Source organism: Melanerpes formicivorus, unplaced genomic scaffold (assembly GCF_026170545.1).
Source record: "Melanerpes formicivorus ecotype bairdi unplaced genomic scaffold, bMelFor1.0.p_v2 SCAF_27, whole genome shotgun sequence".
Lineage (NCBI taxonomy): Eukaryota > Metazoa > Chordata > Aves > Piciformes > Picidae > Melanerpes > Melanerpes formicivorus.
Genome location: NW_027142379.1, coordinates 661,325 through 924,377, shown reverse-complemented (window position 1 = coordinate 924,377; position 263,053 = coordinate 661,325). Strand labels below are relative to the sequence as shown.

The window sequence follows — 263,053 nt, the reverse complement described above, 5'->3', positions numbered from 1 at the left end:
TGATCTAGGATGTTTGGCCTAAAAAATGGCTGAATTGTGTCCTGACCACAGGACATAGTCATTTAGCTTCTGGATAAGCTAAAATGAGATCTTTCCCTGCTCTCTTTCTCCAAAACCTGCCGAAGATTGCAAGGTCTGACATCGATTTTTCTTCCTTGTGTTTCGTCACGCCCGCGTTCAGTTCCTCCCTTGGACCTCCACAAAGGCAACAGTACTTTAAGGCATCGAGGTAGGCTAAAATATCAGGAACCTCTGATAGATGACATGGATTTAAAATTGGTTTTCCAGAAATGTCAAAGCATAAATTGAGGTTTTAGAAGGTGAACGTTGTTTTGGCGTTGCTGTGATGGATGTAATTAGATTGTTCCTTCCTCACGCTGAGGCATCATGTGAAATGTGAACTCACAGCCTCAAGGCTCTCTTAGGTACATTAACTTCTAGTGAGCTATAGGCTGGATCTATCTTCTGGCCTTTTCATGCTTGCTGGACAATCTTTTAGGTGTTTCAGACCCATCTTACATCCCATCTTACAGGGCAGGATAACGCCTTGGGGCCGTGGGCTGTGAGCAAGCAGTTAGAATTGATGATCTCACAGGTCTCTTCCAGTCTCCACAGTTCTATGATTCAATTCCTCCTTCCTTGCAGTTGTTGGTTGGTCAGATGAGTTTCTTGGTCACAGCAGGGGAAATCCATCCCACAGGCAGAAGTGTGTGTGTCACTCTACCTCTGTCTTGATCATCTGCCATGCAGAGATCAATTGGAGGAGAAGCTCACCCTTGGTGTTGGTTGCTGGAAGACAGCTAGTGCTAAGGCTCTCTGCCCAGCCCTGCTAAGCCCAGTGTTGATACAACAGCAGTGAATCTATATGGGATGCACAAATTAACATGGAGAGAAGGGAGAGAGGATACATGTTAAAAATGGTACTCTTTTATAGAATCACAGAATTGTTTTGGTTGGAAAAGACCTCTGAGGCCACTGAGTCCAACCAGCTTGCCTGTTTCCAATAGAGCCTTCCCTTTTGAGGTGTTAAAATGTTAGCTGTCATCTTTCCTGTTCTCCATATCAGGGATGGTCACCGTGACATGCAAGCAGGGAGACCTTATCAGAAGCAATATCAACCTGCTAGACTCCAGATGCAATAGACTCTGCGTTTCGAACCAGCAAGTCTGGTTTCTGTCCCATGTGGGATAAAAGCCACAGGTTAACCTTGGGCTCTTACGAGTATTCCCATCTGGCCCTTGTTCCCAGCACATGGTGTTGGCAGGGTGAGGAGGGAGAAAGGGGAGTAAGAGCTGAGATAAGCAATTCCCACTGTAGCAAAGGAAGGAAGAGGCAGGAGGGGTTGGAGGGAAGTGAGGACAAGAGTTGTGCTCCAGGGAATCGCAGGGCATGAGGATGCTTTTGTCTGTGGTACAAGGAATAGATGGCACCATCAGTGCTGGAGTCCTGCAGAGCCAGGGAAGGAGGCAGAGAGCCTGGATCCTAATGCCCCTCTTGGGGACTACAGCAGGTCTTTTTGTCTGGCTCTCCTTCCTCTTTGAGGTACATCTAGCCAGCAGTAACACACTCCCCAAGCGTTGAGTCTTGCCAGCAAACCCTTCAGGGCCGTGTAGGTGGAGTTCCTGCCTTTGCAGCTTGCCTTTTAAGACTCAGTGGCTTGGCTCTTACTGTGCTGGGAGGCTTACCCAGGAGTACCTGCAGAAGCTTAGGGGAGCATCCAAGTGGTGATAGCCTGAAAGGTTTCCTTTTGCCATGCTAATGTATGGATGCTCACGTGTGGTTTTCACCAGAGCCTAGCTCTACATGATGCTCTGGCTGTCTCCTGCTCCAGAGCTGTGTGATGATGGGTTTGGTAATCCATAGGGTAGCTGCTCTTCTCCATTGCAGAAGAAAGGAGTTCTGGACATATTCCTGTGTGACCTGCCCTAGGTGATCCTGTCTTGGCAGTGGGGTTGAACTCGATGATCTCCAGAGGTCCCTTCCAACCCCTACCATTCTGTGATTCAATGATTCTCTGAAGGGTGTCAAAGAAGGCTGGAGTAGTTCAGAGGGGGGAAAAAAGCAGCTTTCAAGAACCATACTCACTGCCTGCCTTTGCAGAGGGGTTTGGGTCACTTTTAACAAGACCTTTTGCAGCTGATCACCACTTGGATCATCTTTGTTTTCCTGGCTGCCAGAGTTTGTGCTCTGAGGTCTGATGGGCAGAAGTGGTCGATGTTAAGAGCTGTTGAAAGCTGTGCTTTGAGCCGAGTGAATTGTGAGGACTCTGGAAAAGCTGTTGGGACTCCTGACAATGGAGACAGGATCACTTGAGCTTTATTTTGCCAGTGCCTATGCTCCCCGCCGAACAAACAGGGTGAATGATACTTCCCTACCTCAACGGGGTGTGATAAAGCAGAGCTCATTTGCTGTTGGAGCTTTTGTGGTGGTCTGGTATCCATGATGCTGATAAACTCTGGAAGCAAAACAAGAAGAAATTCAGTGTGAACCATCCTGAGTAGCTAATGTATGCAGTGTTTGGAAGGTGTGTGTAGCTAAGGCTTGCATTCCATACAGAAAGATGAATGAAAAAGAAACCTCCATGCCAGAGGAGGAAGGCAAGTTCTAAGAGATTGCATAATTAAGCTCTCTATGCATATGTCCAAAGCAGTCAGAATTCAGGTCAGTCCTTAATCCTTACTTCTGGCACATCCTGACCTTTGATTGCTTGGCTTTCCAACTTCCTTTTCCTCCCTCGTTTCCTATGAAGCTGTATCAGTGTATTGTTTAGTTGTTTGGAAGCAGAGGCATTCCCTTGTGATTCCAAATCTCCAAAGACTGTATTTTCAATGTGAATGTTCACCAGAATATCTTCAGTAACTTTCCTAACTTCAAGGTTTTGGGCTGAATTTGCACTCTTTGCTCATTCTGCCTCTCCCATTTCCTCTCCTACCATCATTATTCGTGCTCTATCCTATCTTTCCCCCTAACATCTCTGGGCTTTCTGATTTTCTGCAGACATTGCTGTTAGTCATCTCTTCCAAGCTGGGATCTCAAAGCAAAACTGGCCAGCTCTTGAATTTCATGATCTTTCCAGCAGTAAACACTCCACGGAGGAAGAGCTCATTGTGCTTTGAACAGAGTCAGAGCATCAGGCCATTAATCAGGACCTGGAAAAAACCCAACAACCCAAGTGAGCAAGACATTCAGCACTGCCATTCAGTCCCAGGTCTTCCTGGGGGTTGTTCCTTCTTCCTTCAGAAAAGTTTTAAGCCCTTATATTGATTTCCTGGGTGGGGAGCTACACATTATGCCACTTAGAAAGCCTTTCAGCTTAACGTGGTCATGTTGCCATCCCCTTCCTGGCCGTGCTACAAGCAGTGCCCACCCATCCATGCCAGATAACTGTCTGTAGAACCCTGGAGTTTGTTTTTTTTCCAGCTCCTAGAAGCTTGGCCACACTGCAAGTTAATTGGATTTTCCTTGGTAACGTTTTTATTAGGAGGAGATCTGAGGGTTCAGTGTACGTGTGATGTGGAGAAGTCCCTCCTGCTCCATGCAGGTTCTCACACTGTTCCATAATCACTCAACACCGTTATCCAGGCGCCTTCCAGAAGTGCATTTAAGCATATGACTAACATCTGTCAAACAGCAGTCGCTCTTTCTTCCCTCCCCTTCCTAGGGGAAAGGCTGAATGTGCCAATGCAGCCCTGGTATTTTTAACAGAAATTAATTATCCCTGCTGCTCGCCGTTAATGCTGCAAAGGGTGAGCTGAGGCACGACGTGTGCTGGCAGCAGCAGACCCCCACAGCTTCACAGCACAGGAGCAAGCCCAGAGGGCTGGGGGGAGGCAAAGTCCCATTTACATTGCTCCCACCACTTCCCTCAGTAACTGGTGCTGGGATATAGGAGCTGGTTCGGCTCTGGAAGTTCCCCTTTGATCATTCTGCTTTGCACATTGTGGAGGGGTTTGCTGCTGCATGGTTTGGAACTACCTGGTATTGGGAACTGCCTTGTACTGGGAACTGAGGACAGTCTCTTTGCAGAGACACCAGTAAACTCTGAGAAAGGTTTGTGAGCTGTAGCATTGTGCTGGTGCCACTTCTAAAAGGGCTTTCTCCCAGCTAAGCATGGCAGGAGGGATGAGCAGGGGCTGCTGGCAGCTGAGAACAGGGGGCAAGGCATTGATTTCAGTATTTATCCTAGATCCCATAACTCAGTTAACACATGCTGAACATGCTGATTGCTTAGCCTAGAGAAGAGGAGACTCAGGGGTGACCTTATCACTCTCTACAACTACCTGAAGGGAGGTTGTAGACAGGCGGATGATGGTCTCTTATCCCGGGCAGCCAGTACCAGAACAAGAGGACACAGTCTCAGGCTGTGCCAGGGGAGGTTTAGGTTGGATGTTAGGAAGAAGTTCTATACAGAAAGAGTGATTGTCCATTGGAATGGGCTGCCCAAGGAGGTGGTGGAGTCACCATCATTGGAGGTGTTCAGGAGGAGACTTGCTGGGGTGCTTGGTGCCATGGGTTAGCTGTTTGGGTGGGTTGGATTGGTTGATGGGTTGGACGCGATGATCTTGAAGGTCTCTTCCAACCTGGTTTGGTTTATTCTAAGTTTATTCTAAGCTCCCTTCATCTTCCATGGCAAGTGCAGGATTGCACTCCTGTGCACGTGTCTAGTACTTAGTCCTGTGATCCAGGAGGAATTGCGGTGGGGGCACAATGCTGCTCCTCTGAGCCCCGATGGTTTTGCACATTCACAACGGTAAATACCAGGAGGAGAGCTAAACCCAAGGGCCCAGCCCTACAGCTCTGTTTGACTAACCCATTTTTATGTTCCTAGCTTCTAACATCTCTCCAGCAAGGGGATTTTATCAGCTGGTGTCAATTGAACATGGCCATCTCCCATTTCACCCCCAATCAGCAAAAATTAGTCTACTTTGAAGCCCTTTGCAAGCTGTGGTACGTCTCCCGTCAGTGCGATCGTGTTTCTTTCTCTCTGAGATATAAAAAGGTTTTGTTGGACTCTTCCCAAGGGTTGTGTGCACATCATTGTGATTAGTGGTGAAGGGTTGTGTTGTTTTTTTTTTTAATTGAAGCATTTTAATAATCCCACATGCATCCTGGTAAGATGATAGAAAGAGCTTTTTGGCTCAAAGGCTTCCTTAGAAAGCTGGGGATAGGACCCGTGTTTCACGAGGTGAACCAATCCTCATGTCTCCTGTCTCAGAGCGTGCCCTGGCATTTTATTTCTTGCTTCATCTGCTTGCAAAACATCAAGGTCACTAAAGCAGCATGAGGAACAACCCCTGTAGATGTTTATGTGGCTCAATGTAGAGGGATGTTTTATCTCTTGCTTTGCTCCCAGGGCCCAGTTCTGGTTGTGCTGTTCCTTTTCCAGCAAAGGAGCAGTTATTTAACCATGCAGCCATTCCCAGAGTCACAGAATGCCAGATTGGAAGGGACCCCAAGGATCATCTGGTCCACCCTTCCTTGGTGACAGTGTAGCTGAAATGAGATGGGCCAGCACCCTGTCAAGCTGGATCTTAAAACTGCCCAATATAGGCCAATCCGCTGCTTCCCTTGGGATGATTCCAATCTCCAGCTGTTCTCATGGGGAAACATTTTCTTCTGGATTCCAATGGGAGCCTCCCCAGCAGTGACTTGTCCCCATCCCCTCTTGTCTTCTCCATGGGACTCCTTGTGAAGAGGGAGTCTGCATCCTCCCGGTAGCCACCCTTTATGTACTGCTCCATGGTAATGTGGTGTCTCTTCTCCAGGCTGCACAAACTCTGCTCTCAGCTTTTCCTTGCAGGACAGCTCTGCCAGTCCTCTGCAAGTCTTCCAGTCCCCTGCCCTACAGCCCTTCATTCCCTCTGCAATCAGTCTCCTGGCAAGTAGGGCTGCACAAAGCTGGGGCAGGTGTGATCATCCTAGCTTAGCTGCTTCCTCCATGCAGCGAGTGTGCAACATCTAGACAGCCTATGACAGCTTCCCCAGGGATGAGCTTTACTGCCTCTGCTCCAGGTATTGCTCTGAGCTTAGTCTCTTACTTCTGGCCACAGCTCAGTGCTGTGCCTGGGTCCTTTGTTAGGTGTAACCTTAATTTTGTTTCTCTGAGCACAGAAGTAGGCTGCAGTCTGGAAGTACGTGTCTGGAGCAAAACGTTGCCAGCATTTCATCCTCCCTGGGACATTTAAATTGCTTGCAGAGCAATTAGAGTCATTTCTTTCTGCTGCCTGCTTAACAGCAAGGAGCTTCCACATCAGTCTGGGGAGCGACCCAAGGGTTTGATGTGGGTTAGGAAATTCAGGTACATGGGATGAGCAAACCCACAGCAAAGTGAGGCAGGAGATGTTGAGATAAGAGCTGTGCCTCTACCAGTCTGCTGTCTGCTCTCTCACAGTCCTGCCCTGGCTCTGGTTGTTGCAGTGGGTGACCATACAAGGAGCCACCAAGACTAGGAACCGTCAGAACCTGAACACCCTGGGTCAAAGTGGTCACAGAGACCTGACTAGGCAAGGGACCACCACCCACATATCTTGTCTATCACGGTGCACCCACAAAGGGAAGGTACAAGCAGCTTTATCCTGGCTGCCACAGGATCCTAACTATTTTATCCTTCTATTTTTTTGTTTGTTTTGACCTCGTGGGACTTGTAACTCTTGCCTGATGCTCCAGGAAGGCAGAGCTCTGGAGAACACAGGGGCATTTCTGTCCTGGGATTGATACGTGCCATCTTGCAGTCTGCACATGAGCTTGCTGCATGCCAGCCCCTCTGCTCAGTGACAGCATTTTCTGCTTACACCAGCAGCCATCCCTCAGTGCTGGCAGAGGTGACCCTTTGAGTTAGCAAGTGATGAGTTCCTTCTACCTTGCTTATTAAAAAAAAAGATGAGAAGAAGAAGGGGAAAAAAGGAGGGATGTGCTGCAGCCACCTGATGAGCATTTTCACAGATGTTGCCAGCTTTTGACTGGGAGTTATCTTGGTGAAGGCATATTACAGAGACTTTTCTTGTGAAAAACAGCTTAAAATTGCCTGCTTGTGTGGCACTGCCTCTTTGGTGCTGATACATGGCCTCCCCAAGAGAGCCCACAAGCCAGAGGGTGAAGCAGAGGTGGTGTCCACTTAGTCCTCCCTGCAGCAGCAAACCTGTTCCTCTTCTCTTTTCTGCTCTTAGGAGAAACCCTGTAAAGTAGGGGTGACCTCCCTAAATGTGCTTATCCCATTACAGAGAACAGCTCTGGTTCCACCTGTGGGGTCCAACTTCCACCAGCAGCCCACAGTTTCTGAAAGCTTCTTGCCATTCCTGAGAGGATCCATGAATGGGAAGGGACTGCACCTCCAAACCTGGTAAAGGTGCAGCTGCTTTTGCTGGCAAACCCATAGAGGAGAAGATGTCACCCCAAAGTGTTGCTGCAAGCCTCATAAAGAGGAACAGAAAGCTAGAGGAGCAAGCTCTTGAGACATGAGCCAAGAGGCAAGAGTGAGCCATGGCTTGGATTTTGCAGGCTCTTGGAGGTGATCTGGTCTACCACCCCTGTTCAAGCCTTCTCCTGAGATAGAGTCATAAATTCATAGAATACCAGTTTGGAAGGGACTTCAAGCATCATGTAGTAGGCCTTGAAGTGCCCTCCTGCAGAGAAATAAAGCCTTCTCAGCCCCTCTGTGCCACAGGAGGAGAAAGAGAAAGTGTTAACTGGAAGATCATCTTAACTCCCTCACCTTCTCAGGCTCTCCATGTGGGATTTATCCTCTTCCTCCATACTGCAACCCCCTGAGCTGTTGCAGTCAGCCCCACATCTGCTCACTCTGGTTGTTTAAAACCCCTGCCAACCTCTAATTCTCAGTGAGGCTGAAGGTGCTGTGCAAAAGAGAACAAGCAAGAGGGTCAGACATGGGTATTTTTCACTTGCCTCAACCTAGACACCAACCTCCTCCAGGCTTTCAGTCTCCCAAGAGCTTCCCACCTTTGGAGCCTGGCAGTTTGTTTTGCTGAAGAAGAAGAATGGGTACTTTTGTGCTAGCAGTAGCTGGAGTTCTTTTACTAGTGAAGGTATCTTCTCCTTCTCCTTTGGATTTTGTATGAGTGCAGAAGGTGAAGCAGGAGCTGTAACATCAGCCAAGGGAAGAGGAGAACAGAGCGTTTCTCTGGACAGGGCTTGATGCGATTTGAAGCTGTTGTGGAAGACTGGCTGGAAGGTAAACTGATTTGGGCTAAAGCAGCTGGTGCTGTTAAACTCTGTTAGTGATTCTTCAGTAGATGGTCTAAAATAGCTTTTTCATGACCTCTGACCCCTAGGGAAGATAAGAGTATATTTGATCCTTAGATTGAAGGTGCAATTCATGCTGGGGGAAACTGAAGCTCTTTAGCAACCATGGCATTTCCTTTCAGAAGCATTGCATGGAAACTTCAGGAAAACAACCCCACAGTCACACATCTGAATCAACACCAGAGAATCACAGAATCATTTTGGCTGGAAAAGACCTTTAAGAGTCCAACCATTCACTAACTCTACCAAGTCTGGTGTTAAATCACATCCCTCAGCACCATATCTCTCTGGCTTTTAAACACCGCCAGGGCTGGGGATTCAACCACCTCCCTGGGCAGCCTATTCCAGTCTTTGAGAACCCTTTCAGTGAAGAAGTTTCTTCTAATGCCCAATCTAAACCTCCTCTCCTGCAACTTAAGGCTGTTTCCTCTCTTATCGCTTGTTATGAGGGAGAAGAGTCCCACACTCATCTGGCTCCAACCTCCTTTCAGGGAGCTGTAAAAAGCAATGAGGTCTCCCCTCAGCCTTCTCTTCTCCAGACTAAACACCCCCAGTTCCCTCAGCTGTTCCTCACCAGCCCTGTTCTCCAAACCCTTCACCAGCTTGGTTGCCCTTCTCTGGACCTGCTCTAACACCTCAATGTCCTTCTCATAGTGAAAGGCCCAAAAGTGAACTCAGTACTCAAGGTGTGCCCTCACCAGTGCCCAGGACAAGGGCTGTGGCAGTTCTGTGTTGGGGGGAATTTCAGCCCACCACAAATGGACAATCACATCCCTAGTCCTGCTGGCCACACTATTCCTGATCTGAGCCAGGATGTTGTCAGCCCTCTTGGTCAACTGCCCTCTTGGCATACTCTGGCTGAGTACTAATGGGAGACATTCATTTCCCTGGGCCTGCTGGTCACACTGTTCCTGGTAGAGTTCAGGATGCAGGGCAGGTGGCTGCAGAGCTTTGTCTCTGTGCTAGCCAACCATGCTGAATTTAGGTTTTGCAGGAGTTGAAATCCACCTTTCTTCCTTCATAGTGGCACAAAATTTCTGCTACGAGCCTCTGTGCCACAAGAAAAGGTTGTGCTGAGAGGAGCAAGGAGCTCCTGTGTGGGCAGCATCCTGCTTTCTTTGCACCTAGGCTTGATCCATTGTCTGTAGAGGTGTCATCCCCCCTTCCAAACCCAAAAGCAGCCCCCTCCAATCTTCCTGGGTTGTGTCAGTGCTGCAGCACCCAGGGAAGGTGGTAGGTGCTGGGGTGGGTGGTGAGTTGGAGGGGTGCATTCCGAGCACAGTGCATGGTCACCAGCTGTTGTCTGGGAGGCTGTGGCTTTATGCAGAGCAGGGAGAAAAAAAAAGAAGAAGAAATTGATTTCTGGTTGAATTTCAAGTTAGGAGACCATTCCCTGCCAAGCTTCCCCCCCTCCCACTGCTTCAGCTGCACATTATTCTCTTTTTCTTTCCACTGGTCCTGTTCCGCTCCGCTCAACAGCTGCTGCATTTTAATCCCAGAAGCTGCAGTCGGCAGCAAGCAAAGTGATCTCCATATAACCTCTCTCTTACTCCTAAGTGTGCATTATGAAGCTTAACTGAAGGTAATAAAATGTTTTGCTTTCAACATGTGGTCCCTGTGGCCCAATGTTCCCGTCTTCAGGCACCGGCGTTACAGCAGGGCCAGGGATTGGAGTCATTCTGCTGCACCTCAGGAGCGTGGCTCTCAATGCTGGACGCAGCTGGCATCGACTCCCAGCAGTGTGTGTGGATACCCAGTGAGCAGAGGTGGAGAACATCAAGCAGAGCCCTTGCTGTGGCAGCCAGTTGCTGGTGGTGGTGGCAGCATCCCCAAGTAGAAGCAGCAGCCGTGGTTGCAGAGAACTCATGAATCAATTTGTTGCCCACAGGATGATCCCCCGGACACATTGGCTCTTTGATGGTGTGCCTTGATGGCCAAGGAAGATAGGATGACAGGGAATGGGTTGAAGCTTGAGAGAATATCAAGCAGAGCCCTTGCTGTGGTAGACAGTTGCTGGTGGTGGTGGCAGCATCCCCAAGTAGAAGCAGCAGCCGTGGTTGCAGGGAGCTCATGAATCAATTTGTCACCCAAGGGTGATCCCCCTGGACATGTTGGCTCTTTGCTGGTGTGCCTTGATGGCCAAGGAAGATAGGATGATAGGGAATGGGTTGAAGCTTGAGGAAGGGAAATTTGGACTGGATATTAGAAAGAAATTCTTTACAGTGAGGGTGGTGAGATTGTAGATGCTCCCTCCCTGGAGGTGTTCAAGGCCAGGTTGGGACAGGGCCTTCAGCAGCCTGGGCTAGTGGAAGGTGTCCCTGCCCATGGCAGGAGGGGTTGGAACTAAATGATCTTGAAGGTCCCTTCCACCCCAAACCATTCTATGATTCTATGAATCTATGAACTTGCCAAGGCCTTTAATGTCTTGCTTGGCTGTGTCCCAAAGGTGCAAGTTCACCTCTCCAGGAGACAGTCACCCAGTGCAACCTTGTGGCAATGGGGCAGCAGAAATAAATGGCATGCCTGCTACCCAGAGGTTTTTTTTCATCCCTTTTACAACTACTCAGCAGGTTCTTGGGATTTTACTTTGGGTTTTTCTTCCCTGCATACAAAATAAAGAAGGCCATGCTGGCTGCTTTTGTGCACGTAGCAAAGAGATGCTTCTCATCCACGTTTAAGGGATGATACAAAATGCAGGAATTTGTAGGGTCATGGAGCTGTTTTGATTGGAAGAGACCTCCAAGATCAAAATGCAGGCAGGGTCCTTTCCAACCCTCCTGTGGTTCTGTGAAACCTGCATTTGGAATTTCATTCTGGTTCCCACATCATCAATGACTTTTATTGACAGCATCTTTCCACATGTAAATAATTTAAAGGTTGTGGGATTTTAACTTCTCAACCCCAAAAGCATGAATTCCAAAGCAGGGATCTCCAAGCATCTTTTCAGTGGCTTCCATCACTCCTGCAGCTGATATTTGCTGTGCAGGACGTGATTCCCAATACTTGCTGGTGTTTTGTTTCAAAGCAGCGTTTCCCAGGCAGACACTGGGAGGAACTCCCCAGAATGGGAGCAGTAGGTTTCTGAGTTGCTTTTCTGGTTGTTGTTTTTTTTTTTCACACCACCACCTCTTCCTGGAGAATGCCATTTTGTAAGGAAGCTTCTCCAGCAGCACAGCCAGGGCTACAAAAGATGGATGATTATTTCTTCCCGGAATGGCTCTTCCGCTGCAGGATCTGTTTTCTGTTCTGATGATTAGCATAGAATTAAAGATGCCCCCACTCCTTCATTTCCCATTATGCCTCTGAGCAAGCTGGGAATGCCTTTTGCTCAGCACAGGCTGGCTCTGGGAGCCACTTCATTCACCCCCACAAAAATCAGCATTTAGCAGTGGCCCACAGATGATCTGCAGGCTTTGACATCGTGCAAGCCTCTGCCTCCGAGAGTGAAAATGTTGCTTCTAATAAACTTTCAAATCAGTTTGTTTCCAGAGCCTGGAAAAGTTGCCAAGAATAATTAGCTGGAAATCTAGCACACTGGCTGAAGCAGGAATGGACAGACACCTTTAAAATCCAGAGCTCGGGTTGAATGTGAGGTCATGGGCTAGCGTGCAGCCTTTTCTCCCAGGAAACAGGATCCCAGCATGGTGGGGGTTGGAAGGGGACTCTGGAGATCATCCAGTCCAACCCCTCTGCTAAAGCAGGGAGGTCCAGAGCAGGTTGCCCAGGATCACAATGGCCAGGTGGGTTTGGAGAAGGAGACTTCACAACCTCTCTGGGCAGCCTGCTCCAGGGCTCCAGCACCCTCACAGCAAAGAAGTTTCTCCTCATGTTTAGATGGAACCTTGTCCTGTAACTGGGCACCACTGACAGGAGTCTGGCCCCATCCTCTTGTCCCCCACCCTTCAGCTCATGCTGAGCAGTGATCAGATCCCCTCTCAGGCGGCTCTTTGATGGGCTCAACAGCCCCAGAGCTCTCAGGCCTTATTCCTCAGAGATGAGGAGACCCTTCAGCATCTTCATAGCCTCTGCTCAACTCTCTCCACTAGTTTCTTGTCTGTCTTGAACTGGGGAGCCCTGCATAGACCCAGTACTCCAGCTGTGGCCTCACTAGGGCAAAGCAGTGGGACCTGTTTAGTCCAGGTCTTTGTGGCAGTAGTGGAAATAAGTGACCTGTGTTTGTAACTTATTTGATACCCTGGGGCATTGGTGTTACCTGCTTCTGAAAACCATCTCCCTAATGCTTGCTCTCTGGTTAGGAAAGTGTGTGCCTGAAGCACCCCCACCTGCCAGCTTCACCAAGCCAATAATTCAGTTTCAAAAAGAGCTTTCTCCATAAACCAGATTTGCACCCAGCTCAGACCCAGCAGATATTGCCTTGGACAGTGCTTGGGAGAGGCAAGAGTGATGCATGCAGGGCCACTTCTGCTCCTTGGTGACCTTTTTTGGGGGGTGTCTGCTAAAATGTAGGGAGAATTGAAGGTCCAATTTTCCCTCTTTCATTTGCCACTCTCACTCTGGGAGAAAACACTCTGCTTTCTCAAGTGCTGAACTCCTGTGGTGAGGGAACCCAAGGGCAGTGCTGGAGCATGTCCCAGCTTGCAAGGAGCCACTTCCAGCCCAGGGTGAGCACTGGGACCAGTGCAGACCTTAGTGGGGAGATTTCCTGCACTCTTGTTTCCAGCCAGTGGAGTTGTTGCTTTTCCAGCATGAGTGTAAAGGGAGAGTTGAGTCTGCAGCTCAATGTGAGGAAACACTGAGCTGCAAACATTGGAGGTGTTGGGTAGAAGATTGGGCTTGATGATCGTAGAGGTCTTTTCCAACCTTCATGATTCTATGAACAAAAAAGCTGCAGTCAGCAGCTGGAATAGGCAGTGGGGCAGTCACAGATTCACAGATTGCATCAGGTTGGAAGGGACACTCAAAGGCCATCCTGTGCAACCCCCCTGCAGTCAGCAGGGACCCCTCCTACTACATCAGGCTGCTCAGGGCCATGTCAAGTCTGACCTTGAATGTCTCCAGCAACAGGGCCTCAACCACATCCCTGGGCAACCTGTTCCAGTATTTCCCCACCTTCATTGTGGAGAACTTCCTCCTGGTGTCCAACCTAAATCTCCCCTGCTCCAGTTTCAAACCACTTCATTTCATCTTATCACCACAGGCCCTTCCAAACAGTTCCCAGCTTTCCTGTAGGCCCCTTCAGATACTGAGAGCATCTTCAGTCAGTGAGAAGCATGTGCTTGAAAAGAGAAGGGAAGTGTCTGATGGCCATTGGAAGGAATCCTCCTTTTCCAGTCTTTCTGGGACCACACTGCACTACACCCACTACACATGCTTAATCCCAAGTCCTTCTCCAGAGCGTTTTCCTTCATGAAAAGCTGAAGAGGGGACGTCAGGAACGTTCAGTGTTACTTCATTGTCTTGGTCTTGCATTGATTGTCCTTTGACTGGTAGGGTGGTAAAGAGAAAAAAGAAAAATAACCAAAAAAGGCAAAAAAAAAAAAAAAAGGCAAAAAAATAGAAGAAGAAGAAAAAAATAGAAGAAGAAGAAGAAAAAAAAAATAGAAGAAAAATAGAAGAAGAAAAAATAGAAGAAAAAATAGAAGAAAAAATTGAAGAAGAAAAAATTGAAGAAGAAAAAATAAAAGAAGAAAAAATAGAAGAAAAAATTGAAGAAGAAAAAATATAAGAAGAAAAAATAGAAGAAAAAATAGAAGAAGAAAAAATAGAAGAAAAATAGAAGAAAAAATCGAAGAAAAAATAGAAGAAAAAATAGAAGAAGAAGGAAAAATAGAAGAAGAAAACAGAAGAAGAAAAAAGAAGAAGATAAAAAAAAGAAGATGAAAAAAGGAGCAAAAAACAAAGAAGCATAGTCAGAAAGCTAAGAAAACAAAAGCAAACCACAACTAAGTAGGTAAATAGGCTAAGTGTAAGATAATGTGTAACAGGAGGCAGTCTGCTGCACGACTCCTCCCTCAAGTGCATGATAAGCAGTGGTGAAGCTTGCTGCAGACACTGGGGCAGGCTTTCCAGGGTTGCTTTTGCTAGTTGAGTATCATAGTTGCAAAGACTCGTAAGTGTTGCTGAAAGACTTGGTTCGGGGGATGGTTTTTTTTCGGTTTGGGTTGGGTTTTTTTTTGGGGGGGGTTGTTTTGGTTTGGTCGGGGTTTGGTTGTTGGGTTGGTTCTTTTTGTTTGTTTGTTTGTTTGTTTGGTAAGCTGTGACCACTTGCTTTCAGAGTGGGTTTTGTAGTGATGGAGTTGGTGGAGCTGTTCTTTATTGTGACCTAAAAGGTGTCAAGTCGTTTGCTGGTGTGTGTTCACGAGCTGAGCCGTAGCATTATGCATCTCTCTGCAATGGTGTGGTCTGAAGCACTTTTCCTTTTGGTGTGTGTGGCATGTGCAGTTGCAGTGCTGTCTTGGTTTTCATTTCACCCCCCACCCCAGCTATCCCCTCCTACCCCCTTCCCCACCTCCCAGTGTTCTGCCCATGAACCAAACCGAAACTAGCACTTTAAGTACTAGTAGTCACTTTGCTTCTGACTATATTGAGCACTGCACTTTTGTAAGTACTATTTTAGCACTGAGTTTGGAACTCTTTTCTTTTCCCCAGTCTAGTTAGCCCCTTAGGCACGGTGTGAATTACTTAGGGGCCATCAGAAGATCATTTTGAGGTGTGTGTGACTGCTGTCTGGTGCCTGACTTTCATTACCTAGCCCTTAGCAATCTTAAAAGTTAGGGAACTGAACCCATCCAAGCTCACTTTACACAACAAACATCTGAAATCACACCCATCCTGGCAGGTGTGGTTGTTGTAAACTCTGAGGTCATCTGGAGACCCACAGATGTGGTTGTAACTTTGAGGTCATCTGGAGACCTGCAGACATGGTTGTTGTAAATTCTGAGGTCTTCTGGAGACTCTAAGATGTGGTTATTAACTTTGAGGTAATCTGGAGACCCTCAGACGTGGCCATTGTAAACTCTGAAGTCATCTGGAGGGCCCCAGATGTGGTTGGTGTAAACTTTGAGGTCACCTGGAGACCTGCAGTTGTAATTGTACTCTTTGAGGTCAGTTGGAGAGCCCCAGATGTGGTTGGTGTAAACTTTGAGGTCACCTGGAGACCCGAGCACATGGCTTTTAGAGACACCAAAGATACAAAAGAAGTGTCACAAGGGATTGGGCTGGTGCAAGATCATCTGATTTAACTTGGAGTTGAGTGGACCACAGGATGCAAAGCAGACTTGGAGTGAGTGCTCTTGGATTTGGTCCAGGCCCCCCAGTCTGCCTTAGCAGGGTGAGTCCCTGGGAAGTTAAAACCAGTTTGAGCTGCTGGTATCAATAAAGGCTGCGCTCAAGCCGTTGCAATAAAAGCCATCACTGTGCCTGTACTCAAAGTGCTGTGGAGATTGATTGTGGCTTAAACTACAAAAGGTGTTTTTAAGTAAAAAGGACTGGGAGCTGATTTAGAAGATGGAGCATAATCACCCTGGGCTTTGCTGCTGAATATGAAAAGGGGAGTTAGGAGCTGATCAGGTCTTGTGTTAGGAGGCAATTCACATGCACGTCACTGCTCTTGTTCAATTCCTGTGGTAGTTCAGTGCAGATGGTCGGGGACCAGAGCTCCCTTGCCAGCAAGAAATCAGTAGGGTAGAGTGTTGCAGTAAACACAGTCATAAATCTCCAGGATTTGAAATGAGATGGTGATCCCTGGGATGCAGAATAATCTGGATGCTGATGTCCCAAACCATCCTCTCCCAACCAGCTGAGGGGGTTTTGCTTCTTTCCAAGCCCTTGTGGGTTTTCCATAGCAGCAAATCATGGTGGCCATGAAAGAGCTGCGTCTCCTTCACTCTGGGGTGCCCACGCTTGGGTCTCCTGCTCATCCTCATTGATGAGCTGATAGTCAATCCAAGTCTTTTTCTGGCAATGCTCTGTGATGAAGGTTTCTCCCCAGTGATACTTGAAGGATAAACCCCACTGTGACAGCATGATCAGTTTGAGTGGAGAGAAACAAATTAGATCTTCTCCTTCACAGCTAGCAAGCAGCCACGGTGGAAACAAACCTTCAGCAGCAGCAATAACAACATCAGAGTGTATTGGCTTTGCTTGCTGCAGCAGGTGAAGTAGCTTTGCTGTCCATGTCCACTTTTGGTGGCTCTGGTTTTTGCCTGAGTTCAGTTCAAGCTTCCTTCTTCAGTAGACTTTCATGGGTTTGGGTAGCCAGTGGGAACTGAAAGCGGTTAGAAAACACAAACCTTGAGCAGCCCCATGTGTTATGCTCCTAGATTCCCTATGGTTGGGTTTAAAAGCGGAAATGTAAATAGAATCCAGGTTTTTATTCTGATTCCCCCCCCCTTTTCTTTCCTTTCTTCCCCCAGCAAAATTAACCCTTCAAATCTAGCTTTAAAGAAATAAGACCTGGCAATGTTGCTGCTATATCTGAGCTCATCCCCTTGCCCCCAAATGATAGAGACCAAGGGGACAAACAACCTCTCCAGAAAGCTCCTCAGTGGCTCAGAGCCTACATCCCTGCTCGCTGTCACGAGGACATAGGCAAACCCTTTGGAAAATCCACCCCCTGCAGCAAGCTCTCCTTGAGCCCTTGGAGATGAAGCTAGAGAGAAAAGGGGACATGGAACAGGTCTCTTTTTTTTCTTCTAGTTATTCCCCTTCCCCCCCCCCAGGTGTAGTTTTCTGCCCCTTGGAGTTGGCATCTCATCCTTCAGGAAGGTAACAGTAAGCTTTTTCTCCTGCCTGGCACACATGAGGCCTGAATGCAAAGCCTGGCACAGCACTTCTCCCTTTGGAAGGAGACCTTCCAGGTGGTAAAAAACCCAAAAGCTGCTGTAGGGATTTTGAGTTGTTTGGGTTCCAAGATAGCTCCTGGGAAGCATGTTGGTAATGGCACACAGGCCATGTTTGACTGAGCTTTTTGTCTTGAGCTTTTTTCTTTTGCTCCATGGGAGACCTTTTTTTCCCCCATTTGCTCTTGATAGTTTTGAGTGTGTTTTCCTTGAAAAGCCTTGGGTTTGTGTTTTGGTTTGGTTTGGTTTTTGTCCCATGCAAACACCCTTGAAATGAGTCAAGTTTATCAAAAGCAAGTTGTGCACTGCAGGAAGCAGTCTCCAAATGCACGCCCAGGCAGCTACCCCTGTGCTCCTGCATGGGTGTGCAAATCCATATTGATAGTATTTATAGACAGATGATTCCCCCCACCTCTCCCATTTTCTTACTCCCCCCAGTTCTTCCTTTTTCTTATTCCCCCAACTCTTCCTTTTTCTTCTTCTCCCCAACTTTTCCTTTTTCTTACCCCCCAACTCTTCCTTTTTCTTATCCCCCAACTCTCCCTGTTTCATATTCCCCCAACCCTTCCCTTTTCTTATTCCCCCAACCCTTCCTTTTTCTTATCCCCCCCAACTCTTCCTTTTTCTTATCCCCCAACTCTCCCTGTTTCATATTCCCCCAACCCTTCCTTTTTCATATTCCCCAACCCTTCCTTTTTCTTATTCTCCCCAACTCTTCCTTTTTCTTATCCCCCCCAACTCTTCCTTTTTCTTATCCCCCCCAACTCTTCCTTTTTCTTATCCCCCCCAACTCTTCCTTTTTCTTATTCCCCCAACCCTTCCTTTTTCTTATTCCCCCCCATCTCTTTCTTATTCCCCCTCAACTCTTCCTTCCCCCCCCCCCCACCCCCCTTTTTCTTTCTGGGTTGCTTTGGGTTTTTTTTTAGGTTCATTCCCTACACCCACCCCAAGATAATTAACCAAAAGGTGTTCTAAAGTCATGGCATGAAAACTCCTAAATGTAACTCTTGAGTACCTTGTGATGCTACTTAACAGGTTGGGTTCTGTTGGTTTGTTTGGGTTTGTTGTTGGTTGGTTGGTTGGTTTGGTTTGGGTTTTCATTTCTCCTGACAATTTTATGTGATGCTTCACATTTTTTCCTTAGGATGTTTTGTTTCATGTTAGCTCCTTGTTCTGGAGGATGTTGGTCCTACTGGCATTAAACTAATGGAAATAATGAAAAACAAAAAAACCCAAGAAAAAAACAACCCTGCATGTGTTACAAGTGTAGAAACGGTGAAGAATTAAGTGTGAACTTAACTGTATGATGCTGATTCTGTTTTGCAAACAAATCTGTTTCTTGCTGTTCAATAGTTGACATAATGGAAATGCCAATGTACTGTAATTTAGCACTTTTCCAGTGGACCCTGTTCTCACTACTCCCAAGGGAAGAAGTGGGTTTGGCTTTTTGGAGGCATCTGAACTCAACCTCTGAACCCTTTCTGTGTGTCTGGGCACCAGGATTGGCCAAGGGTAGACTCAGATTGGAGGTTTGCTCATCTGTTTGGCATGGGGCAGAGGGGTGGTGGCCAGGTTGGATGAGGCCTTGAGAAATTTGGTCGAGTGGGAGGTGTCCCTGCCTATGGCAGGGGACTTGGAGCGAGATGGTCTTTAAGGTCCCTCCCAGTCCAACCCATTTTGTAATTCTGGAATTCTATGATTCAGCAAATCAATGGTTCTACAATTTTATCATTCTATAATTCTCTGATTCTACAATTTGAGGAGTTTACAATTTGATGATTCTACAGTTTCATGACTCTGCAGTTCTAGGACTCTACAACTCCATGATTCTACAATTCTCTGATTCTACAGTTCTGTGATTCTACAGCTCTATGACTCTGCAATTTTATGATTCTCTGATTCTCCAATTCTCTGATTCTATAATTCTCTGATTCTCCAATTCTGTGGCTCTCCATTTCCCTGGCCAAACCAGGATAATTTGAGTAAAGACCTCACTGTGGGCACACGGACTGGTGGCATCTCAGTCCCCCCACAGCGCATCCCCCCCACGAGCCAGGCTGTCTGAGCTGGGGTGGGATGGAGGCACATCCAAAACAAAAAGAGAAAAAAAGCAGCCAAAGCCATCTGCAGGCCCTGAAATGAAAAGCCAGAAGGGTTCATGTACCAGCCACCTCCCTTCCACCCCAAAAACCTCCATTCCTAGTGTTAACAGGGTGCAAAGTGTTACTTGTCATGTACTGTACTGAAAGGGTTAATTGATCAGTGACTGTATTGTACTGTATGAAAACTCATGAATTGCCTTGTCTTGTTTCTAATGGACTGTACCATGTCCCCACCCCACCCCAGCCACCCCACACCACCACCCCCATCTCCAACCTATCCCCTAGGTTTTTTTTTTTCCAAAGGATGCATGTTATCAGTTAGGTCCCTCCCAAACTCTCTGGTGCTAACTCTTCCGTATCCGATGGTGCTTCTGCGGACGCTAACTGAGGACATGCCCATCCAGAGCTTGAAGTTCACCACCTCTTTCTTGTCTTCTTTGTATGAAGTCCACACACACACACACACACATTTGTGCTCATGAAAAAAAAGAAATGATAAACTTGAATTTGTTTCAAAGCCTCATTGACAATCTAATGTTTTCTATGTCTGCTTTTTCTTTGGGATGGCTTTTCTAGAAAGCAGCACGCCAGCACCTTCATGCCAGGAGGGGATCTTGTCTCATTCACGCCCTTGGGGGCTCCCCTGCCATCCAAGATGAGCTGCTCCCTCGCTGGCTTTTCAGGCCTGGCTGTGGGAGATTGCTCCGTGAGGAGCCAGTGAGGGTGAGGAGATGCAGGTGCCTTCAGAGATGGCTAAAAAGCAGCCAGCGTCCTCATCACCACCCCATCTGTAGGCAGGTGGGCACCAAGGCTGGCAGAGGAGGTGATCCTGCCCCTTGCTTTGCAAGGAGAATTGGCTTTTTATGAGGACATTGGAATAAGGAGACAGAAAATTGGAGTCAAGAGGATCCAGATCTCCCAAAGGCACCTCCATCTCCTCCCAGCATTGCTCATCTCCTCTGGCAGAGGAGCCACCTCCCGAGCCTGAGGTTTTGGAGGTGACACACAGCTCAGATGGCGTGAACAGACCCATCCCCTCCCTACCCCCATTCCCAGAGCGAGCTGCTTTTTGGACAAAATCAAATCTGACTATATTTTATATCAATCTGAAAACAGAAGTCTGAGATTTACCCCTGTTCTCAACCGACTTTGCATATTGTTGTTTGCCACGATATTTGTTCTGTCTTCAAATAAATTTGCTTACTTGTGTAGTCTTAACTGTCTGCTCTCCTCCTTACCCTTGGATCCTGCCTGCATGGCACTCCTCCTTTGGATGCTCCCCAGGAAGGTGAGAGGGGAATCTGTCTGCCCAGGAGAGGACAGCAGGGTGAGCATGAGCCAGCAATGTGCCCTCGTGGCCAAGAAGGCCAACGGCATCCTGGGCTGCATCAAGAAGAGTGTGGCCAGCAGATCAAGGGAGGTTCATCTACCCCTCTGCCCTGGAGAGGCCACATCTGGAGTCAGTGCTGGGCTCCCCAGTTCAGGAAGGACAGGGGCTTGGTGGAGAGGGGACAGCAAATGACTACAAAGATGCTGAGGGGACTGGGACAGCTCTGTGATGAGGAGAGACTGAGAGAATTGGGGCTTTATAGTCTGGAAAATAGCAGCCTGAGGGGGTATCTCATCAATGCTGATCAATACTTCAAGGGTGGGTGGCAGGAGGATAGGAGCAGGCTTTGTTCAGAGGTGCCCAGTGACAGGACAAGGGAATGGGCACAAACGTGACCCTAAGAGGTTCCATCCAAATATGAGGAGGAGCTGCTTTGATGTAAGGGTGCTGGAGCAGGCTGCTGAGAGAGGTGGTGGAGTCTCCATCTCTGGAGACATTCAAATCCCACCTGGCCGTGCTCCTGTGCAACCTCCTCTGGGTAATGCTGCCTAGGCAGGGGCTTTGGACTCGATGACCTCCAGAGGTCCCTTCCAACCCCTACCATTCTGAGAGTCTGCAGTTCTGTGCAATCATTGCAGCCAAGCCTCAGACTCTAGAAATGTTTCTCTCTTGGTAATCACTCATTCATCTCCCCGGGGCTTTTCAATATGACACCCCCTTTTTTTATTCCAACCCCCCTGCCCCCCAAGCCTTTCAGCAGCAGCCCCTTCTCCCCGGTAAGTGCACGGCAGAGGAACATCCACGCTTCAGCCTGGTTTCGTTTAGGAGATTAAATTGTTGCCAACGCCTTTCTGGGGTGTAAATCATTTCTGATGGCAGCGTTTTGCATTTGAGAAGGAAAGGATTTATGGCTCTGGAAAGCGACGAGGGGCTGAAAAGCTCGTTGTGAGCATCGGCATCCAGCGGCGGGCGGCTCGCTTCGCCCCAGCACATTGCATTAGCGAGGAGCTGGCATCAGTCACCGGAGACGTCGCGGCGGAAGGCAGTGCCCTCAGAAGGCTGCAAACCTGATTTGCACATGCGGTTTCCAGGGCCGTAATCAAATCAGCCAGCGGGTTCAATAAGAGGAATAAGCAAATATTCCACATCTGCCTGCCTTAGCAAACAGAACCTGTTGCAAGAGTCTCCAGGCTTGGCTTTTAGTTGTATTTTTTTTTTTTCTTTCTTGTTCTCTTTTTCTTTTTCTTTCCTTTTCTTTCTTTATCTTTTTCTTAATCTCTTTTCCTTTTCCTCTTTTTCTTTCTCTTTTTCTTGTTATTTTTCTTTTCTCTTTTCCTTTTGTCTTTTTCTTTCTCTTTTTATCTTTTTCTTTCCCTTTTTTTTCTTTTCATTTTCTAATTTTCCTTTTTCTTTCTCTTTTTCTTTTTTCCCTTTCCCTTTCCCTTTTCCTTCTCCCTTTTCCTTTCCCTTAACCTTTCCCTTTTCTTTCCCTTTCCCCCCTCTCCCTTTCCCTTTCCTTTTCACCCTTTCCCTTTCCCTTTCCCTTTCCCTTTCCTTTCCCTTTGCCCTTTCCCTCTCCCTCTCCCTCTCCCTCCCCCCCCTCCCTCTCCCTCTCCCTCTCCCTCTCCCTCTCCCTCTCCCTCTCCCTCTCCCTCTCCCTCTCCCTTTCCCTTTTCTCTTTCTTCTTTTTTCCTTTTTTCTTTTCCTTTTTCTTTTTCCCCTTCCTACAAAAGCTATTTTGGGGATTTGGATTGTTGCAGGCTGCTTCAGGAGCAGCAGGGGGGTTATGTTCCCTTAAAGATAAATCTGCACCTAAGAGGAATGTTTTGGGGGAGTCCATGTGAGGGCTTGGGCTGTCAGCCTTCCTTCCTATCACAAACAGATTCACAGATTACACTGGGTTGGAAGGGGACCCTCAAAGGTCATCTTGTCTGACCCACCTGCAGTCAGCAGGGACAGCTCCACTAGGTCAGGCTGCCCAGGGCCACCCTGAGTCTGATCTGGAATGTCTCCAGGGACAAGGCCTCAACCACATGCCTGGGCTGCCTGTCCCAGTATTTCCCCACCCTCATTGTGCAGAACTTCCTCCTGGTGTCCAACCTGAATCTGCCCTGCTCCAGTTTCAAACCATTGCTCCTCGTCCTATTGCTACAGCCCCCCGTGTGATGGCCACGGAGTCCATTTTCCATGCTTCATCCCCCTCTCAAGACACTGCCCCCCTTTTCTTTGCCTTTTTCCTCCCTTCTGACCTCCCTCCAGCATTTTCTCCCCAGTTTGTCAAGATTTGGCAGATGTTTCCTGCTGATTCTCACAGTACAAGCAATGCTGCTTATGGTGATGGAGGCCAGCACAGGAAGAAGGGAGCAGAGATGAATCCAGTGGGGAGAAAGCTGGGAACAAGGATCTTGATTTTGTGGAAGGTGCAGTCAGGTATGCCTTGCCTTCCATCCTCAGCAAAACCACAGTGTCTGCACCCCAAAACCCTCCTTTCCCATCTTCTAGCCTCCAGCTGGGGGGGTGGTGGGCTCTGCTTTGTCCCCATGTGCACTGAGCATCAGTGCATCACCCTAAATTATGCAGCTTTGCTTCCCCAGCTGATTTTTGGGTGGGTGCACCCTTCCTTGGGGCAATTTTGTTGGAGCTGCCTCTCCCACAGCCATGCCACTGCTCCCATGAAAGCACTGGGTGCTGTGGAAGAGTTGGGTGGGGTGACAGAGGGGTGCAAATTGTCCCAAGTGAGAAAAAAATCACATTCAAGTAGCTCCTTTTTCCTTCGTGGGTTTTATCCTCTCCCCCAGAGGACAGCTACTAGAAGCCACATGGTGACTGTAGTCCAAGGATGTGTCCAGGTTTGTGCACTCCCTAATTTATTGAATTTTTCACTGTTTGGATTAATTTCCCCCCCCTCTCCAAGCTGCAGGTGTAGTGTTAGGAATACACAGCTCCTTGGGAAGCAGTGGATAAGCCCCAGGCAATGCCTTCCAGGGTGGCAGTAAGTCATTATTTCTGGTTTGGGCTCCTGTCACACCCCCAAAAGCCCCAAGTTTCAGTGGGAAAAGCACAAAAGTAAGGAAACAAAGGTACTCAATGAGTGGTTTAATGTTACAGAGCCAGCACTTATTTATTTTCTCCTGGCCTTTTATGACCCTTTCCCCAGTGTTGCCTGTTCAGAAGGTTTTAGCACCAAAATGATTGGATTTTAGAGGAGGTGGTGGAAAACCTGCTCAAAAAGCACCAGGGGCTGTCACTTGAAGTTATCTCTGGGCCAGTGAGTCCAAAACAGCTTTACTCACTTCAGCCATCACAGCAAAGCCACATCCAGTGTGAGCTGTGCATCCTGACACCCATTTCTGAACCATATCCTCCCTCTCAGCTCACCCTGAGACCTTGCAAGTCGTGGCCAGCAGCGCATACAGCATGACCCAGGGGAGACCCTGCAGGTACCCTTCAAATTTCCAACACCCCCTTGGGTTTGGCACAGCAGAGGATGTGCTGCAGGGCACCCACAGCATGCCCAGGTGGGTTTCCTCTCCTCCAGGCTCACAGCCAACATCCAGAGCTTGGTGCAGGGTGGCAGGCTCCTGCCTTCATTAATTTTCTCTCAGCAAGGCTTTTCAGCTCTCCCTGCAAGGTAGGCTGCTCAGCATCCTTGCTTGCTGCCTGCTCAGCATCCTTGCTTGCTGCCTGCTCATCCAACAGCCTCTGGCCCTGCCAGGAAGGTGCTCAGCATCCCCCCTCACTCCCTGCCCATCCAGCAGCCTCTGACCCTGCCACTCTTTTGCAGGGAAATCCTCTCCTCTTCCCAAGAGCTCCTTCTTCCAACACCACAGTGGGTTCCTAGATTCATAGAATGGGTTGGGTTGTAAGGGACCTTCAAGATCATCCAATTCCAACCCCATTCCATGGGCAGGGACACCTCCTTCCAGACCAGGTTGCTCAAGGCCTCATCCAAGGTGGCTTTGAACACTTCTAGGCTTGGAGCCTCCACAGCTTCTCCAGGCAACCTGCTCTAGTGCCTCACCACCCTCATGGGGAAGAATTTCTTCCAATCCAATTGAGCTTCTCCCTGTTTCAAGCCATCAGCCCTCGTTCTGTCACTCCATACCTTTGTAAAAAGTTCCTCTCCAGCTCTTCTATAGCTCCCTTCAGGTACTGGAAGGCTGCTCTAAGGTCTCCCTGGAGCCTGAACAACCTCAACTCTCTCAGCCTGTCTCCATATCAGCTTCAGGAGCATAAGGGAGACCAACATTCACTTGTAAAACTCATCCTGCCTCCCACTAGCCCAGGTTGCTCAAATCCATTCAGGCATGAGGACTGCCCTGGGCAGGCTGTTTCAGGGCTTCACACATGCTTTGTGTTGGCCTCTCAGAGGCTGGACGTTGCACCTGCTTTCCATGATTTATCTCTGTTTATACCAGAAGATGTTTCAATCACTTTGGGTGGAACACAGCAACCATCTCCTGTCACCCAGCAGCAGCGAGACGCTGTGTCCCATAAATATGTGTGACCATAAATCCAAATGACAACAGAAGCAGCCTCCTGTGGGTATGCAGAGGCAAGGTCAGGGGCTCTCCGCTGCTTCTCTCCGGGCCAGTGTCTGCCAGGTGGCTCCAGCCTCCCCAGGAGTTAGTGCCCAACAACCCCCAAACCACGGGGACTGCCACAGGGAGCCAGGTCTGGTTTGGTGGCTTTTCTACACAGCCTTGGACAAAGCTGTGTTTTCAGGGAGTTGTGGAAGAACTGCACCACCATGGGTTTGAGCTCAATGGATGTAAGTTGAAATTTATATTTCAGTCTTACTGGGTGTCAGAAGGGCAGAATAGACTAGACTAGACTAGACTAGACTAGACTAGAATAGAATTAGAATTAACCAGGTTGGAAAAGACCTTTGAGATCATCAAGTCCAACTTATCACCCAACACCATCTGATCAACTAAACCATGGCACCAAATGCCCCATCCAGTCTCTTCCTAAACACCTCCAGGGATGGTGACTCCACCACCTCCCTGGGCAGCACATCCCAATGGCCAATCTCTCTTTCTGAACAACTTCTTCATAACATCCAGCCTAAACCTCTCCTGGCACAGCTTGAGTGGTGCCCAGTGACAGGACAAGAAGTAAAAGGGCACAAAGTTGAACATAAGAAGTTCCATCTAACCACAATGAGGATCATCTTTACTTTGATGGTGGTGGAGCACTGGACCAGCTTGCCCAGAGAGGTGGTGGAGTCTCTCTCCCTGGAGTCATTCCAACCCCATCTGAATGCCATCTGCTGAACCTGCTCTGGGCGACCCTTCTCTAGCAGGGAAGTTGGACTCAGTCACCACAGGTCCCTTCCAACCCTCAGCATTCTGTGCTTCTGTGAAATGTGATAATGGACATGCGTGCAGCAGAGCTGAATTACAGAACCACAGACTGGCGTGGGCTGGAAGGGACCTTTGAAGCTCATCGAGTCCAACGCCTGCAGTCAGCAGGGACATCTGCAACTCGAGCAGGTCGCTCACAGCCCCAAACAGGCTGCCTTGGAGCAGCGCCAGGCGGGGACGGGGCATCCCCCGCCCCTCCGGGCAGCCAGGGCGGCTCTCACCGACAGGGGGCGCGCCCGGGAGGCGCGTCCTGCGCATGCAGGCGGCCGGCCGGAAGTGCGCGCCGGGCACGTGGGGTGGGTGTGAGCGGAAGTGCGCAGGACGGGGAGCGGGAGGGAGGCCGCGGGGGGGGGGGTCGCCATTACGCGGAGCGGAGCAGGCCTCGCCTCCCGCTTGTTGCGCCGCTACCGTTTAGCGGGCCTGGGAGTCGCGGGCCTGCGAGAGCGGCGGGGCCCGGCCCGGCCCCCGCCGCCATGGAGGAGAAGGGCTTCGCCAAGGAGCTGGATCAGTGGATCGAGCAGCTGAACGAGTGCCGGCAGCTGAGCGAGAGCCAGGTCCGCAGCCTCTGCGAGAAGGTGAGTGAGCAGCGCAGGGGGGCCTGGGCCCGCCCTCGGCCCTGGGGCCTGCTGCTGACAGCAGCCGGCTCCTTGCGGGGGGGCTGCGATCCTCCGGCCCTGCCGCTGGGGAGCTGAGGGCAGAGCGAGCCGAAGGCGGCAGTGGGAGCGTGGGGGGCAATGACAGCGTGAGCACGGCGGGGACTGGGACGGGGAAAGCAGGTTTGCTTCTCGCTGTGAGACCCTGGTGCTGCCTGTCATACACCCGACATCGGGAGTCCTCTTGGCAGTACGTGTCTGCCATAAAAGTTACCACGGCTGTCGGATTTTTTTCAGACGTAACTCCTCAGCAGCGCGATTTTTAGCGTTTGGGTTTGGATTGCAGAGGGGTGGTGTTTGCAGGGAGAGACGTGCCCTCTCTCCTTCAGGGGCTGCACGTTGCGCTTCCCCCTGGCATCTTGTCGCGTGTAGTAGCCATGTAACTAAAAAGTCAACCCTCGATCAGAGAGGAAACCTTCTGACATGTGATGTGTAATCTAGGAAAGCGGGAGGGGGGGAAGAGATAAGCTGTAATACCGACCTAAGCAGAGGTTACAAGCTGCTGAGGGAGACGGAAATAGAACAAGAAGTGGTTGGATCAAGGGCACCACTGTCTGCTATTTTGGACTGTGGTTTGCACAGTCCTTTGGCAGGTTCCCGTTTGGACTTGTTCAGTGCAGACTGTCAAGAGCCTGGTTGGTTGGTTGGGATTTTTTTTTCCCCCCCCATAAGGAAAGTGATCTTTATGCTTGTGTTGGATTTTATCTGAGAAGTTAAATACCTCTGTGTGAGCATTCCCTCAGCACTGACATCTCTGTTAGGATTGTCATTGGACTTGGCAAGATGTGAAGGTTGAAGAATGTAACTGATGTAGTAACAAAGGTTATCTTTGCTGTGGTCCAGAGGAGCTCTCAGCTTCCTTTGCTGGTTGGACTGATAGTTATGAAGGACAGAGGGTAGAGTAGTTAGGTTGGTGTTACCTTCAGTGTCATACTGCTGGTGGTGAAGTTGGTGATGTCTTGTTAGTACCTGTGTCTGTCACTTGCTTCCCTCAGAAGAGGAAGATGTTTTCTGATGCCTGTCCATGGCAACACGTTTTGGCCAGTGGCTGACCATCTCAGGGCCAGCTTCAGCAGATGCAGATATTTCCTTCTGTCAGGTCTTTGGTGGATCTGAAGAGTAGAGAGGGTCTGTGCTCCTAACATGCCAAGGGTGCTCATCAGAAAGGTAGGAGCTGCTTGTGTTAATGCCACAAGCAGAGGCCATACAAGACTCCAGGCTCTGGTATCCTGGCAGATGCTTTCACCAGTGGTCCTGACATCTAGCTAGCCCCCACCCAGCCTCTGCTTTCTTTCCCCCTTTCCTGTTTTTAGCCCATGTTGGGGTTGTCCATTTGTGTTACAACTTTTTCTCCAGAGCTCCACCAGTTCAGAGGGAGCATGGTGAGAGGGGCAGGTGCTGCATCAGGGAGCAACAGCAGTGGCTTGAAGAGTAGATGTATCTTGAAGAGTGAGTAAGAGCTTATTGTGTTTCTCCTGCCTCATTCATGAGGCCCAGCTAATAAGCCTGAAAGAATTTATTAGTGTGATCCATGCCCTGCTTCCAGCACTGCTGGTTGGGAACTGCTGCTCTAACCAGCAATCTGTTGCAGAAAGCCATTTCCCTTCTTCTCTGGCTGCGTTGTTAATTAAGGAGCTGTGGCTGCTGTGTTTAGAGAAGCTGGAGGACAATGCCAGCAGTCTGTGGCTGTACATCAGGGCTGGCACAGTAAATAGGGAGAGTGGCAGCTCAGCCACCACAGTGCAGCTGGAGCTGGAGAGAGTGTTTGTCATCCTGGTAACAGGAACCCTGAGCCTGTGCTGTGTGACATGAAAGGCACATCCTGTCAGAGCACCTTGCTCTTCAGGGCTGCTGCTAGCTGATGGGAACAGCTTGGGTGTGAAGTAAAGGCTCTGTGGTGCTCTTACTTGGCTTCTTCCTAAGCTTTTGGGGAGTGGTGGTATCGGGCAGCTGGTGATACAAAAACTTCTGGGTGTGCAGGCTTGCTCTTGGTGCGAAGCAGCCCTACCAGAAAGCTGGTTTAGTTTCTTTCCTTGAAATAATATTTGGAGAAACCCTCACCAACCAACCTTGTCTTGCTGCTTAGCACTGCTGTTTGTGAGAGGCCAAGCACAACAGTGCCTCTTGCCTCAGGTTTAAATTTGTGGAAGAGTTTGGTAGTGAAGTAATTGGGAGGTTTAAATCAAGGAGGGGGGAATCCCCAAAGGAAGAAATCCCAGACCTGCCTCTGTGGGCCATTCTTGATTTTAATTGCTGCCAGTAATGAGAGAAAGATTGGGCCTAGCTAAATTGTTCTGCACTCTGAAAGGGCTTGGAATGTGCACCTGTAACAATCCCATTCTGTCTTCACCTGCCCTGTTACGACATCATCTTGGCAGCTCATCAGTCTTGTGCTTTTCATGCAAGTTAATCAAGATGTCATCTCAAGTAAAATGAAATCTACCTACAATCCTGGAGACATTTAAAGGGTAACAGAAGGACAACCAGTTATGCTCACTGCTGGAGCTTGTAGACACAAGAAATGTTCCAGCATCTTGGGGAAACGTGCCTAGGACGTCTTCCATCTCATACTGCTTCTCTTCATATCATGGGTTTAGATTCTTTTTGTGGCAGAAGGGTGTTAGAACCTTTTTTTCCTCCCCCACTGTATTTCCAACCTGTATTTTGGACATCTAAAGTCAGGCTTAAAAGGCCAAGAAGTTGGATTGATTTAATAGGAAGTGCCCCCAACATTGGATGTGGAAATCTCTGAGTGCTTATGTTTTAAAGTTCAAGTCAGGTCAGCAAATGAATTCTGCAGGTGAGGGAGTTCAGAGCCATCCTGCTTATTCCAGGGTTTTTCACCAAGGTAATAAAAAGGGCTATGAAAAAGGGCAAGGAAAATGCTGTCTCTTTAAATTAAAGCCAGGCAAGCAGTCATCCATAACCATCTCTCTCTTTGTAGCTTCTTTTTTTTCAGTCCTTGTTCTTTGGATATGTAAGAAAGGTTACAGTCTGGTTGCTGTGAGCAGCTTGAGAGCTTTGTGTTGTGAAGTGGTGGGAGGAGAAGGTTCTAATGGCTAATGAAGGCTTGCATTTCTTGTACAGTTATTGAATGGTCCTTGTCAACTGATTCTAGCAGGAGCCAGTTGCTGCTGTAGGGAGCTTTGCTCCTGCTGGCATGAACCTGTGATGCTTCTGCCCTCTGAGATCATTTCACCCAAGATTAATGTTAGGAGAATGAGTTAGCAAGCTCCTCTGCACTAATTGGGGAAATTAGTATGAGTGATGGAGCCAAGTGGCATCCTGGACGTAGTTCAAACCATGAAATTCCAAGTGTGGTGTTGAGTCATGGCCAGGAATATTTCATCTCTCCAGCAGTGACATTCTGGGATATGCTGGCACAGGTATCTCCAGGAGTACACGTGCACCTTGACAGTCCCAGTCCCTCCTGAGGTTCCAGGGTGTCCTCTGCTGCCTTGTGCTGAAGGGCAGGACAGCTCTGTCCCTCTGGATTTCATTTCATTTAGGTAGAATCTGGCTAGTTCTTGTCCAGACCAGGCTCCTGGAGGTTTAATATCCTCAGCACACTTGTTGACATAGCAGTTTGAGCTGAAGGAATGACAGTTCTGTTGGATTTTGATCAGAAGCTCCATGGCTGGCTTCTCTGAGCCTCTGTGGGTCAAACTGAGCTTGTGGTGCAGCAAATGAATCTCACAGGAGCTGAATTTCTGTGCTCTCAGAGGATCTTGTGTGCAGAGCAGGTACTTGGGGTCTTTCCTCTAGGGAAAGCACAGTGGTGAACTTGTGCCTTCTGGCAGTGGGATAGCTGATGGGGATTTGGTTGTTGAGTGTCTCACAGGGGTGTAGGCCCCTGGTGATCCTGACAGTGGTCTCAGAGCTCAGGTTTCAGAGCAGCATGTTCATGGCTTGTCTTCAAGCCCTGAGGCCATTCAGATTGCTCCTGTGGGGACATCACAGTGCATGATTGGGACATGCATGCTCCAGCCTCTCTCCACATGGATTGAGGACTGGACAGCAGTTTGTATTCCAGCCTACAAAGGTCATCTCCAGTCTAGAACTGGGAATGACAGAGGGGTTGAGGTGATGAGCAAGCTTACAGTGGACAAATGGCAATTTGGAGCACAAATGTGGCAGCTGCTGTGCTTAGTGGAGGTTTATGTCATAACAATACCCCAAGAATGCTGCTTTTTGTTCTGACCTGGGTAAGGTTTCCATCCACAACAGCTGGGACACATGTTTAGGAAGCTGATCAATGTCAGTCACCACTTTCTAAAGCACAGGTAGCTAAAGTATGGCTTTCAATCATAGTTATTTAACAGCCTTCTTAGTGATGGTAATGCAAGGCAGCTTGCTTGCTTGCATCTGAGTTTTTTATCACTGTTTTTCTTTAAGTCATTTGCCTTTAGTGCTAGCTCTGCACAGTGGAATCTGCAATCAGTGCACCAGTTAGCTGCTGCATTTCTGGGGTGTTTTTAATGATGCTGAAGATCTTAGAGGTTTAATTCTGCATTAGAAAGTCACATGAGGCCAAGGCAAACTTCAGTGGGCAGCTGAGCTCAGCTCCCCAGCCTGATGGGAACCAGCTCTGCAGTGTTAAAATAACAGCCTGAGTCCATTACTGTGCATATATGTTTGTCTACATAGTAACCTAAAATAGGCTGTGCAGTAACAGCTGGCAGCCAGCTTCAGAAGCTGCTGCTTCTCAGCTGCTAGCTCCTCCTCCCTCCTGGAGGGAAACTTCTAGATTCTCCTAGTACCAACATTTCAGGACTCAGGCTGGCCCACCTTATTGGGGTGCATTTAACAGCAGTATGTTGGTCCTCTCATTGCACAAAAGGAGCTCTTCAGGATGGGTTTCCTGGGCAGATCAGAGAAGTGGGGAGTGGTGATGTGGTTGAAGTACCTGTACAGTGTCCTGTATCTTGTCCCCAGAGGCTTGCAGTAGGTGTGTTTCTTTCTGCACATCTGGGAAGGGAGCAGTGTACGTGACAAGAGAAGGCAGGAAGCACCTCACAGCTTTTGTGGTTCAGTTAGCTCCAGGTTACAACAAAACTCCATCTGTTGCTTTGTGCAGCACTCGGAACACATCGAGCAGCTGTTTTGTGACTGTGCTTTATATTTGTCTCTCCCAGAGGGCAGAAGCTCTTTAAAGGTGCTATAGATGCTTTTAAAGACACTTGAACAGAATGAGAGTGCTGCTGTTACACTTGGGAGATGCAGCCCATTGAACAGTTGCTAGTCAGGTTAGATCCCACAGGGTGAAGTCCACGTGCAGGATGTGTCTTTGAGGACCAGGGTCACTCCCCTCAGGTTTTAGTTATTCTTGCCCCAAATGTGCTTTCCCTAAAAGAGGCAAAGGCAACTGAGACAGAGCCACAGAGTGGTAGGGGTTGGAAAGGACCTCTGGGGATAATCCAGTCCACCCCCCCTGCCAAGGCAGAGTCACCCAGAGCAGGTTGTGCAGGAATGCATCCAGGCAGGCTTTGAATGTCTCCAGAGATGAAGACTCCACCACCTCTCTGGGCAGCCTGCTCCCAGGCTCTGTCACCCTTAAAGAAGTTTCCCCTCATGCTTAGATGGAACTTCTTATGGTCGTGTTCATGCCCCTTGCCCCTTGTCCTGTCACTGGGCACCAGACAAAGCCTGGTGTCATCCTCCTGCCACCCACCCTTTAAGCACTGATCATTGATGCGGTCCTCCCCCCTCAGTCTGTTCTCCAGACTGAGCAGCCCCAATTCTCTCAGTCTTTCCTCATCAGAGAGATGTTCCAGCCCCCTCAGCATATTTGTAGCCCTTTGCTGCACCCTCTCTGGCCAGTCCCTGTCTTTCTTGAACTGGAGAGCTTGAATGTGAGTATTTTGGAGGCCATGGAGGGCATCCTCAGCAAGCAGCCTCTTGCTGGTAGCAGCGGGTGGGAGCTGCATGGTAGTGAGCGAGGGAGCTGCTGATGAATAGCCAGATTATGGCCTGCTGGTGACTGTTCAGCACTGGTGATCCTTCATCCCTTTTGTTCAGAGCGGGCTGAGCCTGTCTGTGGGTGTTCTCTGTGCCTCAGATGTGCCTGGAGCGCTGATCTGCATCACTTGATGAGCTGGAGGCAGCAAACCAAACATGTTATTTGCAGATAGGCTCCATTACATGGCTGTAATTAGCAGAGGAACTGTTGGGTGTAGAGGAAGAGCTGACTAAAGCCAGGGATGCCATCCCTCCATCTGTGGTCATTTTGATGCCAGCTGGGTACAGCCAGGGAAGCTGGTTGTGGCTCCATATGTTTAAATTGCCTCTGACACTGCTTTTGCAGTTGTATGTGACCTGCCTTTAGAAGTTGGTAAACTGTTGTGCTTGGAGAAGGATGGGGAATCTGGCAGGCAGAAGGTGCCCTGGGTGAGAGAAGTGCCACCTCCATATGCAGGGTGTGCTGTGCCAGGTTAGTGAAGGGGGAGCTCAGGGGTATTTGTGCTTCTTGGTAGCTTAGGCAAGAATAAGATGAAATCTACCCCAGTGTGAGGGGAAACAGTTCCCATGTGTTCTGGGGACCTGTGGAGGAGGTTCCCTTCCCTGACATATGTCTCCAGTCATCTTGCAGTGACCAAGATGAGGATGATGAAGGGACTTGCAGAAAGACTGAGAGACCAGGGGCTGTTTAGTCTTGAAAAGAGAAGGCTGGGTGGGGATCTTATCAATGTCTGTAAATATCTGAGGGGTGGCTGTCAAGGTGAAGGTGCCAGGCTCTTTGTGGTGGTGCCCAGTAATAGCACAAGGAACAGTGGGTGCAAGCTGGAGCACAGGAGGCTCCGCCTCAGCATGAGGGGAAACTTCTTTACTGTGAGGGTACTGGAGCCCTGGAGCAGGCTGTCCAGAGAGGTTGTGGAGTCTCCTTCTCTGGAGACTTTCAAAACCCAGCTGGGTGTGTTCCTGTGATCCTGCTCTGGCAGGGGGTTGGGATGGCTGATCTCCATAGGTCTCTTCTAGCTCCTACCACTCTGTGATTCCTGTGATGCAATCTGAAGGTGCAGAGCTGGGGCAGTCCTGTTAACCTTTGGCACTGGTGCTTGCCTTGGTCCTTTCTTTGGCAGAGAAACCCAGCTCAGCTCATCTGGTGCTGTAGTGGCTGCCCAGAATTTCTGCAGAGAAGCCACTTGGTCATGTGCAGCCTTCCCTGGCACCATCTCTGCTCAGCGGCCACACCAGGAGCTGGCTCTGTTGCTGTGCCACCAACACAGCGTCGGTGGTGCCGTTTCCATGGCATGGACCTGCTGCTGCCAGATACCGGGCTTGGGGGAGCTCAGCATGGGGTTTATGGGAGTGCAGCAACAGAGAGGGAAGCCTGAGGGATCCCAGGGGAGGAAGGCAGTGAGGAGCAGCTGTCAGTGCTGGCAGAAGAGCTGTTCCAGCCTGCTGCTGTGTTGCCGAGGAGGGTGGGAACGCTAGTGGGTCCACATGGCTATGTGGGATGGAGAGCAAGCCACCAAGCAGCTGAGATGTTGTCAGACCAAAACATAGCAGGGGGGAGCCTGTGTGTAATGGCAGCATTGCAAGTCAGGTGACTTAGAAAATCACAGAATTGTTTGGGTTGGAAAAGACCTCTGAGATCTCTGAGTCCAGCTGTCAAGACCACCATGGCCACTAAACCATGTCCCCAAGTGCCATGGCCACACATTTCCTGAACACCTCCAGGGATGGGGACTCCACCACCTGCCTGGGCAGCCTCTTCCAGTCCCTGACCACTCTTGCAGCAAAGAAATTTGTTCTTATCTCCAACCTAACCCTCCCCTGGCACACTTTCAGGCCATTTCTTCTCATTCTGTCACCCGATGCCAGGGAGAAGAGACCAACCCCCACCTCACTGCAGCCTCCTTTCAGGGAGCTGTAGAGAGCAATGAGCTCTGCCCTCAGCCTCCTTTTCTCCAGGCTAAACACCCCCAGTTCTCTCAGCTACTCCTCACCAGCCCTGTTCCCCAGACCCTTCCCCAGCTTTGTTGCCCTTCTCTGGAGACTCTCCAGCACTGTAATGCCCTTCTTGTTCTGTCCTACTTGTGGAAGTATCAAATAACATCTACCTTGATGTGTGCTCTGGTGAAGCAAGTTGTCCAGCAAGCCATAACAGTGGTGAGCAGTAACTCCTCTGGTATTGCTACCCTGACAGCAGGCAGCAAGAGTGTTGACTTACCTCTGTCCATTGCAGTTCCACACTGAACTTCTGACAGGACGTGCAGTGCTGAGGGGACAGCAGTGGCTCTCCAGGTGCAAGCTTCTAGGTATCATCATGAAGAGCACTTGCCTGTGGCAGGCAGAGTGCCAAGTGCTGCCGGAGCTGAGCGGTGTGGAGCACGGAGCTGGAGAAATCTGTCAGGATCTCTGTGTTCAGAAAGAAATCAGCTCTGCTCTAGAAGCTGACATCTCCCCATGATGCTCACCAGAGCAGCACTTCATCTTGTCTGCTCTTCAGAAATGTTTGGAAGAAGCTCAGGATGGTGGAAGTCACGCATCCAGTGCTGGCTCCTGCTGCTTCATTTTGGGGGGGAGCTGGAAATGAATTTGTTTCGTTCCTTCTGTGTGGCAGTGCTTGAGGTACAATCAGCTCTTTGTGCCGTGGCCTCACAGTGGCAAACCTTGTGGTCATGGTACACAGGGCTCTGTACCACACACTTTGCCTTTGTTCACCCAACAGACAATTTAAGGATATTGAGACAGTTGAACATGTCCAGAAAAGGGCAACAAGGCTGGTGAGAGGCCTCAAGCACAGGCCCTGTGAGGAGAGGCTGAGGGAGCTGGGGTTGTTTAGCCTGGAGAAGAGGAGGCTCAGGGGAGACCTTCTTGCTCTCTCCACCTAGCTCAAGTGTGGTTGCAGCCAGGAAGGGGTTGGCCTCTTCTCCCAGGCAACCAGCGCCAGAACAAGAGGACACAGTCTCAAGCTGTGCCAGGGGAAGTTTAGGCTGGAGGTGAGGAGAAAGTTCTTCCCAGGGAGAGTTGTTGGCCATTGGAATGTGCTGCCCAGGGAGGTGGTGGAGTCACTGTCCCTGGAGGTGTTCAAGAGGGGACTGGATGTGGCACTTGGTGCCATGGTTTAGTAGTCATGAGGTGTTGGGTGACAGGTTGGACTTGATGATCTTTGAGGTCTTTTCCAACCTTGTTGATTCTATGATTCTATGACTGGTTGGCCAGTGGGACAGTGGTCAGTGAAATGGTGTTTCCAGCATGAGTGCACTTGAGTCACATCTTTGCCTGCTCACAGAGGAGCTTCCTAACTTTTGGCTTGGTGTTTGTTCCCCTCTTGCTAGGCTAAGGAAATCCTCACTAAGGAGTCCAATGTGCAGGAGGTACGTTGCCCCGTCACCGTCTGCGGGGATGTCCACGGCCAGTTCCACGACCTCATGGAGCTCTTCAGGATCGGTGGCAAGTCTCCAGACACAAACTACCTGTTCATGGGCGACTATGTGGACAGAGGCTACTACTCGGTGGAGACGGTGACCCTCCTGGTAGCACTGAAGGTAGGGGTTGACAGCTCTTCTGCAGCAGGGTGGCCAGAGGGCTGCAGCACCTGCCCTGTGGGGGCAGGCCGCGAGAGTTGGGGCTGTTTGGCCTTGAGACCTTAGAGCTGCTTGCCACTACCTGAAGGGGGCTTCAGGACAGCTGGGCAGGGACTTTGACAAGGGCTTTGTAGTGACAGGCTGAGGGACAATAGCTTTGAGCTGGAAGAGGGGAGGTTTAGACTGGAGATTAGGAGGAGATTTTTACAGTGAGGGTGGGGAGCCACTGGCACAGGTTGCTCAGGGAGATTATGGATGCTTCCTCCCTGGAGGTGTTCAAGGCCAAGCTGGATGAGGCTTTGAGCAACCTGGGCTGCTGGGAGGTGTCCCTGCCCATGGAATGGGGTTGGAACTGGATGATCTTGAAGGTCTCTTCCAACCCAAGCCATTCCATGCAGCTCTGGACAAAGCTGCATTTGTGGGGAGGTGTTCAGGAATTGCTCCTCGTGGTGATGCCACCATTGGCTTGAGCTCCACAGATGCAAAGGAAAACGCAGTAATGGAAAGGTGCTGCCTGAAATACCTGTCAGGGTTTCTTCCCATGCTGATGGGAGTGGTGTTAGAGAGTGGTGGTGTTCAGGAGGAGTCTGTGTGCCCGCAGGTGCGTTACCCAGAGCGCATCACCATCCTGAGGGGCAACCACGAGAGCAGGCAGATCACGCAGGTGTACGGCTTCTACGACGAGTGCCTGCGCAAGTACGGCAACGCCAACGTCTGGAAGTACTTCACAGATCTCTTCGACTACCTTCCACTCACAGCTCTAGTAGATGGCCAGGTAAGCCCTGGGGAAGGAAGCTGCACAGCTCTGTGTTGCCTGACCTCCCCGTGAACAGTCTCAGACAAGCTCCCTTACCTTGCGGCTCTGCACTTCTGGGGGAGGATTTAGAGAGGTGTTAACGCAAGCTGATGGTGTGGAAGGTCTTTGACTCTGCCACCAAAGGAATGGGCAGGCTGTTGCCTGTGTGGTTCATTTTAAATGGTCCCCTCATCACCCATTAGGTGCAAGCTGAGTTGATAGAATCATGAAATCACCTGGTTGGAAAAGACCTTAAGGTCATCAAGCCCAACCATAACCCAACATCTGCTTGTACACAACTATTAGACCATGTCCCTAGGCTCCTCATCCAAACATCTTTTAGGCACCTCCTGGGATGGTGACTCCACCACCTCCCTGGGCAGCCTATTCCAGTGCCTAATGATCCTCTTGGTGAAGAAATGTTTCCTAATATCCAATCTAAACCTCCTCTGGTGCAAACTGAGGCCATTTCCTCTCACGCCTTGAGGCAAGATCTCCTCAAAACAGAAGGCTTTGTGCCTTTGCTGTCACTCTGTGTGCAAAGTGCAGTCTTTTTATTTCCTTCTGCACAAATTCAGTTTGGTTTCTCTGCTATGAGGGTGAGATGACTGTAGCTGTACAAGAATGGTAACAGAGTGAAACCAAACCCTTTTCTGAGCTCAGTCTTCCCAGAACAGTGTGCACTGAACAGATTGCTCTTGTATTTCCCCCCCCTACCAGATATTCTGTCTCCATGGTGGCCTCTCTCCATCCATAGACACACTGGATCATATCAGGGCTCTGGACCGCCTGCAAGAAGTTCCACACGAGGTAAGAGGAAAGGAAATGCAGGTAACCACCAGGCTCACACTCAGATAGCTATTGGTGGAAACCACAAACCCACTGGAACCCACTGAAACAGTGAGACACAGCAGGTTGTTGCCTTTCTGAGAGCTGGAGCAGATGAGCATGCGTGTGGGCAAAACACACACCAGGTCAGGGTGTTGTGATGGCAGCAGTCCAGAGAAGCAGAGCTGTGGGGTTCTCACAGCTGTTTTTCACACAATCATGAGATGTTTTGGCTGTCAGGCTGACTCAAAGAGCAGTATTTGCCAGGGGAAGGTGTTTGCTTGTGAGCAGGCAGCCCACACACGAGGCTGTGTTGTGTCACCATCCTTTGTTCTCAGCCAGTCTGGGCTGTTTCACCTTGTTCATTGCTTTCTGGTGATAAAAAGAACCATCCTCTGAGCTCCCAGGGTGACAAATGGCTGTTCTGGGTGGGGTGGGGCTTACAAATGGATTTGAATGGTCCCTGATTAAACAAACTGCTTGTCCTGCAAAATCTTGGGGGAACAAGAAGAACAGTGCAGCAAGGTCTGCCCAGACCTCCCAAAAACCTGAAGTGAGCTGTGTAAATGACTCCCAGAGCTGGGGAGCTACCTGGTGTGACATCTGCCTGTAGTTAGGCATAATGATTATATTTTTGCTCTGGGGTTTTCCCAGTCCTGTGTGTGCTGGAATCTGTCCTGAGGACCTCCAAGTGCAGTCAGTGTGGTCGCTACCACAGAGGCCAGATCAGTGGGTAGGAAAGAGCAGCAGGCCTGGATGAATAGTGGAGTGTCTTTACTGCTCAGCAAGAAAAGCTGCTGAGCTTCATTTGTGACTGTGAGCTACACCAGGATGGATTTTAGTATGTCATGTCCAACACCAGACTGTTTAGGAGAGGGGATTAAATGATTAATACCCTGCCAGAAGGGCTTTACATCAATCTCTGGAACAGTGAGTTCAGCTCCTCTGGGTTGGTTCTTTCTTTAATTTACTGCAACTTGGCTGGCACCAATGAACCCAAATCCTTGGAGCTACAAACCTCACCTGGCCTTTTTTAACTACCCTGTGAAAGCCAGGGGGAAGAGTGTGGCTCTGCTCTCTCTGCCTTTGTACCTCTGGCTGGTTGAAGTGGTAACCAGTGTGTGTGGAAGGGGAGGTGGGGACAGGGGAGGTGGGGACAGGGGAGGTGGGCTTTTTGTGGCTGTCCTGCAAGTGACCTCATGCTGAACTTGATGTCTTGAAAGGGTCCCATGTGTGATCTGTTGTGGTCGGATCCGGATGACCGCGGCGGCTGGGGGATATCTCCACGTGGTGCTGGCTACACCTTTGGGCAAGACATTTCTGAAACATTTAACCATGCCAATGGTCTCACACTGGTCTCCCGTGCTCACCAACTTGTCATGGAGGTAGGGCAAGGGTTATTCTTGCTGGGGCTAGCGAAATGTAGATGCTGATTGGTGTCACCTCTGCGAGACCTTGCATAAGCTGACGCCTAAGTGTTGTGCAGGTGAAGGCTGAGAGACCTGGGGCTGTTGGGTCTGGAGAAGAATGAGAGGGGATCTCATGAATGTTTATCTGAAGGATGGATGTCGAGGAGAAGGGGCCAGGCTCTTTTCAGTGGTGGTCTGTGGTGGGATGAGGAGCAATGGACACAAACTGGAACCCAGGAAGTTCTATCTCAACATGAGGAGAAAATTCTTCAGTGTGAGGGTGCTGGGGCTCTGGAGCAGGCTGCCCAGAGAAGTTGGAGAGTCTCCTTCTCTGGAGACACTCAACAACCCAGCTGGATGTGATCCTGTGTGACCTGCCCTAAATGATGCTGCTTCAGCAGAGGGGTTGGACTGGATGATCTCTGGAGGTCCTTCCCAACCCTTTCCATTCTGTGATACGAAAGAAGGACTTTAATTACGTGGAAAAAAAAGCTGTGCTTGGATCCATGATGTAAATCAGGGCATATTCTCCCCTTTTTCCCCCCTCCCTCTCCAAGTAAATAACCAAAAGGTCCCTGTCACAGCCCATTTGTGGAAGCAATAATCTCCTTACACCCTGACTGCTTTGCTTAGGCTGCTGCTGCATTAATCAGGCTATGCTGTAATGCTCAGCAGTCAGTTGTGATGAGGATTAAGCCATGGTTTGGGCTGGGGATGGACTCTTCTGGTTCATCTTGCTGGAGAAATGCCAGCTGGGTCAATGGAGCAGATGTATTTTTAAAACCCAGTCCAAGTAGATCCCATAAGTAGCACTGTGTGTCACAAGTCTCTGGCATCCAGCAGGCGAGTTCTCACGGTGCTGGATGAAACCCTGAGGGCATGCCTAAAAATCTGGAGGGTTCCTTGGGTTGCAATCCATAATTTGTACTAAAAATGGATGAATGGCCTGAATGAGGCTACAAGAAAGCTAGGAGGGGACTTTTTACAAGGGCTTGTAGTGGTAGGATGAGGGACAGTGGGCTGAAGCTCAAAGAATGGAGGTTCAGACTGGAGGTGAGGAAGAAATTCTTGACAGTGAGGGTGATGAGACACTGGAACAGGTTGCCCAGGGAGGTTGTGGATGCTCCCTCCCTGGAGGTGTTCAAGGCCAGGCTGGATGAGGCCTTGAGCAACCTAGGCTGGTGGGAGGTGTCCCTGCCCATGGCAAGGGGTTGGAACTGGCTAATCTTGAAGGTCCCTTCCAGCCCAACCCATTCTGTGTCTATGAAACACAAAAGGACAAAGAGCTGATCTCTAGGTGGTTGCAGATGGCTTTGGTGTGTGGCTGCCTCTTGCTCTTGTGACAGAGGGCTCCTCAGAGGAAGTTGTTTGGCAATAGTTACGAGAAATCTAGTGTTTCACAAGTTGAGGAACTTGAGGCAGGCTGAGGTTTGGGGTTTAACAAAGGCCTTTTCTCCTTTCCTCTGTTCTCTGGCAGGGTTATAACTGGTGCCACGACCGAAACGTGGTGACCATCTTCAGCGCGCCCAATTACTGTTACCGCTGTGGGAACCAGGCTGCTATCATGGAACTAGATGACACTTTAAAATATTCCTTGTGAGTAATTTCTTCTGTGAGCTCTCTTCCTACCCATTCTGTGTTTTGAGGAATGTCTGATCCCTTTCCAAAGGGATCCTTTCCTGAAAAGCCAGCCCAAACCACCCTGGAGTTACCGCTGCGTGCTCTACCTGCAGGAACATGTGAAAATAAGCAGGGAGTTAAGCTCTGAAAAGTTCCTCTGGGGTGCAGCATTTTCTGGCTGTCTGCACAGTTGGAGCCTTTCTGTTTTCTTACCCCTTCTGTGGCCCATTCTGGATGGAAAGAGTCAAACCAGATTGATCTATATTCTTTGGTAGCACAGCTTTGTAAAGGTGGGTGGAAGAGTCTGAACTGCACATTCAGCTGCAATGAACTGCAAAGCACTGAGCAGGCTGCCCAGGGAGGTGGTGGAGTCACCATCCCTGGAGGTGTTTGGATGAGGAGCTTAGGGACAGGCTGTGACAGGTGTGTGCAGCGAGATGTCAGGTCAGGGTTGGACTCAATGATCTTAAGGTCTTTTCCAGCCAGACAATTCTGTGATTCTCTGAAGTGCTGACTCCTGGGTGATGTTCTGCCCAGAGCAGTTGTGGAGTCTCCTTCTCTGGAGACTTTCCTGCCTGGATGCATTCCTATGTGACCTGCCCTAGGTGACCCTGCTTTGGCAGGGAGGTTGGACTTGATGATCACTGGAGGTCCCTTCCAACTAACATTCAATGCTTCTATGATGAGCAGCATTTCCAGCAGCTGCTGAGTTTTCACTCCCACAGAGGCTTGTTTTGGGGCCTGGAAAGCTTTATGTGGAAGCATCTGGGATGAATAGAGTGACAGAGAATGAAACTCTTTTCTGGGGACATTCAAAACCCACCTGGATGCATTCCTGTGTGACCTACTCTTAGATGATCTTGCTGGGGCAGGGAGGTTGGACTTGATGATCTTTTGAGGTCCCTCCCAACCCCTACCACTTTGTGATTCTGTGACAGCAGCAGGAGAGCTTAGTATTTATCACGGCCCTGAAAAGCAGCTCGTGGAGGAGGGCAAACCGTGCTTTGTTCTCCCCCACAGCCTCCAGTTCGACCCAGCACCTCGTCGTGGAGAGCCCCATGTTACCCGTCGCACCCCAGACTACTTCCTATAAACCTCTCCTGACCTTAGCAGAAGGAAGGACAGCCTGGCATCTGAAAAGAGCAACAATCTCGACACCTAGCAGTGAGAAATCAGGGTTCGTCTCAGCTGCAGAAGCCCCATCATGGACCAAAATGTGCCATACCGAGGACGAAGAGCGTTCAGCACAACTTGAGACTGAATTCCTTCCATCTCTCTCTCTCTCTCTCTCTCTCTCTCTCTCTCTCTCTCTGCCCTATCCCATCAGCCCAACACAGTCAGTTTGCCTGCTGTATTCGTAGTCGTTGGGTTTGGGTTTGGTTGGTTTGGTTTTGGTTGGTTTTTGGTTGGTTTCTGGGTTGTTTTTTTTCCGTTTTGTTTTGTTTTCTCCTGGACTGCTCAGAGAGGATAAGGTAACTCTTATAACACCACCTCCATCTCCTTCCTTTTCTTTGTACATTTTTAGTTCTAGTGGTTAACTGGCATGACTTTAGAGTTTATTTTTGAGGGAAATGCACACTAACTTCTTCCCCCCCCGCCCCCCACTCCGCTCTTTTATTTTATTGAGAGCCCAAGTGACTTAACTGGAGAAAGGAAGCAATTCCTGCTTGGGAGTACGTTGTCATAACACAGAGAAAAAAGCCTTCCCCTTTTTAGCTCCATTCCCGTTCTGTGTTGATCCTGCTCTCTCTTTTTTCGTTGTTGTTGTTGTGTCGTTTTATTTCTTTTTCTTTGGTTGTTGTTGTTGTTGTTCCCGCCCCAACCCCCCTCCCCCTCCGCCCCCCTCCGCCCTCTCCCCTCTGTATATTTGTCCTGGAAGTGCTTGCAGATCCTCCTCGCTGTACCTGAACCAATAAACTTGCCATTGTCTGCCCCAGAGCGGCTCTGTGGCGATGGGGGCGGGGCCCGGGGCGGGGCGGCCGCGGGGCGGGGCGGGGCGGCGGGGCGGGGCCTGCCGAGCCCCGCAGCTATGGCGGCCGCTGCGTACGAGCTGCTGGTGCTGGGCGGTGGGTCCGGGGGGCTGGCGGGCGCCCGGCGGGCGGCCGAGCTGGGAGCTCGGGTCGCCTTGGTGGAGCCGCATCGCTTCGGTGGTACCTGCGTGAGTCCCGGGGGCAGCGAGGGGAGGGCAGATCCTTGTCCCGGGGCGGGAGCGGGGATAGCTCAGGCGGGCCCCGGGCCCCCCCGTGCTGGTCCCCAGGGCACCGGGGCTGGTCTGGGCTCCCCCACGGCGCTTCCTGGTCCCCCCCCAGGGCAGGTCCTGGCTCTCCGCGGTCTAGTCCTGATTGCTCCGGGGAAGGTCTCTGTTCACCTCGGGACAGGTCCCTGTTCTCCGGTTGGTCCCCGGTGCCCCCCGGCGCTGGTCTCGGTTCCCTCAGGCCCCGCTGCAGGCCGCGGCACCGTGGGGGCTGGCCCCGGCTGCCCCAGGGCAGCTCTCGCTTCGCTCTGGGAGAGCTCCCGGGGGTCCGGGGGACTAACCCCTGCTCCCTCCGGAGCTGTTCTCGCTTGTCCCGGGGCTCGTCCTGGTTCCTCCCGGGAGCTGGTCCCGGTCTCCCTTGCCGGCCGCGGCTCCCCTGAGGCTGGTGCTGGCCCCTCAGCGCGGGAAGGAGCCGTAGGGTTGTGCAACGAGCTGCCTTGTCATGCTGAGTAGCTGGGAGCAGGGAGGTCGGATATTGCCCTTTTTCCTGGGTTTTTCTGGTTGTTTGCAGGCCGATGAAGGGATGGGGCCAGGTCCTGGGTCTGTGCAGCACGACCACGAAGGCAGTTACCCCTGGAAGGCAGCAGAGCAGGGCACAGGGAGGTGGAAGCAAATAGATAAACTCCCAAACTTGTTCCCCAAACGAGCCAGGGACAGGCTGTAGTTTCATGCTTTAAGTGTGTTCTGGAAGAGCTGCCTTCCTAGGGCCAGCAGTGCAGGGAAGGGGTGACAAACACCCTTCTCTTAAGCCCCCCTTAAATGATGAGTGGACAACCCCCTTGCATGTGAAGTGCATGCACCTTCCGTGCTCTCCTTCAAGGAAGTGCAACAAAACCACAAGACGTTGAGGCACCAAAGGCAGGTCCCAACCAACCCCCTTTTACCAGAAACCCATAATCCTGCCTTTGTTTTCCTGGGCAGGGAGCTGGGATTTGCTACCAGCCTGACACGGGACGCTCAGCAGAGTGTCACCTTTGAGAAAACAAAGCCTTCGTGCTGACCTTCGCTCTGGTTTCCCTCTAGGTCAATGTTGGGTGTGTGCCAAAGAAGGTAAGGCTGCTTCCACTGCTGCTCCAGCCTCGCCTCGGCCATGGGTTGGGTCTGCTGTGGGAGGCTGCCAAATTATGGGGAGGTGCTGGCATGGGGCACGGGGAGGAAGCTTCAAGTGCATTGAGCCATCAGGATCACGGAAACACTCACTTGGGTCCAAGGATCATGGATTGGTTTGGGTTGGAAGGAAACTTTACAGGGCACCTAGTCCAACCCCTCTGCAGTCAGCAGGGAAAGCTTCAGCTAGAGGTGCCATGAAGCCCTCAGAGCTGTGTGCCATGGGCAGAGGCGTGGCAGGGCTCTTGCCAGGCTGAGTGTGGTTTGCACACAGGTGATGTGGAATGCGGCTGTCCACGCAGAGTACATCCACGATCACGCCGACTACGGCTTCGAGACGCCCGCCGTGAAGTTCAGCTGGAGGTGAGCATGGAAGGAGCCTCTCCCACTGGGTGTCCCACGGGAAGCAGCAGCAGGTCAGAGCCGTGGCCCTGTGCTTTGTTGCTCACCCCAAAAGGCACCCTGCCCACTTTGAGGCTTCCCACGGATGGATGCTGGGCTGGGTTCCCAGCTGGGATTCCCTCTGAGATGATTTGGAAAGTGTGGGTGACAAAACTGGCAGTGGGAAGGGGGCGCAGGGAAGGCAGGCCCAGGGTCACAGGGTGGTAGGAAAGGGCCTCTGGAGCACATTGGCAGGGTCACCTAGAGAAGTTCACACAGGAGCGTGGCCAGGCAGGTTTGGAAAACGTCCTGTCAGTGAGGAAGGCTCTGGGGCTGCTTTATTTTGTGGTGTGGGCATCAGGTGCCAAAGGGAATGAGCTGGCTCTGGCTGAGCTCTGCAGGCACCAGGAGGCCCCTGCTGTGTTCCAGGACCATTAAGGAGAAGCGCGACGCTTACGTGAGGCGCCTGAACGAGATCTATGAGAGTAACCTGAAGAAGGTGAGGACCTTCCATCCCAGCAGCCAAGCAGGGAAGCAGCTTCTGCTGGATTTCTGGACACTTTCCCAGCCTTAACAGGTGTCCTCTAAGCGTGGGAGCCCTGGGTCTGCTGGCTCACCTCCTCCTGTCACCTCTCCAAGGCTAACATCGACATCATCCGGGGCTATGGCAAGTTCACTGCCGATCCTCAGCCCACCATCGAGGTGGATGGGAAGAAGTTCACAGCTCCTCACATCCTTATAGCCACGGGTGGGCGACCAGCTCTCCCTCCTGACAGCGAAATTCCTGGTGAGCCTCACAAAATTCCCAGGGGGAATTCCCCAGGGGCGTCTGCCAAAGCACTGGGTGTTGGGAGGTGAAGGCAGGAAGCAAGGGGCTGGTGAGGGGTGTGAAAAGGGTTTTGCTTTGCAGGTGCCAGCCTGGGGATAACCAGCGATGGTTTCTTTGAACTGGAGGAGCTGCCCAGGTAAAGTGGGACTCAGCCCCCACGTTGTAGAACCATAGAATGGGTAGGAAGGGACCTTAAAAATCATCCACTTCCAAGCCCCTGCCATGGGCAGGGACACCTCCTACTAGCCCAGGCTGCTCAAGGCCTCATCCAAGCTGGCCTTGAATGGCTCCAGGGAGGGGGGGGATCCACACCCTCCCTGGGCAGCCTGTTCCAGTGTCTCAGCACCAGTGCCAGCTCAGGGCTCCTGCACACAGCTTGGTCACTCCCCCGCAGGCGCAGCGTCATCGTGGGCGCCGGCTACATCGCGGTGGAAATGGTTGGGATCCTGTCCACGCTGGGCTCCAAGGCATCCCTGCTGATCCGCAGGGACAAGGTAGTGCCAGCAGCTCTCCCCAGCCACGTCGTAGCCCGCCATGGGATGCTGGTTATCAGCCCCTATGAGCTGGTAAAGCATAGACTGACAGAATAGTGGGGGTTGGAAGGGACCTATGGAGATCATCGAGGCCAACCCTCTTGCCCCAGGTCCCTCAGCCTCTTCACACAGAGTTTCCAGTCCCTTCATCTTCCTTGTAGCCTCTGTTGGACTCTCTTCTCAGTTCCCTGTCCCTCTTGAACTGGGGAGCCCAGAACTGGACTCAGTCTTCCAGATGTGGTCTCACCAGGTCAGAGCAGAGGGGAAGGAGAACCTCCCTTGACGTGCTGGCCACACTCCTCTTAATGCACCCCAGGGGACCATTTGCCTTCTGGGCACGTTGCTGTCCCATGGATAACTTCTTGTGCACCAGCACGCCCGAGTCAGTGCAGGCTCAGGAGGGTGGAAACGGTGATGCAGAGGATGGTGGCATTGAGCTGTTGGCTGTAAGGATGGCCTGGGGGTGGCAGATGAGGCAAGAGGAGGAGTGCAGGTGTGGTGCCAGGAGGATTTTGGCAGCAGCAACTCAGGTGCTTGGTATCCTGGCAGCCTCGCCTGCACCGCCCCCGTGTCCTCCTTGGGCTGCACTTCAAGTTGTGACATGAAATTAAAAACAGAGGAGAAACAAACAGAGGAGAGCTTCAGCATGAAGCATCCCAAACCATTCTGAGCCTGGAATGGGCATGGGCACAGGGAAGTGCTGGTGGTGGGGGCTGCCAGGTGGTGCTTTCACTCGTGGGCTCTCATCTGATGAGGCTGGTGTGTCCTGGCCCAGGTGCTGAGGACCTTTGATTCCATGATCAGCTCAAACTGCACCCAGGAGCTGGAGAACATCGGGGTGGACGTTTGGAAGCACACAAAGGTATGGCTGTGCCCAGCAGCTTGTCCCATCCCTGAGGAAAGCTGTCCTGGGTGATGCTTTGGTGGCATCCCTGGCTCCACAGTTGGGCTGCCATCACCTCTTGCAGGGCAGGAGCCATCAGCACCTTTTGCCTCTGTGGCTTCTGTTGTTCCCCACAGGTCAAGACGGTTACCAAGTCCCCTTGTGGGTTGCTGGATGTGACAGTGACCTCCTCAGTGCCCGGCCATAAGCCAGCAGAGGGAATCATCCAGGATGTTGACTGCCTGCTGTGGGCTGTGGGGAGGGAGCCCAACACCAAGGACCTGGGGCTGGACCTAGTGGTGAGATGACAGCATGTCCCTTCCCTGCTCTGGTGTGACCTGTCCCACAGGAGGTCCCAAAGGTCTCCAGGGTTCCTACAGATCTCCAGGAGTCCAATGGGACTCCAGGGGGCCCATAGATCTCCAGAGCCTGCTGCAGGATTGTGTTCCTGCCACGGCCCCATCCAGCTGGGACTGCAGTGGCCACCAGCAGGGGCCCTTCGTGGGCACTGCTTGTCCCATCTCCCGGGGTAGGTGCTGAGGTGGCCGCGGTCTGCCACTGCAGGGCGTGCAGGTGGACTCCCGGGGCCACGTGGTGGTGGATGAGTACCAGAACACCAGCAGGAGAGGCGTCTACGCCGTTGGGGATGTCTGTGGGCGAGCCCTCCTGACGCCAGGTACCACGGCAGTGCCCCCAGCCCCGGCCCCCCGGGGCCGTGCCGTGGCTCAGGCTCGGGTCTGTCCCCGCAGTGGCCATCGCAGCCGGCAGGAAGCTGGCCCACAGGCTCTTCGAGGGCAAGCAGGACTCCCGCCTGGACTACCACAACATCCCCACCGTCGTCTTCAGCCACCCGCCCATCGGCACCGTGGGCCTCACTGAAGGTGGGGGCAGGCAGGGCCTGGGGTGGGGCAAGAGGCTGGGGACGGTGTGGCTGTGAGCTGGTCTCCAGCAGGTGCTGTGAGCCTTGCAGGATGAGCTTTGGCTGCCTCTGTAAATGCCACCGGTGTGTGGTGCATGCCCCTGCCACACCTGCTATGTGTTCTACTGCAGATGAGGCTGTGGCCATGCATGGCAGGGAGAATGTGAAGATCTACAGCACCTCCTTCACCCCCATGTATTATGCTGTCACCCAGAGGAAGGTGAAGTGTGTCATGAAGGTGGTGTGTGCTGGCAAGGAGGAGAAGGTGAGTGGAGAGGACTGCAGGGGGGTGGTGGGGTGCTTGGCTGCTTGTCCTCTTGTTCCCCCCCCCCACAGTTGGCTTTGACCTGCTTAGACCAAGTCTTGGGCTGGGATCCAGCTCCCCCAGCACCAAGCCTGGTGTTCAGCCTGGGTTTTAAGGGTGCTGGGTGTCACCCATGTCTTGTTCTTCCCCACAGGTGGTGGGATTGCACATGCAAGGGGTGGGCTGTGACGAAATGCTGCAGGGCTTTGCTGTGGCCATCAAAATGGGGGCTACCAAGGCCGACCTGGACAACACTGTTGCCATTCACCCCACTTCTGCCGAGGAGCTGGTAACACTGCGCTGAGGCAGGGGCCAGAGGCAGCTGCAGCTGGGCCAAAGGTCTGTTACAGGGCTTTGGAAGTGCCTTAATGTGAGGGGGTTGCCTGGGGAAGGTCTGGAACATGGTTGTGGCTTGCACTAGGCTAGGAAATAAACACAGTGCTGCTGGCAAGTCTCTGCCATGTGCTTTTTGGGGCCTGCCACACCCAGCCATGCAGGGTGGTGCCATGGTCCCTCCACAGGGGCTGGGGGAAGGTTAACTTCACCGCTGGCAGTGCCGGAGGAGTTTTGGCCCTTTTCGGCCACCGTTCTGCTGTCCCTTTTCCCTCGTTCCCCGCCGAGCGGGCGCTGCTGGGCCGCATCCTCCGCGGGTCGGGGCCTTGTGGGCCTTGCCGGCCGCCGTCGCCCCCCCCCCGGCTCCCTCTATTCCTTCTCTCCCGGTAACGCCGCCCGCGGCTCCGGGACGGCAGCGGCCGGGCCAGGCCCTCCTGGCGGGGCCAGGTGAGAAGCAGGAGTGCAGCCGGGGCCAGCGGCGCGGGGCTGGGGCAGGAGAGAGGGAAGGAGAAGTGTCGGGGCAGCGGTGGGCGGGTGGGCAAGCGCCGGTGCCCGCTGCTGGCGCAGGAGGCGGCGTGGCCGCGGGCCTTGTGCCGGCAATGGAGGCAGGAGGGCCACAGGCTGCCCCCTGCCGTCCCTGCGCTGCGGCGCAGCAGCCGCGCGGGCTCAGCACCGCCCCCCGGCACCCTCTGGCGGAGAAGAGCAGCATTGGTGAGCACGGCGCCGTCTCGTGGGCACACGGTGGTACTGCAGCTCCCTGCGCCCCGCTGCCGGAACCGGGGCCGTTCCCCCGCTAAGTGCTGCAGCGTACGGCGCACGCTGGCACCACAGGAGGAGGCATACGACCCGCTCCTCGCTCAGCCCAAGCCCCCGGGGGTGAGAACTCCCAGCAGCGCCCTGTCTCCCCTCCCTCTGGGGCTCCCACCCCCCAGGGAAGCTGCGGGGGGACGCAGGGAAAGGACACTCCAGCCACAGTGTGTTGGGTTTGTAGTCAAACTTTACTCTGCTGCATGGCAAGGCAGGACAGTTAACACCTGGGATGACAATCCATGACCCTGCCACCCCATCCCCACAGCCAGCACCGCCCCAAAATTACCCCCCCCACCCCCAACACTGAGCACCAGGGTTGCAGTTTGGTTTGCTGCAGGTTTTGCCTCTTTGTAAGAGGCAAACCAAGGCCACTTGCCTTGGGTAGTAAACACAGAGATGTTGCTTTTCCTGATTTGCTCCACAGCAAGGTGGGGAACTGACCCCAAGGCCTGCAGGCCAGGGGAAGATGGTCCCCACTGTCCCCACCCCAGCTGACGGAGAGCCAGGCCTCCTTGTCAGGAGGGGTGGGTGATATCCCCACAGTGTGGGGAGAGGCCTGGATCTCCTCACTGTGCTGCTGAAGGAGGTGTTGGGCTCCCTGGGCTGCCCTCAGGGGTGCAGCTGAGCCAGGGGAGCATGGTGGAGAAGCAGATGGAGGACTCTGCACCAGCAGCTCAGCCAGGAGCAGAGGAGACCTGCAGCCACTCCTCCTCCTCCTCCCCAGAGTAGAAAAATACCAGTGTAACTTCTCTTAGCTTCTCTCTTTTTCTGGATGAGAATATTTCTCTTTTTTCTCACAATTCATAAAAAGCTCTTTCCAGCCCCGAGTGCTGCTCTGCTCTGCTACACTTCTGTCCCGTCGTGCAAATTGCTGTGGACTTTGACTTCCAAGTTCACCTGCTTCACCTTCCTGCCCTTCCCCTCGCAGGCACTCCCGCCTTCTCTCAGCACATTAATGTTCCTCACGGTGCAGTACCTGCTGTCCAGGCTCCTCTCCATGCCCCTGGGGAGCTCCACCTTGGTGTTCAGGGGGTGCTCCTCAGGAGCAGCTCTGGCAGCTTCCCTCTTCCTCCTCAGCTTGCGACACTTCCTGGCGAGGAGGCAGGCTCCGGAGAGCAGCAGCAGCAGGAGGGTGACGGCAGCGAAGGCGCTGCCCAGGGAGGCTCCTGTCTGGGATAAGGAGGCTGCCAGGGCGGCTTCCTCCCTCTCCAGGATCAGGGACTTCATGTTGGTGCCGTTCTTGACCTGGTCACCTTCGTTGTCGTAGATCAAGGAGTCATCCAGCATCAGCCTCCCGCTGCTGTCAGCCAGGTCCCTGCGGCTGCGCGCCCAGCGCTGAGCGAGGGAGCGCTGAACACGGGGCCCGGCCCTGCCCTCGGGGCCGATGACATAGATGACTTGAAGGTACCACTGGTGTCCAGCTTCCACCTTTATGGGAGGACACAGACAGGGGAAATTTTTAACTGTGCCTTTTAGAGTAATTGGAAAGGGAGGGGTTGGAAGGGACCTCAAAGATCACAGAATCACAGAATGGTTTGGGTTGGAAGGGACCTCCAAAGGGCATCCAGCCCAACCCTCTCTGTGGTCAGCAGGGACATCCTCCATTAGATCAGGTGGCCCAGAGCCTTGTTGAGCTGCTTCTTGAATATCTCCAGGGATGGAGCCTCAACCACCTCCCTGGGCAACCTGTTGCAGCATTCCACCACCCTCATGGTGCAGAACTTGTTCCTCACATTCTCTCTCAATCTCCTCTCATTTCAAACCATTGCCCCTTGTCCTATGCCTGCAGGCCTTTGCAAACAGTCCCTCTGCAGCCTTCTTCTAGCCCCCTTCAGGTACTGGAAGGCTGCTCTAAGGTCTCCCTCACCAACCTCTGCACCCAGAGCCAGCAACTCTCCCAAGTATAAACCTGCCAGGAGAGGTTTAGGTTGGATTTCAGGAAAAGTTTCTTTGCTGCAAGAGTGGTCAGGGACTGGAAGAGGCTGCCCAGGGAGGTGGTGGAGTCCCCAGCCCTGGAGGGGTTCAAGAAAGGTGTGGCCATGGCACTTGGGGCCATGGTTTGGTGGTTATGGTGCTAGGTTGATGGTTGGACTTTTCCAACCAAAACAATGCTGTGATTCTATCTGGGACATCCTGGGTGGAGATGCTGAGTTTTGGGCTGCTGGTGTCAGTTGGTACCAACCTTGTAGAGTGCATCCACCTTGAGAGTGAAGCCGTCGACTCCGGGCATGCTGCTGACAGAATGGAACTCAGACAGCTCAGAGGCAAAGTGGGCATCAAAAGGCACGTCCTGGAAGTACTTATCAGTCACCTCTGGCTGGTTCCTGTCCTGGGAGTCACAGAGGTGTTAGCACAGAATGCCTTGGGCTGGAAGAGACCTTCCAGATCATCTAGCCCCAGCCCCCTGCCTGGGATACCTCCCCCTAGCCCAGGTCACTCAAGGCCTCATTCAACCTGGCCTTGAAAACACCACCAGGGAGGGGGCATCCACAGCCTCCCTGGGCAACCTGTTCCAGTGTCTCCCCACCCTCACTGTCATCAATTTCTTCCTCATCTCCAGTCTAAATCTCTCCTCTTCCAGCTTCTCTCCTATCACTCCAAGCCCTTGTCAAAAGTCCCTCCCCAGCTTTCTTGTAGCCCCTTCAGGTACTGGAAGGCTGCTCTAGGGTCTCCATGAAGCCTTCTCTTCTCCAGGCTGAACAGCCCCAACTCTCCCAGCCCCTCCCCACAGGGGAAGTTCTCCAGCCCTCTGATCATCATCATCAGTATGTGCAACCCCTCCACAAGTAGGAGGACCATTTGGTTCCCAGGCCATCAAGGGGCTGAGCAAGCAGGCCTCTCCAGACAGGCCCACACAGTGGGCATGATGAGTTTGTCCACAGCAGGAAGCTTACCAAGAGGAGAAATCGGTGTTTCAGGTGCTTGTTGGGTTGGATGCAGCCATACTGGGGCCCCTCGTTGTAGACAGTGCCTGTGGGGTCAAAGAAGGGCACGTAGCCATCCTTGCCTGTGCACAGGTAGACCTTCTCCAGCTGCAGCTTGTAAGCAGCATTTAGGTTCTGCTCGGGGTTCCAGAGCACACGGCCGTACAGGACCTGCCCTGGGGAGAGGGGGAGACAAACCAGGTGAGCCCTCCCAAGTCAGCAAGAGACCCTTTGGTGGAGCCAAGCTCACCCAGCTGCCCGTGCCTCAGGGCTGTAAAGGGTTTGGTTGGGGTGTGCAGGTGACCACACAGCGTGGCCTTTGCTGTGGCATCTGCAAAATGCCACTTGTGGCTGTAAGGCAAAGCCAAACCTGGGCTTCCCCTTTCAGAGGAGGGCAAGCTCTGGGGACAGAAGCCTTAGGTAAAAGCAGAACTGTTTTGGTTGGAAGAGATTTCTAAGGTCATCCAGGCCAACACCACCATGGCCACTAAACCATGTCCCAAAGTGCCATGACCACACATTTCTCGAACCCTTCCAGGGCTGAGGACTCCACCACCTCCCTGGGCAGCCTGTTCCATTCCCTGGCCACTCTTGCAGCAAGGACATTTTCCTAGTGTCCAACCTAAGCCTGCCCAGCACAATTTCAGGCCATTTTTTCTCCTGTCACCTGAGACTAGGGAGAAGAGACCAACCTCACCTCACTGCAGCCTCCCTTCAGGGAGCAGAATGGTCTGGGTTGGAAGGGATTCATAGGATGGTTTGGGTTGGAAGGGACCTTAAAGATCATCCAGTTCCAATCCCCTGCCATGGGCAGGAACACCTCCCACCAGCCCAGGCTGCTCAAGGCCTCATCCAGTCTGGCCTTGAGCACCTCCAGGGAGGGAGCGTCCACAGCCCCCCTGGGCAGTGTCTCCCCACCCTCACTGTCAAGAATTTTCCTCCTCGTCAATGCCCCTGCAGCGAGCAGGTAGCAGCAGCAGAGGCAAGAAGGCAGCACTCAGTCCTACCCTTTGAGAAAGCCCCTTTGTAATCCATTTCTGCCAGAGACATTTCAGCTTTGGTGGGGTCCATCAGGAAGACCTTCTCGTTGTTGCAGAGCTGGAACTCGGTGTTGAGGGAGTAGACAACAGGAACAGGGCGGTTGGTCTGCTGGAAGGCAATGGGGATCAAAAACCTGCAGGTGGGAGAGGAAAGGGAAAAAAAGGAGAGGTGGAGTTTGTGGTGTGCCACATGCCTGCTGGGAGCACAGAGAGAAGCCAGCTGTGCCATGGCCAGGGTGGTGAAGGCTCCTTACCGCTCGGGAGCGTGGGCTGTGCAGGGCAGGGGCTTGTCTCCAGGCTCTGCCCAGGGCTGCGTGGGCTGCACTGTACAGGGGATTAAGTAGATGGTGTACTCCCCAGAGTAGTCCTTCCTGGGAGGAGACAGCAGGTGCTGTGGTCACCAAAGCAGACTCTGAGCTGCTCACCCAGCTGCTGTCCTCACCTGACATCCACCACTTTCTGAAGCGTGGAAGCAGGTGAGACAAAGTTCACAGCAGGACCTCTCCTTCACCCTGGAAATGTCCATCCAGCAGTGCACATGAAACCCTGCAGGCTGCAACCCAGTCTTGGGTACCTGGTCACCTCTGGCAGCTACCTGCCCACTGGTTTAACTGCTAGACAGATGCATCTACCAGGACATGAGCTGATTTTCCCTCTACCAGCACCACCAGGAGAGGAGCATTTTCAGCTCTCACAGCAGCTCCCTGCTCTAGCTCCGAGCCCCTGAAGAAGGCTGGCTCCTGGCTGCTCCATGGCAGCTGGCAGGGAACAGGGAGTGCTCTCCTGGACCTGGGTTTGGCATTGCTCTGCTGCTGCTCTGAACTCCAGGTGAGTTTCTTGCTTAAGAAGAGCATTGTGCTGTGGGCTGCTGCTGAAGGTGACTCCTCACCTGTTATAGGAGCTGGTGGCTCTCCAGAGCTGGTAGGGAGAGTCGAAAGTCTGAGCGCTCCAAAGCAGCTGCAGGTCGAATTCGATGCCTCCCAGGTGGTCTGGAGTCATCAGAAAAGACTTCACATCTGGCAGGCTGTGGTGCTCCATCACAAAAAGCCCTGGGGGCAGGACAAGGAGATGGCAGAAAAGACAGAGGAGCAGAATACTTGACTACCCAGTAGTCAGCATGGGAGATGCCCGTGCTAGGGCCTCCTCATGGGGCCCTGTTCTGCAGCCCATTCTCCAGGGCTCATTTCACACATTCACAGACTGCATCAGGTTGGAAGGGAGTCCCAAAGGTCATCTTGTCCAGCCAGCCCTGCAGGCAGCAGGGACACAGAATCACACAGAATCCCAGAATCAGCCATCTTGGCAGAGACCTCCAAGATCAGCAAGTCCAACCAATCACCCAGCCCTATCTAATCAACCAGACCATGGCACCAAGTGCCTCACTCAGGCTCTTCTTAAACACCTCCAGGGACGTGGACCCCACCACCTCCCTGGGCAGCACATCCCAATGGCCAATCTCTCTTGCTGGGAAGAACTTTCTAAGATCAAGCCTAAACTTCCCCCTGCACCTCCAACTACAGCAGGCTGCTCAGGGCCCCATCAAGTTTGACCTTGAATGTCTCCAGGGATGGGGCCTCCACCACACCCCTGGGCAAGCTGCTGCAGTGTTCCACCCCTGTCACTGTGGAGCACATTTGCAGGTTGGTTCATTCATGGTTATAAAGATGTAAAGGCTGAGTGCCAAGAGGATGGAGCCAGGCTCTGCTCAGCAATGCCCAGTGACAGCACAAGGGGCAGTGGGTGGAAGTTGAGGCACAGGAAGAATTATTTCCCTGTGAGGGTGACAGAAGCCTGGAGCAGGCTGCCCAGGGGGGTTGTGGACTCTCCCTCTCTGGAGATATTCAAGACCTGCCTGGATGAGTTCCTGTGTGACCTGCCCTAGGTGCTCCTGCTCTGGCAGGGGGCTGGACTGGATGATCTCTCAAGGTCCCTTCCATCCCCTAACGTTCTGTGACTGTGTCCCCCTGGCAGAGCCCAGGCTGACCTCTGAACTTGGCCTGTGTCTTGAACTCGATGACCAGCCGCCCGTCCTCGCGGATGTAGATCCTGATGATCTGCAGGCGGGCTGAGAGGACACTGTCCGTCTGAATGCCTGCGGGGCAGCAACAACACACTCACTGCAGAGCCCACACAGCAACAGCAAGGCACACCTCCTGTACCCCATCGAGTGCCTCACACCTACCTGTCCTCCAGAGGACAGTGTCATAGAAGAAGGAGAACTCCATCTCTGTGTGATGCTCCAGAGAAGCCCAGCCCCTGGGTGCTGTCACATAGATGTAGGAGACGTAGAGGGGGACGTGGACCGTCAGGAAGGACTGAGCAGAGTCCCGGACCTGCCAACACAACCCCAGAAGGGGACTTATGCACCAGGCCCAGGCCCAGACTCACAGCACCTGCTGCATTCATCCTCTGCTCTGCCAGTGAGGGGAAAATCACAGAGTGGCTCAGGTTGGAAAGGAACTCAGAGATCATCTACTCCAACCTCCAGCCCCCTGCCACGGGCAGGGACAGCTCTCAGCCAGACTCAGCTGCTCAAGGCCCCATCCAACCTGGCCTTCAGCACCACCAGGGAGGAGGCATCCACAACCTCCCTGGACAACCTATTCCAGAGTCTCACCACCCTCACACTGAACAACTTTCTCAGCTCCAGTCTAACCCTGCTCCCTCTCTGCTTCAAACCATCCCCCCCTTGTCCTGTCACTAGAAAAGCAGAGAGAAGCCTGCAACAAGAGACAGCTCTATAGCTCTGGCCCATGGATGTCCCAAGCACAGGGACATGTGGGGACAAAGTATTTCTAAAGCAATCTAATGTCACTGCTCCATCAAGGCTGAGCATTACTGCCAACAATCAGTTGGCTGGGATTCAAACTGGAAGAAGCTGGGTTTAGTCTAGACATAAGGAAGAAAGTCTTCACCATGATGCTGGTGAGGCACTGGAGCAGGTTGCCCAGAGAAGTTGTGGAGGCTTCAAGCCTGGAAGTGTTCAAAGGCAGGTTGAATGAGGCCTTGAGCAAGCTGCTCTGGAAGGAGGTGTCCCTGCCTAGGCAGGGGGGTTGGGATTAGATGACTATGAAGGTCCCTATCAACCCAAGCCATGCTGTGATCCTGTGAGATACTCACTTGGGTGGGATGTAGATGAATGATCCATCCATGAGGGGGCAGTGGGACACTGCAGGAGCCACTATTGTCTAGCAGAACAATTTTTGCTCTGCCAGGCACTTAGGAAATTGCTTACAAGTCCCCATGATGTGGGGCAGGACCTGCTGTGCCTCTGCTCTGCTCTTGGCCAATGTCTACCAGCTAAGAATCAAGTCAGCATGGTCCAAGAGCAGAGGTGGCAACATTTTGTACTTCCAGTGCAGCCACCTCTTTAAGGAAGATATGTCATTGCTGCCCTGAAGGTTCAGAGGATCTTGACAGGCTTGAGATGTGGGTGAGAGGTGCAACAAATCAAAGTGCAAGGTCCCTGCCCATGGCAGGCAGGGTTGGAGTAGATGATCTTGGAGGTCCTTTCCAACCTGAGCCATTCCATGATAAACCCTCCCCAAGGAAAATCAAAGCACTGCACAAAGCACAGCTCTCTGCTGGGTCAAAGGGGGCAATCCCCCCTCCAGCTGGCCAGAGCAGGGGCAGGGACACAAAGTGGACCTTTGGGGTGGTGTCTCACCTGGAAGTCAGCAGTGACAGAGCCTCCACAGACATCAATCAACTCAGTCATGTCATAATAAGCATCAAAAGTCCAAATGCAGCTCTTCAGGTTGAGATGTTTGTAGAGCTGGATGGTCTTGGGCTCCCTCACCGCCGCGTCGAACTGGTAGGGGCGGTCGTAGCCAGGGCCCAGGGTGATGCCCTCGTAGGTCACCTCCCCCAGAAAGCCTCCCTCTGGGGTGAGAGACAGCAGGACACTGGGCACTCCAGAGCTCAAACAGCTTGAGGCCAGGGAGTGAGGTCCTATTTTCACTCATCTAAGAGACTTTTATTCTATTAGGGACCCAACAGGCTCTTCTACCTTCCCCATCTCCACCTACCCACTGTGCTGCTCCTCTACCTTCCTGTCTCCACCTATCCAATGTGCTGCTCCTCTACCTTCCTGTCTCCACCTATCCAATGTGCTGCTCCTCTACCTTCCCCATCTCCACCTACCCACCATGCTGCTCCTCTACCTTCCCCATCTCCACCTACCCACTGTGCTGCTCCTCTACCTTCCTGTCTCCACCTATCCAATGTGCTGCTCCTCTACCTTCCCCATCTCCACCTATCCAATGTGCTGCTCCTCTACCTTCCCCATCTCCACCTATCCACTGTGCTGCTCCTCTACCTTCCCCATCTCCACCTATCCAATGTGCTGCTCCTCTACCTTCCCCATCTCCACCTATCCAATGTGCTGCTCCTCTACCTTCCTGTCTCCACCTACCCACCGTGCTGCTCCTCTACCTTCCCCATCTCCACCTATCCAATGTGCTGCTCCTCTACCTTCCTGTCTCCACCTACCCACCATGCTGCTCCTCTACCTTCCCCATCTCCACCTATCCAATGTGCTGCTCCTCTAACTTCCCCATCTCCACCTATCCAATGTGCTGCTCCTCTACCTTCCTGTCTCCACCTACCCACCGTGCTGCTCCTCTACCTTCCCCATCTCCACCTATCCAATGTGCTGCTCCTCTACCTTCCCCATCTCCACCTATCCAATGTGCTGCTCCTCTACCTTCCTGTCTCCACCTATCCAATGTGCTGCTCCTCTACCTTCCTGTCTCCACCTATCCAATGTGCTGCTCCTCTACCTTCCTGTCTCCACCTATCCAATGTGCTGCTCCTCTACCTTCCCCATCTCCACCTATCCAATGTGCTGCTCCTCTACCTTCCCCATCTCCACCTATCCAATGTGCTGCTCCTCTACCTTCCCCATCTCCACCTATCCAATGTGCTGCTCCTCTACCTTCCCCATCTCCACCTATCCAATGTGCTGCTCCTCTACCTTCCTATCTCCACCTACCCACCGTGCTGCTCCTCTACCTTCCCCATCTCCACCTACCCACTGCTCCTCTCCCTTCTCTGTCAAACTCTAAAGGTCAAACTCAACATACAGAGGACTGCACAGGGAAAAATGTTACAGGAATGGGGCAAGGATCCTAAAAAGCAAATGTTGAACCTATTGATCAAAGGCTGAAGTTCCACTTTCAGAAGCACAGAACAGTTTGAGGATGAAGTGAACAGAATGCCAGCACCTGAAGAACTGTTGGACAATGAAGTACCAGAATTCCCTGCCCACCATGGAATGAGCATGGAGCACGAGAGGGGTCAGGCACTGGAAGAGGATGCCCAGGGGGGTGGTGGAGCCACCCTGGAGGTGTTCAAGAAATGTGTGGCCATGGCACTTTGGGAGAAGGTTTGATGGCCACAGTGGTGTTGGGTTGCTGGTTGGACTGATGATCTTGGGAGGGCTTTTCCAATCCTCATGATTCTATGTTAAGAGCCCAGAGCCTTCTACTCTGCCTTTCTTTCCTGGCTTCTCCCTACCACCGAGCCCAAGGAGCAAAGGCTGCCTCTGAAGGTTACCTGAGATGCCTCTGAGGTCCCTGATGGTGACCAGGTTTGAGCAGACATGCTGGTGCCTGTAGATGGACTCTGAGAGGAGGAAGTGCAGGTTGTGCAGGGGCAGGGTGGAGATGAGCGGCAGCATTCCGTCCTGATGGGGGATCTGCACCGAGATGTGGATTCTGGAACAGAGACTGCCTTCAGACAGCAGAAACAAGCAGCCAGGAGAGCCTCAGGCACCACTCCCCACCCCACAGCAGCCAGCACAGCCTGGCTGAGCCTGACCTTTAGTTTCCACCAGATGTCTCCATCTACACATCTGTCCCACCAGGAGAGCTTTCCTGAGGGGAAGGGCAGCCCTCAGCAGAGCAGGGTGTGAGGAGTTTGGGAGCACTGCCCTGAGCACTCTGCATTGCTCAAGAGTGGACACTGCAGGGAAGGATGTGCTCTCAGACAGAAGTTCTCCTCTTGTGCTGAGCCAGCTCTGTAGCTCCAAGGAAGGACTTCTGGCAAGGGCTTGTAGTGACAGGATGAGGGGCAGTGGCTTTGAGCTGGGAGAGTGGAGACTGGGACTGGAGATTAGGGAGAGAAGTCGTGAGGGGGAGGGTGGGGAGACACTGGAACAGGTTGCTCATGAAGGTTGTAGATGTCCCCTGCCTGGAGGTGTTGAAGGCCAGGCTGGATGAGGCCTTGAGCAAGCTGGGCTGGTGGGAGGTGTCCCTGCCCATGGCAGGGGGTTGGAACTGGCTGATCTTGAAGGCCCCTTCCAGCCCAACCCATTGCAGGATTCCTCCTCCCAGCCCATACCTGTTGGGGTGCTCCTTGTGCTTGACATCCAAGTACTTCAGCGTGGCGATGAAGGACTGTGCCTGGAAGCCTCGGGCTGTCCCTGCCACCACAGGGGTGTGACAGATGGCACTGTCTGTGCCTATGGTAACCACATTGCTCCTCAGGGGGGTGCCCACGTGGCCAGCCTTGTCCACGGCCTTGGCCACGCAGCGCAGGTGGAAGCGGCGGCTGAAGTAAATGCTGTCCAGCACCTGCGGGGAGCCAGCAGGGACAGCATCAGCAGCACTGCTGGGACAGTGCCCAGGCAGCAACATCACTTTGCCCTCCTGCTCTGGGGCAGCAGGGAGGGGAGGGACACCAAAATGCAGACCAGGGGCATGTGAGTGCTAAAGTCACTTGGCCATGAAGCTATGATTGACCTCTTGGTTGACTTCTTGGTTCCCTAAGCTGCAGGAGGTGCTTGGAGATGTTGGTGCTTCAGAGCTTCCATACTCTGCCCACATAATGAAGGGAGGACAAGAGGCAGCCCAAGCTGGTCTGATCTGCCAGGCTCCATCTGCCTCCTGCCACCAGCCTTTACTGAAGTGTCTGAGTGTTCTCAGCTACTTCCCACATCAGCAGGGGTGCTTCCAGGAGGCTCCAGATGAACAGGGCTGTTTTCTGAAGCTCAGTCCCCCCAGAGAAGCACCCAGATGTCTCAGGACAGATCCCAAAGCTGAGGAGGCTTTTAGGTGTCAATCTCTGTGAAACTCAAGCGTGCACTACCCACCACAGATGTCTCATCTGAGTAGGCATGGTCTAAAAATCACACCTGGATGCCTGAGAAGAGCTGAGATGTGATGGTTGGGAGCACCTGGGAAAGCCCCCAGAGGAAAACCTCCTCTCTGTGGGGCAGGATGTGAAAAGCCCAGGGACAGAGAGGTCTCAGGCCACACATGGAGCAATGCAGCAAAAGGAGTCACAGAATCATAGAACTCTAACTCTGCCAAGGCTGGGGCTAAACCCTGGCCCTCAGCAGCACATCTCTGCCTCTTTCAAACACCTCCAGGGATGGGGATTCAAGCACCTCCCTGGGCAGCCTCTGTCAGTCTCTGAGAACCCTTTCAGGGAAGAATTTTCTTGTCATATCCAAGCTAAACCTCCCCTGGTGCACCTTGAGGCCATTTCCTCTCTTCCTTCAGGACTGCCTGAAGGAACAGCAGTGCAGAACTTGAGCTACATCTCCTTCCTGCAGCGTGGACAGGATGGAATGGAAGCAGGCAGCCAACCCCTGCTCACACAGCTCCCACCAACGTGCTGAGCTCCTGTCCAGGCACAGCCACTTTTTCCAGGTGGAGGGACACAACCAAATGCCAGCTGTGGGTGATCACAGCCTGCCAGAGCTGCCCCAAGCCCTCTCTGGCTGGCAGCAGGTGCTCCTGCAGCTCTGCTGTGCTGGCTGTACCTTGTGGTTGACGCTGGTGAAGGGAGTGTTGTCAGTGATGGTTTCAAAAGGGGACCTGGCTCCGTTGCCGTCCGTGGGGGCTGCTACTTCCCAGCTGAACTGTATCGAGGACTGGTTGATGCCAGCCTCGCTGCAGCGCTCCCTCATCACCGGGTACTTGGGGAAGTGAGGGTCACAGGGAGTGACACAGATGAGTGGGTAGCCTGGGGAGGGGGATTTCTTAGCACCATCCTTGGTCACTTCTTCCACCCGGTCGTAATCAGCCAGGGTGACAACCTGCATGGATGGGAGAGAGCAGCATTCACCTGGGGCGGAGGGAAGGAGCAGGAAAGGCAATCACAGAATGGACTCACAGGGTGCAGCTGGTTGGGAAGGACCCTCAAAGGTCCCTGCACTCAGCAGGGACATCTCCAACTACACCAGGTTGCTCCAGGCCACATCAGGTTTGACCTTGAATGCCTTGTGGGGTGGGGCCTCCGCCTCATCTCACAGAATCATTAAGGTTGGAAAAGACCTCTAAGATCAGCAGGTCCAACCCAGCGTCTCCATGACCGTGTCCCAAAGTGCCACACTCTACTTTTTGAACACCTCCAAGGATGGTGACTCCACCAGCTCCCTGGGTAGCCTGTTCCAATGCCCCACCATCTCTGGGCAAGCTGTGCCAGTATTTCACTGTGCTCATTGTGAAGAACTTCCTCCTAGTCCTTCCCACAGCCTCCCTCCCTCCCTCCAACCCCCCCTGAGGCCTCCAGTCTGTACTCGATGGGCACCAATCTCATCCCCTGCCACAGGCAACTTACCACAGGTGGTGCTGGTAGAATCAGGCTCCCTGCAGCCTCCTGGTCCAAAATAGTCACTATGGCAGTGCTGGTGTCTCCAAGGACAGCTTCCACAGGATCATCAGGACCCAGCACCACAGAAAAGGACTCATGCCACTCGCGGTCTTCATTGGACATGATCTCCACCTTGAATATGATGTTGTTCACACCTGTGAGGGGAGATGCAAGAGAAGCAGAGAGAACTCCATGCCTCATCACAACTTCTCCTAAGAGCCCTGCACAGCTGGTCCAGGGTCTGGCCACTGAAGCACCATAATCATTTCATTTCCACTCATTGCTGCTAAGAACTTAGCTTCATCCACACAGGAGTTTGCTCTCCACAAAGCTCCAGCTCTGACAGCTGATCCAGCTGGGCAGGTGACAGATCTGCTAGCAGAGGCCACCTGAGCAAATACCTGTTGTCTACCAGCTGTCTGTGGCCAAAATCCATCATCCAAAGGTCATCCCTACCCCTGCTTGTTCTCTCAGGCCAGCCTGCACAACTGCTTGGTGAGGGCTTCTTGGTCCAGTGATGTGGTCTGAGCTGTTGCACTGCATCCTGAAAGCTCTTTGCTGAGCCTTACATCTGCTGAAGACCAAGTGGTCTCACTCTCACCTGCCAGGTGCCAGTGCTTCTTCCTTGGATACTTCAAGGGTGGGTGGCAGGAGGATGGCACCAGGCTTTGTTCAGTGTGCCCAGTAACAGGACAAGGAGCAATGGGCACAAACCTGACCATCAGAAGTTCCATCTAAGCATGAGGAGGAACTTCTTTAACTTAAGAGTGCTGGAGCCCTGGAGCAGGCTGCCCAGAGAGGTGGAGTCTCCAGCTCTGGAGAGATTCCAAACCTGTCCAGACATGTTCCTTTGTGACCTGCCCTAGGCGATCCTGCTCTGGCAAGGGGGTTGGACTGGATGACCTCCAGAGGTCCCTTCTAACCCCTACCATTCTGTGGTCATGCCACCACCTCCACCCTTCCCCTCCAAGGCCCCTTTACCTGGGCTGAACTTGAGCATCCTGCTCTTGGGGTAGTAATCCACCCCAGCCTGCGCGGAGCCGTCGCGGGTGCTGCAGCGCACTCTGGAGGTCCTGTTCTGGTCTCCCCTCCTGACCACCTTCATGTTCAACACAGCTACACCCTCTGGGCCGGGCGGCTCCCGCACTTGGTAGGCTGCTTCTTCAAACTCAATGGTGGGTGCTAGAGAGAGTGAAGAAAAAAGGCCCAGCTTAGCACACCAGCTGCCTGGGGGCAGGTGAAGAGCTTTCAGCCCTTCAGCTAAGCTCCCCTCCTTGTAGACTCTACCTACACATCTTCAGAGCAAGGAGCTCCTCAAAGCAGGAGTCAGCTCTGAGGGTTGGATGTGAGTTAGGGTAAGAGGTGGGGCAAAACCCAGCTTGTGTTTTGGGGTTGCAGAGAACTGGAAATGATTCTACCACCTCCTGTTTCCCACTCATCACCACAGCCTCGAACCCATGGGAGGGTGCTATAGCCCCCATTGGTCACACCAGGGAGACCTGGCACTCCCCTTCTTCCCCACAGCTCTCTCCAGGCTGTGGCACAGTGAAGGGAAGCCAACATCTCCCAAGGGAAGCACAGCAACTCCCTGTGCAACTGCAGAGAGTGGGAAATGGGACAAGTGGTGAGTTCAGGCCACTGTTACTCAATCCCTCCCACTTAAGATCAGCCTGCACCACATCAGTGACCTGCACATGGAGCTGGGACCATTCAGTGAGTGCTGAGTTAAACTGCAGCCTTAGTGAGATGGTGGTGACTACCTTGGAACTACATCCCATGCTACAACCACATCCTTGCTGAGCATCCTCTCTTACCATCTTCATCATTGGTGACAGTGATGGTTGCCACATCCATCTTCCCAATCCTAGCTCCACTCCAGTGGTTTCCAAGTGGGCTACCAAGGTAGACCTGGAAGTGCTCTTCTGGCTCAAAGGCAGAGTCATCACTGATATAAACACTGCAGTTCTTCACCTAAAGCCAAGGAAGCAGGAGAAACCAGCAAGAGTTCATCAGCCCAGTGAAGCCACTGAGGGCCACACTGCACTTCACTACCTGGGGCTTAACAGCTGAGTATTGTCCACCCTGGAGGAAACCCTTCAAGGATGCTAGGAAGAAGTTCTTCACAGAAAGAGAGACTGGCCATTGGGATGTGCTGCCCAGGGAGGTGGTGGAGTCACCATCACTGGAGGTGTTTAGGAAGACACTGGGTAAGGCACTTGGTGCCATGGTTTAGCTGATCAGATGGTGTTGGGTGAGAGGTTGGACCTGATGATCTCTCAGGTCTTTTCCAACCTGGTAAACCCTACCCTCCCCTACCCTGGCCTGCCCTACCCTACCCTACCCTGCCCTGCCCTGCCCTACCCTACCCTACTTCAGTGTGGACAAACCACACAGCTTCATGACCAGAGACATCTGCTTCAACAAACCAAGAGCTCCCTGCTCCAACCCTGAATCCTGCTGCCAGAGGATTTGCATTTCATGTCTGAGCCAATTTTGTCATAGGAACATAGAATGGTTTGGGTTGGAGAAGCCTTCTAAGACCATTGAGTTCAGTCCTCAACCTAAGACCACCATGGCCATTAAACCATGTCCCAAAGTGCCATACCCACAGGAAACAAACAACCTCTTCAGAGTCCTATTTCCAGGACCAGAAGAATCTGTGACATTAAGCAGCTCTGAAACCACTTTGGGCAGCCTCTGACAAGGCAGAGGCAAGGAGGAGCTCTAAGCCTCTCCCTCAGTGGTTCTTCATTCTCCCCATATCCATGTCCAGCTCACCTTCTCCCCTTTCAAGAAGGTGATTCGGGACTCTTCTGCATTCCTCCTCTCCTCAAAGTCTTCCATGACCTCTGCTGTCTGGCTCTGGGTGTAGCACCTGACGGAGGACTCGTAGCTCAGGTCCCCGGTGCGGGAGATGGGGATGTGCAGAGTGCCCTCCTTCTCCTTCACCCTGTATGTGTCCCTGGTGAACTGCATGCTTGGGACTGCAGGGGCAATAAGAAGAGTCCAGCAGTGTTGAAGCTCCACAGAGAGAATCATAGAATCATTGTGCTTGGAAGAAGTCTTCAGGACTGTTGAGTGCAGCTGTTAGCCCAGCACTGCCAGGTCACCACCAAACCATGGCCCCAGCACCACATCTCCACAGCTTTTAAATCCCTCCAGGGATGGGGACTCCACCACTGCCCTGGACAGCCTGATCCACAGGATCAGAGGATGTCAAGGGACCTCTGGAGATCATCAAGTCCAACTCCCCCTGCCTGAGCAGGCCCTTAGAATCCAGCACAGGTCACACAGGAAAGCATCCAGATGGGGCTTGAAAATCTCCAGAGAAGGAGACTCCACAACCTCTCTGGGCAGCCTGCTCCAGTGCTGTCACCCCCACAGTGAAGAAGTTCCTCCTCAGGTTGAGGTGGAACCTCTTGTGCTGGAGTTCAGTGCCTCACAACCTTCTAGGTGCAGAAATTGTTTGTGCTATCCAACCTAAACCTCCCCTTGGCTCAGCTGGAGGCCATTTCCCCAAGCTGCTTGCAGCCAGGGAGAAGTGCTGCATGAGTCCAGCAGCCAGAGAAGACACAGCAGTGTCACTCTGCTGGTTTCAGACAAACAAGTGACCATCAACCCTCTGCAGAGCACAGGATCAGCAGAGCCTGCAGCACCTGGTGAGAAGGCATCTCTCTGTCATCTCTCAGTCACCTAAGCCCAACAGCTGATGAAACCTATTCCTTCCCTCTCATTTTGGTGCCCTTGCAAAGTGCTGGTGAGCAAGATGGGGCTGGTGGTACTGTCAGGAGGAGATTAGATCAGGACTTGGCACTGAAGTGGAAGCTATGATCCAAAGCTTTGTCCTCCTGTCTGTGGACAGGCACAGAACAAAGGGAGCAAGCCCTCCAGGGTTAGATGACACAGCATGAGCTCTCCTCAGGCAAGCAAACAGGAGAAGACATGAAAACACAAGAGAAAGCAAAGATGGAGTGAGACCTTCTCATGTGGTATGGGGGGGCTGCAGCTCACAGCATGAAACTGAGCTCTGAGCAGAGCAAGGCTGGAAGTGAGGGAACACTACAGGAAAATTCATTCTGCACTTCTGAAGACTCCAAGCACTTGGAGACAGGGAAGGATGGAATGAGACAGTGCAGGATGGAATGAGACAGTGCAGGATGGAATGAGACAGTGCAGGATGGAATGAGACAGTGCAGGATGGAATGAGACAGTGCAGGATGGAATGAGACAGTGCAGGATGGGAAGATCTGAGCTTGGAGTGAGGTGGGGGTTGGTCTCCACCCCTGCAACAAGTAACAGGACAAGAGGAAATTGCACCAGAGGAGGTTCAGGTTGGATATGGGGACAAATTCCTTCCCAGCAAGGGTTCTCAGGCACTGGAGGAGGCTGCCCAGGGAGGTGGTGGAGTCCCCATGCCTGAAGGGATTTAAGAGTTGTGGATGCGGTGCTGAGGAACCTGGTTTGGTGACAGTGACTTAGCAGCAGTGGTGGAACTGTGAGCTACAAGGGAGTGGTTGGGCTTGACAATCTCAAAGGCCTTTTCCAACCCCAGCAGAGCCCAGGAAAAGAGGTTAAACCCAACCTAGAAATGAACCCAGCTCGGATTAGCCTTCTGCTGTGTGGAAGTGCTAGGGAAGAGGCTAGGATGGACTGGTAGAGCTGCCATGGATAGCTTAGAATCCTAGAATGGGTTGGGTTGGCAGGGACTCCCAGCCCTGCTGCCATGAGCAGGGCCAACTTACCATCCTGGAAGATGTCATTAATGGCCACGATTGCCTGGAAGGGCTTGGCCAGCTCCGCTCCTTGGGGTGAGCTGAGGTAAACCACGAAGGTCTCCAGCCCTTCTATCACTGGGTACTGTGCATCATCCAGGATGGTCAGGGTGCACACCTGGAAGGAGAGCAGAAGTCCTGCTTTCAGAGCTGTCATCCTTCCTTCCCATCTGGGGGGGCTAATGTGAGGTCCTTCTGTCAGACCTCTTCTTATTTCACTAATCCATGGAAACCACACTCTAGATAAAGCCAAAGTATCACTTCAGAGACCAGGCAGCCATCCTCATGCTGGGAGAGGTGGACTGACCCAATCTTCTGTGGCTGGAGTGCTGGTCAGATGTCAGTCAGTGCCTACCACCTCCATCAGCAATCCTCAGATGGCCCTCAGAGGGTTTTCAAAACAGACAGCTGGCAAGCACAGAGAATGCCCCCAAGGAAGAGAGAGAAGCTCAGACACACCAGACTCAGCAGACTCATCAGGGGTCAAAGTGGCTCCTCACCTCTTCTGTCTTGCCTGGCCTGAACTCTATCTTCCTGGAGCTGGGGACATAGTCAACCCCTGGGCTGGCAGATGGAGGGTCTGAGGTGCGAGTGGCACACCACACCGAGGTGGGGCTGGAGAGGTCAGGGCCCTGCCGCAGCACTGGGATCTCAATGGTTCCTGCATCGCCAGTCGCAGAGGAGAGAGGACCAAGATGAGAAAGCAGCCACACACCACCAACCCCCCACTCTCCCTGCCCTCCCCACGGCTCCTGCACCCAGCACATGGGGAGAACCAACTCCCAGCCTTCCCTACAGGGGCAGAGGCAACAACTACAACCCTCTGCAGGTCTGCTGCTGTGCCCTGCCTCGCTCCTTCCGGTGAAAGGACATCAGCTGTCACGGTGAGCGCTCCAGAGCTGCGTGGAGCAGCCCTGGGGCGGGCCCCTGCTGCTGCTCACCTGCAGCCTCGCTGACAGTGAGGGTGGCATTGCCCAGGAACACCAGGGAGGCGTCGTTGGGGCCGGCGATGAAGACGCTGGCAGAGGCGCGGCTGCCGATGCGAGCGTTGGCCGAGGGGTCGGCCAGCACCACCTCAAACTCCTCCTCCTCCTCATATTCACTGTCATCCACCAGCAGCACGTCACAGGTGGCCCTGCTGACCCCCGGGCCCAGGACGATGCGGCTGTCCTCCGCCAGCCCCCGGGACTTGAAGTCGGAGCCGGATTCCAGCATGGACAGGCTGCTCCCCTTGGCCGACTTGGGGACGGTGTAGCAGATGGCAGACACGGTGCTGCTGGTGTCCCCTGAAACACAGCAGCCAACAGAGGAGGAGGCTCAGGGGACAGCTTATTGCTCTCTACAACTACCTGAAGGGAGGTTGTAGACAGGTGGGGGTTGGTCTCTTCTCCCAGGCACCCAGCACCTGAACAAGAGGACACAGTCTCAAGCTGTGCCAGGGGAGGTTCAGGCTGGAGGTGAGGAGAAAGTTCTTCACAGAAAGTGTCATTGGCCACTGGGATGTGCTGCCCAGGGAGGTGGTGGAGTCACCATCCCTGGAGGTGTTCAAGAGGGGACTGGATGTGGCACCTGGAGCCATGGTTTGATTAGTCATGAGGTGTTGGGTGACAGGTTGGACTTGATGATCTGCGAGGTCTTTTCCAACCTTGTTGATTCTATGATTCTAAGAGACCAACCCTGCCTCACTCCAACCTCCTTTCAGGGAGCTGGAGATAGTGAGAAGGTCTCCCCTCAGTTTCTGCAGCTCTCCCTCCCCCACAAAGGACAGGACATTGTTCTGCCCCCTCCAGCCCACCTTGCCTCTCCACAGGAGCAGAGAGGAGCCCAGTGCCCTCGCTGACATGGAAGGTCTTCCTGTCAAACTGCAGGGTGGGCTCGTCCTCCCCGTCGGTGATGGTGACGGTGGCCCGGCTGACGTTCCCCAGCAGGGCGTAGGCTGGCATGCTCAGCTCCACCGTGAAGCTCTCCCTGCGCTCAAAGATGTTGTCATCATTGATGGTGATGGTGCAGGCCTTGGTCTCTTCCCTCTCCTCAAACTGCACCTGGAAGGCAGCAAGTGGGCTGATCACAGAATCACAGAATGCTAGGGGCTGGAAGGGACCTCTGGAGATCACCGAGTCCAACCCCCCTGCCAGAGCAGGGTCACCCAGGGCAGGTCACACAGGAACACATCCAGGTGGGGCTTGAAAGACTCCAGGGGAGACTCCACAACCTCTTTGGGCAGCCTGCCCCAGGGCTCCAGCAGCCTCACACCAAAGAATTTTCTCCTCATGTTGAGGCAGAACTTCCTGGGTTCCAATTTGTGTCCATTGCCCTTTGTCCTGTCACAGGACACCACTGAAAAGAGTGTCATGCCCCCTCAGCATGTTCTGCTCCCCCCTCAGCATGTCCTACTCCCCCCTCAGCATGACCTCCCCTCAGCACTGCTCCTGCACCCAGCAGTCTACTGCAGACAGTGACCCCCAGCCATCCCCACCAGTGCAGGGGGAAACATCAGACCCCAACCTCAGTCAAAGATCATTGGGAGGCCCTGTTCTGAAGGCAGCTAACCCACATCTTTCAGAAAGGAAACCCTTTGTGTTTCACCAGCCTGGATGAGGTCCTTCACCCAGCCTTGATGCCATGGATGGTAGAATCATAGAAGGGTCTGGGTTGGAATGGACCTCCAAAGGTCATCCAGTCCAACCCCCTCTGCAGTAAGCAGGAGCATCCCCAACTGCAGCAGGTTGCTTAGAGCCTTGCTGTGCCTCACCTTGAATATCTCTGGGGATGGGACCTCAGCCACCTCCCTGGGCAACCTGTTGCAGTGCTCCAGCAGCCTCATGGTGCAGAACCTGTTCCTCACATCCAATCTAAACCTGCCCTTCTCTAGTTTGAAGCTGTTGCCCCTTGCAGGCCTTTGGAAACGGTTCCCCTGCAGCCTTCTCGTAGCTCCCTTCAGGTACTGGAAGGTTGCTCTAAGGTCTCCCTGGAGCCTTCAACAACCCCAGGCAGTGCTACAGGCTGGGGTCAGAGTGGCTAGAGAGCAGCCAGGCAGAGAGGGACCTGGGGGTGCTGGTTGATAGTATGCTGAACATGAGCCAGCAATGTGCCCAGGTAGCCAAGAAGGCCAATGGGCTGGATCAGGAATAGTGTGGCCAGCAGGAGCAGGGAAGTCATTGTGCTCTGTGCTCAGCACTGGTTAGGCCACACCTTGAATACTGTGTCGAGTTCTGGACATTGAGACACTTGAATGTGTCCAGAGAAGGGCAACAAGGCTGGGGAGAGGCCTTGAGCACAGCCCTGTGAGGAGAGGCTGAGGGAGCTGGGGTTGCTTAGCCTGGAGAAGAGGAGGCTCAGGGGAGACCTTCTTGCTGTCTATAACTACCTGAAGGGAGATTGTAGCCAGGTGGGGGTTGCTCTCTTCTCCCAGGCAACCAGCACCAGAACAAGAGGACAGAGTCTCAAGTTGTGCCAGGGGAGGTTTAGACTGGATATTAGGAGGAAGTTCTTCATAGAAAGAGAGTCGTTAGCCATTGGAATGTGCTGCCCAGGGAGGTGGTGGAGTCACCATCACTGGAGGTTTAAGAAGAGACTGGATGAGGCCCTTAGTGCCATGGTTTAGTTGGTTACATGGTGTTGGGTGATTGGTTGGACTTGATGATCTCTGAGGTCTTTTCCAACCTGGTTAATTCTATGCTGTGCTATGCTATGCTGTGCTATTCTGTGCTATGCTGTGCTATGCTATGCTATGCTGTGCTGTGCTATGCTATGCTATACTGTGCTATGCTATGCTGTGCTATGCTGTGCTATGCTATGCTATGCTGTGCTATGCTATGCTATACTGTGCTATGCTATGCTGTGCTATGCTGTGCTATGCTATGCTATGCTGTGCTATGCTATGCTATACTGTGCTATGCTATGCTGTGCTATGCTGTGCTATGCTATGCTATGCTGTGCTATGCTATGCTATTCTTCTCCAGGCTGAAGAGCCCCAGATGGCAGAGCACATCCTATGGGAAGGGACCTCCAGAGGTCCCCCTGTCCAGCCCCCAGGCCTCCCCCACGCTGCTGCCAACCTACCTGCCCTGCGTGCTCGAGGTAGTCCTGCTCCGCTGGCGGCGGGCCGGCGCTGGCGGTGCCCGGCTGGGTGCGGCACAGGACGATGCTGTACTGGTTGAGGTTGCCCAGGCGCCGGACGGCCAGGCTCACCGACCCCGCGCTCTCCTGCACGCTGTAGCTGGGAACGCAGCAGGCAGAGACAAACAAGAGCCTGAGGAGCAAGCTCAGGGTGTTTTGGGTTGGTCCTCAGCACCGCAGCCCCGGGCTGACCGGTACAGGTGAGGGCTTGAGCTGCTGGAAGGCAGCTCTGCGGAGGGGCAGCTGGCAGTGCTGGTGGGTAACGAGTTCCCCGGGAGCCAGCAAGCTGCTCTTGTGGCCAAGGAGGCAAACGGGATCCTGGGCTTCATGGAGTGTGGCCAGCAGGTCAAGGGAGGTTCTCCTTCCCTTCTACTCTGCTCTGGTTGGGGCCACACCTGGAGTACTGGCTCCAGCTCTGGGTGCCCAGTTCAAGAGGGACAGGGCACTACTGGAGAGAGTCCAAAGAAGGGCCATGAAGATGATGAAGGGACTGAAGCATCTCTCTTACAAAGAGAGGCTGAGAGACCTGGGGCTGTTTACTCTGGAGAAGACTGGGAAGGGATCTTCTCAATGCACAAAATATCTGAAGGGTGGAGGTCATGAGGATGGGGCCAGACTCTTTTCAGTGGGGGCCAGTGATAGGACAAGGGGCAATGAGAACATACTGGAACCCAGGAGTTTTCACTTGAACTTAAGGAGCTCTTTGAGAGTGAAAGAGCACTGGGCCAGGCTGCCCTGAGAGGTTGTGGAGTCTCCTTCTCTGGAGACCCCACCTGCCAGAAGAGTGCTGTAAACCCCATGCCATTTACCTGGTGTGTGTAAAGCTGAGGAGAGACCACTGGACATGGAAGGTGTTGCCACTGACCACATTGGGCTTGCTGTCCTTCACTAGGAACTGAAAGCTGTCCATGGTCTCCTGGACCTTCTCCTCATGCATCACATACCGGATGAGGCCCTGGTTCACATCCTCTGCCAGGAGGAGACACCCAGTGAGACAACTCAGGCATTCCATGGCAGTTTGATAGACCAGCTTTAAGCTGGGACAGGGGACATTGAGACTGGAGACCAGGAGGACATTTTTGACAATGAGGGTGGGGAGACACTGGAACAGGTTGCCCATGAAGGTTGTGGATGTCCCCTCCCTGGAGGTGTTCAAGGCCAGGTTGGATGAGGCCTTGAGCAAGCTGGGCTGGTGGGAGGTGTCCCTACCCAAGGCAGGGGGTTGGAACTGGATGAGCTTTAAGGTCCCTTCCAACCCAACCTCTTCTGTGATTCTATGATCCTCATGATTTCAGGGTTGGGTTCTCCACACAGCCTTTATGTTACAGCAGCTTTTCCACCCTCCTTGGTCTCACCTGTGGTAGAAGCCAGCCCTCAGGCTGTGACAAGACCTTCCCTTGCCTAGTGTCCACCCAGGGTGGCTCACACTTAGCAATAAGGCCAATTTAAAGTAGCTGTGATGAAATGCAAGACCCAGGCATTTGCCTGAGGAGCACATTTCAGCTCTGCTCCATGACCTGCTGTGTTCTGAGAGAGCTCCTTCCCATTGCTGAGATGGTTCTTCTGCAGGAGAACACACATCTCCCAAGCTCCAGCCCTCAGATGGGACTCCTCCTTTATTTTCCCTTGTTCCCCCTCTGTCTAACAGGCAGTTACTCCCTCACCTGCCCTGCCCAGTGCAGGGCCCCTCACTCCTGCAAGAAGTGAGCTTCCCACAGGATGCTGACTCTGCCCTGCTGGCTAAACATCTACCAGACCTTGTGAGGATTGGATCCACAAGCAATGTCTGCAAACCCTCTTTCCTGTCCCATGTCATATCCCCAGCTCTAGGAAGAACCTGGGTGTGGCACAGCAGGGGACTGCTGCAACCAGACCAAAGTTCACTTCTGGCTTTTGAGACACCTTTGAGGTTTGCCCCTTGGCCTCTCCTCTCCCACCTTTCTTTATTCCCACCCCCACAAGTTTTCCTTACAAAGTGAAGCAACTGAAGGAAAAAACCAACACCCCCCCCCCCAAAGAAAAACCCAAACCAAAATAGGCAATAAGCAGCAGCCCAGCTCCATACCCTGTGTAAAGGTGGCCACAGCTGTCCCTGGGTTCAGCTTGTTCTCCACATAACCATTTCTGGGGCCAGTTGTTATCTCATAGATCAGCTGCTTGTCCTCTGTGTCAGGATCTGTGCTCAGCAGTTCCTTCTTGGTGATAAGGTTGGTTGCCTGGATGAAAGCCAAACCAAAAGGGATAAAAGCTCTGGAGATCCAGCAGTGCAAATCTGATTGACTGACTGGTGAACCTAAACAAAAAAGCCTAAAACAGCCCAACCATCCCTCTGTGCTCCATGAGGGACACAAACTAGAGGCTGTAAAAGCACAGAGCACACACAGCAGCCTTGAACTGCCAGATGCCCCCATGAGGTGCTTGACAGCACAGGAAGGATTCAAATTCTGCCTCACAGCTGCTTTGTAGCTAATGGAGCTGCAGGGCAGGCATCCCCCAAGACACCTGGTGGGCACAGAGGGACACTTTGTTCTCTGTCAAGGTGCTGAAGGATCAGGATGCTCTCCTGCAAAGTTCTTGCTGCTGGAACAGCCTGAGAAACAACCTGAGCAGAAGCCAGGCAGGCTGTTACCTTGCCATCTGTGTACTCCAGCCACGGCAGACCCAGGTTGGTGACCACCCTGGGTGCCCCATCGTCCACAGGGAGAACGTCCACTCGGAAGCGCTGCGGGGCTGCTGTCACCACCTGACAGAGGTTCAGAGACAGAGTCAGAGCTTCAGCCACCACACCACCAGCTGCTGGGGTGAGGGACACACAGGCTGGAACACCAGGGAAGAAGCAAATGGCATCACCTAACTGAGACAACTGAAGGAGCTGGGGCTGTTAAGTTTGAAGAAGAGGAGGCTGAAGGGAGACCTCATTGCTCTCTACAACTGCCTGAAGGGAGGTTGTGGAGAGGTTGGTGCTGGGCTCTTCTCACAGGTAATTAAGGACAGAACAAGAGGGAATGGCCTCAAAGTACAACAGGGTAAACTTAGACTGGACATTGGGAAAAATTCTTTAACAGCAAGAGTGGTCAGGCACTGGAACAGGCTGCCCAGGGAGGTGGGGGAGGTGATTCAAGGTTGTTTAGCTGTGGTGCTTGGGGCTATGGTTTAGGGGTCAACTTTGTAGAGCAGGGTTAATGGCTGCACTTGATGGTCCCAAGGGTCTTTTCCAAGCTGAATGACTCTGTGTGAGAACATCCAGCCCTTACCTCTGCTGGAGTGACAGGAGCTAAGTCTCCTCTCCTTCTACTAGCTATAGGCCTTCCTCCCAGCCCTCCTCCTCCCCTTACCTTCTTTCCCCCCTCCTCCACGATGAAGAAGGGGTTGGTGCCATCCGACACGGTGAAGGTGAAGCGGTCCTTGAGGGAGCTGCTGCCACGGGGGCTGTAGCTGAGGCGGCTCTGGTAGATGTCAGCCATGGTGAAGGTGGTGGTGGGCAGGGGCTGCTGCCCACTGCCGCTGCGGCGCTCCAGCAGGCCGTGCCGCGGCGGCTGCACCACCCTGAACGTGATCCTCTCGGCCTGCCCCGGGAGCACAGAGGGGCAGAGCTGATGCTGGGAGCCCAGCACCTTCCAGCCCAAGGTGCCTGCAGAGGGCCTCCATGCCCAGACAGCTCTCCTGGCAGTGTTGTGACCAGGGGCCGGCACACAGCACCGCACGCTCAGCTCAGGCACTCAGCCCTGCCCTGTCTTTGCTTCTCTTCCGAGGTTGGTATCTACCAAACAAGCCCAGGCAGGGAGAACTAAGATAGAGTCATAGAATGGTAGGGCTTGGAAGAGACCTATGGACTCATCCAGTCCAAGCCCCCTGCCAAAGGAGGGTCACCCAGGGCAGGTCACACAGGAACACATCCAGGTGGGGCTTGAAAGACTCCAGAGGAGACTCCACAACCCTTCTGGGCAGCCTGCTCCAGGACTCCAGCAGCCTCACACCAAAGAAGTTTCTCCTCATGCTGAGGTGGAACATCCTGGGTCCCAGTTTGTGTCCAGTGCCCCTTGTCCTATCACAGGACACCACTGAGAAGAGCCTGACCCACCCTGCAGCTATTTATAAACACTGCTGAGATCCCCTCTCAGTTTTCTCCTCTCCAGACTAACCAGCCCCAGGGCTCTCAGCCTTCCCTCAGCAGAGATGTTCCACTCCCTTCAGCATTACCATAGTTTCTGTTGGACTCTCTCCAGTAGATCCCTGTCCTTCTTTAACTGGGGAGCCCAGAACTGGACACAATGCTCCAGATGTGGTCTCAGTAGAGCAAAGGGGCAGGAGAGCCTCCCCTGACCTGCTGGCCACACTCCTCTTAATGCACCTCAGGATACATCACACCAAATGTAGTGTGGCTGGTCTGAGACAGCTCCCACCCTTAAGACAACCCCTTGGGCACAGGAGCAGTCCCATGCTCTGCATCCAGTCTAAGCAATGTGCCCCTTGTCACTTCTGTCAGGGTAGAAGCAGTGACAACCTTTGGGGCAGGACTTTTGGCTCAGGGCAGTGAGAGGCAGCCAGGAGCTTTCTCACCACAGGGAAACTGCAGAGCAGTGAGGCAGAGCCAACATGAGACTACTTAGGCTCTGGCCAGCCCCAGGAGGAGGAAGAGGAAATGTCTTTTCAACTGTGCTAGGTGGAAACTCAGTCAGGGTTGAGCATTAGCTCAGTTCACATCCACAGTGCTCAGAAAGAAGGTGACACAGGGTGAGGATTAGCTCTGATCACAGCTGCCAGATATTTTCCACACAGCTTTGTTGCTCCTGTGCCTGAGAGACATCCCAGACAGAGCCACCCCTCAAGCTAGGGCTTGGCTTTGCTCAAACACTCATCTACTGAGACACAAATTGGGCCTCCCACAAGCTGCTCTTTGATGTTGTGATCAGACAGGGAGAGATGACACTGGCTGTGATCTCTCTCTCTGAACACAAGCCCATTTTGCTGGTAGCCCAGATGTGCAGCAGCAGAGGAGGGAGGAGAATGGAGGTGTCCTGCCTTACCTCTGTGTCAGCATCTGTTGCTTTCAGCTCAAACTCTGTGATGATTTTTCTCACACCTTCCTGAACTGTCATCCCCAGGCTTTGCACTACAGGTAAGGAATCATCCACAGGGTTGATGGTGATGTCAAATGTCTGGCTCACCTGCAACAGGAGGAAAAGCCTCTCTGGAACAATCAGTCTGCCAAGAGTGCAAGTCCAGTGCAACAGGAATGCTTTGAGGTGACCACAGTTTGGATGATCCCATTCTGGCCTTGTCTTGTGAGTAATTTGAGCTTCTAAGATCACAGGGTCATGGAATGGGTTGGCTTGGAAAGAACCTTCAAGATCATCCAGTTCCAACCCCCCTGCCACGGGTAGGGTCACCTCCCCCAGCCCAGGGTGCTCAAGGCCTCGTAAGCGCTTCCCCTGAACACCTCCAGGGAGGAGGCATCCACAGCCTCCCTGGGCAACCTGTGCCAGTGGCTCAACACCCTCTCTGTAAAGCTGAACTTGACCTCTTCTAGTCCTGCTCACCAAATTATTCTCCCTCTTTCTGTTTTACTTATGGACAGATTCACAGACTGCTTCAGGTTAGAAGGGACCCTCAAAGGTCATCTTGTCCAACCCCCATGCAGTGAGCAACTAGATCAGGCCGCCCAAGACATCCACTTTTCCCTCCCTCCTTCCACTCTATCCCTCTCCCTCTATCTGCAGCTATGATTTTTCTCTTTCAGATAGTAGGGAGGAGACATTTCTCAAGGGTCTGCCTGTGCTTCTGGGTACATCATGAGTGCTCTGGATCAAAGCTGAGCTCCAGGAGCAACTGGTAACCAGATGAAAACCAGACACTGAAGTCTTGGTAAACCAGTCTCAGAAGGCTCCGTCACAGGTGGCTCCTCCTTAGCCTTGCTCCTTCCCTGGGGTACAGAAGATCTCTCACAGCAGTGGCTTGTTTCATTTTCTTTGCTGTGTGCATCTGTGTCTCAGAAGCAAAAAATCCATGGGACTTACCTCATTGGTGCCATCAGACACAGAGAAGGTGAAGGCATCTGAGTGCTTCTCAATGTCACTGGTGTGGACGTACCGGATGCTGCGAGAGGCCAGGTCTGCCTGGCTGAAGGAACTAATCCTCTTCCCTACAAAAAGATCAAGAGGGGAAAATGTACCACAGAAAGGCGAGGCAGGCAGCTGGACAGCCCAGGCAATGCTCCAGGCTTTGGTGGGGAGTAGCTGGAAAGGGATCTGGAGGGGCTGGTGGCCAGCTGGCCAGCATGTGCCCTGGTAGCCAGCAAGGCTGACAGTATCCTGGCCTGAATCAGGAATGGTGTGACCTGCAGGACCAGGGCAGGGATGGTCCCCCTGGACTCAGCACTGGGGAGGCCACACCTTACATTCTGGGTTCAGTTTTGGGCCACTCACTCCAAGAAGAACATTGAGGGGCTGGAGCAGCTCCAGAGAAGGGCAACCAAACTGGTGAAGACTCTGGAGAACAGGGCTGGTGAGGAGCAGCTGAGGGAGCTGGGCTTGGTTAGCCTGGAGAGGAGGAGGCTGAGGGGAGACCTCATTGCTCCCTACAGCTACCTGAAAGGAGGCTGGAGTGAAGTGGGAGTTGGTATCTTAAGCAACAAGTGATAGGACAAGAGGAAATGGCCTCGAGCTGCACCAGGGGAGGTTTAGGCTGGAGATGAGGAAGAATCCCTTTGCTGCAAGAGTGGTCAGGGGATGGAACAGGCTGCCCAGGGAGGTGGTGGAGTCCTCATCTCTGGAGGGGTTCAAGAAATGTGTGGCCATGGCACTTGGGGACATGGTTTAGGGGGCAGAGTAGTGTTGGGTTGAAGGTTGAACTTGATCTTAGATGTCTCTTCCAACCTTAATGGCTCTGTGATATCCAGCTGTAAGCAGAGGCTTGGCTTGTTCTGCTCCAGCTCAGGCTGTACCATGAACCTCAGCTGAGCCAGGGCCTTAACTGGCATGGGGCCTCCTAAAAACTCTGCTCAACAACTTTGAAGTTCACCTGGTGGCCCCCTTTTTGCACAAAGACTGACGCTTAAGTGATGGCCTCTCACACAGCCAGGACACCCTGCTGGGGATGAGCCTCTCAGAGCAGAAGGTGAGGAGAGGAATGGTGGATACAACACTTTGCTTTTCACTGCTGGGCTGGACTGATCTAACCAGGGCATCACTGAGGGTGAGCAGAAGCTGTCCTGGCCTCACACCACCTTTCAAAAAGCTTTGCAGAGTCTCTGCTCTCTTTTCCCCTCCTGGTGCCCTTGCATTTAGAAGAGACAAAGCCCCATTTTCAACGCTGCCTCACAGTGACATCTTTACAGGTCATTAGGTGTGACACAGACACAAGAAGGTACCTGACAAGCCCTTTAGAAAGCACTTGAGCTTGACAGTTTCACTGCTCTCAACAACAAAACCCTGACAAAAAAAGTTTCTCCCTGGTTCCTCACCTTAAATGGCTACTGACAGCTATTGGCCATGCTACAAAAGACCTGATAGAAAGAAATGAGCCCAAGCTGGCTGATAAGCCAAGGTTTCCTCGGGGCTCATCAGCTCTGTGATCTCTTTTGAACATTCCACTGCTCTCTTCCTTAGGCTTAGGTCATTTAAATCACAGCATCATCACATTTTGCTGAAACCCTTAATCCAGCTCTTTCAGGTCTCCAAAGCACAGGAGTCACTCTACTTTGTAGCTTAGGCCACACAAATAAAAGGTATGACAAGATACTACAATTTCCTCTCAGCAGAGGGTCTGCAGCAGTGGCAAGCAAGACAAGGTTCCCGTGAAGGATAAGCCCACCCAGAGGCTGAATAAATCCTCCCCTGTGATTAGCAGGCTGCCTTGCCTCCCTCCACTCTCCCCATTCTCCACCTCTCTGGGCTAATCACAAGCTCCCAAGATGTTAGGGGCTGTAAGGGACCTCTGAAGATCATCAAGTCCAACCCCACTGCCAGAGCAGGACCACAGAATCCAGCACAGGTCACACAGGAACACATCCAGACGGGTCTTGAAAGTCTCCAGAGAAGGAGACTCCACAACCTCTCTGGGAAGCCTGCTCCAGGGCTCTGTGACCCTCACAGTGAAGAAGCTCCTCCTCATGTTGAGGTGGAACCTCCTGTGTCCCCTTGTCCTATCCCAGGGCACAACTGTCCCTCCCTCTTGACAGCCAGCCCTCAGGTATTTATAAGCTGAGGGCTTTAGTGACCTTTGGGTTTCTAACAGGAAACATAACTTTGTGCTGCTGCCTCCAAGCTTCCCTGCAGTCAATTCCTAAGGCTCAGAAGCTCTTCAGTGCTCTGCTGCTGGAAGTACCACCCCAAAACACCCCCCTGCTAACCTGGGGAGGCCACGTGCTCCAGGTGCCCCAGCTGGGGCTGCTTGGTGAGCCTGTAGTGGAGCTGGGGGGGCTCAGTGTCCTCATCAGTGGCAGAGAGCTGGAGGGTGGTGATGGTCTTCGCCGAGTTCTCATCCAAGACCAGCCCTTTGTTGGCAATGATGGAAGGGGGAAACCTGTTCTCTGAAAGGGTTAACAGACACAGCTGAGTCAGGAGACACTCACCCTGCTTCCTTGCTGTTATTAAACACTTGTGCCCAAGCAAAAGACATCCTGCACACAAACACCTCCCAGACTGGCACTTCCAACCCTTTCCTAACATCTCAAAGGCAAACCTAGGTGGTATGCTCCAAACTTCAAAGGCCTTTTGAGTTAAGAGCCAAGAAAAACTGCATCCCTCAAGTGGGATGGGGATTCTGTGAAGGCCTGAGCTCTGCAGCAAAGCAAACATCACTTCAGCCCCAGCTCTTACCTAACACACTGATATCAAAAACCTGCTCTGTCAGTTTGCTGCCCTCTGCATCCATCACATCGAAGGTGAAGGCAAAATTTCCACCGGGATCCCCTTTCCTGTGGCTGTACAGGACATGGCCTGCAGAGGAGAGGAGAGAAGAGGTGGTTTAGTACAGCATGCATCATTGAGCTAGTTTGGAACCAGGCTGGGCTCCATGACCTTCAAGGTCTTTCCCAACCTACACAATTCACTGAGTCTGTGCTAGAAGCTGAGGGATTTGGGACTTGGACTCAGAGTTTATCACTTTGTGTTCTTTGTCTCCTGCTGAGAGAGCCTTTTAAACTTTTGCTTATTGATCCATGTTTCTGCTCTAACATACCAAACCTAATCATCTTTCCCTCTCCTTTCCCTGTTTCAAGTCATCTTCCTGCTCTCATAAAGGTCATTGAATCACAGAATATACCAAGCTGGAAGAGACCCATAAGGATCATGGAGATCATTGTCATTGTTCCACAATCATTGAGTCCACAATCATTGTACCACAATCATTGAGTCCAACCCCCCTGCAAAGCAGGGACACCCAGGGCAGGTCACACAGGAACACATCCAGACAGATCTTGAAAGACTCCAGAGAAGGAGACTCCACAACCTCTCTGGGCAGCCTGCTCCAGGGCTCCAGCAACCTCACAACAAAGAAGTTTCTCTTCATGTTGAGGTGGAACCTCCTGGGTCCCAGTTTGTGTCCATTGCCCCTTGTCCTGTCACAGGACACCACTGAGAAGAGCCTGGTCCCTCCTTCTTTCCCCTTACCCTGCAGGCATTTATGAACATTAAGAAGCTCTCCTCTCAGCCCAGCTCCCTGCTCTTCACAGGACTACCTAAAGTGGCCACAAGTAACCTGCTGAGACTCCCTAAACCCAAAGACTCACCTTTGTTTATATCAGCCTGGGTGAAACTTTTGACAGGTCCCTTGACAGAGATCTGGGCTGGAGGATGAGTTTTGGTCAACTGCAGGTGGCCCATGCTGGGATCCCTCCTCATGACAAATCTAATGGTTGTGTCATCTGAATAAATGGCTGCTGCTTTCAAGTGCTGGTCTGTGAGGTGTGCTGCAGAGCCTGCAGCAGAGAGAGAAAGCCCCCAGAGAGCTTCAGCCAACCCAGCTAGGGGACTGGCTGAGCCTGGACCATCTAGCAAGGCTATTCTCCTCCCTCCCCTCCGTACCAGCTGGGAGCTGCAGGCCTCTGTTGACAGCTACAGTGGGCGGCTGCTGCTTTGGCAGCTGGGTGAAGAACTGCAGCCTCCCTGCCTGGGTGTGGAGTCCATCTGAGACGGAGAAGCCAAAGTGGTCGGCCTGGGCCGCGGCACCGCGGCGGGTGTAGGCGATCAGCCCCTCCAGCAGCTCCTGGTAGGTGAAGGAGGAGCCCAGGCCCAGCACGCGGCCGCGCTCCGGCGGCTCTGCAGCACTCTGCCTCCTGCGCAGCTGCCCTGATGGTGAACACAGGATGGATAACATAGCACCACACAACTGGCAGGGCTGGAAGGGACCTCAGGGCTCAGTTCCAATCCCCCTGCCATGATCAGGGACACCTCACACTAGATCAGGTTGCCCAGAGCCACATCCAGCCTGGCTGCAAACACCTCCAGGCAGGAGGCTTCCACCACCTCCCTGGGCAACCTGTGCCAGGCTCTCACCACCCTTATGGGGAACAACTTCTTCCTCACAGCCAATATGAATTTCCCCATTTCTAGTTTTGTTCCATTCCCCCCAGTCCTATCAGTCCCTGGCAGCCTCAAAGGTCCCTCCCCAGCTTTCACATGCACAAAGACATTCCCTGTCACCACCCCCACCTCCTCAGGACTTACCATGCTCAGGACTTCTGGTAACCACGATGACAAGCTCACTGTTCTGGGTGTCCAAGTCCTGCAGGTTGAGGGAGCTGTTGGTGATGACCACAGCTGAGCCCTCACTCACTCTGACAGGCTCCAGCACCATCTTTGGGGGCTCATCGTTCTGCCTCTGCACAGGTCCCAAAGCACACAGTCAGAAAGGGGAAAGGACTGAGGGAGAAGACACCACTGAATGAAATACAAGCTCCCAGATTGTGGAATCATGGAATCAACTGAGTTGGAAGGGATCTCTGCAGGACATCTTGTCCAAATCCCCCCAGCAGTCAGCAGAGACATCCTTAACTAGATCAGGCTGCCCAGGGCCACATCAAGTCTGACCTTGAATGTCTGCAGGGGTGGGGTCCCAACCACATCCCTAGGCAACCTGTTCCAGTATTTTCCCACCCTCTCTGTGGAGAGCTTCCTCATGATGTTCAACCTAAATCTCCCCTGCTCCAGTTTCCCCTTGTTCTGTCACTCTAAGCCCTTCCAAACAGTCCCTCCCCAGCCTGCCTGCAGGTTCCCTTCAGATATTGGAATGTAGCTCTAAGGTCTTCCCAGAGTCCTCTTTTCTGCAGGCTGAACAACCCCAACTCCCTCAGCCTGTCTTTGTAGGAGAGGTGATCCAGCTCTCTGCTAACTTTTGCTATCTTCCTTTGGACTCTCTCCAGCAGGTCCATGTCCTTCTTGTCTTGAGTGCCCCAGAGCTGGACACAGCTCCAGGTGAGGTCACACCAGAGCAGAGCAGAGGGGCAGAATCCCTTCTCTTGACCTGCTGGCTCCACATGGAGCTTAGGTGCTGGGAGCTAGGGATGGTGCCTGTGGATGTAGGTGGGTGCACATTGGGAGAGGTGGAATAAAACTTTGTCATTTGGTGCCTCCCAGCCCCATCAGTGCTTTTCAGTGTTCCCCACCTGGGATCTGATTCACTTCTCTCCAGCAGAGCCATGAGTGCTGGCTGAGGACCCAGCCTCTGCCTTCCCTAAGGCTGTGATGCAGAACTGCTCTCTGCTGTCATAGATGAACACCTGCCTGTGCTAGGGGACGGAAGCAGAGAGGAGGAAGGAAGCTCCTCTGAATCCCCTTCCCAGGCTTCCCAAAGCAGTGAGCAAAGCCTGCACTTCAGAAGCCATGTGTCTGTGTGACAGGAGAGGGCTCCAGCAGCCAGAGAGCAGGAGGTACCTGGATGGTGATGTTGATGCTCTGCAGCTCAGAGTGGCTGAAGCCGTCGCTCACGTAGCAGCTGAAGACGTCGCTCCTCGGCTCGATGCTTTCGTGCACGCTCTGGAAGTAGTAAATGCTGCCCTCCAGGAGGTCTTGAAGGGCAAAGGACGTGTCTGTGGGCACAGCAGACTCACTCTGTGGGCCAAAAGTCTCACCTGCAAACCAGAACAGCAGCAGTGAAGGGATGTTTCATTCACAAAAGCCAAAAGCTTAGAAGACCGGGAGGTGGTGAAGGGTGCAGGAGGATGCTCCATCCTACACCGTGGCTTTCACACATCCTCTGACCTGTGTGGAAAGCATTAGAGCACCACTGGGGAAGCAGTCCCTCAGCTCAGGGTTATTAAGCATTCTTCAGAGATGAGACAATGTCTCATGTGACTTCCAGCCTCAACACAACCTCTGCATCAAGCTTCACCTTGCAAAACCAAGTCTCGCAGGCAAGAAAATCACTCAAACATTGCTCAAGGAGGGGCTCACCATTGCCAAACTGACACAAACTGCTCTAAATCCTATCTTTTCCTTATAACACAATGAGGTAAGAGAGTTCCCAGCCAAGCTCTGCCTCCTGATTCTCAGCTGTTGGCTGTTACACACAACACACCTGGATAAGTTTCTTCATAAAGCCTCATGAAAGTGCAACAGTGGGCTTGAAAAGGCTCTGGTCCCACAGCACAGACCAACCTCCAACAGCTGAGAATCAGGAGGAGACACTCCCCAGAGACAGCTTATCTCTTCATGGTGGCCTTACAAGCTCTTGTAAGCTCTTCCAGCACCACACTGAGGAACTGCAGTGAGACAGAGTGTGCTCCAGCAGGGCAAGCCCCATGTTCCTTTCATCAGCCAGCAGGAAGAGACACAGCCAAGCATGTTACCTGTCTTAGTGTTTTCAAGGTAGCCATACATGGGCAGAGTGATAATTGTGAGCCTCAGGTCCTCCTTGGCAGCAGTATCATAATCAGCAGCTAAGTGGTGATGAGCCAGCAGTGGGACCTTGCCCCCTTCATCCACCTGGAAAGCAAAAGCAAGGTGAGAAAACTGCCAGCAATGCTCACCACGGGCAGCAGCACTCACACTGCTGCCCTGCTGCTAAGGAAGAGGCCTATCCAGCCTCTGAACTCCTGTCTCATCCTCCCCTAGACCTGTTGACCATGAAACCAGCTGAGAGGTGAGGTGGGATGGGAAGAACAAATCTTGCCTGGTCCCCAAGAAGAGCCTGTGAGAAGAGAACTGGCAAGTGAGACCTGGAAAGTGAGATCTGTACTGGAAGTTGAGGATAACCTTGTGAAGCTATGGAGGGGGAATGTAAAGCTGGGAAGGAAGGGGATGACTTCAGAAGGCCCTGATAAGCAGTCTGACATGCTGTGTATCAGCCCAGGGCACCAGGTGTTGGCAGAATTGTCTTCTGCTCACCTTTTCCCCACAATGCAATGGGGGATGAAATACTAAACAGATATAAGTCACGCTTGTTCCACTGGGCTCAACAGGACACCCTGGGAGAAGCCAGCTCCTGACTATCCCAGGTGTAAGCTGAAGAGATTCAGAGATGCAGATCAGCCTCCCCTGGCCTTCAAGGCATCTGACAACCCTTTGCACTCCCAGGATTGCATGTGCAGCACCATGCTTCTTCAGTGATCCCAGTGTTCAGTCCCTCACATCTAAGACATCCTTGGCCCTGTTCCCAGCCTCCTGGGTAGCCACTTACAGTGATGTGGTCAGCAAAGGCAAGGAGCAGTGGCATGGTCTGGGCAGGCACGATGGTGACGGTGAACATCTGCCTGTCGAGCCGGTTGTTGTCAGCATCGACAACAACAAAGTGGAAGAGGTCTGTGACTGGCTGGTTGCTGGTCTCAAACGTGGTGGAGTAGCTGTGGAAGTCCAACACAGGGAAGGAAATACATTTAGAGGTTGATGCACTCCTCTTGAAAGGGGGAAGGTGTTTCATAGGACCACAGAATGGTAAGGGTTGGAAGGGACCTCCAGAGATCAAGTGCAACCCCCACACCAAAGCAGAATCACCCAGGGCAGGTCACACAGGAACTCATCCAGACAGGGCTTGAAGGTCTCCAGAGAAGGAGACTCCACAACCTCTCTGGGCAGCCTGCTCCAGGGCTCCAGCACCCTCACAGTAAAAAATGTTCTCCTTAAGTAAAGGTAGAACTTCCTGGGTTCCAGTCTGTGTCCATTGCCCCTTGTCCTGTCACAGGACACCACTGAAAAGAGCCTGGCCACTTCTTGACACCCACCCTGCAGATATTCAATCATCACAGAATGGCTCAGATTGACAGGGACCTTGGAGATCATCTCCTCCAACCTCCCTCCCATGGGCACAAACACAGACACCTCTCAACTAGACTCAGCTCCTCTCAGCCTTCTCCTCTCCAGGCTAACCAGCCCCAGGTCTCTCAGCCTTTCCTCATCACACAGATGTTCCAATCCCTTTATCATCCCCATAGCTTCCATTGGACTCTCTCCAGTAGATCCCTGTCCCTCTTAAACTGGGGAGCCCAGTTCCCAGCTCTCCTTCATGTTCACTCTCTGAGTTCTTTTCAATCACAGGTTTAGGTGTTGCTTACCTAAAGCATCACCATGCCATCGTGGCCACAATAAATGGGTATGATGTGAAGCTACATCAAGTGCTGGCATTTCAGCCATGCAAAAACACCCAACTGCACACAGGAAACACTCCCAGTCATCACAGGACCCCAGCCATCAGCACAGGACTGCTTAGGTTGGAAAAGACCTCTAAGATCATCAAGTCCAACCAGCAACCCAACACCATCACCTCCACCAAACCCCCTCACAGGATACAAGAGCACAAGAAAGGGAAAAAATCTCTTTGATGCATAGCCCAGAGATCCCTGTGGGAAGTCCACTGAGACTGTAACTGGCATGGCTTGAAGAAGAACAGCTCCTTGATACCTGATCCTCTGGCTGTTGATGTCCTCCATGGTGAAATTATAAACCTTGGAAAGCTCCTCACCATGAGAGCCTGACAGCTGCAGGAGGCTGCCATATGCAGGCAGGGATATTAACTGGATTCTTATCTCTGAGTCAGGAGAATTGTTGTCCTAAACATGAGGAAAGGAACCAAATCATAGGATGGCTTAAGTTGGAAGGGGCCTTAAAGATCATCTAGTTCCAACCCCCCTCACATGGACAGGGACACCTCCTACTAGACCAGCTTGCTCAAGGGTCAATGGGTTGCTTAAACCTCCCCCCTCTTCCAGTATGCCCCCCAAAAGAACCAGGCAGTTTTGGAAGGGGGGTGAAGGGGGCTTGAAATTTTCAAGGGATTATCATTCAGCAAATCCTTGAGCTTTGCTTTAGGTCTCTTTGAGGGAACAATCTGGGATTAACTCAGTCCTGGTGCTCAGCATGGCAGCTCACCTCTGCTGCAGTCACACAGGGACAGCATTAACTCCCTCCTTGGATTAAAGACTCTCTTATCCCCTTTTGGCACCTCGAGCCAGGACAGAGGCACAACTCCAGCTCTCAAGCAAGAGTCCACACTGCTGGTGTGGGGAAGGGTCTCTGGGGGGATGAGGAAGGGGAGGGCTGGCAGCATTCCCTGGGCTTGTAAAGAGATGGAAGCTTACAACATAAGCGAGGTGTAGCCGAGTGAGAGTCACGGAGCTTTTACTGGCCACAGTGACGGCCAGCAAGCAGCCTGGGGCCAGCTGTGGCCCATTGCTATCCAGCAAGGACACTTCCACCCTCAGCACTGTGGTCACAGTGGTGACACCGTCGGTGACAGAGATTTCCATGCTGTCCTCTGCTGCCGCTGAGCCATCGTGCAGGTACTGCAGGGCGTTTCGAGTGACGTCCTCGTAGGTGAAGGCATCACCTTCCCAAAGAGAAAAGGCACAGCTCACACAATCACTGAATTGTCAGGGTTGGAAGGGAGCTCAAGGCTCAGCCAGCTCCAACCCCCTGCCATGGCCAGGGACACCTCACACTACAGCAGGTTGCTCACAGCCACATCCAGCCTGGATGCAAACACCTCCAGGGATGTGGCTGCCACCACCTCCCTGGGCAACCTGTGCCAGGCTCTCACCACCCTCATGGGGAACAACTTCTTCCTGAAGTCAGGAAGACTCTGCTCAGAGCAGCAAGCCAAGCCAAGCCAAGCTCAACCTTTCCTAAGCTGATGTTTGGTACCACCCCTCCAGGGATGTGAGTTCTGAAGGCATTAATTAAGGAGCTAGCATCTATGCAGGGCAGAGGTGCTGCAGCCTTCACAGCTTCCCAGAGGCAGCAGCTCCTCATGAACCTCAGGGAGGGTTCAGGTCCTACTTTCTTCCCAGGTGCTTTGGAAGCTTCTGCCTGTCATAGCTAGAAAGAGGCTTCTCTCTCCATGTCTTCTGCTTGCACTACTCCCCTGCAGATATTTGTCCATCTGATCACACACTGGAAACTGCTGAAACCAAATCCCCATCCTAAACATCCCCTGGGCACAATTTTAGGCCATTTCTTCTTGTTCCATCACCTGATACTAGGGATACAACTCACCATGTAAACCAAACCATCCCTTTTGGTCAGCAGCTGGTTGTAGTTACCACCAGACAGTGATTGTCCGCCAGCCAAACATACTGGGTCCAACCCTATCTACCACAGGCATCCATATTAAGATACTGAGAGCAATTGGGTTGGATATTAGGCACAATTTCTTTGCTGCAAGAGTGGTCAGGGATTGGAAGAGGCTGCCCAGGGAGGTGGTGGAGTCCCCATCCCTGGAGGGGTTCAAGAAATGTGTGGCCATGGCACTTGGGGACGTGGCTTAGAGGCCGTGGAGCACAGAAGGTTGGACTTGATCTTAGAGATCTTTTCCAGCCTTTATGATTCTACAATCTATGGTTCTATCTCCTCCTGGTCAACTGAATCAGCTGAATCAACTGAATCAGGCAAGTGCCAAGCCCTCCCCTCTCTGAGGAAGACTTCTGCAGGACTCACCTGCTCTCATGCGCTCCTGCACGCCAGCACTGGACTTCAGCACCAGGCCATGATGGGGAGGTTTCACCAGCTCAAAGAAAAGGCCCTCAGGAGCTGTGTCTGTGTCACTCACAGCTAGCTGGACCCCTGTGCCAGGGAAAGAGAGCATGGCTTCAGCATCCTCAGACAGCACATTGGGAATACCCCTGAGGTTTGGGAACGGGGCCTAAAAGCTGAAATTCGGCCAAGTGTGTGATGGGTAAAAGAATTCTGGAGCTGCCCTAGCCCCAGAGCTTGGTGGATTCCTGGCAGTAATTAGTCCCCTGATGATGCTGAGATCAGAGGTTAGTAGAGAACTTCTTCACAGAATCAGAGAATGTTAGGGGCTGGAAAGGACCTCTGGGTCCAATCCCCCTGCCAAAGCAGGGTCCCCTGGAGCAGGTCACACAGGAACACATCCATGTGGTTCTTGAAAGTCTCCAGAGAAGGAGAGCCACTGTGGCTCACAGATGACAGCTGTGCAAACCCTCAGAGGGGTTCCTACAGCAGGGGCATATCTGCACCAACCCCACCACAAGCAGGAAGTGGCTCACCCTACCCAACCCAGGCTAGCAGGTCACATCACTAACCCAGGGTTCAACAGCGGCAGAGCAGCCTAAGAGGGAAAAAGCAGAGGAGCAGCAGGTCCCTGATCCTGTTCACCCTGCCTCAGCCACTGCCCAGACCTGCCAGAGGCTGGAGGAGCACTGGGTGTCTCCAGATACTTTTGTGAGGCACCACCACACAGCTTTGTCAGTGGTCGCTGCTACAACTGCACCACCAGAGCTCCTTAGCTAAATGGACAGCAGAGGGGGAGACCAAAACTCTCTTCTGTTCCACCCACATGGCCTCAGGCTGAGCTCTGCACCCCATCCCTTGCACCCAACTCACCAATGGTGGCTTTGCCCCCCTGGCTGACCTCCAGGAAGGGAGCTGTGATCTGGAAGACTGGAGGCTGCTGCTCTGCAGAGAGCAGATGAATGACGAACACCATCTCGGGGCTTGTGTGCTCTCCACCAGACACTAGGCACAGACAAGAGCCACACCTCAGTGTGTGCAGGGCTGTGTGTTCAGGGCCCCACCTGGGGAGCTCACCTTTCTGTACCAAACCCCCACCCCACATCACTGACTCCTCCCCCAGCTTTGGCTGTGGATATACTCAACTTCGAATCACAGAATGGTCTGGGTGAGAGGGGAACTCCAAAGGTCATCCTCAATGCAGTCATTAGAGACATCTTTAACTAGATCAGGTTGCTCAGGGCCCCATTAAGGTCTCCTTGAATGTCTCCAGGGATATGGCCTCCACCACATCCCTGGGCAACCTGCTTCAGTGTCTCACCACCCTCGTTGTGCAGAACTTCCTCCTGATGTCCGACCTAACTCTGCCCTGCTCCAGTTTCAAACCATTGCCTCTCACCTTATCACCACAGGCCCTTCTGAGCAGTCCCTTCCCAGCCTTCCTCTAGGGCCCCTTCAGATATAAGGGTCATCATCAAGACACAAAGGCCATCATCAAGACACAAAGGTCATCTAGCAATGACCTCTGCAGTGTGCAGAGACATTTTCAACTAGATGAGTTTGCTCAGAGCCTGACTCAGCTCCTAGCAAGACAACCAGAGCTCCTGAAGGTCTCTGTGTGTGCACATGTGTACACCATCTTCTACACATCCCTCAGGTGTGCTCCTAAGCCAGAACATGGACTTCTCCTGGCTGGTGGATCACTTCTGCATGCTACAAAGCACATACAAAGGGAAAGCTGTGTCAAAAGCATTGAATCCCTGGACACAGGCTGGAAGGGATCTGAAGGATCATCTGGTCCAACCCTTCTTGGGTCATCATTTCTCCCCAAACTTCTCTTCTCCCACCTGTAGGAATGTTGTCTCCTACTGAAGGGGTTGGGAAGAGCCAATGGAAGGATGAAAGCAAAGGACTGCTCAGCTCAGCAGCAGCAGTTGGATTGTGGAAATGTTTCCATGCTGTATGAAAAACAACCAGCCTAAAATTCTGATGTCACACTGGGGGAAGCCAGGAATGAACCAGGCTCTCAGGACAGGTTCCAGGCAGCTACTGGAAAGATGTTTCTGCTGAGCTGCAGCTTGGCTCCCATAAACCACTGCTGGGAAACAGGTGACTTCATATTCCCCAGGCACATGCACAGCCAGGAATTCCTGCTGAGCACCCATAGGTGTGTCTGCAGCAGAAGACAGGGTGAGGAGAACAAGGCCAATGTGTGAGGCACCAGGAGAGAAACTGCCTTGGCCAGGGAAGAGCAGAGGGTCCTCGGTCCTCGTACCTGTGAATCGGAAGCTCACTGACTCTGGGAGACCTGCAGGGACAAACAGAGGAGCTGTGGTCAGGAGAGCAGAGCACTCACTGCTGTGGCTTTGAACAATGTCTGGAGGAAGCAAGAGCTGACACTGAGCCAGGCTGGAGCCTTCCCTCCCCAAGCAAAGCACTCCAGGGAATGACAGAGGAACAGGTTGCCCAGGGAGGTGGTTGAGGCCCTGTCCCTGAAGAGCCTCAAGGTCTGGCTGGAAAAGGCTCTGAGCAACCTGCTCTAGTGGAGGATGTCCCTGCTGTCTGCAGGGAGTTGGACTGGGAGGCCTTTGGAGGACCCTTCCAACCCAAAACATTCTATGATTCCATGACCATGCCCTCCCCCTCCTCCAAACTGGAGAGCATGGTGATACACAGCCTGTCCCCCAGCACACCGCTCCCAGAGAATCACAGAATGCTTTGGGTTGGAAGGGACCTTAAAGATCATCCAGTTCCACCCCTCCCTCCTATGGGCAGGGACACCTCCCACTGGCCCAAGTTGCTCAAGGCCTCACTCAGCCTGACTTGGAGCACTTTCAGGCTTGGGAGCTTTATTGCCCTTCTCTGGACACCTTCCAGCATCTCAACATCTTTCCTGAACTGAGGGGCCCAGAACTGGACACAGGACTCAAGGTGTGGCCTAACCAGTGCTGAGTACTCCACCCAACACAGCCCTGTGAAGAACACTCAGGCCCTTACCTGCAAAGGAGAAGGCAATGATCTCTCTCAGGTGAGGAGCTGCAGTTGGTGGTCGATAAGCAATCTTGCCCTGGTTGATATCTGCTTGGCTGAAGGACCTGACTGGGGAGAGAGGTCGGTCTCGGTGCTCCACGATACCTACAGAGGCACAGAACTCAGCATTCACAGGAGCAATCACAAAGGCCACAGCTTCTGCTCTCTCCCAGGTACTTCTTTGTGTGGTTCCACTCATCCCTGTGTGGTTCCACCCATCTCTGTGTGGAAGATGGAACCACATCTTCAGGGGTTCCTCCATAAGCCAACACAGCTGTAAGTGCATCAAGGATGGGTTCTTGGGGCATGAGCAATTCAACAGAGGTCCTTCACTCAGTCAATGCAACAAACAGCTTTCAGTAGGGAGGTGGAAAGAAGCAAGCCATGGGGGAGAACATTCCACACCTCTGGGGCAGTTTTAGGCTGGTGCCTAGGAAGGTTTTCCACAGATTGAGTAGGAAGTGGTAGAATGTAAATAAATTAGCACTGGCTATAAAAGGGGAAATAATGATCAGGTCTAACTAATCCCATTGGTCTGATCACCAGCACCACATCCCAGACAGTGCTAAGAAAACTGAGCTCTGCAGCTCACTGCTAAGCAAGCCTAAAGACTGGGTGAAGACACAAGGTGCCTGAAAGCGAAGGAAGGAGGCTGAAAGAGATGAACAGATGCCTCCAAGGCATCTGATACCCTGAGGAGAAAATGAGATGTGCTCAGAAAGGATGGGAGTGAATCCAGCAGCATGCTCTGGAGAGGGACACTTGCCTTGGCCAGGAGGCAGAGGGACGGTGATGTTGAAGAGGATTTTCTGGCTGGGGATCTCCGGGTCTACAAAGGAGAGGTGATGAGGCTCAATCACTGTCACACGGTCCTCCAGCACCTCAATAAACACATCAGACCATCAGCATCCAGGTCAAAAACGTGGGAAGACTCACCCAAAAAATGCAGTGAAAGAGGGTTTGCTTTTGTAGGAAGATAGAGTTTGCATTCAGCCAGAGTGAGGCTCAGGCTTCCTTTCAGCAGGGAACTTGGCTGCCAAAGCCCCACCAGTCCAGAGCAGAGAATGGCTCAGGTTGGAAGGGACCTCAGAGATCATCAACTCCAACCTCCCCACCGTAGGCAGGGACACCTCTCAACCAGACTCAGCTGCTCAAGGCCTCATCCAACCTGGCCTTGAACACCCCCAGGGAGGAGGCAGCCACAGCCTCCCTGGGCAGCCTTGTTCTGGAGTCTCAGCACCCTCACACTGAAGAACTTCTTCCTCAGATCCAGTCTGACCCTGCTCTGCCTCAGCTTCAGTCCATTCCCCCTTGTCCTGTCTCTAGACACCCTCAGGAAAAGTCTCTCTGCAGCCTTCCTGTAGGATCCCTTCAGATATTGGAAGGCAGCTCTAAGGTCCCCCTGGAGTCTTCTCCAGGCTGCACAACCCCAGCTCAGCCTCACAGCAGAGCTGCTCCAGCCCTTGGATCATCTTTGTGGCCTCCTCTGGACTCACTCCAGCAGCTCTGTGTCCTTCTGCTGGGGACACCAGAACTGGAGGCAGAACTGGAGATGGGTCTCAGCAGAGGAGAGTCAAGGGTCAGAATCCCCTCTCCTGCCCTGCTGCCCACACTCCTCTGGCTGCAGCCCAGCACACAGCTGCCTGCTGGGCTGCATGAGGGCACTGCTGGCTCCTGGGGAGCTGCTCATCAATCAACACCCCCAAGTCTTTCTTCAGAGCTACTCTCAACCCACTCTGCACCCAGGCTGGATTTGGGCCTGGGGTTGGCCTGACCCAAATGCAGGACCTTGCACTGTGACTTGTTTGGTCCTGTTAAACCACCAAACTTCCTCTGACCTTCCACAGCAGGACAAGGCCAGAGGTCTGGGAAGCCTTCACACTCTGTGCTTGCTTTTCAGCTGAGAAGCCAGTCTAATTCTGAAGGACTTGGCAGACAGCTGAGCAGAGCTCAATCACCTTGATGCAAGGAAGTGCAATTTTATGATGAAAAGATTTAAGGTTATGGCTGCCTCAGAGTTGCCTCCAAGGCCTATTTGTCTCTCCCAAAGGTAGAACTCTCAGGTTGTGAGGCACCCCTCAGTAAAAGGTGTTTTATGGCTCTATTGAAGTTTGTGGTGTGTAATTAGCTATAAAACCCAGCCCTGCACAGCTCAGCCAGGCATCTGTGCCATCAATCTTGTCAGGAGTGCCAACAACAGAAAGTCAGGAGCAGAAAGATTCATGGCTGGCTGCTGCTCCAAGGAGCGACCTGTGAGTGTTTTATTATGGCCTGGGAGAGGTCACTGCTGGTTTCAACCCTGCCAAGGCTCTTCTGTCAGGGACTTTTCACTCATCCCTCTCCCACTGCTTCCTTTGGATTTTCCTGCTCTCATGCCTGGCAGGCTGTGCTGGCTTAGAAGTTCTTCACCTCACCTTAGGAGGCTCCTCCTGAGGACCCATTACCCCTGGGAGGTCTGCCACATCTGCTCTCCTGCACTGCATGAGCTTCTCAGCCTGCTTCTGTCTGCCAGGGAGTGCCCAGGGGCACAGGATTGCTGTTTGATGATGCTGAGCAGACTGCTGGCACCTCACATGCCCCAGACAAATCCTCAGGAATGAGTAATCCCAAAGATGACTGTGTGCTGCCTTGAGGTTTGGAGACCCAGCTCTCCCTCTCCCTGCAGGCAGGAGCTTCAGCTCCATGATGTATCTTGCAAGTCCTCATCTCTGCCTTCTAATCACAGCCTGCCCTGGACTGCTGCCCAGTGGATTATGATCCTGGTTCCCCTCTGAAAGCCCCACAAAGCTTTGAAGGCCAAGGAGATGTCAAAATCAAACTCCCTGCTCTAAGGGCCTGGCTCTCTTTGTGTCCCAGTGGGTGACCTGAGTGCAGAGCTCTGAGGCTCTCCTCTAGCTCAGGCACTTGGGATCCCTCTCTGTAAAATCAAGAGGAGACAGCAGGAGAAGCAGAGATGAAAGCTGGACTTCACCCACATATGTGAGAAGACAAAGCCAGAGAGCTCACAAAATTAACTCTAATCTTTGAGGTCACCTTGTTAATTAGCACCAGCAGGGAGGCAGCTACAGTACACAGACCACTGACTCTTCCAGCCTCTCCTTCCCCCCACACTTCTGCTCCAGCTATCAGGTGCAGAAACCCTGTTCCATAGATGTAGCTCAGCCTTGGTATCAAGCACAGCAGCATGGACACCAGCAAGCAGAGGAACCAACAGTCTGTGGGAGGCTCTGGTTGCTGTGGGAATACAGAAGCCATCAGGCAGTGGTGTTGGTTCACACTTACAGCCATGTGCAGAGAGGAGCCAAGGGAAAGCTGAGGTGCTCTGGGTGTCTGGGGGAGAACAGCAACGTTGAACACATGGCTTTCCAAGCTGGTTTGTGGTCTGGAAGAGCTGGACACCTGGCAAGGAAAGAGCAGATGGATGGATACCTGACAGAGGACACCACTGCAATTCTAGACCAGTTTCATACTTGGCCTCTTCTCTCCTCCTGGCCTGGGAAGGCAAAGACCTTGGCAGCAGGCACCAACCCAAAGCACAGAAGGTTGGTAGTTGATGGGAACTAGGACCTTTAAATCATGGAATTCTGGAATGGTTTGTGTTGGAAAGGACCTCCAAAGGCCATCCAGTTCAAACCCCTTGCACTCAGCAGGGACATCCTCCACTAGAGCAGGTTGCTCAGAGCCTTCTCCAGCCTGACCCTGAAGATCTCCAGGGATGGGGCCTCACTTCACTCCAACTTCCCCTCAGGGAGCTGTAGAGAGCAATGAGGTCTCCCCTTAGCCTCCCCTTCTCCAGGCTAAACACCCCCAGTTCCCTCAGCTGCTCCTCTCCAGCCCTGTTCTCCAGCCCCTCCACCAGCTTTGATGCTTGCTCTGCTGAAACAAATGAAATGATTTTAGCCATTTGCTGGAGCTGCTCTGAGTTGCTGTCATCTGAACTCTGGCTGCCAAAATACTGCTGAAAACGTGCTGGCCCTTGCTGGGATGCTCCAGTTCAGGGTTCAGGCCTCAGGCCTATGTGTTGTGGTGTCCTGATGTGACCCAGGCAGTCCTGGCTTCCTTTCTCACTAGGGTCCTCCACACAATCATTGCTGCCACTCCAAGCTACTAAACCCAAACACTGAACCCATCCAAAATGCTTGCTGTGTAAGAGGAATGCAGCAATTAAGCTAAAGATCAGCTTGTTCAACACTGATGCTCACAAATTCCTCATTAGCACTTCTGTTAATTACTTTAGAAATTACCTTAATTGCCTCTCTGGCACTCCAGCCCCAGCTCCTGCCTTGTCAAGCAGCTGTAACAAATCCTGCCTGCAAGTCCTCACCCGGGGCTTTGCATTCTGAGGGAGGCTGTTAAACCTCCCAGGCAAACAGCAAGGGCCTGGCTGAGGGATCTGCTGGCTCTTGCAGCCTGGGGGGGGGATGAGATGTGGTGGAGCCTTGCATCTGCTGGGAAGTGCTTTGTATTGTCTGTTTGCAAGGAGCACTCTGCAGCCCAAAGGAAATGATTAGCTGAGGGGCTGCAGAGAAGAGGAGGGTTGCTGCCTTTGGGGGCTTGCAACACAAACAAGATTACCCCAAAGTGTTCTGAGAGCTGCAGGTGTTCTGAGGGGGGTGGGTTTGCCATGGGCAGTATCAAGGGCTCAGTGACAAGGGGGCTGGAACTAGATGATAATTAAGGTCCCATCCAACTGACTCTAACTGCAAAAAGGGCCAAGATCTGAACTGCAGTAACACACCTGGCACAGGGCAGTCCTGCCACAGAGGTCTGGGTTGCAGGGGTGCCTTAGGAGAGTCTTAGGACCTCCCCTCACAGAGATTTGGCACCCAGCTGGATGATCACTAGGACAGCCAAATGTGTGGCTACCTGGACCCACTTTTGCCTTGTCCCCTGGGAGCAGCCTCATCTCAAAGAAGGGTGGGGAGAGACTGGCACAGGTTGCCCAGGGAGGTTGTGGATGCCCCCTCCCTGGAGGTGTTCAAGGCCAGGCTGGATGAGGCCTTGAGCAAGCTGGGCTGGGAGGAGATGAGCAAGCTGGCAGCAGAGCTGCTGTGGGCCCCTCCTTTGCACATGCTGAGGAGTACCTGGAATTGGAAAGAGTCACTCTCCACTTCAGCTCCAGAGTGCCTGTACCACACGATGCCTTCGTTGATGTCCTGCTGGGTAAAAGAGGTTGTAGGGGAGGCTGCTCTTCCATCAGGCAAAAGCTGCCAGGAGTGTGCTGGGCCATCTGCTGGCATTGGGACCAGAAGCACCACTTCACCTAAGCAAAACAAAGATGAACAGCCAGGGCACAGCTTGTGAGAAGAGAAGGAGGAATAGCTGCTCTCATCATTACTGGGCTGAGATCTGGGGTTTTTCAGCCTGAAGAAGGGGAGGCTGAAGGGAGACCTCATTGCTCTCTACAACTCCCTGAGAGGAGGCTGGAGTGAGGTGGGTGTTGGTCTCTTGTCCCAAGCAGAAGTGATAGGACAAGAGGAAACAGCCTGAAATTGTGCCAGGAGAGAGTTAGGTTGGAGATGAGGAAAAATGTCTTTGATTCAGGAGTGGTCAGGGATTGGAAGAGGCTGCCCAGGGAGGTGGTGGAGTCCCCATCCCTGGAGGTGTTCAGGAAACCTGTGGCCATGGCTTAGTGGCCATGGTGGTGTTGGGTTGCTGGTTGGTCTCAATGTTCTTGGAGGTCTTATCCAACTTTAATGACTCTATGAAACCAAGCCCTGCAGGGGGAGGTGCCCTGGACAGAGATCTTCCTTCCCTTTTGGTTGCTTTCAGAGCCTTGAAATGAAGGGCAAGAAGCTTTCTTTGCCCCTGCCCTGGTGCTGCAGAAATGCAGCAGCTGATTCTCAGGTGGTTTCCTCTCCTAGCCAAAAACCCAATGCTCCTTTTTTCAGTGCAGGTCTAAATATCTTCTCCATTACTCAAACACCAAGATGGGCAGATAAGCCCCACCTGCATTCAGGCCTCATTTTCTACACTTCCCCCACCCCCCACCCCTTTTTCTCCCCAACCTCCCTTTAAATGAAATTGCCTTTGAGATGAAAATGTTGCAGCTCTTTCCTGCTGCTGCTTCCTGACCTGCAGCCACAGAGCTGCTTGTGTTAGTGCAATTAATTACAGCAGAGATAATTACAGAGATACAAACACAGGATGATACATTCTGCTCTGGGTTAGGCAGTAGGAGAGAAGCTCCTCAGGGGGAAAAAAACCCAAACCCAAACCAACAATGTGTAAATGCTTATTAAAAAGGAGAAGGCAGCCCTTCATCTGCACAGAACTAAAGGGGGGAGGGGACACACCAGATGAATTAGCTCTCTTCTAAACTGCAGAAATAAGAGTGGCTGTGGATCCATCAGGTTCTGGAAGCTCTTGTGGAAGGCAGTCTGTCCTCACAGCACAAGGGAAAAGCCATCACTGGGGTTGCTAGAGGGATCCTCTGGTTTTGCCTGGCTCAGCAAATGCATACAAGCACAGCATGGGTTGGAAGGGACCTTAAAGCCCAGCCAGTTCCAACTCCTCCAACCAATGGCAAGGACACTTCCCACCAGCCCAGGCTGCTCAAGGCCTCATCCAGCCTGGCCTTGAGCACCTCCAGGGAGGGGACATCCACAACCTCCCTGAGCAACCTGTCCCAGTGTCTCCCCACCCTCACTGGCAAGAATTTCTTCCTCATCTCCAGTCTCCATCTGCCCTCCTCAAGCTTCAATCCACTGTCCCTTGTCCTATCACTGCAAGCCCTTGTAGAAAGTCCTTTCCTGGCTTGCTTGTAGGCCCCTTTTGGGTACTGGAAGGCCACTGAAAGGTCTCCCCAGTGTTTCTACGTTCTTGTCACTGACCTTAAACCTTCTTGGCCTCAGCCTTTCTCCTTAATTTTGTCTTTTTCCACCATCCTCATTCTCTGAAGTGCTTCCCTCAGTTCCTCAAGCAATTCCCCCATGTGCTGCTTGGTGTGGGCAACAGACCATGGAAGAACCCCCTCAGGTCTGTGAAGAACACCCTTTTCCCTCTGAACCCCCCAGAACCCAGAATCTCACACTTTCCTTTAGTAGATGGACACCTTGGGGCATGTGGGGTGCAAAGCAAGGGCCTAGAGTTGGGTTTTGGCCACAAAACCCTTGAAGAACTTTACCATGTCTTGGCTGGTCCTTGGTGATGGTGAAGGTTATCTCAGAGTCACGGGCACCAGGTAGCTTGGCATGAAGAATTGTCTTGGAGATCTGTAGCATGCCTCCCTGGGGCACCCAGACCAGGGAGTTTGTCACCAGCTGAGGGCTTCTCTCATTCTGCATGCAGGGGGACAGCAGAAAAAGGCTGAACTGAAGCAATGCTGCACTGCTGGAAACTCTTTGCAGTGAAAAGGGTCAAGCAGAGTGTTCTGGAATTCCCTCTGAAGCCAGCCCTGGTTGTCTGCTTCCAGAAATGTTTCACAGTGTTAGGGGCTGGAAGAGACCTCAAAAGGTCATCCAGTCCAACCCCCCTGTCAAAGCAGGATCACCTACACCAGATCACACAGGAACTCATCCAGGCAGGTCTTGAACACCTCCAGAGAGGGAGAGTCCACAGCCCCCCTGGGCAGCCTGCTCCAGGCTTCTGTCACCCTCACAATGAAAAAAATTTTCCTCCTGTTTCCATGGAACTTCCTCCTGTGCTTCAGCTTCCACCCACTGCCCCTTACTGACCCACAGAATGGTTGTATGTCCTCCACCCATATCCCTTGGACCCAGTTGTGGAAGTGTTGTTCTCATGGATTCATAGAATGGCTTTGGGTTGGAAGGGACCTTCAAGATCATCTAGTTCCAACCTCCCTGCCATGGCTCCCCCACTAGAGCAGGTTGCTCAAGGTCTCACCCAACCTGGTCATCCAGTCCAACATCCTCCACTAGACCAGGTTGCTCAGACCCTGTCCAGCCACACCTTGGAGATCTCCAAGAATGGAGCCTCAGCTCCCTCCCAGGGCAACCTGTGGCAGTGCTGTTGCAGCAGCCTCATGGTGCAGAACTTGCTCCTCACATCCTCCCATTGCAAGACTCCCACCTTCAACTCCAGCAAAACCTTTTCATCAAACAACTGTGGGCTTTGAATTGTCAAAGCTGCATGATTTGAGCTGCACAACTCCTGTCACAGCCCCCAGCAATCCAGGTGCCCTCCAAAGCTCCATCAATCCACTGCTTTCTCCTCTCTCTGACCACAGCCTGTCACTAGCTCAGGATTAGTGACACCTCAGGGACACGGGGATATTTCTCCAGCCTTCTAATCTGCCTGCAAGGGTTTATGTCCCAGCACCTACCTTGGGAGCAATCTTAATGTGGAGCAGGACATTCTGGAAGTGGTAACCATCAGTCACTTGCAAGAGAACTGCATCATCCTGGGTGTCAGAGCCGTCGTGGGCGTAACGCAGCAGGCCGCCGGCAAGGTCATCCAGGCGGAATATTTGGGCTCCAGAAGCTGTGTCCCTAGGAGGTTTGCTCAGCTGCCCGTGCCTTGGAGGCTCTAAAACCACCAGCACAACGTCCTGAGGATTGTCAGTGTCTCTCACACCAAGCAGCAGCTCTGTTATAGCTCCACTTTCCCCTCTGTGGACAAGGAGAGGCTCGTTTCTGAACACGTAGGGGGCCTGAAAGGCAAAAGCAGCTCTTAGGTGTTTGCTAAACCTCTGCAAAGTCTGGGATTACAAATGTGAGGTGAAGGCAACCAGCTCATTTCATGCCTGGGAACCTCCTGTTTGTGAGCAGCACACTTTCCCCCCCAAGTGGGCAGATCTAAGAATCTCTAGCAGTCAGACCAGGAGATCCAAGCAGAGACCTGGAGCCTCAACTACTCTGGGAGGTCTGCGTGGTGCAGGGATGTTGGCAGGGCCAGCTGGAACACAAGCACCTCACCATCACAGCATGGCTTAGGCTGGAAGGGACCTTGAAGATCATCTAGTTCCAACCCTGCCATGGGCAGGGACACTCCCACCAGCCCAGGTCACTCAAGGCCTCATCCAACCTGGCCTTGAACACCTCCAGGGAGAGGGCATCCACAGCCTCCCTGGGCAACCTGTTTCACTTCCCTCAAGTTCAGTCCTTCCACATGACTCTTGGCTGCCTCTCACCTGAGAGCTGAGCCTAATTTGCCTGACCTGAGCTCCAGCTCAAGCCCTGGCCAGCTCCTTTGTTCCCACTGCAAGGAACCAGGGCTCCCCATGGCACACCATTTGTGGTTGCTTCCAGGCTTTGGTACGTTACCTGTGTGGAAAAGGCTTCCACATTGATCACCTCAGGGTGGGAGAAGAAGTGTTGATCGCTGACCTTCAAGGCAAATTGTCCTTTCCTAAACAAGTCCCCACCAAGCCAGAAACAGAGGAGAAGAGAATTTAATGAAGTGCTCCTGCAGCACTCAATGATGATAAAAATCTGATGGATTCAGTCAAAACTGAGCAGCTCAGTGCCAGAAGCTTTAGCTCAAGGGTTTTGCAATTACATTTTTACAGCATTTTGCTTTCTGAAGTTTCCCAACAGTCTCTCATGGAATAAAAGCCCTTTCAGCAGGTAATAATGGCCCCTCATTTCCCTTTAATTAATGCTGCCCACACAGGATGGCACCTCCAAGATAAAGAACCAGTTCTAAATGTCAGCTCTTCTCTGCTCAAAGGAAAATGTCACTTTTCTGGCTGGGGAACAGAAGCTCCCACTCCTCACCAGTTTTGTTTCCTGCTGACTAAAGGTTGGACCAGATGATTCAGAGATTGACAGAGTGGGTTGGGTTGGAAGCGACCTTAGAGCTTATCCAGTTCCAACCCCCTGCCATGGGCAGGGACACCTCCCACCAGCCCAGCTTGCTCAAGGCCTCATCCAGCCTGGCCTTGAACACCTCCAGGGAGGGAACAGCCACAACCTCCCTGGGCAACCTGTGCCAGTGTCTCTCCATCCCCACTGGAAAGAATTCCTTCCTAACCTCCAGTCTCAGTCTGCCCTCCTCAAGCCCTTGGGATCCCTTCCAAGTGACATTCTGTGGCTTTTCACAGACCCTAACCACAAAGTAGTTCTGATTGTCAAGATGCTGCCCCTTCCCTGTGACTGCCAGGCAGACAAACCCCAGAAGCACAATACAGAAACACATGAACTAACCCTTGGCATCTGAAGGACAGCCTCAAGGTCCTACTGATGGACCAAAGAACCCCTTGATTCAGGCAGGCAGAGTTGTAGAACAGATCCACCGGTCTCAGCCTAGCCCCAAGGCTTTCTGGTGATGTAAATCAAGTGTGGAATTTGGCAGGATGGCTCCTGACTGCCTGGCAGCAGGGAAGAGTCTGCTTCCTTGCAACAGGCTTGCAGTGTGAGCATTGCCAGCTACTAATCACCACTAATTACCCCAGAATACTAACAAAGCTCATCCTGCAGGGAAAGAAGCTGAATGCAGAACATGCTGCAGGGCACAGAAGTGACATCACAGGATAGTTTGGGCTGGAAAAGACCTGTGAGAACATCAAGTCCAACCCTTGAGCTAACACAGAATTGTTTTGGTTGGAAAAGCCCTCTGAGATCATTGAGTTCAACCTGAGTCCACCATGGCCACTGAACCACGTCCCAGAGTGCCACATCCACACACTGCTTGAACACCTCCAGGGGTGGTAACTCCACCACCTCCCTGGCTCACAGAACCACAGAATTATTGAGGCTGGAAAAGACCTCTAAGATCATCAAGTCCAGCCTATGACCTAACAACATGACATCAGCTAAACCATGCCACCAAGTGCCACCTCCAGAGCCTTCTTTCCTCCACTCAGAACAGCCACCAACTCTCCCAGCCTGCTCCCATGGGTTGTTTCTCCAGCCCTCTGATCGTCTTTGTGGCCCTCCTGTGGGCTTGCTCCAGCAGCTCCAGGTCTTTCTTACGCTGTGGGCACCAGAGCATGAGACTCTCTGTCCACTGTTAAACCATGTTCCTCAGCACTACCTCTACACCTCTTATGTAGGACCCTTTCTTTCCACTGAACACTCCATCCACTTCCAAGTCTGCTGTGCTCCAGGCTGTACTGCTCTGGCACTGTGGTAGAAAGCAGATTCTTTGATTCCCTTCTCAGCCTTCTTGTCAATACTAATCCCTGAGTACCATTAATTCAGAGTAGAACAAATCAGCAGGAAGCCAGGAGCAAGGCCTCCTGAATGGCTTCAGCATCTGCATCCCTGAAGAGAAGCCTCCTGAAGATAGAGAAATCAGAATGTCAGGAGTTGGAAGGGACCTTGAAGGATCATTGATTCCAACCCCCCTGCCAGAGCAGGATCACCTGGAGTGGTTGGTAACTTATTTCACAGCAGTGAGGAGTGTGCTTCATGTAAGAATCCCAGAATGCCAGGTTGGAAGGGACCCCAAGGATCATCTGGTCCAACCTTTCTGAAATGAGCTGGCCCAGCAGCCTGTCAAGCTGAGGCTTCAAACAGACCAATGGAGGGGACTCCACTCCTTCCCCTGGGAGATGATGCCAATGGCTGACTGTGCTCGTGGTGACAAATGCTCTTCTGGAGTCCAGTGGCAATCTCCCCAGCAGTAACTTGTCCCCATCACCCCTTGCCCTTCCCATGGGACTCCTTGTGAGCCTCCCTCCCCCTGGTAGCCACCCTTTGTGTAAGAATGCTTCTGGGGCCCAGGGAGCTGCCTGCTCTGGTGGGAACAGCTCTTCTGTTTCAAAGGAAGAGCTGTGACAGGAAGCCTGCCCACAGTCACCTGGGTTTGTCTTTGCTGTGCACAAAGCGAATCCTCTTCTCCTTCACATCCTGGCAGCTGAAGTGGTCTCCTTTGAGCAGCTGCAGCTCCTTGCCAGCCAGCAGCATCAGCAGCCTGCCGTTGGAGGGGGCGCTCTCGATGCCCAGCCGGAGCCGGCCTCTGCCGTCCGGACCACACACGCTCAGCAGGGAGGGCTCCAGGGGCTTCACCCCACCAATTCCTACTCTGAGGGTCCTGTTGGTGGGGGTGCTCAAGGGATGTTTGCTGGCTGAAGAAGGGAAAAGCACCGCTGCATGAGGGAGAGCCACGGGCTGCCTCGGCCTCTCGCCTGCCACTGTCACCCTTTGGGTAACAGAGCAGATCCCCACAGGCCACTGCTCACCTAGGCAGGCAGCCACCATCTCAAGGAGATTTTTCAACCCATCCCAATGCCCACTCTGATTTTGAGAGGTTTGGGAAAGACACTTCCCATGCTGAGTTCCCCCACCACAAAGCTCAAAGCCAACCACACTGGCCTGCCCAGCAGATGGGACTGGCAAATCTTCACGTGGAAGAAAGGAATGAGAAGTGCAGTTGAAGGACTCATCAAGATCTCCCAATCTTGGTGAAGGTCAAGAAATCTCTTTCCCCCAGAATGTGTTTTCCTGGGTGATAAACCATGCTGGGACTGGGAAGATGTATAAACACACCCATCCAGGTAACTTCACCTGGAAAACCATGGACATGCATGTCCTATGAGACAAAAGAGCTGGAGAAGAAGAGCTGCCAGCTTTCAACAGCCTGCACAAACCTGCCTTCCAAACATGCTGCTGAATGCATGCTCCTTCTGGCCTGAGAAATCTGCTGCAAGCCTGCCAGCTTGGTTGCTTTGTCATGAGACACTCACCTTCTTCACACTCCCTGGTCCAAGGATTGCCATAGAAACCCTGGCCACAAGCAGCAACACAACTCTTCTCCTTCAGAAAGGTGGTGCTGTCACAGAGGTGGCACTGGCTGCCACTCTCACACTCCAAGCACCCCGGAGGACAAGCTGAATTGGATGGAAAGCACAGAATCACACAATGGGAGGGGCTGGAAAGGACCTGTAGAGGTCATCCAGTCCAACCCCCCTGCCTGAGCAGGATCACCGAGGGCACTGCCACACAGGAATGCATCCAGATGGGTCTTGAAAGTCTCCAGAGAAGGAGACTCCAGAACCTCTCTGGGCAGCCTGCTCCAGGGCTCCAGCATCCTCACACTGAAAGTTTCTCCTCATGTCAAAGTGGAACCTCCTGTGCTCCACCTTGTATCTGTTGTTCCTTGCCCTGTCACTGGGCACCACCAAAAATAGACTGGCACCTTCATCTTGACAGCCACCCTTCAGATAGTTATAGACATTGACAAGATCCCCTCTGAGACACTGCAAACCCACTGGTGTGCAGAGCTGGCCCCCTGGCTCAGAACAGAACCACCACTGCTGTTTGTGTCCAAAAGTGATCAAAAAGAAGTTGAGAGACAAGAGTTAAGAAGTTCCTTCCTCATTTAATCAGCTTCCCAAAGGCTACAGAGAACCTGAGATGTAATTCCCATTGGAAGAAAATGGTTTTATGGAGCTGTTCTAACCAAAAATACTCCAAATTCACAGATCCATAGAACAGTTCAGGTTGGAAGGGACCTTAAAGATCATCTAGTCCCAAGCCCCCTGCCATGGGACTCCTTCCACTAGCCCAGGTTGCTCAAGGCCTCAGGTCCTTCACAGGACTTGTCCTACCCTGCTTGGCAACCCCCAAATACAACTGAAACCCTTCTGAAAGTGTGGGGTTAGGATCTGGTTTATTTAATATCACATCAGCAGCCATCCACCCTGAATCTCATTCCTCCTGAACTGCCCCCTCCCTGGGAGTGTTCAAGGCCAGGTTGGTTGAGGCTTTGAGCAACCTGGGGTGCTAGTGGGGGGTGTCCCTGCCCATGGCACAGGGACTGGAACTGGATGATCTTCAAGGTCCCTTCCAGCCCAAACCATTCCATATAACCTATGAACTAGGCAGGTCTAAATGCAGAGAGCCTGGCAGCTAATTCTCAGTTTGCTGCATCTCCTCAGCAGTTTAAGCCAGCATCCAAATGAGTCCTCCTTCAGCCCAGCCTTGGAGAGACAAAGCAGGGCACAGAACATGGACAACTCTGGTCCCTTCTCCACCACCCTGCACTCCCTTTGCTTACCTCTGCACTTTCTCTGGGCCTGGTCTGCATAAAATCTCTTCCCACACTGCTGCACACAGTGAGTGTCCAAGAGGAAAAATGAGGCTTCACACAGGCTGCACTCAGCTGCTTGCTGGCACCGCAGGCAGTGCTCATCACACCCTGAAAGCCAGAAGGAGAGTTCAGCTCCACCCTGCTTTCAAGGTCAGGTTGTTGGAGGCATCCTGATGTAGCTGAAGATGTGGTAGTGGTGGGATTGCAGATGTGTGGCCAGTAGGGCAAGGGAGGGGATTCTGCTCCTCTACTCTGCCCTTGAGACCCCACTTGGAGCACTGCATTCATTTTGGAGCCAACATGGGAAGGACAAGGATTTGTTGGAGGGGGTCACAAAGACAACCAAGGGGCTGCAGCACCTCTACTACAAGGACAGGCTGGGAGAGTTGGGATTGTTCACACTGGAGAAGAGAAGGCTCCAAGGAGACCTTAGAGCAGCCTTCCAGCACATAAAGGGAGCTGCAGGAGAGCTAGGGAGGGACTTTTTGCAAAGGATTGTGGTGCCAGGATGAGGGGCAGTGGCTTTGAGCTGGAAGAGGGGAGATTGAGACTGGAGATTAGGAAGAAATTCTTGACAGTGAGGGTGGGGAGACACTGGCACAGGGAGGCTGTGGCTGCTCCCTCCCTGGAGGGGTTCAAGGCCAGGTTGGACGAGACATTGAGCAACCTGGGCTGCTGGGAGGTGTCCCTGCCCTTGGCTGGGGGGGTTGGAACTGGCTGATCTTCAAGGTCCCTTCCACCAAGCTGTGTGCACAAACTGCACAGAAGCAGGGAAAGCCCTTGGCAGCAGTGATTAGGAGAAAAGCTGAAGAACTACTCACTCTGGCACATGTCTGCTTCCTTGTAGAAAGCTGCAGGGCACTGCTCCACACAAGCCCCTTCATGGAGCACGTAGCCCTCCATGCACTGCAGGCAGTCAGTGCTCTTGGGACCTTTACAGGCATTACAGCTCCAGTCACACTCTGGAAGGGAAAGAGAAAAAGTCAGTGCAGGGCAGATCTTTCTGGGGTGCTCACCCTAGACAAGGGGGGCTCTACAAGCTCTGGAACATAAACCCTGGGAGCACTGCAATAACTGAAGTACAATTTGTGCAGGGTGACTCACCCCAGACATGGGTTGGGTGGGGGTTTTGTTTTATCCCCTCTTGGATTTCATGTTCTAACCATGTCAAGTTTGAGCAGGCTTGACTCTGGTTCAGTGTTCAGACCTGCTACCCCTGGCAGAGTTTTGTTGCCCCCAAAGCCTGACTTGGTCCCACAAAGAGCCCTGCTCCTTTTCTGCCAGCACTGAGCTCCTTGCTCATTAGCAACCAGCCACCTCACTTTGTCAGCCTCAGGCTTTGAAAGGGCCCTGGCCAAAAGGAGAGGAGATGGAAGTTTAAGCTCTTGAAACTGAAGTTCTTTACTATGAGGGCAGTGAGACACTGAAATGAGTTGTGGACACCTTATCCCTAGAAGAGTTCAAAACCAGGCTGGATGAGGCCTTGAGCAGCCTGGGCTAGTGGGAGGTGTCCCTGCCCATGGCAGGGGGGTTGGAACTGGATGACCTTGAAGGTCCATTCCAGCTCAAGTCATTCTATGATGCTATGAACTCATTGTCCCTCACAGCCCAAAGGTCCCTCTGCAATGCCCACTGCCCAGGAACACACCAGGTATAGATGGCAGCAGATCTGCCCTCACATGCCCTTGTTCTATCTCCTCTCCAGTCTTCAACAGGGTCCCAACCATGCCCAAGGACTTCTCAGGCTGCCAACACTCCTGTTTGTTTCCTGGTGGCACTTGGTGGGGAGTCCATATCAGTAATTAGTGACAGCCAGACTTGGCTGATGAGGCGGACAAATGGGCAAGAGCAAGACAGGGGGGAACAAGAACTCACTGAGGTGAGCTGAACTGCTTCAGTCCATGCAGCAGGTCCAAGACAAAGCCAGGACAAGAGTCCTGCCTCACTCCAACACCCTAAACAGCAGCCAGTGTCACCTCTCTGAGGAAATGCAATGTTAAGGGGACAGAAGGTGCTCAGCTGAGCTAAGTACTGAGAGAGGCAGCTAGAAATGAACACTGAGCTACAGGGCTTGGTGTTACATCCTGGTCTTAGATGCAATAAAGCCACCTTGGTTTGGGTTGGAAGAGACCTTCAAGGTCTCTGCCACGGGCAGGGACACCTCCCACCAGTCCACATTGCTTAAGGCCTCATCCAACCTGGCCCTGAACACCTCCAGAGAGGGGGCATCCACACCCTGTTGCAGCACCTCACCACCTTATCCTCACTTCTTTCCATGCTGGAACACTCTCCTTGGGAGTTCTGGCAATCTTTCAAGGCCTGTGTCTTTGAAATGCCTCCAAAGTGCTGTTTCTGCAGCCATCCAGTGCTGCAGGACTTCACAAGCCAGAGAGAAGCAGGTAGGATACACAAGGCCCTGCAAGCACTCCAGAAAAGCCTGAGCTGAGTAAGTTCTCTCCTTTTGCAGCTGACCCATGACTAAATGAATTGCTGGCCCTGACCCCTGCAAAGTTTGCTGGCTCACTCACTAAATCATTTACAAGGGAAGGATTTGCAATAATCTTGTTTCACTGAGAGGCTCAAGTCTGTGACAGCAGACTGCTGGGAAAAAACCCCAGAGAAACCAACTCTAAAAGCCTCCCTGACTGTAAAAAGGGGGTGGGGGAGCTGGAGCTGAACAACTGCCACCCCTTTCCCCCCCTGGCTACAGACCTTTTAGCACAGATCCTGCTGCCAAGGCACCTGCAATGCTGTTTTGTTTTCTCTCTTTAAGCCACCCAAGTATTTCTTTACCTCTGCAAGTCTTGCTGGAGAGCTCCAGGTAGTACTGCTGAGTGCAGGTCTCATCCTGGCACTCTCCAAACAACAGGACCTTAGCTGGGTCTCTGCAGGACGTGCAGCTGGTGGCTGACTCACAGCTCAGGCACTGCCTGTTGCAAGCTGGGGGAAGATGAAGACAAAGCAAATGCCTGCAATTAGCCTGGACAAGTACAAACTGTATTATCCTGTAGCCTGGCTACTCCTCTTCTCCTCTTTGAGAGGGACACCTGTGGGGATTTCAGAGGTTTTTGCTTCTGATGTTCCTCTTCACAGCCTCCAGACTGTGAAAAGCTTCCTTCTCCCATTTGGAAGAGACTGGTAAGTCTCCTCACACTGCTTGACCTGGAATCCAAACCCCCAAGGAAAGCAAGTAAGAGCCTTCCCTGCCTCTGCTTTTCATAGAAACAATAAGGTTGGAAAAGACCTCAGAGATCATCAAGCCCAACCTGTCACCCAGCACCTCCTGACTACTAAAGCATGGCTCCAAGTGCCACATCCAGTCCTTTTTTGAACACCTCCAGGGATGGGGACTCCACCACCTCCCTGGGCAGCACATCCCAAGGGCCAATTATTATTTCTGTGAAGAATTTTTTCCTCACCTCCAGTCTAAATTTCCCCTGGCACAGCTTGAGACTGTGTCCTCTTGTTCTGGTGCTGGGTGCCTGGGAGAAGAGACCAACCCCCACCTGGCTACAGCCTCCCTTCATGGAGTTGGAGAGAGCAAGAAGGTCTCCCCTGAGCCTCCTCTTCTCCAGGCTAAGCAACCCCAGCTCCCTCAGCCTCTCCTCACAGGGCTGTGCTCCAGACCCCTCCCCAGCTTTGTTGCTCTTCTCTGGACACCTTCCAGCAACTCAACATCTTTCCTGAACTGAGGGGCCCAGAACTGGACACAGGATTCAAGGTGTGGCCTAAGCAGTGCTGAGCACAGGGCAGGATGAGCTCCCTGCTCCTGCTGGCCACTCTGTTCCTGCTCTTTCTTCACACTATTTCTTGCTTCCTGACTTAATCCATAACACCACAAATCTGGAGCCCACAGCAGCCTGCTGCCATCCAGCCAGCAAACCTTGGTGGGACCAAAGGGACCATTTAACTTCACTGAAGTGTTTCCACCTTTGTGTTTCCACACCCTGTGACATTTTGGAGCTGTAGGGAGCAAATCAAGATGCCAAGAAACAACAACAGCAACAAAAAAAGTCCTTTGGGGACTTACTGAATCAAAGATCAAAGTCCAGAGGGGCAGAGTATTTCAACTCACCTCTTTGATGTCCAGGTTCTAAAATTCTGAGGAGGTTGTGCTAACAGCCAAGAGTGCCCAGGGGTGATGGCAGAGCTCTTGGCTAATTCACAGCAAGGTTTAATGGCAATGTGCTTGGAAAGACTGAGAACTATTTCCCAGCCCTTTTGCTATGCACTGAGAAGCTCTGATTGTGGGGAGATGAAACAGCACAGGAATAGGGCAGGAAACTCATGGAGGTTCCCACTCTGCTTTCTCCAAACAGCTGCAACTGCCCTGCTAGCAAGGACAATGATGGCAAAGGCCAAAGACCACTCCTGAGTGTCACTACATCCACTTGGAGTCAGAATCTTTGCCCAAGGTCAGTTCTGTACTTAGGATAAATTAACAGAGTCAGAGATTGCATTGGGTTGGAAGCGACATCCCAAGCTCATCCAGCCTAACCCCCTGCAGTCAGCAGGGTCATCCTCCACTAGAGCAGGTTGGTCAAAGCCTTCTCCAGCCTCACCTTGAAGATCTCCAGAGATGGGACCTCAACCACCTCCCTGGGCAACCTGTTGCAGTGCTCCAGCACTCTCGTGGTGCAGAACTTGTTCCTCACATCCAATCTCCATCTGCTCTGCTCTCATTTCAAACCATTGCCCCACGTCCTATCCTTGCAGGCCTTTGCAATCAGTCCCTGTGCAGCCTTCTTGTAGCCCTCTTCAGGTACTGGAAGATTGCTCTAAGTTCTCCCTGGAGCCTTCTCTTCTTTTCTGGACAACTCCAGCTCCTTCAGCCTGTCCTCATAGCAGAGGTGCTGCAGCCCTGCTGCAGGACAAGATGAACTCAGAGGGTCCCTTCCAACCCAACCCCTTCTATGATTCCATGTGAGGTCTGAATCTATAGAGATCAGGTTACTCCTGGAGGCAGGCCAGAGCAGGAAGGAAAAAGCTGGATCTGCAATCAAGGCAATCTGCTTGGGTTATCAGCCTGGCTCCACAGCTGCATTTTTAATGCCATGAAGAACTTGTGAAGCTCTGCACTGCTCCTCAGCCAGTGTTAAAACTACCTCTAAGAGCCCACAGCAAGCACTCAGCATCTCTCTGAACTCCACTCCAATCCCTGAGTTCCTCAAAAGTGCAAGGGGACTCAAATAAAGGTTGAAGTGAGACCAATTTTGTCAGCCTCACAGCTCAAACAAACTTCATTACCTCTAAGTGGTGGTGTTCCAGCAGCCTGGGAGAGTTTCTATCTAGGTGGCTTATCAGCAGCACTTCACTTGAGAGGGCACAAGTGACACTTGGAATGACAAACATCCAATTCACTAACACACTTGGCCTTGAGCCTCCTGCCACAAGGAGTACAAATGAAGCTTTCTTAAACATTAAGCTTTCTTCAAGAGCTCTTTGCAATAAGGAGATTAAAGTTGTTGTAGTTGGACTTGATGATCTTGAGGTCTTTTCCAAGCAGGGCATTCTGTGTTTGTATTTCATAGCTTCATAGAGTGGTTAAGGTTGGAAGGGATGTGAAAAATCAGCCAGTTCCAAGCCCCTGCCCTGACCATTTGGACAGCTGAATTTGCTTGCAAAAAGCATTTGAGCTACCAAACCAAAGGCACAGAATCCCAGAATGGTTTGGGTTGGAAGGGACCTTAGAGATCATCCAGTTCCAAGCCCCTGCCATGACCATTTGGACAGCTGAATTTGCTTGCAAAAAGCATTTGAGCTACCAAACAGAATCCCAGAATGGTTTGGGTTGGAAGGGACCTTAAAGATCCTCCAGTTCCAACCCTTCTGCCATGGGCAGGGACATCTTCCACTAGCCCAGGTTGCTCAAGGCCTCACCCAGCCTGGCCTTCAACACCTCCACAGCCTCCCTGAGCAACCTGTTCCAGTGTGCAGAGGCCCTTTGAGGTCTCCTTCCAACCTGATGCAATCTGTGGGTCTGTCCATAAATAGCACAGAAAGAGGGAGAGTAGTTGGAGTGAGCAGGCCCAGCAGAGGTCACATTCACATTTACAGTGAGGGGGGTGTGACACAGGAAGAAGTTTACCAGGGAGGTACAGTCCTCAGGAACATTCCACTGGGACCATGATGGCCAGGAGCTAGAAACAGGAAAGGTTTCATTGGAAAAGGGCATTTTAATTAGGAAGGGAGGGACTGTGGTGTAGTCAGCAATGAGGGAACCCTCAGCCTGCAGGACACAGCAGTGAACACCTTGAGGAACCTGTTGGAAACCAGCCAGGAGAGTAAGAATCCCAGGGTTGCCTTTTTTGTTGTTGCTAATATCTGTTCCTCTTTTTTTTATTCCTTTCCTTCTTTTTTATTACTTAACAGCCCTTTTTGCTTTTCTTTTCCTGTAGATGCCAGAAGGGTACAAAGCCTTCCACCTCTTTCTCTGAACCCATGCAAGGTGCCTCCATTTCTGCTGAGAAGATGGAAATCAGAGGAGCAAATACATCAACCAAAAGCAGGTGAGGCTGACAAGCACAGCAGCTTCCTCCTCCAGGATCTCATCAGGAAAGGCATTTTGGCCCAGAGAGGGTGACACTGATACCTCTCCTCAGTGCAGTGCAGCAGAGTTATCTAAGCATAAATCAGGACCATTTCAATCAGACCAATTCAGGTCTTCACAAAACTCTGAGTGCTCAGGTGCACAGCCACCAAGCTCACTCTCTCTGTGTGGGGGGAGGGGGGAATGTTACACTGGGTCAGTTCAAACTGGGTTCCCCCCCCCCCCCCCCTTTTTCTGATGTCTCTGGGACATATAATTTTGCACACAGAGCCAAAATAATTATGTGATCAATAAAGCAACTGATGTCAGGGCCTGAGTGAACAGAGAACAAGAGGAAATGATCAGAGAGCTATGAGGACAGGCTGAGGGAGCTGGGGGTGTTCAGCCTGGAGAAGAGAAGGCTCCAGGGAGACCTTAGAGCAGCCTTCCAGTACCTGAAGGGGGCCACAAGAAGGCTGCAGAGGGACTGTTTGCAAAGGCCTGCAGGGACAGGACAAGAGGCAATGGTTTGAAATGAGAGAAGAGCAGATTGAGATTGGATTTGAGGAGCAAATTCTGCACCATGAGGGTGCTGGAGCACTGCAACAGGTTGCCCAGGGAGGTAGTTGAGGCCCCAACCCTGGAGATCTTCAAGATGAGGCTCAACAAGGCTCTGAGCAACCTGCTCTACTGAAGGATGTCCCTGCTGACTGCAGGGGGGTTGGACTGGACGAGCTTTGGAGGTCCCTTCCAACTCAAACCACTGTAGGATTCTATGAAAAGAAAGGCTCTGGGAGATTCAGGGACAGCAGGAATATGATCAAACAAAACGCTGCTGGACTCAACACCAGATCAATTGCAGCAGATCATTAGGAGGTAAAAATATCACAGCTCACAGAAGTGGGGGCTGTGCCTACCAAGCTGCCCCTTGATCACTTGTGGTCTGTGCCTTCCAAGCTGCCCCTTGATCACTTGTGGTCTGTGCCTACCAAGCTGCCCCTTGATCACTTGTGGTCTGGGCCTACCAAGCTGCCCCTTGATCACTTGTGGTCTGTGCCTACCAAGCTGCCCCTTGATCACTTGTGGTCTGTGCCTTCCAAGCTGCCCCTTGATCACTTGTGGTCTGTGCCTACCAAGCTGCCCCTTGATCACTTGTGGTCTGTGCCTTCCAAGCTGCCCCTTGATCACTTGTGGTCTGTGCCTACCAAGCTGCCCCTTGATCATTTGTGGTTTCTCATGTGGCAAAAGGCAGCACAAATGCTCCAGCCTGCATGGCAGCTTGTGCTAGTGGGGAGGGGGATTGCTGTAGGAAGACTTGATGAAAATTCCCCTCTACTTGTCAAGTTTTATCCATCAGTCCTTTTGGCCACTTCCTCCAGACAACAAGGAAGCCTGCACAAACCCTCCTGCAGACATTTCCTAGAGACCCAAAGCCTCTTTGTCTTTGAAGTCAGTAACAAAAGTGCAACTGTGCTCCAATTTAAAAGCAGGCTGTAGGCTCTGTTTCTAAGGCAGCTAATCACCTCTGTCAGCTCACATCCAATCCTCAGGCCCTTGAGGTCTTTCTTTTGCTGGCAAGAGGCACAGCAAGCAAAGGAACAAGACAGGACACGCAGGTGAACGCACCCTGGAAAGGAGAGGTGGCTTGGAGGGAGGCACTCACGTTTGCAGGTCTGCCTGTGGTCCCTGTAGTAGCCTGGGGAACAGGCTGGCACACACACGCTGCTGTGGGACAGGACCAGGCTGCTGCTGCAGGAGGAGCAGGAGGAAGGACCCCCGCCGGTGCAGGTCTGACAGGAGGGGTGACACCCTGCAGGGACAGCAAGAACAGGAGTTTGTGTCCAAGGGAAAGCAAATCTCCCAGCAAGTTCCACAAGGTTCAGCAGGAGCACTCCCAGAGACTGAGTGGGGTGGGACAAGCACCAAAAGTTCTTACAAAGCCCTTAGTGGTGCACAGAGCTCAGACTGCATGGGCTTATTCTGCTGGGGGTGCCATGTACATCAGCTCTCTCCTCTTCCTCTCCTTTCCCCCTCCTCTCCCTCTCTTTTCCCCATCTTTTCTCTTTTCCCCCTCCTCTCCCTCTCTTTTCCCTCACTTTACTCTTTTCCCCCTCCCCTCCCTCTCTTTTCCCCCTCTTTTCTCTTTTCCCCCTCCTCTCCCTCTCTCCTCCTCTTGAACTCTCCCCTGCTCCACTCCGCTCCGCTCCTCTCCTCTCTTTTCTTACCCCTTCCTCTTCTCCTCAACCTTCCCTTCCCCTGAAGAACCCTAGAGAGCTCTGGCCAAGCCCTGTCTATCAGGTAAGGCTGTATCAGTACTTCCCTTGCATGCTTTCTCCCAACTGCTTTTAGGTCAGATCCTTCTTATCTTGGTGCAGCTGGTCTGTTTAGGAACCACCTGGTGCTCTTCTGACAGCCCCACCCATCCCTGGAGTTTTACATCCATCCCTTTGTCTCCCACTTCTTGTGCTTCTCAGCCTGACTGCAGAGATCTAAACCACCACAGTGGACGAGGCCAATGCATCCCTATTAATTTCTCCAAAGGGTGCACACAAAATGATTAGTCTGGTTTATGCCTAGACAGGTCTTTACCTAAAGACTGATGCCATCATTACACCTGTCAGGGCAAATTAATCATGAGTGAGAGGAGGCTAAGAAATCAGAGCTGTGACTGCCTCACACTGTGCTGGAGATCTTCAAAGGCAGCCCCCAACGCAGAATGAGCTTGGCACAGGCTGAGTAAGGCAGAACCTCTTTGAAATGAAACCTTTGGACCAAAGGGAGGAAATGTTATCCCCCAGGCTTATGTTTCCTGGCAGGCAAAGTCTCTCTCTCAGGGGTCTTCCCAGTTAAATGATACAGAGACTATTTCAGATGGCTCCCAGATTGCTCAAAGCCAGGTAAGCAAACACACAGCTCCCCCAGAGCAGCCCTGCAGTGTGAGCCAGCACTTGGGCTGGATGAGGAAAGGCCATGTCCTGCAAAAGGAGCTTCTGCATCTTCCTTCCAACTTCTTGTCTTGGTTTATTCCTCCTGAACTGCAATACCAGACAGACTGGGCTTCAACACATCTTTGTGACCCTCCTCTGGACCCCCTCCAGCAGGCCCCTGTCCAGGTGAGGTCTCACCAGAGCAGAGGGCCATCGAATCAGATTTGTCAGGGTTGGAAGGGACCTCAAGGCTCAGCCAGTTCCAAACCCACTGCCATGGGCAGGGACACCTCACACTACAGCAGGTTGCTCACAGCCACATTCAGCCTGGCTGCAAAAACCTCCAGAGAGGCTTCAACCACCTCCCTGGGCAACCTGTTCCAGTGTCTCACCACCCTCATGGCCAGAATCACCTCTCTCAACCTGGCTGCAGTACTCTGTGTGAGGTCTCACCAGAACAGAGGGTCAGAACCACCTCTCCTGACCTGCTGGCCACACTTCTTTTGATGCAGCCCAGGATGCTGTTGCCTTTCTAGACCAACCTGGTTCTAGCTCTCTGCCATGGTCAGAGGCACCTCCTCCCAGCCCAGCTTGCTCAAGGCTCCATCCAACCTGGCTTTGAACCCCAAGGCTTGGAGCCTCCACAACGTTTTGGAGCATCCCATTCCAGCGCCTCACTGCCCTGCTGGAGAAGAATTTCCTCCTCCTGTGTAACACCTTGCAAGACTCCAGGTCCCTGAGGCATGTGCAGGGCCTACTCACGTTTGCAGGCTCCCTTGTCCAGGTAGAATCCCAGTGGGCAGTGGGGAAGGCAGAGGTCCCCCAGGAGCAGGTGTCTGGAGTCGTGGCACTCCAGGCAGACGCTGCCGGTGTCCCGCAGGTTGGCCACGCAGCGGCGGCACGAAGGGTGGCACTCTAAGGAGAAGGGAATGATGGACACTGTGAGCACAGAGGGACAGCTGCTGAGGGACAAAACATTGCTGGGAACTCAAGGAATCACAGAATGGTAGGAGTTAGAAGGGGCCTCCAGAGATCATTGAGTCCAACCCCCCCAACCAAAGCAAGGTCACCCAGGGCAGGTCACACAGGAACACATCCAGATGGGGCTTGAATGTCTCCAGAGAAGGAGACTCTCTGGGCAGCCTGCTCCAGGGCTCCAGCACCCTCATGGTAAAGAAGTTTTTCCTGATGTTCAGGTGGAACCTCCTAGGTTCCAGTTTGTGTCCATTGCCCCTCATCCTACCACAGAACACCACTGAAAAGAGCCTGGCCCCTTCTTCTTGACATCCATCTCTCAGGTAAATATTCATGAGATCCCCTCTCATTCTTCTCCAGGCTGAACAGCCCCAGGACATTCCACAACCTCTCTGGGATGTAACTTCCAGAGCCCCTTCCTCCTCTGTGGTGCACAAGGATCAGATGCTAAAGGCATTCCTGGAGCACTCCTTTCTTCTTGCCCTCATTCCCTTCTTCTGCTCTTCCTCATCACCACAAGGGTTTCACTTTGCCCTCAGCAATGACATTCTCCTGCTCCATCCAAGCAATCCTCTTTCCCATCCTCAAGTGAGCTTTGTCCAAAGCCAGTTCAAAGCTCTTTGCTCTCCCCAAACCTTTCTCTGCTTTTAGGTGCTCTACCCACAGGTTTATCTTTAACAAACCACACTGCTGGCCCCAGGAATTCACCTCCCTCTGCTCCCACTGCTGAAAAACCAAAACCACAACCTGGGGAGCACTGTGACCTGCTCCTGCAGTTAGAATCAGAGAATTGTTTGGGTTGGGAAAGACCTCCAAGATCATCCAGCCCAACCATCAACCCAACACCACCATGGCCACTAAACCATGGCCCCAAGTACCATGGCCACACATTTCTTGAACACCCTGAGGCATGGAGACTCCAGCACCTCCCTGAGCAGCCTGTTCCGACCCCTGACCAGCTTATAGAGTCATAGAATAGTTAGGGATGGAAGGGACCTTAAAGCTCATCCAGTTCCAACCCCCTGCCATGGGCAGGGACACCTCCCACTTGCCCAGGTCACTCCAGGCCTCATCCAACCTGGCCTTGAACACCTCCAGGGAGGGGACATCCACAGCCTCCCTGGGCAACCTGTGCCAGTGTCTCCCCACCCTCACTGGCAAGAATTTCTTCCTAATCTCCAGTCTAAATCTGCCCTCCTCAAGCTTCAATCCATTCCCTCTCGTCCTGTCACTCCAAGCCCTTGTCAGAAGTCCCTTCCTGACTTGCTTGTAGCCTCTTTTAGGTACTGGGAGGCTGCTCTAAGGTCTCCCTGGAGCCTTTTCTTCTCCAGGCTGAATATCCCCAACTCTCCCAGCTTGTCCCCAGAGGGGAGGTTCTCCAGCCCTCTCTGATCATCTTGGTGGCCTCCTCTGCCCCCTCTCCAGCAGCTCCAGGTCCTCTCCTCACTGCTCAAATTTTCCCACCCAAACCAGGCAGCCATACCCTGAGGCAGTCTCAAAGCCAAGTGGCATTTGGTGTTGCCTGAGAGTGCCTCCAAACCTTTTCCCTTTCCTCCCCCCAGTTTGTGTCTCCTGACCTCTGCCTGAACTTAGGTGCTTCAGAAGCTTTTACAAGGAGCCCTTTGTCCACACAGCAGCGTGGTGTAAGGCAGCCTGGAAGTCAAATTAATCCCCATTATGGGAAATCAGAAAATGATAAAGGAAATGAAGAGTGCCTTGAAAGAAAGGGGATAATGAGGCTTGAGTTGAGTACCTGGCCCCTTGTCAGCTCTCCACCAGAGGCTCAGCTTTCTGCCTTTTGTCTCTGCTGACAGCACTGCTACAGAGGGGCAGGCAAGTTGATTTTACAAGCTGAAGACAGGCTGACACTGGGAGAATTCTGCAGCCATACCTGACTGGAGGCTAACCCCAGCCTGTGTGCTCCTAGACTCCACACATACAGGATTGTCACCAAACACTGGTGGAGAAGCATGGATGCAGCTCAGCAGTGAATGCAGCTCTGACTGCATGCAGGGAGTCAAGGTCCTGAAAGCAGGTCCCCTTCAGCTACTGAAAGGCTGCTCTATGGTCTCTCTGGAGCCTTCTCTCCTCCAGACTGAACAACCCCAGCTCCCTCAGCCTGTCCTCACAGCAGAGGTGCTCCAGCACCCTGATCATTGTCATGGTATCCTCTGGACCCTGTCCATCAGGCCCATGTTCTTCCTGTGTTGAGGCCTCCAGAGCTGTTCACAGCACTGCAGGTGAGGTCTCCCCAGGGCAGAGGGGCAGGATCCCCTCTCTCCATCTCTGGTCCCACTGCTTTGGATGCAGCCCAGAAGGCCAATGGCAACCTGGGCTGCAAGTGCCCATTGCTGGCTCCTGTCCAGCTTCTCACTCACCAGCACCCCAAAGTCCTTCTCTGCTCTCAATCTCTTCACCCCCCAGCCTGGACTGATACCTAGGATTGCCCTGACCTAGGAGCAGGACCTTGCACTTTGCCTTACTGAACCTCATGAGATTCAGCTTCCAGTATCTGCTGTAAACAGCTTCACTGTCCCAACCCAAGGTGTAAAAAGCTAAACACCTCCACAAGCAGGTGGTGTTGCAGCAGCTCCCTCTTTGCTGCCTCTCTGTTTGCTCCCCTCCATGTGAGGAAGGAGCTCTTTGCCTCAGCTACTGTTTCAGGCTAAAGCAGCTCCATCACTCCCTCCTTCCTTTGCAAGCCTGCAGATCAAAGAGCAGACAACAGCAAATAAAACCCCAGAGCTGGTGCTGGTGGGGACCTTGAGGGGCATGGGGGCAACTTTCTTTTGGAGAAGATGATTTCTCTCTTTCACAGCAGACTGCCTTTGAAGTGAGGGCTGACAGAAGCAGAGCTGTTCACTTTATGCTTCTCAGGAACACCAAGCAGCTCTTGCTGTCTCCTGCCTCTACCTTCTCCCTGCCAATCCTTTACAGTGAGGGTGAGGAGACACTGGAAGAGGTTGCCAGGGTGGCTGTGGAGGTGTTCAAGGCCAGGTTGGATGAGGCCTTGAGCAGCCTGAGCTGGTGGGAGGTGTCCCTGCCCATGGCAGGGGGGCTGGACCTGGAAGATCTTTAAGGCCTCTTCCAACCCAACCCATTCTATGAATCCTCACTCCAGCTCTGCTGGCAGACAAGTTACTGCCTGTGGGCTTTGGATTTTGGAGGCTTCACATCTCATGTTTCTTGCAGGTCAGTGCAGCACAGTTCACAGATCCACAGACTGGTTTAGGTTGGAAGGGAGCCCTTGGAGCCCTTTCATTTCCTCCAGTATCCAATCTGGATTCTCAGGGCAGCACCACACCACCTTGCTCATAGTCCCAGTGCCTCTCTGCTCATCTTTTTGAGGCTGCAGACCTTCCTCCCATTGCCCAGCAACCTTTTTTCCTGCTACCCTTTCAGTTTGCTCTAATTTCTAATACTCTCTATGCCAAAAACCCCACCATGAGGGTGGCTGAATCACCCTCTGTGAAGGCTTTTCAGTAGATGTGGTGCTGTGGGACAGGGCTTAGCACCAGACTTGGGAGAGATTGATGATGGTTGGACTCAGGGATCCTAGAGGTCAACCAAAATGATCCTATGATAAACCACCCCAAACCATCTGACCTTCCCACAGAGCAGATTTTGGGCTCAAGTGTGCTGGCATTCCTCACAGAGATGCTAATTTGCAGAGTTGCTTTATTCCCACACCCTCCTCAGCTCTCTCTCAGCAAGCAAAGCAAACAGAGACAATGGTGCCCTCGCTGGGTGGGAAGCACCAATTCCACAGCATTCCCTTGCCTGTCAAGAGGAAGAAGGCTGCTTGTGGAGACAAAAATCACCTCTCAAGAGTTTGTGGATACTCCTAAAGGAAACCAGAGGCACTTCTACCTCTCAGTTCCACCATTTGCTAAGCAATCAATGACCTGGGTTGTTTAAATAAAACCTCCCCCTCCTGAGGGCTCTTCAGCCAAAATATTTCCTGAGGCAAGTTTCTTTCTGGACTCTCAAGTGAGATGTGAGGCTCACAGCAGCTCTGAAACCACCCTGCAAGCTGCAGGCATGGCAGCAGGCAAATGTTCTTCAGAACCTTGCAGCAAACCCAGAGAGAAAATCATAGAACTGTTGAGGTTGGAAGAGACTTTTGAGACCATTGAGTCATGGAATCATAAAATGCTTGAGTTGGAGAAGCTCTCTAAGGTCATCCAGTCCAACCAGCAACCCAACCCCACCATGGCCACCAAACCATGGCCCCAGGTGCCATGGCCCCAGGTTTCCTGAACACTTCCAGGGATGGGGGACTCCACCACCCTCCTGGGCCTGAAAGCAACCACTGCCCCAGAGCTCACAGTCCCAGCACTGCTGCTAAGCCACAGCCACCAACTCACATCCCTCAGCACCACATCCAGACCTCTTTTACACCCTTCCACCACCTCCCTGGGCAGCCTGTTCCAGTGGCTGAGAAGCCTTTCAGTATGGTTGACAGCTAGCACTGATCAGGAGTTTTGGTTGGGTTTGGTCCTGGCTGAGCCTTTTTGCTTCTCCTTTCGAAGACCTGAGAGGGAATTTGTCACCCGAGTGACCGAGGTGGAGTCCTAGTGAAGGGCAACCACACTGGCAGGGACCTGCCCACAGCTCCTGCAAAGGGTGAGAGCTTCTCACTTTGACAAGGGCTTGAAGCAACAGCACTAGGAGAAATGGCTGGAAGATGGAAGAGGGGAGATTGAGACTGGAGATGAGGAAGAAATTCTTGACAGTGTGGGTAGGGAGACAGGGGAACAGGCTGCCCAGGGAGGCTGGGGAGTGGGTTTAGAATGGATCTCAGGAAGGTCCTCAGTCCAAGGGTGGTGAGACTCTGGAATAGGCTGCCCAGGGAGGTTTGGATGTCTCCTCCCTGGAGCTGTTAAAGACCAGTTTGCCTTGAGCAACCTGAGCTGGAGGGAGGTGTCCCTGCCCATGGCAGGAGTTTGGACCTGGCTGATCTTTAAGGCCCCTTCCAACCCAACCTATTCTGTGCACCTATGAGTCTGTAGGCAATACAAGGTGAAAAAATCCAGCTGCAGAGTGCCTGGAACAAATAAGCCTGGACCAAAGCTAGGGAGGAGATCTTCTGTTCTCCTTCTCTGGCAGCTCAGCTGTTAAATCCTGTAGGAGGTTGCACAGCAGTGACTAAATGGAGCAGAGCCCCCACTTTCCCTCTTGCTCTGCTCAGCCCAGCTCCAGCTCTTGGTGATGAGCTCAGTGTCTTGCTAACAGCACAGCACAGCACCAGCTCATTAATTTTACAAGGAGCTGAACATATTTGGGGTTGTCAGAGTGTCCCTGCTGCAATGTGAAGAGCAAAGCAGAAAGGCTTGGCAGAGGCATCCTCCTGAGGGAGCTCCTCTGCTTTGTCTTTGAACATGCCCACAGAAGCAAGGGCCTGAGCAGCAGGGGGTGGGGACTGGTAGCTCCCTGCCAAGGAAGATGCAGCTGCAAGTTAAGGTAGGACCTTGGAGATGCTCTGTCAGAGGGTGCTTTGAGTTTCATTCCATGCCAGCTACTAATTCTACTTCTCTGCATCCTTTCACACCTTAGCTGAGCGCTCAGCAGAACTCAGGCTCTGAGTTCACAGCATCACAGTATCACTCAGGTTGGAAAGGACCTCAAGGATCATTGAGTCCAACCTATCAACACAGACCCCATGACTAGACCATGGCACCAAGTGCCACGTCCAATCTCCCCTTGAATGCCTCCAGGGTCGATGACTCAACCACCTCCCTGGGCAACCCGCTCCAATGACAAATGACTCGCTCGGTGAAGAGTTTCCTCCTCACCTCGAGTCTAAACCTCCCCTGGCTTCAGCCTCTTAGAAGGGAACTGCTAAAGCTCAAACACATTCAGAGAGTCCTAGAATGGTTTGGGTGGGAAGGGAGATTCAAGATCATCTAGTTTCAAGCCCCCTGCCATGGGCAAGGACACCTCCCACCAGCCCAGGCTGCTCAAGGCCTCATCCAGCCTGGCCTTGAACACCTCCAGGGAGGAGGCAGCCACAGCCTCCCTGGGCAAGCTGTGCCAGAGTCTCCCCACCCTCACTGGCAAGAATTTCTTCCTCATCTCCAGTCTGAATCTGCCATCCTCAACCTTCAATCCATTCCCTCTCATCCTGTCACTCTAAGCCCTTGTCAAAGTCCCTCCCCAGCTCTCCTGTAGTCCCCTCCAGGTACTGGAAGGCTGCTCAAGGTCTCCCTGGAGCCTTCTCTTCTCCAGGCTGAGCAGCCCCAACTCTCCCAGCCTGTCCCCACAGGGAGGTTCTCCAGCCTCTGATCATCTTCATGGCTTCCTCTGGACCTGTGTCCCTCTTGTGCTGGGGGCAGCAGAGTTGGAAGCAGTGCTGCAGGTGGGACCTCAGCAGAGCAGAGGGGCAGAATCCCCACCCTGTGCTGCTGCTCTCCCTGCTGTGGATGCAGCTCAGCACACAGCTGCCTGCTGGGCTGCCAGTGACCATTGCTGGCTCCTGGGGAGTTTGTCACCAACTGACACCCCCAAGTCCTTCTCCCCAGGGCTGCTCTTCATTTATAAACCAAAAATCAATCCATTGAGCACTCTGAGCACACACTCAGCATGCCCAAAGCAGAGCTTAGCAGCTCACTTTGAAACCTGAGGCCATTTTTGTCTTTCTTCTGCTTACATTTGATAAACTTCTGGAAACAAGATCCCATTTCCTACCAACAAGGCAAATGTTCCAATCCCCACTCAGGTACCATGTAGCATAACAACATTAACTCAGAGGCAATGGTGTCAAGTGACAGTTGGCTTTCTCCATGCTGGATGAAGGATTGTCCCCTGCAGGTCCATGAAGCTATGATGCACAGCACTCCCTGTAAATGGTGACACAGCTCTGCCTGGAGGGTGGGGAGTTGGAGATAAATGGGAAGATAATTGGACAAAAAGATTGCTTGGGGAAGCAAAGGCAAAAGCTTTGGTAGGTTCTGATGGAAACCATAAATATTCTGCAAGTGTCAGGGGGTTTAATGCTCTCCTTTATGGGACAGCTGCTCTTTAGCTGGTAATTAATAACCTGCAAGGGCAGATGGAGCAGTGGAGTCAGTGCTGAATGAGGAGAATGAGGAAAATTTAGCAGCCTGGTTGAGGAGCTCTTTATCTCCAGCAGAACTGGCAACACACATCCTGGGCTCCAGCAGCAGACAGAAATTTGGCAAGAATCACAGAATCCCAGAGGGCTTTGGGTTGGAAGGGACCTCCAAAGCTCAGCCAGTCCAGTGCCCCTGCACTCAGCAGGGACATCCTCCAATTAGATCAGGCTGCCCAGGGCCACATCAAGTCTGATTCTCCACTAGAGCAGGTTGCTCAGAGCCTTCTCCAGCCTGACCTTGAAGATCTCCAGGGATGGGACTCAACTATCTCCCTGGGCAACCTGTTGCAGTGTTCCAGCAGCCTCAAGGTGCAGACTGTCCAACAGGACTCCAAGGTCCTTCTTCATGGAGCTGTTTCCAGCAGGTCAGTCCACACCTGCTCCTATGACCCACTCAAGCACCCCTCCATGACCCACACCTGCTCCTATGACCCACTCAAGCTCCCCTCCATGCCCCACACCTGCTCCCCTCCATGACCCACTCAAGCACCCCTCCATGCCCCACACCAGCTCCCCTCCATGCCCCACACCTGCTCCCCTCCATGCCCCACACCTGCTCCCCTTACTCCCCCAGCCTCATTTCTTGTGTACTTAAGGAGCTCTGCAATACTTGTAAGAGCCTTTCCCACTCCTCAGACACTCAATTTCTGCAGACAAAGCAATATCTGTTGTTTCAAAGGAAGACAAAGAAGTGGTTCAGAAAATGACTCTGTGGAGAGCAAAGAACCAAAATAAGCCAACACCATAAAAAAGAAGTGAACAAAAAGAAGTGAACAAACAAAGTCTCTGTGAAGGGGAATCATCTAGTTTAAACTGAGAACCACCACCTCTCACTGGATTTATTTCTTATGTCTTTCCTTTTTCTTAGGATTCCTTCTTTCCTTTGGCCCAGATAAAGCCTCACACACAGCCTTTTTTTTTGATAAGGGGAAAAAAAACCCAACCCTGGCTTGATAAAGCTCAGCACTGTTTGGAGCTGGTCCCAGGATATGTTTACACATGTCTGTGTGATGGATGAAAAGTGATTTTTCTTGTTAGACAGAAAAATGCAATCAGTGGCTTCTAATGAGAGGCTTAAGCACAGGCACCAAAGCACCACCTCCTCTCCCCCCAAAGTACAACCCCTCCAAGACTCACAGAAATTGTCAGGGTTGGAAGGGACCTCAAGGCTCAGCCAGCTCCAACCCCCTGCCATGGGCAGGGACACCTCACACCACAGCAGGTTGCTCACAGCCACATCCAGCCTGGCCTTAAAAACCTCCAGGCAGGAGGCTTCCACCACCTCCCTGGGCAACCTGTGCCAGGCTCTCACCACCCTCATGGGGAACAACTTCTTCCTCACAGCCACTCTCAATCTCCCCACTTCTAGTTTTGCTCCATCCCCCCCAGTCCTATCCCTCCCTGACACCCTGAAAAGTCCCTCCCCAGCTTTCTTGGAGCCCCCTGCAGATCCTGGAAGGCCACAATTAGGTCTCCTGGGAGCCTTCTCTTCTCCAGACTGCACAGCCCCAACTGCCTCAGTCTGTCAGAGCACTCCTGTTACCCCAAAACACACACACAGAGCAATGCCAGCTGAGGACATTTTGCTTTAGGGTCCCATGAACTGCTCCTCTCCTTCACAAATGTTTCCTTAACTCACTTCACTGAAGCTCTGTGCAGGACCTAAGCAGCCTTCCAGATATTAATAGCAATGCTCTGATGATTTCCAGACATACTGGTCCATAGTGGTCATCTCAAGCCGTGGCACCAAACCAGGCAGCAGTAAGAGCCTTGTGTCCCTCTCCCTGCAAATTGCCTTACCTACTGTTCACTGACATCATGCAACCCAAGTGGAGTCATGCACAAGAGGAGCAGCAGGTGGCTGTGCACACTGGAGAGTGTCCCCATGGCATTTCCACCTGGGTGGCATTTTACTCCTTACAGGCACTTGGGAGTTTTTCATGCTGTGTGCTCCAGTAGCTGGAGAAGGTCACAGAAAGATCATCACATTGTGCCATGGAATGGTGAAGGTTGGAGAGGAACCTCTGGAGAGCACTGAATCCAAACCCCCTGCCAAAGCAGGGTCACCCAGGGCAGGTCACCCAGGAACACATCCAGGTGGATCTTGAAAGTCTCCATAGAAGGAAACTTGACAATGTCCCTGGGCAGCCTGCTCCAGGGCTCCAGCAGCCTCACAGCACAGAACTTTCTCCTCAGGTTGAGGTGGAGCTTCCTGAGTTCTCCTTTGTGTCCAGTGCCCCTTGTCCTACCACATGACACCACCAAAAAGAGCCTGGCCTCTTCTTCTTGACACCCACCCCTCAGAGGTTTATGAACACTGATGAGATCCCCTCTCAGCTTTCTCCTCTCCAGCCTAACCAGCCCCAGGGCTCTCAGCCTTTCCTCATCACACAGAGGTTCCACTCCCTTCAGCATCCTCATTGCCTCTGTTGGGACTCTCTCCAGTAGATCCCTGTCCCAGAACTGGACACAGTACTCCAGATGTGGTCTCACCAGGGCAGAATAGAAGGGGAGGAGAACCTCCCTTGACCTGCTGGTCACTCTCTTCTTAATGCATCCCAGGAGACCACTGGCCTTCTTGGCCACAAGGGCACATTGCTGTCCCATGGATAACTCATTGCCCACCAGCACTCCAAGGTCCTCCTCCATGGAGCTGCTTTCCAACAGATCAACTCACATCATCATCTCTTACTTACCCAAGCAATATCCCACCAGGTTGAGGTACTGCTCTTCCTTGCAGCTGGTCCTGCACCTTCCACCAGCTAGAGTGGCATGGGGGTGGCAGGTTGAGCACTCCAGATCAGAAGGGCCATGGCAGGTCTTGCAGGATGGATGACAGGCTGGGTGGGAAAGCCAACACTTGTTATGCTCTTGGTGTAGGCCACCTGCCACCCTCCCCTCCCCAGGAAGGCCTTCTCTGCCATAATCATTTACTCCTGCAAAGCAGGGACATAAAATGATCTAATAGCATCAGTGAGCACAGAGCTGGGGCTTGGAAGGCTTCTTACATCCTCATTTTGAATAAACAAGATGAGAAATGAGTTGTCAGCTGGGGGAAAAAAAAATGTGATTAGCTCTCTGCATGAACCAAGCTGCAGCTCTCCACAACCCAGCAAACACAGAGAGATTGGCCCTTTGAGTCCTCCCCTCCAGCAGAGGTTTGTGCACAGAAGAAAGGGAGTGGGATGCACAGGGGAGATAAATGAACCATCTTGGGATTGTAGGAGCATCACAGTGACAGGAGTTTGATATTCATGAGTGGAAAAGCCAGGAATGAGCACTGCACAAAGCCCTCCCCACCTGAAAGCAACAAGCCCTGAATGCCAAGCCAGCTCAGCAGCTCTTCTCTGCTAAAAGCTCAACAAAAGCACTGCAGGCAAAGTGGTTAAGATTGCTCAAAAATACTTCAGGCTGCTCTTGTAGCCTTCCACCTTTAAAGGCAGATGCCATACTTCCATGTGTTCCATGCTACAGATCTGCAGGAGACAGAAAGACTGTGACTGATGATCTGTAGAAGAACTCATCACAGCTAAGAGGGACATGGAGCTGCTGGAGTGGGTCCAGAAGAGGCCACCAAGATGATCACAGAGGGCTGGAGAACCTCTCCTGTGGGGACAGGCTGGGAGAGTTGGGGCTGCTCAGCCTGGAGAAGAGAAGGCTCCAGGGAGACCTTAGAGCAGCCTTCCAGTACCTGAAGGAGCTACAGGAGAGCTGGGGAGGGACTTCTGACAAGGGCTTGGAGTGACAGGCTGAGAGGGAATGGATTGAAGCTTGAGGAGGGCAGATTTAGACTGGAGATTAGGAAGAAATTCTTGCCAGTGAGGCAGAATCCCCTCCCTGTGCTGCTGCTCTCCCTGCTTTGGATGCAGCCCAGCACACAGCTGCCTGCTGGGTTGCCAGTGACCATTGCTGGCTCCTGGGGAGATCACAGAAATCACAGAACCATTCAGGTTGGAAAAGACCCTCAGGATCTCCAAGTCCAACCACTGACCCTATTCCACAAGGGTCACAGGATCACAAGTCCTCCTCCTGAAGGCTGCTCTCAAGCCAGCCCTTGCCCAGCCTGGATTTGTGTTTGGGATTACCCTGATCCAGGTCTTTCCTCCTAAACTCAGCCCTGTAGGCAGGAGTGGATTACAAACAAAGCTCATTGATATGGACACTGTGCTTATCCAGCCTAAGAAAAGCAGAGCACTGCTCAATGTTGTCCAGTGTTCTGCTGGCTGAAATAAACCACAAAACATCTTCAGGGAAACAATGCAGAGGAGCAAAGCTGCTTAGAATTTAGGAGTCCATGTGCACACCTCTCTCCCCTTAGGAGCAGATTCCCTCTCCTGCAATGGGACTGTCTTATTCTCCCCTGAAAAACAACACCACCACAACACTTAAACAGCCTTCTCCAAACCTGCCAGCATCTCTAATTACACCCAGAAAGGCAGCACAGAGTGTGGAAGTGATGGAGCTCAGCAGCATGAGCTGCAGGGGCCTGCATGGGGCACTCACAGGAGCAGTGATCTTGGTGGCTGAAGAGTCCCTCTGGGCACTCTGAGAGGCATCTGCCTTCAAGCAGGACGTGGGGCGAGGGGCAAGCTGTACAGTCCTGGGCAGTGTTCCCCACACAGCTTGCACAGGAGGAGTGGCACTCTGCAGGGAAGCAAAGAGAGAAAAGAGAGGGCCCAGTTAATTCTGGGATTAATTTTAGGGTACCTTGGTTGGAACTGTCACAGCTTCACAGCTGGCACTGGGTTGGAAGGGTCCCTCGAAGGTCATCTTGTCCAAACCCCCTGCACTCAGCAGGGAGACCTCCAATTAGATCAGGCTGCCCAGGGCCACAGCAAGTCTGATCATGAAAAGATGATTCAGCAAGAATGAAACTGAACTGCTTGGAAAGGGGAGGGAGGGAAGGAGAGGATTTCCAGCCTGAAATTGTGTTGAGATTGGAGATTAGGAACAAAGTCTTTGCTGCAAGGGTGGCCAGGGACTGGAACAGGCTGCCCAGGGAGGTGGTGGAGACCTTATCCCTGGAGGTACAGCAGAAATGTGTGGCCATGGCACTTGGTGCCATGGTTTAGTGGCCACTGGATTGAAGGTTGGACTGCATTATCTTAGAGGTCTCTTCCAACCCAACTAATTCTCTGATTCTATAAATGAATCATAGAATCAATAAGGTTGGAAGAGACCTCAGAGATCATCAAATCCAAGCTGTCACCCAACACCTCCTGACTACTAAACCATGGCACCAAGTGCCACATCCAATCCCCTCTTGAACACCTCCAGGGATGGGGACTTCAACACCTCCCTGGGCAGCACATCCCAATGGCTAACAACTCTCTCTGGGAAGAACTTTCTCCTCACCTCCAGCCTAAACTTCCCCTGGCACAGCCTGAGACTGTGTCCTCTTGTTCTGGTGCTGGTTGCCTGGGGGAAGAGACCAACCCCCTCCTGGCTACAACCTCCCTTCAGGTAGTTGTAGACAGCAAAAATGTCTCCCCTGAGCCTCCTCTTCTCCAGACTAAAATGTGCAGTTAAAAAGTGGGACTTCTTCACCTGGTACTTGACCCTAAACCAAGCCAATCTTAAACTAAGTAATGTGGTTAAATAAAGATATTAACTCCTCAATTAAACCCCTAGTATTTAGTAGAGGAGTGACTGGAGGCCACGGGTTCTGCTGTGTGAGACTCTGTTGAACACCAAGAGAGGCTTCCTGCCCTCCAGGGAGACAAGAGAGGCTGGAGGGAAGGAATGCAATGAAATGATTTCTACAAGTACATCACCTTGTGGTCTTCAAGGGTTAATAAGGAGACAGCTCAGTCTTTTATGAAAAGGGCTTAAGGAGTGATCCTCCTTCAATGGTAAAAGCCAACATGGCTGAGCTTCAACGAGAAGAAAGCTGAGCTGTGCAGACCTGAACACAGCTGTTTTATTAATGTAAGTACCTGAGTTCTCTGGTCCCAAATCAAATGCAGAGTGTATTTCCTTCAGATGCCATCCTGAAAGTCACTGAGCTTAAACATTCCTGACTGTCCCAAGGCAAGCAGAGGAGCTCAAAGCATGTCAGAATCAAAGGTGGTACAAGATCACCCTGAATGCCCCCAGTGCAGCACAGCCCAGTGCCAAAGGCTTTGAACAGCTCTTCCACCATCTACTCACGTTTGCAGACTCCTCTGCTGTCCATGTAGAACCCAGCTTGGCAGTGTGAGAGGCAGAGGCCATGCACAGCTCCTTCCATGGGCTGCTGAGGCTGCAGCACATCCCCCAGTGCCCTGCAGCTCAGGCAGCGAGAGGCCCCCGGGCCCATGCAGGCACCACAGGATGGGTGGCAACCTGTGCAGAGGCAGCACAAAGGATCAGTGTCACAGCTGGGTGCTCAGAGCACAGCCCAGCAAAAACCAGTAGCTGGAGAACCTGGAAGTGCAGAACTTACCCTTGCAGACACCATGATCCTGGAAAAAGCCCTCTCCACAGCCCTGCAGGCACTGGCCCTGGTGCAGCACCAGAGGAAAGGAGCAGGAGGTGCAGTGTGTGGCCAGAGGTCCCTCACATCTGGAGCACGAATCATGACAAGCTGATAAAGAAAGAGAGCACAGAGGAGCTGAAGGATCACATTTGTCCTCCTTGGGAGTGGTGTTGCTGACTACAGCCTCCTCCAGCCAACAGTGACAACTCCCAAGTGGCAGAATACTCAGCTCTGTGAACTAATGAGAGCAAAAGTGCACATGTATGAATGACTGCTAACAAGGGTAACTCACAACTCAGTGTTGTGAAGGTGTATCTCAGCCTGTCTTAATGTGCTCCACAAGGCACAGAGGTGATTTAAAACTACCACAGGAAAACAAAAGATCTCATTTCCCATCCCCTTTCTGTGCTTTCCACATTCCTTCCCCACAGGTAAACATGTGGGGAAAGAGGCAACAACATCTGGAGGGCACTTTGAGAGCTTCAGAGGAGGTGATGCAGACATTCCTCTTACCTCTGCATCTTCCTTTGGTGCTTGGGAAGTAGGCAGCTGGGCACTCAGAGACACATCTCCCATCAAGAAGCAGCTTCTCTGGAGCACAGGTCAAACACCTGGGTTGGTCTGCATAGCAGGTGGCACAGAACTGCTCACAAGCTGCCAAGGAGGACAGCTGGTTAGTGACACGCACCCAATGGGCAACAAACAGCAGGGTCATCAAGCCAGCCCCAGCGAGAACATGAACTAAGGGAAGCCATGCCTTAGATCATGGAATCAGAATCACCTAGGCTGGCTGTAGCCAGCTGTGGCTCAAACAGAGCTGCCTGAAGACACAAAGGCCCTGTGTCCTTTCTGCTGACTCTGCTGGCCAGTCCTTCAGAGCAGCTGGAGGTGGCTGCCAGCACAAGCCCAGACTTCACCTGAATGCTGGCAGCAAATTTTACATCATTGAGTTGAGATTATTTTTTGTCCCCCTCCTTCATGGATCTGTTTCACTCAGGTCTTCTAATTCCCTCCAGTCCTCTCCTCCCTTTTCCTCAGCACACCTTCCCAGCTCCCCAGCCTCCTCTGTGGTGCAAGTATTAGTTGCTGTGATGCTGAATTATGATCAAATTTAGAGAAACCTGCTGGCAAAGGCCATTTTTCTTCCTGCAGACAAATAGATTTGTCAAGCCCTCAGAAACAACTCAGTTGGGGCTTTCCAGCTGTTCAGTGAGGGGGTGAGGGGGAAGAAAAAAAACCCAATCCAACAAACCCAGCCCAACAAACCCACAGCCTTAAACCTTGCAGCATCTGATTAGCTTAAATGAATTAATAATCTTACAAGTAAACAGCAGCTTTCCTCAGCTGCTATTTATGCACAAGGTGCATCTGGCTGCTTGGGCATGAATAAAATCCCAGCTGCTGCCTGGCTAAATGAAATATTGATTCCTTGTTCTCCTCCTTTCTTGTTTTTTTCTTCCCTCCACCAGAACATTTCTCAAAGTTCTGGCAGTGGGAGGAAGCAAAAGAGATGTTTACCACTGCAGATTCCAGCCTGGCTGTAAAATCCCTGCCCACAGCTGGCCACGCAGAGCCCCTCTTGAAGCAGGTGTGCTGGGTCTCTGCAGGACAAGCAATTGTTCTCAGCAGCACCCCAGCAGGAGGAGCAGGACTCGTGACACGCTGCAGGAGAGAAAAGGGCAGGGTTAACAATCAGCTTCCAAGCAGCTCTTCCAAAATGAAGGCTTTGCAGCAATTCTTTACCCTTCTTTTTCTTTCCTTTCTCTTTTTTCTCCCCTAGCGGTTTTAGAAGAGAATTGAACAGGACAGGACAGGACAGGACAGGACAGGACAGGACAGGACAGGACAGGACAAGAATAGAATAGAATAGAATAGAATAGAATAGAATAGAATAGAATAGAATAGAATAGAATAGAATAGAATAGAATAGAATAGAATAGAATAGAATAGAGCAGAGCAGATTGCAAAAGACCTCAGAGATCATCCAGTCCAACCTCTCACCCAACACCATCTAACCAACTAACCCATGGCACCAAGCACCCCATCCAGTCTCTTCCTATACACCTCCAGGGATGGGGACTCCACCACCTCCCTGGACAGCACATCCCAATGGCCAATCTCTCTTGCTGGGAAGAACTTCTTCCTAAAATCCAGCCTAAATCTCCCCTGGCACAGCTTGAGACTGTGTCCTCCTGTTCTGGTGCTGGTTGCTTGGGAGAAGAGACCAACCCCCACCTGGCTACAACCTCCCTTCAGGTAGCTGTAGACAGCAATAAGGTCTGCCCTGAGGCTCCTCTCCTCCAGGCTAAGCAACCCCAGCTCCCTCAGGCCCTCCTCACAGGGCTCCCTCCCCAGCTTTGTTGACCAAACCACTGCTGCTCTTGTGCTGGTAGCTTTTGTCTGAGCTGCTGCAGGGGGACAGCTTCCAGCTGCACGTCGTACGTGCAGTAGGACATGCAGGACACATCAGAGCAGCTTCTGGAGCTGCAGCCAGACCAGGATGAAGGTTGGTAAGCCTAAGTCCTGTTCATCCTGGTGTTAAGAGGCTGTACAAGCACAAAGGGAAATGGGAAGAGATCCCATCCAGCTCTGGATCCCTCAAGACAGGAAGGATGTGGACCTGATGGAGAGGGTCCAGAGGAGGGCCAAGGAAATGAGCAGGGGTTTGGAGCACCTCTGCTATGGGACAGGCTGAGGGAGCTGGGGGTGTTCAGCCTGGAGATGAGAAGACTCCAGGGAGATCTTAGAGCTGCCTTCCAGTCCCTGAAGGGGTCTACAAGTAGACTGCTAAGGGACTGATCCCCAAGGCCTGCAGTGACAGGATGAGGGGCAATGGCTTGAAATGAGAGCAGAGCAGATTGAGATTGGATGTTAAGGCAAAGTTCTGCACCATGAGGGTGCTGGAACACTGCAACAGGCTGCCCAGGGAGGTGGTGGAATCCCCATTCCTGGAGGTGTTCAAGAAATATGTGGCCATGGCACTTGGGGCCATGCTTTAGTGGCCATGGTGGTGTTGGGTTGAAGGTTGGACTCAATGACCTTGGAGGTCTTTTCCAACCAAAACAATTCTATGTTCCTAAGATGAGAGTCCTGCTCTTTCTGTTTCTCTTCTTTCCTGACTGCCCAGAAGTCAGAGAATCAATCAGCTAAAGATCCACTCAACAAAGTCTCTCTTTTCTGCATCAGTGCACACAGGACATTCCCAGCTTTGGTGACAGCAGCAGGGCTAAGGCAGATGGCATCCCAGCAAGGACACAGGGAGAGATCACTGCTCAGCTTTGGGGAAGCACTGATAGGGTCCTACCACTCTACCACCTCTAAGCTGCCCTCCTCACCATGAGCTGGCCAAGCTCAGCCTGGTGTGCTCAGCTGGTCGTGCTCAAGGTGAGCCTCAGCAGCCAGCAAAGCCCAGCAGGCTGTGACTAGAAATCCAAGCTCTGCTAGGGGCTGAGCTGCTCTGTTAGTGTCGTGTTACACACCTCAGCAGCTGCAGCTGGGGAGATCAAAGCAGAACCACCCCAGCTCTGCCTGGGCCTTGTGAATGATCCTGCAAACATAAATAATTAAGGCAGAAAAATGCACTGAGAGCACTGAGCATTGCAAGTCCTTCAAGCCCTTCTGTCCTACCAGGCAGACAGCTCTTACTTTTGCTTCCCTTTGCCTTCAGTGGGGACAATCTTAACTGTCTCCACAGCCTGTTTCTGCCTAGGAAAACTTCACCTACCACTCTGCTCTAAGCCTGGCACAAACTGATCCCCCAGCTTTCAGTACACTGCTGCAGATCCAAGCCTGACACTGTTTTAGTCTCAACTTTGCTGTCTCATAGTAGCTTTAATACTCCACAGAAGCAGGTGGAGGAACAGGGACAGTGATGTGGTAGAAGCCCCATCCCTGGAGACATTTGAGGTTGCTGACCATTTGCTTCAAGGCTGAACCCCCCTGTCTGTAGCCCAGGGCCCTGTTGTCCATGTCTAAAGAGTCCTTTTCATGGATTGGAAGGCTGCTGTTACCCTTAATAGCAGCCTTCCAGTCCATAAAAAGAGCCTATGAGAAGGATGGAAGAGACTGTTCCACAGGCCTTTGGTGATGGACAAGGGGCAATGGCTTCAAATTAGGGAAGAGTAGATTTAGACTGGATGTTAGGAACAGGTTCTTTACCATGTGGAACACTGGAACAGATTGCCCAAGGAGGCAGCTGCTGCCCCATCCCTGGAGATATTCAAGGTGAGGCTCAACAGGGCTCTGGGCAACCTGATCTAATTGAGGATGTCCCTCCTTAATAGAGAGGGGGTTGGAGCAGATGATCTTTGGAGACCCTTTCCAATCCAGACCATTCTATGGTTAGAAGAGATACCCAGTGCAGAAGGATCTATGGACTTCAATATCAAATAATCTTCTCCTCCATTTGGTTGTATTTGACCATTTCCTTCCCCACCTGCTGCCAGGGTTTTAGCTGGCAGTGTCCATGTGCTGCTGAAGCAGGAGGGCAGAGCTAATGGCTCATGTTTAGTGCTGGTGTGCAGCTCACTGATTGGCCCCCTCCATCCAGATTTGCAGTCATGCATGCCTGCAGCTGAAAGTTGCTTGGGAAAATCTGTTCTTGTTTCCTCAAGGGAATTAAAAGCAATTTGCTTTAGTTCTGCCTGGCTGCCCCTTCTGCACAAAGTCAAACCACTGGAGTCAGGCTAAAATTTCAGAGGTGGGGTCCAGCATTCATTGCCATCCACTCTTTTATTTTTGCAGCTTTCCCAAGCTCTGATCTGATTGCCCAGGATGGTGTTTATTCTTTTTCTCCTCGTGGTTTGCACACCTGCATGAAGGATGCTCCAACAGCACAGGAAGGGTGAACTAGGCTGGGTTTAATTGCCCTAAGTTCCACTAAACTCCCTCTTGAGGAATTCAGGCTGGAGATGAAAAAGACCTTTCAGACCAGGCTTCTGGCTCCATCCTGCTGTTTGAAGCACTCCACAAAGCACAAGCAGTTCATGTTTACACAGCTTCACAGACTGCATTGGCTTGGAAGGGACCCTCAAAGGGCAGCTTGTCTGACCCCCCTGCAGTCAGCAGGGACACCTCTGACAAGAGCAGGCTGCCCAGGGCCACACCAAGTCTGATCTTGAATGTCTCCAGGGATTGTGCCTCCACTACATCCCAGGGCAACCTGTTCCAGGATTTCCACACTCTCACAGTGCAGAGCTTCCTCCTGATGTCCAACCCAACTCTGCCCTGCTCCAGTGTCAAACCTTGCCCCTCGCCCTATCCCCACAGGCCCTTCTGAACAGATCAAGGTGTTAGATCCTCAGTTAAATCAGGGTCCACATGCTTCTGTCTGCCCTGAACATCACAGAAACCACATTTCCACATGGAAAGAGGAAGGGAGAGAAGCCAACATGTTTCAAAGCAGAGGGTTTTATTCCAGCAGAATGTAATGAGTACTTCCCCAAGCAGTAATCAATTCTACACTCTGTGACTTCAGTTCCCCTGCTCACTCCTTCCTTTGCTCTAGGGTGAACATTAACACCTATGTCAACAGCAGATCCCTCAACACAAGTGTATCTAACAGCCTGGGGACAGCTTTTCTCTGCTGGGTTGCAGTTACTTCTCTGGTTTGAGTTACCTGTGCAGAGGAGCTGATGCTGGAAGTATCCCTTCCCACAGGAAGCCACACACTGCCCATCCTTCATTAAGAGGGGTGGCTGGCAGGAGGAGCACTCAAATCCATTGCTACAGGCTGAGCAGGTTTCATTGCAGGCTTCCAAGAGGAAGAACAGAGAAGAAAGATGTGTTAGTCCCAGGAGTCTGGAGATGCAGGCTGATAATAGGAGAAAACTTCATTTTTCAGGCCTGGAATTGTGCCAGGGGAGGGTTAGGTTGGAGATTAGGGAAAAATGTCTTGGCTGCAAGAGTGGTCAGGGATTGGAGCAGGCTGCCTAGGGGGATGGTGGAGTCCCCATCCCTGGAGGTGTTCAAGAAACTTGTGGCCATGACACTTGAGGATGTGGTTTGATGGCTGTGGTGTTGGGTTGAAGGGTGGACTGGATGATCTTAGAGGGCACTTCCAACTGAAACTCCAGGGGAAACTTGGAGCAGCCTTCCAGTACCTGAAGGGACTACAGGAGAGCTGGGGAGGGACTTTTGACAAGGGCTGGGAGTGACAGGATGAGGGGCAATGGATTGAAGCTTGAGGAGGGCAGATTTAGACTGGAGACTAGGAAGAAATTCTTGAGAGTGAGGGTGGTGAGAGACTGGAGCAGGTAGTCCAGGGAAGTCGTGGATGCCCCCTCCCTGGAGGTGTTCATGACCAGGATGGATGAGGCCTTAAGCAACCTGGGCTGGTGGGAGCAACCTGGTCCCAACCCATGGCAGGGGGTTGGAACTGGATGAGCCTCAAGGTCCCTTCCAATTTGAACCATTCCATGAGTCTAGGATTTTGGACAGGGACTTCGAGGATCTGCATTTTTCAGGGGCTTCCAACTAAAAGCTTGGCCCAGGAAGCCACAGAGAAGGCAACCATGTGATGGGGTGCAACCTCCTGCAGAACTTACCTGAGCAGGTGCCCCCCTCCTGGTAGAAGCCCAACCCACAGGCCTCCACGCAGCGCCCATCCTGCAGCCACCTCCTGGCGTCTCGGCAGGCAGTGCAGCGATCAAAGGCCTGAGAGCAGGTCAGGCAGTCTGGGTGGCACTCAACTGGCACGAAGGAAAGACCCCAAGGTGAGAAAAGCAGCAGTGGGTTTTAACCAGGAAGGCACAAAGCAACACAAACTCCACATCCAAGTGAATCTCCTCACTTCTTTCTCTTGGTGTGGGTTTTGCTGTGTCGGGTTTTTAGGAGTGGGTTTTGCTGTGTTGGGGTTTTTTTCCCCCCCTTCTTCCAATATTGCATGAAAAGGGTTACAATATTTCCTTGCTGTCTTCTGCTATGTGAGAAGGCACTCCACAGCCTCAGCTTTTCTAGCCTGTTGATAAAAAGGTTTCTCAGCAGTGAAATAAATGTAAGCCATCAGGAATTAATGGCCTGAAACAACCTGAATCTGAGTTTCCTTCAGTCAAACCCTGCCATAAGTCCAGAGTGTCCACACCAGGTCCAGATCACTCCCCCTCCAGCCAAAAGCTTTCTGTCCCAGCATTTCCTGACCATAGGTGTTGTCTCAAATGGCACCAGAACTGCCCTCTCTGCAGAGGCCAAAGGAAGGGCTGCTTTGGCTTTGCTACTGAGCTACTTCTGCCTGCTGGAAGAAGAGCTGCCTGCTCCTGCCTGCCTAGCCAGCAAAAAGGATCCCACAGCTGGAAACTCTCCTGCAAGTTTCCAGGGAGATGTACCCAAGGAAAGGCTCAGGAATGAAGAGAGGACATAGAGCTGAAGATGATAAAACAGGAGGAATGATAAGGGGACTCTGTCTCTATCCATTTCTTCCCAAGGGTCTGTGCAACCCCATCCTTCCACTCTGACAGTGAACTGGCTTCTTGGACAGGGACAGAATGGACAACTTCTCTCTAGGCACAAGAAAATTGTACTGCAGCACTGCATCCAGTCCTGGTATCCCCAGTCCTGGTATCCCCAGTCCTGGTATCCCCAGTCCTGGTATCCCCAGCACAACATGGAGCTGCTGGAGTGGGTCCAGAGGAGGCCACAAAGATGATCAGAGGGCTGGAGAACCTCCCCTACGGGGATAGGCTGAGGGAGCTGGGGCTGTTCAGCCTGGAGATGCTAAGGCTCCAGGAAGACCTTAGAGCAGCCTTGCAGTACCTGAAGGGGGCTGCAAGAAAACTGGGGAGGGGTTTTTGACAAGGGCTTGACATGATAGGACAAGAGGGAATGGATTGAAGATGGAAGACAGGAGTTTGAGACTGGAGATGAGGAAGAAATTCTTACCAATGAGGGTGGGGAGACACTGGAACAGGTTGCCCAGGGAGGTTGTGGATGTGCCCTCCCTGGGGGTGTTCAAGACCAGGTTGGATGAGTGGGAGGTGTCCCTGCAATAGCAGGGGGGTTGGAATTGGATGACTTTGAAGGTCCCTTCCAACCCAAACCATTCTAGGATTCCATTCTATGGTTTCCCAACATGGCAAACCCATTTTCCATCATGGAAGCTAAATCAAGAGGCCAGATTTGCAAGGGTAGGCAGCAGAGAAGCACTTCTTGCTTAGAAGGAGGACAGAGAGGTGCTGAGAGCATGTCATGCTCTGTCCCCTCCTTAGGAGCCTGTGTAGATGCTGCTCCCTTTTGAAACTGCAGGGCAATGTTATCTGAAGTGTCCAAAGCCCATTTGCCTCCCTTTTCAATTTGGAGTGCTTTGCATTTTTACTAGCATGCAGTAAATAACCAGCTTTAAAGCATGAATGTGGCAGGGCCCTCCTGCAAATGACAGCATAATTAAACTGGGAAGCTATTTGCTTTTGGCTGAGATAAAACATGAACTGGAGCACTCTGATAGAGAAAAAAAAAAGAAGAAGAAGAAGAAGGGAAAATAAAGTTCTGTGAAGGCTGCAAGAGAAGCAAGCAACATGAAAAATCATCAGGCCAGAGCTAAAGCCCAGCAGCTCTGGAATGTAAATCAGGGAAGGGTGACAATATCCTGGAGGAAAATGGATTTCTCTGCAGAATAAACAGAGAAGCTGAGGCTATTCTCATCTTTGCAAACAATTATTGAGTGGCAGGCACTGAGCCCCATGTGAGCTGGGGACATAACAGCTCATAAGCAGGTTCTTTAGTTCTAGGCAGTCCATAAAGTCCAAACCTCGTGTTAGGAATCCCAAAGGAGCAGCTCCCTGTCTTCAGGAGGCTGAACATGAGCCAGTAGTGTGCCCAGGTGGCCAAGAAGGCCAAGGGCATCCTGGCCTGTATCAGGAACAGTGTGGCCAGCAGGAGCAGGGAGCTCATCCTGCCCTGTGCTCAGCACTGCTTAGGCCACACCTTGAGTCCTGTGTCCAGTTCTGGGCTCCACAGGTTAGGAAAGAGGTTGAGCTGCTGGAAGGTGTCCAGAGAAGGGCAACAAAGCTGGGGAGGGGTCTGGAGCACAGCCCTGTGAGGAGAGGCTGAGGGAGCTGGGGTTGCTTAGCCTGCAGAAGAGAAGGCTCAGGGGAGACCTTCTTGCTCTCTCCAACTCCCTGAAGGGAGGTTGTAGTCAGGTGGGGGTTGGTCTCTTCTCCCAGGCAACCAGCACCAGAACAAGAGGACACAATCTCAAGCTGTGCCAGGGGAGGTTCAGGCTGGATGTTAGGAGGAAGTTCTTCAGAGAGAGAGAGAGATTGGCCATTGGGATGTGCTGCCCAGGGAGGTGCTGAAGTCACCATCCCTGGAAGTGTTTAGGAAGAGACTGGATGGGGTGCTTGGTGCCATGGGTTAGTTGATCAGATGGTGCTGGGTGAGAGGTTGGACTGGATGATCTCTGAGGTCTTTTCCAACCTGGTTAATTCTGTATTCATGTTGAAGAGAAAAAGAGGGGGGAAATAATCAAACTATTTCCCAAACCCCAAGCCAAGGAGAAGTTCCTTGCCAAATGGAAGTTGCCATTTGAGGTCAGTGGGAGCCCTGAATCCCACCAAGAACTCCTTTCCAACCCAGGGCATTCTGTGATTCTATGATTCTAGACTTCACCACAGGCAGCAGGCTGGTATCTGAAGTGAGAGTCTGAGGGGGTTGTGACAGGCTGCCACCCAAGGTGAGTGCCCTGCCCTGGTCCATACCTGGCTGGCAGCGTGGGCAGCAGTCTCCCTGCACCTCCAGGGCCAGGCTGCCGGGCGGGCAGGGCGGGCAGGAGCGCTGGAAGCAGGTCACCTTCCTGTCCTGGCACTCACACTCCCTGCAGGGACCTTCTTCCCAGTGCTCTCCATCCTGCACAGGAAAGAGGCAATGGGCAGCATCAGCAGGGAAGGAGAGCTCTGCACAAAGTGGGTTTGCCATGCATGCAAACCTTTGGGTCAGTCGTGAGGCTGCATCAGTGCCAGGAGTAAATGAAACCCTTCTGGGGCTGTCTGCATCTGCACCCTCAACCCTCTTGCTCCCTTTGCCCTTCCAGCATAAAGCTGCCTCCAAAGTGCTTATTGAGAGGAGCCCTTGGCCCAGGGATATCTGGATCTGTCCTTCCTCTTGAATCTGTGTGGCCATGGCACTTCAGGACATGGTTTAATGGTCATGGTGATCTTAGGTTGCAGATTGAACTCAATGACCTTGGAGATCTTTTCCATGAAACAATTCCATGAATCTCTTTGTCACACTTGAAATCTTCACAGCATTTTATGTCTTCTGCTCTCTTCTACTGCCTGATTTTCCACCACTGAGGTCTGGCCAAAACCCCACAGAGATGAAGATGTGGTGGAAGATTCTTCAACTCATGCACCTGACACTTGTCTACTTTTAGTAGTGCATGGAGGGAAGAGATCTTGCAGCCCCTGTTCCCCTCCTGGGATCTGCAGCCCTGACTCTGCTCAGAGGGATCATTGAAGCTGTCCTCAGTGGCTGAGGCTCTGCTGGCACCACATGAGGATCCCAACAAGCAGAAAAGAGGCAGTGAGCACTTTAAATGCCCATGAAGCTTCCCTGCCGGCTCCTCTCTTAGAAGGGATAAAGCACAAACTGAAATAAACCTGACACCTTAATATGCTTTACCTCACTTAGGTCAGAGAAAGAGAGATCTGAGGAAGGAAAGGGAAGGATTAGCATTAAAAAAAAAAACACCAAAAAACCCAAGCCACTATTAAACTTCCCATTTCTCACATCTGCTGGCAAACAGCAGCTATTAGCTGCAGTCCTCCTCTGTCAGAGCAATGAAAAGTCCATTACTGCTGTCCTTAAATCAAGAGATTTGATGTTTCCTTTCCATTTGACCCCAGAAGGAAAGCTCCTTGAAAATATTCACAGAATAATGGACTTGCCTTGCAGGAAAGAAATGAGAATCCCTCAGAAACATTGGCAGAAAGGTATCCACTGGCCCAGCTCTTCCCAGGAGAGCCAATTCCTGCAAAGCTTTGCCAGCAGAACTCACTGCTATGTGCTCCAGAGCAGCAGGATACTCACAGCCTTGGTGTGATCTTTGTAAACACAGGAACCATTCCTTGAGACACACTCAGGACAGCACTTCCCATCGAGGTGAATTAATTCTTCACCCTGTGAAGAGAAAGGCTGCAGCAATTCAAAGGGAATCAGCACCACCATGGAATGCAGAGGCAGCAGAGCTCCTGCCCTGGAATGCAATCTTCACTATCTCATTGCACCTTATCTTCTCTCCATCCTGCTTCATCTCTCCAGGCACAGCTGGCTGAATGCTGCAGCTGCAGAACTAGAGCTCAGCAAAAGGCAGGGAATTCACTGATAAGGTCATTACCTCACCCCTAAATCCTGCAGGTAAAGACAGCCCACTGCAAGCAGAGAGAAGAGGAAATGTCACATTGTCACTGTGGATCACAGGCACAGCACTGCACCACTGTTGAGATGTCACTGCTTAGAAGCTTGCCTTCATGTTCAATGTTCTACCTTGATTGGTTTTTCCCCTCCCCAAGAGCTGGAAAAAGCCTGCTCTTTGTTACAGCTCCACAGAGTCCACTGAAATAACTTGGGTTTGAAGAGAAGAATTTAGCAGCAGCAGAATGGAGACAACTGCCCTAATCCATCACAACTTGTTGTGCCTGTGTGGTAGCTGAAGGTTTACAAAAGAAGGCTCTGGGGAGACCTTGGAGCAGCCTTCCAGACCTGAAAGAGGGCTGCATGAACACTGGGAAGGGGCTTTTTACAAGGGCTTGGAGTCATAGGATGGGAGGGAGTGGATTGAAGCTGGAGAAGGGGAGATTTAGACTGGAGATGAGGAAGAAATCCTTGGCAGTGAGGGTGGGGAGACACTGGAAGAGGCTGCCCAGGGAGGTGGTGGAGTCCCCATCCCTGGAGGCGTTCAAGAAATGTGTGGCCATGGCACCTGGGGCCATAGTGGTGCTGGGTTGAAGGTTGAACTGCATGATCCTGGAGGTCTTCTCCAGCTGAAACAATTCTCTGTTACTCTGATTCTGTGAGCCAGCTGGACATCCTCACAAGTGGGCTTACTTAGCTGGGGGGGCTGGCAAACGCTCCAGCAGGATTATTTGCTGCCCTGACAGTCTGAGTGGTTTTGGTTGAGCACCTCCATATCTGCCCTACCACAGAACTTGCATTCTGAGCTCATCACCAACCTGCTGAAAATGGCTTTTGGAAGATTAGGGTCAGAATCATTTGGCAGCTGCTGGGCAGGTTTGTTTGAAAGGGTTTAGGAAGCAAAGCTCTCCCCTGCTCTCACCTAACGCTGCTGCACTCTGTGCAGCTGGCTAGGATTTGCAGTTCATATCTGTGGCCTCATTACACATCAAACAGCACGATGTGACCAGAAAATTAAGAGGGCTTTAATGAAGAGATGAAGCCCAAAGCTCCTAGCTTCACAGCAGCTCTGATTTATTGATGCAGGTGCCTGAAAAAGAAAAAGCAGACCTGCAACTCAAAGAGGGGCAAAGCAAAAGGAGGAGGAAAAAGAGTTCATTCATTTGCTCTTGGAGGAAATACTTGGTTGGGAATCTTGGATTGGAAATACCTGTGAATATTTGATAGGAAATATTTGATTGGGAATATTTATAGCTATTTGACTGTGAACATCTGATTGTAATGAATTACTGTGCACTGTTGTTAAGGGAAACTGGGACTGAACATGGCTTGAGGAAGGCTGCCCAGATTTAGATGGGATGTGAGGAACAAGTTCTGCACCATGAGGCTGCTAGAACACTGCAACAGGTTGCCCAGGGAGGTGGATGAGGCTCCATCCCTGGACATATTCAAGGTGAGGCTGGAGAAGGCTCTGAGCAACCTGCTCTAGTAGAGGATTTCCCTGCTGAATGTAAAGGGGTTGGGCTGGATGGGCTTTGGAGGTCCCTTCCAACCCAAACCATTCTAGGATTCTACCCCACTGCAAAAAGGCCACTTGAACACCTCTGTGTGTGTGTGTGTGTCTGTGTGTGAAGCACTCAGCCCTACCTAATGCATTTTCCACATCCACTCTGAAGCAATTATCCCAGAACTGGGGCAGGGAGGGTGCTGGTTTGGGAGTAAAGAGCACTGGGAAGAGATTAATTTACTCTTTTCACTTCCATGCCAAGAATGACAGGGGAAAAATGGAGCAAAGCAGAACACTGACTTCCCTACCCAACTACCTTAGAGGAGCCCTCAGAATGGAGGTCACAGGAGCATTTCTTAACCTTTTAACTCTCCCTGACCTGGATGTTTCTCCTCATATTCAGCTTCTGGTGAAGCTGGTAGGCACTGCCTCCTCTGGGTGTCTGACCCTCCGTACCAGCAGGCAGGCAGCAGTGTGGGAGGGAATCCAAGCTGAACTGATCACTGATTCACACAGTGTAAGCTCACTGAGCAGTCAGAGTTTGCTCTCTGTCCTGTGAAGTGTTTTCAAGAAGCTCTGAGAGAAGAGCAGGTCCTTTGAGTGTCTCAAGATGTCAGTCAAGAAAAAAACACGGGGAGGGGAGAGGGGGAAATGACCACAAGACTTTTAAAGCCACATCTTGAAAGAAGAAAACCTTTCTTACCTTGGCACACTCCACTTTGGCACACTCTGCTTTCTGGCAAGTGACCTGGCCTTCATCACACAGGCAGAAGTGGCAGTGAGAGCTATTCCACAGCTCCCCGTGGTACCTGGTGGTGCCACCAGAGAAGCAGCTTCTCCTGGAGGACACACACTCCTCACAGCACTTCCCAGGCCGCTGCACTTTGCTCTGCCCCTACAAAAAACCAGCAGCAAACCATGCAGCAGGACTGCCTGAAGCTGTGGGAAGCACAGCAAGAGGTGCTGCCAGCCAGGGTGCAAGAGGGGAATGACTTTGAGCTACCTGCTCACAGGTGAGAGGCTCGCAGGTCTCTCTCAGGCACCTGACTTCTCCCCTGTGACATGCACACACACTGCAGCTGTTCTTCTTCCACTGCTCACCATGCTGGTCAAAAAGGACATGCAGACAGCTGGTAAACACTTCTCATGAATGACCAAACTCTTTGCAGAAATTGGTGCTGCTTACAACCACAGAAAGGTTTTGCTTGGGAAAGATCTTCCAGACCATCAAGTCCAACCATCAACCTAATGCTACCACATCTGCTCCTAAACCATGTCCCTCAGCTCCACATCTACATCTGCTTTAGATCCCTCCGGGGATGCTGACTCCACCACCTCCCTGGGCAGCCTCTTCCAGTGGTTGAGAAGCTTTTCAGTGGAGAAGTTTCTTCTAAAATCCCACCTAAACCTCCCCTGGTGTAACTTAGAATAGAATAGACTTAACCAGGTTGGAAGAGATCTTTGAGATCATCCAGTCCAACCTATCATCCATCACTATCTGATCAACTAAACCATGGCACCAAGTGCCTCATTCAGGCTCTTCCTAAACACCTCCAGTGATGGAGACTCCACCACCTCCCTGGGCAGCACATCCCAATGGCCAATCTCTCTTGCTGGGAAGAACTTCTTCCCAACATCCAGCCTGAACCTCCCCTGGCACAGCTTTAGACTGTGTCCTCTTGTTCTAGTGCTGGCTGCCTGGGAGAAGAGACCAACCCCCACCTGGCTACAACCTCCCTTCAGGGAGTTGGAGAGAGCAAGAAGGTCTGCCCTGAGCCTCCTCTTCTGCAGGCTAAGCAACCCCAGCTCCCTCAGCCTCTCCTCCCAGGGCTGTGCTCCAGACCCCTCCCCAGCTTTGTTGCCCTTCTCTGGACACCTTCCAGCATCTCAACATCTTTCCTGAACTGAGGGGCCCACAACTGGACACAGTCATTTGAGGCCATTTCCTCCCATTCTAGCATTTACCAGAGAGAAGAGCCCAACCCCCACCTCACTGCAACCTCCTTTCAGGGACTGGTAGAGAGCAAGCCTCTTTTTCTCCAGGCTGAACACCCCCAGCTCCCTCAGCTGCTCCTCACCAGCCCTGTTCTCCAGACCCTTCCCCAGCTTGGTTGCCCTTCTCTGGACCCACTCCAGCAACTTAATGTCCTTCTTGGAGTGAGTGGCCCAAAAGTGACCTCAGTATTCAAGGTGCTGAGTCCAGGGGGACAATAAGCTGCCTAGTCCTGCTGGCCACCCCGCAGCTGATCCAAGGTGTAGCTGACCCTGTGGTGTGCATGTCTCATTAGCTGCAAGCTAGGGACATTGGCAAGGCCTTAGCTACTATTATTAGCAAAAAACCCCTTCTGATTAGCAGAAATTCCCACATCCCCCCATTCATTAAATAATGCATTACCCTCACTCCAGATGACACCAGCAAAGCTATAAATACTTCAACCTTCACCACTGCTTTCTGCTCTCCTCCCTCAAAGAAAAGTGTGAAAAGAAAGGGCCTCATCTGCTTCACCTTGCAGACTTCCCTGCTGTGCTTGCCAGCAAATTCTTATCTAGGCCTCATTCCTTTCAACTCTTCTGGCTTCCAAGGATGGGAAAAAAATAAATGAAGCAAAGGGAGCACTAAGCTGTCAGTGCTGGCAGAGAGTCAGCACGTGGGGAGGTGATGTGCCAGCATTTCTGTGCCTTTGGGTTTGCCTGGCCAAAGCTTACCTGGTGCACTCTTCCTGACACTGAGCAGGGCTTTGGGACACACTCTGGGCAGCATTTGCCAGGAGGCATAACCATAACTTCATCCTAAAGAGAAAGCAGGAGAAACAAAGCAAAATCAGAGCAGGAAGAGCTCTTGTGGGGCTCAGCAGCACTACCTGCAATCCCAGGGTGTCAGTATCTGTGTGATAGCCCCAAGTCACTCAAGGCTTCATTTTTGGCTCAGGATCTGATGCAGGCTTCACAGCATGGGAGCAGTGGAGGAAGCTACAAAGATTTTTCCCTTCATCTGATTTCCTTAGCTTGCTAGGACAGCAGTTTAGTACAGATATATAGGCAGGTGTAAGGATGCAGGTCATAGAAATGGTTTGGTTGGAGAAGCTCTCTAAGGTCCTTGAGTCCAACCATCAACCCAACACCACCATGGCCATTAAACCATGGATCCAAGTACCATGGCAACACATTCCTTGAACCCCTCCAGAGATGGGGACTCCACCACCTCCCTGGGCAGCCTCTTCCAACCCCTGACCACTCTGGCAGCAAAGAAACTTTTCCTAATGTCCAACTCGACCCTCCCCTGGCACAGTTTCAGGCCTCTCCTCTCCTTCTATCACCTGATACCACAGAGAAGAGACCAACCCCCACCTCACTGCAACCTCCTCTCAGAGACCTGTAGAGAGCAAGGAGGTCTCCCCTCAGCCTCCTCTTCTCCACACCATACACCCCCAGTTCCCTCACCAGCCCTGTTCTCCAGACCCTTCACCAGCTTGGTTGCCCTTCTCTAGACCTGCTCCAGCACCTCAGTGTCTTTCTTGTAGTGAGGGACCCCATACCTAGGATTTGAGGTGCAGCCTGAAGACCCCTAGAGAAGCTAAAGTGCACACATTCAGGGATAGAGAAGCACACTAAAGCAGGAGATGGAAGGAAGAAGAGATTGTCTTTTCCCCTGGTTCTGCCCCATTTTAAAGCTTTGAAGGTCTGCTTCCTCCTCACCACCTCTGAGGCATTTGCAGTGCTTCAGTTAAATCCACAGAGCAGACCTGTCTGTGCAGGTGCTCACACACTTCCAGCCAGACTCTCCTAATCCAAACATTTCCATGACTGATTTAAATCAGTTCCTGCATGTCTCAACTCCATCCATCCAAAACATGCCTACAATTCCCCTGCTACTATTTCCCCTCCACCCAACAACGTGGAGCAGTGTAGCTCAGCAGCACCTCCCTCCACCCACTGCTTTTGACAGGGAGTGAAGAGTGAATGAAGTGACAAAGGCACAAGCAAGAAGATGTTTGGGTATGATGAGAGCAGAACAGGATCCCTGCACATCCTGCTCATGGCTCTTCCACCAGGCCCCTTGCCAGGGGAGGGTTAGGTTAGATACCAGGAAAGATTTCTTTGCTGCAAGAGTGATCAAGGATTGGAAGAGGCTGCCCAGGGAGGTGGTGGAGTAGCCAGCCCTGGAGGTGTTCAAGAAAGGTGTGAGCCTGGGGACATGGTGGTGTTGGGCTGATGGCTGGACTGGATGATCTTGGAGGTCTTTTCCAACTGAAACAATTCCATGATTCTCTGAACTATCTGGAACACCACCAGGATTGGCTTTCTGCTGCATTAACTTGGAAGCTCTCAGCCAGTCATTCTCACCTACATCGCAGCAGCACCACCACTGCTGCTGCTTCCACAACCAAAATCCTAATGACTGGCTGGTTAACCACCAGTGCAAGCAGTCAGCAGGTAACACCAGGCCACGTGGAGTGGGAAAGGAGGAATAAATTTGGTTTTAATGAGCAGTACTTAGCCAAGGAATACTAATAGAGGATCTCAGGACGAAGCAAAACACAATTAGGAGGCAGAGGAACAGGTGGGATTTCCTTCTGGCCAAAAAGAGTTAATTGCACAAACACCTGGGGTAGTAACAGAAAGCTGGGCAAGGATCAGGAGGAAAAGAGTTTCTGAGTAGTGCCTTTGTTCTTTCTCAGTGCCACAGAGAAGTCTGCTCAGCCAGGACAGACATTGCAAGGCAGCTCCTGGATTGGTAACTGGAGCGTGGTAAACAGATTCAAATATATTTGGGATATGGCAACCTCTAAACCACAAATTCAAGGTCAGAGAGAGGGCTTTCCAGGGAGCTGCTGCCTGCATTTCCTTAGCACAGTGTGGGGTTGGAAAGGAGGACACCAAGGCCCTTCACCAGCTTCGCTGCCCTTCTCTGGACACACTCCAGCACCTCAATGTCCTTGGAGCGAGAGGCCCCACACTGACCCCCAGTCACTCCACACCACCTCCACACATCAGGCACCTCTCTCCCAAGGTGCTCATCCAGAAGGTGTGCTGCTGTTTTGAACAGCTACATGAGAAAGGGACCTTGTCAAGGGCAAGCAGCCAGCCATGAGTGGTTCCCAGAGGCTGATGTGTCCTGACCTGGCTGCACAGTAGAGGCTGGCAGGAAGCTGTGAAGCACTGGGTCCTGCCGTCCCTGCAGATGCATTTGGAGCATGCACCAAGGTGCCAGTCCTCACCATCCTGGAACAAGTGGCCATCAAAGGAGCAGGGCTCTAAGAGACAGGGAAACAACAGGTCATTTTCTTTCCCAAGGCTTTTTTTTACCACCCCCTTTCCATCACCCATCACTAAAGCACAGATTTTGTGCCCCTCAGCATTCAGCACCCTGGTTTGCCAAAGCAACAGCCCCCACCAGCTCTCAAGGCCTTTAGGCTTCAGAGAATCCTACAATGGTTGGAAAGGACCCCAGAGACCATCTACTCCAACCTCCCTGACATGGGCAGGGATACCTTTCAACCAGACTTGGTTGCCCAAGGCCTCGTCCAATCCACCCTTAAACACCCCCAGGGAGGAGGCAGCTACAACCTCCCTGGGCAGCTTGCTCCAGAGTCTCACCACCCTCATACTGAAGAACTTCTTCCTCAGCTCCAGCCTAACCCTGATGAGAAGTCTGTAGCCTTCCTGTAGGATCCCTTCAGGCACTGGCAGGCTGCTCTAAGGTCTCCCTGAAGCCTTCTCTTCTCCAGGCTGCACACCCCCAGCTCCCTCAGCCTGCCCTCATAGCAGAGCTGCTCCAGCCCTTGGATCATTTTTGTGGCCTCCTCTGGACTTGCTCATTTCTGTGGACCACCAGAACTGGACTTGTGAATTAAGAGCTCTGGATGCACTTCTCCCACTGGACTTCTAGAAGAAAAGGCAGCCAAGAGCTCAGGCACTACTGGAACTTGGAGGTGGGAGTCTGTAAGTGCCACAGGTGCCCTCAGCACACAGGAAATGGCTGAATCCTTTTTCCCCAGCTTTTAATTTCCACAACAAGGACACATTGGGCACATCTGCTCCCTGCTTAAAGATGAAGACTTCCTCCTGGCCTACAGGTGAAGCCAGCAAAGATGTAAGCATGGCAGCAGGACAGAATGAAGAGACACCCTGGCCACCAGTGTCATCCCCACACAGCTGGACACAAAGAGAAGATCGTTCCAGAGTTGAGACCAAAAGGAGATCTCCAGTGCCCTACAGCTGGGATGACCACCAGAGCCCCACTCCCACCCCATACTCACTTCCAGGCCCCACACATTTGGGGCAGCAGGATCCCTCAGCAGTGTATTGCAGCTCTCCTGGTCCACAGGTGAGGGCTGGGCAGGTGGTGGGGGTGCAGCTCACCTTCCCCCGGGCGCAGGAGCACCAGGCGCATCCCGAGCTGGCCCACTGGCTGCCATGCTGCAGAGCACAACACAGCCACAGGCAGAGAAAACACAGGCATCAGGCCAGCTGCACAGCTGCTGGGGGGCAAAGCCTCCCTTCACAAGGAGAGTGGGGAAACACTGGAAGAGGTTGCCCAGGACTGTGGGAGAATCACCATCCCTGGAGACATTGAAGATCGGCCTCAGCGTGGCCCTGAGCAGCCTGATGTAGCTGGAAACGTCCCTGCTGACTGCAGGGGGTGGGCAAGAGAGCCTTGGAGGATCCCTTCCAACCCAGTGCAATCTGTGCCAGCCATCAGGATGAGACTTTGCACTCACAAAAAGAGAAAAAAGAGTTGTTTCACAACCACCTCAGAGTGGACCTGGGCTGTGACCTATGCCTCTAGGTACAGCCATGCCTAAACCCCCTGGGGGAGATGCTCCAGCCCCTTGATCATCTTCATGGCCCTCCTTTGGAGCCACTCCATCATGTCCATCTCCTTCCTGTGTTGATTGCTCAGAGCTGGCCTCTCTCTATTCATAATTTCTGGGCATCTCAGCTTATTTCTTAAGGTGTGAACCTGAGCTGCCTCTTGTCAGACAGACCAGACACAGGACTTGGCTGCACTGCTAAGCCACTTGGCTCTGCTGGCTTCATGCTTGGCATGACTCATTGACTGCTGCCCAGGAACCTTCTCTTTCCTCCCCCTTATCTGCAGCCACTTTTTCTTATTGTTTTGGCCTTTCAGCACCCCTAGGTGAAGCCACATCTTGGAACTTCCTTCTTGAATAATTCAGGATTCCAAAAGACATAACCCAGGTCACACCACAGCAATCAATCTCTCCCCAGCATGGATGGCTGCTGAGGGAAAAGCCTTCTCAGGACAGCTGCTGTGTCAAGTGCACTCTGCTTCACTCCCCTCCTAGCAGGGCTTTGTTCTCTCAGCCATCCACAGCACCAGCAAAGGGAACCAAGGAGGGGGAAGCTTCTCTCAAGCCAAGCAGGACACTCCCTCAGCTGTTTGCAAACCCTGCTGGCCCAATTCCTGTTCATTTTCACAGGCTCAGAATGGTAGGGGTTGGAAGGGACCTCTGGAGAGTATCAAGCCAAGGCAGGGGCAGCAAGAGAAGGCCACACAGGAACACATCCAGGCAGGTTCTGAATGACTCCAGAGATGGAGACTCCACCACCTCTCTGGGCAGCCTGCACCAGGACCCCAGCACCTTTAAATTGAAGTTCCTCCTCATGTTTAGATGAAACTTCTGATGTCCACCTTTGTGCCCACTGCCCCTTCTCCTGTCCCTGGGCACCACTGAGCAAAGCCTACTGCCATCCTCCTGCCACCCACCCTTGAAGTATTGATCAGCATTGATGAAATTCCCTCTCAGGCTGCTCTTCTCCAGACTAAGAAGCCTCAATTCTCTCAGTCTCTTATCACAGAGCTGTTCCAGTCCTCTCAGCATCTCTGCAGCCCTTTGCTGTCCCCTCTCCAGCAAGTCCCTGCCCTTCTTGAGCTGGGGATCCCAGGACTGGACCCAGTACTCCAGATGTGGCCTCACCAGGGCAGAGTAGAAGGGAAAGGAGAACCTCTCTTGATCTGCTGGCCACACTTCTAGATGCACCACAGCATGCCATTGACCTTCTTGGCCATAAGGGCACATTGCTGGCTCATGATCATCCTATTGTCCACCAGACTCCCAGATCCTTTTCCTCAGAGCTGCTGCCCAACACATCAGCCCCACCATGAGGTTGTTCCCCAGATTCAGGCCTTTACCCCTGCCCACGTGGAATTTCATTCCACTTCTACACTCTTCATTAGACTTTACCCCATTTGACAGTGAAGGAAGATAAGCTCCATGACCTGTCCTGCACATCAGCTAAGCATCCTGCACTGCTGGGAACCAAACAGCTAGGAACTGGGGAGGATCCTCCCTGCTGAGGAAGGTGAGGGAGCACTCACGCTGTGGACCTGTCCTTCATGCTGGCACAGCCCTTCAGCTGGGGAGGCACAGTGTGGGCAGCACTTGTTGGGGGCTATTTGGAGCACTTCACCCTGCAAAGAGAGAAGAATCCAATGAGCAGCTGACATAAAATCAGAGAACTACAGAATCAGGGTGCCAGGCTGGAAGGGACCCTGAGGATCATCTGCCCCAACCTTTCAAGGTGATAATGGAGTTGAATGGCTCAGGTTGGAAGGGACCTTCGAGATCAACTCCAACCCCCTGCCTTGGGCAGGGACACCTCTCAACTAGGTTCAAGGCCTCATCCAACCTGGCCTTGAACACCCCCAGGGAGGAGGCAGCCACAGCCTCCCTGGGCAGCCTGTGCCAGAGTCTCGCCACCCTCATACTGAAGAACTTCTTCCTCAGCTCCAGTCTAACCCTGCTCTCCCTCAGCTTCAAACCATTCCTCCTTGGCCTGTCTCTAGACACCCTTAGGAAACTCCCTCTGCAGCCTTCCTGCAGGATCCCTTCAGCTATTGGAAGGCAGCTCTAAGGTCCCCTGGAGTCTTCTCTTCCCCAGGCTGAACACCCTCACCACCCTCAGCTTGTTCTCACAGCAGAGCTGCTCCAGCCCTTGGATCATCTTTGTGGCCTCCTCTGGACTCACTCCAGCAGCTCTGTGTCCTTATGCTGGGGACACCAGAACTGGAGGCAGTAGTGGAGGTGAGGTCTCAGCAGAGCAGAGTCAAGGGGCAGAATCCCCTCTCTTGCCCTGCTGCCCACACTCCTCTGGCTGCAACCCAGCACACAGCTGCCTGCTGGGCTGCATGAGGGCACTGCTGGCTCCTGGGGAGCTTCTCAATCCATCAGCACCCCCAAGGCTTTTTCTTCAGGGCTACTCTCAGCCCCCTCCTATTATTCTTATTATCTCTACTTCTTATCACCATTATTATCTCATTATTATTAGTACCTCATTACCATCATCAGCTGTGCCACTCTTTTGTTATTATTATCATTCCTCTCCTCTTTAGCACCAAACTTCCTACCATTTCAGCCTTGCTTCTACCAACACACAGGGATAATAATGGGGGGAAAACCCAGGCAGAATCAGAATTCTCTCCCTGGTGATGCTGTCACATTGGTGAGGAGTTTTCACCTGCTTCCTCCAGCCCTCTAATGCTATTGGCAGTGCCCCTCCAAGCACTGATTTCCATTGTCAGCCATGCGTGCTACCCCAGGAATCCAGATGTGACTGCAAGCCCAATTCCATGGCCAATTAACTGTAACCAGTAATGAAGGCTCAGAGAGAGAGAGGCAAACAGGAGACAATGAAAGCTCAGTGACAATCCCAAGGCAGAGGAACCTGGAAGCCAGACAAGCTCAGCTCTGTTGTTGCTCATGCAAGTGGAAAGTCTTCATCTGCACGCTTGAGGCAGTCCCAGCTCCACCTTCCCATGAAGGCTGACTGGAAGCTGGGCTCATGCTGCGAGGTCTGAACCCAGCTCAGGGGCTTCCTCTAGGGGACCAGATCATGTTGGCCACAACCTGTTCCAACAGCAAGCCTCTGGCTGTGGAGTGCTGAAGGAGACAAAGGCTTCCCACGCTGGGTTTGGTTTGTGTGCTGCTCACACAAGCCTGTGAGAAGGAGAAGTGGCTGTGCCTGACTCTGGGCACTCTAATAAACCCTGGGAGACCCAGCAGGCTCCCACTGCTCCCTCTTGCTTCCCCCAAATCCTGCTGCCATCAGACTTTCCAAAGGGAGCTGCAGGGAGGCAGCTGAGCCCAGAAGGTTGACCCAGCAGCTGTCACCATGAGGCACAAAGATATGCAAGCAGCAACTCTCTGCCAGGTCCTCCAGGGAAATACCTCAAGCTGCACTCCCTTGGGGTGTCCCTCTTGATTCAAGAGGAGCTTTGCTGCCACAGGGGATGTAGGACCAGCTACCCCCATGCTCCCATCATACCTTCATGTGTAACAGTGTGGTGCACCCACACAAGCATTTTGACTATGCTAGGGGTGTAAAGCAGGGGGAAAACTGGGAGCAGCCAGAACAGGACAGCTGTCACTGGGACACTTGCAAGCTCTACCTTACCTTCTGAAAGTCACACTGAGGGTGCTTGCAGACAGTGTGTTCACAGGTGACAATATTGCTGTGGCAGTGGCAGTTCTGGCAAGAATCTGGCTTCCAAATGGTGTCATTCTGCAAACAGACAGCAGGATTGAGTTAGGCCTACAGAGCACAAGGGATTTAACTGAAGGCTTTTAAACCCAGGTAATTAGATAGAAGCATAGTGATTGTCTCATTCAGACCCAGTTTGTAGTTACTGGTTGCTTCCCTAAGTTGCCAGAGAAAGGGGACTTGGTGTGGGTGAAGGCACAGTGCAGAGGAGCAGGATGTTAGCCTGGGGAGGGGGTGACAGGCAGACCTGGCTGCTTCTCTGGGCTGCTGCTGCTGTTTGGTATCAGGATGGCTGGAAGTTCAGAAGGAGACAGAAAGAAGGCTTTGGTCTCCAAGCAGCCTACTGAAGGCAGTGAGTCCCAAGTGGCTGCTCAGACCTTGGAGCAGCTGGCAGGGGGGAAGGAGAAGTCTGGCAAGTGTCAAAGCAAGTGGCTGAGGGGCTGAGCTGCCTTATGAAAGCATTCTGGCAGCGTGAGATCACGACCTCAGCATGAAGGGAATGGAAAAGAGGTCAAGCAGGGGTGGTGGAAATCCTTGTGAATTAGCTGTGGCTCTTCCAGCTGGGTGCACTGATGGAATGGTGGTGACAGCTACTTCCAAATCTGCCTGACTGCTTGCTTAGAGTCCCCTTTGTGGTGTTTTGGAGTAAGCATGACCAGGTAGAGCCTGCCCATACCTGGCCATACATTCAGCAGTTTGGACTAAATCAATCTATTTGCACCTTTATGCCTTCCCTACCATCCTCCACCTCTGAAACCCTCAACACAGGAAGGATATGGACCTGATGGAGTGGGTCCAGAGGAGGGCCATGAAAGTGATCGGGGGCTGGAGCACCTCTGCTGTGAGGACAGGCTGGGGTTGTTCAGCCTGGAGAAGGGAAGGCTCCAGGGCGACCTTAGAGCCAGGGGTCCACGAGAGGGTAACAAAGATGGTCCAAGCTCCCTTCAGGGAGCTGTAAAGAGCCAGAAGGCCTCCCCTCAATCTCCTCTTCTCCACATTAAACAACCCCAGTTTCTTCAGCTGCTCCTCACCAGCCCTGTTCTCCAGACCCTTCCCCAGCTTGGTTTCCCTTTTCTGGACCCACTTCAGCCCTTCAATGTCCTTCTTGGAGTGAGGAGCCCAAAACTGAACCGAGGATTCAAGTGTTGCCCTTACCAATGCCTACCTTTTTGGACACTTGGGAGAGCTGCTGTGTATCTACCTGACATCTTCCCCAAGGCACAGTAGCTCCGTGGACAAATTACCTCCTCCAAGCTCAGCATTGAATTCCTGTCCTGTTAAGGACGTGTTTATCAACGCCAGCTGAAGGAGCTTTTCCCTTCTGAGTGCTAATATAATTAACAGGATAAATAATGAACTGCTCTGCACTGAGCACTTTGAAGATGGAAAGCACTCCTTAAAGCACCAAGCAGTGCCACTCTCATTTATTCATTCTTTGGATTTCCCTGCAGCAACAAAAAAAGAAGAAGAAGAAGAAAGGAAATCCTGATTTGAAGACGCTGCAGGAGGAGATCTCTACATCACTTGGCTGCTGTGCAGAACAGGAGCCAAAGAGAGAGCAAGACCTGCTCACAGACCTTCAGAGCTCACAGGCAGGCAAACACAAGATGAAATACAATAAAACCCCAAGACACAGGGAGCACAGCACAGGGTTTGGAGAATACTGATGAGCCAGGCAAGGGAGACAGCAAAAGAGCTGCATGGGAAGAAAAGGCTGAGAGGAGGAGGCAAGAAAGCAACCAGGAGGAGCTGCACATGGAGAAAAGGCTAAGAGGAGGAGGCAAGAAGGCAACCAGGAGGAGCTGCACATGGAGAAAAGGCTAAGAGGAGAAGGAGACAAGAAAGCAAACAGGAGGAGCTGCACATGGAGTAAAGGCTAAGAGGGGAAGGAGGCAAGAAAGCAACCAGGGGAGGCTGCACATGGAGAAAAGGCCAAGAGGAGGAGGAGGCAAGAAAGAAACCAGGTAGGCTGCACATGGAGAAAAGGCTAAGAGGAGAAGGAGGCAAGAAAGCAATCAGCAGTAAAAACACAGGAGGGTGAAGCAAGGAATAAGCTGAAGAGACAAAGAGCAGACAGAGTGGCAGTGGGAGCCCAGAGCAGCTGTGAGCACTCATGCTTTGCTGCTTGCAGAATCAGAGTGGTGGGGGTTGGAAGGGACCTCTGGAGGTCATCAAGTCCAACCCCCCTGCTAAAGCAGGATCACCTTGGGCAGGTTGCACAGAGACACATCCAGATCTCTTGAGAGTCTCCAGAGAAGGAGACTCCACAACCTCTCTGGGCAGCCTGCTCCAGGGCTCTGCCACTCTAACAGTTTTAACTCATGTTGAGGTAGAACTTCCTGGGTTCCAGTGTGTGTCTATTGCCCCTCCTCCTGTCACATTTACCAGAGCACAGAAAGACCCAAATGAAGCTGGAGACTTCACTAAAGGAAAGACCTTGACATGCTGCAGCAGGTCCAGAGAAGGCAGCAAAGCTGGGGAAGGGTCTGGAGAGCAGGGCTGGTGAGGAGCAGCTGAGGGAACTGGGGTTGTTCAGCCTGGAGAAGAGGAGGCTGAGGGGAGACCTCATTGCTCTCTGTGGATCCCTGAAAGGAGGTTGGAGTGAGGTGGGGTTGGTCTCTTCTCCCTAGTATCAGGGGATGTGAGGAAATGGCCTCAAGTTGCACCAGGGGTGGTTTAGGTTGGACATCAGAAGAAACTGCTTCCCTAAAAAGCTTCTCAAAGTCTGGAAGAGGCTGCCCAGGGAGGTGGTGGAGTCCCCATCCCTGGAGGTGTTTCCAAGAGGCTGAGGTGCTGAGGGCCATGGTTTAGCCCCAGACTTGGTAGAGTTAGAGACTGGGTGGACTTGATGATCTGAAAGAGCTTTTCCAACCCAAACTGTTCCAGGATTCTAAATGTCTCCAAGCACAGCTTTTTGACTCACTGTCCTAACCCCATAGAGCTGCACCTGCTCCTCCTCTGCCTCAGCAAAAATCCCACCCAACAAACCAAAATAAGTGGAGTCTGCTATTAATAAGCAAAAAGCCTCTGTAACATGATCAGACTCTGCTTAGCACAGGGGCTCAGCACACCAGACAGCAGCCCAGGCTCTGTTCTGGGGCAGTGACTGTGGAAGGAAAAAGCATCCAACAGCTGGTTTCTGTCCTCCCCCCCAGCTCCCTTTCTTTTTCTTACAGCTTGATGGAAATATTCAACCAATCCCTAAAATGCTGCTGGATGCTGCATTGTCCCCTGGAGCATGCCAGGCTGCTGGAGCTGCTCACTGCTGCTGCTGCAGTTACCAAGCAGGGTGAGCACAGCAGCCTACAGCTAAAGCCTTGATGTCAGCCAGGAATCAAGCTTGGACACATAGACACATAGAATGGGTTGGGTTGGAAAGGACATTCAAGATCATCCAGCTCCAACCCCCTGCCATGGGCAGGGACACCTCCCACCAGCCCAGCTTGCTCAAGGCCTCATCCAACCTGGCCTTGAACACCTCCAGGCAGGAGGCATCCACAGCCTCCCTGGACAACCTGTGCCAGAGTCTCACCAGCCTCAGTGTCAAGAATTTCATCCTAATCTCCAGACTCAATCTCCCCTCTCCAAGCTCAAAGCCCTTGTGCCTCATCCTGGCACTCCCAGCCCTTGCCAGAAGTCCCTCCCCAGCTCTCCTGTAGCTCCCTTCAGGTACTGGAAGGCTGCTCTGAGTTTTCCCTGCAGCCTTCCCTTTTCCAGGCTGAACAGCCCCAAACTGTCTCAGCCTGTCCCCACAGGTGAGGTTCTCCAGCCCTCTGATCATGATCATGGCCTCCTCTGGACCCACTCCAGCTAAGGGATATGGTTTAGTCAAGGACTTCTCAGTGTTAGGCTAACAGTTGAACTTGACCTTAAAGGTCTTCTCCCATCCAGGCCATTTTGTGACTCTACAAGTGCTCTTCTGCCAGGGACAGCTGAGGGAGGGCAGCTCTCAGGTGTCTGGGCATGAGGAACACCCAGCTGCCCTGCTGCAATGGTGGGCAGAGCCCAGAGCAATGGCTCTTTGGGTGACAATTACCAGCATCACCCAGCAGCAGCCAAGTGAGGAGACTTGGCAGTGCAGGAGCTCTGCTTGCATTGATCAGTTCCACTCCAATTAGCTGACAACAGCAGTTGGCAGAATAAACCCAAAGGTAAAGGAGGCTCTGTGGGGATGCCCAGTAATGGAGTGATGAAGAGATGAAAGCCATTCAGAGGCATCTCCTGCCTAGCCTCAGGGGATAGAAGGAGAGGCAATGGCCTGAAATTGTGCCAGGGGAGGCTTAGGTTGGAGATGAGGAAAAATTCCTTTGCTGCAAGAGTGGTCAGGGGTTGGAAGAGGCTGCCCAGGGAGGTGGTGGAGTCCCCATCCCTGGAGGGGTTCAAGAAAGGTGTGGCCATGGCACTTTGGGGCCATGGTTTGGTGGCCATGGTGGTGTTAGGCTGATGGTTGGACTGGATGATCTTGAAGGTATCTTCCAACCAAACCAAATCTCTGACTCTATGATTGATGCCATCTGGCCACGAGGAAGCCCTTGGTGCAGCTGCCTTTGCTGCAGTGCACTTAGGAAGGGCTCACAGGGAGATGATCATTAAACAAGAAAGGTGTTTGGGTTTTTTTTTCTCCTTCCAGTTTCTTCTGCTGCAAATCTTATCCATGCCAAATGGAGTGTGAGGTTTGATGAACTGCACACACCAGCAATTCCCCTTAGCAGCCAGAAGAACATTTGGGGTCTCCCTGCTGCTTTATTCCCCTAACCTGCCACCTGGTACACTTCAAACATCCACCCCTCAGTGAGCCCTGAATGGGTATCAGCCCCAGGGTGCTTGACTGAGCAGCTCCTGCAAAGGAGGGAGGGAGGGCTTGGGGTGATGGGATGAGGGGCAATGGCTTTGAGCTTGAGGGGGGGAAATCAAGACTGGAGATGAGGAAGAAACTCTGTACAGTGAGGGTGGGGAGACACTGGCACAGGCTGCCCAGGAAGGCTGTGGATGTCCCCTCCCTGGAGGTGTTCAAGGAGAGGGTGGATGAGGCCTGGAGCAAGCTGGGCTGGTGGGAGGTGTCCCTGCCCATGGCAGGGGGTTGGAACTGGCTGATCTTTGAAGGCCCCTTCCAACCTAAACCATTCAATGAATCTGTGAATCTTCAAGGTCCCTTCCAACCCAAAGCATTCCAGAACTCTATGGAACAGAAGCTATGCTGGGTCAGATGCTTCAACATGAAGTGCATCTGGCTGGGGCAGAGTGAACAGAACAGCCTGAGCTTTTTCTCCCCAAAAGATCAGGGCATGAAAATCACTGCAGCTCAGGCAGCTGACTCAGCAAGGAAAGGAATTACTCTTCAGCTAAAGTCAGCTGCAATAGGCCCTCAAAGCACTGCACTGGGTGAAACATAACTCTGCTGCTGCTTCTTGAAGGCACCAATACACTCCAAAGCCATTTTACAAGCCACTTGAACAAATATATTGGTATCTCCAGCTCCAAGCTGGCTATTTAGGAGACATCCTTTCAAAGGGCAAAGCCAGGAATTATACACCTCAAACCCCACCATTGTGAGCCTGGGCCCAAGCACAGCAATCCCTCATACAGAAAACACAGCCCTTTATGTCCTTATCTTCCATCTCTGCTGCCCCCCACAGCAGATCAATAAACTGCTTCTCTCTCTCTCTCCTTCAAAGGGGGAATTGGCCCCCTGCAACAGTCATTCATCTTAGGGAACAAAGACTTGGTCACTGCACACAAAAAAAGCTGAGGAGCAGCCTGGAGAGGAGAAGGCTGTGGAAGAAGGGATTGTGCAGGCTGCCTCCATGTCAGAGAACCACAGAGTGGGGTGGGCTGGAAGGGACCTCCAAAGATCATCCAGCCCAACCCCCCTGCACTCAGCAGGGACATCCTCCACTAGAGCAGGCTGCTCAGAGCCTCACCTTGAATCTCTCCAGGGATGGGGCCTCAACTCCCTCCCTGGGCAGCCTGTTGCAGTGTTCCAGCAGCCTCATGGTGCAGAACTTGTTCCTCACATCCAAACTGATTCTCCTCTCATTTCAAACCATTGCTCCTCCTCCTATCCCTGCAGGCCTTTGCACACAGTCCCTCTGCAGCCTTCTTGGAGCCCCTTCAGGTACTGGAAGGCTGCTCTAAGGTCTCTCTGGAGCCTTCTCTTCTCCAGGCTGAACAACCCCAGCTCCCTCAGCCTGTCCTCACAGCAGCCTAGTCCTCTAGCACTGCTTCAAGAGCTCCTGGTTCAGTGGTGGCTCTCAGGATTTAACAAGTGATAATTTTATGCCCAAACAAATTGAAATTAATGGCAGCAAGAGGCTGGTAACAGCTTAGGAGTTTACTCAAAGAGGCAGGCTCAGTGCTGCCTTCTGTTACAAATGATTCCATTAATTGGCTTTGGCACACAGGAACCACAGGCTGGAAAACAGAATTAGGCTGAAAACATCCTGGAAAGGGCAAAGATTCTGTGTGTGCTTCTGAGAAGGTCTTTGTGACCTTTTGTGATAGATAAGAAATTAGGAAGAAAGTCTTGAGAGTCTTGAGAGTGAGGGTGGGGAAGCACTGGCACAGGTGGCCCAGGGAGGCTCTGGATGCCTTCTCCCTGGAGGTGTCCAAGGCCAAGCAGCCTGGGCTGGTGGGAGGTGTCCCTGCCCATGGCAGGGGGTTGGAACTGGCTGATCTTTCAAGGTCCTTTCCAACCCAACCCATTCTGTGAATCTATGATCTTGTCAGGGTGTTCAGTGCCATGGGTCAGCCTCCTTGATCTCTGTGAGGGAAGATCCTGGATGGGTGCTTTGGCACTGTGTGGCTTTCAGCTTTGTTGAGGGGGCATCCACAACCTCCCTGGGCAACCTGTGCCAGTGTCTCCCCAAGATCAGGCAGATCTGGTTGACACCCTCAGCTGCAGCTTGGCACCAGGGGGCTGGCATCAGACAGTGCAACAAAGGTTCAAGAGGAGGGAGCACAAACAGACATTGCTTTGCCAGTGGATGCAGTGGAGGTAAAGAATAACTGCAGGGCTGGAAAGGGTGGTGAGATGACTCATGAAGCATTGCTCTTCAGGGAGGCAGGGATAAGAAACAGTTGCTTAAGGCATTTAAACTCCCTCTGTGAGATAGATGAGAGAGAAAGGAAAAGAGCAGGGCAGGGTTGGTCTCAGCAGGAGGAGCACCATGGTGTTAATTAGCAGGACTGGCCATCAGTCATTAACAAATCAAATAACCCTTGGAGAAGTGGCAGCAGCCATCAGGAAAGGATTTTGCCTTCCCCAGAAAAAAGACCCAAACCAATTCTGGAGTATTTGACTGCCCAGACTAGAAGGCAGCTAAGGGACAAGGATCACCACAACCTCTGCAGCTCGTGCACGGGGATTTCTCTCTCTCTCCCCCATCTCAGTACTCAACAGCTTGCTCAGAAGCAGCCCAGGGCAAGAAGCTTGGGAACAATTTATCTGGTGAGCCTGCAAGGGTGACAGGAGCAGTAAGGGGAAGAAAGAGCAGATGCAGGAGCACTTACTTAGACTCCTGAAAGCAGACTGGGTGGTCCTTAAATCCCTCTGATGCTGATGGTTTAAAAAAGGGACAGTTTTATACCAAAACACTGCTCTCCTTCACTGTGGGGCTGTCTTAATCTACAGAAGCTGCCCTCTGGAATCTTCAGCAGAGGCATAACAGATGCATCCCATCAGCTCAGGGTGCAGGAGCATCTTCCTTCCATCCTCAGACATGCAAGAATGGGCTGAATGTTACTGAAACACCACCTGAGAACTTGCTTTTGTTAACTCTTGTCATTCTGGTTGCTTAAGAAGCTGAACTGAGGGCTTGCTAATGTGGGTGCAGAGAGCCTCAGGCATTCACTGTCCACACGTGGTCAGAGACAGGAGACTAGCAGGGAGCTTTCATCACATCCCTCTCAGCACTGCCATGGATACCTGCCAGCCCTGGAGATCGCTCACTGCCATGCTGTGAGCTGCTTCATGCTTGGCCAGCAATAACTGCTGCCTCCTCACACATTGCATAGACTCACAGAATGGGTTGGGTTGGATCTCCAAAGGTCATTCAGTCCCACTCCCCTGCACTCAGCAGGGACATCCTCCACTGGAGCAGGTTGCTCAGAGCCTTCTCCAGCCTCACCTTGAAGATCTCCAGGGATGAGGCCTCAACATTCTCCCTGGACAACCTGTTGCAATGCTCCAGCACCCTCATGGTGCAGAACCTGCTCCTAAGACCCAGCCTAAACCTGCTCTGCTCTCATTTCAAACCATTGTCCCTTGTCCTATCACTCTAAGCCCTTCCAAACAGTCCCTCTGCAGCCTTCTTCAATCCCCCTCAGGTACTGGAAGGCTGCTCTAAGGTCTCCCTGGAGCCTTCTCTTTTCCAGGCTGAACACCCCCAGCTCCCTCAACCTGTCCTCATAGCAGAGGTGCTCCAGCCCCTGATCCTTTTCATTGTGGCCTTTTGTACCACTAATGCCAGTCTGTGGAGCAGGGGATAAGAACAGATCAGAGAGTCCACCCAAAACTGAGAGCCTGGGAAGAATGTTAATCCAGCCTCACTCTGTGACCCCACTAAGCCCTGCTATGTGCACTCAAGGAACTGAAACTCAGCTGCCTGCCAAGGTCCTGGTTTGGAAAACAGGCTTTGGATGTGGGGGAGGGAAAGGGAAGCAGGTTCCACATCTTCCTCAGGTGTCCTTCTTTCCTGGCATTTCTCCTTTCTCCTCCCTGCTATCCTCCCACTTCCCATTGCCATCATACATTCAGTTTGGAATATTCAGGCCATCTGACTTCACCTACCCTCCCTTTCCCACTTGCCCCTGCACCCATTTTGTTTTGTTGGTCACTTCTGCTGCTTGCTGTAACATCTCTGGACACCTTCCATCACCTCCAGATCCTTCCTGTACCAGGGGCTCCACAACTGGATGCAGTGCTCCAGGTGGGGTCTCACCAGAGTGGGGTAGAGGGGGAGAATCACCTCCCTTGACCTGCTGGCTACATCACCTTTTCTCTCCAGAATGTGTCCCCCTGGATGCTGAACCCTCACTTTTAACTGGTCACACATCTGATCCCAAGAGCTGAGCTCTGGATCTGAGCAAGGCTAACCAACTTCAGCATTTCAGATGGATGGGTCTGGCAAGTCCCTTCCTTCCAGGTGGCACTGAAATTTCCTAGAGAGGCAGAGGAAAAGTGGCTGATGCAAGGTGGAAGTTCTAGGAGGAGCAGCCTGTCACACACAATATTCCTGCCTCATCCTTTGCTCCCACTGAACAGCAAATGGCACAGATTCAAAGGAAGGAGACAGAAGCAGGTAGGGCAGTGTGGGGAGGACAGAGCCAGGCTGTGACAGGACAGGAGGCAATGGGGGCAAGCTGGAGCAAGCTGCCAAAAGAGGTTGTGGAGCCTCCTTCTCTGGAGACATTCCAAACCCACCTGGATGTGTTCCTGTGTGAGCTGCCCTGGGTGACCCTGCTCTGGCAGGGGGTTTGGACTGGATAATCTTTGGAGGTCCCTTCCAACCTCTACCATCCTGTGATTCTGTGTGTTAATAGACAGGAGGCAACTTCCAGCAGTGAGCAAAGCACCTTCCTCCTATGGGGATCTCCACTCTGCCAGTTCAGAACAAGCCTTTGAGCAAGGCTGCAAAGAGGAACCAGAGAAGGTGCTCCACACAAATCCTGAGGGTGATGGCAGACAGCTGCCCTTCTGAAGGTCATTTTAGCATCTGCCAGCCAGCAATCCAGAAACAAAGGCATCACTCCCCACTTCTGAAATGCTGCAGCCCAGCCCAGCCAGCAGAAACACAGCCTTTACTCCCAGGAAAACAAGGACTCCTCCTGGTGCCCCCTCACTCAAGCTCTCCTCCCTCTCCTCCCAGCTAATGAATCAAAAGCTGCACTTAACAACCCCCCTGTCTGACCCTGCATCAAAGCTGCACCTTGCCCTGCTTTGATTCTCCAGCAGATAAACAGGAATTGAAAAGCCTCTGATCCACAATCTCCTCATTTCATCCTGACCTCCAGGCAAGCTGAACTTCACTCCTGCTAAGGATGGGGGCACCAGCAGTGCCCTTGGGTAAACACTTGGCTTGTCTCAATGACTTGATCTTTGTCTGCTCAGCACTTTATAGACAGCAAGCACAGCCTTCCTCTCTCCTTCTTCTTCTTCTCTCCTTCCCTCTTCATAGCTGGTTAAGTCAGGACAATCAGTCCTGGCTCAGGCTGGAAGGGATCTGAGAGATCACCTACTCCACCCTCCCCTGCATGGGCAGGGATGCCCCACAGCTGGACTCAATCCAGCCTGGCCTTGAACACCCCCAGGCAGGAGGCAGCCACAGCCTCCCTGGGCAGCCTGCTCCAGAGTCTCACCACCCTCATGCTGAAGAACTTCTTCCTAAGCTCCAGTCTAACCCTGCTCTCCCTCAGCTTCCATCCACCCCCCCTTGTCCTAGACACCCTCAGTTCCTTCAGGACCCGTGGATGTATCTCACCCAGCCCCATGGACTTGTGCACATCCAGGTTCCCTAGGTGTTCCCAGATGTGGGAACTGCTGCTCCTGTGGGTGGTTCTTCACCCTCCCAGCCCCAGCCATCGCCCTCTGTGACTTGGGTGGTATGCCTCAAGAGCTTACTACTGACAACTGAAGCCCAAAAGTCTTTGAGGCCTTCAGCCCCTTCCACAACCTCGGTGGTAACCAATCCTTCAAGTCACAGGCAGAGTTACAGCAGGGTTGCATGGAAAATGGAGTGTGAAGTGTCTGTTTACATCTCCAGCACTGAGGGAACCATTATCATCCATCCAACTGTCACAGGGCTTTGTGTTCTCTGGTCAGGCCATTAGGATTTAATTCCTTTACATGAGATCTAAGAGCCATTTGCTTGCAGGAACATGCAATTAAATGCAGCACATCAAGCACACTTGGAGGAGTTGTAACATTCATTACCAGCCTGCTTTGGCAGAGCTGAAACAGGCCCTCAGATCTTCATCTGAGCACACTGCCCAGCTTTTCAGCCACGGTGGATGAAGCTGATGGGCTGCTGCCTCGAAGCCAGTGCTTTATTCTCAGTCAAGTGGCAATTCCCAGGCCTCTGAGGCTGTTTGGCCTCCATTCATGTGCAGCAGAGCTGGCTTGTAACCTCCCACCCTGCAGCTGTGAAAGTGTAAGGCTGAGCCAGCAGCAATTTCACCCTTGCCCAAAGCCTCTAAACGCGTTCCAGTGGCTGCCCAGATGCATCAGACCCTTCAGCCTCATGGAGCACACATACAGCACCCTCCTCCTCCAAGCTGCCAGGGGCAAAGCCTGCTCCTCCAAGCTGCCAGGGGCAAAGCCTGCTCCTCCAAGCTGCCAGGGGCAAAGCCTGCTCCTCCAAGCTGCCAGGGGCAAAGCCTGCTCCTCCAAGCTGCCAGGGGCAAAGCCTGCTCCTCCAAGCTGCCAGGGGCAAAGCCTGCTCCTTCGAGCTGCCAGGGGCAAAGCCTGCTCCTCCAAGCTGCCAGGGGCAAAGCCTGCTCCTTCGAGCTGCCAGGGGCAAAGCCTGCTCCTTCAAGGTGCCAGGGGCAAACCCTCCTCCTTCAAGCTGCCAGGGGCAAACCCTCCTCCTTCAAGGTGCCAGGGGCAAACCCTGCTCCTTCAAGGTGCCAGGGGCAAACCCTGCTCCTTCAAGGTGCCAGGGGCAAACCCTGCTCCTTCAAGCTGCCAGGGGCAAACCCTGCTCCTTCGAGCTGCCAGGGGCAAAGCCTGCTCCTTCGAGCTGCCAGGGGCAAAGCCTGCTCCTTCGAGCTGCCAGGGGCAAAGCCTCCTCCTTCAAGGTGCCAGGGGCAAACCCTCCTCCTTCAAGGTGCCAGGGGCAAACCCTCCTCCTTCAAGGTGCCAGGGGCAAACCCTCCTCCTTCGAGCTGCCAGGGGCAAACCCTCCTCCTTCGAGCTGCCAGGGGCAAACCCTCCTCCTTCGAGCTGCCAGGGGCAAACCCTCCTCCTCCGAGCTGCCAGGGGCAAACCCTCCTCAGAAACAAGCCCCTTTTTTTAATTGCTTTTCCCTAATTAGAGACATTTTGAAGCTTGCCATAGTTAAAGGCAGGGAAGAGGGGATGCAAATTAAGGGAAGGTTTACCCAGAAGACCAGAAACCTACTTTAGACTTCTTAAAGGAAGAAAGAAGAAATATCCAACTGTCCTGGGAAGGACACCTTTGGACAAGAGGATTTGGGGAAAGCCTCCCAAAGGTTCCCAGGCTTTACAGTTTTCCAGGGGTGGTGAGGTTGGGAGCATTTTGTCCTGGCTTGGATCTCAAATTTCCAGCAAAAGAGGAGCCAAAACCAGGTGGCCAACCCTGCTGGAACTCAGCCCTGCACACTGCAGTCTGCTCCTAACAGCAGTCTCACTTCCACTGGGAACCCAAAGGAGCTCCAAGGAGAAAGCCAGGTCCCAGCAGTGCCCCACAACAGGACCATCTGCTCTAAAAACATGAACCAAACCATGAAACCCCCAAACAGGGCAATTAGCTGACACCTCAGACAGATGGCAAAGCTGCTTTCAAAACCCCAATGTGGAAGGCACCTCAGAAGCAAGCAGGTGCAGGGCCTGCTAACAAACCAAGGTGGGGGAGAAAGATGAGTGACACCAAAGGGAGAGTTCTTTGTCATCAGCTGCTAATGCCCAGCTGACCCTCCAGTGGGAGCTTTGCCCAAGAAAAAGCTCTACAGCAGGAGCCAGGTGAACAATCATAGAACTGTTTTGGTTGGAAGACACCTCCAGGATCATCCAGCCCAACCATCAACCCAGCACCACCATGGCCACTAAACCATGGCCCCAAGTGCCATGGCCATCCATTTCTTGAACACCTCCAGAGATGGGGACTCCACCTCCCCCCTGCTCCAATCCCTGCAGTAAAGAAACTTCTCCTCCTCTCCAACCTAAGCCTCCCCAGGCACAATTTCAGGCCATTGCCTCTCATTCTATCTCCTGAGACTAGGGAGGAGAAACCAACCTCACCTCACTGCAACCTCCTTTGAGGGAGCTGCAGAGAGCAGTGAGCTCTGCCCTCAGCCTCCTCTTCTCCAGGCTGAACACCCCCAGCTCCCTCAGCTGCTCCTCCCCAGCCCTGCTCTCCAGACCCTTCCCCAGCTTGGTTGCCCTTCTCTGGCCACTCTCCAGCACCTCAGTGCCAACAGGCAGAATGAACCAAAGCCTCCTTGAGTTTGTGCAGCTGATCCCTAGAGCTGATGGCTGTGAAACAGGGAAGCTCTCTCACAGACACTTTCTTGCTTCTTAATAATAGCTCCAAAGGAGGAGTTCTGACTCTTAACTATATCCATGAGAAGTCTCAAAGCACAAGACAGCAGGAGGTGATCCTAAGCAAAAAGGCTCCTCCTGATTGCACTAAGTCTGACCTGGTCTCCAGGCACCTAAAATCAGCCTTCCCTTTATGCTAGGAAGAGGAGCAGCAGGTACTGCACCTCTCAAGCAGGAAAATCCCTGCTTTGAGCCAGGATTTTTTTCCCTGTGATGCTCAGAGGAGTCTCTTTCAGAAGGGACTGTGCTAAGCCAGGCCTGCAGAAGATAAAAACTGGCCAGTGCAGGAGACTCCACTGCTTCCCCTGGGACAGGATTCCAGTGTCTGGCTCTTCCCATGGGGAAAAATGGTTTAGGACTGAAAGGCAAAGTGGAAAAGGAGGGCAGACAGCAGCTGTCCCTGCTGTGGATCCCACCAATGGCACCTCCTTACAGCAGGAAGACAGAGCTGTTACTACCAAGTTCTGACCTCTCCAAGGGCAAGAGTTCTTCAGCTGCTGTTTCCCACAGCTCTGTCACCTGCTGCAAGGATCAGCCAGCCCACTGGCAGGGGTCACAGCAACCAGGAGCCAGAGTTCAAGTTCAACAGCAGCTTCCCAAACATTCCCCACAGAATAACACACTGGAGCCCACCTACCTCAAACAGCAACCCTTGGTAGACACAGGGGACACAAAAAAGGCCAGGCAAGCTCTGCCTGGCTGCCTCCCTGAGCTCAGCTATGCACTGCAGCCTGCCCTGCTGCCTGTGTTTCCCTGCATGGGAGAAGCTCCACCTGGGAGCCCATTCATGGCCCTTAACAAGAGCAGGCTGCAGGCTGACCCAGGTGGTGATTTCTGTCTCAGCTTTCCCTTGAAGAGAAGCCAACAGCTGTAAGCTGACCCTGCACCCACCACTGCATTCTGTCATCTCTCAGTTGTGCTGCCTGCTGGACACACAAAGCACCTTCACAAAGCCCATGCAGCCAGAGGGATTATGAGCCATGAGGGCTCTGCACAAGAGAGGAGTCTGCAAAAATCACTTGCTGCTAGTCAGAGAATCCAGGAATGGTCTAAGTTGGAAGGGACTTTCAAGATCATCCAGCTCCAACCCCCTACCATGGGCAGGGACACCTCCCACTAGCCCAGGCTGCTCCAGGCCTCATCCAACCTGGCCTTGAACCCCTCCCTGGGCAGCCTGTGCCAGTGTCTCACTACCCTCACTGGGAAGGATTTCTTCCTAATCTCCCACTTCAGTCTCCCCTTCCTCAAGCTTCAATCAATGCCCCTCACCCTGTAATTCCCAGCCCTTGTCAAGAGTCCCTCCCCAGCTCTCCTGTAGCCCCTTCAGATACTGGAAAGCTTCTCTAAGGTCTCCCTGGAGCCTTCTCTTCTCCAGGCTGAAGCCTTCTCTTCTCCAGGCTGAAGCCTCAACTCTCTCAGCCTGGCCCCATAGGGGAGGTTCCACAGCCCTCTGATCATCTTTGTGGCCTCCTCTGGACCCTCTCCAGCAGTTCTGTGTCCCTCCTTTGCTGGGGGCCCCAGAACTGGAGGCAGAGCTGCAGGTGGGGTCTCAGCAGAGCAGAGGGGCAGAATCCCCTTCCTATGCTGCTGCTCTCCCTGCTCTGGATGCAGCTCAGCACTCAGCTGCCCTCCAGGCTGCCAGTGACCACTGCTGGCTCCTGAGGAGCTTTTCCTCAGCTGGGCACTGGTCTTGTTTCCTAGCCAGAGGAACAGTTCTCAACACACACCAGAGGGTCTTCTCCTGTTTCCCAAGACACAGCTACTTCCCAGTTTGAGGAAACAGACCACATTGAGCTGGCACAAAGCTAAGTGAGGGCTACACAAGATTTTGTCCATTTCCACGAGCACCCCTGAGAGGAGAACAAAAAGGTAGAAGCAGCTCTGCAGATCTGGTGAATAATTCACTTCAGAACAAGAAAATGCTCTTCTTGGAACATCTCTTCCCTGAGCAAGCCCAGCTGGCAGTGGTACAGAGAGCTCCAAGGTACAGCAAGGAGAAGGTGGATCAGGGAGCCCCAAGCTGGACACAGTACTGCAGATGTGGCCTCAGTGGGGCAGAGCAGAGGGGGAGGAGAACCTCCCTTGACCTGCTGGCAACACTCTTCCTAACACATCCCAGGATGCTGTTGGCCTGCTTGACCATGAGAGCACCTTGCTGGCTCATGGTGAACTTCTCCACCAGGCCTCCCAGGTCCTTCTGCTCTAGGCACAACTCCTCCCTTGCTAAGAAGCCTGCACTATGCCCATTCCTGGTTCATAAACTCCTAGCAGCAGGAAGTTTAGAAAGAGAGAAAGAGGCCAAATGCACAGCTGGGTGCTGGATCAGGTAGGAGACAGGTGCTCTGAAGTGTTGAATACCAAAAAGCCTGCTCCAGGGCATCTCTTTTGCTTTCAGGCTGACAGCTGTGGAAGGCTTCACTTCCCTGCCAGTTGTTACAGCTACCAACCCCTCAGCTGTTTCCAGCCAGCACAGTGCAGGGCCTTTTTTTTTTCCCCTCCAGCAGTCACACATGCAGAGAGAAAATTTCCCTAGTCACAAAATAAATAATGCAGGAGGGCTGAGATTGAAGCAGAGCTTCACAAAGTGCAGGCAGGGGTGGAAAATCTGCTGAGCTGACAGCAGACAGGAGCCAAACACAACCTTCCCAGCCTGGCTGAACAGCACTTAGCAGCTACACAACACCATGACCAAGGCTGGGACTTCTAGTCATGGTGTTTAGCAAGCAGATCAGACACACAGCCCCATGTACCAGGTGGCAATGCTCCCTCAGATGAAACAGCTTCATTCAGAGGAGCAATGAAGCTGGGGAAGGCTCTGAAGAACAGGGCTGGGGAGGAGCAGCTGAGGGAACTGGGGGTGCTCAGCATGGAGAAGAGGAGGCTGAGGGCAGAGCTCATTGCTCTCTGCAGCTCCCTGAAAGGAGGTAGGAGAGAGGTGGGGGTTGATCTCCTTAGTATCAGGTGATAGAAGAGAGGAAATGGCCTGAAATTGTGCCAGGGGAGGCTTAGGTTGGAGGTTAGGACAAGAAGGCAAATGGCTGTCTGAGCTGCATCAAAAGCAGAGTGGACAGCAGGTAATGAGGTCTGTGGTGATAGGTTGGACTCAATGATCTTTGAGGTCTCTTCCAACCTTAGTGATACTGTGAAAAAGAGAGGGGATTCCACCAGCCTGCTCTGGTGAGACCTCACCTGGAGGTGAACAGCTCTGGAGCCCTCAACACAGGAAGGACATGGACCTGATGCAGAGGGTCCAGCAGAGGGCCAAGAAAATGATCAGGGGGCTGCAGTACTTCTGCTATGGGACAGGCTGAGGGAGCTGGGCTTCTTCATCCTGGAGAAGAGAAGGCTCCAGGGAGAACTTAGAGCAGCCTTCAAGTACCTGAAGGGGGCTGCAAGAAGGCTGCAGAGGGACTGTTTGGAAGGGCTTAGAGTGACAGGATGAGGAACAATGGTTTGAAATGAGAGGAGATGGAGATTGGATGTGAGAAACAAGTTCTGCACCACAAGGCTGCTGGAACACCGCAACAGGTTGCCCAGGGAGGGAGTTGAGGCCCCATCCCTGGAGATCTTCAAGGTGAGGCTGGAGAAGGCTCTGAGCAACCTGCTCCAGTGGAGGATGTCCCTGCTCAGATATCCACAGGTTAAAAAGTATTTGCTTCAGCAGGAGTCTTGCCCTGAAAGCTTGCAAGCTCCTGCAATTTGGGGCTTCAAATTATCTTTTCTCACATGAAACAGCCTCTGCCCTTGATGCTTATTGAAGCCAGGCACTGCCTGGTGCTCACAGGGAGGAGACAACAGTTCAAACCATTAGCATCTCCTGCACTGGCAAACAAGGATTTTATTGGTTGGTAACCTCAGACACTATTAGTTTGTGTCAGCTTTAGAAGAAGTGATGATTACACAGGGACAATCCCCACCAGGCAAGAAAGAGCCTTGGTTAAGGGCAATCTATGCTCTGGATGTGCTTTGAGACCACAGCACTCATGCTGCAGAACAGCACTGCTGGGGAAAAAAAGCAGAGAGAAGGCTTTTCCCCCCTCAGCCCCTCGGGGAAAGAGCCACAAACCAGTTCCTCCTCATCTCCTGCATGCACAGCAACCACACAGCCAGCAAAAGGCTGAGTGGCAAAGCTGAAGGGAATCAGTGTGAAGGCTGCAGAGGGGACCTGGAGGTAGAAGAGAGATTTTCAGCTCTGTCACAGGCTCCAGAAGTGGCATTGGTTTAGTGCCCATGGTTTAGAGCCTCAGAGTGACATCTGGAAGCAGGATGAGTGCTGCCTTCCTCCCATGATGGCAAAGTGGATACAGATCCCAGGGCTGCCTGGTTCTCTAAGAAGGGCAAATATGGCATTAGGCTCTGGTCCCCCAAGGTGCCTGATCTGTCTGCCTGCCCAGTCCAACAGAAAATGCTTGCTGCCAACTCTGACTGCATCAGGGTTGGACTAGGTCATCTTTGGAGGTCCTTTCCAACCCAGACCATCCTATGATCCTGTGAAAATGTTTCCCCAGACAGGGTCTGTAGACAGCAAGAGGTGTCCCAGCAATAGACCATGGGGGGGGGGAAAAGTGTTAAAAGCTGAAAAAATGAACACTAGAATGGGTTGGGTTGGAAGGGACCTTCAAGATCAGCCAGGTCCAACCCCCTGCCATGGGCAGGGACACCTCCCACCAGCCCAGCTTGCTCAGAGCCACATCCAGCCTGGCCTTGAACACCTCCAGGGAAGGGACATCCACAGCCTCCCTGGGCAACCTGTGCCAGTGCCTCTCCACCCTCACTGTACAGAATTTCTTCCTCATCTCCAGTCTCAATCTGCCCTCTCCCAGCTCAGAGGGTACTTCAAGGACAAGAATGCCCTTGATCTCCCAGACTTAATGGCAACACAGCAGCTGAAATGATGTCACTGCTTGACATTTTGCTGCATTTCAGGAGTACAGCAGGTTGAGCTTCCTACCTCAACAAAGAAACACTAGGCAGGAGTGGCTGCTCTCCTAAGCCCTCCTAAATTACAAGTGAAAGATGGAATTTTCTAAAGTCAACATTTTCCAGACCAGGGCAGGAAAGTCAAGCTCCAAAGCCTCAATTTATGCATTAAAATGCTCAGTCTTATTCTCCCAGAACCCTGTATCCAGCTGACCCTTTGCTGGTCAAGGGGAGTCACTCTACAGCTGAAAGAGCAGAGAAAAGAAGCAAAATACAACCAGAATTCACAGCCTGGCTTTAGCTTCCCCACTCCTTCTCTAGAGACTATCACAACCCACCTGGATCCATTCCTGTGGGATCCTGCTCTGACAGGGGGGTTGGACTGGATGATCTCTGGAGGTCCCTTCCAACCCCTACCTCTCTGGGATTCTGTGATCCTGCAGGAGCTACACAACTCACCAGTAAAGCACTGCCCAGAGAGAGGGACTGGGGAGAGGATGGAGAGGTGATGGGAAATAGTCAATTCATAGAATGGTTTGGGGTTGGAAGGGACCTCCAAAGCTCATCCAGTCCAACCCCTCTGCAGCCAGCAGGGACATCCTCCACTAGAGCAGGTTGCTCAAAGCCTTCTGCAGCCTCACCTTGAAGATCTCCAGGGATGGGGCCTCAACCACCTCCCTGGGCAACCTGTTGCAGTGTTCCAGCACTCTTGTGGTGCAGAACTTGTTCCTCACATCCAATCTCACTCTGCTCTTCTCTCATTTCAAACCATTGCCCCTTGTCCTGTCCCTGCAGGCTTTTGCAAACAGTCCCTCTGCAGCCTCCTTGTAGCCCCCTTCAGGTACTGGAAGGTCACTATTGGGTCTCCCTGGAGCCCTCTCTTCTCCAGGCTGAACAACCCCAGCTCCAAAGGAACAACTGAATTAAACAAGAACACAAACATTTGGCTCTGGCCACCAAGACACAGCACACTGAAAGCAGAAATGCTCCAAAGCAGAAGCTTAGCTTTCCCTGCTGGGTTAATTCTCCCTGCCTGGGAAGTAAAAGCTCAGTTAATTCAATTGGCCTTTCAGTGCTTCACTCCTGCAAGGAGCAAGTTAAGGGTGAAATGATGAGTTACAGATCAACTAATCCCCCTGTGGCCTCTCCTGTGAACTCTCTCCCCTGACCTCTCCTCCTCCTCCTCTGTGCCCTGCTTCCCAGCTCCAGCACTGCCATTCACAGGACCCTGTGCTGGGCAGATCCACTTTGCTAACTCAGCAAGGAGGTTTTCTCCACTTCCCCCTGATTCAGGCTTCTGCCTCTGCAGGAGGCAGGGGGAAGGTGCCCAACCCCTTCAGCAGCAGCAGCCAGCTGCCTGTGACTCAGTGCAGTGTTGAATGACAGCCTCAGGTGGCAAGCCTGCATCTGCTGGATTCTTCTTGCAGCCAGCAAATATCTCTTCTGCTATCAGCATACAGAAAGGCTTCCCTTTTAAACATGAGCATGCAGCCAAAGTTAGAATCAAAGCCTCCCAGAAACCCTGAACCATAATCAACCTTCACACCAACAATGAAGCTGACCCCACAATCACAGAACTGTTTGGGTTGGAAAAGATCTCCAGGGTCATTGAGTCCAACCTTCACCCCAGCACCACCATGGCCATCAAACCATGGCCACACATTTCCAGAAACCCTCCAGGGCTGGGGACTCCACCACCTCCCTGGGCAGCCTCTTCCAACCCCTGACCACTCTTGCAGCAAAGAAACTTTTCCTCATCTCCAACTTAACCCTCCCCAGGCACAATTCCAGGCCATTGCCTCTCCTTCTATCACCTGATACCACAGGGAAGAGACTAACCCCCACCTCACTGCAGCCTCATTTCAGGGAGAATGAGGTCTGCCCTCAGCCTCCTCTTCTCCACACTAAACCCCACCAGCTCCCTCAGCTGCTCCTCCCCAGCCCTGCTCTCCAGACCCGTGCCCAGCTCTGTTGCCTGTCTCAGGACACACTGTGCTTCCTCCTCTCAGATCTCATCTCAGATCATCCCTGGAGACATTCAAGATCAGACTCGATGTGGCCTGCTCTAGCTGGAGATGTCCTTGCTCCCTGCAGGGCACCTGGACAAGATGACCTTTGAGGCTCCCTCCCAACCTGATGCAATCTGTGACTCTCCACCAACAAGCAGGAGCTGATCAAATAGAGGTGGCTGCAGGACATCAGGAAGGATTTAGCACATCAGATACAAGAGGAGCTCAGCAGACACCAGCAGCAGGTTGTCCTTCATTCAGGCCACCAAGGCTTATGGTTAAAAATGTGTGGTTTAAAATCCTCCCATTCAAGAAAGGCTTTTTCCAGTGGATGTAGACACTGAAAGGTTGTGGGGTTGTTTTATTAACTTCCTACAGAGTCTTCTCCTTCCCTCCCCTCACCAGCCCAGCTCAGCTCTCCTAGATTTGGTTAATGAAGTTTACATAAGATGAGAGGTCCTTGATTTAGCTGTCACAGCTACCATCTGTAATTAATCCTCCCAGGAGCTGGAACACTGCACAGCTTGTTACTGCAAGCTGTGTTTCTAATGCACTACAAGCTCCCACCCTCCATAATTCCCAGCTCCAGGCAGTTTTATGCCATCATCATTCCTCTGCATTCAGCTGGCCAGTCCCAGCAGCCAGTGGAGAACATGACCCACAGGGAGAGGCTGTAAATAAGCTGGATGTTGTCAGTAAAGGCAGGCAGGAATGAGTCCTGTCCCTCTTTTCTTTCCCCTTCCCCTCTTTTCTTTCCTCCTCCCCTCTTTTCTTTCCCCTTCCCCTCTTTTCTTTCCTCTTCCCCTCTTTTCTTTCCTCCTCCCCTCTTGTCTTTCCCTTTCCCCTCCTGTCTTTCCCTTTCCCCTCTTTTCTTTCCTCTTCCCCTCTTTTCTTTCCTCCTCCCCTCTTGTCTTTCCCTTTCCCCTCCTGTCTTTCCCTTTCCCCTCTTTTCTTTCCTCTTCCCCTCTTTTCTTTCCTCCTCCCCTCTTGTCTTTCCCTTTCCCCTCCTGTCTTTCCCTTTCCCCTCCTGTCTTTCCCTTTCCCTTCCTGTCTTTCCCTTTCCCCTCCTGTCCTTCCCTTTCCCCTTCCCTTCTTGTCTTCCCCTTTCCCCAGAGCAAGGACTGAGGCACACAAATGATTCAACCATCCATGGCTGCAGATCTTTTCAGTGTAGTTTCACAGAGATTGCCCTGGCTTGGAAGGGGTCTTCAAAGGGCATCCTGTCCATCCCCCCTGCACTCAGAAGGGACACTTCCAACTAGAGCATTTTGCACAGGGCTTCTTCAGCAAGACTTAGCTGCACTCAAGACCCAGCCTTCAATCATAGCATCATAGAATCATGGAATGGTTTGGGTTGGAAGGGGCCTTTAAAGGTCACCTTGTCCAACCCTCTTGCAGTCAGCAGGGACATCTGCAACTACAGCAGGTTGCTTACAGTCCCACACAACCTGACCTGCAATGGTTTCAAGGATGGGGCATCCACCACCTCTCTGGGCACCCTGGGCCAGGGTCTCAACACCCTCAGTGTAAAAAAAATCTCTTCCTTCTCTCCAGTCTGAGGTCTCCCTCTTTCAGTTCCAACCATCACCCCTTGCCCTGTCACAACAGGCTCAAAAGTCTGTCCCCAGCTTTCTGCCCAGCCCCTTTCAACACTGACAGGCACCAGAAGGTCTCCCTGGAGTATTCCCTTCTCCAAGCTGAACAACCCCAACTCTCCCAGCCTGGCCTCATAGCAGAGGTGCTCCAGCCCTCAGATCATTCTTGTGGCCTTCTCTGGACCTGCTCCACCAGCTCCCTGTGCTCCCTGTGCTGAGGGCTCCAGAGCTGGGTGTTGGAGCAGATCTGGGATTTATCTTCTGCTAACTTATACACAGGAGTACCAGAGAAGACACCAAACTGGCACTTCAGCCTCCTCTTCAGTGTGACATTAAAAAGGAGGTGAGCTGAATACTGCCCCTTCCTGCTGCTGTCTGTGTGCTGCTGTGCTCTGAGAGGCTTCCACCCTGACATGGAGCTTGCTTGCTTTTCAACACCAGCAGCCCCTGTGCTAGCTGAATTCTGTGAAGAAATGAATTCCTGATTCTGGTCCAAAAGCTGCAATTTAAGCACAGCATAACTTTAAGGGGAGGCAAAAAGAAGCCAAGAATGATTTAAAGATTGCCAGTGATCCAGAACAATTCCTAGCACCCCTCAGGAAATTGTTCAATGATTCTCTACCTTGACAAGAAAAGGCTCTTTAATTCCTCAGCTGAATTTAGCTGCCTTCCCTTTGCTGCTGGAGCCACTTCCTGAGGGACAGAAGAGTTTGATTTACAAAATAAACCCCCCAGCAGATCAGCAGGGTCCCTGCTGGCTCTTCCTAAATGCATTACCTTGCCTCTGGCCATGCTCTGCACACCTTCCAGCCTGCCTGCAGCCACCCTGCTGTGCCTCCTCAAATACCCATCAGGCAGCCCTCTGCCAAGGTAGCAACAAAGCACTCACAGCTCACAAGTTAAAGTAACTACAAATCTGCCTTCTCCTGGGTTTTATGGACAGCCTTCTCCAAGCCTTGTTCACAGACACCCTTCTGCAGCAGCATACTTGGACTCCTTAATAAATCAGACAATGGTTTGGAAGGAACCTCCAAAGCTCATCCAGTCCAACCCCTCTGCACTCAGCAGGGACATCCTCCACTAGAGCAGGTTGCTCACAGCCTTCTCCAGCCTCATCTTGAAGATCTCCAGGGATGGAGACTCAACCACCTCCCTGGGCAACCTCTTGCATTGTTCCAGCAGCCTCATGGTACAAAACTTGTTCCTCACATCCAATCTAAATCTGCTCTGCTCTAATGTCAAACCATTGTCCCTGGTCCTATCCCTGCAGGCCTTTGCAAACAGTCCCTCTGCAGCCTTCTTGTAGCCCCCTTCAGGGACTGGAAGGCTGCTGTTAGGTCTGGCTGTAGCCTTCTCTTCTCTGAGGCCACTGCAGGACCCTGAAACACTGACAGAGATCTCTGGGGCTTGCCCAGAGCAGTACTTTGGTCATGTCTGTCACAGAGGGACAGGAGCAAAAGCAAAAGATTCAAAGGGGATACAAGAGGAGACTGAGGAAGAAGGAAAAATGAAGACAGGGGTAAAAAGAGAGGTGCAAGAAGCCCTGAGGTCTGACAAAACATTCCAAGTGAGACTAACAAACTGAAGCACCTCTGCTCACTGTGATGCTGACCAACTTTGACTGCTAACTCCTCTGTCTCTGTGTGTGTGTGTGTGTGTGTTACAGAGTTTGGGAGGCCCTGACAAGCTCAGGGTCCCCCCAGCCCAAGTGCTCTGCACAAACAGCAAGTGCCAGCTGAAAGGAGGACTGTAGGAAAGCAGAAGACTGCAGAGATAACCTCAAGCTGAGAGGGGAAAAAAAAAGCTGGCAGAGGAACAGGGACTTAGCTGAGGGTGTCAGTGACAGGGCCAAGGTGACAGCAGAAGTGTTTGCTTCTCTCTGGAGCACCTTCCCCTCCAGCCCCAGCCAAGGGGACACATTACCATAGAATCATAGAGTCATAGAAACAACCAGGTTGGAAGAGACCTCCAAGATCATCAAGTCCAACCAATCAGCCAACCCTATCTAATCAACCAGACCATGGCACCAAGTGCCTCAGCCAGGCTTGTCTTAAACACCTCCAGGGATGGTGACTCCACCACCTCCCTGGGCAGCACATCCCAATGGCAAATCACTCTCTGTGTGAAGAACTTCTTCCTAACATCCAGCCTGAACCTCCCCTAGCAGAGCTTGAGACTGTGTCCCCTTGTTCTGTTGGTGGTTGCCTGGGAGAAGAGACCAACCCCCACCTGGCTACAGCCTCCCTTCAGGTAGCTGTAGAGAGCAATGAGGTCTCCCCTGAATTCAGCAGAGCTGGGCTACATCCTGAACCAAAGACTTACAAGCAAAAAGCATTTCAGAAACCAGACACAACCTTTCCTGCACCAGCCCTTTAGTTTGGGCTGCTCAACTCTGCCCAAGTTTTGCTTTGGGGCTCCTGTAACCTCAAAGCCCTGCGTTTACCAAGGGTCCCTCTTGAGCACACAAAAATCAGCTCAGCACAGCAGAGAAACAGCTGGCAGCAACCAAATCTCCAGGCAACCTCAGGGCACACTAAACTGCAGGGACAAAATCAGCTCAGCAAAACAGCTGGCAGCAAACAAATCTCCAGTAAACCCCCAGGGCACACAACCAAGATACAATCAGCTGCCTTCCCTCTTATCGGCTCCCAAGCTGGGGGCTGGGGGTGGGGGGGTGTTTCTCCTCCACAGGCCTGGCAGGTGATGTCCATAGCTGCTTCTGAGAGTTGAAAGCCTCAGGGTGTGAGCTTTACCCCTACAAGGCAGCTGGTGTGGGTATCCCTGTGCCCTGGGTGGAGTTCACAGCAGAGCCACCCAGCTGGGAGCCACACTGGAGGATGGCAAACCTCAGAGTCTCCTTCACATCTGCAGGGCAGGGTTCAGGACCTAAGGGACACACAGGGCTGAGGTTCACCTGATCTAGCTGAGGAGGCCTCTGCTGACTGCAGAGACCTTTGGAGGTCCCTTGCAACCCCAGACCATTCTAGGATTCATATTCACCACAATTTCATAGAATCATAGAACTGTTTGGGTTGGAAAAGACCTCTAAGGTCACCCAGCCCAACCAGCAACCCAACACCACCATGGCCACCAAACCATGCTTCCAAGTGCCACACAGTTCTTGAACCCCTCCAGGCATGGGGACTCCACCACCTCCCTGGGCAGCCTCTTCCAGTCCCTGACCACTCTGGCAGCAAAGCAATTTTTCTCCATCTCCAGCATCTGATACAACAACTGTGTCCAGCTCAAGAAGGGCAGGGAGCTGCTTGAGAGGGTTCAGCAAAGGGCTATGAAGATGCTGAAGAGGCTGAAACACCTCTTAGGAAGAAAGGCTGAGGGGGATCCCATCAGTGCTGATCAATACTTCAAGGGTGGGTGGCAGGAGGATGGCAGCAGGCTTTGCTCAGTGGTGCCCAGGGACAGGACAAGGGGCAATGGGCACAAACCTGACCATCAGAAGTTCCATCTAAACATGAGGAGGAACTTCTTTATGGGTGCTGGAGCCCTGGTGCAGGCTGCCCAGAGAGGTGGTGGAGTCTCCATCTCTGGAGTGCTTCAAAGCCCACCTGGACACTGTGACCCTGTGCAACCTGCTCTGGGTGACCCTGCTGTGGTGAGGAAGTTGGGCTGGATGATCTGCAGGGGTCCCTTCCAAGCCCCACCATGCTGGGACTCTGTGAGCTGCCAGGATTTGCAGCCAGGCTCATGCAAACACAGCTCTTTAAAGGTGCTGTGCAGAAAGGCAGGGAGCCCACAGGAACTTCTATTTATGCATAGACATGCAGGTAATAAAAAGCCCAGCACAACACCAGGAGAAAGAGAATGGGAGGAGGGAAAGATCCCAGGGACTTCCCTATACAAAAGCCTTGTCCCTGATACATTTTTAGTGTCTCCTGTGTTTTAAAGAGAGCAAAAGACTCCAGCACACCAGTTCAGCTGCACTGCCTTCATCTCAAGGTCACCATATGGAGCAGGTAGTCAATAAACCAGCAACTGGAACACAAGGAGGCCAAGAGCTCCTCAGGAAACCCTCTGGAAGCCTGTATAAAATGGTGATTAAGAGAAAGGGGAAATGAAGGGGAGAGGAGCCAGATGCAGCTCCTTTGGATGCTAAACCAGCAGCATCTAATTCCTTCAGACAGGAGGGGATGGTCACCTCCCAGCCACCAAACTGTGCCAAGAGAAAAAGAAACCACAGCAGAAAGACCTCAGTTGACTTCTCAGCAGTCACAGCAACTGCTGTGCCAGGAAACAGAGAGAGGAGCACAAAGCAGAGCCAGGAGCTGCTCCCAGGGAAGCCAGAGGTAAAGCAGGGATGGATTTCCAACCCTCAGAGGGCCTGGCAAGGAGGTTTCCTTGCAGTAACCCCACAGACAGTGCTGCAGAAACATGAGCAGAGCTCCAGACAGAGCCCCTGCTGCCACAGCCACACAGCCCCCAGCAGCACATGGGCTGCACCCAGCATCAGGGCAGCAGAGTGGGTGAAGAGAGGGTCCCACAAACCACCCAACACCATTCCTCCCTGGGCTCCTCAGCTGCAGCCTGGATGCCAGAGCACACTGCCCAGGACACACCAGCACCTCCAGTGTACATCAGGGAATGGGCTGGGTTGGAAAGGACCTTACAGATCAGCCAGTTCCACCCCCCTGCCATGGGCAGAGACACCTCCCACCAGCCCAGCTTGCTCAAGGCCTCATCCAGCCTGGCCTTGAACACCTCCAGGGAGGAGACATCCACAGTCTCCCTGGGCAACCTGTGCCAGTGCCTCCCCACCCTCACTGGAAAGAATTTCTCCTGAATCTTCAGTCTCAATCTCCCCTCTTCCAGCTTCAACCCATTGCCCCTGATCCTGTCACTCCAAGCCCTTGTCAGAAGTCCCTCCCCAGCTTTCTTGTAGCCTCCTTCAGCCTTTTCTTCCCCAGAGTGTGCAGAGTATGGAGGAACTCAGGGCCCAACAGCCCCCAGTAGCTCACTGATGATACTAAAAAAAGCAGTGAGGTAACACCAGAAGCAGCTCTTGAGGGAATGCAGCTCACAGCTCTCCATCTACACACAGTCCCCAGCACCCCTCACCTAACACCAGTGTTGATGCTGCTGCATAGGATCAAAGAATTGTTAGGGTTGGAAGAGAGCTCAAGGATCATCTAGTTCCAACCCCCCTGCCATGGGCAGGGACACCTCACACTACAGCAGGTTGCTCAGAGCCACATCAGAGCCAGAGGTTAAGCATCTGGCTTAACCTCAACCTTGGGGACACCCTGAGTACTGCTAAGAACCAGAGGCAAAGCAGTGATTGGGCTTGCTGCAAATCTCTGACAGAAGGCAAAAACCAGAGCCATGCCCCCTTTAGGACAACACCAACTAGGTGCCAGTTGCCACTTTGCAGCTTTGCTTCATGTATTAAATCAGCTCAGTGGCTCAAGGGCTGACTGCCAGCCTCAGGGTCAAGTGCTCAGCTGGGAAAATGCCCAGCTCCACTGGCATCCAAGCAGCTGAAACCCTTTAGAGTAGCTGAGAAGCCAGCCCTCCAGAGCTGGAGAGGAGGAATGTGGGCTCCCCAAATAGCAACGTGCTGATCACGTTTCTGAGTGACTCTGGCCTCACCTCCAGGCTCCCTGCAAACTGGCAAGGCTACAGACACTCCAGCATCCCCTTCCAGAGATGGGGAGATGAAGCAGCAGATCAGAATCACAGAATCAGCCAGGTTGGAAAAGCTCTCCAAGGTCATCAAGTGCAACCAATCAGCCAACCCTATCTAATCAACCAGACCATGGCACCAAGCACCCCATCCAGGGTCTTCCTAAACACCTCCAGGGATGGGGACTCCACCACCTCCCTGGGCAGCACATCCCAATGGCCAATCTCTCTTGCTGGGAAGAACTTCTTCCTAACATCCAGCCTAAACCTCCCCTGGCACAGCTTGAGACTGTGTCCTCTTGTTCTGGTGCTGCTTGCCTGGGAGAAGAGACCAACCCCCACCTGGCTACAGCCTCCCTTCAGGGAGTTGGAGAGAGCAAGAAGGTCTCCCCTGAGCCTCCTCTTCTCCAGGCTAAGCAACCCCAGCTCCCGCAGCCTCTCCTCCCAGGGCTGTGCTCCAGACCCCTCCCCAGCTTTGCTGCTCTCCATGTCAGCCCAGGGTGGGTATTTCTTGGCTTTCTGACCTGCCCAGCAATCCTCACACCCCCCTGCTCTGTTGCTCCAGACAGAGGCTGCTGTCAGCACAGTCTCAGGGAGGTTTCCAGGCATGAATGGCAACAAATCATAGCTGTCTTGCTTTCTCATCATCTTGCAGCCAAGGGTCAGGGCAAGCCTGTAGGAAAAATAGTTCACATCCATACTGCTGGGAGAGGGAACACCAGCAAGCATCCCCTGGACTTGCTTGTGCTTGCAGCCTAGAAGGCAACCACGTCCTGGGCTGCAACCAAAGCAGCGTGGCCTGCACCACAGAGAGGTGCTGCTGCCCTTCCACTGCTCACTCATGACACCCCACCTGAGCACTGGGGCCAGTTATGGTGCCACCAACAGAAGGAGGACATCAAACTGTTAGAATGGGTCCAGAGGAGACCATGAGGGCTGGAGAACCTCCCCTATGGGAACTGGCTGAGAGAGCTGGGGGGGGGAGTGACCTTAGAGCAGCTTCCCAGTACCTGAAGGAGATACAGGAGAACTGGGGAGGGACTTTGGACGAGGGCTGGGAGTGATAGGATGAGGGACAGTGGCTTTGAGCTTGAGGAGGGTAGATTAAGGCTGGAGATTAGGAAGAAGTTATTGACAGAGTGGGGAGACACTGGAAGAGGTTGCCCAGGGAGGCTGTGGATAACCCCTTGCTGGAGGTGTTCCAGGCCAGGCTGGATGAAGCCTTGAGCAACCTGGGCTGGTGGAGGATGTCCCTGCTGACTGCAGGGGGGTTGGACTGGTCCCTTTGGAGGTCCCTTCCAACCCAACCCATTCTGTGGTCCTCTGGCATGCTCCCTTGTGTGCTGGGCTGTGCTCTGAAAGGGACAGCAGGACACAGCCCTGCTCACACCTCCTGCAGCACAGCTGAAGGGAAGGGAAGCTGAGCTGAGCTGTGCACTGCTGCATGGAGCAATCATGGACCTTTGCCTGGAGCTGCCCTGGCTGGACTCCTCTGCTGCTGCCTTCCTCAAGGGTTAATCAGTTTTACAGTCTGGGGCCCTGACATAAGAGAGCAGGGAGGGATGTGCCAGCAGAACTGGGCTGGGACATCCCTCTCTGGTGGCAGAGGGGAGCAGAGAATTCTGTGTGGCGGGTTGGAAAGCTGCACACAGCAGAAGACGTTCAGTGTGGCAATGCCAGGGGCAGGCCACGCGTGCAAGCTGAGGATGTCAGCTCTGCTCCAGGGGAGACTGAGCCTTCTGGGTGTGTTTGCTTACAAGCCATTGCCTCACTGAAAAGAGAGGGTTTCTGAATGACAAGAAGGCACTGGGCCAAGCACTGCAGCCTCACCTGGAGTGACAGCATCACAGTGTGCCTGTGGCACTATCAGAGCTGCTGACAGCCTCCCACAGAAACTTTTGTGTCTTGAACAGTTTTGCTTCAGTGCCTTATGTTAGGGCTACAGAGATGCTGAGGGGACTGGCACAGCTCTGATGAGGAAAGACAGAGATCTGGGGCTGTCTAGCCTGGAGGAGAGCAGCCTGAGGAGGGATCTCATCAATGCTGATCAATACTTCAAGGGTGGGTGGCAGGAGGATGGCAGCAGGCTTTGCTCAGTGGTGCCCAGGGACAGGACAAGAGGCAATGGGCACAAATGTGGACATAAGAAGTTCCTCCAAGAAGAACTTCTTTAATTTAAGAAGGAGCAGAGCCCTGGAGCAGGCTGCCCAGAGAGGTGGTGGAGTCTCCATCTCTGGAGAGATTCCAACCCCACCTGGCTGTGCTCCTGTGTGACCTTCTCTAGGTGACCCTGCTCTGGCAGAGGGGTTGGACTGGCTGATCTCTAGAAGTCCTTTCCAAGCCCTACCACACTGTGCTTCTGGGGGGTGATTCTGGGCTTTTCTCAGTGTTTCCTGCCCCAGTGGTTGCAGGTGAGCTGCTGCTGGGTTGTCACAGGAATGCTGTTTGCTGCAAGTCTTGCTTTGTGACCTGGGGCTGTCCCACTCCTGCTGCACATCCACACTCTGAAGTCAACTGAAAACCCCTTGGTGCAGAAAGGGGAGGTTGAAGCATGGAGAATGCAGAGCACTGCAGGGCTGCTCCAACTGCTAACACCACAAAAGTTCTGCACCTTGCTTGCCTGACTGAGCACAGGGTCAGCTTCTGTTCAAGTGCCTCCTGTGAGGACAAACCCTTCTCTGGTTGCCAACTGTGATGAGCAGGTTTGTGTTCCTCCCTCTGTCCTCACCTTTGAGGGAGGTTTCAGATCCACACCAGCAGTGCAGCCACTCCTTTCCCTCACAAAGAGAAAACACCCAATCACTATGCCTTCCCCCCCTCCCCCCTTAGCTGGAGGGGAGTGGAGGTGGGGATGAGGAGGCATTCATACCACAGGGAATGTAAATGCACGTGGGAGGTATTGATCAAGCCCATGCCTGCATCTTCCTGCCAGCTGCTTTGTGCCAAGCAGGGTTTTCAGCTCTGGGAGCTGTGAATTGAGGGGGGAGCTGGCTGGGATGAAAGTGTGACTTGACAAATGACACTTCATGGCTGGGAGGCACTGCACTAAGGCAGGGCAAGCCCAGCTGGGCAGCCTCCAGGACGGTTTGCTTTTGGCTGTGCTAAACCATGGCTGCTGGCTGTAGCAACAGCTGCTGGTGATGTCTGCAGGGATGAATTTCTGGACTGGCAGCTCCCTTTGGAAGTTCCCTGATTGCTTTTTAAAGGCTAAAAAGCATCAAACAAGCCAAGCAGCTTTTCTTGAGGGGAAATGGGTTTAGTCACAGAATCACAGAATGGCTCAGGCTGGAAGGGACCTCAGAGATCATCTACTCCAACCTCCCCACCGTGGCCAACTCTCAACCAGGACTGATTCCTCAAGGCCTCATCCAACCTGGCCTTGAACACCCCCAGGGAGGAGGCAGCCACAACCTCCCTGGGCAGCCTGTTCCAGAGTCTCACCACCCTCCACACCTTGAGTCCTGTGTCCAGTTCTGGGCCCCTCAGTTTAAGAAGGACATTGAGACTCTTGAACGTGTCCACAGAAGGGCAACAAGGCTGGGGAGAGGCCTTGAGCACAGCCCTGGGAGGAGAGGCTGAGGGAGCTGGGAGTGTTTAGCCTGGAGGAGGCTTAGGGGAGACCTTATTGCTGTCTACAACTACCTGAAGGGAGGTTGTAGCCAGGTGGGGGTTGGTCTCTTCTCCCAGGCCCCCAGCACCAGAACAAGAGGACACAGTCTCAAGCTGTGCCAGGGGAAGTTCAGACTGGAGGTGAGGAGAAAGTTCTTCCCAGAGAGAGTTGTTAGCCACTGGAATGTGCTGCCCAGGGAGGTGGTGGAGTGTTCAAGAGAGGACTGGACGTGGCACTTGGTGCCATAGTTTAGTCATGGGGTCTGTGGTGACAGCTTGGACTTGATGATCTTTGAGGTCTCTTCCAACCTTGGTGATTCTGTGATTCATGCTGAAGAACTTCCACCTAAGATCCACTCTGACCCTGCTCTCCCTCAGCTCCAAACCATTCCCCCTTGTCCTGGCACAAGTTGAGTTTGAGTCTATGCTCTGCTGTGCTCTCTGTCCAACCAAGCAGCAGCCCTTTACATCTCCTGATCCACCTGATAGCATCCTGCAGTGCCATGCCTACATTTCCTTGCCAGCAGTTGAAAGCAAGCCTGATGTGATGCCTTTAAAAATCAGCTTTCCCTTTGCATTTGTAGTTTGTGCTGAGTCAGAAATGAAAGAGGGAATGTAATAAATAGACAAGGTTGCTGGATTGTTGCTGGGTTCCCCCCTCCCCCTCCCCTGAATTTTAAGTCTCCCACTCTGGATAGCTTCTGTTCTGAATCAATTTAGTGACTACTAGAAATAAATGTTAGCAGGTGCAGAGTGCTTCAGGTTGGGGAACGCTTCAAATTAGCAATGGAAAATGAGCTTCACTTCAGCTTCTGAAGGGGAGCAAAACTCTACAGGCAAAAAAAGGATGAGATCAGAACTAAAGATTTCAGTTGAAGGCTTTGCTTGCAGACTCTCAAATGCTCCAAATGTTTTTGCTTTGCTAAATAATGTGATTTAAATGTTGCTCCTTAGCCTGGGGGTACATCCTCAGCTCTGGCAGGGAACAAAGCTCTGCATTTATAACATCCACACAACTCTAGCTTACAGCAGCACAGAGTCACAGAATGGTTTGGGTTGGAAGGGGCCTCCAAAGGTCATCCAGTCCAGCCCCCCTGCAGTCAGCAGGGACATCCTCCACTAGGTCAGGTTGCTCAGAGCCTTCTCCAGCCTCACCTTGAAGATCTCCAGGGATGGGACCTCAACTACCTCCCTGGGCAACCCTCGTGGTGCAGAACTTCCTCCTGATCACAGGCTCACAGGATGTTAGGGGTTGGAAGGGATCTCTGGAGATCATCCAGTCCAACCCCACTGCAAGAGCAGGACCACAGAACCCAGCACAGGTCACACAGGAACACATCCAGATGGGGCTGGAAAGTCTCCACAGAAGGAGACTCCACAACCTCTCTGGGCAGCTTGCTCCAGGGCTCTGGGACCCTCACAGCAGAGCAGTTCTTCCCCATGTTGAGGTGGAACCTCCTGAGCTGTAGTTTCCATCTATTGCCCCTTGTCCTATCCCAGGGCACAAGTGAGCAGAGCCTGTCCCTGTCCCTTCCCTCATGACCCCCAGCCCTCAGCTATTGATAGACACTGATCAGACCCCCTCTCAGTCTTCTCTCCAGACTAGCCAGCCCCAGGGCTCTCAGCCTTTCCTCATAAGGCAGTGCTCCAGTCCCTTCAGCATCCTGGTAGCCCTCCATGGGACTCACATCCAACCTAAATCTACTCTGCTCCACTTTCAAACCATTGCCCCTTGTCCTGTCACCAGAGGTCTCTCCTCTCCATCCTGTGTCCTGTCTGGTGAAAGGCTCAGGCCTTAATCCTCCCTGTGCTGTGGGGGGGAACCTGGCACCAGCTTTATTTGGAGATCAGGGTCTTTACAAGAGCTGCCCTGTTCCACATTTTCCATTCCACTGCTCCTCCTGGCTGGTAGCTGCTCAGCCACAAACACTGACTGAGGTAGATGATTAACACTGAATAACCCAGTCAGAGGAGCTCCTGGCCAGGGCCTTGGCAGGAGATGGTGGGTTTCTCAGGGGTTCATTCCCCACAACAATTACCCAGTGCTTCCTCACTTCACAAGTCATTCTGCCCCCCAGCCCTGTGCCTGCAGCTGAAGCAGCCTTGTTTAGGAAACAGCAGCTTGTAGGTTGTCACTGACTTCTCCCTTCTTAAGCTCTCAGCATGAAAAAAAGTAACAACAAAATCCTTTTTCCTCTGCTAGGTCACTTCCTCATTCCTTCCCTCCCCTCAACCCTGCCACAGCCTCCATCAGGTTTGCCACTTGCATTTTCTCTTTAGAGCAGGGGTGGTGATGCTTAGTTACAGAAATCAGGTCTGGCCAGAGGAAAGAAAAACCAAAACAGCTCAAATGCTTTAAAAATGCTTAAATGAGGAGACCTGTGGGCAGCAAAAAGTAGTGCAGCTGTAGAAAGGTGACAGCTTACACCACCTGGGGACCTGCCTCTAAGGTACTTATCTCCCCTGGGCTGAAACTGGCCAACAAAGCATTGTCATGCTGGGGTGGGTGCCTCAGCTGGGCCTTGCACTGAAAACTTCCCTGCTCTGGGGCTGGGAGTAGAGGCAGCAGCCTAGGAGCTGGAAGCAGTGTCCCACAGCTGACAAAAAAATAGGTTATAAGACCTTGAGGGGCTGGAGCATGTCCTGAGAAAGGCAACCAAGCTGGGGAAGGGTCTGGAGAGCAGGGCTGGGGAGGAGCAGCTGAGGGAACTGGGGGTGCTTAGTGTGGGGAAGAGGAGGCTGAGGGGAGAGCTCATTGCTCTCTACAGCTCCCTGAAAGGAGGTTGGAGTGAGGCTGGTGCTGGCTTCTTCCCCCAAGTAACTAACAACAGGACAAGTGGCAAGGGCCTCAAGCTGCACCAGGGGAGGTTTAGGCTGGAGATGAGGAAAACTTTCTTTGCTGCCAGAGTGGTCAGGGATTGGCAGAGGCTGCCCAGGGAGGTGGTGGAGTCCCCATCCCTGGAGGTGTTCAAGAAAGGTGTGGCCATGGCACTTGGGGCCATGGTCTAGAGGTGTTGGGTAGAAGGTTGATGATCTTGGAGGTCTTTTCCAACCTTAATGACTCTAGGAGAAAATCAAAGAGCTGTGCCTGCAGTGGGTTGTCAGACAAAAGCAAAAGTGGAGAATGGCACTCATCAAAGCCAGAGTCTTTTTCTCTTCCACTGCTGTTGATGGAAGCAGAAGCCAACAGTGCTGTTTGTGGAGCAGTGGAGTGTGTATGAAGCTCATCAAGATGATGTTTGGACTGGATGTCACAGACTGTTTTTTTCCAGAAGGGACTTCCTTACATCTTTCTGTGTCAGACCTGACTTCACATTTGAACAACCAGCCTGTGCCTGTCTGTCTTGTGCAGGCCATAAATGACAGCTCAGCTGCAAACTGATTTTCCCCTCTCTTCAGCAGAGGAATTGAGAGCTCCAGAAATCACCCAGTGGGGCACAGTTCTGGGCATCTTACTGCTTTTATGGGCTCCTCAAATACCTGTAATCACACCCCAGGAACATAACCTTCATGGTCATCAGGTGACTCATAAAGGTCTTTGAACTGATCAAGAAAGTCAATATGGCTTTAATGATCCCCAGACAGCTCTTTAGAGGAGTGGTATTTCCATGGTGTGTGCAGCAGGAGCTTTGGGAGAGAGAAAATCAGGACAGAAGGTCTGGAGCCAAAAAACCAACCCCAAACAGTCAGGAGAATTTGTGGCTCCTGTTCTGTGCTGGAAAAGAGAGCAGAAAATTGTGGTGCTGGAGCAGGCTGCCCAGAGAGGTTGTGGAGTCTCCTTCTCTGGAGAGCTTCCAACCCCACCTGGCTGTGTTCCTGTGTTACCTGCCCTGGATGATCCTGCTTTGACAGAGGGCTTGGACTGGATGATCCCCAGAGATCCCTTCCAGCCCCTGCTGTTCTGTGGTTCTGTGACAGTAGTCTCTTGTGGAATTTCTCCTGCAGCTTAGTTTCATAGAACCACAGAATTGTTTTGGTTGGAAAAACCCTCTAAGATCATCAAGTCTAATCATCAAACCAACACCACCATGGCCACAAAACCATGTCCCCAAGTGCCATGGCCACATGTCTTGACTACTTCCAGGGATGGAGACTCCACCTCCTCCCAGGGAAACCTATTCCAATCCCTGACCACCTTCTTTTTCCCCTTTATCCCTTGAATGACTCATGTCCCCATCAGAAATGCCAGCCTGCTCCTCCCCTCACTGTCACAGTTGTGGCACAGGCTTGTTAAAATTAATTGATTCCAAGCTGTCCAAGATCAATCATCCTCTGAGCCTCCTCAGCAGACATCAGCTCTCCAGCTGCTGCTGAATTTCACACAGAGCCCAAGATATCCCTCAGTGCTTTCAGGAAGACAAAGAATAGCTGGGACAAAACTCCTCAACCTGAAGCTCCTCCAGCTGGGTGCATTGATTTTGTATCACTGCTCAGTGTCTGTCAGCCTTGAAAGCAGCTGTGGAGAGCCACATGCTGCTGGGATGCTCTGAAGTTTATGGTGCTGGGGTGGCTGCATTTCTGCTATGCATATTAAATGGCTCCTAGAGGGAATGGGCACAGCAGTGGAAGGGTCACTGCTGTTCACAGAGCCACAGAATGGAAGGGACCTCTGGAGAGCAGTGGAGCAGGCTGCCCAGAGAGGTGGTGGAGTCGCCTTCTCCAGAGACTTTCAAAACCCACCTGGATGTGTTTCTGTGTGACCTGCCCTGGGTGACCCTGCCTTGGCAGAGGGGTTTGGCTCAATGGTCTCCAGAGGTCACTTCCAACTCCCCTCATTCTGTGACTTCTTCCTGTGTTAATCTGAAGAACTTTATGCCAGATGTTTCACTACTCAAAACCAAACAACCTTCAGAAGTGTCCTAACCTGCTTCCTGTCTGGGGTATGGGGATTCAAGCTAAACTTGATGCACACTCAAAACTGGGACATTTTAACTGAAATTTGACACTGACCAACAAGAGCTGGAAGTTGAGGTCTTCATAGAATGGCTCAGGTTGGAAGGGACCTCAGAGATCATCTACTCCAACCTCCATGCCAGGGGCTGGGACACCTCTCAACTAGGCACTGCAACAGGTTGCCCAGGGAGAGAGTTGAGGCCCAGCCCCTGGAGCTATTCAAAGTGAGGCTTGAGAAGGCTCTGAGCAACCTGCTCTAGTGGAGGATGTCCCTGCTGACTGCAGGGGGGTTGGACTGGTTGAGCTTTGGAGGTCCCTTCCAGCCCAGCCCATTCTAGGATTCTATACAAATCCAGGAACCTTTCCCATCACCCTGCCACACTGAGCTGCTGAATTCACTCCACTTGTGGATTTGCTTGCACAGGCTGCTCTGGAACACCACAGAAAGCAGGTGACCCCAGGACAGAAAGAAAACTTCCTCTAGAACCTTCAAGCTTCCAGAGGCATTCTTTATGATGTGGCAGTAAAACAAGAGGCTGCAGGCAGAGCTCCCTGGAACCAAGCTGCAAGGTGTCTCTCTTTTTCCCAGCTCTCACAGCTAACTTAGGTGGTTTCCATCTCAGAACAGCTCAGTGGTGACACTTGGGGCATTCTAATGGCATTAAATAGCTAAAGCCTTTAAAATATTGCTGTAACCCTCCAGAGGGGGAAAGGCTCAATGACCCAGGTTATTTTTTAACCTCTTTCATCTGAGAGTAACTGCTCAGAGGTTGCTGTGCAAGATGTGATGGATTTAACCAGATGCTCTCATCACTCCTGCTGCAGTGCTTGAAAAAAAAAAAGGCCTTCTATAAATACACCCAAAAAAAGCCAATGAATTAGAGAGGCATGAAGTGGCTTCAGTCAGGTTAAAAACATGCTGGCACCATCCACAAGGCACTGAAAATATGAAGTGCAGAGACTTCATTACAGCCCTTACCTAGCACTGCTTGCTGATTTTAACAAGGAGGCTCCTTATTGAAGCTGTCATAGGAGAAATTATCATCTCCTCAGCCTGAATATGGGGATTTATCAGCTGCTTGCAGAGGCTAAGGCAGGGATCTGAGCAAACAGGATGCTGAGGAAAAGATATGACCTTGAAGATCAGCTCAGCCCCCTCGCTGGTACCTGCAGAACAAAATGTCTATTGCCATGCAAGGCTAAAAAGGAGGGGAAGTGATCATGGATTAAGAGGGTGCTGTGGTCCACTGTGCCAGACTTCAGTGGCAGAGGATGGTCCACTAAACCCCACTTCACCTATCAGAGCTGTTAAGCTGCTAAAGTGGCACAAACCTAACGAACAGACAGGCTGAGTCCACTTCCTAAAGCAGAGCTGCCTGCACCTTGCATGCTCTGAACCTCAGCACCAAGCAGAATGCACTGCACAGCCCACTCCTAGGATGCAGAACATCATGCCATCTCCTGGGGGATTTCAAGAGGCTTGCCTCTGATCTCACAGAGATTTATCTGCCTGAAGCATGCAGGAGAATTGACACTCTCACATCTTGTGAGCTTAGATCTTCCCCCACAAAAAGATATTTATGCACTGCAAGAAGGGCAGGTCAGAGGAGATGAAAGTCTCTGTGTAAATCCAGCACACTCCCCTCCAAAGTGTGAGGGGATGCAGAGGTCTCACCACCCTTCCACAGTCAAAAGATCCTTCTGAACCCCACTGCAAAGGAGCCTGCAACCTTATGGGCCTAGGCTGTTGCTAAAATACATAAGAGAAACCCTACCTTCACAACACCAAAGCAGGACAGACACAAGAGAAACAAAAGCAGATCTTCCAAAAGATCCCAGAATCACAGAGTGCCAGCTTGGAAGGGACCCCAGGGAACATCTGGTCCAACCTTTCTAGGTGGCAGTGGAGTGGACATGAGCTGGCCCAGCAACCTGTCAAGCTGAGGCTTAAAACTGACCAATGCAGGAGACTCCACTGCTTCCCCTGGGACAGGATTCCAGTGCCTGGGTGCTCTCATGGGGAAAAATGGTTTAGGACTGAAAGGCAAAGTGGAAAAGGAGGGCAGACAGCAGCTGCCCCTGCGGTGGATCCCACCAATGGCACCTCCTTACAGCAGGAGGACAGAGCTGTTACTACCAAGTTCTGACCTCTCCAAGGGCAAGAGTTCTTCAGCTGCTGTTTCCCACAGCTCTGTCACCTGCTGCAAGGATCAGCCAGCCCACTGGCAGGGGTCACAGCAACCAGGAGCTAGAGTTCAAGTTCAACAGCAGCTTCCCAAACATTCCCCACAGAATAACACATTGGAGCTCACCTACCTCAAACAGCAACCCTTGGTAGACACAGGCACCTATGGGACAAAAGAGAAAATGAACTAGATTAGAAGTGAGCAGCACCATTAGCAGCATCTCCAGTGAACCTCACACCACCACCTCTGCCCATGCACTTGACAGCCACAACACAAAGGCAGTTTTGGTGCAGCAAAGCAACCCCTGGGCAAGCTTCAGACTGCAGTGTCAGGGACTCTGGCCAAGGCAGACTCAAGAACTCAGAGAATGGCCCAAACAAGGCAGAGACAGAAAGAGAGACCTGCCACAATAATGTAGATGGTCTTCAAGATGGAGTTAGAACAACTCTGGAGCACCTCAGCTGGTCACTGATGAAGCATCATAGCATTGGTGCCCATTTTTTGCCAGACAAAAGTCAAGGACACAGACAAATCAGAGAAGCAGCTTCAGCACCTCAATGCCCATCTTGTAGTGAGAGGCCTCAAAACTGAACCCAGTGCTCAAGGTGTGGCCTCACCAGTGCCCAGTACAGGCAGTGATGCCACCTGAGAAAAGCTGAAGCTCCCATTCTGGTTTGAAGAACAGAGAGATGCTGGAGTGCCTGTTCCACTCCAAGCAATCAAACCAAGGGGGTAGGAAACGAACCCAGGTAGAAGTTTCTGGACAGGGTGGTTTGGGTTTTTTTCCTTCCCATTGATTTTCTAGGAAACAAACAGTGGCTTTCCAAACCTAACTAGATTGGGAAATCAAAACCAACCCAAGACACTCCAAGATGGTAAGAGAACACAGGGAATGCTGCCTCAAGGGATGTGACACCCCCCACCCCTCCAGAGAACCAAGGATTTCCTCCCTCAGGGGTGGTACTTCCCAGAAAATGCAGGTGAGACAAGTTTGTACAGCAAAGCTTGGAGCTACACTGCCTCCAGTCCAAACCTCCTCCTTCAAATCTGGTCTGCAGCTCAGCTACAAGAGGCTGCAGAGGCAGCATCAGGTGCCCTGCTGAGAGCTTGAGCCACAAGAGCCCAGCCATGATTCCCCCAAACTCAGCAGGTTCTACTCACACCTAGCACTGAAGAAATTGGAGATTAGGAACAATGTATTTTGTGCAAGCATGGGCAGGGACTGGAAGAGGCTGCCCAGGGAGGTGGTGGAGTCCCCATCCCTGGAAGTGTTCAAGAAATGTGTGGCCATGGCACGTGGGGCCATGGTTTAGTGGCCATGGTGGGCTTAGGCTGATGGTTGAACTCCATGATCTTAAAGGTCTTTTCCAGCCCAAACAATTCCATGATCCCCTAGCATCCCCCTTTGGTAATCAGCAAGGGATCAATCTCATCTTTGGCTCTGCCTCTAGATCAAAACAGCCTCTGATTTGCTTTCTAGCCCCACATGGGCTGGAGTGAGCCCGTCTCTGCAGAGTGCAGTGCAAGGAGTAGTCTGCAGAGCTGAGAGGCGTTTCTGAGGGTCTGCCTCATTCCTGCTGTTGCCTGCCTGGACTATTTGAGGCAGCAGCTCTCAGCCTGCTGCCTTGCTGCTCTCTGTGCTCTGGCCCCTGAAGATCTCTTTGGCACACGACTGCTCTTGCAGGATGTGTTTATAGTGCCTGGCACAAAGGGCACCAGATGTAATTACAGCTTCTGAAGCAGAAGTAGGAAATGTTGGTGCTATTTTGTTGGTGGTTGATGACACTTTCCCCTGTCTCTAAGGTTTTTAAATCCTCAGTGGGAGTGTGACACATTTTAGGGAGACCATCAAGCACAGCCATCAACCCAACACCACCATGGCCATCCAAACAGGTCCCAGAGCGCCATGTTCACATCTCTCTTGAACACCTCCAGGGATGGGGACTCCACCACCTTCCTGGGCAGCCTGTTCCAAAGCCTGATCACTCTTGCAGCAAAGAAATTGTTCCTAATATCCAATCTGAATCTCCCCTGGTACAGTTTCAGGCCATTTCCTTGCCTTCTGTCTTCTGATACTAGAGAGAAGCGACCAACCCCCACCTCATTGCAACCTTCTTTCAGGGAGCTGTAGAGAGCAATGAGCTCTCCCCTCAGCTTCCTCTTCTCCACTCTAAACACCCCCAGGTCCCTCACAGCTGCTGCTCACCAGCCAATTCTCCAGACCCTTCCCCAGCTGGGCTTCCCTTCTCAGGACATGCCCCAGCACCTCAACCAACTCTAAGCTGGTTGAGTTGGGCTTGATCTCGGAGGTCTTTTCCAGCTGAAACAGTTCTGTGATACAGTTGCACCGCCAGAAAAGAACCCAAGAACACAAACGCAGCCCTGAGGCTGAGCTCCCACACTTCACCGCCTCACAGCACTGCAAGACCATAACCTTGAACTTCTTCACGTCGTTCCAGAGCACTCTAAGGCCGGCAGAACCCCAGGCCCCACGCTAAGGCGCTATGAGAGCACCCTCCCTACAGCATCCACACACTCCAAGCCGCACTCAGCCCTCTCCCGCTAACACAAGGCAAGCGGGATGCCTGCTACCCGCTTCCACAGCTCCCATCCCCTCTGCCCAGGCTGGCAGCCCCTCACACCCACCACAGCCGCCGCCAGCGCCACGGACACCCGTGGAGAGTGTGCCGGGACAGCTCGAGGGTGCTCGGGGTGGGGGTCTGGGTAACTTAAAAGCCAGAACAGCCGCTTCGGGTCCCCTCTTCAGCTCGCAGAGGGTCAGCGCTGTCCCGGGGCTGCCTCCTCGCCGTGAGGTGCGGAGCATGAGGGGCACGGCGCCGCAGCCCCAGCCCGCCCGGCGGCGCCCCGGGACCCCTGCCGCTCTGCGTGCCCGCAGCGGGGCACGCTCCTCACCCCCGCCCCGCACCCCCGCCCGCCCGCGAACGCTCCCGAGCGGGAAAAGCCGCGGGGCACGGCTTCGCCTCGCTGCCCCTCGCCCTGCCTGCGGAGAGGCAGCCAAAATGGCGGGGGGCAGGAGGCAGACCCCCGCCCGGCGCCGGGGCGAAGCCAGGTGCCCCGGACACCCCCGGGGAGCGGGGGACTTCCCCTGGGCGCGGGGAGCTCAGCTCCCCCACGCGGCTCCGGCCGCCCGCGGGACGGGACGGGACCTGGCGGCACTCACCTGAGGCGGCGGCGGCCAGCGCCGCGCTGAGCAGCAGCCACAGCCACAGCCACAGCGTCGCCCGGGCGCCCATGGCCCCGCCGCGCTGCCCCTCCGGCGGCTGCGGGCGAAGCCAGGCACGGCCGCGGCGCCGGGCGAGGGGCAGAGCCAGGGGGAGAAGGAATGGTCCCGCCGCCCCCTCGGCAGGTGCCGGGGCAGCGCCTCGACCCCCGCCCCACCGCCAAACTTTCCCCGCAGACAAAGCAGCGGCGGCCGCGGCGGCCCCGCAAGAAATGCGCCGGAGCTCGCCCGCCCTCCGCCCCGCCCGGCTCCGCCTCGGGCAGCGCTTTCCCCCTTCTCCTCCTTCCACGGGGCCGTGCCCCCGGGCTGGGTGCGGGGGGAGCTGAGCCTCTCCTCTTCCTCCTCCTCGGCTGCTACCTGGTGAGGCGGCAGCCCAGGGGGAATCCCTCAGCCCGTCCGGGCTGCAGGGAGAGCCGCAGCGGCAGTCGGGTGTCCTGCCGTGTGTGTGCGGCGGGAACCGACCCCCTGCACAGCTCTTCTCTTTAAACAATTTCAGCCTGGCCTGGGAGAAGAATTCTACCAGAGATTAATTTTTACTGGCCTCTTAGTCTAATTCTAGTAGGTGATAGGAGAGGCAATGGCCTGAAATTGTGCCAGGGGAAGGTCAGGTTGGGTATCAGGAAAAATGTCTTTGCTGCAAGAGTGGTCAGGGGTTGGAACAGGCTGCCCAGGGAGGTGGTAAAGTCACCATCCCTGGAGGTGTTCAAGAACTGTGTGGACACAGCTCTTGGGGCCATGGTTTGATGGCCATGGTCGTGTTGGGTTGGACTCAATGATCTTGGGGGTCTCTTCCAACCCCAAAATTCTATGATTCTAGGATTCTGCTCTGTCTTCTCTAAGCAGAAGCTGACCTGTTGAAATCTAGAGAGTGGTGTAATAAAGTGATCTTCTTGAGTGAGTAGCAGTCTCAGTGCTTGCCTATTCTATTCTCTGTGTGTCTGGGAGGACAAAGCTGTAGACAGCTTTCCTGAGAGCAAAGGAAGCAAATAGCTACAGGTACAAACAATCCCTGAACAAAATGATTCTGTGCCTTCTTCCCTTCCCTGGAGTTAGGAAGTGCACACCAGAGGCAAGGCTGCTAATCAATATTAAACAGCTAAAACCATTCCTGCTTTGCTGAATTCCAAGCAGCCAAACCCTGTCACAGCTGACTGAAGAATCTCTACTGCTGGATTATTTTGCTTGGCACGGAACAGTAATGTGCCAGAGGCTATAAGTGTGCCCTAAGTCATTCCCAGCTCCCCTAGGAAAAGCCAACAAATGCTGGATAAAATGGCACAAGGCTTTTTTGGGGGAGAGGATATCACACTCACTCCCTAACGTGTCAAGGCACCGTCATGGACAGGAAGCTTGGCTTGACTTTAATGGGGCCCTGGTTGTTTACAGAGGGTTTTGTTACCTGGAAGGATGAAGGATTCAGTTCTATGAAGGAGAAAGGATTCTGTTCTAATCTAAGTGTGAGACTGAGCACTGAATGGGTCTTATCTGAGCAAAGAGAAAGCAGCTTCCTTCCGCAATATTCTGATGCTGCGATAAGGCTGGGAGCTGGAGTTCTCTCTCACACCAACTCTGCCTGCCTCTGGTTGGATTTGAGTCAGGCTCCTGCGAGCAAAGCTGCTTTCTTGTCCAATACAGGTGATTGGAGAGGACAGAGGTGTTTTAGATGTCACAGAAGCACAGAGTGGCTCAAGTTGGAAGGCACCTCAGAGATCATCTACTCCAACCCCCTTGCAGAGACACCTCTCAACAAGACTCAGCTGCTCAAGGCCTCATCCAGCCTGGCCTTGAACACCCCCAGGGAGGAGGCAGCCACAGCTTTCCTAGGGAACCTGTTCCAGAGTCTCAGCACCCTCCTACTGAAGAACTTCTTCCTCAGATCCAGTCAGGATCCAGGCTGGACAAGGCTTCCAGCAAGCTGGTCCAGTGGGAGGTGTCCCTGCCCCTGCCAGGGAACTGGATGATTTTTAAGGTCCCTATGAATTTATCTTGGTCTTAAGGATTTTGAAAGCCCTTTTAATAAGGATATTAAAACCAGTGCTCTTGAAACATGGGGCAACTCAACTTTCACTGCCAACCCATCTACTCCCAAACCTGTGGGAAAGCCTTTGAGAAGCAGAAATGTGACCCTTCCACAAAGGTTTGGGGTTTGTGCCCAGTACAGAATGACTTCAGTTCTCTTCATTCTGTGCTTCAGCTCCAGAAGCCTCACAAATACTCTTTCCACAACTATTCTTTGCTACAACTAGGATGATCTTCTTGTAGATCACTGTCCCAGCCCCCAAACCCCACTCCTCATCCCCAACGAACCTTGGCAGCTGAGTGGTGGGAAATGAAGCTTCCCTGACTACAGGAGACCTCTTCAGGTGAAAAAACAAGTTTTGCCTTACTCCTCTCCTCGTTCCTACCCCAGTCCCTTCTCTTTGGGGCTCAGAGTCCATGCTGCTAGCAAAGGAAGTCGCAGCACTCCTCCTGCTGGCGAGATGAAGCTGTCAGCAGGGAACAAAGTGGTTTGGGTTGTTGTTTTTCATAGAATCATAAAACTGGTTTGGGTTGGAAGGGACCTTAAAGATCATCCAGTTCCAATCCCCTGCCATGGGCAGGGACACCTCCCACCAGCCCAGCTTGCTCAAGGCCAGGTCTGGGCAACCTGTGCCAGTGTCTCCCCACCCTCACTGTACAGAATTTCTTCCTACTCTCTAGTTTCAATCAACTCTCCTCAAGCTTCAATCCATTCCTTCTCATCCTATCACTCCAAGTACTTGTCAAAAGTCCCTTCCCAGCTCTCCTGTAGCCCCTTTAGGTACTGGGAGGCTGCTCTAAGGTCTCCCTGGAGCCTTCTCTTCTCCAGGCTGAACAGCCCCAAATCTCTCAGCCTGTCCCTATAGGGCAGGTTCTCCAGCTCTCTGATCATCTTTGTGCCTCCAGTCAGCTGCAGGCTGAGGTACTGCCAGAAGCGTCTGCTTGTGAAAGCTCAAGGTTTATTCCTAGCAATATTTTTAGTCAGCCTTAACAGCCTTGCCCTGCCCTCCATCCTATTTAAGTCAATGCCAGTGTTCCCACATGGACAGAATTGAGGCTACAGTATCACTTTCACTCAAAAGTTGGAGGCTGACAATACCAAAGGTACTGCAGAGCCACAGCAGAACTTGGCAGCTCTGTCCCTAGGAACATGAAAATCCTTGCCCCTACCCAACAAGTTAACTTCCAGAGGTGTCCAAGGCTGATTTGATTTGACATTGCCCAGACCGTGCTCAGCTACAGCAGAGCAGCAGCAGTGGGACCAGTGCTAATTCTAACTCCCTGCACCATCAAAGAGCCCAGTCAGCAGGGAGAGCTCAGCCTTTCTTGCATCCCTTTGGAACACCCTCGTCCTGCTCTTCCATCTTTACCTCCATGGTATAATTTACAGCAAAAGCCTCATGAACTCAGTTTGACCTGCACAGATTCAAGGTTTCCTGGACTGCAAGCCCAGGTTTAGGCTGAGTGTCAGCCTAAAGCCTTCATTCCCCACAAAGGCCTGGTGATTTCTTCCTTGTTTGGGCAAATATTTCTGCCTGCACTGACTGGGAATCCAAGTTCATTGCCTGCTTCTCCTTAGTTAAACTAACAGCAGGTTCATGTAAGACAAGGTTCAGAGCAGTCATGCATCATCTGTGCTGCTAAATGTGTTGCAGCACTCCCTTTGCTCCACCAGGACCATCAGTGAACTTCTCCAATACTCATAAACAGTGAAGGATTCCAAGCCTCAGACATCAGCTGCTGCTTTCTCACCATCAGCTTTCAGAGGCAAAGAGGCTGTGACCTCCAATGTTGTAAGCTGATACTTCCCCTCAGAAATATTTTGGGTTGAAATGAAGCTGTCAACCAAATCCATCCTGGCTTGGGCTGTGCTGCTAAAAATGAGCCAGGAGAGGATGAAGAGTAAAAGTGCACTCAAAAACACAAAGCCCTCTGGCAGAGAACTAGGGCACACTGACCAGCCTGCTTCACCCTGGGCTCTGTGGGAATCAGGGAACACTTTAGGTTGGAAAAGATCTTCAAAGCTCATCCAGTCCAACCTCCCTGGCACTCAGCAGGGGCATCTGCAACTAGAGCAGGCTGCTCACAGTCCCAAACAACCTGATCTGAAATGGTTCCAGGGATGGGGCATCTCCCACCTCTCTGGGCAATCTGGACCAGGCTCTCACCACCTTCAGCATAAGTTCCCTCTTCTCTCTAATCTCCCTCTTGCAACTTCAAACCAATGCCCCTTGTCCTGTCACAACAGGCCCTGCTCAAAAGTCTGTCCCCAGCTTTCTGTCTGGCCCCCTTAAACACTCAAAGGTCGCCAGAAGTTGTCCAGCTGAACAGCCCCAACTCTCTCAGCCTGTTCCAGCTTTCCTGTCATTGCTGTGGCCTCCTCTGGCCCCACTCCAACAGGTCCATGTCCTTCTTGTGCTGAGGGTGCCAGAGCTGGCCACAGTCCTCCAGGTGAGGTCTCAGCAGAGCACAGCTGCAGAATCCTTGCCCTTGACCACACTGCTTTTGATTCAGCCTAAAAGATGGTCTTGTCCTTCCAGCCACCCTCCCACAGACCACAGAGAACCACAGAGTAGTAGGGGGTGAAAGGGACCTCTGGAGATCATTGAGTCCAAGCCCCCTGCCAAAGCAGGGTCACCCAGGGCAGGTCACACAGGAACACATCCAAATAATTCTCAGAAGTCTCCAGAGAAGGAAACTCCACAACTTCTCTGGGCAGCCTGCTCCAGGGCTCCAGCACCCTCACAGAACAGAATTTTCTCCTCATGTTGAGGCAGAACTTCCTGGGTTCCAGTTTGTGTCCATTACCCCTCAAACATCTCCCTCCTCTTGCTGAGGAGTAAGAGTGCACAGAAAGGTTTAACAGGAGGCAACTTTTAGTCAGCTGCTCTACAGTAACCAGGAGTGTGTGCTCTGATGCCCCAAGTGTGTGCAGAGTTTGCCTGCAGTACCTTTCACTGTGGAGGAACTTCCTTCAGATTGTTTCCACTTCCTGCAGTTACAACCTCACCAAAGCAGCTGGCATGGACTGGCTGGAGTGGCATGGACTGGCTAATGCCCATCCTTTCTCAACTCATCACATATTTGGGGAAGCAGGTCCTGGGCTCCTGACATTTTGCTTCTGACAGAAGATCTGTGCTCTATTTACCTACCAAAGGAGTATCAAGCAGTCATTACCAGCAAACTCCAGTGCAAAGGGTGCCTCTTATCATGCAGGACATAATAATCAGGACAGAAAACCTATTTATATTCTGCCCTGACTAACCAGAAACCAGTAAAGCATTACAAAGCATGGGGGTGTAATTAGTACAGCAGGATTAATTTGTAGCAGGCAGCGATGCCATTTTAGCTACACATTTCTGTTCCCAATTAAACTGTTGGCACAAGCAGCACACATCCAACAACTGCCACTCTGCAAGGCTGGGGACTAAGCTTATTAAAAAGGGGAATAATCTCATGTTGTCTTCCTGCCTTTCATCTCTGCTCTGTGCCAGTTGAGCATCCCAGGATGAAAAGCAGAGTTTGTGTAATGCTGGGTTTACAAATGGCTCCTTGATCAATTAGTGGCACTCCAAACAAGCCCTCAGAGCTGCAGGACTACAGCTGAACAAATGCAGCTGAAAATCTGCTCAATCCATCAGTTCCTTCTCCTTCCCTTTGCTCACCTGACTGCTGGAGGTGCAGATTTGCAGTATTCCCACTCTTGACATTTCCCAGGTAAGATTTCTGCAGGAATCTTTCTTATTCCATGCTTTGCTTCCTTGAAGGCACACCCAGCAGTCAGAGCTTCTGGTTTAAGTTGACATTGCACTTAAACATCACCATTTTTAAAAGGCAGCCATCTGCCAGAGGGAAAAATCTACCTTTTGGGGCAGAAATTAACAGACATTGGTGCTAGGGAGCTGAAAAAGCTTCACTCTACAACTTCAACTTCTGCAGAGCAGGGGAAGGAGGAGGACAAAAAGGGAGGGAGGGGAAAAGGAGGAGGACAAAAAGCAGGGGGGAAGAGAGGGGAAAAGGAGGAGGACAAAAAGCAGGGGGGAAAGAGAGGGGAAAAGGAGGAGGACAAAAAGCAGGGGGGAAAGAGAGGGGAAAAGGAGGAGGACAAAAAGCAGGGGGGAAAGAGAGGGGAAAAGGAGGAGGACAAAAAGGGGGGGAAAAGGAGGAGGACAAAAAAAAGAGAAAGGGGAAAGGAGGAGGGAAAAAGGATGGAGAACAAAGACAGATGAAGTATTGTTCCCCAGTGGGGACAGTCAAGACAACAAAAGCATTGAGCATCCTGCAATTTCAGCAGTCAAAAGCCCAGCACTATGGATACAGCACAGAATGGGTTGAGGTGGAAGAGACCTTAAAGATGATCTCATTCATCCCCTCTGCTACAGGCAGGGACATCCTTCACTAGAGCAGGTTGCTCAAGGCCTCATCCATATGCTGGTCTTTAAACTTCAGCTGTGGCAGTGGGATGGCAACAGCTCAGAAGTTACAGAAATACTTTTATTAAAGTAAGAAATAAGTGCAAAGAAAGGAAAACAAAAAGGAAACAAACCCAACCCCTAAACCACCAAAAGCCAAACCACACAGAGCAGGAGCTGCCAGCTAGCCACAAAGGGAATCTTAAAGCCTCTTCAGCTTTGACAGCAGACTCCTGTCTGGGGCAATGTTTCTTATTACACAGAATTTACATGAGGGGGAAAAAAACCAAAGTTCCCACTCAGATTAATTTTCCCTTCCCAGCAAGATTTCAGTGACAACATTTGCTTCCCAAGTTGGTCTTCAGATCAACAAGGAAACACACCAGGTACTGACAGATTACTGGGCACGTTTTTCTTCATCATCTTCTGCAACTCCTTCATCTTCTGCATCTTCTTCTTCTTTTTCCATTTCTCCTTCTTTCTCCACTTCTCCTTTCTCCACTTCTCCTTCTCCTTTTTCCACCTGAGGTAGAATTCCATGAAGCTTCAGCATCAAACCTTCGCTGGTTGAAGACCTGATGACCAACTTCCGCACAATAGGGTCTAGAAAACAAAAACCACCAAAGGTTTTGGTCACTTCTTGTGCCTCCAGGCTGATTTATCTTGGTCCCAACCCATCCTGGGGAAGCACGTGGCCAGAATCAGAATTACACCTGTGGGCATGTCTGCTGTCAGTCTCTTGTTGATCACAGAATGGCTCAGGTTGGAAGGCACCTCAGAGATCATCTACTCCAACCTCCCCACCGTGGGCAGGGACACTTCTCAACCAGACTCAGCTGCTGAAGGCCTCATCCAACCTGGCCTTGAACACCCCCAGGGAGGAGGCAGCCACAATCTCCCTGAGCAGCCTGTTCCAGAGTCTCACCAACCTCCTACTGAAGAACTTCTTCCTCAACTCCTCTAACCCTGCTTCTGCCTCAGCTTCAAACCATTCCCCCTTGTCCTGTCTCTAGACACCCTCAGAAGAAGTCCCTCTGCAGCCTTCCTGTAGGATCCCTTCAGGTACTGGAAAGCAGGTCCCCCTGGAGTCTTCTAAACCCTAGCTCCCTCAGCCTGTCCTCACAACAGAGCTGCTCCAGCCCTTGGATCATCTTTGTGGCCTCCTCTGGACTCACTCCAGCAGCTCTGTGTCCTCCTTCTGCTGGGGGCACCAGAACTGGAGGCAGGATTGGAGGTGGGGCCTCAGCAGAGCAGAGTCAAGGGACAGAATTCCCTCTCTTGCCCTGCTGCCCCTGAGCAACCTTATCTGACTGGAAATGTCCTTGCTTACAGCAGGGGGGTTGGACAAGACCTTTGAGGGCTCCTTCAAACTTGGTATCTTCTGTGGTTCTGTGGGAGGTGTCCCTGCCCATGGCAGGGGTGTTGGAACTAGATGACCTTTAAGGTCCCTTCCAACCCAAACCATGCTGTGATTCTGTGGTTGTGCCAGAGTGCAATCAGCACTCACATCAATAGGAGCAGGCACTATGCCCTTCCAGGCCAGCCACTTCTTAGACCTTGATTTACTGAGCTGCCAAACAGCTTCCTCCCCTGCCCCAAAGCACACAAAGGTGACTGAATGCCAACCCCACTCTCATCTCTTCATTTTGTTTGCTGTACCTTCAGCTCCCACATTAGAAGAGCAGTGGCTTACCATAAGTTGATGGCTTGAATGTGCAGATATCATTGATCACTGTTTTCAGATTGGCAATGATCTGCTCAGCAGGCATATCCAGCTGCAAAATGATAAAACCAAGTTAGCCATGGAGCTATGTAAAGCCCATGCTAATCAAACTGCAAGCCCTGGGCAGACATTTAGGCTGCATTTGGATAGATTGCTCCTCTGTGTTCCCTGCTGAGGAGCTACAAATCCCATTAGCAGCCTTACCCAACTGACTGGGAGAAAAAAAAAGGATTTGTTACACTTCTGTGTTCATTATCAACCTCCCTATTTCTACCCAGGAGATTAAATTGCCACAGCTCTGAAACAAGACAAGGTAAAAAGCCTTAAAACCCACTCTCTGAACAGGTGTTTTCCCTCAAAAGTTACACTAAAGTAGCTGAGCAAAGCAGCTCTGAAAGACCACAAACCAGCTCAAAACCCAAGAGCACCTCAAATGGGAGGCATCAAGAGCTTGGACAGAACCCAATGAACCACTTTAAACATCAGTTACTTCCTCTTTGCTTTCCCATTTTAACATATTCCAGGGAATTTCTGCCTTCTACATGAAGTACATGGGAGCAATGAGCTCTAAACATGCACCAGGTCTGCACCTACCCTTTTTGTTCACCTGGAGTGCCCAGGCAGAGAGGGACCTGGGGGTGCTGGTTGATGGTAGGCTGAACATGAGCCTGCAGTGTGCCCAGGCAGCCAGGAGGGCCAATGGCATCCTGGCCTGCATCAGGAACAGTGTGGCCAGCAGGAGCAGGGAGGTCATTCTGCCCCTGTACACTGCACTGGTTAGGCCACACCTCGAGTCCTGTGTCCAGTTCTGGGCCCCTCAGTTTAGGAAGGAGGTTGACTTGCTGGAACGAGTCCAGAGAAGGGCAACAAAGTTGGTGAGGGGCTTGGAACACAGCCCTGTGAGGAGAGGCTGAGGGAGCTGGGGTTCCTTAGCCTGGAGAAGACTCAGGGGTGACCTTATTGCTGTCTACAACTACCTGAAGGGAGGTTGTAGACAGGCAGAAGTTGGTCTCTTCTCCCAGGCAGCCAGCACCAGAACAAGAGGACACAGTCTCAGGCTGCACCAGGGGAGGTTCAGGCTGGAGGTCAGGAGGAAGTTTTACAGAGAGAGAGTGATTGCCCATTGGGATGGGCTGCCTGGGGAGGTGGTGGAGTCACCATCACTGGAGGTGTTCAGGAGGAGACTTGACAGGGTGCTTGGTGCCATGGGTTAGTTGGTTGGGTGGTGTTCGATGATAGGTTGGACACAATGATCTTGAAGGTCTCTTCCAACCTGGTCTGGTCTATTCTATTCTATTCTATCTCTTCATAGCACTTTGACCTCCCAACAAGCAGCTCTCAGCTTGGGTTGCAGCAAGAGCAGTGTGGCCAGCAGGTGATTCTGCCACTCTGGTGAGACCTCACCTGCAGTGCAGTGTCCAGCTATGGGGCTCCCAACACAAGAGAGACCTGGACCTGACAGAGCAAGTGATGATCAGGGGGCTGGAGCCACAGCTACAAGGACAGGCTGAAAAATCTGGGGCTGTTCAGCCTGGAGAGGAGAAGGCTCTAGGGAGAGCTTAGAGCTACATTTCAGTATCTGAAAGGGACTTACAGGAAGTCTGGGGAGGCACTGCTCAGAAAGACCTGTGGGGATAGGATGAGGGGCAATGGTTTGAAACTGGAGCAGGGGAGATTTAGCTTGGACATTAGGAGAAAGTTCTGCACAATGAGGGTGGGGAAATACTGGAACAGGTTGAGGCCCCATCCTTGGAGTCATGCAAGATCAGAGCCTGATGTGGTTGGAGGTGTCCCTGCTGACTGCAGAGGGGTTGGACAAGATGACCTTTGAGGGTCCCTTCCAACCCAATGCCATCTCTGAACCCTCAAGAAAAGGACTTGAAGCTCTCCTCCACATATCACTTGATTTTGAAGGAGACACCCCAAGTGTCCTCATTTCTTTCCCTTCTGCCTTAAGCTGCATGTCTTAAAAGGACATTTGACCCTTCCAGTTTCCCAACTTCAGCTCTACCAATTAAACCTGACTGCTGCCAACTTGTGCTTGTCAAAGACATCTCAATTACTACTAAGAAAACAGCACTGAGCCTGCTGACTTGTGTGGGAGCAGAGCATTACATCAGGCCACTGGCCAGAATTGAACTGAGAGGCAACATGAGACAGCAGCACTGAAAAGAGCTCTTAGAGAAAGGCAGCTTGGCAGGCTCCCAGAAACATCCACACTCCAGCTTGGAACACAGCAACAGATCCTCCTGCTTCTGTGCAATTCAGCAAGGACTCCTTTCTCATGGAGGAGATTGCAGTTTACAAAGCTCTGCGATTCAGTGCTGAGCAGAGAGGCACTCAAGGCTCTCTCAGCCTCCCAGAGCTTTGCCTGCACTACTCCCAGCTCTGCTGCACAAACAGGAGGGAAACTAGGTCAGGTACACAGGGTAGTAGAGAGGGTGGAGCCATCTTACACAAGCCACAACCACTGAGTCATCCCTCTGCACACAGCTCGGAGCGTGTCACTCCGTGTGTGTGCAGTGCTGCAGTCACCTCTGCCACACAGCTGACATCAACTCAGCACATGTGAACTCCAAGGGAGCCCTCACCTGGCTCTTTCTGACCCAAGATCAAGACTTCATCCATGAGAATCTACCCTTTACTCTCAGAAGGCAGGAGGAAAGGGAAACCCATGTTAAGATGTGAGGTCACAAGGAGACTACCAGCAGTAGCAGCTTTCTCTTCCTATTTTGCTCATGACTACAACTCCTCCTGCAACAGGCTGCCCAGGGAGGCTGTGGATGCCTCTTCTCTGGGGCTGTTCAAGGCTGGATGAGGCCTCCAGCAGCTGAGTCTAGCTGAGAGGTATCCCTGATCATGGCAGGGAAGTTGGAGATGATCTCTGAGCTCCCCTCCAACCTAGAATTTTATGAACTTACTCTTGCTATCCTTGTCTTGATGACATCCTCATCTTGTACTGAGTACTGAAGACCTTCTCTGTAGAGTTTCAGCATTTGGGGAATATCATGGCCAAGGGAATCTGGAAAAACCACCAAAAACAAAAGGCAAAGAAGTGGTCTGAGTGGTGCTTATTGGCACAGCAAAATGTGATAGAAAGAGAGAATTCAATCTTGCACTTCAGGCAGTTAAAACTCCCATCAAACATGCTCCATGGACAAGCCACTGCTGTCCTCATACTCTATCAATACTACCCATCTTCCCTCCTTCCTCAGCAGCCAACAGAGCAGGAAATGCAACAAAGACTTCTCTTCAAACAAAGAACCTGTTCATGTCTTATTGTTTTTCAATAAAAAGGTTTAATCCCTAATGCAACCGAAAGCCAGAAAGCCAGGGAGAGGCAGGGACACCTCAACCAGACTCAGCTGCTCAAGGCCTCATCCAACCTGGCCTTGAACACCCCCAGGGAGGAGGCAGCCACAGCCTCCCTGGGCAGCCTGTGCCAGAGTCTCAGCAGCCTCATACTGAAGAACTTCTTCCTGAGAGCCAGCCAGTCTAACCCTGCTCTGCCTCAGCTTCAAACCATTCCCCCTTGGCCTGTCTCTAGACACCCTCAGGAGAAGTCCCTCTGCAGCCTTCCTGTAGGATACCTTCAGCTATTAGCAGGCAGCTCTAAGGTCCCCCTGGAGTCTTCTCTGCACAACTCCAGCTCCCTCAGCCTGTCCTCACAGCAGAGCTGTTCCAGCCCTTGGATCATCTTTGTGGCCTTCTCTGGACTCACTCCAACAGCTCTGTGTCCTTCTTCTACTGGGGACACCAGAACTGGAGGCAGTAGAGCAGCAGAGCAGAGTCAGAGGGCAGAATCCCCTCTCTTGCCCTGCTGCCCACTCCTCTGCCTGCAGCCCAGCAGGGCTGCATGAGGGCACTGCTGGCTCAGTCACCTCTGGGATGGGCTCTTGGTCAGCTTGAGACTGAGAGGAGAGAATTGCTTCTTGCTCTGTTCTAGATTCCCAAAACTACTCTTACCAAAGACAGCAGCAGTGATCCAATCCTACATATATGTGATTTAATTACACAGCCTCATCAAAGCTTCAGTCACCTCTGGGATGGGCTCTTGGTCAGTTTGAGACTGAGAAAAGAGAATTGCTTCTTACTTTTCTTTGTGTTTGGGTACTTTCTTTTCAGTTTGCCCCTCAGGGGTATCAGCTTAGGCATTATTTCAGGAACAGCTACGTAGGAGTCCACTTGGATTTCACCTTCCAAGATCTGCAACAGAAAGCAATCAGATGCACTTGGGAATGCACTACATCACCTCAGCCCCCAAGCTGACCTCCAAGCAGGTCAGAGCAGAAACCCATCTCTCACTCTTGGCTGCCAGCTGCAGGACAGAGGTTTTCTTGGTCCTCCCCTTTCCTCAGTCACTATTTAATGTAGGAGACTTACAGAACTCTTGAAAATAAACCATAAATACCCATTTAATTAATTCAACTCCTCCCACAACAGCAGCTCCATGCTCTCGAGCTATTTCAGCTTCTTGCTCACTCTGTTGAGAGAGGGGAAACACAAAAAAAAGCAATGATTAACATCTGTACCTTGTGATTTCTTCTGGACAGCTGGGCAGAAACCCAAGCTACTGACAGATTAGGAATGGTTTAAGGCAAAGACCAAAAATACATCATGCTGGTGATTCTTCACCGTGAGAGTGGTGAAGCCCTGGAATGGGTTGTCCAGGGAGGTGTTTAAGCCCAGGCTGGATGAGGCTCTGGCCAGCCTGATCTAGTGTGGGGTGTCCCTGCCCATGGCAGGGGGGTTGGAACTAAATAATCCTTGTGGTCCCTTCCAACCCTGACTGATACTATGATTTAATATAGGATTGTTTTGGTTGGAAAAAGATCTCCAGGATGATTGAGTCCAACCACTGACTTAACACCACCAGGGCCACTGAACCACAGCAACTCCACTTCAGAGCCTAGTTAAGAAGTGACAACCAAGTCTTTCATAGAATCAGTAAGGTTGGAAAAGACCTCAAAGATCATCAAGTCCAAGCTGTCACCCAACACCTCATGACTACTAAACCATGGCACCAAGTGCCACATCCAACCCCCTCTTGAACACCTCCAGGGATGGTGACTCCACCACCTGCCTGGGCAGCACATTCCAAAGGCTAACAACTCTCTCTGGGAAGAGCTTTCTCCTCACCTTTAGTTGATTCTACAGGAGAAGAGGGAGAAAAGCCCATCCCATTTCCTGAAGAGCTCTATCAAAAGCCCTTTGCCTCCCATCTCCATCCCCTGGAAACTGTAAGGAAACATCCACTGGATGGAGCCACCATCCTCAGAGAAAGGCACAGAACCTGCTACCAAAGCCCAGCGCAAAAGAAGGCTGCTCAACTTCTTTGGCTTCAAAATGCACCTTCAAACAAAGCCAACCTGTTCCCTGCCAGGTTTGTTTGGCTTTTAACAAAAGCAGTGGCACGTGAAGCAGCTGTGTGGTAAGAGCAGGCCAGGTACAAACACCTGGAGCAAGTGGTTCAGGCTTACCCACCTCTGTGAAAACCAGGACCCTGTTGGTCTCATCTGTGAAGCGATGTGGGAGCAGAACAGTGCTGGAAAATGGCTCCACTCTTTTCTAGTGAGGAAGACAAACAGTCAAGCAAACAGCAAAGAACAGAAGTGCTGACTGAAAAGGCAAGGCAAGAGAGTCCTGTGGAGCTGCTCCCCTGAACACCAAGCTCAGCCTCAGTTTCTCTGCCCAGAGGTCATAAATGAGCAGGGTGTGTAAGTGCTGGCAGCTTTATGCCCAGTGTCTGCTCAAGTCTAAATGAAAGAGAGATGAATTAATTATGCTGCAGTTGGCCCAAGAGAAAGGGGCTGAGATGAGTGACCCCAGAGTGGAATTGCTGCCAGGCTCAGGCAGTGACAACCAGTGAAGTGCTGTAGCTGCAGCTGAGCTAAAGCATGTTTCTGATGCAAGGGCAGCCAGCAAGGAGTGTGTCTCTCTCCATGCCTTCAGAACACCACACAGCCTCCAGAAGGAGGAGCAGGAGCTCTGCATTTCTTTCACCATTGATTTTCTAGCTCTAAGGGACCCTCCAAAGGATATTTAGTTACAGGTGTAAAGAAACCAACTCCCAAGTGGCCTCTTCTCCAAATGGGAGAAGCTGAAGGGGTTTTAGGAACAGACTGGGCTGGACATCTTTAATTCAGAAGGTCAGAGACAAGCAAGGGGGTAGCACACTTTCAGTGGACATTATGTAAAACTAACACAAACCAAGAAGGGCAGAGGGGTGGAGGAAGCTTGCCTTTACACTTTGTCCCAGAACAAAACACACACATGAGTTTCATGGAATCAGACAATTGATTGGGCTGGAGAAGACCTCCAAGAGCATCAAATCACGTCCCCAAGTGCCATGGCCACAGGCTTCTTGAACACCTCCAGGGATGGGGACTCCACCACCTCCCTGGGCAGCCTCTTCCAATCCCTGAGCACTCTAGCAGCAAAGAAATTTTTCCTCATCTCTAACCTGAACCTCCCCTGGCACAATTTCAGGCCATTGCCTCTCCTTCTATTCCCTGATACTAGGGAGAAGAGATCAACCCCCACCTCACTCCAGTCTCTTTTCAGGGAGTTGCAGAGAGCAATGAGCTCTCCCCTCAGCCTCCTCTTCTCCAGACTAAGCACCCCCAGTTCCCTCAGCTGCTCCTCCCCAGCCCTGCTCTCCAGACCCTCCACCAGCTTCAGCAGAAAGCCTAAGCTTGGCCAGTCCTGAATTTCAGTCCCATAACAGCCTGTTTTCAAACCCCTCCATGGTGCTATCCTCACCTCAGCAGTGTGAGGGATGTCAAATAACAGACATATAAAGGCACAAAGCCTCTGACCGTCAGAGAAGCTGCAAGAGGCAGCCAAGAAGGCTAACAGCAGCACCTGCTCTGCACTTCAAACACAACACTTGTATCAAAACTGTATACACACTTCCAACCTACCTTCTTTAGTGCCATATCTAGGAACACATTAATGTAGACATATTGTTTGGGGTAAGTGAAGTCCAATTCCTGAAACTTCTTCAGCATTCCCACAGCCTCCTCCAAATCATAGGATGGCCTCTTGTAAAGCCACGTCAAGTAGACATCATCCACAGGTTTGCTCATCAGAGGCCTCCTCCTAGGTGCTGGTTTCTTTTTTGTTCCTTCCTTCTTGGTCCTTTGTGAGCCTTGTTTTGAAGGTCTGAAACAAAGAAAGAAATACTGAGGAGCCAACAGCTTACTGGAAGCCATCGAGGCCAGCTCGGCTGTTAGGGTAACACCGCAGACAGCGAAAGCACAGCAAACTTCCCCCCTCCAGCCCCCCCACGCCAGCGCAGGCTGCACTCACTTCGCTGCCGCAGCGTAGAGCCGGGCGGGCAGCGCGGCGCTCACCAAGGCAGGGGCGGCGGCGAGGCGCTGGTCCAGCCCGTGGAAGACCCATCCGCGACTCGGAGCCAGCACTGGAGAGAAAAACAAACACCGGCTCAGGCAAGAGCCCCGGCCTCCCTCACCTTCCCGGCGGCCACCCCAGCCCGGCCAGGCCCCGCCGCTTTTCGGGGTCGTCCCCAGCCCCACCGCCAAGGCAGAAACCACAAGCAGCAGACAGAGGAGAGCCGGCGGCCAGCGCCTGCCCCTTCCCAACGGCGAGGCAGCCAAAGCCCTTCACCTCTCCACAAGCAGCGACCCGCGGGCGCCGCCATCTTGCAGAGCCGCGGCGGGGCGGAGCCCACAGCCTCCCCAGGGCTCTTCCGGCGCTGGCCGGAAGTGCCGCGCGCTGCCGTCCCCCCGCGGTGCCGCTCTCCCCCGGTCCCCTCACCCGCCGCTGCCCGGACCTGCCGTTCCGAGGGCCCCCTATCCCCGCTGGGGGGCGGTGGCACGGGCATCACCGGGGCCTTTCGGTTCTTAAACCGGCACAAAACGTGCGGTTGGTTCCTGCACCACTGAGAACAAAGCTGACACCACCACCACCACCCCTGCCAGGGGGCACTGGGTGGGCAGAGCCTGTGACAGTGTGACCCACGAGGGCTGTGTCCCCTGTGGGTTGAAGGCAGCTGGAGCTGCTTCCCTCAGAAACAAGCATTATTCTCCCTCAAAAAAAACCCCAGAAACCCCATATTTTGGTGTTAACGTTGGGTGTTTCACTCTTAACGTTTTTTGCTGTAGGTCCCAAGTAAGAATGGAATTTCCACGCTGCTGCCACTGGCTCAGTTGCAAACATGTTGGGAAAAGATCTTCTTGGTTGACAAAGCAACCCATGGAGCAGCATCCACCTAGAAGTTTGCCTTATGCTGCTCAGATATAAATAACTATAGTCTTGTCTCTTGCTATATGCATGTTAGTGGGAGCCTGTTTATTCCACACTGGGAGCTGGGGATGTTCAGCCTGGAGAGGAGAAGGCTCCAGGGAGATCTTAAAGCAGTCTTCCAGTACCTGAAGGGGGCTACAAGAAGGCTGCAGAGGGACTGTTTGCAAAGGCCTGCAGGGACAGGATGAGGGACAATGGTTTGAAATTTGAGGAGATTTAGACTGGAGGTTAGGAACACATTCTACACCATGAAGGTGGTGGAAGACTGGAAGAGGTTGCCTAGGGAGGTGGTTGGGGCCCCATCCCTGGAGATCTTCAAGGTGAGGCTGGAGAAGGCTCTGAGCAACCTGCTCCAGTGGAGGATGTCCCTGCAGGGGAGGTTGGACTGGATGACCTTTGGAGGTCCCTTCCAACACAAAACCATTTTAGGATTCTAAGATGTGCTTTTGGGAAGAAACATCTTGATTCCCCCACTTTCATTCCACTCCCTGATAAACCCACCTCCAAGAAAATTCTCTAAACTCAGTAAAAAGCCCTTCCTGCTCCCAGCTGGGAGCTCAGGCTCTTCCTTTCTATTGGTTTGTTGGGACATCTTTGAGGGACACCTGACCAGGCAATGACACCCTGTGTTTTCCTGTGGTGCAGAGGTGATTCAAACTTTCCAGCGGCGTTTGTCTCTGAAGGGAGCACGGGCACAGCACAGGCTGTTTACATCTCACCTGGCACTCCTCAGCTGGAATGGTTGGGTTTAAAATCAGGTCTGTGTGCACATGGAAAACAAGTCACAACCAAACCACTCTGTGTTCTTCCAATGTAACTATATGCTCAGTATCTCCAGAGAAGATCAAGGCAGGCAGGTGTGAGATTGACAGGAGGGAAAGAAAAACCCAAACCCTCCTTGGTTAAAAAGTTTCAGTGGAGAGTGAACAAAACCCATGAATTTAAAACACAGAGGCAGCAGAAGTTTGGAGGAAAGGATTCTTTTTGGATGGGCTTTAGGCATGTATGTCTGCTACAGTGCTGGTGGCAGATGTAACACAAGACTCACCATGTGTTTAATATGCACTTGTGATCAGGTAACAACCTGCATCCTTTGCAGTCTTCCTCCATGACTCCTCAGCTCCCCTGTGAGCCTCCCACTCGTTAGAAATGATGTTGCTGCTGTGGATCATGGGGCTTGGCCCTGGGAGGGAAATAGGGGTCAGAGTCAATGTGCACCCATTCCCAATTACTCACTCTGAAGCCCATTTCTCTGAATCACAGAATGGTAGGAGTTGGAAGGGACCTCTGAAGATCATCCAGGCCAACCCCCCTGCCAGAGCAGGGTCACCCAGAGCAGGACGCCCAGGATGGCATCCATGCAGGTTTGGAATGACTCCAGAGATGGAGCCTCCATCACCTCTCTGGACAGCCTGTTCCAGTGCTTCACCACCCTCAACGTAAAGAACTTCTCCCTCATGTTTAGATGGGACTTCCTACGTTCAAGTTTGTGCCTATTACCTCTTGTCCTGATGCTGGGCACCACTGACAAAAGCCTGCTCCCCTCCTCCTGACGCTCACTCTTGCAGTACTTAGAAGTATCTCCTTTCAAAAGCCTTTGATCTGTTGCAGAGGCTCCTTCTGCCCTTCCCACTTAGACCATAAATGAGCTTTTGCAGTCCAGGCAGCTGCAGTAGAAAGTAAGTTTGCATACAAACCTCATGGGCCTGATCTCTTGTCCCACTCCACAGCCCTCAAACCATCTGCTGCTCCTTCAGACACCTCTCTGCACCTCTCCAAAGCTTTGTTTTTATCCCTATCACCACTTTCCTGCCTGAGCTGTCCCACAGGTTGGCATGCAAAGACCTACATCCCTCCCTGCCCCCTGGCTTCTACTTCTATTTTTCACCCCACCTTTCTCTCACAGTAAGCTCATCAAATGTGGAAACTGGCAATAAAAGGATTTTGGGGTGTCTGACAAGACAGAAACTGGGAATAAAAGGATTTGGGGGTGTCTGAGAAGACAGAAACTGGGAATAAAAGGATTTTGGGGCATCTGAGAAGACAGAAACTGGGAATAAAAGGATTTTGGGGCATCTGAGAAGACAGAGACTGGCCAGCAGTGTGCTCAGGTGGCCAGGAGGGCCAATAGCATCCTGGCCTGCATTAGGAATAGTGTGGCCAGCAGGAGCAGGGAGGTCATAGTGCCCCTGTACTCTGCTTTGGTTAGGCCGCACCTTGAGTACTGTGTCCAGTTCTGGGCTCCTCAGTTTAAGAAGGACATTGAAACACTTGAGCGTGTCCTGAGAACAGCAACAAGGCTGGGGAGAGGCCTTGAACACAAGCCCTATGAGGAGAGGCTGAGGGAGCTGGGATTGTTTAGCCTGGAGAAGAGGAGGCTCAGGGGTGACCTTATTGCCCTCTACAACTACCTGAAAGGTGGTTGTAGCCAGGAAGGGGTTGACCTCTTCTCCCAGGCAACCAGCACCAGAACAAGGGGACACAGTCTCAAGCTGCGCCAGGGGAAGTTTAGACTCGAGGTGAGGAGGAAGTTCTTCACCGAGCGAGTCATTCGGCATTGGAATGGGTTGCCCAGGGAGGTGGTTGAGTCATCGACCCTGGAGGCGTTCAAGGGGAGATTGGACGTGGCACTTGGTGCCATGGTCTAGGCATGGGGTCTGCGGTGTCACGTTGGACTCGATGATCCTCGAGGTCCTTTCCAACCTGGGTGATACTGTGATACTGTGATAATAAAAGGATTTGGGGGTGTCTGAGAAGGCAGAAACTGCAAATAAAAGGATTTTGGGGTATCTGAGAAGATAGAAACTGGGAATAAAAGGATTTGGGGGTATCTGAGAAGACAGAGACTGGGAATAAAAGGATTTGGGGGTGTCTGAGAAGGCAGAAACTGCAAATAAAAGGATTTGGGGGTGTCTGAGAAGGCAGAAACTGCAAATAAAAGGATTTGGGGGTGTCTGAGAAGGCAGAAACTGCAAATAAAAGGATTTGGGGGTGTCTGAGAAGACAGAGACTGGCAATAAAAGGATTTGGGGGTGTCTGAGAAGACAGAGACTGGCAATAAAACGATTTGGGGGTGCCTGAGAAGACAGATACCGGCAATAAAAGGATTTGGGGGTGCCTGAGAAGACAGGCTGTAATGCTGGATGACATTTACCTGTGCGTCCTTGCTGCAGCTTCCCAGGAGAGCATTCCCAGCCTCACTCAGGTCGATACAGCTGAAATCTGGGGGCTGAAAAAGTTTCCCCAGGAAAGGAACTGCTGCCTGAGGAGAAACCAAAGCAGCCGATGAGGAAGCGGCCGTCTGCACCCTCAGACCCCGCCGAGCCCTGCCCACCCCGGCAGCCATCTCTCTCTCCCCCTCCGTAGTTTGGAGGCGAGCAGCCCCCCAGAAGCCACCCCCAAAGCCACGCCACGTCCCCCAGGGTGACGGCAGCCTGCTCCTCGGCCGCCGCTCGGCAGAGGGCTCCCGGCTGCCGCCATCGGACCCGTGCGGTACCAGCGTGCTCTCGTCCCCGCGCGGCTTTCGGGCGCCCCGCCGCTGTCCCCCCGCGGCCGCGGCGCGCCGCTCCCGCCCGGCCAGGCGCTGAGAGCAGCTGCGGGGCGGCGGCCAGGGCGCGGCGTGAGCGGCGGCACGGCCCCGCCGTGTGCCCGGGGTCTCCCCCCCGCCTCCTCCGCCCTACGACGGCTCCGTCACCGCCCGCCGCCCGCCTCCCGCCGCCTCCCCGCGCCCGCCTCCGTCTCCTCCGCCCTCCGCGCCGCCCGAGCCCCGGCCCCGCGGCTCCGTCCCCGGCCCGGCCCCGCTCCCCGGCGGGCCGCCGCCTGCATGTCGTTGCTGCCCGCCGCCGCCGCCCCGCCGCCCCGCCGCCGCCGGCCCCGCCGCCCCGCCGCGCCGGATGCAGGTGAGCGCCGCGGCCCGACGGGGCCTGCCGGGGCCGGGGCCGGGGCCGGGGCCGGGGCGGGGGGGGGGGGAACGGCCCCGCGCCGCCATGTCGGGTCGGGCCCCGCCGCCGCCGCCCCGCCAGCACCGGGGCCAGCACCGGGGCCAGCACCCGGGGCGGCCGCCGCGGCCTGGGCCGCCTCGCATCCGCCGGCGGCACACGGAGCCGCGCGCAGGGGCGGGCGGCCGCGGGCATATCCCGGGCGAGGGGAGGCCCCGCAGGGCAGTCAGGGCACCCAGCCAGGGGCCGGGGAGTGAGGCGGGCGCGGGGGTCCTAGCCCTGGGGCCGGCGGCCGGGCATCGTCCCCGGAAGCTGGGCCGCCTCGGCAGCCGCTCGCCCGGGCCGCTTTGGAGGGTGGCAGGCTCGCCCTGCAGCCCCCGGCAGCGGGGTGAACTGGGGTAAAGCCCAGCTGCGGGCTGACCCTGGCCGTGGGGTGAGCGCTTGGCCTCCATCCTGCCCTTAGTGCTGGCCAGCGTCCCGCGGGGGGACCTTCCCCTGGCGCTGGGGGGGACCCCAGGCTGTTTCTAGGGAGCCGCAGGTCTCACCGCTTCCCCCGCGGTGGTCCCCGGCGGTCCTGTGTGGGGCAGAGGGCAGGAACGTCCCCTGCAAGGAAAACTGCTGCCTGCAAACGCGAGAACGCACTTCAGACGCTGAGTTTTGGCAGCAGTTCGGGGCTGGCTGCTTAAACTTGTGTCCTCCTGGTGAATACGGCGAAGGCAAAGGGCTTGGTCGCCTTCTGCCACACCGAGTCTTATCTGACCCTCTGAAATCTTCCGTTGATTAGCCTTTATCAGGCTGGTTTTGAAACTTTGAATAGGCTGCGTGTTTGCTTTGGGGAGTTCGGACTTCTAGTGCTGATAAGAATTGCAGGTGGCCTTGTTTGAGCCGAGGGGGGAAAGCTGTCAAAGCCAAATTCATACCTGTGCTGTCTGTCCATCCCCTCTCTGCGACGCTCTGCTGCTCACAAAGTGCTGCCCCACCAACCTAAACCCACGCTGGAGGGGACGACGCCTCATCCTGAAGTCGCTCCTGCTTACACTTCTTGTCTGTGTAGATATGGCTGATAATGAAAGTGCTGATAAGGTGTCTGGTTTTGGCCTCTACAGCTCCTCTGGAGATGTTTGGGTGTTGGTTTTTTTTCACACACCCCCCCAAACAAAAGTACATGATTTCCAACGGCAAAGCTTCGCCCTGTGATGCAGCCCAAGGAGTTCCTAGGAGCTGGATCCCCATTTGGAGGGCCAGAAAGCTCTGAGGAAGGTGGAGGGCAAGCACAGCCTGGCCAGGGATTTCAGTTCTGCGTCCTCCTTGTCAAAATGAGACATTGATGCTGCTAAATCTCTGAAGCAGAGCCTGCTTTTGGGTCCAGCCATGTGCTGGGGATCCCTCACTAAACATCCAGGCAGGCTTCACATTTGAGGTTTACTTTGTGCTGCATGCAACTGCTGCAGCTTGACCTGACTTCCTCCAGCCCTTCTCCTTTCTTTCTTCCCACACCTCCAGCCCCTCTCCTTTCCTTCTTCCTGCACGTTCAGTCCTTCTTTCTTCCTGTACCTCCAGTCCCTGTCCTTTCCTTCTTCCCACACCTCCAGCCCCTCTCCTTTCCTTCTTCCTGCACCTTCAGTCCTTCTTTCTTCCTGTACCTCCAGTCCCTGTCCTTTCCTTCTTCCCACACCTCCAGCCCCTCTCCTTTCCTTCTTCCTGCACCTTCAGTCCTTCTTTCTTCCTGTACCTCCAGCCCCCTCCTTTCTTTCTTCCCACACCTCCAGTCCCTCTCCTTTCTTTCTTCCTGCACCTTCAGTCCTTCTTTCTTCCTGCACCTCCAGCCCCTCTCCTTTCCTTCTTCCTGCACCTTCAGTCCTTCTTTCTTCCTGTACCTCCAGCCCCTCTCCTTTCCTTCTTCCTGCACCTCCAGCCCTTCTCCTTTCCTTCTTCCTGCACCTCCAGCCCCTCTCCTTTCCTTCTTCCTGTATCTCCAGCCCCTCTACTTTCTTCCTGCCCCCCTCTCCCTTCCACAGCCCCACACAGTGGACAGCTTTACTCATTACTGAGCACCAGCAGGTTCAGGGGCACCGAAGCACTTGCCTGTAGCTTTCCTTCTGGGTGGTGGGAGCGTATTTCCAGCTGGAGGTTGTAATTTTGCTGCAGAGCAGACGAGCAGAGCCCGCTTCTGACACCTGGCTGCTCGGGAACGCTGCTACGCATCGCCGTACGCACGGCAGGCAGCAGCGTGTCGCTTCATCCACGCAGAACTGAGCCTTTGAGCCCCAGCTTGGGTCTTAAATCACCTCCAGAGCTGAGTGAAGGTGCCAGGAGCCCTGTTAGACTTTGCCTGTGTGGTTTCACTGAAGAGTGGGAATTTTGCAGAGCTTTGCAGTGCCCGTTAAGCACTTTCAGTTTCCTTTTCCTGCTGTTAGAAGAGGGAGGGCAGGCTGCTGGGAGTACAGCAGAACTTATTTATTCTGTTTTATCTTTTCTTCCTACAGGGCCTCCTGCTAATTTAGTTTGTGTGTTTAATTGAAGGCTCAAGTACAATGTAAATGGCCAGTAGGCACTGCCACGTCCTTAAGCTAAGTTTAGGGTTTCTCTGTACTCGGAAGCGGAGATCCTAGCGTGTCAAGCAGCACAGGGGGAAGCTTACCCAGCGTCAGAAAAAACTTCATTTGGCAGCAGCAGGGACAAACAAACAAACCAACCAACCAACCACCCACAGACTCATTTCAGGGGCTGCTGAGTTTCCCACCAGGTCCACACGACCAACTTCTGCTGGCACAGCTCTGTCTGCGAGCTCGGTGACGGAGCGTGACCCGTGACTGACATCGCTGTGCCAGCAGAAGTCCCAGCTGCAGAAGCAGTTATCTGCAGAGGTGCACTTTCACTGATAGAGCTTGTTTTCGTTTTTTAAAGGGTGTTTTCCCCCTGTCCTGGGGCCTGGTGTGATCAGACATTTAGCTGCTGGGCTTGCAAGGGGACAGCTCGGGGTGGCTTTACTTTTGCGTGGCTCTCCTCTTCCCATCCCCGGTCTGGAGGAGCTTGCTCACCTGTGCAGTGGGAATTCTCTGGTGGAAGTAAGTGATGTTGTGACTGTGTTTGTTTTCTTTCCATTCAGAGGTGTTTGTAAAACTTCCCATTGCCTGGGAGAAGCTGGGATTTCAGGTCTTTTGTTGTTCCCCCTCCCCTCCCCCCATGTGGGCTCTTGGTTGGTTTTCATTAACAAGCTTGGGCAGGCTTTTGACCAAGCACCAACGGTACTTGGTTTTCACACCCTTCTTAACAAGAAATAAGCCAGAAAGTGATCCCAAGGTGGGGGTGGGCTCTGGTGGGGAAATTAAAAGGCAGTGTTGGAGAAAAATGATATTAATTTGCACACTTAATTGAAACCTAAAACACCAAGAAGAAAAACTTAGCTTTAGGTAGATGGCTGCAGCCTCTGTCTTGGCTTTTTTTTTTGTTCAGAGCCTCTGTCATTTTTTGTCCAAGGGGCACAAACAGGGAGGTGTATTTCACTTTTTCTTCTTAAGAGAGGGCATTCTGGTTTCAAGTGGTCAAATGCTGCAGCAGTAAAGTGCCTAATTTTAGAGCAAGCTTTCTTTAACAGCCAAATAAAAACCCCAAACCAACCAACCCACCCCACTGCTTAGATCACCTGTGACCTCTTGGACACTTCTAGGGTTACTGGAGTTGAAAAAGGGAAGAGAACTATAAACAATTTGCTTGCTATTTATTGGAAGGAGAGCTGCTCTGGGGTGCCAGACAGTGCCCTCCAGGGCTGTAACCTGATTTGCAGAGTACTGGGAGAGCAAGTGGAGCAGTGGAGGTGAGGTGTTTGGGAGCAGAAGATGGCATTTGAGGAAAAAAAGAAGTTAAAAATATGTCTTAGGCATATTTAGATTCAGGAGGATTTGCTGTGGATTTACTGCTTTAAAGCATTAACTGCTAAGCCTCTTGTAATAGTTTTTTTACACCCCCCCCACCCCCCCCTCAAATTCTGTGGTTCTCCTAATGCTGGCCTGTAATCACGGCCTAGGTGCTTGTTACTCATTTTCTTCAGTCTGACAAAGTGTTTCTCCCCTCTTGAGCAGATGTGTTGGTGCTGTTAAGGGAGACACCTCTCCTCTGCAGCTCTCCACATCCTCTGCACCACTCCTGCTCAGGCTCGGGGACCAGGCTGCCTGGATGTAATGCTGCACTTACCTTGCTCAGCATTGCCAGCTGTCAGCTCTGGAAAGCTGGGGAGGAATGCTGGCTAAATCCCACGAGGTTATCAGTTAACATACGTGTCAAAACATGCAGCAGGCTGCTGTGCTGCTGCAGCCATGCCAGCAGAGCTGCTGGAACTTTGCTGCTGCTGCTGCTTTGCTCCCAGCCCTGGCACGCATCGCTCCCTGCGCTGAGCCACTTCTGCTCACTGACCTGATGGGAAAGAAAGAAACCAGGAGGTGGATGGAGGCTGCAGGGTGTTCAGAGGAGTTTTCACAGGAACATAAAGTTTTTCACTGTTGAGCCTGCTCCAGGGCTCCAGCACCCTATCAAGACAGGTTGTGGAATCTCCTTCTCTAGAGAGGTTCCAAACCCCACCTGGATGTGTTCTTGTGTGACCTGCCCTGGGTGACCCTGCTCTGGCAGGGGGGGTTTGGACTGGGTGATCTTTGGAGCTTTCTTCCCATGCTGTGGTTGGCAGTGCCAGCACTGTTTTAACTTCACCTTTTGATGAATTCTTTGGGTTTCAGGGATTTGTCTGGACAGCTTCTCTATCTCACTTGCAATGATAAAGAAACTGTCTTAAGACATTTCTTCATCACTATCTTGAGCTGCTGACAACATTTCTGGAATTTACTTTCTCCCCTTCCCATCCTGAGGGTGAGAGAGCTGGATTTGTTCACCCTTGAGAAGAGAAGGCTCAGGGGAGACCTTATTGCCACGTTTCAGTACATAAAGACTGGCTACCAGGAGGATGGAGACTCCCCTTTGACAAGGATTCCCATGGAAAAGACAAGGGGTGATGGGCACAAGTTACTGCTGGGGAGAACAAGCCTGAGGGAGCTGGGGCCATTCAACCTGGAGAAGAAAAGGCTCCAGGGAGACCTTAGAGCAGCCTTCCTGAAGGCAGCTACAAGAAGGCTGCAGAGAGGCTGTTTGCAAAGGCCTGCAGGGACAGGACAGGGGACAGTAGTTTGAAATGAGAGAAGAGCAGATGGAGATTGGATGTGAGGAACAAGTTCTGCACCATGAGGCTGCTGCAACACTGCAACAGGTTGCCCAGGGAGGTAGCTGAAGCTCCATCCCTGGAGATAATTCAAAGTGAGGCTGGAGAAGGCTCTGAGCAACCTGCTCCAGTGGAGGCTGTCCCTGCTGACTGCAGGGGGGTTGGACTGGATGAGCTTTGGAGGTCCCTTCCATCCCAAACCATTCTAAGACTCTAGGATTCTGTCATGCATGTGAGTGCTTTTACTAAGGCTTGTCACCCCTGTGTGTGCAGAAGGAGCAGATAAGGCTGTGTGTGCTCACCCTCTGCTTTGGCATTTCCTGATGCAAATGATTAATGCTTTGTGTGATGGCAGGGCACCCTAGCTGCTCGTGCTTTGGTTTGTTGTCTGCCTGTGAGGGAGCTTTGGACTTTCTCTGAGAAAGGTGTGCAGCTTGCAGAGGTGCTTCAGAGAGGAAAGGAACCCAAGTCAGAGGTCCCTGGAAAGGTTGCCTCAAAAAGTGATGCTGATTGAGGACTCTGGTTCATTTGAGTAGGGCTTTTGGGTTTCTGTTTGGGTGGGTTTTGGTTTGGGGTTGGTTTGTTTTGGCTTTCTTTATTTGCTTGGGTTTGGGGTTTTTTTAAGCATTTCCCTTTTCACAGCTTCTCTTAGGCTTTCTGGGCAAGGCCATTGTTGGGATACTGCATTCCTGCCCCAGAGCTTTTCTTTAGTTCAGTTGGAATGAGGTAGGAGATGGGTTAGAAAAGGAGCCCTTCACATGTAGGGATCCTCTAGTTTGGGAGTAGAGTTACAAGAGAGTGAGAACCTGACAGCAGAGGCCTTGAGCAACCTGCTCTAGTGGAACCTCCCATGGCAGGGAGGTGGCAGCTGGATGATCTTTAAGGTCTGTTTCAACCTAAACCACTCTATGAATGTATGAATCCATCAATGTGAGAATAAAAGGGCTGCAGGGCTCTACCTTCCTAGGAGAGCAGCAGGGAAATTTTCACTCTCCTCTTCATTTGTGAAAACTAAACAGGTTGGGGAAAGGGAAACTTCCACTCTGAGCACAAGAGTGAGGGTAGGGCTGGAGGAGAGAGGAAGAGGAGGGAGTTTTGTTCAGTGCCTTGCTGCTGAAAGCAAGCTGAGGTTAAAAGTGGTGGTGTCAAAAAGAGGAATTTTGGGATGAAGACAGCAGCACTGCTGCCTGGCTCCAGTTCATGGAGGTTCACTTGAAGGAAAAGCTTGGGAATAAGACACAATCCCCAGGAAGGACTTTCTGAGTCTGTGGGGTGGTAGATCTTCAGAAGGGTTTTTAGGTTTGGCTTCCCCCTCCTCCATCGGCAGCTTGGGGATTGGTAAATCCTTGTTTACAGTCGTGAGGCAACTAATCCTTCAGAGTCATCATCCCTGCTGATGGGAGGCAGGATTATTCCTCACCCTAAACCAAACAGAAAGGGGAACCTGTTGTGCCCTCAGCTAGGAGCAGCAGGAAATTTTACATCTGGGAAACTACTGGAGGCAAAGCAGCCAAAGATTCTTTGCCCCTCTCAAGTTAGACACCCACCTGAGGTCTGTGTTGGAAAGGGGAATAACAAACCAGAGCTCCACAAGCACAGCTCCTGGCCACCACTCCTTCCACAGCCACCACTGCAAGTCAGCAGCTCCCCAGTCTCCTGCTTCCAAACTACCTGAAACTAGATATTCAATTAAATGATCTCAAATGACTTTTAGAGGGAAAAGCCCCAAATGGTGGGCTGGGGTGGCTCTGCAGCTCGCAGAGGAGAGGAATGTTTAGCTCTGTGTTGCTTCAGAGGGGGTTTTGTTATCCTATTTGGGACAGGCAAGGGAGAAGCAAGGGGAATTGCTTTCTGCTTAGCAGTGCACCTGTCATGGAGGACCTGCCCTGTGGGGACAGGCTGGGAGTGTTGGGGCTGTTCAGCCTGGAGAAGAGAAGGTTCTGAGGAGAACTTAAGGCAGCCTTGCAGTGTCTCACCACCCTCACTGTCAAGAATTTCTCCCTAATCTCCAGTCTCAGTCTGCCCTCCTTAAGCTTCAATCCATTACAGTCAAACCATAGACCAAAAACCTGACCAAAGAGTGAAAAGGAATCCCAGGGTCAGAGCCTTGCTCAGGCTTTGCTATGTGATGTAATCTTGGCATCCAGAGAGATCTTAGTGCTGTGAAAAACCCCAACCCTCTCCATCTATCCACAGGTCATAATAAGTGCTTCTCTCATCCACTCAAAATATTTCTAACTCATCTGCTGAACTCCACTCACAGCTTGCATTGGGTTGGAAGGGAGCCTCAGAGGTCATCTTGTCCAACCCCCCTGCAGGCTGCAGGGACACCTCCAACTGGAGCAGGCTGCTCAGGGCCACATCGAGTCTGATCTTGGATGTCTCCAGGAATGGAGCTTCAACCACATCCCTGGGCAGCCTGTTCCAGTATTTCCCCACTCTCATTGTGCAGAACTTCTTCCTGATATCCTACCTAAATCTCCCCTGCTCCAGTTTCAAACCCTTGCCCCTCATCCTGTCCACACAGGCCCTTCTGAACACTCCCTCCCCAGCCTTCATTTCAGATACTGAAATGCAGCTTTAAGGTCTCCCTAAGAGCCTTCTCTTCTGCAGGCTGAACAACCCCAATTCTTCCAGCCTGTCCTCAAAGGAGAGGTGCTCCAGCCCCCTGATCACTTTACAGATGATTCCAGGGCCCTGCATCACAGGTCTGGTGTATTAAAGTAACCTGTTTGCCATCTCACTCCTTCACAGTCTTTCACTGAGATTAGGGAGGAGAAGGAGCAAAATGATTGCACAGGTACCAGAATGTTCCTGGAGACTGAGCTACTCCCAACAGCAAGATCTAATTTGGCTGGAGGCAAAACTCCCAGTGTGAAGCCAGCTCTGCCCAGCACTTGTGCCTGTGTGAGAAGTTGCCTGGCCCCATTCTCCTTTTGCTTTCTGAACTTTCCAAAACAAGAAGGGCTTAGAGGAAAGGCGTTCACAAGTGGAAACTTCTGCTGGCTGCAGAGCTCAGCCTGGGCTAGCTCTCCCCCACTCCCAGGGCCAGCTGACAGCTCAGCCACCAGAATGAATATCACTTGAGTTTTAAGGCACAGAGGAAGCAGTGCCCAGTTTTCTGGAGCCCTATTCAGCACTCCTCCCGCTGGCCTTTTCCTGCCCAGAGCTGGCAAGTCCCATGAGTCGATGCAAAGAGAGTTTCCTTTTACCTGCAGCACAGTTTGTGACAGCAAACAGGCAGCAAAAGCTGTGCTGCTTTTACAGCCCTTGCAAATCAGTTTGAAGCTTCCTACCTGTATCAGCAGGAAGCAGCCTGTGTCGTGTGTGAAGGGCTTGGGCAGCTCACACAGATCCATGCTCCAGCACAAAGCAGTGAATCAACCCTTTCTGAAAGGCCAGCAAACACTGGCAGCTTCAATGTGCTACCCATGGTTCCTGTCTGTGTTTCTCCCCAGGGATGTCTGGGTGACAGCTCTCTGCTTTGCTCTGTGTTAGTTCTGCTCCAGCTCTCAGCCTGAAGCAACAAGAAGAGCAAAGGATATTCTCCATGTGTCAAAGCTCACTCGAGGTAAAAGACATTTCTTTAATCATAGAATCATGGAATTGTTTCAGTTGGAAGAGACCTCCAAGAGCACCAAGTCCAACCATCAACCTAAGACCACCATGGCCACTAAACCATGGCCCCAAGTGCCATGGCCACAGGTTTCCTGAACACCTCCACAGCTGGGGACTCCACCACCTCCCTGGGCAGCCTGTTCTAATCCCTGACCACTCTGGCAGCAAAGGAATTTTTCATCTGCAGCCTTACCCTCCCCTGGCACAATTTCAGGACATTGCCTCTTGTGTCCTGTGCCCATGCCTGATCTGTAAAGGGAGATGCATCTCCTTGTGCCAGCAGGAAGCTGAGTGACTTCACACCATTCCCCTCCCCAGCTTAACACGGAAGAGACAAAAGCATCTGGAGGGTTTGAAGGAGACCATTCCATCAGCAGGTCTCAAACACCTTTTTAGGCCCTCAAATCTTAGTGTTAAGCACAAGGAGCAGGAAGGGCTGCAGGCCACAGAGCTGAGAACATACAAACAGTATGGGGAGACACTGGAACAGGTTGCCCAGGGAGGTTGTGACTGAAGGCTGCCCTAGTGCTGGGATGAGCAGCAAGCTGTTTCTCTGCCAGCTGTGGTCTCCCCTGGGTGCTGCCAAGCCAAGCTCCTTGTGCTCAGGTTGAAATTGATGGCCATTTCTTGCCTGGCATGGACAAAACAACCCTGGCCATCCATCTTTGCAGGGAGATGAGTACAACTCAGAAGTATTTTCTACCTGCAAAACGCTGTGGTTGAAAACCTTGAGCTGTCAACAAGGCTGCAGCATTCCTGAAGCCACACCTGCCTCTTCCTCCTGCCCCCAGTGTCTCTGCTTTTGCTTTAGGCTCTTTCAGTAAAGCAGCACTCTGCCTGCAGCCCAGCTGGCTAGGACCAGGCTGTTGGAGTCTGTTTCCCTTTGTAACTTCCTATCAGAGATCATTATCTTTTGTACAGCACTTGGTGTGGTGAGCACTTGGGCTTCCTAGCACCTCAGTGCCTTGAAAGCTTTAGTGCTGTCAGTGCCTGATGGCTTCTGCACCAGCAACTCTGCACTGAAGGCCCATGACCAAAACTTGGTGTGGCAGGGAGGGGAGACCTCAAGGAAGCCTGTGCAAGCACAGGCTGTAGGGAGCTGCTCAGTTCACTTCTCAGCTGCCTGCATATTCATTTCCTGCTCCCTGCAGAGACTGTCCTGGGCTGCTGTTGCTGTGCTTTCTCATTTCCCACCTTGCTGGAATGCAGCTAGGAGAGTTTGTGTCACTCAGCAGCACTGATATTTTTTTCCATGCTAAATCTGGTATTTGGAAGTTTAAGCCTGGTGTAAATGCACAGGGGGAAGGATTGGGATAAGCAGATGCAGAAGCAGCAGAGCTCACTGGCTTTCCATACCCAAATGATATGCTTTTGTCAGGCCATGAGGCAAGCTGGTTTACTGCTTTGATTAAATAGACCCTACCAAGGAGGAGATTTATTGCCTATAAAGTGCTTTATTGTCAAGAGCTCCCTTTCCTTTCTCCTCCAGCCTAGGTCCTTTGAGCACTGGTGCAGCATCCTGGGGGCTGTGCTATCAAAAGGCTAATTTTCTGTGCCAGCAACTCAAAACAATCTCCACTATTAGCCTGGACTTTTCTTCCCCTGCCTTTCTCTTCCCTCCCCTCTGCTTTTAAAGTCTTGAGCTTTGACTCATCCAACCTCTACCTGTAGCTGAACAGGGCAGGCCTTGTGACTCTGAAGCTGTTTGAAGTCACTTTTGTTCGAGCAAGGTGGCAAATTCCTCTCTGCCATTAATCATTGCTGCAAAGAACAGATTGTGAGTGATAAGCTGCCCCTGAGCTTTCTATCACCCAGGGAGTGGAGCTGGGGTGCTGCTGGGCTTTGCTTATTTTGACCAAGTGCTGGCAGCCTCCCCCTTAAAGGGCAAGAGAACATCATAGCCACAGAAAGAAACCTCATTCCTCCTTCTCTCCAAGCACAAACCTCCCCTGTGAGGGATGGGAAGTTATTGATGGTTTGAGTTGAGTTTGAAAGGAAGGAAGAAATGCTCACTGAGATCCCTTCCAGGCTGCTGCAGGGGCTGTGTGCATGAATGAATGATTTTAGGGGAGTTTTGGCTCCAAAACCAGGCCAATAGGTGACTGCTCTCCAATTATTGATCCTGAGGAGCTGAATCAGACAAGGGGTTGGCTCAGGGACAAGCTGAACAGAGTCTCTCTCATGAATGAGCTGAGGTGTGGGATTAGGCTGGTCAATAAACCATCTTTCCCTGGAGGGATGCTCAGACAGCACCACACTTGAGGCTTGCTCAGTCCTTGGTGTTTTCAGTCCTAGGAGAGAACCTCCTGCTTTGCACTACAGCCCTGTGCAGCTGCCTCCCTTCTGTGCCCACAGCTCAGGACAGCATTTTGGCTTGAAGCTCACTACTGATCCAGCCCTGGCTGCCTCCTTCCCCAGACTCCCAGTGACTTCAGGTCCTAATCCTTTAAACCACTTTGTCCTGTATCTCATTAAAAGCCCAGCACTCTCCAGGGGCTGGGGCAGCATTGCAAATGGGTCATTTCTTTCAGCAAGGGGGGGAAACAACTCATGTAAATAACTAACTGTGCTCCTGAAACCATCCCTTTGGGGGCTAGATTTGTTTACAGGCTGGCTGGTGAAGCTCCTTGCCCTACAACAAGACCCCTTGTATGCATTTCTGCATAGCAGAGCTTAGCTTTTGAGGAGCTGCCTGCCCTGTGAGTAAACTACCCCCTAAGAGCTCCTTTGGAAGCAGTAAAGCTAAGCCTGCTGTTACTCTGACTTGGGGCAGGTACTCAAGACTTGGCAGCCAGACAGCCAGACTGTCTCAAACAGAGCAGAAACTGTTCCTTTGGAGTAAGGACTGAGGAGTTAACCAAGCACAGAGGTTAAAAATAACCCCCTCAGTGCTCCATAGCCTTGGCCATGCAGCAAATTGTTCAGCTCTTCTTGTAAGTGGGGGTGTGACAGGGAGGAAGAGGAAGGGTGGCAACCTGGGAGATTCTTGTGTCACCTGTGATTTAAGACAAGCCTCTAGACTTCATTTGGAGGAGATGAGGGAACAGGGGGAAATAACTACTGGGTGTATGGCAGTAGGACAATTAGCATTTCCATCAAATGAGTGCCAGTTGGCTCTAGAAGTAATCAAACACAGCTCAGCTCTTTCCCTCCCTTCCCACTCCTCCCCTTTTGGTGTTTGTTCTTTGGGGTTTTTTTCCCCCTTCCAGGATATTTTTCCTATGACTTATCTCTGCTTCTCTGGGATTTGTTGAAGCAATGACATGAAGCCCTCTGTGATCCCACCTTGCTGGCACACCCAGGGCACCCTCCCTGCACACCAGCAGCCTTGCTGGCACTCCCAGGGCACCCTCCCTGCACACCAGCAGCCTTGCTGGCACACCCAGGGCACCCTCCCTGCACACCAGCAGCCTTGCTGGCACTCCCAGGGCACCCTCCCTGCACACCAGCAGCCTTGCTGGCACTCCCAGGGCACCCTCCCTGCACACCAGCAGCCTTGCTGGCACTCCCAGGGCACCCTCCCTGCACACCAGCAGCCTTGCTGGCACACCCAGGGCACCCTCCCTGCACACCAGCAGCCTTGCTCTCCTCCCTTTGCAGCCCTTTCACCCCCCTTACAAACCCCACAGATAAAAATGGCTCTTTTGCAGCTGGTGCTGCAGCTTCCCTGTGCCTGCACACGTGCACACACCCTCTGGCCTCCTCAGCCAGCAGGAGTTTGCACTCCTGGGAGGAATCACCATCTGGGAAGTGGATGGACAGCAAGCTGCTGCTGCTCAGAGGAAAGAGGAGTGATGGAGGGCTGGCTGGTGGGTAGCTTTCAGAATGCTTTGGCAGTTTGACTCAGCTGTATACAGAGCCTGAAACTCAAAGCAAATCCCAAAGAATGTGACTGCTGGAGGCCAGGGGTTTGAGCTGTGCCAGCACCTCTGTGAGCACAGGGCTGGAGCAAGGGGAAGGTGCTGCAGCTCTTTGCAATCTGCCTCCTTGCTGGGAGCCAACAATTCATTTAGTCTGAGGGATGAAAGGACTTGGACACACCACCACCTTAGAGTCACTGTCATGTAAGAATTGCATCTTCTCACCTCCCTGGGGTCATCATTTTGCAGCAGCACAGAGCTCTAAGGGATTTTTGACCTATCTGGCTTCCATGTCCTCCTGCAACCTAGATGCCAAATAATCTGGGCAGCCTGGGGCAGCCTTTCTCTTTCCAGTGCACAGAGGTTAATCCCTCTGCTTGCCTTTGGAAAAGGCAGGCTGACTTTGTTACAAACCATGGTGGTGCAGTTGCTGTCTCACAGCAGCCCTGAGCTAGTGCCTCTGGTGAGTTTGGATGTGCTGTGTAATGGAGAGCTCCTCTCTCTGCAGCTGCTGTTGATTTCCCCCACCCATCCCAAAATACTAACACTGTGAGTGAAGCAATCCCTCAGTCCCTGTTTTCTCTTGTGTTGATGCAATTTGCAGGGCTGCCTTCAGCTTCTCCCTCAGAAGAGCCAGAGCTTGCAGCTCATGCTGAATCCTAGCATTGGTTTGATTGCAAGAGCTCAGCAAGGCCAGCACTGCCAGGTCACCACTAAGCCCTGTGCCTCAGCACATCTACACAGCTTTGGAGACCCCTGCAGGGATAGGGACTCCACCACTACCCTGGGCAGCCTGTTCCAGGCCTCCACAGCCCTTCTGGGGAACCTAAACCTCCCCTGATGCAACTTGAGGCTGCTTCCTCTTGTCCTCTTTCTTGTTCCTTGGATGAAGGGACAAAGCCCCACCTCACTCCAGCCTCCTTTCAGGGCAATGAGGTCTCCCCTCAGCCTCCTCTCCTGCAGACTAAACACCCCCAGTTCCCTCAGCCATTTCCCACAAGACTTGGTGGTCTTCACAAGTGCTCTGCTGCTCCCTGTGCCCTCCCTATCTTGGGTTCTCCACCTCTGTACACCTTCAGAGGGCCTTAGATAGTTAAGTGCAGAAGAGCAGTGCCCTTTTCTGTGATTACCTTCTGTTTAGGAGCTCCAAGCATGCAGAAGATCCTCTGTTGTCCAAACAAAGTGTCTTCAGAGTCACAGCCTGCTCAAAACTTTCTTCCCTAACAGTCCTCACACCATCAGTACAGTTCCAGCACTCCTCAGGGTTTTTGTGGCTTTAATTGGCACACAAAAGCCAGCAAACAAAGCAGCACAGGAGCACAAAAGCACAAAACAAAGGCAGGCACAGACCTGCTGCTCACAAAGCTTCCAAAGCAAGCAGTCTCCCCTGAGTCCTTTTTATATGCAGCTGAGCTGGAGCTGCTCAGCTTCACCTGAGCCCATAGCTGGGCTCTCAGCTGAGTGGTCTCCAGGCTCTTGAGGATGGACTTGGCAGCCAGTAAGCATGACAGAAACCCCCAGACTGCAAAGCTTGCTCAGAGCTTCAGTGTTCTGCTGTGTTCATACCCAGGTTGTCTTTTATTTACACAGTGTCAGGGCCACACTGCTGAAGTTTCCATGGTTAGATCTGGAGTGGAGAGCAAATTTTAGTAGCTTCCAAAGATTCCCAAGGGAATTCCTTGGAAGAAAAGCTGGCAAGTGTTGCTTTGTGGTCCCAGTTGAAAAGCAAAGACTCTGCTTGTGTCACACCTCTCTTAGCTGGAATTTAGCAGAGGCCTCTCTTGAACCATCCCCCAGGGCAGCAACTTCACAACAGCTCAAGCTGACCTAAATTGGTGCTGCTTCAATTCCCACACCCCTGGCTTGGGCTTCCTGCTTTGTTCCTTGTGACAGCACAAATGCATCTCTGCTCTGGGGGTTAGCTGGTGCAGGGACCTCAGTGCAGCTCCCTGAAAACCAAACAAAAGGAGGTTGGGGTTAGTTTAGTTCCAGGACAAGCAGAGGCAGGGGGAGATGGGAATGATAGGAGTTGGGAACCCAGGAAGAAATCCCTTTTTATTCTGCATAAGGACATGTGGTGGCTTTTAAGTCTTGCTCAATGTTGCTGTTAATGCAGCAGAAGGGAAAAAACCACCCACCAAACTCTATTGGATTTAGGTTTGTTTTCCCTTTTCTGTAACTCTGGGACTGACTCTGCTGCTCCTTTGACTCACCACCATTTCAGAACAACAGCCAAGTGACTAACATCTGAGAAACTTGCCTGCCTCTGACTGGCAGCTCAGGGCTTGTCCCACTGCACAGCCTCTGACTGCCCCAAATTGCTGTCAGTTGCCAGGGCACTTCTCCCAGCCAGCCAGGTTTCAACATCAGCTAATTGGGTTCCCCTTGCCAAGGAGGAAGCTGGAATCCCAAAGCTTTTTGATGGTGTCACCCACACAGTGGTCATCTACTTGGCCTGTGGGCAGGTATGGATGAGTGTGGGGTGACTCAGATGGTCTAAACAGGATGCTTTGGAAGACTTCATCACCGGGCCTTGGGGTACCTGAGGAGGCTCAGGGGAGACCTTACTACCACATACCACTACAGTACAGTTTTTGCTGCAGCACCCAAACTCCTTGGAAAGGCTGAGAGAGCTGGGTTTGTGCAGCCTGGAGAAGAGAAGGCTTAGGGGAGACCTTATCACCATGGAGCAGTACATAAAGAGTGGCTACCAGGAGGATGCAGACTCCCTCTTCACAAGGAGTCCCATGGAGAAGACAGGGGGGGATGGGGACAAGTCACTGCTGGGGAGGTTCCAGTGGGACTCCTGAAGAACATTTTTCCCCATGAGAGCAATCAGACATTGGGATCATCTCCCAAGGGAAGCAGTGGATTGCCCTACACTGGATAGTTGTAAGCCTCAGCTTGAAAGGGTGCCCGGGAGGTTCCACCTAAACACAAGGGAAAACTTGGCTGTGAGGGTGCTGGGACCTGGAGCAGGCTGCCCACAGAGGTTGTGCACTCTCCTTCTCTAGAGACTTTCAAGCCCCATCTGGATGTGTTCCTGTGTGACCTTTCCTGGGCAGGAGGGGGGTTGGACTCAATGATCTCCAGAGGTCCCTTCCACCTCCTAGCATTCTGTGATCTGCAGCATTTACCAGTGAGGATGAGCCCAAAGCCCAAGCGCTGGAGGCTGAGCGCTCCCCGAGCAGAGCCTGGAACTCCGATGGGGTTGGGAACTCTCCCTCCTGCTTTTGGGTTTCTGAGGCAAGAATTTCAGGTGTAATCCTGTGTCCTTAAGTCCTCTCTTTTGTTCAGCACCCTGAAGGGAGTGGCTGCAGCTGAGCAGCATGGGCACAGAATCCTCTTACCCTGTAGCTTTCCTCACCGTATGACTGCACCTGGAAATAGAAGTTGGCTATAATTAGGCCTGGGGCTCACGTCTGCTCCATGCTTCCAACAGGGAGCCTTAATTCAGCCTGAACAGAATTTCCTGGGGTGGTCAGCAGGGAAAGAAGCCCCAAGACCTGTAACTGAGACCCTTGGCAGGGCAGCCCTGACAGCCCCTCCTGTGCAATGCCTGCATGCATCAGGAAGGCAGGGAAGGGACTGTTTAGAAGGGCCTGTGGGGATAGGACGAGGGGCAATGGTTTGAAACTGGAGCAGAGGAGACTAAGGTTGGACATCAGGAGGAAGTTCTGCACAATGAGGGTGGTGAGACACTGAAACAGGTTGCCCAAGGATATGGTTGAGGCCCCATCCTTGGAGACATTCAAGATTAACCCTGGGCAGCTTGATCTACTTTGAAGTGTTTCTGCTGACTGCAGGGGGTTGGACAAGATGACCTTCGAGGGTCCCTTCCAAAGTGATGCAATCTGTGATTCTGTGAAAGTCTGGGTCAGGGTAGCACAGCAGCTGCCTGCAGGAACCCCAGTTTAGAAGGAGAAAAGGTCCTTTTCCATTCCAAACCCATGTTCTGCAAAGGTCTGAGCACCTGCTGGCACTGGCAGCAGTTGGGCTGCTGTCAGGATGATAGTCTGGACCGTAAGTGTGGTGTTGTGGTGCCTCTGGGGAAGGAGATCTCCTGGCTGGCTGGAAAGGAAGAAATGGTGTGGGGTGGCAGACAGTGATGGTTGTTCTGCTCTTTCAGACTAACAGGGATGCCAAAGGAAAAATATGATCCTCCAGATCCTCGCAGACTTTACACCATCATGTCAGCAGAAGAGGTAGCCAACGGGAAGAAGTCACACTGGGCTGAATTGGAGATCTCAGGTGAGTTGTTCTGGGCTTGAGTCTGGGCCTAGCAGAGTTGGTGCCCCAGAATCACACCAGACACTTTCAGGCTGAGGATCCTCTGGTGGAACCAGAGTTTTCCGAGCTGGGGGAGGAGGAGTCGGTTGACTGAGCTTAGGGACAGCTCAGACCCTGAGCAGCTTGATCTAGTTGGAGATGTCCCTGCTTGCTGCAAGGTGGTTGGACAAGATGACCTTTAAAGGTCCCTTCCAACCTGAGGCATTTGTAGAATCACAGAATGGCTCAGGGTGAAAGGGGCCTTAGGGATCATCTACTCCAACCTCCCTGCCATGGGCAGGGATGCCCCTCAACTAGGCTTGGTTGCTCAAGGTCTCATCCAGCCTGGTCTTGAAACACCTTTGTGGAGGAGGCCTCCACAACTTGTCTTGGCAACCTATCTGTGACTGCCTGATTGCCTTGAGGCTTGGTTGGCTCACATGCAGCCCAGTGGATTTAAAAGCCCAGCTCAGATTGGAGGTGAAGTTTTGGGTAGCACATCTGCTTCCCAAGAACTGTCTCTCTCCTTTCAACTGGGAGATTGGGAGGGCAGACTTAGACTGGAAATCAGGAAGAAATTCTATCCAGTGAGGGTGGGGAGACACTGGAACAGGTTGCCTGGGGGGGCTGTGGAGGTGTTCAAAGGCCAGGTTGGATGAGGCCCTGAGCAGTCCAGTCTAGTTGAAAGGGCACACAGTGGAGAGGTTGGAGTAGATGATCATAGAATCAATAAGGTTGGAAAAGACCTCAAAGATCATCAAGTCCAACCTCTCACCCAAGACCTCATGACTACTAAGCCATGGCACCAAGTGCCACATCCAGTCCCCTCTTGAACACCTCCAGGGACGGTGACTCCACCACCTCCCTGGGCAGCACATTCCAATGGCTAACAACTCTCTCTGGGAAGAACTTTCTCCTCACCTCCAGCCTAAACTTCCCCTGGCACAGCTTGAGACTGTGTCCTCTTGTTCTGCTGCTGGTTGCTGGGAGAAGAGACCAACCCCCTCCTGGCTACAACCTCCCTTCAGGTAGTTGTAGGCAGCAATAAGGTCTCTGAGCCTCCTCTTCTCCAGGCTAAGCAACCCCAGCTCCCTCAGCCTCTCCTCGTAGGGCTGGTGCACACGATGCTGCATGAGGTCCCTTCCAAGCTGAGGCACTGTGTGACTCCCTGCTTCTCTGCTGTTCTCTCTCAGGCAGGGTGCGGAGCTTGAGCAGGTCGCTGTGGTCGCTGACGCACCTGACCGCCCTGCACCTCAACGACAACAACCTCACACGCATTCCACCTGACATTGCCAAGCTCCAGAACCTGCTTTACCTGGACCTCTCATCCAACAAACTCAGAAGTTTACCAGCAGAACTAGGAAACATGGTGTCTCTCAGGTGAGAGAAGGTACCTGCTTAACCTCTCAGCACTCTACACTCTGGGGTTAGGTGGAGACTGTGGTCGTTGGTTTCAGTTCTTCTGTGTAAAATCATCCTGAGAAACTCCAGATCCATTCAAAGCTTCAGTTGTAGCCTTTTGGGTTCACTACCCTCCTTTCCTCACCTCCACAGGTCTGTAAGCTATGGATTCTTCTGCTCTGAAACACTCTTTTGAGACTTGGTGATTGCCTGCTCTTTGAATTCTCCTTGATTGACTTTTGTGGTTTGGGGGTTTTGAGGCCTTTTTGTGTTGTTGCTGTTCTTTGAGAGGGGGAGATTGGCACACAACAGCAACAACAACAAAAAGCTCAGGGTGAGAAGTGGGAGCTGGGAAGGTGAGCACCACTTGTGGAGTTTGCTTCTGAAGTGCTCCTCACCTAAAGTGGTTTTGCATTTGCTGCAGGGAATTGCTTTTGAATAACAATCTGCTACGGGTTCTGCCTTACGAACTGGGACGGCTCTTCCAGCTCCAGACCCTAGGTCTGAAAGGTGAGTTCTCTACACTTCACTTTTCCTTGGGGTAGTTATTTACAGCCAGCTATTCCCTTGGAGTAGTTAATTTTTCCTTGGAGTAGTTAATTTTCCCTTGGAGTAGCTATTCACAATGACTTTTTCCTTGGAGTAGTTATTTATAGTCAATTATTTCTTGGAGGAGTTGTTTACAGTTAACTTTTTTCTTGTAGTAGTTCTACACAGTTATTTTTTTCCTTGGAGTAGTTATTTGCAGCTAAGTATTCCTTGGAGTAGTTATTTAGAGTCAATTATTTCTTGGAGCAGTTATCTACAGTCAGTTAATCCAATTAGTTACAGTCAGGTATTCCTTGGAGTAGTTATTTACAGTCAACTTTTCCTTGGAGGAGCTATTCACAATTAATTGTCCTTGGAGTAGTTCTTTATAGCCAACTATTCCTTGGAGGAGTTATTTACAGTTAACTTTTTCTTGTAGTAGCTCTACACAGTTAATTTTTTCCTTGGAGTAGTTATTTATAGTCAATTTTTTTTCCCTTGGAATAATGATTTATAGTCAGTTATTTCTTGGAGTAGTTATTCACAGCCAGCTATTCCTTGGAGTAGTAATTCACAGTTCATATTTCCATGGAGTACTTATTGACAGTCAAGTCTGGCTTGGAGTAGTTCTTTGTAGTTAACTTTTCCTTGAAGTTATTACTTAACAGTCAATTATTTCTTGGGGTAGTTATAAACAGTCAACTAATCCTTGGAGTAGTTATTTACAGTTAACTTTTCCTTACAGTCAGCTCTTCTTTGGAGTAGCTCTTTCTAGTTAGCTATTCCTTGGAGTAGTTCTTCACAGGTAACTTCTCCTTGGAGTAATCCTGACTTGCCAGGGGGGCTGGGCTCAGAAGCTCTGTGCCTTTCCTCACAGTTTATGCCAGAGAGTAAACTTGTAGTAAAACTGAGCTGGGCAAAACGATGCTGCAGGTTCTACTGCTCCTAAACCTCCTTCTGAGGCTTAAATTCCAAGTTTCAAATCTGCAGCCTTTAACCTACTGTCAGTGACTGAGGTGAGCTGAAGGAAGGAGGCCTCTGTTCTGTGGTGTTCTCCAGTTTCCAGTCAGAATACCTTCTGAGTCAGTCTGGCTGTTCTCAGAGAGATTTTCCTTGCTTGGAAAGCCTGAGGAAAGCCAAGCAGCTCTTCACCCCTCTGTTGTTCTCTGCTGTTGGCAGGCAATCCTTTGTCACAAGATATTCTCAGCCTCTACCAGGATCCGGACGGAACTCGCAAGCTACTGAACTACATGCTTGACAATCTAGCAGGTGAAAGCCCTCCCCTCCCCTCCTGACTGACCCATTTCTGACAGCTTTTCCTGCCCAAACAAAAGGCTGAACCCCTGAAAGGAGAGTAGTTTCTGACTGCTTTTGCATTTCTGTCAGGTGGTTTCAGGCACACACACAGGCAGCCAGTGGGAAGCAGTGCTACAGGCTGGGGTCAGAGTGGCTGAGAGCAGCCAGGCAGAGAGGGATCTGGGGGTGCTGGTTGATGGTAGGCTTAACATGAGCCTGCAGTGTGCCCAGGCAGCCAAGAGGGCCAATGGCATCCTGGCCTGCATCAAGAACAGTGTGGCCAGCAGGAGCAGGGAGGTCATTCTGCCCCTGTACACTGCACTGGTTAGGCCACACCTCGAGTACTGTGTCCAGTTCTGGGCCCCTCAGTTTAGGAAGGATGTTGACTTGCTGGAACGAGTCCAGAGAAGAGCAACAAAGTTAGTGAGGGGTTTGGAACACAAGCCCTATGAGGAGAGGCTGAGGGAGCTGGGGCTGCTTAGCCTGGAGAAGAGGAGACTTAGGGGTGACCTTATCACTCTCTACAACTACCTGAAGGGAGGTTGTAGACAGGCTGATGATGGTCTCTTCTCCCAGGCACCCAGTACCAGAACAAGAGGACACAGTCTCAAGCTGCGCCAGGGGAGGTTCAGGTTGGATGTTAGGAAGAAGTTCTATACAGAAAGAGTGATTGCGCTATGGAACGGGGTGCCCAAGGAGGTGGTGGAGTCGCCATCATTGGAGGTGTTCAGAAGGAGACTTGACGGGGTGCTTGGTGCCATGGGTTAGCTGTTTGGGTGGGTTGGATTGGTTGATGGGTTGGACACGATGATCTTGAAGGTCTCTTCCAACCTGGTTTGGTTTATTCTATTCTATTCTAATAAAGAGGCTGGCACATTGGCTAAGCTTTGCCCACCTTGCAAGCTAGTTGTCCCCTCTGCTGTTTGAATGCTAGAATGGTTTGGGTTGGAAGGGGCCTCCAAATGTCATCCAGTACACCCCCACTGGAGTCAGCAGGGACATTCTCCACTAGAGCAGGTTGCTCAGAGCCTTCTCAAACCTGACCTTCAATATCTCCAAGGACAGGGCCTCAACCACCTCCCAGGGCAACTTGTTGTTCCAGCAGCCTCATGGTGCAGAACTTGTTCCTAACATCCAATCTAAGTCTGCTTTTCTCTCATTTCAAACCATTGCCCCTCATCCTGTCCCTGCAGGCCTTTGGGATCAGTCCCTCTGCAGCCTTCTTGCAGCCTCTTCAGGTACTGGAAGGCTGCTGCTGGTTACAAAGGGCAAAGCCTTCCTTGCTGAAGCCATTTTGATACTTTCCACTGGAAATTATATTCCAAATGCACACAGAATGCCCAATTTAGGTCTAGAAATACTAAAGTGATCAATAACATCCAGTACCTGACATAAATCCTGCTTTATAGTTCTGTAACCAAGCTGCAATAGAGGAGTTCACACAGGAACACCTCCAAGTGGGTTTGGAATGCCTCCAGAGATGGAGACAGCTCCACAACCTCTCTGGGCATCCTGCTCCAGGGCTCCAGCACCCTTAAATTAAAGAAGTTCCTTCTAATGTTCAGATGGAAATTCTGATGTTCAAGTTTGTGCCCATTGCCCCTTGTCCTGTCCCTGGGCACCTCTGAACAATGCCTGGTGCCATCCTCCTGCCGCCCACCCTTGAAGTATTGATCAGTGTTGGTGAGATCCCTCCTCAGGCTGCTGTTCCTCAGCCTAAAAAGCCCCAATTCTCTTAGTCTCTGACCTGGGGGGAGCAGTGGTTGCAAAGCACAGGATGAAACATTATTGTTCCCTCATCATTTTGACCTAGAAACTGCAAGTCCCAAAAGCAGACCTTGAGTTAATCACTGCTCTCCCTTTTCTGCAGTTCATCCAGAGCAGCTGCCTCCAAGGCCATGGATCACTTTAAAGGAACGAGACCAAATTCTGCCCTCAGGTAACAAACCCCAAATATCTGTGATTCTTTTTCCCCTTTGTTCACACAGTGCTGCACTGAAAAACTTCTCTTTGGCTTCATTTTCTGAAGCTTTAGGTGGATCAGATTGGAAACAGCAATTTGTGTCCATAGGTAGCAAACCAACGAACACCTGGCTGTGCTGTCAGTTCAGCTTTTCTCCTTTGAATTTGCCTTTTTAGGCTTTTTCCTAACTGCTCCATCCCCTGCTGCCCAAGCAGAAGAGCTTGCTTTAAACAGTCCATTGCTCAGAAATAACAGCATCTGCAAAAGAACTGTAGGCAAATGCTGTGTCTGCACACACAGGCTGACCAAAGTGAGGCTTGGAGAAGTCTTCCTCTGCAACCAAACTGGTGGAGGGGCCTGGTTCTGGAGTCAGCTTAATGCCCTTTGTTGTGCAAGGGGTTTCTCCAAGTTCTCCATATCTAGGGGCTCTTCCTCCTCTGCACAGCCTGGTTGTAGCCCTCAAAAAGCTTCTCTAAAGAACTAAAATGCTCCTGTTGTTATTTATTCCTAATCTCCAGCCTAAATCTGCCCTCCTCAAGCTTCAATCCATTGTCCCTCATCCTATCACTCCAAGCCCTTGTAAAAAGTCCCTCCTTGACTCTTCAGGTACTGGAAAGTTGCTCTAAGGTCTCCCTGAAGGCTTCTCTTCTCCAGGCTGAACAACCCCAGCTCCCTCAGCCTGTCCCCACAGGGGAGGTTCTCCAGCCCTGCTCCAGCAGCTCCATGTCCCTCTCATGCTGGTGGCACCAGAACTGGAGGCAGTGCTGCAGGTGGGGTCTCAGCAGAGCAGAGGAGCAGAATCCCCTCCCTGTGCTGCTGCTCTCCCTGCTGTGGATACAGCCCAGCACACAGCTGCCTGCTGGGCTGCCAGTGACTATTGGTGGCTCACAGGGAGATTGTCACTTTCTGACACCCCCAAGCTCTTCTCCTGAGGGCTGCTCTCAGCCTGCTCCTCACCCAGCCTGGATTTGTGCTTGGGATTGCCCCGGCCCAGGTGCAGAACCTTGCACTTGGTCTTGTTGAATTTCTAGAGGTTGACTTGGGTCTACCTCTGCAGCCCCTCTGGATAGATCCTTCCCTCTAGTGTGTCAGCAGCACCATGCAGCTTGGTGTCACCTGCAAACTTGCTGAGGGTGCCTCAATCCCACTGCCCATGCTGCTGACAAAGAGCTTAAACAGCACTGGTCCCAGCACCGACCCCTGAGGGACACCAGGTCCAGAACATACCTTGAACAAGGTCATTTTTTGTCACTTTGTGAGGCTGATCACCTTTCCCTCTGTTTCTTTCTGCCCTTCCAGCTTCATTCACAGTTATGTGTTACAATGTCCTGTGTGACAAATACGCCACCCGGCAGCTCTACGGCTACTGCCCGTCCTGGGCACTCAACTGGGAGTACAGGAAAAAGGGGATCATGGAAGAAATTGTCAACTGTGATGCAGATATCATTAGTCTTCAGGTAACTGGAAACCCATTCTTCTTCATAAGAAAGAGAAAATGTTAAGTTCCTCCTCTGGAGTGGAATCCTGAGAGCACCACATCCACCTGCTGGCTACCAAAGCCTGGGGTTTGCCAACTCGAGCTGTGTGCACAGCTCCTCCTTTACATCTTGGCTTGTGTTTCATGAAATGAGACAAATTAAATGAGGTAAAATTGGCTCAGTCAGTTGGTAATCTCTAGTGGAAGATCAGGATTGAAGCTTGAGGAGGGGAGATTTAGACTGGAGTTTAGGAAGAGATTCTTGCCAGTGAGGGTAGAGAGACATTGGAACAGGTTGCCCAGTGAGGCTGTGGATGCCCCCTCCCTGGAGGTGTTCAAGGCCAGGCTGGATGAGGCCTTGAGCAACCTGCTTTAGTGGCAGGAGGTTGGAACTAGATGATCTTTAAGGTCCCTCCTAACCCAAACCATTCTATGAATCTGTGAGTCTATGAATCTGTGTCTCTTCCCCCTCAGATGAGCATCCTAAATAGTCTCCCTCTGGGTGGATGGGAGAATATAAAATGCTCTGTCACCACACTGCCACTGATCCTACTCCATTCCTGCTTGGTACAGCAGTCAGAGTCTCAAAAATACTTGCTGTGGCAAATAAAGGCTGTTCAGAGTTCAACATCATTTGTCCTTGGTACCTGTATCCTTCTGTGCTATTAGAAGTTCACTGCTGATGCTTAGAACACTTCTGCCTTTAAACTGAGCTTTCCATTTGTAAGCAAGTTTTTGGTAAGCAAAAGTCTTCCACAGGAAGAGAGGAGTTACCTTGGTCTGCAAACCTCCAGAGATCAACCTCTGAAATCCTCCTGGAGTCCAAATGTCACTGCAAAGGAACTGTGTTGTTAGAGAGCAGTGAGAGACCTTTGTGTGAAAGAGCTCTCTAGAGGAACTACTAATTGCTGCTGGATATCCTAAGCTTTAGCCTAGGGCAGTGTCCACATTCAGGTGTCAAATGCATCAGGTGTAAGCCATTGCTGTCACCTCCCTTTTGGGGGCATTCCAGCACAGCCAGGAATGCAGACCCACTGCCAGCAACCCATTAACCTAGGAAGTGAGAGGATTCGTGCTAACAGAAGCTTTTTTGCTTTGCTGAGAGCTGCTGACTGCAGGCCAAGGCAGGCCCAGGCTGGCTTGGCTTGACTTTGGTAGCCTAAGGCCTTTGTGTTCCCTTGCAGGAAGTGGAAACAGAGCAATACTTCACCCTTTTTCTGCCAGCCCTGAAGGAGCGAGGCTACGATGGGTTCTTCTCTCCCAAGTCTCGTGCCAAAATCATGTCTGAGCAGGAGAAGAAGCACGTGGATGGCTGTGCAATATTCTTCAAAACTGAGAAGTAAGGGCCAGGAGCAGCTGTGGCAAAATCCCTGAAACCCAGCAGTTTAGGGCTGAAAGCTTCCCTCTCTTAGTGTCTGTAAATACCTGTGGGGTGGGTGTCAAGATGAAGGGCCCAGGCTCTGTCTCTTCTGGGACAGAACAAAGAACAAGAAGTACAAGCTGGAACCCAGGAGGTTCCACCTCAGCCTGAGGAGAAACTTCTGTGCTGTGAGTGTGCTGGAGCCCTGGAGCAGGCTGCCCAGAGAGGTTGTGGAGTCTCCTTCATTGGAGAGATTCCAACCCCCTGGACTGGAACGTGTTGCCCAGGGAGGTACTTGAGGCTCCATTCCTGGAAATCTTCAGGGTCAGGCTGGAGAAGGCTCTGAGCAACCTGCTCTAGTTGACTGCAGGGGGGTTGGACTGGATGACCTTTGGAGGTCCCTTCCAACCCAAACCATCCTATGATTTTGTGTCTCTCACTTCTGAGGAAGTGTCATAACCTTTGACTAGTCCCCTCAGAAGTGCACACTGAGACAAATCAACAGCTCCTAAACCCCAAGTATGGCCTGGGAGTATTTTGCTTGCCAGACCCAGAGCTCTCTCCTGGCTGGGGGAGTGGTTCTGAGACCTGTCTTTGCTTCCATAAACTGCGAGGACAAAAGAAAGTTGCCTCACCCTGTCCTGCAGGCCCTCTCCTTGGAGATGAGTGGAGTGGAGATGGAAAGCAGGTCTCCTCACGCTGTTCTCTGTGTCTAATCAGATTCACACTGGTGCAGAAGCACACTGTGGAGTTCAACCAGGTGGCCATGGCTAACTCAGAAGGTTCTGAGGCCATGCTGAACAGAGTGATGACGAAGGACAACATCGGAGTCGCCGTGGTGTTAGAGGTGCACAAGGAATTATTTGGAGCAAGTGAGTAGGAGCCTGGGTGTAAAGAGGGAGGATCTGCCACATTCCCACATTCCCATCAGCTGTTCCCTGTTAAAATGTGTGTGTTTGTTTCTCCAGGTATGAAATCGCTTCACGTGGACAAGCAGCTGCTCATCGTGGCCAATGCCCACATGCACTGGGACCCTGAGTACTCAGATGTCAAACTCATCCAGACCATGATGTTTGTCTCAGAGCTGAAGAACATCCTTGAGAAAGCCTCCAGCAGGCCCAACAGCCCAACAGCAGATCCTAACTCTATCCCTCTGGTGCTGTGTGCAGATCTCAACTCATTGCCTGATTCAGGTGAGACTGGTTTGGGCTTCATTGTTAACTCAACCTCTGGAGAATCCTCTTTTCCTCCAAGGGTGTTGGATGGTTTGCACTTCCCTGGGCTGGTGTGGATGAAAGCTTCTCAGCAGCAACTGTCTTTCAAAGTCTGGCTGAAGAGAATCCAAGTCCTGTACCTCAGTCAACTGCTTTTTGGGATCATAGAATCCTAGAATGGCTCAGGTTGGAAAGGACCTGAGAGATCATCTCCTCCAACTCCCTTGCCATGGGCAGGGACACCTCTCAACTCGCCTGGATCAGTTGTATGCTCCACAAAAATTGGTTGCTCCTACAGAGATGTAGAAAAGCACAAGTAGATCTTAAGTAAAGGGTTAAATAAATGCTCACTGCTTGAGCAGGAAGCAGGGCAGATGTGAGTTGGTGATGGAGTCTGTGTGCTGTGGGTTTACTGCAACCTACCAGAAATGGTGTCAGAACCTCTGCAGAGCCTCAAGCATGGACAAGGAAGCTGCTGTGTAGATTCCCTCTTAGATGTAAAAGCACTTAGAAGTGCTTTTGTGATCTCCTGGTGCCTTGGTTTTGAACTCCAAGCCAACGTTCCCTGAATCCTAGGATGGTTTGGGTTGGAAGGGACCTTAAAGATCCTTAAAGCTCCAACCCCCTGAGATGGGCAGGGACAGCAGGTTACTCAAGGCCCCATCCAGCCTGGCTTTGAACACAGGCATGGAGACTCTACAACATCATCTGGGAAACCTGTTCCACCCTCAGGGTGGAGAATTTCTTCCTCATGTCTATTCTAAACCCTTCTACTAAAGTCTCCCTGGAGCCTTCTGTTCTCCATGCTGAGCAACCCCAACTCTCCCATCCTTTCCTCACAGGAGAGCTGCTTCAGCCCTCAGATCACCTCCGTGGCCTCCTCTGGACCTGCTCTCACGGCGCCGTGTCCTTGTGTTGTGGTGGGGGCGGCTCCATAGCTCTCCAGGCTGGCTCTGAGGAGAGAGGAGCAGGATGTTGTGTTGTCAAGCCCTTCCCTGACCCCCTTTCCCTTTGCCCCCAGGGGTGGTGGAATACTTAAGCAACGGCATCGTGGCCGACAACCACAAGGACTTCAAGGAGCTGCGGTACAACGAGTGTCTGATGAACTTCAGCGGCAGCGGCAAGAACGGGGCCTCGGAGGGCAGGATCACCCACGGCTTCCGGCTGAAGAGCGCCTACGAGAACAACCTGATGCCTTACACCAATTACACTTTTGATTTCAAAGTAAGCAGCTCAGGGCCAGGCTCTGCACACTGGCCACAGCATCCCCCCTGCAGCGCTGCAGGCTGGGGACAGAGCGGCCGGAGAGCGGCCAGGCGGAAAGGGACCTGGGGGCGCTGGTTGACAGGAGGCTGAACATCAGCCAGCAGTGTGCCCAGGTGGCCAAGAAGGCAAATAGCGTCCTGGCCTGGATCAGCAATAGTGTGGCCAGCAGGAGCAGGGAAGTCATTCTGCCCTGTGCTCAGCACTGGTCAGGCCACACCTTGAGTCCTGTGTCTAGTTCTGGGCTCCTCAGTTTAAGAAAGATGTTGAGGTGCTGGAAGGTGTCCAGAGAAGGGCAACAAAGCTGGGGAGAAGATTAGAGCACAGCCCTGTGAGAAGAGGCTGAGGGAACTTTAGCCTGGAGGAGGCTCAGGGGAGACCTTATTGCTGTCTCCAACTACCTGAAGGGAGGTTGTAGCCAGGTGGGGGTTGGTTTCTTCTGCCAGGTGCCCAGCACCAGAACAAGAGGACACAGTCTCAAGCTGTGCAGGGGGAAGTTTAGGCTTGACCTTAGAAGTTCTTCCCAGAAAGAAAGATTGCCCAGCCTTCCTGTAGCTCCCTTTCAAATATTGAAATGCATCTCTAAGGTCTCCCTGGAGCCTCTTCCAGGCTGAACAGCCCCAACACTTTCAGCCTGGCTTCAGATTCCTAGAGCGGTTTGGGTTGGAAGTGACCTTAAACACCATCAAGTTCCAACCCCCTGCCATGGGCAGGGACACCTCCCACTAGTCCAGGTTGCTCAAGAGTTCACCCAACCTGGCCTTGAGCACCTCCAGGGAGGAGACATCCATGAGCTCCCTGGGCAGCCTGTTCCAGCACTGTGCCCCTTGCTGGGAGCTGCTGGAGCGCAGGGTGGCAGGAGCCAGCTCTGTTCTCACTGTCCTGTTTCTCTTTCTCCCTAGGGTGTGATTGACTACATTTTCTATTCCAACACTCACATGAACGTGCTTGGTGTCCTGGGGCCTTTGGACCCTCAGTGGCTGGTTGACAACAACATCACTGGGTGTCCACACCCTCACATCCCTTCAGACCACTTCTCACTGTTAACACAACTAGAACTCCATCCTCCCCTGCTGCCTCTTGTCAACGGCGTGCACTTGCCCAACCGGAGGTAGTGGAGCCCTGCCCCTTGGAGGGCACGGACCTGTTGTTATGGACCTGTACACTTGTAAATCAAAGTCTCTAGGAGTGAAGTATGGCCAACCTTCAGCTGCTTCTTCAAGCTCCTTTTCCTTATGTGTTTGATAGGAGATTTTTTGCACATTTTTGGGTGCACATTGGTATCATTTGGCACTAGGGCTGGAACCAAAGCATTCTTAATCCCTTTCCAGGTTTTTTAATTTAATTGTGGTTTGTTGCTTTGTTTTGGGCTTTGTTTGTTTGTTTGTTTGTTTTTTTAACTGGCAAGCTTTGTCTTTGCAAGTAGGAAGCTGCACTTAGAAATGGACAGATGAGATCCAAAACTTCAACTTCTTGACCCCTTTCTGAGAGAATTCTTTGGCAAAATGCTGAGCCAAGCTTTTTACACTCTCCCCTCCGCCCTCCCCACCCCAGGAGACATTCAAACCAACCCAGAGATGCTTCTTTTGTAGGAAGAAATAGTAGAAACACTCTTTGTTGGAACCCAAAAACCTGAACTCTGCAGCCAAAATTCCTTTTGCACATTAGAGAAGCACTTAATGCCTGAGTATAACCAATAGGCAGTGGGGTCCTGCCCTTTCTCTAACTACTAGTAGCAAACCAAAGATATCTTAAGAGCTGCAATCAGATTTGAAGTCTAAATTCTGCTGTAATTCCATTTTTGCAACAACTTTTCCAGCAAAGCTCTGCCTGGAGACTCTGCAGGTGAGTGTTTGGTGCTCACTCTTCAGACTCCACAGAGACTTTTTTCCTAGAGCTTTGGATAACTTGGAGCTGTGCAGGGATCTGAAGGGGCTCTGGGAAACAGAGCTGCCTCTCTGCTCCAGCCAGCCAGGGCCACACACTGCTCAGCAGCCCCATTGGGGAGCAGGGTGGAGAAGTAGCAAGGATATGGGACTTGAAGCGAGCTGCTTGAGGGAGTAAAGAGGTTGCAAATCCATCCTAGGTTTCCCTTTTCTAAAAGGAAACTTTGGGATTAGCTGCTTAAATAGGGGACAGGCAAAAGCTGCTGGAAATGACCTTACCTCTGTCTCCAAAGGACGTGTGGAGGAGCTCTCAACAGGCTTTTGCTCCACGCAGTCATTCCTTGGATTACTTTTCCTGCCCCTGGTTGCCAAGTAGCCATTGCTCTTCTTCAGCAATCTTTCTGTTGTCAGTCAGGGTTGGATTTAAAAGCTGCTGGTTCCTTCCCAACTGTTAATACTCTCTGGATGTGTTGGAAATCCCTTTTTATTCCTCCCCCCCACACACACACCCCACCACCTTTCTTTTTATGCTCCAGGTGGGCACTTCCCAACTTTGTGCCTCAGGAGGCATTAAGCATAATGCAACTTTCTGAGGGGAGGAGGGCAAGAAAGAGAGAATTGGTTGGCTGCTTAGAACCCCCAAAAGGCAGAGTGATAGGAAAAGGTTGTGTCTGTGGTTTTAAGTTTTTCTTTACTGTGCTTTTTTTGCTGCTATTTTTCCCACCCCCCTCCTTGAATTTATATTTTAAACTTTTCATGCACTTTACTGTTTCTAGTCTCATAACAAAGAAAAAAAAAAAACAAAGAGAAAAAAGTGATATTTTTAATAAATGACAACAGTTTTCCATTACCTGGGTGCAATTTTTAACCAGCTTGCCAGCCTGGCTGGATGTCTCGTTGCTCTACTGCTGAAAACAGGCAGGTTTGAAATGGTCAAATTAGTTTTAAATACTCAAACCCCCCCCCAAAAAAAAAAACCAAATAAAATAGACATTTTCAATGGGGAGAATTTTAAATGGTGGAAAAAAAGAGCCAGTTTCATTCCTCTGCTGCTGAAAATAAGTTTAAATGGTGAGATTAGTGTTAAATAGGAAAAAAAGAGAGCCAGTTTCATTCCTCTGCTGCTGAAAACAAGTTCTAGATGGTGAGATGAGTTTTAAGTAGTGAAAAAAACCCGACCAATTTCATTCCTCTACTGCTGAAAACAAATTGTAAATGGTGAGAGGAGTTTTAAATGCTAAAGAAAATACAGATTTTAAGTGGTGAAAGTAGTTTTGAATACTAAAAACAGAGTCAATTTCATTCCTCTGCTGCTGAAAAGGGATTTTAAGTGGTAAAATCAGTTTTAACTAGTAAAAAAAGAGCCAATTTCATTCCTCTGCTGCTGAAAACAAATTGTGAATAGTGAGAGGAGTATTAAATGCTAAAGAAAATACAGATTTTAAGTGGTGAAATTAGTTTTAGATATTAAAAAAGAGCCATTTTCATTCCTCTACTGCTGAAAAGGGATTTTAAGTGGTGAGATTAGTTTTAACTAGTGAAAAAAGAGCCAATTTCATTCCCCTACTGCTGAAAACAAATTGTAAATGGTGAGAGGAGTTTTAAATGCTAAAGAAAATACAGATTTTAAGTGGTGAAATTAGTTTTGAATACTAAAAACAGAGCCAATTTCATTCCTCTGCTGCTGAAAAGGGATTTTAAATGGTAAAATCACTATTAACTAGTTAAAAAAGAGCCAATTTCATTCCCCTGCTGCTGAAAACAAATTGTAAATGGTAAGAGGAGTACTAAATACAAAAGAAAATACAGATTTTAAATGGTGAAATTAGTTTTGAATACTAAAAACAGAGCCAATTTCATTCCTCTGCTACTGAAAAGGGATTTTAAATGGTAAAATCAGTTTTAACTAGTAAAAAAAGAGCCAATTTCATTCCCCTGCTGCTGTAAAGGGATTTTAAATGGTAAGATCAGTTTTAACTAGTAAAAAAAGAGTCAGTTTAATTCCTCTACTGCTGAAAACACATTGTGAATGGTGAAAGGAGTATTAAATGCTAAAGAAAATACAGATTTTAAGTGGTGAAATTAGTTTTGAATACTAAAAAACAGAAACAATTTCATTCCTCTACTGCTGAAAAGGGATTTAAAGTGGTGAGATTAGTTTTAACTAGTAAAAAAAGAGCCAATTTCATTCCTCTGCTGCTGAAAAGGGATTTTAAATGGTAAAATCAGTTTTAACTAGTAAAAAAAAAAGCCAATTTCATTCCTCTACTGCTGAAAATCCTAAATGGTGAAAGGAGTTTTAAAGGCTCAAAGAAAATACAGATTTTAAGGGGTGAAATTGGTTTTAAATGCTAAAACAAAGAGAGCCATTTTCATTCCTCTGCTGCTGAAAAGGGATTTTAAATGGTCAGATCAGTTTTAACTAGTAAAAATAGAGCCAATTTCATTCCCCTACTGCTGCTGCAAGCAAACTCCTCCCAAGTGGTGAAAGGAGTTTTAAAGGCTGCAAAATCAAGTCCAAAATTTTAAATGGTGAAATGAGTTTTAAATACTAAAACAGGAGGCAGTTTTATCCCTCTGCTGCAGACCAAATTTTAAGTTGGGGAAGTGAGTGTTAAGTACTAAAAGAAAAGAGGTTTTCAGTGGTCAAATCAGTTTTCAGTACTGGGAGGAAAAAAAAAGAGCCATTTTCACTCCTCTGCTGCTGCAAACAAGTTTGAAGTGGTGAGATTAGTTTGAAATGGTTAAAAAGAAGAAAGAGCCAATTTCATTCCTCTGCTGCTGCAAACAAATCTCAAAGGGTGAAGTGAGTGTTAAATCCTAAGCAAAGAGACATTTTCTGTCCTGCAGAGCTGCCAAGTCCACCTCTTCTCCCCCCCTAATGAAACAGACCCTGGGTTGTTTTCTACCTGGGAAGTTATCCATTGGTGGGAGGAGGGGAGGGGGAAAAAGAATAATAATTGGACCTAAACTATCCCCTGAGTCTTTCTGGGGGGCTGGGGAAGAGGTGGTGTGGACCAGAACCTCCAAATTGGGTGCAGAAAAGGACAAGTCCCTGTTAAAAGAAGTGCCTAAAAGAAACCGAAGGAGGCGTCACCTCTCGCCACCGCTAAATGGGCAGCCAGGAGGGTGGCTGGGGTGAGATCCCTGTGCAAGCACCAAAACCAAAGGCCAAGCCCCTTTCTGAAGATGGGAGTATTTTTTCCTTCTAGGTGCAGGTGTTCTGGTTTTTGATATACCTCAGTGGTCACCACCTAGCCACACGAAAGGGATTGGAGAGCGTAGTACTGGAAAGTAGAATAGCATGAAAAACCGAAGTGTGTGGGCATTGCCTTCCTGTCTCTTTTTGTTGGGAGGGGAGGGGAGGGGGAGAGGAAAAAGGTGGGGTGCTGTGCTCTGGAGGTGTGCACTGACAAAGCCTTCTCCTCCTTTTCTCCCCCCCCCCTCCCCCTCTCATCCCACCATGCATGGTCACTGGGCAAGGTGAGCAGTGGTTTGTTGTTTGTTTTTCCCCCCTCCCTACCATACTTCACTCCCGCTATTTTTTTGGAGCTGTTTGTATAAAAATGGAGTTTCCAGTTTCACTTGCTGATTGTATATGAACTGCAGAGGAGCCAGTTTGTTAATAAAACCAACAAAAAACAACCCCACACAGACACACACACAAAAAACAAAGGGCAAGCAAGCAAAACCCAACAGCAATGTTTGGTAGTACTGGGGGGTGGGGATGCTGGAAAGCCCAACAGACAAACCGAACCCTGCAGATGTTGTAACCTGCTCGAGTTGGACTTCTCCTTTGGTTTCTAAGCCGTTGCAGGAAGGTGTTCCATTGGATTTTTTCTCTGCTGCCAAATGCACTTCCACAAGTGTCCATTCTGCTGGGCAATTTTGAACCCCCCAAAAAAAAACAACCAGCACCCAACCACCCCAACCAAACCACCGCCACAGTGATGTTGAACTGATGTTGCACCAAACCTCACAGCGAGGCTTAGGTGGTGTTTCAGTCGATGCACACATCTGGGGATGTGCTTACTCACCTTCCTTTCACAGCCTTTCACTGGCTCCCTCCCTCTTTACCTTCTGGTTTGATCCCCTTCCCAGCAGGAGCAGCAACAGGATTGAGCTTTTCTTCCCCAGCAGGAGCAGTACAGGGGCTGGAGCTTTGGTTTTGTTTTTCACCATGCTGCTGTGTGCAGTGGTTCTCTGCCCTAGGAAGAGGGGGAGCGGGGAGCAGGCAGCAGCAGCCTCCTTTGTGGGCTGAGATCCCTTCTGGAAAGCATATGCAGTGTCCAGATGGCAACACTCATCTTCTCCTGACCCAGAAGGAAGGTGACACTGGGCTCTTTTCTAGAGGAGGGGGAGTAACATGAAGCAGATTATCCCTAACCCCAGGCAGAGGTGAATGGGAAGTCATCGGTTCACAGATTGCATTGGGTTGGAAGGGGACCCTCAAAGGTCATCTTGTCCAGCCCCCCTGCAGTCAGCAGGGAGATGTCCAACTGGATCAGGCTGCCCAGAGCCACATCAAGTCTGATGTTGAATGTCTCCAGGGATGGGGCCTCAACCACATTTCTGGGCAACCTTGTGCCCAGTTCTCTCTGAGCCTTCGCCTCCCCTTGGTTCTCAGTCCCTTGGTTCATAGATTCACAGGCTGGGTTGGGTTGGGTTGGAAGGGACCTTAAAGATCATCTAGTTTCAGCACCCTCTGCCACTGGAGCAGCTTGCCCAAGGCCTTATCCAACCTGGCCTTGAACACCTTCAGGGAGGGGGCATCCCCAACCTCCTTGGGCAACCTGTTGCAACATCTCACTGTAAAGAATCTCCTCCCACTACTCAGTCTAAATCTCCCCTCTTCCAGCTTAGAACCACTGCCCCTGGATTCCTAGCACATCTCAGTGCCCTCACAGCCATCACCTGGACACAAAAAAAACCAAAGCTCCCCAAATAGCTCTTTACTGCTCCTTGCTGCCTGGGTTAGCTCTCCAAAAGAAGGTGCCTGGTGTCTACCTTGGAAGCAGCAGCACTGCCTAAAGCACGCAGAGAAAACAAAATCCAACACCCTTCTACCAGCAACTTTTTAAACCTCAGTCTGGTGACTCTGTTAGCTCCAGGGTTTTGTGTGTGTATATAGATATATAAATGATAAAAAAAAGAAGAAGAGAATTTTGTACAATGCAGCTGGGTTGTTCTGTTTCCTTCTTTCCATCCCAGGAGCCTGGCCACTGGGGTAGTGCACACGAGTCAGGGCACAGTGGGGCCTGGGAGCAGCTCCTTCTCCTACCCCCAGGATCCTCTTTAAGCCTTTTGTCCTCTCTGTAGAATCATGGAATTGTTTGGGGTGGAAAAGACCTCCAAGAGCATCGAGTCCAACCCTCAACCCAACACCACTGTGGCCATCAAACCACGGCCCCAAGCGCCACGGCCATGAGATTCTCGGAACACCTCTGGGGATGGGGACTCCACCACCTCCGGGGATGGGGACTCCACCACCTCCGGGGATGTCCCTGTGCCACACCTAGGATGTGTGCATTCATCCCAGGAAAGTGAGGCTCCACAGAGAGAACCTCAGCCCATCACTGGGAAATTGTATCTCAGTATCTCCCATTTCTCTGTGAGCCAGAGGCCAGACCCCATCCTACGGCTGCCAGTGCCCCATAGCGTGACCATAGGTATCACCACCTCCTGGGATGTCCCTGTGCCACCAGGAAAAGGAGGCTCTATGGAGAGAACCTCAGCCTAGCACTGGGAAAATGTATCCCAGGATCTCCCATTTCTCCTGTGAGCCAGAGGTCAGGCCCCATCCTATTCCTGCCAGTGCCCCCAGGGGTCAGAAAAAGGCACAAAGAGCTGGGACAGAGGAAGCAGCAACGCATGGGGAAGCACCCAGCAGCAAAGCAGCTGAAGGCTCTGTGGTGCCATCATCTGGTCCAAGTCCCCCACCCCAGAAAGCCCAATTTGGACACAAATCTGTGCAGAAAGAGCTGCCACAGCTGAGGGGGCAAGAAGCACATTCATCCTTTTATTGATGGCACTCCGGATGGGCTGCTCTTGAGTGCAGAGCCCAAAAGGTGCCCCCAAAGGGAAAACCTTTGTGTGAGGAGAGCAGAGGAAGGTGAATCCCCGCAGAGGAGATGTCCCCACCCAGAGGAGTAAATAACCACAGCTGGCTATTTGCTACTGTACCCAGAGAGAGGGAGAAGCAGGGTGAGAGGTCTGCAAGCCGGCCAGCACCACTGCTGCGCTCCCCCAGGCCCCTGCTTGGCTTCCCGCCGCCGCCGCGGGGCCGCTTCTCGTTTGGTGACACTCCTGCAGGGTTTGAGGGAGGCAAGACATGAAAATCAGGGAATCATTAGGCTTGGGAATTTAAGATCATCCAGTCCAACCATCAGCCCACCACCACCATGGCCACTAAACCACATCCCAAAGTGCCACAGCCAGACATTTCTTGAACACCTGCAGGGGTAGTGACCCCACCGCCTCCCTGGGCAGCCTGTTCCAATCCCTGAGAACCATTTCAGTGAAGAGATTCTTCCTAATATCCAACCTGAACCTCCCTTGGTACAACTTGAGGCCATTTCCTCTTGTTCTATCACTTATTACTGGGTTGGACAGACTTAACCCCACCTCACTGCAGCCTCCTCTCAGGGAGCTGCAGAGAGCAGTGAGGTCTCCCCTCAGCCTCCTTTTCTCCAGGCCAAACACCCCCAGCTCTCTCAGCTGCTCCTCCCCAGCCCTGTTCTTCAGACCCTTCTCCAGCTTGGTTGCCCTTCTCTGGACCTGCTCCAGCCCCTCAATGCCAGCAGTCAGGAGGAGTGGCTCCTCCTGGCAGCCCCATTTGAGATGCTGCTTGCTGTGGGGGTGCTGCCCACCTCTGTGTCAGCTTGCGGACGAGCAGCTGGATCCAGCGTGCCTCGGGGGCCACGCACACCTTCTTGTTTTTCTTCAGGGTGAGGCTGCAAAAGGCAACAAGAGCCCCTCAGCCCCACACGTGGCTGCTCCCCAAACAATCTCTAACTGTCTGCAGAGCAACCCCCTCTTTTTTCCCCAGCACACCCCTGCAGCCCTCACCAGGGGACAGATGGGGACTATTTGGGCTTCCACCTCAGCTCCATGACCACGCCAGAGCTAACCCTCAATCCAAGCTGTCAGCAGCCCCCCTGTGTCTTGCAAGAGTCACCAGAGGCTTGAGGGGTGAAGGGATTTTTGCCCTGGCACACAAGCCAGCGGTTTGCAGCTTCTGCTTTGCAGCCTCTCTCACTTACATGATCTCCTGCCTCCTGCAGTGGATCCCCGGCGGCGTCACGTCGATGGCCAGGATCTGCCCCAGGTTGATCACCTGGGCGGTCGATTTGATGCACTTGCACCTCATGTTGATCAGCAGGCTCTCCAGGGACAGACCTGCACCCAACAGCAGCCCACACCCGGCTCTTGGCCCCTCACCATCCTCATGCCACCAGCCCAGCCCCTCCCCAGCACCCACAGGGCCGTTTGCAGGGGTGGGGGCTTGTGTTAGTAGGGTCTGCAGCGGAGAGCAGCCAGGCTGGCACAAGGCTGATGCATGATGGCCCTGCTCACTGCAGGGGGGGTTGGACAAGATGATCCTCAAGGGTCCTTTCCAACCTGATCATAGAATTACTTTGGCTGGAAAAGTCCTCTAAGATCATCCAGGTCCAACCTTCAGCCTAAGACCAACCATGACTGTCCCAGCAGAGTCTCAAAGCTTTCTGCTCACACCTCCAGAGTTTGGAAACAACCAACCTTTTAGGAACTAAACCCACCAGGAGCTCAAGTTTCATGGGAGGTTTGAAGGCAAAAAGCCTAAACCCAGCAGGCAAACCCTACCTGGTCCCAGGCATTCCCCCCTCCAGCTTAACCACCAGGTTTGAAAGGTCAGCTCAAGCTCAAAAGAAAGGCAAAAGTCAAATCTGGAAGCTTAGGGGAGCCCACACTCAGCCCCATGTGGGGCTTGGAGGGGGAGATGGATGGACACCCCCAAGGTCACTCACCATACCCTGGCACCACGTTGCTCAGGAGCAGGGCCAGGGCCACCACCAGCGCTGGCAGCAGCTGCATCCTCGTTGCCCACCCCAGACTGTGGTGGGAGCTCTTTATAACCAACCCCCAGGGGGATTTTGCAGGCTGGGAAGCAGAGTGCCCCACGCACCCCACGCTTCGACTTCCCAGCAGATGCTTCCCCCCCGCCGCACGTGGCCCAGGCCACCTCCCCGCTGAGAAAGGGAGAAGCCACCCTGGCCAGCTCCTAAAACCTGCTTACCTCATGTTTCTTGGTGGAGAATCAGAGTGCTGGGGGTTGGGAGGGACCTCCAGAGATCCAGTCCAACCCCCCTGCCAGAGCAGGGTCACCCAGGGCAGGTCACACAGGAACTCATCCAGACAGGTCTTGAAAGACTCCAGAGGAGACTCCACAACCTCTCTGGGCAGCCTGCTCCAGGGCTCCAGCACCTTCACACCAAAGAAGTTTCTCCTCATGCTGAGGTGGGACTTCCTGTGTTCCACTTTGTGTCTATTGCCCCTTGTCCTGTCACAGAACACCACAGAACAGAGCCTGGCCTCTTCTCGACACCCACCCCTCAGAGGCTTATGAGCACTGATCAGATCCCCTCTCAGTTTTCTCCTCTCCAGCCTAACCAGCCCCAGGGCTCTCAGCCTCCCCTCATCACACAGAGGTTCCACTCCCTTCAGCATCCTCATAGCCTCCTTTGGGCTCTCTGCAGTATTTCCCTGTCCCTCCTGAACTGGGCAGCCCGGAACTGGACCCAGTCCTGCAGATGTGGTCTCAGCAGGGCAGAATAGAGGGGCAGGAGGACCAACCTTGACCTGCTGGCCACACTGTTCTTAATTTAGCCCAGGAGACCATTGGCCTTCTTGGCCACATTGCTGTCCCTCAAATAACTTACTGCCTACCAGGACTCCCAGGTCCCTCTCCATGGAGCTGCTTTGCAGGAGGTCACCCCTCACCTGTACAGGTGCCTGGGGTTGTTCCTCCCCAGGAGCAGGAGCCTACACTCACTCTTGTTGGACCTCATTAGGTTCCCCTTTGCCCTGCTCTCCAGTCTGCCCAGGGCTTGGACAAAAGGGAAACAACTGTGAAAAGAGAAACCATTGGTGGCCCCCATGCTACCCCCCCACCCCATGGGGACAGAACACACCCTGGGGTGCCACAGAAAGGGACACAAGTGATGGTGACCAAGGGCTACAACCTTTATTGGACCTGTCAGGTCACCCAGTGCATGGCCACGGGGTGGGGAAGCAGGGACTGGAGGCTTCAAGGCATAAAATGCAAAGGGAAAAAGGGGCTCAGGGCAGGACTCAGCAGCACAGAACCACAGAATGTTAGGGGCTGGAAGGGACCTCTGCAGATCCCCCAGTCCAAGCCCCCTGCCAGAGCAGGGTCAGCCAGGGCAGGGCGCACAGGAACACATCCAGGTGGGACTTGAAAGTCTCCAGAGAAGGAGACTCCCAAAGCTCTCTGGGCAGCCTGGGTCCCTCTGCACTGGGGCAAGGTGACAGTGGGGCTGGGGGAGGTCCAGGCACATTTGGCCATCCTGCTGGTGGCAGCTTCCTCAGCGGGGAGCCTGTTTCTTCCTCCTGCCAAAAGCAGAAGAGAGGAGAGCCGTGGGGAGGCTGCTCCTGCCAGGAGCCCTGCTTGCTTGAGGTGAAGGAGGGCTTACAGCTTGGGGAGGTCCTGCAGGAGCTTCTTCACCCAGGGGCTGTCAGGATCCACGCAGACCTTGTCCTGGCTTTTTAGCTTAATCCTAGAACCACAGAATGGCTTCAGTTGGAGAATACCTCCGAGGTCACCAAAACACAGGGCTGGGGTCCAGCACCATCACTCTGCTCTCCTGGAGGCTGCTTGAGCAGCTCAGACCCTTTGAGCTTCTCACAAAGAGCAAGAAACTGAAACAGCCCAGGGAGGCTGAGGGGGGTCAGAGGGTTTGTCCCCCCTGCCCCAGAGTCACTTACACCACCTCGAGGCGCCGGCAGCTGCTCCCCACGGGCCACACCTCGATGTTGCTGTACTTCCGCGGGGGGATGAAGGCCCTGGTGGTCTTGGCACAGCGGCAGTTCAGGTTGCCATTGGCTTCCAGGAGAGCTGGAGGGGCACACAGCCACGGCTCACACATCACCCCAAACCCCCCTGCCACCTCTCTCACCCCATCACGATTGCTGCACCCACTTGCAAAAGCATCCTGGTGCTGCTGAAGCCCTGGAGGTGGCAGCAAGATGCCAGCTCCAAACCCCTCACCCCATTCCCCCTACCCCTGGCACCTTTCAGCTCCACTCCTGGGGTGCTACTGAAGCCCTGGAGATGGCAGCAAGATGCCACCTCCAAACCCCTCACCCCCATCCCCCCTACCCCTAGCACCCCTCAGCTCCACTCCTGGGGTGCTGCTGAAGCCCTGGAGATGGCAACAAGTTGCCACCTCCAAAATCCTCTCACTCCCCACCCCCAGCACCACACATGGGGACATGAGGACCCTCACCTGCATCCCTAGGGTGGAGTGTCACCAGCAGCACCCCCAGCAGCAGGGTCACCCTTGCAGCCATGCCAGCCCCTTCTGCAGCCCCAGCTGCATCCCCCTATTTGAGCTGGCAAATAGCAGAAGTGAGGTGGGGCAGGGGCTGGGGTGGTTTTCAGCCATCTCCTTCCCTGCTGACGGTGCTGGCTGAGCTCACAACACTGCCAGGGGCTTGAGGGGGGGCCTGGGCTTCCTGAAACCAGCTCTGCTTTCCCCTTCCTGCAAAGCTGGGTCTTGGCAAGACCTTGGTTGTTTCCCCAGCACTTATTCTTAGCCCAGGCAGCTGCTCAAGCCTCACCTCTTCTCTCCTCTTCCCTTTCTCCATCAAACATCATGCAACTCTCCTACAAACAGATCCCACCCCCTGCAAGGGGCATCCCAGATAGAGTTTTGGTGCTCCAGGGGACTGGAGAATCTCTCTTATGAGGAGAGACCTGGGGTTGTTCAGCCTGGAGAAGAGCAGCCTGAGAGGGGAGCTCCTCAGTGCTCAGCAAGAGCTAAAGGGTGGGGGAAGAGAAAGGGGAGGGAGCCAGACTCTAGTCTGTGGTGCCAGTGACAGGACAAGGGGCAATGGGCACAAAGTGGAGCACAGGAGAGTCCATCTAAACACAAGGAGACACTTCTGTGCTGTGAGGGTGCTGAAGCCCTGGAGCAGGCTGCCCAGAGAGGCTGTGGACTCTCTTTCTCCAGAGAGATTCCAACCACCCCTGGACATCATGCTCCTGGGCAAGCTACTGTGGCTGCAACAAGAGGAGCAAAGGCTAATCCCCATCTGTCAAGGCTCACTTGAAATAAAAGAATCATAGAATTGTTTGGGTTGGAAAAGATCTCTAAGAGCACTGAGTCCAACCTTCAACCCAAACCCACCATGGCCATCAAACCATGTCCCCAAGTGCCAGGGCCAGAGGTTTCTGGAACACCTGCAGGGATGGGGACTCCACCACCTCCCTGGGCAGCCTCTTCCCACCCCTGACCACTCTGGCAGCAATGAAATTTTTCCTCATCTCCAACCTAAGCCTCCCCTGGCACAATTTCAGGCCAGTTCCTCTCCCTCTGTCACCTGGTAGTTGGGAGAAGAGACCAACCCCCACCAGCTGCCATGCATTCCCTGTGCCATCCACCCAGCTCCACGGCACAGACATCGATGTGCAGCTGTGCATGGCTGCAGCATCCCTGTGCAAGGGCAGCAGGGCAAGAGCACCAGAAACCAAGGAAATGATCACAGAAGGGGAGAGAAAAACCAAACCACCATGGATTTTATTGGGCTCGAGCTCTCAGGACAGGACACAGCACACTGTGCAATAAAACCCCAGGCAGGCTCTCCACTGGTGAGAACTTCACAGAGAGAGAGAGTCAGCAAGTTCCTACAGCACCAACCCCCGACAGAGGAAGGCTTCATGGTCTACAGGCAAGGAAAGAAATGAAGGTTCACAGACACAGTGATGCGGGGGGGGTGAAACACCCCCACGAACCTGCTGTGGGGCTGGGACCACCCTCCAAGCTGGGGCCACCACTGGGGCCAGACATGAGGCTTTTGGGAGGGGGAGGAAGCGATGGCCAAGCGAGGGGCAGCCAGGTTTCCACAGCTGTGCAGCATCTGCCAGCCCATCTCAGGGCTCTCAGCATCCACTTCCTTAGCAGGAAACTCATTTTTTCTTCCTGCGAAAAGCAGAAGGAGGAGAAACGTCTGAAGGGTCCTGGGGGAGGAAGCTGCTGCCCCAAGCGAAGGAAGAGGCATCGCTGGTGGGGACAGCTCCTAACAGCTCTTACATTGTGCCACCCAGCCAGACCCAGCAAAGGACAGCAGCTTTCCCAGCCAGGCATCGACACCCGACTGCGCTTGGCAAGAGCAAACCCTGCTCCCATCACTCCCCAGCCCCAAAGTATTCTCTGTTGTTGCCTTGGCCAGAAGGGCTCAGAGGCACAGCCCCAGCCATGGGCCAGCAGGACCTGCAGCATGGCACGTGGAATGGCCAAACGCCGCTTCACATCAGCCCCCTGGGAATGAGTGCCCTCAGCAGCCCCCTGGGAATGAGTGCCCTCAGCAGCCCCCTGGGAATGAGTGCCCTCAGCAGCCCCCTGGGAATGAGTGCCCTCAGCAGCCCCCTGGGAATGAGTGCCCTCAGCAGCCCCCTGGGAATGAGTGCCCTCAGCAGCCCCCTGGGAATGAGTGCCCTCAGCAGCCCCCTGGGAATGAGTGCCCTCAGCAGCCCCCTGGGAATGAGTGCCCTCAGCAGCCCCCTGGGAATGAGTGCCCTCAGCAGCCCCCTGGGAATGAGTGCCCTCAGCAGCCCCCTGGGAATGAGTGCCCTCAGCAGCCCCCTGGGAATGAGTGCCCTCAGCAGCCCCCTGGGAATGAGTGCCCTCAGCAGCCCCCTGGGAATGAGTGCCCTCAGCAGCCCCCAGGCCCCCAAGCGCTCCTCAGGAGCACAGAACTGCTGAGGTTGGAAAGGACCTTTGAGATCCTCAAGCCCCACTGCTTGCCCAGAGCTCACAGTCCCAGCACTGCTGCTGAGCCACTGCCCCCCGAGCAGCTCCAGAGCTGGGGACTCCACCACCCCCCAGCAGCCGGTGCCACGGCCAGGCCGTGCCCGAGGCAGAGGGGTTTGCCGCCCGAGGGACTCACGCGCCGGCGATGCGCTTCAGCAGCTTCTTCACCCAGGGGGCCTCGGGATTCACACACAGCTTCCCAGGCGATTTCAGCTTAATTCTGGAACACAGGGAGAGCCTGAGCAGGACCTTCCCCTCCTATGGCAGGGATTGGAGCGGGCAGGGCTGACCTGCCAGGCTCAGCTTTCATCCACAGTGCCAGCAGACCGCTGAGAGCTGCTCATGACAGGACTAAGCCAAGGGAAAAGCAACAGAACCTTGGGACTGTCTGGGCTGGAGAAGTCTTCTAAGGTAATTGAGTCAAACCATCAACCCAACATCACCATGGCCACAGTATCCCCCAAGTGCCATAGCCACACATTCCCTGAACCCCTCCGGGGATGGGGACTCCACCACCATTTCCCTGGGCAGGTTTAGGTTGGATAGGAGAAGAAACGTCTTGACTGAAAGCATTCTCAGAGACTGGAAAGGAGTGCCCAGGGAGGAACCCCTATCCCTGGTGGTGCTCAGAAGACAGAGATGAGGTGAAAAGTTTAGCACCAGGCTTTGTGAAGTCAGAGAATGGTTGGACTGGAGGACCCTGGAGCTTTTCCAGCCAAAACTACCCTGTGATTCTATTCTGGGACTTCTGGAAGGCCAGCTCAGGTGTTTCTCCCATCAGAGGTGACCTGATGTTCCTTATCCCCCAAGCACAAGAGCTTGCCAGGCTTTTTGCATTTCAGGCAGGGGGCAGAGCAGAGGGGTGGCTGCAGAGGGGAAGGGGCAGTGCTGGCCCTGGAGCAGAGGGGTGGCTGCAGAGGAGAAGGGGCAGTGCTGGCCCTGGAGCAGAGGGGTGGCTGCAGAGGGGAAGGGGCAGTGCTGGCCCTGGAGCAGAGGGGTGGCTGCAGAGGAGAAGGGGCAGTGCTGGCCCTGGGGCAGAGGGCTGGCTGCAGAGGAGAAGGGGCAGTGCTGGCCCTGGAGCAGAGGGGTGGCTGCAGAGGAGAAGGGGCAGTGCTGGCCCTGGAGCAGAGGGGTGGCTGCAGAGGAGAAGGGGCAGTGCTGGCCCTGGAGCAGAGGGGTGGCTGCAGAGGAGAAGGGGCAGTGCTGGCCCTGGGGCAGAGGGCTGGCTGCAGAGGAGAAGGGGCAGTGCTGGCCCTGGAGCAGAGGGGTGGCTGCAGAAGGGAGGCTGCAGAGGGGAAGGGGCAGTGCTGGCCCTGGAGCAGAGGGGTGGCTGCAGAGGAGAAGGGGCAATGCTGGCCCGGGAGCAGAGGGGTGGCTGCAGAGGAGAAGGGGCAGTGCTGGCCCTGGAGCAGAGGGGTGGCTGCAGAGGGGAAGGGGCAGTGCTGGCCCGGGAGCAGAGGGGTGGCTGCAGAGGAGAAGGGGCAGTGCTGGCCCTGGAGCAGAGGGGTGGCTGCAGAAGGGAGGCTGCAGAAGGGAAGGAGCAGTGCTGGCCCTGCTGCTCTGCAGGAGCTGGAGCAGAAAGCAGCTTTCTGTCCCACGAGCCACCCACGGCACTTACATGATCTCTGTACGCCTGCAGGTGCTTCCCACGGGTCTTATCTCAATGCTTTCATATCTCTTTGGGCTGATGTAGTCTGAGGTTGTCTTCACACACCTACAGTTCAGGTTTCCATTCACCTCCAGGATGGCTGAGAAAGAGAGAAGGCAGCACCTGGCAGAGTTACTTAGAGACACAGCAGCTCCAAACCTCTTCGAGCCACAGGGGCCCCCTTCCCTGCTTTTGCTGACAACACTCTAGGGACCTTGGTGAGAAACTGGGACCTGTGCCTCACCTCAGCACCCTTCTCTCCCATAGCTCCTGAAAGCTGAGCCAGGTCCTAGCAAAGGAGGATCAGAGAAAACCCTTCTAAGATCACCGAGTCCAAGCGTGAGCCCAACGCTGACAAGTCCTTGACCAAACCCCATCCCTCAGCACCATGACTCTTAAATCCCTCCAGGGACTGGGGACTCCTCCATTTCCCTGAGCAGCCTCTTCCAGTGCCTGAGAATTCTTTCAGCAGAGAAATTCTTCCTAAGATCCAACCTGAACCTCCCTTGGTGCAACTTGAGGTCATTTCCTCAATGAGAGTCACCCCATGAGAAAAGCCCTGGGCTAAACAAGCCCGGAGGCATCCCCAGCTGCTCCAGTCCCTTGTGGTGCAGGTGATGCCCACCCACCACAAGGGCTGGGAGCTGCCAGCTGTGGCTCTCTCTCCAAAGACAGCAGAAGCTCACCTGTGTGGGCTGAGTGGGCCAGCAGCAGCAGCAGGCAAGGGAGCAGGAGGGCTCCTGTGCCCATCCCTGCCAGCGCTCTCATCCTTGCAGCAGGCTCAGCTCCAGAGATGCTCTGAGCAGCAGGCTGGAGAAGCAGCCTTATTTATTCAGGAGGGTCAGAGCAGCAGCCAGACTGAGGCTTCAGCTGTCACGGCTGACCAGCAGACCATGCCTGGGGGTGAGCTCATTTCTCGGCTGCTCGCCGCAGCTGGGCCAGGGGCTGAATTTACACTATGGATGAAAAGCCAAGGGCACAGTGGAGTTCCCCACACCATCAGAGCCTTGTTTCGGTTGCAAAGGCTTCTGAAGTCGTCCAGTCCAACCATCAGACCAACACTGCCACGGCCACTAAGCCATGGCCCCAAGTGCCATGGCCACAGGTTTCGTGCACACCCCCAGGGATGGGGACTCCACCACCACCTCCCTGGGCAGCCTGTTCCAACCCCTGACCACTTTGCTTCTGATCAGCTGGGTCTGGACAAACATCACCTTGTGGTCCCTTCAGCATCTAGCTCTCAACCACAGCAAGAGCCCAGAATAAACCCAGAGCACAGCCCCTGGGCGAGCAGGGGCGGTTTGATGCCCTCAGACATTTACATACTGCTTTCTGAGGGCTCTGATTCCCCCAGGGTATTTTTGCTGTCTCTTGCACCACACCATGACCAAACAACCAAGATCTCTGCTAGAGGTTTCCACTCAGACCCTTCAGATCTAGCCCTTGGCTGTTAAAGACCCAGGAAACAGAGGAGATGACTCCTGTGGCAGCATCAGCAGGAAGAAAACCATCCCTGCACCTCTGTATACTTACCAGCAGTGACTTCCTTGCTACCTTGGTGAGGAAGCAGACTGAGACATCAAGAGCTTGATAAGAATCAAGAAAAGGAGGCTGAGGGCAGACCTCATAGCTCCCTGAAAGGAGGTTGCAGTGGGGTGGGGGTTGGTTGGTTCTCCTTGGTAAGAGAAATGGCCTGAAGTTGTGCCAGGGGAGGTTTAGGTTGGAGGTTAGAAGCAGCCTCTTCACTGAAGGAAGTGATTGTCTGCCTGTGCTGGGCACTGGTGAGGCCACAGCTGGCAGTTTTGAGCCACTCACTCTAAGGAGGAGGTGCTGAAGAATGAGAAGGGCAACCAAGCTGGGGAAGGCTGTAGGGAACAGGGCTGGGGAGGAGCAGCTGAGGGGACTGGGGGTGCTCAGCATGGAGAAGGGGAGGCTGAGGGGAGACCTCACTGATCTCCACAGCTCCCTGAGAGGAGGCTGGAGCCAGGTGGGGGTTGGTCTCTTCTCCCTAGTAAGAAGTGACAGAATGAGAGGAAATGGCATTAAGCTGCACCAGGGGAGGTTTTGGTTGGACTTTAGAAGAAACTTATTCACTGAAAGGGTTCCCAAAGACTGGACCCAGGCTGCCCAGAGAGGTGGTTGAATGCCCATCCCTGGAGGTGTTCCCAAGAGGCAGAGCTGTGGTGCTGAGGGCCATGTTTTAACCCCAGCCTTGGCAGAGGTAGAGAATGGTTAGACTCAATGATCTTCAAGGGCTTTTCCAACCCAAACAACTCTAGGATTCTATGTGATATGCAAGGATGGGAGCTGCACTCAATGCTCTTTGGGCCTGGGTGCAAGAGGGGCTGCCCTGAATAAGGCAAAGTCACCAGCTGGGAAGGAAAAGGGGAAGGGGACAAGCAGCCACAAAGAGCAAGATGAGGAGGAAGGAAGAAAGCAGGAGAAGAAAAAATGATGTGCTTGTGTGGCAGTGCTGTGATTCAGAGCTTTCAAATCACATCAGCATTTTATAGAGCAGCAAAGTGGAAACTGGAAAAGAAAACCCCAGAGCTTTCCACTGAACCCTCAGCTACTCATCTTCCTCTGAAATACACATCTATGTATTAGTTTTCCCCTCAGATGAGTCCAGAAGTGAAGACAATGTTCAAGAGATCAAGGTCCCAGAGTGCCAGGTTGGAAGGGACCCCAAGGACCATCTGGCCCAACCTTTCTAGGTGATGGTGTAGTTGAAATGAGCTGGCCCAGCAGCCTGGCAAGCTGAGGCTTCCAAGTGGCCAATGCAGGGCAATCCACTGCTTCCCCTGGGAGATGGCTCCAGTGGCCAGTTGTTCTCCTGGAGTCCAAAAGGCCACAAACCCAGGAGTGAGGAGTTCAAATCCTTGCACATCAGGGGCACAGAGAGCCCAGGGGCAATCTCCAAGAGCTGCTCCCAGAGTGCTGTGGGTCTTGCTGCTATGGCAGTGGGAAAAGAGGCAGCTCTAAAACTGGGTTTTAAATGAGATGGGTTGGATCAAGATCTTCCAGTTCCACCCCCCTGCCATGAGCAGGGACACCTCCCACCAGCCCAGCTTGCTCCAGGCCTCATCCAGCCTCTGGAGAGGGCATATCCCAAACCTCCCTGGACACCCTGTTCCAGTATCTCCCCACTCTCACTCACTTTGCTCACTGCTTCCCAAGTTTCCCATTTCCTTGCAGAGAGTTCTTAGCAGAGGAGCAGCCTGGGACTGCTTCTGCTGGGTTGTAGCAGGGGCTTGCCTGCAAAATGCTGGGGAAGGCAGCAGCCTGCTGGGAGGGCAAGTCAAAACCCTCCTCCTTCAGTCTCACAGAGTGGTAGGGGTTGGAAGGGACCACTGGAGATCCTCCAGGCCAACCTCCCTGCTAGAGCAGGGTCACCTAGAGTAGCTCACACAGGAACACATCCAGGCAGGTTTGGAATGAGTCCAGAGATGGGGGCTCACAGCACCTCTGGGCAGCAGGCTTCAGTGCTCTGCCAACCTGAAAGTAAAGCAGTCCCCTTTCAGATGTGTCCTCCTGATTCATCTCTAGAGGCAGAATTTCACAGCCCAGCTCTGGCTCCATCTCTGAAGCAAGGAGCTTGGGTTTCCCCCAGGCTGCTGGGGCAGTTTGGTGAATCCCCAGCACCTCAACCCAGGAGACATGAGGTTACTTAGGTGCTCCAGGAGGCTTTTTTTGGGTAGGAAAAGTGAAATAAATGGGGTGAGGAAGGAGAAGCTGAGAGAGCTGCTGTAATCCCAGGGCTCCTGAGTCATCTTGCTGGGGTGGTTTTGATGTGGACACTGATGTGAGCCTTTTGGTGTCTTCTCAGGAAGGAAGAGCTTGAGCCTTTGTGGGCAGCTAAGATTTGTGCAAGCTGAGTGGTGATTCCAGAAATAGAGAAGGAGGGTGAGGCTCTTAGCCTGCCTTCAGACTGCAGCTAACCACCCCCTGGGTGCCAGTGATTCAGAAGTGTGCCCCTCACACACTGGGCTTCAGACTCAGCCAAGCCAATTGAAACATGCTAGAAAGATCCTGACAGCTGCTGACCTTAAAGGTCATCTAGTCAACCCCACAGCCATCAGCAGGGACACCTTCCACTAGATCAAGCTGCTCAAAGCTCCATCCAGCCTGGCCTTGAGCACCTCCAGGTGTCCCTCCCATGGTACCTAAACCAGAAGCCTTACAAAACCACGGTCCAAATATCTCCCAAGGGCCATGAGAGCAACCCAAAAGCTGTGCTTTGAGGTGCTTCTGCAGCCACCAAACCTGCTAAACCCGTGGAATTCAGTGGCATCAAGCTACAGAAAGCCTCAGGCTAGCTCAGCAAGGTCAAGGGAGAGCAGCAGCAGACATTGGGCAGCACATCAGGGCACACCGCTTGACCCCAGAGCAGGGACAGTTTCTGAGCCATCCCATCCACCCCAGAGATGCAAATGACACCAAGAGAAAAAGCCCCAGGCTGCTTGGGTGATTTGCACTTGCTGCCAGAGAAGGGTGCTGGAGAAAAAAACTCTGCTGCCCTCACTCTGCCTCCCCTGGAGGTCTCCACTTGCCTCAAAGCCGAGTTGCTTCGAGATGAGCCCAGCATGGAGCAGAGGAGCAGCCTTATTCCTCCTGGAACAGCAGCCAGCCCCATGCTGCTTGGCACAGAGGGTGTGAAGCAAGAACAAAACCTACAGGCTCCCCCAGAGAGGGGTGCTGATGGTGGTGGCTTGGCTGTGGAGCCCATTTGCATGAGGGAACCAGTCTAGACCTGCAGCTGCTGCTGGGCCACTGAGCACCGTTAGCCATTTGCATAGGGACCTGAATGGTGACTGCTTGGCCCACCAGGCTGGGTGGAGGCCATGAGGAGTCAAAATGAAGTTGGGTGGTGACAGAGAGAGAACCAAGGAGCTGCAAGCTGGTGTGTTATAAGCAAGCCCTGCCTGCTGGCATGGCCTGGCTGCTCCTGGGGGGTACTTGGTGGGACTTCAGGCTGATGTTCTCCGCTGCCTGGGAGGAAGGCCTCTTGCTTCTAGCACTGACAATCCCACCACTGCTGCTAAGACACTGCCACCAAGCCACAGCACCCCACCCAGACCTCTTTTCAACCCCTCCAGGCATGGGGACTCCACCACCTCCCTGGGCAGCCTCCTCCAGTGCCTGACAACCCTTGCTGGGAAGAAATTGCTCTGAATGTCCAACCTGAACCTCCCCTGGCACAGCCTGAGGCTGTTTCCTCTTGTCCTGTCCCTTGCTGCATGTGAAAAGAGGCCAACCCCCCACCTCACTGCAACCTCCTCTGAGGCAGTTGTACTTCATCCCCTGACACACCAGGACCCACACTGGACCACCAGACCTGGCTCTCCACCCTGAGTCGTTGTTTCCATTAATGTCCACTTAATGCTTCAAGGTTTTCCTTTACCCTCTTTCTGCCAGCTGTCTCCCCACCTCTTTTCCTTAGGGAAGATGCTTTCCTCACCCCCAAGCCACCAGAGCAGTTACATTGAAAGGAAAAAGCAAGGCAAGAGCAACTGTTCTCCAGCAGTGAGTAGAAGTGCACTGGGTAAGGAGAGGAACCCCAGGTCTCCACCAAGAAGGA

At 52.3% G+C, this 263,053-nt stretch overlaps 8 protein-coding genes and 1 long non-coding RNA gene across 12 annotated transcripts; 3 read left to right on the top strand and 6 right to left on the bottom strand.

The window, feature by feature from the left end:
• Positions 1-26,168: 26,168 nt before the first annotated feature.
• PPP2CB (protein phosphatase 2 catalytic subunit beta) lies at positions 26,169-42,633 on the top strand. Its single transcript, XM_068153805.1, has 7 exons — positions 26,169-26,433; positions 35,796-36,005; positions 36,646-36,819; positions 37,561-37,650; positions 38,892-39,053; positions 40,555-40,673; positions 41,718-42,633. The coding sequence occupies exons 1-7, from the start codon at positions 26,332-26,334 to the stop codon at positions 41,788-41,790; spliced, it is 930 nt and encodes a 309-aa protein (XP_068009906.1). The 5' UTR covers positions 26,169-26,331; the 3' UTR covers positions 41,791-42,633.
• Positions 42,634-42,711: 78 nt separating this feature from the next.
• Positions 42,712-48,358, top strand: GSR (glutathione-disulfide reductase). Its single transcript, XM_068153804.1, has 13 exons — positions 42,712-42,855; positions 43,975-44,001; positions 44,333-44,421; positions 44,869-44,938; positions 45,079-45,226; positions 45,350-45,404; positions 45,663-45,762; positions 46,577-46,663; positions 46,822-46,983; positions 47,249-47,360; positions 47,434-47,565; positions 47,735-47,868; positions 48,062-48,358. The coding sequence occupies exons 1-13, from the start codon at positions 42,727-42,729 to the stop codon at positions 48,209-48,211; spliced, it is 1,395 nt and encodes a 464-aa protein (XP_068009905.1). The 5' UTR covers positions 42,712-42,726; the 3' UTR covers positions 48,212-48,358.
• A 985-nt stretch (positions 48,359-49,343) lies between these two features.
• Positions 49,344-193,108, bottom strand: FRAS1 (Fraser extracellular matrix complex subunit 1). Its single transcript, XM_068154044.1, has 73 exons — positions 193,036-193,108; positions 189,985-190,016; positions 151,644-151,751; positions 149,569-149,661; positions 147,485-147,644; positions 146,346-146,479; positions 143,931-144,014; positions 142,228-142,329; positions 141,928-142,119; positions 139,394-139,483; positions 138,064-138,211; positions 134,920-135,063; positions 133,992-134,126; positions 129,893-130,036; positions 128,888-129,028; positions 128,342-128,482; positions 128,068-128,241; positions 126,421-126,561; positions 124,614-124,757; positions 114,591-114,743; positions 112,565-112,711; positions 107,166-107,312; positions 105,194-105,334; positions 104,340-104,480; positions 103,027-103,170; positions 102,141-102,408; positions 99,662-99,746; positions 98,722-99,048; positions 97,564-97,717; positions 95,522-95,700; positions 93,720-93,836; positions 91,204-91,318; positions 90,405-90,542; positions 89,683-89,715; positions 88,281-88,412; positions 87,372-87,497; positions 86,018-86,265; positions 85,341-85,489; positions 84,124-84,286; positions 83,294-83,429; positions 82,380-82,576; positions 81,174-81,327; positions 80,532-80,795; positions 80,237-80,425; positions 79,326-79,445; positions 78,857-79,036; positions 76,524-76,648; positions 75,534-75,674; positions 73,842-74,072; positions 73,136-73,249; positions 72,572-72,722; positions 71,316-71,475; positions 70,450-70,606; positions 68,183-68,429; positions 67,329-67,673; positions 66,888-67,048; positions 66,358-66,505; positions 64,394-64,599; positions 63,430-63,586; positions 62,597-62,797; positions 61,583-61,770; positions 60,783-61,058; positions 59,357-59,589; positions 58,571-58,731; positions 56,682-56,896; positions 55,197-55,347; positions 54,999-55,106; positions 53,904-54,063; positions 53,269-53,385; positions 52,982-53,148; positions 51,945-52,150; positions 51,233-51,379; positions 49,344-50,478 (listed from the first exon to the last, which is right to left on the bottom strand). Exons 1-73 carry the CDS (start codon positions 193,106-193,108, stop codon positions 49,894-49,896), a joined length of 11,985 nt encoding a protein of 3,994 aa, XP_068010145.1. The 3' UTR covers positions 49,344-49,893.
• A 6,482-nt stretch (positions 193,109-199,590) lies between these two features.
• MRPL1 (mitochondrial ribosomal protein L1) lies at positions 199,591-208,950 on the bottom strand. Its single transcript, XM_068153796.1, has 9 exons — positions 208,879-208,950; positions 208,561-208,672; positions 208,173-208,413; positions 206,734-206,817; positions 205,661-205,732; positions 205,344-205,455; positions 204,171-204,271; positions 201,220-201,301; positions 199,591-200,129 (listed from the first exon to the last, which is right to left on the bottom strand). The coding sequence occupies exons 1-9, from the start codon at positions 208,910-208,912 to the stop codon at positions 199,924-199,926; spliced, it is 1,044 nt and encodes a 347-aa protein (XP_068009897.1). The 5' UTR covers positions 208,913-208,950; the 3' UTR covers positions 199,591-199,923.
• A 1,478-nt stretch (positions 208,951-210,428) lies between these two features.
• LOC137448889 (uncharacterized) lies at positions 210,429-213,178 on the bottom strand. Its single transcript, XR_010989252.1, has 3 exons — positions 213,014-213,178; positions 212,672-212,779; positions 210,429-210,700 (listed from the first exon to the last, which is right to left on the bottom strand). It is a non-coding gene; the product is annotated as an uncharacterized lncRNA (long non-coding RNA).
• A 154-nt stretch (positions 213,179-213,332) lies between these two features.
• Positions 213,333-246,167, top strand: CNOT6L (CCR4-NOT transcription complex subunit 6 like). 4 transcript variants are annotated; one of them, XM_068153788.1, is made up of 13 exons: positions 213,343-213,416; positions 222,120-222,232; positions 230,269-230,390; positions 231,602-231,788; positions 232,234-232,319; positions 233,517-233,606; positions 235,504-235,572; positions 236,896-237,053; positions 238,258-238,412; positions 239,154-239,305; positions 239,402-239,626; positions 240,669-240,871; positions 241,813-246,167. In XM_068153788.1, exons 3-13 carry the CDS (start codon positions 230,279-230,281, stop codon positions 242,023-242,025), a joined length of 1,650 nt encoding a protein of 549 aa, XP_068009889.1. In that variant the 5' UTR covers positions 213,343-213,416; positions 222,120-222,232; positions 230,269-230,278; the 3' UTR covers positions 242,026-246,167. The 4 variants fall into 4 exon arrangements, with proteins under 4 accessions (XP_068009890.1, XP_068009889.1, XP_068009888.1 ...); XM_068153787.1 differs by lacking the exon at positions 213,343-213,416 and adding an exon at positions 216,373-216,523; XM_068153789.1 differs by lacking the exon at positions 222,120-222,232 and having other exon boundaries at positions 213,333-213,416.
• Positions 246,168-248,787: 2,620 nt separating this feature from the next.
• On the bottom strand, positions 248,788-250,896 carry LOC137448886 (C-X-C motif chemokine 13-like). The gene is made up of 4 exons (XM_068153801.1): positions 250,803-250,896; positions 250,059-250,194; positions 249,666-249,749; positions 248,788-249,102 (listed from the first exon to the last, which is right to left on the bottom strand). Exons 1-4 carry the CDS (start codon positions 250,867-250,869, stop codon positions 248,964-248,966), a joined length of 426 nt encoding a protein of 141 aa, XP_068009902.1. The 5' UTR covers positions 250,870-250,896; the 3' UTR covers positions 248,788-248,963.
• Positions 250,897-252,000: 1,104 nt separating this feature from the next.
• Positions 252,001-253,365, bottom strand: LOC137448888 (C-X-C motif chemokine 13-like). The gene is made up of 4 exons (XM_068153803.1): positions 253,302-253,365; positions 252,781-252,910; positions 252,489-252,572; positions 252,001-252,405 (listed from the first exon to the last, which is right to left on the bottom strand). The coding sequence occupies exons 1-4, from the start codon at positions 253,363-253,365 to the stop codon at positions 252,381-252,383; spliced, it is 303 nt and encodes a 100-aa protein (XP_068009904.1). The 3' UTR covers positions 252,001-252,380.
• Positions 253,366-254,572: 1,207 nt separating this feature from the next.
• Positions 254,573-258,262, bottom strand: LOC137448887 (interleukin-8-like). The gene is made up of 4 exons (XM_068153802.1): positions 258,162-258,262; positions 257,446-257,575; positions 255,964-256,047; positions 254,573-254,996 (listed from the first exon to the last, which is right to left on the bottom strand). Exons 1-4 carry the CDS (start codon positions 258,241-258,243, stop codon positions 254,984-254,986), a joined length of 309 nt encoding a protein of 102 aa, XP_068009903.1. The 5' UTR covers positions 258,244-258,262; the 3' UTR covers positions 254,573-254,983.
• Positions 258,263-263,053: the final 4,791 nt, after the last annotated feature.

What these genes read in the sequence shown, in the direction of transcription:
- FRAS1 (XM_068154044.1), bottom strand. Translation starts at nt 193,108, where the DNA reads ATGGGCGCCCGGGCGACGCTGTGGCTGTGGCTGTGGCTGCTGCTCAGC. An exon ending in CACAGCAAAGACAAACCCAG is followed by an intron (nt 99,747 to 102,140) that starts GTGACTGTGGGC and finishes GGACTTGTTTAG; the next exon opens with GAAAGGACAATTTGCCTTGA. An exon ending in CTGTCACTGCTGACTTCCAG is followed by an intron (nt 55,348 to 56,681) that starts GTGAGACACCAC and finishes TTGTGTTGGCAG; the next exon opens with GTCCGGGACTCTGCTCAGTC.
- LOC137448888 (XM_068153803.1), bottom strand. Translation starts at nt 253,365, where the DNA reads ATGGCTGCAAGGGTGACCCTGCTGCTGGGGGTGCTGCTGGTGACACTC. An exon ending in ACTCCACCCTAGGGATGCAG is followed by an intron (nt 252,911 to 253,301) that starts GTGAGGGTCCTC and finishes GTGCCCCTCCAG; the next exon opens with CTCTCCTGGAAGCCAATGGC. An exon ending in TGCCGGCGCCTCGAGGTGGT is followed by an intron (nt 252,573 to 252,780) that starts GTAAGTGACTCT and finishes CTGTGGTTCTAG; the next exon opens with GATTAAGCTAAAAAGCCAGG.
- MRPL1 (XM_068153796.1), bottom strand. Translation starts at nt 208,912, where the DNA reads ATGGCGGCGCCCGCGGGTCGCTGCTTGTGGAGAG. An exon ending in GGGTCGCTGCTTGTGGAGAG is followed by an intron (nt 208,673 to 208,878) that starts GTGAAGGGCTTT and finishes TTTTCTCTCCAG; the next exon opens with TGCTGGCTCCGAGTCGCGGA. An exon ending in TCAAGACAAGGATAGCAAGA is followed by an intron (nt 201,302 to 204,170) that starts GTAAGTTCATAA and finishes ATCATTTTGCAG; the next exon opens with CTGGATATGCCTGCTGAGCA.
- PPP2CB (XM_068153805.1), top strand. Translation starts at nt 26,332, where the DNA reads ATGGAGGAGAAGGGCTTCGCCAAGGAGCTGGATCAGTGGATCGAGCAG. An exon ending in TGCAAGAAGTTCCACACGAG is followed by an intron (nt 37,651 to 38,891) that starts GTAAGAGGAAAG and finishes ATGTCTTGAAAG; the next exon opens with GGTCCCATGTGTGATCTGTT. An exon ending in CTCACCAACTTGTCATGGAG is followed by an intron (nt 39,054 to 40,554) that starts GTAGGGCAAGGG and finishes GTTCTCTGGCAG; the next exon opens with GGTTATAACTGGTGCCACGA.
- LOC137448887 (XM_068153802.1), bottom strand. Translation starts at nt 258,243, where the DNA reads ATGAGAGCGCTGGCAGGGATGGGCACAGGAGCCCTCCTGCTCCCTTGC. An exon ending in GGCCCACTCAGCCCACACAG is followed by an intron (nt 257,576 to 258,161) that starts GTGAGCTTCTGC and finishes TCTCTTTCTCAG; the next exon opens with CCATCCTGGAGGTGAATGGA. An exon ending in TGCAGGCGTACAGAGATCAT is followed by an intron (nt 256,048 to 257,445) that starts GTAAGTGCCGTG and finishes CCTGTGTTCCAG; the next exon opens with AATTAAGCTGAAATCGCCTG.
- LOC137448886 (XM_068153801.1), bottom strand. Translation starts at nt 250,869, where the DNA reads ATGCAGCTGCTGCCAGCGCTGGTGGTGGCCCTGGCCCTGCTCCTGAGC. An exon ending in TGCAGGAGGCAGGAGATCAT is followed by an intron (nt 249,750 to 250,058) that starts GTAAGTGAGAGA and finishes TGCCTTTTGCAG; the next exon opens with CCTCACCCTGAAGAAAAACA. An exon ending in GTCCGCAAGCTGACACAGAG is followed by an intron (nt 249,103 to 249,665) that starts GTGGGCAGCACC and finishes CAAACCCTGCAG; the next exon opens with GAGTGTCACCAAACGAGAAG.
- CNOT6L (XM_068153789.1), top strand. Translation starts at nt 230,279, where the DNA reads ATGCCAAAGGAAAAATATGATCCTCCAGATCCTCGCAGACTTTACACC. An exon ending in CATGCTTGACAATCTAGCAG is followed by an intron (nt 233,607 to 235,503) that starts GTGAAAGCCCTC and finishes CCTTTTCTGCAG; the next exon opens with TTCATCCAGAGCAGCTGCCT. An exon ending in CAACTCATTGCCTGATTCAG is followed by an intron (nt 239,627 to 240,668) that starts GTGAGACTGGTT and finishes CTTTGCCCCCAG; the next exon opens with GGGTGGTGGAATACTTAAGC.
- GSR (XM_068153804.1), top strand. Translation starts at nt 42,727, where the DNA reads ATGGCGGCCGCTGCGTACGAGCTGCTGGTGCTGGGCGGTGGGTCCGGG. An exon ending in CACCGTGGGCCTCACTGAAG is followed by an intron (nt 47,566 to 47,734) that starts GTGGGGGCAGGC and finishes GTTCTACTGCAG; the next exon opens with ATGAGGCTGTGGCCATGCAT. An exon ending in GTGCTGGCAAGGAGGAGAAG is followed by an intron (nt 47,869 to 48,061) that starts GTGAGTGGAGAG and finishes TCTTCCCCACAG; the next exon opens with GTGGTGGGATTGCACATGCA.